At 47.3% G+C, this 284,191-nt stretch overlaps 9 protein-coding genes, 3 long non-coding RNA genes, 1 other non-coding gene and 1 pseudogene across 31 annotated transcripts; 6 read left to right on the top strand and 8 right to left on the bottom strand.

Annotated features, from left to right (window-relative positions):
• The first annotated feature begins 2,445 nt into the window (after window positions 1–2,445).
• LOC105498152 (Fc receptor like 6) lies at window positions 2,446–20,583 on the top strand. Of its 3 annotated transcripts, none has more exons than XM_024798071.2 (11): window positions 2,446–3,828; window positions 5,780–5,820; window positions 10,334–10,354; window positions 11,927–12,193; window positions 12,709–12,993; window positions 13,149–13,430; window positions 13,839–13,964; window positions 16,995–17,060; window positions 17,700–17,771; window positions 18,907–18,938; window positions 19,020–20,583. In XM_024798071.2, exons 1-11 carry the CDS (start codon window positions 3,809–3,811, stop codon window positions 19,059–19,061), a joined length of 1,254 nt encoding a protein of 417 aa, XP_024653839.2. In that variant the 5' UTR covers window positions 2,446–3,808; the 3' UTR covers window positions 19,062–20,583. The 3 variants fall into 3 exon arrangements, with proteins under 3 accessions (XP_024653839.2, XP_011768329.2, XP_011768332.2); XM_011770027.3 differs by having other exon boundaries at window positions 19,015–20,583; XM_011770030.3 differs by lacking the exon at window positions 5,780–5,820 and having other exon boundaries at window positions 19,015–20,583.
• Window positions 20,584–29,251: 8,668 nt separating this feature from the next.
• On the top strand, window positions 29,252–37,802 carry LOC105498151 (SLAM family member 8). 2 transcript variants are annotated; one of them, XM_011770026.3, is made up of 5 exons: window positions 29,252–29,463; window positions 32,563–32,760; window positions 35,422–35,727; window positions 35,808–35,915; window positions 37,716–37,802. In XM_011770026.3, exons 1-5 carry the CDS (start codon window positions 29,424–29,426, stop codon window positions 37,790–37,792), a joined length of 729 nt encoding a protein of 242 aa, XP_011768328.1. In that variant the 5' UTR covers window positions 29,252–29,423; the 3' UTR covers window positions 37,793–37,802. The 2 variants fall into 2 exon arrangements, with proteins under 2 accessions (XP_011768328.1, XP_011768325.1); XM_011770023.3 differs by having other exon boundaries at window positions 32,434–32,760.
• On the bottom strand, window positions 37,006–61,923 carry LOC105498150 (V-set and immunoglobulin domain containing 8). The gene is made up of 7 exons (XM_071082792.1): window positions 61,469–61,923; window positions 60,822–61,023; window positions 60,477–60,698; window positions 59,267–59,386; window positions 58,627–58,825; window positions 57,463–57,732; window positions 37,006–38,687 (listed from the first exon to the last, which is right to left on the bottom strand). Exons 1-7 carry the CDS (start codon window positions 61,508–61,510, stop codon window positions 38,663–38,665), a joined length of 1,080 nt encoding a protein of 359 aa, XP_070938893.1. The 5' UTR covers window positions 61,511–61,923; the 3' UTR covers window positions 37,006–38,662.
• On the bottom strand, window positions 54,624–54,690 carry LOC112429537 (small nucleolar RNA SNORD64). The gene has a single exon (XR_003021829.1). It is a non-coding gene; the product is annotated as a small nucleolar RNA SNORD64 (small nucleolar RNA).
• A 13,178-nt stretch (window positions 61,924–75,101) lies between the features above and the next one.
• Window positions 75,102–103,349, bottom strand: LOC105498153 (cilia and flagella associated protein 45). Of its 3 annotated transcripts, XM_011770036.3 has the most exons (13): window positions 103,213–103,283; window positions 101,880–102,078; window positions 96,532–96,657; window positions 93,848–93,990; window positions 91,748–91,892; window positions 91,241–91,411; window positions 89,915–90,093; window positions 87,811–87,940; window positions 83,613–83,759; window positions 80,446–80,559; window positions 79,652–79,845; window positions 75,684–75,908; window positions 75,102–75,304 (listed from the first exon to the last, which is right to left on the bottom strand). In XM_011770036.3, the coding sequence occupies exons 4-13, from the start codon at window positions 93,862–93,864 to the stop codon at window positions 75,226–75,228; spliced, it is 1,401 nt and encodes a 466-aa protein (XP_011768338.1). In that variant the 5' UTR covers window positions 93,865–93,990; window positions 96,532–96,657; window positions 101,880–102,078; window positions 103,213–103,283; the 3' UTR covers window positions 75,102–75,225. The 3 variants fall into 3 exon arrangements, with proteins under 3 accessions (XP_011768338.1, XP_011768337.1, XP_024653836.1); XM_011770035.3 differs by lacking the exon at window positions 101,880–102,078 and having other exon boundaries at window positions 103,213–103,349; XM_024798068.2 differs by lacking the exon at window positions 101,880–102,078 and having other exon boundaries at window positions 96,532–96,607; window positions 103,213–103,258.
• Window positions 103,350–103,366: 17 nt separating this feature from the next.
• On the top strand, window positions 103,367–112,573 carry LOC139359588 (uncharacterized). Of its 2 annotated transcripts, none has more exons than XR_011615677.1 (3): window positions 103,367–103,508; window positions 108,579–108,710; window positions 112,470–112,573. It is a non-coding gene; the product is annotated as an uncharacterized lncRNA (long non-coding RNA). The 2 variants fall into 2 exon arrangements; XR_011615674.1 differs by lacking the exon at window positions 112,470–112,573 and adding an exon at window positions 108,839–108,970.
• A 9,398-nt stretch (window positions 112,574–121,971) lies between these two features.
• Window positions 121,972–129,350, bottom strand: LOC105498159 (transgelin 2). Of its 2 annotated transcripts, none has more exons than XM_011770044.3 (5): window positions 129,246–129,350; window positions 124,179–124,375; window positions 123,508–123,682; window positions 123,121–123,223; window positions 121,972–122,788 (listed from the first exon to the last, which is right to left on the bottom strand). In XM_011770044.3, exons 2-5 carry the CDS (start codon window positions 124,356–124,358, stop codon window positions 122,647–122,649), a joined length of 600 nt encoding a protein of 199 aa, XP_011768346.2. In that variant the 5' UTR covers window positions 124,359–124,375; window positions 129,246–129,350; the 3' UTR covers window positions 121,972–122,646. The 2 variants fall into 2 exon arrangements, with proteins under 2 accessions (XP_011768346.2, XP_011768350.2); XM_011770048.3 differs by lacking the exon at window positions 129,246–129,350 and adding an exon at window positions 126,967–127,112.
• A 1,476-nt stretch (window positions 129,351–130,826) lies between these two features.
• On the bottom strand, window positions 130,827–151,043 carry LOC105498158 (immunoglobulin superfamily member 9). Of its 11 annotated transcripts, XM_071082711.1 has the most exons (23): window positions 148,328–149,363; window positions 147,887–147,959; window positions 147,226–147,457; window positions 146,792–146,980; window positions 141,525–141,677; window positions 140,575–140,741; window positions 140,220–140,337; window positions 138,510–138,651; window positions 138,258–138,403; window positions 138,021–138,163; window positions 136,336–136,476; window positions 135,882–135,959; window positions 135,631–135,747; window positions 135,271–135,421; window positions 134,956–135,079; window positions 134,512–134,687; window positions 134,010–134,260; window positions 133,712–133,868; window positions 133,441–133,617; window positions 133,136–133,178; window positions 131,945–132,805; window positions 131,556–131,683; window positions 130,834–131,321 (listed from the first exon to the last, which is right to left on the bottom strand). In XM_071082711.1, exons 3-23 carry the CDS (start codon window positions 147,281–147,283, stop codon window positions 131,140–131,142), a joined length of 3,702 nt encoding a protein of 1,233 aa, XP_070938812.1. In that variant the 5' UTR covers window positions 147,284–147,457; window positions 147,887–147,959; window positions 148,328–149,363; the 3' UTR covers window positions 130,834–131,139. The 11 variants fall into 11 exon arrangements, with proteins under 11 accessions (XP_070938822.1, XP_070938840.1, XP_070938812.1 ...); XM_071082721.1 differs by lacking the exons at window positions 147,887–147,959; window positions 148,328–149,363 and adding an exon at window positions 149,411–151,043 and having other exon boundaries at window positions 130,827–131,321; window positions 138,021–138,115; XM_071082701.1 differs by lacking the exons at window positions 147,887–147,959; window positions 148,328–149,363 and adding an exon at window positions 149,411–151,043.
• Window positions 132,680–141,537, top strand: LOC139359583 (uncharacterized). The gene is made up of 3 exons (XR_011615661.1): window positions 132,680–133,355; window positions 139,011–139,257; window positions 141,464–141,537. It is a non-coding gene; the product is annotated as an uncharacterized lncRNA (long non-coding RNA).
• On the top strand, window positions 149,544–184,458 carry LOC105498157 (uncharacterized). Of its 2 annotated transcripts, none has more exons than XR_011615660.1 (4): window positions 149,544–149,680; window positions 149,964–150,261; window positions 166,802–166,870; window positions 184,010–184,458. It is a non-coding gene; the product is annotated as an uncharacterized lncRNA (long non-coding RNA). The 2 variants fall into 2 exon arrangements; XR_011615658.1 differs by having other exon boundaries at window positions 149,967–150,261; window positions 184,010–184,456.
• Window positions 156,337–188,742, bottom strand: LOC105498156 (SLAM family member 9). Its single transcript, XM_071082764.1, is given in 6 exon segments — window positions 156,337–156,711; window positions 157,110–157,382; window positions 158,152–158,461; window positions 158,463–158,493; window positions 166,684–166,736; window positions 188,579–188,742. Coding segments are annotated over 6 exon segments (879 nt in total). The 5' UTR covers window positions 188,585–188,742; the 3' UTR covers window positions 156,337–156,505.
• Window positions 188,743–223,247: 34,505 nt separating this feature from the next.
• LOC112429524 (large ribosomal subunit protein uL15-like) lies at window positions 223,248–230,625 on the top strand (annotated as a pseudogene).
• Window positions 225,794–243,564, bottom strand: LOC105498154 (phosphatidylinositol glycan anchor biosynthesis class M). The gene is made up of 2 exons (XM_071082752.1): window positions 241,560–243,564; window positions 225,794–237,334 (listed from the first exon to the last, which is right to left on the bottom strand). The coding sequence occupies exon 1, from the start codon at window positions 243,245–243,247 to the stop codon at window positions 241,976–241,978; it is 1,272 nt and encodes a 423-aa protein (XP_070938853.1). The 5' UTR covers window positions 243,248–243,564; the 3' UTR covers window positions 225,794–237,334; window positions 241,560–241,975.
• A 5,714-nt stretch (window positions 243,565–249,278) lies between these two features.
• LOC105498161 (potassium inwardly rectifying channel subfamily J member 10) lies at window positions 249,279–282,191 on the bottom strand. The gene is made up of 2 exons (XM_011770050.2): window positions 281,960–282,191; window positions 249,279–254,351 (listed from the first exon to the last, which is right to left on the bottom strand). Exon 2 carries the CDS (start codon window positions 254,349–254,351, stop codon window positions 253,212–253,214), a length of 1,140 nt encoding a protein of 379 aa, XP_011768352.1. The 5' UTR covers window positions 281,960–282,191; the 3' UTR covers window positions 249,279–253,211.
• Between the last annotated feature and the right edge of the window lie 2,000 nt (window positions 282,192–284,191).

Below are 284,191 nucleotides of genomic sequence, written 5' to 3'. Positions count from 1 at the left end.
TTTTGAGATGGAGTCTCGCTCTGTTGCCCAGGCTGTAGTGCAGTGGCACGATCTCAGCTCACTGCAAGCTCTGCCTCCCGAATTCACGCCATTCTCCTGCCTCAGCCTCCTGAGTAGCTGGGACTACAGACACCCACCACCACACCTGGCTAATTTTCCTTCTTTTTTTTTTTTTTTTTTTTTTTTTTTTTTTTGTATTTTTAGTAGAGACAAGGTTTCAACATGTTAGCCAGGGTGGTCTCAATCTCCTGACCTCGTGATCCGCCCGCCTCAGCCTCCCAAAGTGCTGGGATTACAGGCGTGAGCCACTGTGCCTGGCATAAACTTTTAAATCGAAGACATGACCGAGATTTAGCCAGACTGGCCGTGAGGGCAGGCAGTCAGGAGATAATAAACAAGAAAAACATAAAGCACATGTGTGTGCCCACAAATACACAGTATCTATTATCTTAAAGGGTCATGTGAATGGGAACATTGTTGCTGCTTTATTTTGCACTTTGGGGAAAATCAGAGTCATGACAAGCTGTCTCAGACTCACAATCAGGGTTAGTGGTGCTGTTGGATAATGTAGGAAACAGAAAAGGACCAGGTTGGGAGGTCGAGGCTGGGTTCAGCCTTGACAGGTTGAGTAAAAGGAGCTTCTGAGACCTCCACATGGAGCTCTCAGGTAAGCAGTCAGATACTTATATCTGAAACTCAGGCTTATGGCTTGGGCTAGAAAGATACATTTGGGATTTATTGCATCAGGGGTAGCAAGTTAAACCATAGCACAGATGAGCATCCTCAGTGAGAGAAATACTCTCACTAAAAGGGAAAGTGAAAAGAGAAAAGGGCATGGGGCCAGGGGATGAAGAACTTCTTCACAGCCACTAAAGGAGGGAGGCTGAGCCTGCGGAGGAACACGGGAAGGTGTTACTGGGAGAGATGGTAGGAAAACCAGGACACAGTTGCTTCACAGTGGTTTAAAATGGAGGGAGTAACCCACAGTAATGACATTAGCATGTACCCAAACAAAATGAGGACAAAACCCATCCATTGGATGGGCCAGACATGTGAAGGAATCACATCTGAAGCCAAATTGGAATGGGTTGAAGATGAGTGAGGAGTAAGCTAACACACACCAGTGCTTTCCAAAATCTACTGCTTTGTGAAACTTATAGAAAATTATATCTCAGTGGACATTGGCCAGTTGCACAAGGCTGCTCCCAGCTGGAAGTGCGGTCCCACACAGATGCTCTGAGGGCTAAGGAAAGCAATATTTTATAACACCTATAGCCATTTGAGATACACCAATGTGTCTCAGAATACCAACTGGTAAGGTCTGCTATAGACCACTTTCTCAACTAGAGTGCCTATGAATTGGGGCTCCCAGGGGGGTGTGGAATCAAGGTGAGCTTGCTGGCTTGGTTTGGTTTCGTTAAGAGTTTTTAAGACCTTAGCATCTTTCAGAAGCATCTATGGAAAAAATCCAGTTGAGATGGGGGGACTGGATTCATGAGAGAGAAAAGGGTAGTATAGCATTGGTGGTATAAGGCTCCTCAGAAGATACAAAAGAATCCAATTTCAGGTGAAGGGTCAAATGTACAAGATATAGTGTATGCAAAAGTGTAATTCTCCCCACAATACTAGAAATTGAATGTCGTTATTACCATGTTACAAATTTAGAACCTGAAGCTTAGTGAGATTAAGTCACTGCCCCAGGTTCCTTGCCTAGTAAGCTGCATAGCCAGGACTATAACCTGTATTTCTCTGACTCCAAAATTCCTAACAATTATACTTAGGTGCTAGGCCTGGAGACACAAAGATGAGCTAGATTCAGTTCTTGGCTTTGAAGAAGTCATATACTAAAAGTATAGAGAGACACTAAAATAAATATAACACAGTGTGATAAATAGAATAATGGAAACATGGGGGAAAATAGGAACCACGAAAACTACACCCAAGTATATGCCCATCACTTCCTGAACTCATGGAGGCAGGGGTGGACTAGACATACAGCAAGGGCTAAAAAGAAATACAAATACCTGGATGGATGGATGGATGGATGGATGGATGGATGGATGGATGGATGGATGGATGGTGATGGATGGATGGATGGATGGTGATGGATGGATGGATGGATAGATAGACAGAGAATAATAGTACGAATAAAGATTCCCTCCTTAGGGCAAGTGTTGTTCATATGGCCACAAGAGGTCGCTGCAGACCTGACACAAAAGAAGGTTTTTTTCCACTGGCGCTGCCATGCTCTCTCCAGTAGCTTTCCAGAAGGAAGGGGTAAGGATGGAGAGAGGAAATGAGGGTGGTGACCAGATGCCCCATAGCATTTTCTGCCCTCTGTAGGACAGGCCCAGAGCTTCATGCCCAGTCTGGCTCCATCTTCACCCGACTCCTGGTCATTTCCACTCCTGTCTTAAGTTCTAGGCTTTTGATGTTTCTCCAATGTGTTCTGTCTTTCAGACCTAACTCAGAAATGGTCTCAGGTTTCTCCATAGGCCTGTGGTTCCAGCTATGGATGAGACTCCAATCGCAGCAGACTTTCTGGCTGAGTGCCTTTGCACAAAGTACTTATCTTTCTGGGCTTCACTCAAAATACTAAGGTTGAGAGGAAGGCTCTAGTAGTTAAGGCTTCCTGGCCCACACTTCTTACAATAGCTCACCTTCACCGAGCACTTCCTACTCGCGGGCATTGGTCTAAGTCTGCAGTATCCAAGGAGGCGGACACTTGTCACATGGAGCTGTTTAAATTTTTTAAAATTTCAACTAAAGTAAAAACAATTAAAACTTCAGTTTCTCCATCTCATGAGTCTATTTCAAATGCTTAATAGCTCTACGTGGCCACCAAACTGGACAGCCCAGAAAACATTTCATCATCACTGAAAGTTCTATTAGATCTTGCTGTCCGAGTGCGTCTCATGTTTTTAATCTTGTTTAACCTTCATAACAACCCTATGAAGCAGGTATAATTATTTATCCACTTTAAAGATAAGGACCCTGAGGAACAGACTGGTTAAAAACTTACCCAGGGTCTCTCACCAGATTCGTATCCAGAATGAGGATTCAATCGCAGATATTGGGCTCCAGGGCCTACCATGCAGAGCTGTCCCCTACCCCAAGCTCTCCTGCTCTCCCCTCTCGCCTCTGGGAGCTGCAATGACTTATCCTATTCCCCAACGGCCATTGTCCCTGACTAATGCCGCCCTGACAACTGACTCTGAGCGATGAGAGCACCTGGGCCTGGAGCCTCTTCTGGCTCCTCTTCTGGATCCTCATCCACACTCTATTTTCCTCCCACCTCCTTTTAGCCCCTGAATTCCCTTAGAGTATTAGTGTTAGTATCATGGGTTTTAATATCTCCGCTAACCCATCCCATTATCAGTTCAAGGTCAGCCTGAGTCCTGAAAGATTCCTAACCTGGCAGCAGCCCTGTTGCTGCTCCCCGAGGGTCACCTTCATCCCCAGGGGAATGACATGCAGCCAGCTCAGCTCAGAGAGCTGGTTTCACCAATACCTCTGAAGGTGCAACAGCATCTTGCTCTGCAAGGGAAGTGTGAAAGGTCAGATGCAGTTCACGCTCTCATGCCACTAGAACCCGGTGAAAGCAGAAGTTGCCAGGGCAGAGGCATCAACCATTCTGTGTGCAAACCACCGTAGGTGTTTGCAAGCTAGACCACTTGCGGTTATCCCCTCTCTCTCTTGCCCCAGCTGCTGCCCTGCAGGGCCTCCACACAACCACAGGACCTGCAGCTGAACGAAGCTGGAGACAACTCAGGAGATCTGTTGGAAAGAGAACGATAGAGGAAAATGTATGAATGTTGCCATCTTTAGGTGAGTGGACAAGAGATTTACTTCCTACTTTACTTCCTCACTACTTTTACCTCTTTCCTAAACAACTGAGTCACCAAAAAAAAAAAAAAAAAAAAAAAAGGCCTGGCAGTGTCAAATTAGTTTCCCACTTCCACTGAATCAGATAATCTAGGGCAAGAAAACTTAGAAAATTCTCTCTCCATCCCTGGCCTCAGCAATAAGCACATCAAATTCCATCAAATTCCATGTGTAGAACTTCTCACTTAAAGATTTCCAGGAATAACTTTACCATAAGAAAATGCTTAGCCGGGCGTGGTGGCTCATGCCTGTAATCTCAGCTACTTGGGAGGCAGAGGAAGGAAAATCACTTGAACCCGGGAGGCGGAGGTTGCAGTGAGCCAAGATTACACTCCAGCCTGGGCAACAGAGCGAGACTCCTTCTAAATAATAAAGAGAAAGAAAGAGAGAGAGAGAGAGAGAAAGAAAGAGAAAGAAAGGAGAGAGAGAGAGAGAGAGAGAAAGAGAGAAAGAAAGAAAGAAAGAAAGAAAGAAAGAAAGAAAGAAAGAAAGAAAGAAAGAAAGAAAGAAAGAAAGAAAGAAAGAAAGAAGGAAAGAAAATGCTTCCTAGTATTTTGCCTGACTCCGTGTTTCACCACAAACTCTCATGTTCTGTCCACAGAGGAGATGGGAATGTGGGACCTCTTTCTCTGTTGAGGGAACATTGAATAATTTCCAGTTTGTATCTATTACAAATGATGCTGCTATGAGCACTCGTGTGCATGTTTTTTGATGCCTGTATGTATACATTTCTGTTCAACATCTACCCAAGAGTGAAAATGCTGAACCATCAGGGATCCTTGTGTTTAGTTTTGGTAGATTCTGCCAAGCCATTTTCTAGTGACTGTACCATTTATATTCCCACTGGTGGTGTACAAGAGTTCTAGTTTCTTCACATCCTCACCAATACTCAGGAGAGGATTGCATGGGGCAGGTCACTGGGCTCCCCCAGACCCAGCTCAGTCTCAGCCGGTATCACTCCCTTATTCTTACGGAAGGTGTAGTGGTATCTTACTGTGGTTTAAATTTGCGTTCCCCCAGTGATTTATGGTATCAAGCTCCTTGTGCTATGTTGATTTGACACATGGATATCTGCTTCTGTGAAGTACCTATCCAATTATTTTTGCCCATTTTTCTAGTATTTGTCTGTCTTTTTCTTATTGATTTGCAGAAATTCTTATATTTCTTATGTGGGCCCTTTGTCAGCCGCATGTATTTAAACTATCTCATCACACCACAACTCGTTTATTCCCTTTCTTAATGGTGTCTTTTAAGGAAGAGTTCTTCTCAAAATAATACCTGACAGTCTTAAAAGCCTCAGATTCCGAAGCTCCATCTGTGTTCTACTCCATACTCATCGATGCTTGATTCCTTCTTGAACTGAGGATCCTGTGAACTGTCCTCAGGGCTCCACTTCTCCATCTCACTGCAGCGTCCACAAACATTTACCGCTGGAGATAGGAGTGCCTCGGAAGCTGGGAGGTCGCTTGGGAGTCAAGGGGTGGGTGATCTTAGTTTTCCAGTGCTGCGCTGCCTCCCAGGCTGAATGATGCTGAGGACAAGCAAATTCGGGCCGTCTCTGGATCTTTCTAGTGGATATGTCCCGTAACCATGTTCCATCCTAGTTCCCTGGCATAGGCTTGTTGAAGCCACAGAAAATGTCAGGGATTTATTAGTGACTTACTGACTCCTTCATGTTTAGTGTTCAAGAAAATTTATTCATGTAATACTTCTTCAGCCAAAGAAGAAATACCAATTAGAGCTTTGTAAGTTTCTTTCCCACTTCCTATTTCAACTATCAAGCTATAGCACCACCCAGCTTAGGTCACTCACCCACCTTCGATCCTGAGGCCTGGCTGCTCTCTGTCAGCTTCGCCCAGCCTGTTTCTGACCTGTGTTCCCTCCTCTGTGCCAGGACAGGCCCCATGCTGCTCTGGATGGCTGTGCTGCTCTTTGGTAAGTCAACCAGCTTGGGCATCCCCTCCTAGAGCACTAAGGACCATAAGTCATCCCTGAGACACCTTTTCCAATTCCAGTGGGTTTGTGGCCGGAGCTCAAGACAGGTGCGTGTACCTGGGCATGCTTGGGAGAGATGGGCACTGGGGTAGGAGAAACTCCTCAGTGTTTCCTATCCCATTGCCCTGGGTCCTTGGCAGGGCAGCCCTTTGATACGTCAGAGATAAATTAGGGAGGCAGAAAATCACATTACAAGGTCACCTAACTTCCCAATGACATTTCTACCTTGTGATATCAGGTTAAAATACTAATAATAGTTGTCTCAAAAGGAAATTGAAGTTACAGAAGGGAAAGAGGCCGCTGGGGGCAACACGGCAGGAGTCAGGGAAATGAGGGATAACAGTCCCAGACGTTTTGCTCAGCAATGGGAGGTGGAATTTTACAGGGTGACATATTTTTATGGAGCCTCAGCATTTTCTTAGAACCACTTAACAATGATCAGACCTCTCACCTGGTTGAAAGGCCTGTGCCCTGAGTAACCAAAGCCCTTTTCAAATTGACCGTCTCTCTTCCACATACATCTTCTCTCTGTTGGAGGCTGTTTCAGACCCATGGGGCTGGTCTGAAGAATCAGCTTCATTATCTGATCCATGCCTCTCTCTCTTCTCTCCATTCCTCCTCATGCAGGTTACTTGTAACTGAGGGAGCTGGTCTAAGGGTGGAGGATTGCACGAGGAGGGTGACTGGGCTCCCCCAGACCCAGCTCAGTCTCAGCCAGTATCACCCCCCTTATACCTAAAAGAAATAATTTGTGCATATATTTTGTTTCACTTTACAGTTTCCAAGTGGACCTACTTTTTAATTCTTGGTCCCAATAGCTTGTTTGCTGTTTGTTTTCATTGAACTGGAAAAGCAAAACTGTTCCTAAATATAACCTCTTCCTGGACAGAGTTTGTGAGAATTTGACCCTGTGAGGAAAATGCCTGTTCCACTCAATGTTCCTTCTCCAGCGTAGCGTGTTACTCTGTGTGTTTTATGAATGGCCATTTGGACAAATGGAAAGGTCTAATGCTCACACTGAGGCAGTGCCTGGATATACTCCAGGCACAAGACTCACAGGAGCAAATGGCACTACCTTGTAAAAGGAACAGCCCTTGGAGTTGTCTAGATACAGTCTGAGAGTGTTCCAGCTTGGAACCCAGGACAAGGATGACAGACAGCAAAGGAGGAGAGGAAGGGAGTCAGTGACGGGCTGACTGGTGCACAGTGTAATGGAGAACCCAGCACCAGCACATCTGGTCCCATGTGATGCTCAGGGACCCCAGAAAAACAGCCTAAATCACAGGCCCTGCGGCTGGGTGTGTAGAAACATGTATCATGTAGAGCTGCTATTTCCTCTCTCAAGAGCAGGGTATGGTCATAATAAATTGGTGGCTATTACTATTATTGGCTGTCAGGACTCCAGCAGGAAAGGAACCCTGACATTGAGCATGCTGGGACCTGGCTGAACGTGAAATATGTACTTAAAGTTTGGGAAATTAAGCTTAATTTTCTTCTGAGCTGAACATTAGCCAACTTCCCTCCTACCACTGGAGCCTGCTCCCTGCATACTCCCACAGCGTCCATAGGAGGTGTCATGGGGTCCCACACAGCGCTCCCAGCAATGTGACTGCTGCGGCTTGGCACAGCACCCTGTTCCACAGTGGTAGAGCTCAGTGGTGACAGAGTTCTTCATGGTGAGCTGAAATCTGCCTCCCTGATCCCTCTAGTCTCCATTTCTGTCCTATAAAGTAACTCAGAATAAGTCGCTCCCTTCTTTTAAGCTTAGCCCACCAAGTATTTTGTGTCTCTCCTCTGTTGTATCTTTCCCAGATAAATATCTCCCGATCCCTCAGAAACTCTAAGAGGAAATTATCCTGCTCCTAGAGTTGGCAGGGGCTGCTGCCTTCATTTTTTGGAACTCTATTATGGAACTTGGTTTGACAGTAGCTCTCGGCCACCTCATTATACTGTCACCTCATCTTTGGCCTATATGGCTGATGGAGGTCCCTGGGCCCTCATTGCAGAAACTGCTGTGAGCAGGTGTCACCCACTGTGTATGTTCCCAGTTGGCTGCTGTTTTGATTGCAGAAAGCAAGTTTGTAATCCCACCTCCAAGATCTTGCAGTACCATGGGCAGCAAGTCATCGGGATTTGGGGGCATGAGCTCATTTTAAGTGCATCTATGCTTCCTGGGTGCCTTCTGTCTTGTTTTTGGCTTCAGTGGCCTCAACCCTGCTTGTTTAGCACTTTGTAGCTGCAAAATTGTTTTCCAGTGAGGAGGGGAAGGGAAGGAAGACATTATTACAGAGTAAGGTCTCTATCACTCTGAGGTCAGGCCGCCTTTCTGCTTTCAGTTAGTGTAGTAACCACTTTCCCAGGCAGTGGGTCAATATAACCTTCACAACTACACTGTAAGAAAAAAAAAAATGACTATTATCATTTCTATTATGTGATATGACAGAACGAGATATTGAAGGCTCTTGGAATTTAGACAACTTGTTCAAGGTCATACAGAAAGAGTCACATTCATGACTCAAGTCCAGGTCATCTGATTCCAAATCCTGCATGCTTTCCACTGCACCAAGCTCATAGATGGGGGTTGGGGTGGAACTGGAGGGATGATGAGGAAGAGACTCATTGTTCTGCACACTCTTGAGAACTTATGACTGAGCTGATCCTGAGCTGAATAGAGAATAGAGCTGAAAGATTCCATCTGTGTCCAAAGTATTGTAGAAAACAAAGATGACACCATGTGACAGAGCCAAACATCTGCTCTTAGAGGGTTTTCACCCAGCCCTCCCAAGGCCATTCTTGCATTTTGTTGGTGTTATGCAAAATACCTAGGACGTGTCAGCAATGAAGGACACAAATAAATGTATGAGGATTGGCTGGACTGACTGCACTCAGCCCTACATTCATTCATTGTTTCACACCTTGCCCCAAAGTCCGGAAGATTCTTCACTGCTTCATATCCAGCTGTGACCTTCAATTTCGAGTCTTCCATTACTTGGGTTATTCAAACCTACCTAACCATATCTGTCATCATTTTGTGAGTTGGCCTCTCTTCCCAGGTTACCTATTCTCACACCACTCATTTAAAAGGATGAATGCAGCACATCCAAGATGCAAGCATGATGTGGGATGCATCCAGTTTATTTGTAGTTCTCTTATTCATCTGTGCTGCCTGACAATGTCTCACATCCTTTGATGATTACTCTTTCAGGGGACTTGGCCTCCTCAGTCTGATCACTTCTGTACCCTTTTCACCAGAGTTCTGTGGACAGATGGGACCACAGGAATCAGGCCCTGCCCTTGCTGTGTGGGTTCTCTGGCACATTTGTGCAAGAGTCTAGTCCTGTGTTTTCTACTTTTTGCTTCCCACCTCATACAACTGGATGCAAAGGAAAGCATTCGTGCATTTATTCAGCAGATGCTTACTGAACACAGACTGTGTTCCAGGCACAGGTCCTAGGCATAGAAAATATAGCAATGAGTAAGATAGGCAGAGTCCCTGCTAATGTGGAGCTTACATTCTAGACACACAGACAGGTGATAACATGTAAGCAATTTAATGAATAAGATAAATTCAAATAGTGATAAGTGCTTTGATGATAATACAATGGGGCATTGTTTTAGTGACTGGGAAAAATTCTTCTGATTGGAGTCTCAGGGAAGACGTGTTTGAGAAGGCAATATTTGAACTGAGATAGAGCAAAGAGTTCTAGGGAGTAGGTCCACCATAAACATTGAGTAGTCAAGTGGCTGACTGGTTGGGTGGTTGAATAATTGAATGGTTGGGTTGTTGGATGATGGGATGGCTGGGTGGCTGGGTGGTTGGGTGGTTGTGTAGTTGGATGGTTGGATGTCTGATGGCTGGGTTGCTTGGTGGTTGAGTGGCTATGTGGCTGGATGGTTGGATGGTTGGGTGGATGGGTGGTTTGGTGGCTGGGTGGTTGGGTGGTTGAATAGTTGGATGGTTGGGTTGTTGGATGATGGGATGGCTGGGTGGCTGGATGGTTGGATGGTTGGGTGGATAGGTGGATGGGTGGTTTGGTGGCTGGGTGGTTGGGTGGTTGAATAGTTGGATGATTGGGTTGTTGGATGATAGGATGGCTGGGTGACTGGATGGTTGGATGGTTGGGTGGATGGGTGGATGGGCGGTTTGGTGGATGGGTGGTTGGATGGTTGAACAGTTGGATGGTTGGGTTGTTGGATGATGGGATGGCTGGGTGGCTGGGTGGTTGGGTGGCTGTGTAGTTGGATGGTTGGATGGCTGATGGCTGGGTTGCTTGGCGGTTGAGTGGCTATGTGGTTGGATGGTTGGATGGTTGGGTGGATGGGTGGATGGGCGGTTTGGTGGCTGGGTGGTTGGTTGAATGGGTGTAAGTCCCAATTGCTGAAGTGACAGACCTCCTTGTCAGAAAGCTCTTTTTGCTACTTAACCTAATTATGTTACTTTGTTATCTTGCAGTTCCCTGTGTTGGGAAAACTGGTAAGTTGTGTCCATTTCTCTTCTAATTCAAAGTATGTCTATGGGCCACAACTTACTGGATGGGAACAGGACAGTGCCATGGGATCCCCCAGAAACATCTGCAGAGCAGCACCAGACGAGGCCCCTTCCTCAGGTGTCTTGGCCAGTTCCCAGGAAAAGGAAGAACCTGGAACTCCACTAGTCTAAGGCCGAGGGTAGTCCCAAGGTGACCCAAGCCTCAGCAGTGGGGCTCTAGGCCTCTATCCTATACCCTTAAAAGTGGCTATGGCCTCTGTCTTCTCTCCATGTGGTTCTGGAGCTCTTATATTCTCAACTCAACAAGACTGGGACTCCCTTCCTTCCTTTTATGTTCAGAGAAGCAGGTACATTTGTCTGCTGATCAGCCTTCCTTCCTTCCTTCCTCAGATCCCCTTCCCTCCAGCCCATTCAGTGACACTGACCTCCATGGAGCTTTCTGTCAAACAGGAAAAAATTCTGATCTATGAAATCTTGACCTCCAAGGACATACCCTGTGATTCCAGGGGGAGATACTTCAAACCAATACTTAGTGCTGTTAGGAAAAGCAGTAGTGGAAGCAAGGCTTGCCATTCAGTAATGCGGTAAGCATCATTTCTTCCAGGGTGAGGAGAGTGGGTCCTAAGGATCCACAAGATCTAGACAAGAGCAGGATATGCTGAGGCTCCCTAACAGTTACTCTTCATTAGTCTCAAGCCATCAGGATGGCTCAGAAGGCTGTCTGGGAATGGGGGTGTCTGGCTTATCAAAGATATGATACAGCCTGGGGACAGATACAGACTGAGGACAGGCTCAGCCTGCCCTGCAGGCAATGATGCTGCTGCCCTGCAGGTGATAGTGGATCCCTGGGAGCTCTTCTCCTGCTCACATCAGGGCACAGAATACATTTTAGGAATAGTGACAGAGAGAACAAATCCCTTCCATGAGAGTGGTGGAAGATGAAATGCCCTGCTGAGGTAGAGATGGAGGCTGGGCCTGGAGAAGCCCAATGAGGAAGGCAGGAGGGAGAGAGCTCAGGCTGTGGCACCTCCAACACTCCCCACCAACTGCTTTCTGGTGAACACAGATGCTGCTATTAACAGAAGTGAAGGTTGCAGAAAGTGTCACATTAGGTAGCCAGAGGAGGAGAAGCCAATCTAGGCTGGAGGGAATTGAATCAGGAGGAATGAGGCAAGACAATGAACAGAATGAATGCAATTAAGCCAAGCTTGGCAAGGCAGACAGGAAAGTGCAATATAAAGGAAGACAAGGAGGGTGGGGGTGGGAGGAAAGCCAGAGAGAAGACACAGGGAGAGGAGAGAAGGGCAGGGGAAGAGAAAGGAATAAAGAGAAAGAGGGAAGAGGAAGGAGAGAAGAAGGAAAGGAAGGAGAAGGAGTAAAGGAAGTCCAGGTCCTGCCCTTCTCTGGTCAGCATGAAAGACTGGAGACAGTGACACTGCACTGGTGCCATCCAAGGGCCTCCATCCCCAGAGGGAGGCCTTAGGCTGGGGGACAGAGAGAGAGAAGTGACCGATGGGACCTGCAACTCCAGGGCTGCCCTGTTCCTCTGTCTCGCAGCCTGGCTGTACCTCCAAGCCTGGCCAAACCCTGTGTTTGAAGGAGATGCCCTGACTCTGCAATGTCAGGGGTGGAAGAATACACCACTGTCTCAGGTGAAGTTCTACAGAGATGGAAAATTCCTTCATTACTCTAAGGAGAACCCGACTCTGTCCATGGGAGCAGCAACAGTGCAGAGCCGTGGCCAGTACAGCTGCACTGGGCAGGTGATGTATATTCCACAGATATTCACACCAACTTCAGAGACTACCATGGTTCAAGTCCAAGGTGAGTCACCAGCTTGGGAGTTTGTGGGGCAGGAGGTGCCACTCAAGGATCCCGTCTCTAGAGGCCAGTAGCTCTCTGGACAGGACCTCGTCTCTGGCTGCCCCTCGTGCTGGGCCCATGAATGGGGCCCCGAGGTTTCCCAAGATGTTGTCTCAATACCCCCATCTCCCCACCATGGGGCACATATGGAGCCAGGGGAAGGAGTGGGGAGATTCCTGGAACGGGGGCACTGGGAAGAGCCTGGACCAGTCCAGGTTCACCCTTCCCCTCTGTGGACTAGAGGACCTCGAAGGGCCCCTCTGCCTCTGACTTCTAAGATTCCAGAAGGACCTGGCTGTGTGGAAGTCATTTCAGAGCTTGTAGGTGAGGACAAGAGGACAGGTCCTGGGGATCAAACTGCCTCCCATCGGTGTCCCCAGGCTGCAGCCCGGGATGAGTAGAAGCTCAGGCCTCAGCCTCCTGGGGCTTCATCATCCGGGACTCCCCTCCTGAGCCCTGGGCCTGCATCTCCCCAGAGCTGTTCCCACCTCCTGTGCTGAGTGCTGCCCCCTCTCCTGAGCCCCGAGAGGGTAGCCTGGTGACCCTGAGATGTCAGACAAAGCTGCATCCCCTGAGGTCAGCCTTGAGGCTCCTTTTCTCCTTCTACAAGGACAGCCACACCTTGCAGGACAGGGGCCCTCACCCAGAACTCTGCATCCCAGGAGTCAAGGAGGGAGACTCTGGGCTTTACTGGTGTGAGGTGGCCACCGAGGGTGGCCAGGTCCAGAAGCAGAGCCCCCAGCTGGAGGTCAGAGTGCAGGGTAAGTGTGCGAGAGAGTGGAGACACCCCCAGGGACCTGGGCATCAGGCAATGGGATCCCCTGGGGGGAAAGGAGTTGGGGAAAGGTCCCCAGGAGAGGAGGGAGCCAGGGTCCTGGGTGGTCAGGCTGAGCCTCCCACCCCACGTGCATCCCAGCTCCTGTGTCCCGTCCTGTGCTCACTCTGCACCACGGACCCACTGACCCTGCTGTGGGGGACATGGTGCAGCTCCTCTGTGAGGCCCAGAGGGGCTCCCCTCCAGTCCTGTACTTGTTCTACCTTGATGAGAAGATTGTGGGGAACCACTCAGCTCCCTGTGGTGGAAACGCCTCCCTCCTCTTCCCAGTGAAGTCAGAGCAGGATGCTGGGAACTACTCCTGCGAGGCTGAGAACGGTGTCTCCAGAGAGAGGAGTGAGCCCAAGAAGCTCTCCCTGAAGGGTGCGTTTTGTCCTCCAACAAAGCTTTGAGCCCCAGCAAGCTGACGGGGGTCAGATCTCACCCTCTGTGTACCTCCCACCACGCCTGGCACAGTGCTGGACCCATGGCAGCCACTGCATGACCGAGCACGGACCTTAATTGGTCCATCTGTCCACTGAGCCTGGCAGAGAAATATTGAAGTCCATGGAGTGGGGAGCATTATGGGGGGAGCAGTCACCTGGTCACTCATGGTGTCACCATCATCCTTGCTGCCATCCCCTGAGCCATCCTTCATGCCCATCTACGAGGCTCCCACAGGCTAGATGCTTCCTCTAATACCAGTCATTCTGCCTCTTCCATGCCAGGCTGAAATGCATTTCTGAATTTTATCCTCAGTGCTCATGGCCAGCTTCTTCTCCCCGTTCCCAGGTTCTCAAGTCTTGTCCACTCCCACCAGCAGCAACTGGCTGGTTCCTTGGCTGCCTGCGAGCCTGCTTGGCATGATGGTCATTGCTGCTGCACTTCTGGTTTATTTGAGAACCTGGAGAAAAGCTGGTCAGTAACTCTTCTTGGCTTTCTTAGCTGCTGAATCCCTGTGCGAGGCCCTGCCCAGCCTTTGGAAAGCCAGAATCTGACAGGGCCAGCCACTCTCTTCTCCTGGGTGTGGCGTGGGAGGGGGGACTTCTCTTCCTGTGTCACACAAAGGGGCACATGGAAGGACAGTTAATGCTTCCAAGACGTATACACACATGCACTTGCTCACACGCTCACAGTCATCCAGAGATGCACACAAACACACAACTGCACACTCAGGCATGAATAGAACATAAACCAAGGAACTATTACAAGCCAAACATGATGTATGTCAGTATCCTTTACATTTGAAAGACAATCTGTGGCTAGGAATATGACCAAAAAAAAAAAAAAAAAAAAAAAGACCTCCTCCTTTCTCTCTCATTGAGCTCTGCTAAGCAGAGCTCTGATCTGCTTAGACTGGCACATAGTGGGTGCTCAGTAAATTCTCATTCTAATCTAAGCAGATCGCCCCAGCAGGTTCCCAGGCTGCCCTTTCTCCTCTGTGCATTCTCTAATGCTTCTAATCAAAGTCACTGAAAATAAAAAGGTAGGTTAAAATTCTGATGTAGAGGAAAACAATCAGATAAACGACATTTCAGGTTATCTATTTATTTTGATATTCCAGACTTTCTTCTTCTTCCTGTCTCAGTCGTGATCATAAGAATGAATGTTGGCTTTCAAAGCAATTAGTTTGGGTGGCCACACGTTTATTCCAACTCTAACCTTTGCTCGACTCAGGCCACATGTAAGGAATGGCTACCAGTGCCAAAGCTATCTGGTGTTGGTTCATTCCTAGGGCTTCAAATCTGCCTACAGAGGTTCAACTCAACACCACTTCATCCTCTGCAGGGGCAATGTTTTTACTTTCTGCTTGTCTGGGACAAAAGTGATTGCTCTCATAGACCTCCAAAGACAGATGTACTTATTTAAGCTTGCAGCTCCCTCTGTTGAGAAATTTGGGACGAGTTTTCCAGGAGCTAGGCCATCCTGCTAATTAAGGAAGACCACCCAGTCATACGTTCAAAGCATTCCTTCCTGCATCCACCAGGGTACCTGAAAGGGTCTCTCCCCAGCCCTAGTCCCAATACCCTGCCTCACCAGGCACCTAGTTAGGGCTTGGACCAGACTTCAACTTCCTCTCCCCTTTTGAATTTATAGTCTTTGTCCATACAACTTCCCATCTCCACCCTTCTCACTAGTCTTGAGTTTGGATTCACTACAGGCTAGAGTTGCTTTAAGTATCCCTTCTTAGTGGGGGAAAAGGAGAGGAGACCCAGAGCTATTGGGGAGACAGCTGAAATAGGGAACCACAAACCAAAGATCTGTGAGTTCTACTGTCATTGTGTCTAATGAAGTCTCCTCCAAATGGCCTAGCCTGGCCTCAGTAATACAGGTGTTTCTGTTTCTGTCCACTCACCTCTGAGTCAAAGCATTAAAGGCAGAGTAATGGCAGAGTAATGTAGCACAACTGCCTCCCTCCCCAGCCCCAAACAAGATGGTGAAACAGTGGCCACTATTGAAAGATCCTCAAGAAGAAGATGCCTTTCGCAGAGAACAAAAGAGCATCCTCTTGATGTAGAGGTTATAGACCATCACCACCACACCCACTGCCAACCTTGGAGCAGGTAGGCTTCATTTTACTAAGGAGCCTGTCTCTCATGCAAACAGGACTGCTGGTGGTGATCTTAATATGTCAGAATCTCAGGCGCACAAAATATTCTCTAGAATATTGCTCAGAAAGTCACTTTCAGGACCAATTCCATAGCTACGCAGGAAAAACAGCCAGATCAATAGCCTTATTCTCCAAATCCAGCTCTGGGAGACTCACAACCATTTCCAAATATCATAGCTGTTCTTTAACAAAGAGAAATATGCCACCACCAAACACAGTCAACAGATGTAATGTCCAAAGTCAATTTTTAGAACATTTGACCAATGATGGTGTTACTGGAACAAGGATATGGTCATGCAAGGGGTCCACTTCAAAGTAGCACTCACCTGCATGTACAGGTTCTGCTGTGCTTGTTTAAAAGCATTCCTTTTACTACCTGTTGTCACACATCCCATAAAATAAAGTTCTATCAAACTCATGGAACTCTTCATTGAATGGAGACTCAGAAACTGAGGCTCATTTCTTAGCCCTGACAAATGAGCACTGGAAAATGCTTAATCGCTGGGGATCTGTCTAAGTCTCCATAAATCCCCTCTTGATTTTACAGGAGAAGCCATTTCCACATATCCTACCCGCTGATTCTGATGCTTTCTAGCTGTTAGTGTAATGAGTATTTCTTGGGCACCAGGCATGACCCAAGTGTTCTAAAATCTACATGTGACCCAATTCCTATCCCAAGAGTTACCTTTAAAGATCTGGAAGCACCTGCTGTTCCAGAGGCAGTGTGCTAGTGGAGAAAAGGCATACAAACCTGGGTTAAGATTCTGTCTCCACCACTTACTGTGACCTTATATAAGTCACCTCTCCCAGCACTCGTCACCTCATCTATGAAATGGAGATAAAAATATCAACCTTTGCAAGATGGTTGTGGAAAATATTAGATACCAAAGAATTAGGAAGAGAGGTGTTTTTGAAATCCAACTATGTGCTGGTCACTGGTTAGGTGCTTTACTAGGAAGATTATATTTTATTTGGATTGCCTGGCCCCATGTCTGGCATAGAGTGTATGGTCAAAGTTATTAGCTTTTCTTCCTTCTGAAAAGCAGCTTGACTGGTAAGCCTAGGCCCTCTCCTAGGAGGAGAGCAAAAATGTGATCCATTCTTGCTCACCTTACCTTCTCCTAGTTTATGATTCCCATGGAGCCATCTAGGGTATTTTTTCAAAGGAAACATCCCAGAAAAATCAACCATGTCCAGACCTGTGAATTAGCCCTCCTAATCAAACTGGCCTCAAACCTTCAGTGGCCTCCCTGTCATTCTTGTTCACAGCTTTCCTGTCCCCTGTCCCACCTGCCCTCTAAGGGACACCCAGTGAATCATGCCTTTGTATCTCCTAGGGCCCCTTCCATCCCAGATACCTCCCCCAGCTCCAGGTGGAGAGCAGTGCCCACTATATGCCAATGGTAAGGACTTCCAGCAGGACGGTGGTCTGCCCATGTGGGCCAAGAAGAACTTCTTAAGGGAAGTAAGAAGGGAGCTTTCCTGAGCCCTGTGTCTCAGGAATTGGAGGCATCTGGGGAAGGAAAACAAACAGCTTCTAGAAAGGGCATGAGGAGAGAATGCTATGGAGTTGGTGGTGGGAGAGGGAGGTGGGAAGGGAGCCAGGGCTGCAGGAGACGGGGCAGGGAAGGTTTGGACCAAGGGTTGGCAAACCTATGACCCATGGGCCAAACCCAGCACACTGCCTGTTTTTGTAGATAAAGTTTTACTGTAACACAGACATGCTCATTTGTTTATTTTGTTTGAGGGCTTTCATATTACAGAGTTGAATAGTTGTGACAGAGATTATACAGGTCACAAAGCCAAAAATATGTACTACCTTTTTTACAGAAAAAGTTTGTCAACCTCTGGGTTAAACAGTGTCAGGGCTAGGGAAGCTGCAAAAAAAAAAAAAAAAAAAAAAAAAAGGGCTAAGGGGGCCTGACTCCTCTTTATCACCATAACAGAGCCCCTGATGGGCTTCTCTCCATGTCTTCAGGACACTTATGGCATGAGGTGGTAGAGTCAGGTGGATCCTATTTAAGCCTCATTCCTTCTTTCAGTGTATCACCAGAAAGAGAAAGATGAAGGTGTTGTCTACTCTGTGGTGCATAGAACCTCAAAGAGGAGTGAAGGTGAGTGATCTCAGACCAAACGTGGTACTTTTATGAACAGAAGTTTTGGACCTACAATGAAAGTATCACTACCACGGTCATTACCACTTTTATCATTACTGTGACCACCACCACTATCACCAAGACCATTGTATTTATCTCCATTATTGTCACCACCATCTCCTCTTTCACTACCACCTTCACCTTCACACCATCATCAATGCTACCATGACCACCACCACCTATCTCCTCCACTACCACGCTCACCACAGACACCACCATGACCACTACATTCACCATTCTCAACACCATCTCCTCCACCACTGTTACCATGATAACTGCAGGGAGTTTTTTGCCCTTTCCTGAGCAATGTGAAGGACAAAGAAAAGAGAGAAAAAATGATGTAATCTTCCTTTGCTCCAGAGTCTAAGTCTAAGCAGGACAGCCCTCACTATAAGATGGAGTCAAGAAGACTATGAGCTCCAGCCACAGCTATCAGAGTCAGGTGGCAGAGGTGGGGGAAAGGCTGGTCCTTTAACAGAGAAATAGGCCACGTGGCATCATGGGAAGAGTTTGGGTTTCTGAGCCTCAGAACTGAGTTTGAAACCTGACTCTATGTACTTACTTACTGTGGACTTGGCAAGTCAGGTGTCCTCTCTGAGCCTAATCTATAAAGGGGAGACAATGCCTGCTTTGCAGGATTACTATAAGTTGTTAGGAATGGAACCTAGGTTCTAGAAACAAACCTTAAAAATTGTCTACATGTAATGGATGTTCAAAACAGGGAGTTTTGTTGTTGCTGTCGTTTTAATGTCTTATCTGCTCTGCTAGTTCAATTCCTAGTCTGCAAAAATGGGTTTGAATTGGCATAGGGTTTCTGCTCCTTCCCATAAATGGCAGTAGGGGAAATGAACAATCAAAGAGTCTCTTAACTGAAGGGCAGTTCCCCCAGGACCTGAGGTCACACAGCTGGTGTGTAGTCCAACTGGAACTAGAACCCAGGTCTCCCCATTCCAGATTGAGGAGGAGTGAAAGGAATTTCCCCCGCTGGCTTCCCTGGCTCTCTAGAGGAAGACAACCAGCCAGGAGGGGTGGGAAGGAGATGTACTTGCTGTGAAGCACAGAGACCTGACCTGAACTCACTCTTTCCCCACAGCCAGGCCTGCTGAGTTTGCCGCGGAGAGAAAGGTGAGCTGGGATCCCTGCTCCTTTCTCACCCTCTGTCTTACATCTGCTTCCTCATCCTAAGCCAACTCTTCCACAGGACAGTTCTATCATCTATGCAGAGGTGAGATGCCTGCAGCCCAGTGAGGTTTCATCCAAGGAGGTGAATATAAGAAACACCCTCCAAGAATCCCTTGGCGACTGTGAGGAAGTTCTCTGCTAGTGACGGTGTTCTCCTATCAACACACGCCCACCCCCAGTCTCCAGTGCTCCTCAGGGGGACAGCAGGCTCCTCGACTCTTTCTGGGGCTCCTTCAATTCCCAAACCCAGCATCACAGAGCCCCTGAGCCCTTGTCCTGGTCAGGAGCACCTGAACCCTGGGTTCTCCTCTTAGCAGAAGACCAACCAATGGAATGGGAGGGGAGATACCCCCACCAACACACACACTTAGGGTCAGTCAGTGACACTGGACACAGAAGCCACAGAAATTTTATTTCCATACAAGCATGTTACTTCCCCCCGATATATATATATATCTCATCCTTCAGGAAGTATCCAGAAGGAGGCCTTGTTATCATAGGAGATGACAGCTCCATGTGTGTTGTTGTCCCCGAAGACCTTCCAGTGAGACAAGATGATGTGGTGGAAGACAGTAATATTGATGATCCGGACCCTATGTAGACCTAGGTTAATGTGTGTGTTTATTTATGTCTTCGTTTTTAACAAAAAAAGTTTAAAAATTTAAAAAAAAAATTTAAATAGAAAAAAAATTATATATATATATATATGAAATAGTTATATGCCACATAACAGCATTTCAGTCAGTGATAGACTGCATACACAACAGCGGTCCCAGAAGATTATAATGGAGTTGAAAACTTCCTACTGCCTAGTGATATCATAGCTGCCTTAACATCATAATACAATGCATTTCTCACACGTTTGTGGTGATGCTGGTACAAATAAGCTACAGCGCTGCTAGTTATATAGAAATATAGCACATACAATTATGTACAGTACACTATACTTGATAATGATAACAAACAACTATGTTACTGGTTTATGTATTTACTATTTGCAATGGTGCCATCTCAGGTCACTGCAACCTTTGCCTCCTGGGTTCAAGTGATTCTCCTGCCACAGCCTCCCGAGTAGCTGGGATTACAGGCATGCACCACCACACCCTCCTAATTTTTGTATTTTTGGTAGATACAGGGTTTTGCTATGTTGGCCAGGCTGGTCTCGAACCCCTGACCTCAAGTGATCCACCCACCTCAGCCTCCCAAAGTACTAGGATTACAGCCATGAGCCACTGCGCCCGACCTGAAGAAAATACTTTCATGAATTTAGTGTAGTCTAAGCATACAGTGTTGATAAAGCCTGCAGTAGTTACAGTAATGTTCTAGGCCTTCACGTTCACTCACCACTCACTCACTGACTCACCCAGAGCAACCCCAGCCCTGCAAGCTCCATTCACAGTAAATGTCCTATACAGGTATATTTTTTTTTCATCTTTAATATTGTATTTTTACTGTACCTTTTCTGCGTTTAGATATGTTAACTATGAAAATACCGTTGTATCATAGCTGCCTACTATATTCAGGTTTGTAGCCTAGGAGCAATAGGCTATACCAAAAAAAGAAAATGAAAAAAAAAAAAGAAAAGAAAAGAATAGGCTATACCATATAACCTAAGTGTGTAATAGGCTATACCATCTGGCTTCGTGTAAGTACACACTATGATGTTTGTACAGTGATGAAATTTCCTGACAACGCATTTCTCAGAATGCATCCCTGTCATTAAGTGACTCATGCGTGACTTGGTACGTGTGTGTGCACATGTGCTTCTATGATGGTCCTCAGTCCCTTTGAATATGCTTACCTTGACCCTGAAAAGAAAGAGCATCTGCTGCCCTTTCAGAGCACCTGGCAAGTCAGAAATGCTTCTAGATGTATTTGCATGCACTTATTTTAAAAAGAAAAAAAAGCCAAATACACTTTCTCACATTGTAATTTTGCCTTACTGTCTCTTATTTCTCGTTGCTGGCCCCTTTCTCGGTCCAAATGCCAATTGGTGGAGAGGGAAAAGAAATGAATGAAAGGGGCACTGTTGTCGAGTGGTTATGCCAGCAGGAAATATCACCAGGTTTACCCTGAAACATTGTTCTCTCAGAGGAATAGGAAAACATTTCGAATCTCTCTCTATTTTGTTCTTAAAGGTCAGTTCTTGGGATATTGACGACTACAGTCTGAGAGATGCTGCGGTGAGATTTTCAGGATTGCGTGGTCTTTGAGGCGGGTGTTTTTTTAAGACAACATTGACCACTGTTCAGTGTCCACATGATCATTGTAAGGTTGCAATGCCACATGCTAGTTGGTTACATAAGACACAATTCCAGTGATTGAAGGTGGTTATACTGTATGGTGGTGTGTTCAAGATGGCACTGGCATCCTTGAGCGGGGCCTGGCTGTGCAGCACCATTTGATTTTTTTAAACACCCTGGAGGTCTGGTGGTTGTTGCTGTTGTCCTTTCCTGTGAAAGTCACAAGAGAAGTTACAGTCCAGGTGAACCTGGAGTTTACAGAGTTGGTTTTGTTTCTGTTTCATCTTTTGCTTTGTTTTTTAAATTTACCTATAGCTGTTGATACTATTGCCTGCATGCTATTTCTCGTGAGCGCTAAATACAGTGTGGTCCAGTGACAATAACAGCCCGTGGTACTGCCAGGACTGTCCGTGGGCTTATCAGTGAAAGCCCCATGCGGGTGGAAGAAACCTGTCATTTCCTTCTTACATGTGTTTGAAATACTAAACAAATAATTTGTTCTTCTTAGGAAAAAATGATACGACGGTAAAAATTTTTTTAATTAAGGGTTTTATATAATGGATACGCCCCACCTCTCAAACTAAAAAAAACAAAAGGAAGAGCATCACTCCACACCCCAGAGGGCTAAGCCCAGGGCAGCTCTGAATGCATTTCCAGCTTCCAAGCTGCTGCTGAGCCCATGAGTGACCGCAGGGCTGAGGAGCCTCTCAGAGGTTCAGCAAGACCAAGGTCAGCCAGAAAAGCGCCTGGCCCAGACAATGTCATAGAATCCTGACACCAGAGCCAGAGCCTCACAGGCACTGAGAGCTCTGCCTTTCCACACAGCCCCATTCCTGTTCAAATTCCTTCCAGTTTACCAAAGACAGAACTGAGGCTTGCCCAAAGCCCTGGTGTGTGGAGTACATCAGAAAACTCAGTTACCCCTTACTTGTTTAAAAAGGTATATGGTTGTAGCATCTAGTTTTTTGTTAATAGAGGTCTATCAATTGGTTTCATATTGTTCATCAATATCAACGATTTGCAATACCTGATAGTTTGATTTGGTTTGTTCAAGGAGTCCTTACTCCTTGATGACTGAGGGTGGTCAATAAAGGATTGGTTGTACTTGTTCCTATGAGGCCCTGGCTCCAGCTTTATAGGCCCCTGCTCTGGAAGCAGAGAAAGTAAGGTTCAGCTTACAGATGCTGGACTGCATCAGACCCCACCCAGCTGGCTGATGAAGGAGATGTTAGTGTGATCAGGGATCTCCTGGCACCGTGGAAGCTAATACAGGCATCTAGCATCTCCCCTGGACCAGCTGTGTTGACATCACCTTGGAGCTCGTTAGAAATGCAGACGCCCAAACTCAACTCCGACCTGCTGAATCAGAACCTGCATCTCAATAACATCTCCAGGCAATGTATATACCCATTAAAGTTTAAAGTTTAAAAAGCATTGGTCTACCTACAAGATATAAATTTCATCAGAGTACATTCAGCCCCTCCCCATCCTCATCTTTCTCTTCCTCATCCTCCTCTTCCTCTCTCTCATAGATGTCCAGTCCATGTCCAGAATACCCCAGGGCCCCTCCCATTTGTCAATAATCAGAGACCCCCCTGGGAGGACTGAGAAGCACAAGCCAGGTAATCTAGAAGCTCAAGGTTCTCACTGGTCAGTCAGGGTGTACCAGCAGAAACCAAGGCCTTGCCACTTCCTCTATAAAATAATGCCCCCTTGTAAAAAGTAAAAACATAGACAAGACAGCTCATGAAGGAAAACTGATGATGGAGACTTGGGAGGAACCAGCCCTTCCAGATGTCCCCATAGTCCACCTCCTTCTTGAGTTTTCCTCTCTCTCCACCTTCCCTGCCCCACACCAGTAATACTCAATGTGTGGTCCACAGCCTTGTTCCAGTCTGTGAAGTGATTTTTACTAGTCCATGACAAGTTAAGTAGAAAAATTGAAGCAAGAGTTTAGAAGCTTTTAGAGCAACCTGACAAAGTAATTTTATGTTTGTTTAATACAATCATAAAAATCAGGGCTTGTATTTTGTATGTCTTCTTAATTTCATGTTTCTAGTAGTTTTATTCTATTGTCTCTACAAAAATATAGGCCTGCAATGAATTGGAAATAAAAAAGAAAAACAGGTCCTTCAAGACAGATAGGTGAGAAGTCCTATCCTACACACAGACACACAGACACACAGACACACACACACACAGACACACACACACACACACACACACTACTGGCCTGGCCTCTCAGGCACTTTGCTCTCTGCCTAGAATACCTCTTCTCTCCACCCAGCTCTATTTGCATGGCTGAAAACATCCTTTTCCCTTTGTTTAGAAAAGAATGAGCCAGGATTTTTCCAAATGAACCATTACTAAGAAAATTGAAGAAAAATAAAATCTCAAAAAATAACATAAAGAAGAGATTTCAAAGGAGGCCCTGCCCTTCAGCCCAGATTCACTGGTTTCCCCTGATGTCAGCCCATGGAGTCCCAAAGCCCCATTTCCAGTCCTCAGTTGTCACAGCAGGAACCTGCTTCTGCTCTGCAGGACACTGGTGGGCTGGGCCATCTCCAAGAAAGAACGGGGGCTTCCACCGTTCTCTAGAGACAGACCTGCAGACACTGAGGAGGGGTACCCTGGGGAGACCAGAGAGCTGCTTCTCTACTTCCCCTTTTCCATGGCCCTCCTGGCCTGCCACAGCTCCACTGATGCTAGCCATAGGACTCCCCGCCAGTAGCCTCCTCACAGTCTCAAGGGTCTGCCCTGTGAAACATTGCTTCTCGCTTCAAGTCAAAGCTAAATGCAAACACTTATTCAGCCAGAGTGACTTGTCTGTGCCTCCTCTTAGGGACCTGGGTTCTGTGGGGTCACATTACCTACAGGGTAAAAAGAGAGAAAAGAACTCTAGCTGGGTTGAGGGTGGAGAGGCAACCTGCAGCCACTCCTTAAGTGAGAGAGCAGGAAAAAACCTCCATCTGGAAGCCTTGTGGCTGCCCTCTGGTGGCGCTCTCAGGTATTTGAGGTCTTGCGCTGGTTTATACTGATCTGACCCACTCACTGGACGGCTTCAGTGTAAGATGTGATTAGACACCGGTGCTTGTTTTGTATGTGAATACACAATCTAGATACAAGCAATAACAATGAAACGTGGCCCTTCTCTAAACCTGGAAGATTGAACACATTGGGATTTCTTTCAGTTCCAGAGTTGTTCTCTTAGATTTGGCTAAGAAGTAAGGCTTTATTTAAATAAGCATCCACCAAATAGCTCTGTGTCCTTCATCTTCATATCGACTGTGATAACAGGACTACTGACAGGGTGTAAAGATGAGAAAGACCCAGGCTTTTCCCTCCAGTACTGGGATCTTTTGTGTCCTGCCACCTGTTCACATCTCCCTCTGCACTGCTGAAGAGGCTACCGTTGGCAGGACCGGCAGCCGACAGCACGTCTGCTCCTTCAGCATTCATCACTTGCTGTGCCTTTGCTCAGAGGGGCCCTTCTCTCAGGTTCTTTGGAAGAAGAACCCATGTTGAACTTGTTCTGGAATTCTTTCCCACATGAGGCACAGATTCTTATTGTGACTGATCCTCTCAGGAGTATTATGATTACTGGGACCATCAGCTTGAGTTCTTGACCCCATGAGGCTTACACATGCTCGATGCTTTTTAGTGTTCGTTGGATGCATTAGTGTGCACAAGATGGGAACCAGGTGTTCGATGAGTGAGTGAATGCCTGCATGAGCTTCCAGTTTCCCCCTCTCTACCTCAAGAGAGCGCAGTGTGGTCTTGTTTCTGTTTTATGCAGGCTTCCTTCACATCTCTGGGAAGGTGTATCTTTGCCTCAAAATCAGACAGACGTAAGCCAAAGATCCCTTCCATCCAGACTCCTGCAAGCTGTTCCATCCCACTCACTTTCTCCTCTCTCCTCTCTCCTCAGTTTCTCCCTCTCCAGCTGTGTGCACCGTGCCTCTAGTTCATCGAAGACTCCACTCCCTCTACTTCTCCCCAGCAGGGCCAGGATCAGGGTGAGACAAGAGAGGCACCTCAGGCACAAAAGTTAAGGAGGCACTTAGGCTCAAAGCGGTGCCAGTGCCATCTCATGAGAAGTAAGGCCATTTTGCATCCATTTCCCATCTCCAGAGGCTCAGCAACAGTGGGCGTTTCTAAGGAGTGACAGAGACAGGCTCCTTCCAGGGTCTTCTCCCTCTAGACCAGACTTCCTGCCATGTCATGGCACTGCTGCCTAAGCTGGCTAGCCAGGGAGGGGTGCACACAGGCTCCGCTGCCCCAGGCAGCCTCTTGGTCTGTGGCTCCTCGTAGCATGGTGCCTGCAGAAAGCAGACACAAAGACAGAGCTTAGGTGGGGTCCTACCTTCCCCTTTCAGTCCCCATCCCACACCACCCCCTCAAAGCAGTGCCCAGAGGCCTCCCCACTCCCTAGTAACACCCTTCCTCTTTGGCTTCCACCTTTGGCTCCCGAAAAGCCTGCTAAATGCCCGCTCCTTCCAGCTGCTTTGCCTCTGCCTCCTTTCCTGCCTGGCTCCCCTTCTCTCTCAGCTCCTCAGGCACCCCACCTTTCTTTCCCTTCTCCACCACTCCTCCTGGGAGAAGTGTGGCCCCATTCTTCCTGCAGGCACAAAGCTTCACCCAAATTCCACCCTGCCCTGGAACTCCACATCAAGCGGTTCAGGGTTAATGGTGGAGTTCTGGCAGCTTATGTGACCTTGGTCAACACCTGCTCCCTCACCCCCAGCCCGAAGTGAAGGTGGGCTAATGGTGGGTGCAGGCTCTTCCACATGGCAGATGGAGCCACTATGCCTGCCTCGGCGACCAACGCAGCAGATGCAGCTGAGAAAGGCCCCAGGGAGTGGAGTCGCAGCACTGGCTGCCAGCTGCTCTCTTAATTAAGGAATGTGGGGAGTGGCCCCTTTGAACTCACCAGCTAATTTACTCCTGTGCACTCCCCTCTGTGGCTGGGTAATTAATATGGTGTGAACCAGTGATTAGCAAGTAGAGAGAACCTGCCTGCCGCAGACTTAACCCTTCCCTGCTTCTGGAAAGAATCACCGCCTCCTTAGTTTGTCATTCTCCAGTGGTCACATGGGCAGTGAGTTTTTCCCTTTGGGGAGGTGCGATATTTTTCAGTCTTCCCTCCACCTCCTCCTACCACCTTTCTCAGCTTCCCCAAAACTCCCCTCAAGGAAAAGGGCTTCAGGTGGGGGAAGGACTGCAATTCATTCCTTGCTTGGATGGACAACTATGGGTGACCAGCTCTGCTTAGTGGCAATGTAACCGCCCACTGCCTTCTCCAAAGGAATTCAGGATCTGGCTCCACGTTGACTCCATACCTGCATCCCACAGCCCTCCCAGTCCCAGGCTTTCACATTTTAGAATCATTCAATCCAATCCAACAGATGCATGGAGAGCTTTGCCTCATCGAAAGCCTGTCCTTGGCAATATACAGGGTGCAGAAATGAAGGAGATTCCTCCCCTCGTGCAGCTCCCAGTCTGGGAGCAGAGAGTCAGAACAGGGGACTGCCCAGCCTGAAACATGCCTTTATCTGATTTACCCAGGTTTCCCTGCTTCCGTCTCCCTGGCCATTTAGTAGCAACAGTTAGTATTTGAGTGCTAACTGCATCCGACCCCAATTTAAACCTTCACATGTGTTCATTGGCAATACTAAGAGGTAGGTATTGTTAGTGATTCCCATTTCACAGGGGAAGATACTGAAGCACAGGGAAGTTACTTTGCTCAAGGTTTCACAGCCAAGATTTGAACTCAAAAAGTCTGAATCATGCTTGAGTTCTGAACTCCTGCCCTCATCTGATTGTATTCTTAAGTCTCACCTCAAACACCACCCCCTCCACAGAGCCCTCCCCAGCCCCCCCACCTGCCCTGGCAGGGTCAAATCTGTCCTCTGGCTCTCACAGCCTCCAGGGCATACATCTGACATTGCTCTTGCTACACTGGTTATAATTATTGGCTTATATATCCCATCTTCTGTGAACTCCTTAAGGTCAGGGGCTAAGCTTTCATCTTTGTGTCCCTAGGTCCTGGCACCTAAGTAGATGCTCAATAAATGCCTGATGAATGAATGATGGAATTGGCAATGGAGTCGTAAATGAGTTCCCTCCCTTGCCCTCTCCACCCCCACGCCAGGCAGCTTCCCAGTTCTGCCCTTTTCTCGGTACTCCAGACATTTCCTTCATATGCAGACCCTTCTCCTTCTCACAGGAGAAAAGGGCAGACAGTAGCTGCTGTTCAGGTTCCCCTGCCCCTTTCTTCTCTCCCAACCTGCCCTGCTGCTGTCCTCCCACTCCCACTTAAAACATGCAACAGCCCCTCCCTTCAAGCAGCGCTTCCGGAGCGTTCCCCCCGTCCACCAGCCACAGACTCACCCTGAGTGGGGTGCTTGTTACAACCACAGATTTCTGGGCCCTAGCTCACCCTGATGGCACCTCTGAGAATCCAAGTGCTGAACACGGTTGAGAGCCACTAGTCTCCAGAATAACTTAACCCAGTTTTCAAGGCCTCCACAATCTGCCCCCAACGTCCTTTTCCATTCTTCCCATCCAGCCCTGAAGGATTCCTGTCTGCTGTCACTTGTCCTCTGTGGAGCCTACTTGGTATTTTCCCATGGCCACATCCCTGTACGCTGTGCTCTCCCCTCCTGCCCAGAGCCCACCCCCAACCTCTGGCTCTATCTTTTCCTCATCCTATCTAAACCATGCCCATCTTCAAGGCACAGCTCAAATTCCACCTTCTCAAGAAGGGTCCCCTGCCCAGATCCACTAAGCCCTCTTTCCCACCCACTTCTGAGGGCTGACTACCTGTTTGCACAAAGTGGTGTCTGTCTGCAGATAAGCCTTCACTTTCCCTGGTGTACCTATCTCTACATTTTGGTTGTGAGTGCCTGGAGGGCAAAAACCTTATCCCAAAATCCTCCTGCTCACCACCACCCCCGCCCCATCCTATATGCCTAGTTCCTGGCTGAGTCCAAAGCTCAGTGTCCAGTTTGATTGACAGGTGAGAGGCTGTGCAGGGCCAGATACAATAAGCCACACTCCAGACTAGCAGGAATTTTCCTCAGGGGCAACACGTCCTCTAAAAACGTTCCCTTACAAGAAACCAGGAAACTTGAAGTGAGAAGAGAAACAGGATGAGGAGAGGGTGACTGTGGCAAAATAGACCACACTTCAAAGGTTGAGGTTTAAGTTCCAGCTCCGCACCTCTGTGACCTCTGCAAGGGGCTTAACCTCACTCTGGTTTTCACATTTTCCCATTTCTAACTGGATAACAAGATGATCCTCTCAGAGAAGAGGTGCAAGGGTTACATAAAGCCAAACGTGTAGCCATGTCTAGTATGTACTCACTCACTTAACAAATACTCAGAAACATCTGTAATATGCCGAGCACTGAGGGCAACACAGAAAGGAATAAAAGACCGTGCTGGCTAAACAGTCTGTGAAGACCAGAAAACTGCCATCAACAACACATCAAGAGTAAAGAGGGAGGTGTGGGCACAAGGAGAGGGCCTCTCACCTGCCTGTGGTCAGGAAGCCTGGAAGGACATCCTCGCTGACTGCACAGCCACGCTCTGTTTGCAAGGATGAAAGGAGCAGCAGGCCTAGTCGGGGGAAGGGGGGAAGTACCACACAGGGAAGTGTGAAATCAGTAGTTCTGAGAAGGAGGCCTTCTGGCTTGGGATGGCTGGAGGGAAGAATAACTGTGGGTGACCAGCCTGGAGAAGAAGGCCTGACTCAGGAGGGCCTGCATGCAGAACAGAGAGTTAGTCCTCATTCTCAGGGCCACGGGAGGCCACAGAAGGATTTTAAGCTAGATTGATGGGGACAGATCGCAGCAAGGCAGGCTGGGATGCAGGGAGGCCAGTGAGATCCAGCAAGAAGGATGTGGCTTGTGTGGGGGCTCTTGTCGCCATGTGTTAGCCAACCATGTGCATGTGAAAGAGGCTGACTTACAAGAATCTGCTCCCGAAAGCCCAGCGAGGCCCAGGGCCAACTTCCACTTTATTCTGGATGTTTTCACTTTTGGGGCATCCTGTTCTGAGTCAAGATTCCTCCTTCTGAACATGGGACTTCCCAGAAGGACCACAGTTCCTCCCGTGCACCCACTCAGCCCGGGAGGTTCTGGATTTTGGTTGTTGAAGGAGTTTACCTGCCTCACCAGAGAAGGATGGCCATGAGGCCCCTGTGGAGTCTGCTTCTCTGGGAAGGTAAGTGGGGCAGGCAGACAGCCTGTCCTTGGAGAGCTGAAGGCCCCTCCCCAGCTGCCTTCGCCAGACGTCTGGGCAGGGCTCCCTCAACCCGAGTGAGAACCCAGGAGCTGAGGGTGGGTAGGGAAGACTAGAACAAGCTCTTGGGCAACATTTTAAGCTAGGCAGATACAAAGAAATGCAGGGTCGTGGGAGGGAGGAGGTGGCAGCTTGAGGGGTATTCTTATCTGTGAGACATGAGCTGTTTTGTGGCCCAGGGCAGTAAAAACGGAGCCAGCGGAAGTCGGCTGTGAGAATGGTGAGGACCCAGCAGTGTTAGCACGCAGAAACTCTACAGAGCTTGAGGAGAGAAGCAGAGAGCAGGGCAGAGCAGGGTTCCCCACAATCAGCAGAGTGTGTTTTCAGCAGCCTGTGGGGGAGCTGAGGTCCCTCCCTGCAGGCCTTCTTAAGGGGAGGCAAGTACTAAGTAGGGATGAGAGAGGCTAAATACGGCCCACGTGGACGTGGGGGTGGCTGATGGTGGTGTGAGGTTGGGATGGCTGACACACGGGGTCTCCTCCACACTGGGGCGATCCCTCTATCCATCTGATGCCTGAGTTCCCTTCCTCGGTCAACAAGCAGCCAACGTGACATGGGTCAGCACTGCCAGGCCATGGATGAGGGTTTATGGGGTGCGGCAAAGATTAAGATGCCATTGTTTACATCAGAGGCTCATAGGGACTTTGGGTTGCTTTGTCTCTTCTCCCTGCCTGGGTTCCTGGCCCTGAGAGCTCCAAAGCCTGCAGATTTCTTCAACATTTCTAAACATGTGCAGGAAATCACACCTTAACCTCAAAAAAGGCCTCGGTCTGTTTGGCTCACAAAATCTTTCAAATCAGCGGACATGTGAGACAAAAATAATTTGCCTTTTTTTTTTTTTTTTTTTTTTTTTTGAGACTGAGTCTTGCTCTGTCACCCAGGTTGGAGTGCAGTGGTGCATCTCGGCTCACTGTAACCTCTGCCTCCTGGGTTCAAGTGTTTCTCCTGTCTCAGCCTCCCGAGTAGCTGGGATTACAGGTCCCTGACACCACACCCGGCTAATTTTTGTGTTTTTAGTAGAGATGGGGTTTTATCATGTTGACCAGGCTGGTCTCAAACTCCTGACCTCAAGTGATCCGCCCTCCTCAGCCTCCCAAAGTTTTAGAATTACAGGCATGAGCCACCACACCCAGCCCAAAAATAATTTTTCAAATGGCCCTTAATGATAAAAGATCTGTGTGACTGACCTGGTAAAGACCCCTTATTTTTCAGTGGTACTGAAGCCTGGGCGGTGTGGGGTGATGTGCAGAAGGCCACACAGCTGATCGTGGCAGCACCAGGAGCGGGTTGATCGTGGCAGCACCAGGAGCGGGTAGAAGCTAGGTCTTGGTTGACATCCAGTGCAATGCTCTTTGTGTGTTACATTCCTACTCTGCGTTAACACTGAAGCCTTCTCCAGTGTGAGAGGAGGTTGTTGGGCCTGGAGGACAGTGAGGCGGAGGAGGGACTGGAATTATCATGGCCAACCGAGCAACCATCCAGAACACGGCTCATTGACCAAACCTTCATCACCTCTTATTCTTCCCTACACCCTGTGCCAGTGACAGGCATAGGGTCAGTCCTCAGCAGGGTAGGTGATTTATTCAATACCATTTACTAGGCTTCTCCCACAGTCTGTTCCTAAACGGTGGTGGGCACTGGAAGCACAACCATGGGGAGAAAGAGCTCACAGTCTAGTGGGAGATGCTGACTCATAAACAGGCAATAATAATAGAGGAATAAGGGTAGTCAGCATGGTGACCCCAGGCCACTGTGAGAACACAAGAGAGAATATGTAATCTCTCTTGGTTACATTACCTATGAGGGATAGGGGAGGTCAGAGGAGGCAGTGATGCTACAAGAGTGGGCAGAAGTTAGTCAGCAAAGGAGTCAGAGGGGCATTTCAAGCAGAAGTGTCTCCTATACACCCCTGACTCAAATACAGTCCCCAAAAACAGCATCTTGCCATCTCGCCCCCTGTCTGTTTCTCCTCCTGTTCTGGATCACAGAGAATGATATCCAGTGGATCCCAAGGACCTGGGAGCCATCCTTGACTCCTTTTTCTCCTTCACTCCCCAGAGCTAATCTATTACCAAATCTGACTGATTACACCATCTTCATGTTTCTCAATTCCTCCCACTTCTTTCCATCCCAGTTGCTCCCTTCCTCAATTCAAGTTGCCATCACTTCTCCGTTGGACTAATGTGAACAGCCTCAGTCCTGCCCACCTCCAGCGCATCCTCCACATCTCTGCTGGAGTGATCTTTCTAACCATGCATCTAATCCTGTTACGCTCCTGCTTAAAACCCACCTGAGACCCCCCATTGCTCTACAGATAAAGCTCAAACTCCAGTATTGCTTTCAGGACCCTGCATGATCTGACTCCCACCGACTCTGCAGTGTAATTTCCTACTCCTCACACAGAGAACTACTCTCAGTTCCCCTCGGCACCAACTCTCCCCCTCCAGGCCTTTGTCAGTACTGTGCCCTCTGCCGGTGACACTTCCCCATCCTGCTCCAGGCCGCCCTCCGCTTGGCCTGGCTGATTCCCATTCCTCTTCAAGGCTCAGCTGAACAATTTGTTTTCTGAGCCCATCAAGGCTGGGTGAGGTCCCCTGTCACTCTACCTGTGTTCTCCCAGGGCATCCCATTTTTCCCTTCATGGTATTTAACAGAATTCATTTTAATTGCTTTCTTGAATGTCTGGCTTCCTCTGTAAGCTCCATGAATGCAGACACTGGGGTTATCTTCCATATGTTTTATCCCCGGTACCTGGCACAGTGTACCCTCAACTTGAGTGAAGGGAGTGTCAGTGGAGGGGGCCCCAGTTCACCCCATAGCAGCTCAGATGCATGCAAAAGAAGGATGAGGAGTGTGGGGCAGGCAGAGTGATCAGGGGCTCTGTTCTTTCAGCCCTACTTCCCATTACAGTTACTGGTGCCCAAGTGCTGAGCAAAGTCGGGGGCTCGGTGCTGCTGGTGGCAGCACGCCCTCCCGGCTTCCAAGTCCGTGAGGCTATCTGGCGATCTCTCTGGCCTTCAGAGGAGCTCCTGGCCACATTTTTTCGAGGCTCCCTGGAGACTCTGTACCACTCCCGCTTCCTGGGCCGAGCCCAGCTACACAGCAACCTCAGCCTGGAGCTCGGGCCACTGGAGTCTGGAGACAGCGGCAACTTCTCCGTGTTGATGGTGGACACAAGGGGCCAGACCTGGACCCAGACCCTCCAGCTAAAAGTGTACGGTGAGTGTGTCTGACACTGGCTGCCTGACCCTCTTCTCCCACAAAGCACCAGACAAGCATCCTGAGTCATAGCAGCCAGGGAGAGCTGGGTTCCAGAAAGCTCTGGTCTCTGACCATGTTGCTGACTGAGGGAACAGCTGCTCCCTGGTAGTCACGTCTAAGAAAATTCCTCGTGGCTGCAGCAGCCAGGCTTTGCCGTTTCACAGTGCTTGCCTGAACTCTAGCTCAGTCTTTTCTTAGCTCAGTGGCCTTAGACACAATGCTTAGCCTCCCTGGCCTTCACCTTTCTCCTTTGTAAATGGGCATTGTAATACTACCATGTAGAGTACCCACAGGGTGAAATGCGGTGGGATTTGCAGTGGCATCCAGGACAGAGCCTGGCCTGTGCTTCCTCAGTTCTAAAGGATCATCATAGACTGTAAGATGTGCCACTAGTCTATATACCACTATAAAGGAAAAAAAAAAAAAAAAGATGTTACATACTAAACTGTGACATAATGGATTTATTTAAAAATCAAATTATAATGAAACTATGACCGAAAGTATAGAATTTACACATTTCTTAAAAGGGCTTCTTAGAAAGATTTTAACTATATATGATTCATGGGTTCTCTCAGTCATTCATCACTGCAAAACAAACCATCCCAAAACTTACTGACTGAAAACAACGACGATGTTTACTTCTCATAATTCCGTGGGTTGGCAGGCCCAGCTGGGTGCAACTTCTGCTTCACATGGGTCTGCAGAGCCCTTCGCACAGCTACATTCGGCACCTCAGTTGGCTGCATGGACTGGGGGCTGGGTGGACCTTGTTTCCAAACAACTCCACCTCCACCTCCACCACAGCCACCTCCACCACCTTCATCATTTGTCTTCTGGTCAAGAAAAAGGGGCTTTCAGCTCTCATTTATCTATCTAATGGTTTAGAAAAGAGGCATGGGTGACCCTAAATCACTGTTTCAGTAAAACCTTAGAAATTTAGATAGAGTGGAAGAGGGGGGAGTCCAGCTTTAAGAATGGAAAGCAGAGGTAGCAGCTTGGAAGAGGGTAGTCATGAGGGAGATAAAGGCTGTAAGCAAATTGGGGAGGTGTCTTGAATTCCCCCGGGCCAGCTAACTGGCTGTCCTTGGGCGAGCCACGCAGGGTGCCAATGCCATTGCAGGTGTCCTTCTAGATGCACACAGCCCTGAGCCTCATCTTGGCAAGCAGAGTACTGGCTGTATTTCAGCACCCCCACCCCCTGCCACCTGTTACCCTGTGACCCCCTTAGCCCAATGTCCTTGTGCAGTGAATAACCTACCCTACCATACAGTCAGCCCCTGGAGCCCCTCCTCCGGTCTAAGTCTCAGCTGCCGCACATGTGAAATGAGGACATTGAATGTGATAATACATGCGGCACCCACACCACTAAGCTCTAAAATGCCTTGTTCTCAGCATCTGAATTACAGATTTTAAGGAAATTGCTGTTTTATTGCTTCCAAATACATAGCGTGATTAGAACTAATTGCACGAAGCTGCCAAGCAGCCATCCTTAGGAGCTCTGCTTTGACAATAGATAAGAATGATTTGAATTAGCAGATCAGTTACTAGAAATGTCAATGGGTGTTTCTACTGTGCTTGATCGTGTTTGGAAGCAGCTTGTCCTCTTAAGTGATGTAAATATCCCCCCTGTAATCTTTGTTTATACTATTAGTGTGCCCAGCAAATCATTTCTCTTTCATATCACAAATCCCACCAGACTGAACTGGCATTAACGAGGTTTTTCTCTGCTTGACTTTGGAATGCTGTCAGAGACTGAGCCCTCCTGTTGTTACCAGAATGCTCTCCCACTGGCCTCATTTCCACTGAGACTCAGGATTTACTCATCAACCTGTATAGGAAGGGGGATCCGTGGCCTAGGACACCAGGATATCGGTTTGTTCAGTGACCAGGTATCGAGCACCCACTATTTGCCAGCACTAGACAGCTAAGGTTACTGAGCTAACAAGACAGGGACCCCACCTCTGGGCCCCTCCTTCACAGCATTTTGCACCCTCATAATTATTTTATTAATTATTCATAATCATTTGTCAGTATTTGTCTTTCTCACCAAACTGTAAGCTCCAGAAGGCTAGGAATGTGTTTGTTTTCTTGCCTGACTTAACAAATGCTTGTCATCTCTTGTTGACTGGCTGACATATTGTGAGATAAATACTACAGAAAGAGATAGAGTGCTTGGAGAGCTCAGAGCCATGCCTGGGAAGGCTTCACAGTCAAGGCATTAAGCAATGTGTTCAAGCCGGGCCTTGAAGGATGGGTAGGAGTTTTCTGGGAGGACAAGAGGTGAAAGGCATCTATGTGCACAGATGAACCATGTGAAAACATGAAAGATATTTAAGAGCATGACATATGTGGGAAAACTGCAAATTAATTAGGATGAGCAGGGAGAAGCAGCAGGAGGTACAGCTGGAGAGATGGGCATGAATCATTTCCTGAAAGGTTTTGAATATCAAGCTAAGGAATTCAGCTTCTGTCCTGTGGGCAGTGGAAAGCCAGACAAGATTTTGGAACAAGAGAGGCCTAGTCAGAGGTGGCATCTAACCCTGGTGCATCCCAGAGCCAGAGATATGGGCCCTGCCCAGCATCCCTGGGACCCATACCTGTTGTACGTTTCTTTCCCAGATGCAGTGCCCAGGCCCGTGGTACAAGTGTTCATTGCTGTAGGAGGGGATGCTCAGCCCCCTAAAACCTGCCAGGTTTTCTTGTCCTGTTGGGCCCCCAACATCAGTGAAATAACCTATAGCTGGCGACGGGAGACAACCATGGACTTTGGTATGGAACCACACAGCCTCTTCACAGACGGACAGCTGCTGAGCGTATCCCTGGGACCAGGAGACAGAGGTGTGGCCTATTCCTGCATTGTCTCCAACCCTGTCAGCTGGGACTTGGCCACAGTCACGCCCTGGGACAGCTGCCATCATGAAGCAGGTATGCCAAGGGTCAGCAGTCAATGGTTGAGGGCTTATGAAGCATCAAGTCCACCTCTGACTCCACCCCTCCATGTTCAGCACCAGGGAAGGCCTCCTACAAAGATGTGCTGCTGGTGGTGGTACCTGTCTCGCTGCTCCTGATGCTGGTTACTCTCTTCTCTGCCTGGCACTGGGGCCCCTGCTCAGGTAGGAATCCTGCAGGTGCAGGAGGTAGGTGGAGGAGGTGGAGTTCCTGGGGGGGAGGGGGTCTTGGACCTCCTCCTATTTAGGCTTCAGATGGTCTGCCCCTTCTTACCTCTCCCACCTCATCTCTTGGCCTTCTCTAGCTCATATCTTGGTTTCCAACCAGACTCAACTACTTGAAGTTTCTTTTGCGGTTCTCCAAATGAACTGTTCCCTCACATCCATCTGCAGACCTTTGTACATAATATTCCCTCTGCCTGGAACACACTTTCCATGATTTCCCACCCAGCCTCCCCGCTTCATGTGGCTGACTCATACTCAGTCTTCAAGGTGTGCTTGCTCCAGAAAGCCTTCCCTGACCTCCCCCACACTCAGGCTGATTAATGTCCTTTCTTTAATCTCCATTGCTTACCCCAATCAGAGAACTACTTACATTTACTTCCCCACTGAATTCTGAGCCCTTAAAAGGAGGATGCTGGGTCACCACTGGGCATGTCAATGGTTCCTAGAACACAAGGGTTCCTGAAACATAGCTGGCATCGACAAACATTGTTGAGTGGGAGTCTAGACGACTCCCAACCCCTTCTTGCCTGAGAGTTCTACAAAATGTCTCCTTAAGAGAAGCTACTCCCTGGCCAGTGGCTGATAGGGCTGCCTTCTTGAGAAGAGGAAGGAAGAGGAAACTCCGAGATCAGACCAGGTTCTAAGCTCTACATCCAGCTCAGTCCCTTCCTCTGCCCCAGGATGCCCTGCCCCTGAAAGAACTACCCGACTGACCAGGGCTCCGTGGTCATTTCCATCCCAGGCTGTCGGAGCTGGCTTGTCCCAAGGTGGAGAAAGGGGGTCAGCAAGGAGGAGGCACTGAGGCCTCATTATGATGGGTGTGTCCTAGAAGGCAGGGTCTGGGTCCAGCCTGTAAGCATGGGGACAGGCAGTGCTGATTCCTGTTCATTCTCTCCAGCAGGGAGGAGGGCAAGAGGGATCAGCTGAGGCTGCACTCCATCTGAAAGCCCCATCTGCTGTGGGAGGGTGTGGCCCTGGCCCCTGCCCCAAGAGTCCCCAGGATTTGTGATAAGAAAATGGAAGCCAGGAATGAGCAGGGGAAAAAATAGCTTTATTGAGATATAATTCACATAGCATACAAGTCACCTATTTAAAGTATGCAATTCAATGCCTTTTAGTGTATTCGCAGAGTTGTGCATCCATCCCCACAACCAATTTTAAAACAGTTCCATTACCTCCCCCAAAACCCCATAACCCCTTAGCCATCACCTCCCAATTCCCCCATTCCTCCCATAGCACTAGTCTACTTTCTGCCTCTATGCTTTTGTCTTTCCTGGACATTTCATATAAATAAAACTATACACTATGTGGCCCTTTGGCCAGGTTTTTTTCACCTAGTGTCATGTCCTCAAGGCTCATAAAATAGCATCTTTGGCCGCTGAGAAGGGACCCAACCACCTAGGATAGTGGAAAGCTCCACGCAGGGAGTCCAGAAGCTGGTTCTGGCTCTGCCTCATGGCTTTTGTCCAGTTATTTAACTGGGTCCACCACAGCCCTAACTTTCCATACCTTCTGCAATTAAACGTACGGCATAGTTGCAGGCCAAGGTTAGACATTAGGAAGAATTTCCTATTCTTGAAGAGCCTCCCTTTCCAGGGTGTTGGAAGACCGGGAGAAATGTTCCTTTCCCTAAGGTGACCTTGGGCTAACACACTGAGGATTCAGAGGCCTGCGGGCAGGCCAAGGATGCCAAGACTCCAAACATTGGAGGGGTAACTTTCTTTCTGATGTCCTTACCAGGGAAAAAGAAAAAGGATGTCCGTGCTGACAGGGTGGGTCCAGAGACAGAGAACCCCCTTGTGCAGGATCTGCCATAAAGGACAATATGAACTGATACCTGGACCATCAGTAACCGCACTGCACAGGCACGCGATGTTCGGGGACATAACTGATGCCTGGAAATCACCATACTCCTTATACCTCCCATGGGAATCCTGTCCTGCCTCGAAGGAGCAACCTGGGCAGCCATCACACCACGAGGACAGAAAGCACCAGCACATTTCGCACCTCCCCCTTCTCTCTCCCATCTTCTCATATCCTGGCTCTTCTCTGGGCAAGATGAGCCAAGCAGCACATTCCCTCCAGGACACTGGAAGTTCTCCAGGATCCAGATCCATGGGGACATTAATAGTTCAAGGCATTCCCTCCCCCACCACTATTCATAAAGTATTAACCAACTGGCACCAAAGAATTGCCTCCAGCCTGAGTCTTAGGCTCTAAAATATATTAGATATTTGAACTGATAGAGGAACTCTGAGTCACCCATGCTAGCATCAGCTTCAGCCCCAGACCCTGCAGTTTGAGATTCTGATGCTTCCTGATGGCCAAAGCATTGCTGTAAGAAAAGGTCTAGAAACAGGTGAAAGTGAGAGGTGGCGGACAGGCGTTTCTCTTTCTGGCTTAAGGACTTTCAGGTAATCAGAGTTCATGGCCCCTCAGAGGTAAATTGCAGTTGTAGACACCAAGGATGTTTGACAACCCATAGTTGAAATGGGCACCGTTTTACAGGAAACACCATATTAATAGACATCCTCACCATCTCCCTCCACTCTCACGCCTCCTGCAGGATCTGGGAGTGAGGGTGGAGAGTCTTTCCTCACGCTCCAGCACAGTGACCAGGAAAAAACTATTGAATTTGCCCCAGCCAGCAGGACGTTCTTGCACAACTTCAAGAAAAGCAGCTCAGCTCAGGATGAGTCTTCTTCCCTGAAACTGAGAGAGTGAAGAGCTATAAAACGCTATGCAGAATTAACATTATGGACAGAAAGGGTACTGAGGCACTCTAGAATCTGCCACATTCACTTTCAATGCAAATGCAGACCTACCTTAGTTCAAGGGGAGGGGACAAAGACCCCACCACCAAACAGGTGGACTGTAGAGGTCACTCTGACTCCATCGAACTTCTTATTGTGGCCATCTTAGGAAAATACATTCTGCCCCTGAGTGATTCTGTCTAGAAGAGCTCTGGAGTATTGATTGCTACTGGAAAAACACTTAATGAGCTAAACTTAGCCTTGGGGATTATTAGCCGTTAAGGTTCACAGTTTCTCTCACCCAGGTGTAACTGGATTTTTTCTGGGGCCTCACTCAAGTCTTGATAACAGAGAGGAAGGAGGTATTGAAGAAACAGGGGTGGGTTTGAAGTACTGTTTTCCCAGGGTGACTTCCATCTCCCCACCTAGGATGTCAGTCCTGTCCAAGGACCTTCCCTCTTCTCCCCAGTTCCCGGGCAATCACTTCACCTTGGACAAAGGACCAGCACAGCTGGCCTCCGGATCCACACCACCACTCCTCCACTCGATTGTTCCCAGATCCTCCCTGCCTGGCCTGCTCAGACGTTCCCTGCTGGTAACCTGGCTTTATCAAAATCTCATCCCTTTCCCACATGCACTTCTCTCCTATCACCTTCCCCCAAGATTACCTGAACAGGGTCCACGGCCACTCAACCTGTCAGCTTGTGCTGTCCCCACCTGCCACCTACAGTCATGCCATATGCCTGGTCACTGAATCATGCAAAACTGGCCTCGGCCCCTAAAAATGAGTGAAAAGGAAAGCCCAGGATCTGACAAGGAGCCCTGGTGGGTTTCTGGGGAAAAACACAGCACTCCCCACCTTTCTTCTGTTCATCTCCAGGGCCCCACCTCAGATCAAAGCAGCTGTGGATGAGATGGGACCCACAGCTCTCCCTCCACAAGGTGACTTTTAGCAACCTCATTTCCACAGTGGTTTGTACTGTGGTGCACCAGGGCCTTGCTGAGCAGATCCACACTGCTCAAATAAAGTTCCCATCCTCAATGACTCACTTGTCAACTAGTGGACTAATGAACCCTCTGCCAAAAAAACACAAAGTGCTTCCGTGAGACCAATCTTGTGCTAATAAGCGTTGAGACTGATGCTTAAAAAGTCACACCACAACAAATACTGATTGAGGGTGCTGCATGTGCTGGGTACATTTCTTGGTACTTGGGAATCAGTAGTGAAGCAAAACCCTTGCCTTTGAGAGTTTATGTTCTGGATAATATAAATAAACAAGTAAGCATATGTCAGATGTTGTTAGTTTCTGTTAAGAAAGATAAGGCAGAGTAAAGGGCTACAGAACAATGTGTTGGGGAGACAGGGTCTGTCTTAGAGAAAGCAATCAATGACACCTTCAGTGGGGTGCCATTTGAAGAGAGGCCCAGTGACGTGGAGGAGTGAGCGTGCAGTGGCAGAGTGTTCCAGACAAAGAGACCAGCAAATGCAAAGGCCATAAAGTGACAGCATGGTTGGTGTTTGCAAAGAAGAGAGTGGAGGCCAGAGGGGCTGGATCCACACAAGGGAGAGCAAGAACAAGGACAAGAGTCTAGAGAGACGGCCCGGGGCCGCATCATATGTCGGAATGCCCTTTGTTGGAGTGACAATGACAGAAAGAACCCCTCAAGAGTCCAGAGATCAGACTCCCCCCAGAACACCCTCTACTTCACAGCTCCAGGACACCTGTGGTCCGGCCAGAGCCCTCTCCAGATCTGCTTTTGCTTTTCCTTGTTTTCATTTTATTTTCCTTGAGCAGTAGTTTTTGCATCTGTTCTCCTGTACAAAAGACAAATACAAGAACTGCTAGGGCAAAGGACTCATGAGACATGATATCAGAGAGAATGGGAAAGGGGCATAGCAAAAGAAAAGGGTTAGAGAGGACATTTTTCTCATCAATGGAGACATGAACATTCAGTGCCTCATTTTTTAAAAAACTGCTGTATGAGCTGAGATTGTGCCACTGCACTTCAGCCTGGGCAACACAGTGAGACTCCGTCTCAATTAAAAAAAAAAAAAAAAAAAAAGCTGCTGCAAACATTAATGACACCTGTAGCAAATCCTCCTTCCTTGTGTATTAAGAACTAGCACTTGTTCAGTTAATCACTCTTGGTTACTTACTGATCTTCAGAGGAAGCACCATCTCCTTCCAGATTTGGCTCCATGGCTACCTGCATCTGTTCTGCATACAGCCTGAAGGAAGGGCCTCTAAAATGGCAACAAATAACTATTGCTAGATCTAGGAAAGTTTTAGTGGCTGCCTCCCCTTGGGCTGTGCCTTAGTCAACATTATCTGCCAGGAGGGGCAGGCTGAGCGCAGGGGCAAGTAGTGGGGAGACTCCCACAGCGTGACCAGCCCGGGTCCAGGTCTCAAAGCCATATTTCCATGCAGACACTGAAAAACTGGAGTGTCCCAAAGAGAATGACCAGAATGGTGAAAAGTCTAAAAACCTTACCATATGAGAAATGATTACAGAAACTGGTTACGTTGAGCCTAGAACAAAACACTCACGGGAGCATAGGTTCTCAAATATTTGAAGGGCTATCACATAAGCCCAGACTGTGTAACTGGGGCCAGTGGAGCATATCACTAAAAGGCAGATATTGACTCATATGAATAATGGGATCTTAAAGCTGGAAGGAAATCTGTAGTTACTCAGTTCAAGTTGTTTTATTTCTCACGTGGAAACCGAAATCCAAAGAGAATGTTACTCCTCTGAAATTACATAATTAGAGACACAGTCAGAATTACCTTTCGATTATCTAAATCAGTCCAGTCCCTTCCACTGCACTAGATTACCAAGGAAGAATGTTCTGACAGGTGGGAAAATCCAAATATGAAGTAAACTGTTTCAACGAATCTGCTTAAGCAGAAACCATCTCAGAGCAATACTGTAGACTAGAGACTTATAATAATGAATTATAAATGAAAGAAAGAATGGGCAGGCACTGTGGTGTACACCTGTAGTCCCAATTACTAAGGAGGCTAAAGTGGGAGGATCACTCAAGGCCAGAAGTTCAAGACCAGCCTGGGCAGCACAGTGAGACCCCATCTCTAAAAGAAATAAATAATTAAAATTAAGAAATAAAAAGAATGAATGAATGAATGAAGAGATGGTCAAAAGAGGTCAATGAAAGGATTCTGCTAGGGTGTCAGAAAAAAAGCCAAGCTTTCTCTAAAGACAATTTATTCTAGCTTCCCTTCTTGTGCCTTTTTTATAGTATGTTGCTTTGGGAAGGTATCAGAATTGAAAAGAGATGATAGAAAGTAATAATCCCATTACCAGGAAAAAAAAACCCAGCAAATCAGTCAAATAAGTGAATATAACATATATAGTCATTAAAAATTTTATGTTCTTTAGGAGATTTAAAAATAATAGGAAAACACTTACATCAGTCAAGTTTCTTTGGATGCAAGCAATAGAAACCAACTCTGGTTTTAACTAAAGTAAAAGAGGAAATGTATTAGAAAGTTGTGAGTAACTTAGAGAACCAAGGAAAATGTTGACCAAGCCTCAGAAAAGACAAAGCCAGGTAGCCTTGAGGATGCAGGCCTCAGGGCCTCCGAAAATAGTTCCGTTCTATCTTCCCCAGTTGCTCACTGAAGATTCAACTCCCAACCAACGGAGCCTGATTGGCCTATTTGAGGCCAAGGGCCCTTCTTTTTGATGGGGTGGGGAGGAGTTGTAGGACATCTTGTCAGAAGCATTAACTGGGTTAACAAAATAAAGTACAAAACAAAGTTTGAACAGGTATCTGTAGAACAGGAAATGCACCCATCTGTTCATTCAATAAGCACTTACTATGCACCTACTATGTGTCAGCACCAACTGGGATACAGGAATTACTAAATAGTAGCACCACAAGCCCTGCCCTCAAAGAGCTCACAGACTGGTAAGAAAGCAGTGTGTCAACAAAGGATTCCAGTGAGTTCACAGGGACACAGCCCCTAACATGAGCTCAAAGGCACCTCCTGGCCTGTAAGACCTCAGTCCCCAAAGAGAACCAGTCAGGGTCCCAGGGGAAATGGTAAAAGGAGAAAGCATTGCCTGGGAATAAAACTTCGGCTGGCAGGAACAGAAGATGGCATGGTATGGTAGTGTCCCGGGGCAGGCCTTCCCACAGCAGCATCACACTTTTGTTTAACTGTGTTGCCTGAACACCAGGACATCTCATGCTGGTAGCTTGTCTTCAGATTTCCCTTGAGATAGTGCAGAAAAGGGAGAGCTGCTCACAAGGGCTGGGGGCTGGTTCCATTCTCCTGGTGGTGGTTGGGGTGGTCCTGGCTGGGACACCTGGATTGAGATGCTGATGCTGTCCTGTCTGCCAGCCCACCCTGTTGGTCTTCAAGCCTGTACCCACTGGCTGGGCCTGCTTAGCCTCCTCAAGAGTCTTCCAAAGTCAGGTAAAGTCATTTGAACTCAGCCTAACCAGAGAGAAAATGAAGAGGTCGGAGCTCTGTCTGCTGGCTGACCCACTCAACCGTATGCCCACCTTCAGTTGGCTTAACTGCAGGAGCTCAGAGTTCCAGCATACTCACTGCAGTCCTGCTCCCAGGCCAGGGAGCCACTACCCCCGTTCCCACCCCCCAGCAAAGCAGATACAACCAGTTGGTAGCCTGGACCTCTCTCTTCCCTGCTCAAAAATACCTTGGGATCCCTCCTGCCCCTCACTGATAAAAACCTGACAGCCTAACAGTCCCAGAAAATCCCTAACAACCCCCACACACACCCAGGGTGCTGGATCCCTCCTGAGCACGGAGCACAGATCCCCACATGTAAGGATGCCTCCGCCTGAGGACGTGAGAGAGGCAGATGGCAGAAGGACTGACCGCAGGCCTGGTCACTCCCAGGAGAAGGACAAGAAGTACAAGGGAAGGACTGAGGCTCTTGGCTTACTTGTTGTCCTGAGGCCTGGGCAGTCAGGAGAAGGTAGAGCTCTCATCTGTGCACTCATCTGAGGGAAGCCTACACCAGAGGCCAGAGTCACCAGCCAGAGCCTCAGCCAGCTCCAGCCAGCTGCTAATGGAGCGTTTATTCTTCTGTAGGCTGCGTCTAGAAAGGACAAGCCTAACAGGATGCCTGTCGGTCCATTCCCTATCCAATTACCCCAGGAAGCCACAAGCACAGACAATATCACCCCTACAGCAAGGCAAGAAGGCTGCTGCCCTGGCCTGTACTGCAGAAGGGCAGCTCTGGCTCTCCTCCATAGGCAAGGAGACAACGGTGCTTTCACCTGTAGCTCCCTCGCCCCCTTTTAGATCACATTTCAGAAATACAGATGGGAATTCTGAAGATGGGCTAAAATGCCTACGTGTACCCTGAGTCTGAGGGTAGCTGAGGGGCAGTTTATGGACAAGGCGTGGAGGAAGCTCGGGATGTGCACAGCTGTGGGCACAAGGCTCTTCGCAGTGTGGGCTGGAGCTGCAGGTGAGAAGAGAAAGGATCTGATTTAGGCAGATCTGATCTGGGCAAGGGAGCCAGTTCTTCCTATGCTGGGAGTTCTGGTGTGAAACCCCAAAGAGTCCAAGATTTCTGAATCCAAACCTAGCCTTCCAAGGCATTGTGAAGGTATATTTGTCAAGCTAGGAGGGTAGAACATATTTTACGTAATAATGTGTTCACTCAACTTATAATTACAAATGTTATGGGTGGCCCTCAATATGGGGACCCCTCCCCCTGAACTTTTTCCATCATAATTCCCTCCCACCCCCTGAACCTGACACCTTCCCCATGACTAAAAGGAAACCCCCAGCTCTCACTGCAGCTCAAAATGAGCGCAGCAATGTGGGTCTGGAATCACACTCGGGACAGCGGGCTCTGATTTCCTGGAGGACTGATTCACGGGTCCACGGCACTCATTCTCTCAACACGTCTTTAGTGAGTACACACTCCATGCCAGACACACTAGGAACAGAGCTGTGGGCACGGCAGGCGAGTCTCTGCATTCATGAAGCTTGCCGACTAGTCAGGCAGAGACAGACACTGTACAAATGTACACAAATGTTTAATTAAAACTGTGCTAATCTCTATAGAAGAAAATCGCTGAAAACCAAGAGCCAGAATAACAAGGGAGCAAAATATAGCTGGTGGGTGGACAGAGGGAAGGGCCTCCCTGAGGAAGGAGAGTCAAGCTGAGGCCAGTGGGGAGAGGAGGAGTCAGCAAAGCAAAGAGTGGGGGAGCTGCCATGCTGGGATTGAGCATCCACAAAAGCCCTTCTAGAAAGATCTCTGCCCTTGTAAGCATCTGAGGGAAGGTCCCCAGGGACAGAGGGCAATGAGCGGGAGGGACTCTGGGAGGAGAGGATGGCAGAGGTCAGATTATGTAGGGTCTGATAGGACATGGAGAAATTTAAAAGTTAATTATAAATGTAAAAGCCGGCCACTGAAGAGCTTTAAGACAGGAAATGACACAATCAGACTTGCATTTTAAAAGATCATGCTGGCAGCTGCGTGGAGAATGGATTGAAGGTTCCAAGAGTGAAGGCAGGAAAATGAAGTTATTGCAGGAATCCTACAAAGAAACCATCATAGCTTGTCATAGCTTGGAATAAAGGTGGGGAGAGAAAGGGAGAGAAGTGGGTGACTTCGGTGCATGTTTAGGAGGTAGAATAGAATAGACAAGACTTAGTATCCTTGGTTGAGGGAGTGGTCAAGGATGACACCGAGGTCTCTGACATGAGTAAAGAGGCAGATGGAGGTGCCATTTACCAAACCTGGAAATACAGAGTTAGTTTTGGCTGGGCACAGTGGCTCGTGCCTGTAATCCCAGCACTTTGGGAGGCCGAAGCGGGCGTATAACCTGAGGTCAGGAGTTCGAGACCAGCCTGACCAATCTGGAGAAACCCCATCTCTAGTAAAAATACAAAATTAGCCAGGCATGGTGGCACATGCCTGTAATCCCGGCTACTTGGGAAGCTGAGGCAGGAGAATCACTTGAACCCAGGAGGCGGAGGTTGTGTTGAGCCAAGATCACGCCATTGCACTCCAGCCTGGGCAACAAGAGCGAAACTCTGTCTCAAAAAAAAAAAAAAAAAAAAAAAAAAGAGTTAGTTTTAGGGTGAAGTCAGAAGTTAATTGGTCCTTAATTATCAGGAAGAGGGGCTTTAAAAGGAACAGATTCTTAGAGGCTGAGCAATATATTGGGTTGAATCATATGAAAATTGTCATTTTTGTACGTTTAAACACAGTCAAATACAGGTAATTTCATACAATTCAATCTAATAAAGGAAATGTAAGATGACTTGAGGAAGAAAAGTCATCTCTTCTGCTGCTCTGACTCCACCTCCTATAAGGACAACTGGGACATTCCTATAACCTAGTAGATGTTGGCAGAGCTCCTTCAACATGACCCTGGGCATGGAGGGACTACAAGACAAGAGGACCTCCCACAGCACTCTCAGTCCACACTGGTCGGGGGCCATGGTGTCCTGGTCAGCTTCTCTACCACCTGGACTGAATCCTGCCTGCCCAGCTCCAGAAAGTCCTGAAACATTCAGGAACCAAGGTTCAGAATGGCAGGGAGTGATGGAACTGCCTCAGTAGCCATGGAGAACTGTCCTTGATCCCAACCCCTCTGAATCTAATCCACCTCATGCCTTGTCCTGCAGCATTCACAGCCCCATATAGATTGTGGAGGTAGAGCCCCTGATGCTGTCTGAGGAGCCTTTCCAAGCAACAGGGGCAGTGACTTGGACAGGCAGGCATGGTCAGACACAGAAGGGCAGTGCATCAGTCACTCCAAAGTTGCTGGCTTCATAGATACCGTGATTGTCCCTCAGCCCACCCCTGCTGGGGAGCACAGCAGCTGGAAGACTTCCTTCCCTTTCAGCCAACCTGAGACCTCAGAGACCTTAAGATGGAGATGACTCAGCTATTGGCAGCCCCAATTCAGCACCCTCGATTCCAGACAGACTCGGCTCTTGTCTGTCCCCTGCCCCAACATACTCATGCACTCTGCCCCTTTAACCAGGCTTTTCCCCCTGCCTCCCAGCTGAGAATATCCTTCTTTATCCATCTTGGTCTCCAACCAACACTTTCAGGCCCAGCCCCAGGCACTCCTCCTCTCAGAAACCTTTCCCTCAAGTGGTGTCTTAGCATCAACTCTCCCAGCTTTGCATAAGCCTGAATCAACAGTTGTGTCCATTGTTCTTTAATTTGTCTAAATGAGATTAATCATCTCAGTTGGAAGGCTCCATGTTCCTAGATGGATCAGGTTTAACACCCAGTCCTACCGGTGACACTCAGTAAGCACATCGCCAAAACACACTTTGTAACGAAGTGGTTAACTCAAGGTTAGGGAACATGCAGGTGGACAAAATGGACATTCCCCAGATATCCCCTCCACTGAGGAAGGCGAAACTCTCAGGCCAAGAGATTCCATGTCTGCATCTCCCCTTCCAGGCAGTATAATCAGTCGGCTGGGTTCAGACAAACTTCTACACCTCTTAGGGACCTCTTGGCCACACAGGAGGAGATAGGCAGCTCCTTACTAAAGTCTCACCTCTTGGGGATGGGGGTTAGCTCTTCCTGCTGCAGTTGGTCTGTCTCCTCCATCCCTTTTCTTTCTTGGAAACAATATTTATTGAGTGTATGCCATATGCCTGGCACTTTTTAGGAGCTTAAGTACATTAGCGAATAAAACAGACAAAGATCCCTACCTTGTGTCCCTCCTTGTGGAGCTTACAGAAAGGCGGGGACGAGTCAATTAGCAATCACCGTAACAAATAAATGTTATAGCATGTTGGAGGAGGATAAGTGCTACAGATTAAAGGAAAAAAAGCAGAGTAGGAGGTGGATAAGTGTGATGACGAGCACAGGCAGGAGGGTACTGCAATCTTAAACAAGGTGGCCATGGTAGGCATTACTGAGAGGGAGAAAACTGAGCAAAGATTTGAAGGAGGTGAGAATTAAGCCATTGGGAAATCCAGAGGAGAGCCATTCTGGGCAAAGAGAACAGCCAGAACAAGGACCCTAAGGTGTTCAAGAAACAATGAGGGGCCAGTGATGCTCCGGGGAGACAGCCAGGAAGAAGAATGATCGATTAGGTCAGAGAAGTGACATGGATGGCCTGAAGCACGAGTGTAAGGAATTTGATCTTAAGAAGTCATTTCAGGGGTTTGAGCAGAAGAATGATTTAACTATCCCTCTGGCTTCTCTGCTGAGAATGAACTGAAGGTGGGAGGGAGGAAGCAGGGAAATCAGTCGGGATGCTGCTGCTGTAACCCAGGCAAGAGATGAGGGTGGCTGTGAGCTGGGAGGTAACAGGAGAGAAGGGTTTGCTTCTGGATTTGCAATGAAGGCAAAGCCGATAGATACAATCATGGTATCTATGAAGCCAGCAACTTTGGAGTGACTGATGCACTGCCCTTCTGTGTCTGACCATGCCTGCCTGTCCAAGTCACTGCCCCTGTTGCTTGGAAAGGCTCCTCAGACAGCATCAGGGGCTCTACCTCCACAATCTATATGGGGCTGTGAATGCTGCAGGACAAGGCATGAGGTGGATTAGATTCAGAGGGGTTGGGATCAAGGACAGTTCTCCATGGCTACTGAGGCAGTTCCATCACTCCCTGCCATTCTGAACCTTGGTTCCTGAATGTTTCAGGACTTTCTGGAGCTGGGCAGGCAGGATTCAGTCCAGGTGGTAGAGAAGCTGACCAGGACACCATGGCCCCCGACCAGTGTGGACTGAGAGTGCTGTGGGAGGTCCTCTTGTCTTGTAGTCCCTCCATGCCCAGGGTCATGTTGAAGGAGCTCTGCCAACATCTACTAGGTTATAGGAATGTCCCAGTTGTCCTTATAGGAGGTGGAGTCAGAGCAGCAGAAGAGATGACTTTTCTTCCTCAAGTCATCTTACATTTCCTTTATTAGATTGAATCGTATGAAATTACCTGCATTTGACTGTGTTTAAACGTACAAAAATGACAATTTTCATATGATTCAACCCAATATATTGCTCAGCCTCCTGACCCAGTGGATGTGGCGGGGGAATGGTGACATAGAGAAAGGAATGAAACAAGGACGGAGTCTCCATCAGCTGAGACAGGGAAGACAGTAGGTGGGGTAGAGGCAGTGTCTGGGACATGCTACGTTTGAGACATCTGTTAAACATCTAAGCAGGTATGTGAGTGTGGAGTGCAGGAGAGAGGGCTGGCCTGGGTATATAAATTTTGGTATTATTGGCATGCAGGTTTTAGGTGAATAGGTAGAGAGGTGGTGGGGGGCTGGGGAGGAGATTATTCCCATCCTCATTCCTCACTTTCTCAGACTGTGTGCTGCAGTCTCGGGAAGGCTAATGTTTATTGAAAAGACACAAGCAGATTTCCCCACAGGAACAACATTGTAATAGCAGGTTAGGCTCCTGACCAAGGATCTGTTGCTCAATGTTTTTATGGCAGTGATCACAAACATGGCCTACCTTTAAGTCCTTAGTAAACTGTGAGTGAGAATCCTGCATGCGGGACAGGAAAGAGCTTCCAACGGAGTCTGTTAAACCATGACCTGTCCTATAGAGCTGAGCCTGGCATGGCCCACGCCCTACCCCTGGGAGGCCCAGACCACCAGTGAGGCTGTTCCCCAGGCCCTTGCTGACTCTGCTCACCAGGTGATGAACACGCTTGGGGAGGGCAATGTTCACATGCACCTCTGAGAAGGATCTGGGCGGATATATGTGGCATTTTCCACATCATGTCCTTGAGGCAACCACAGGCATTAACTATTGTCATTAGACTCCTAAGCTGAGGGAGGAGTCTCTAATACAAACTTCCTCCACCACACTAATTTTAGGACAGGTCAGCGCAGAGAGGCATTCTGAGCCCTCAAGAAAGTAGATGTTGAGAAGGGAAGAGACATGGACCCTGCTCTCAGGGGAACTCTAGTCTGATGGAGATGGGAGGACAACAGGACACTCCCAAGACAGGGTGAGGATAACAAACACTGTATGGGAGCAGGCAAGAGACTGGGATAAGAGGACAGGGTAAGGCCAGTCTGCCTTTCTGAAGAAAGAGGACAAGGAGAGAAAGGTACGGGAGTTTCACGGACCAGCCTTGGCAAAGAGCTGAGGTGAGGTGGGGACGGGGCTGAGGCAGGGACTTGGAGCCACAACCCCAACGTTTGGGGAGACACAGGAGCCAGTTCAGGTGAGCGACTGCAGGGAAGAGTCACGAGGCTGCAGATGGCATCCAGGCAGAAGAGGGGCGTAGACCAGGGGCGTCTGAGGGGACTGACAGGAGGAGGCTTCCCAGGCCGGAGGCAAGCCGGAAGTGGGGTCTGGACTGGGCTGAAGAAATTCACTTCCAAGGCTGAATGAATTCTCCCCAAAACGGTGAAGAAAATCTATGTGCCCCCCAACTCCCACCTGCCAGGAAGGTCCCTCCTCAGCTCTGGGAAAGTTGTGTGGCAACCCTTCAGGAGGGACCCTCCACCTGGGAGGGGTTGTCAAAGTCAGGGCTACAGAGGGCACCACAGTGAGCCCTGGGCCCAGAGGGAGGCCATAGGGGACCTGAGTGCCAGGAACTGAGGGCAGGCAGATGGGAAAGGGCACGGGAGGGTACACCCTGGCCCAGGGGGCCACCCTGAGGATTCTGGCAGCTTATCCCCAGACTGACTCTGTGACCCTGCCGAGCTTGTGTTTCAGGTGCTTCCTGTTATCATTAGGATTATTATTACTAATGAGGATTCCTGTCAATATTCACACCTGCCTGTGGATTCCAGGACTCAGAGGCAAGTCCTGGTTTTCCTCCTTCTCTACTGGTGGTTTCCTGGACTCCTTGCCTCTTCCCCAAGATGGTGAGCCATCTCCAAGTTCAATCCCAAGGCTTCATTCTTCATTCTCTATTCTCCTCCCGGTGGACCTCCCACTCCCCCAGCCTCTGCCCTTGACCTCTGTGTGGTTAGATCCGTACCTCCAGGCCTGTCCTCTTGTAGGAGATGAAATTACATTCTAGGGGGAGATGAAATTACATTCTAGGGATGTGGAGGGTTGAGGATCAACCATTTGCTGAGCCGTATGTTCCAGGCTCTGTAATATGCCTGTCACACAAAACAGCCCTATTACTATTCCACTTTACAGACAAAGAAACTGAGGCTTTGAAAGTTTATTAAATAACTATAAACTCACATCTGTCTAGCTCCAAAACTGAGGCTTTTTTTCTTCGCAGATGGGAACATGGCTAACTTACTAACATGTACTACAAGTTTTCTTCCTCCTCCTTTCTTTAATTCCTCAAGAAACCTACACAGGAGTCCGCTATCACCTCAAACTCAGCCTCTGTGACAATGTGATCAGCAGTTTCACCCCATCCTCCTCTGCTCGATGTCCTGCCTTTGTCAAGGCTTCAGTCTCCTCCTTGGCGCTCAGTGTCCCATCCTGCCCATCCTGCTAAAATGCATCTAAGAAGACTGGGGAGGGCAATGGCCACAGACGGGTGGCAGAAGGCCATCCTGTCCACTCCCCACCAGCAACCACAATGATCACACCCAGCTCCTCCAGATTCCCTAAAGCAGCCACTATCCCCACCTTGTCTGCAAGTTCCCACATCCCCCATGCACCCCTCTGCTGCACATTCTTCCCAACCTAACTACAAAGAACTGAATGGAATTGGTTTTGTTTCCATACACCAGGAATCAATAAAATTGTTACCCCAGATGGGCTGAATGAATGTTTGAGTTAACTCCAGAGTGTTAACTGTTAACTCCAGAGCAGGGGTTTCCCAGGTTCCCACCAAATCAGGGAAACGAGCCATGAGGAGACTCCCTGGGCAGCTTAGGGGACAGGGCTACAGATTCAGTCCCCTGCCTCCAGGCAGGCCCCAACCTAAACCCATAGGAGTGAAGTAGTTTTTCTAACTCTGGAAGGATTATGATTGGGTAATTCCCAAAACTCCTTTGTTTCCAGTGAGGCAAAATAATAATTATTATTATTATTAACCCCTCCCCAGAGTCACCACAGTTTGACTGGGCCTAGAGTAGGTGAAATGTAATTGAGCAGCACGCGTGGTAATAGTTAGTCAAAGAGGAGCACACAGAAGAAAATTCCTTGGGACTCCATATGACTCATGGTCTTGAGAATTAGGGGCTTAAGAGAAGACGACTAGAGGATGACTTCCTAGAGCCTGGGGAGAGAGTCAGAGAAGGAACTGAGACAATGAGGACGCACAAGCATTTCTTGAATAGATTTCCTATGGCTGGATGCCCTGGGAGACAAATGTATGCAAATTCTTTGGATGCCAACGCAGGTTTCTGATGGCTACCGAAAGAGAAACCCGGAACCAAGGGGATATAAATTCTCTCAGTAATTTTTCAGTGACCTGAGGAACCAGAATTCAGCTCCAGCAAGGTGGGGGAGAGATGGAAAAGGTGGAACTAGGAAGTAGGATGAGGACAATTTAGGTAGTATTTAATAGAAGTAGCATAACTTTGTGCTGTTTGCATCTCTCTAGAAAAATAGAGAAAAATCAAGATGTACTTGAGATTTCCATGCTTGAGGCAACACTTGTGTACCCAGCCTTCTGCTTGCCTGGGATGACACGGTCCACCTAACTTTTCCAAGCCAGTTGTTAAATGCAGCCATTATTAAAAAGTAAATTACATACATTTATAACTAAATGATATTAAAACAAAGTTGATAAGTACTCAAAATTCATCACTTCCTGATGACTTTACTACAGTGCACTATTACCTAAGCTCTTAAAGTTATTTACTTCCTCCATTGTATCTGTATCATGGAAATACCATACAATCATGTGCTACCAAACATTTCTCCCAATTCCATGCCAGTCACATCGTGTTGGTAGCTTGAATTCAGTCATAGTGGAAGCATTGACATCATGGAAATCAGCAAAGGCTATAAATCAGGGCTTCCCAGCCCCTACCCCACCCTACACCCTACTCCCAAAGCCACTGTTGAACATACGTCACCACAAGTGCTCTCTTCCAGCACTGAACAAGGTTTCATGCAGGAGAAATGAACAAAAAACACCAAGGTGTCCCTGAAGCAAAATTGTTGAAACAGAAACTTCCCTCCCTTATTCTCCTGGGGTGGTAGGTACAGTGACTGTCTGTCACAAGTACAGTGACTTACTTACAGTCACAAGTACAGTTACTGTAAGTAAGTACTGTGATCTCAGCATTGGATTTAGGAACTCTCTACCTTCCCTGTTGACTCACCCTAACAGCAAGTTGTTCTCAGAGTCTCTCTAAAATCTCTCTTGCTGCTTTTTAGTGAGCCTTTCTTGCCAGAGCCTCACTGGTCCCACCCCCTAAATGGAGGCTAAGTCTGATCATGGCTTCCTTGCTCCTGGAATGGGGAAGATGATATCATTCAACGACCTGCACAGCCAGCTGGCTGCCTCTGTCCCTCAGCACCTTGCAGGAAGCTGAGCTGGAAGCTCCTCAGACTGGGAGCACCCTCTCCACATCGTCCTATATCATCCCCTGCCTTAGGGCAAAAGTATGCCAGGCACAGTGCCCTGCTGAAGATCTCTTCATCTATGACAAGTCATCTTATAGGTGCTCATAAATATGACCAAATAAATGAAGGGATGAATGGTTCCTGGAGTTCCCCGCTCTTCTCCTTATTTAATGTCCTTTCCTTCCCATTTCCAAGAACTCCCCACCTTCCCACCCCCAGGACAGTTGTCTCTAGTTCCTTTTGCCTCATTACTGTCTCTCATCTCTCCCAGCAAGCTCTATAAAAGCAGAGTTGGCAATGCCATCACCCCTTTGCAAATACCCAAGGCATCTTGAGGGTTTCCTAGTTATGTGTTACTAACAAGGGTTTGGGGGCTTCCTAAAGACACTTTGAGGCCCATGCACACCCCACACCTCCTGTGACCCTAGAATAGGAGCAGGAAAAATGAGGAAGACTAGCTTCTCCTCAAAAGAAAAGAGACAAAGAGAGAAGAAAGAGGCTGGGCTCTCAACAAGCAGGCAGCTGGGGAAAGGAAAGCAGAATGAAGCAACCTTGAAGTACTGTGCTCTTCTGAACACCTCCCACCAACTAGACCAGACAAGTGTCCAGTTGTGTCCCTGTTGCAGCCATCCTGTATGGAGTGCAACCACTTTGTCCACTAGAGGCAGCTGAATTAGAAATACAATGCTCTGGGGTCCCTAAGAGTAGAACTTGGATCAAGGGATAAAAGCTATATGGGGACAAAAACCGGGTTCCAGAGAAATGTTCTGTTGAATATTGACAGTGAGAGGCCAAGTGGCCTGCCTTGGAAGGTAGTGACTGCCACTGGAGGTTGTCAAGAAGAGGTTGAATACCCTTTGTCAGGAATGCTATAGAAGGAATTCAAATACCAGAGAAACAGCCTGCTGTCCTGGAACCAAACATGCCTAGATCAAATCCTGAATTATCTTTATTATCTTTGTTGCCTTGGTCAAGATACCTAATCCCTCTGAGGCTCAGTTTATTCATCTGTATAATGGGGATAATACACAACCTCATAGGACTAAAGTAAGGAATAAATAAGACAAAAAATCGAAAAGCACCTAACACTTAATAGGTGCTCAATAAATGCCAATCCCCTTCCCACCAAAAGGGGGAGCTGGGCTAGCTGGCCTTGAAGGTCTTTCTACACCAGAGAGTATGACTCTGAATCCCTTCCTGGCTATTATGAAAGAAGGCATACCTCTGAAAGAGATAAAAGAAGTCAGGAATAGATCAATGAGGGGAAGAGAAAGAAGGATGCTAAGAACCATCAGGGAACATTTAGAGGTCATCCATGACAGAGCTCTGTTTCCTCTCATCTGACCTTCTAGAATAAAATGAAAAAGTAGAATTGGGGATTTAAAGTCCAGCCTGAGGGGCCTCAGTTTCCCTATCTGTATAGTGAAGGAGTAGGATTTTTTTTAGGTCAGACTTCAGAGTAATAATATTGAACTTTGCTTCATCATGCTCAGTAAACACAGATCATTATAAATCCAGCCAAGGCCTTTCCCAGCAACTCATGCAGCTAAGTAAAATCACTAATACCTGCAGACTGCACATCCCTTCCCAAGGACAGGGGGCCTGGGAGAATGAGATGACTGGTTTTATGTGACAATGGATGTGAAACAGTGACAGTATTGACTGACACCGAATTAAGGGGGAAATATGAAGGAAAAAAAATCAAAGACAGACAGACAGACAGACAGACACACACACACACACACAGAGCAACCTGCCAGAAGAATAATATTGAGATCTGGTTTTGGTAGAACTAAATATAACATCTTATATTTTCACGAGCAAATTGCCCAACAAATTGAAATGGAAATATACTAATGTTACTACAGTCAGATATAATGTCAACAACTTGCTATTCTCCTCAATAATTCATTACAAACCAATTTAAAGACCTAGAGTACATTGAAAACAACCACCAAAATATTCCAGAGTTAAGTGTAAACAAATAGTATGAAAGAATCAAGAAGGATGACCAAATAAAAACAAGGCAGGCCAAACAAATGAAGCCCAAAGTCCAAAAGGATTCTGAGGGAGGTCTAAGCTAAGTTCTAACATCCTTGAAACAAGGGACCAAAGTGGTAAGGTAACACCAGCCAAGTTTTAGCATGGAAATAATAGAACCCACACTACTTTTCCTGATACATGTCTCATAGCAGACATGAAACTGCTGACTTCAAGAACTTACCCTTTCAAATGTATTTTTGCTACCAAAGCACAAATAATCTAACTAAAATGAACTCTACAAATAGTTATACAAATAAATTACATATACAATGAGAAACAGACAGCCCAGAAAATTCAGATATACAAACACCTACTCCCCTGCATCACTATGTTGTCCTCATGAGCTCATCAAATACAAAATCATTCACATTCATCAAATACCAGTTGAACTATGAGGTTCCTTCTTAAATCTTGGGCATTTAGGATGGACCTAACTAGTTTTTTAAGTTTAATCTTGCTCAGCACAGGAAATTAATCCAGCCAAGCTTCTCCTATTAATCATTTCTATTCCATATTAAAAATTCTTAAGTCATAGGCAAGTGGGAATTGCATTAGGAAAGTAGATTCCAATGCCCAACAGAGATGATGTCGAACAAAGAAGGATTAGTAGAGCTTGTCTACTTGTCTGCATCCCCCTCCTTGCTGTGTGACCACCTGGTACCTTTATCAACAAAGGAACATCTCTAACATTGCCCACTTTATTTACTGTTTGCTTAGCAAATATATCCTTGGAACTTTATCTCAAACATTACTCTTCGATTAAGCACTCCCCACCTCACTAAACAAGAGAGGACGTCTCATGCCTATTAACAAAAACAGTGCTTATTGATTTCCACTTTTGGACCAAAAATGACTAAAACATCCCCCAAAATACATTGTAAATATCACGACAAGGTGTTTAACAAAACAAGTGCTGGTAAATACTGAATAGCTCAATTAATCCCTATTTAGGAGTGGCTGACCACTTCAGGGTGTAAGAGTGTGGAGCTGGATCTCAGAAAGGCCTAGATTCTAACCACAGAATATTCTATTATAAGGTAGTAACTGTAAAATATCTAAAAACTTTTTTTTGCTAGCATAAAGTAATGCTGCCACATTTATTCACTTGGTATTTCTCAAACATCTCCTGTGGATGGGCTCTGCACAAGTTGACCAACTGTAGACAAGTGAAAAAAAAAAAAAAACACAAAAAAAAATTGTTCTAAAACACCAGCAGCATCTAGGTGAAGGGACTTACCATACTATCCGAGTTCCATAATATTCGCTATATAAATATTATTCCCCCTCCTTCCTGCACTTCACCCAGCACCCTACAACTGTGGCACTTAGTTTTTTAATATAACAGGTGGTAGTCTTATTTTCACATGTCCTTGTTTCTGTTTCACCGGGTGCCTGTGCCTTCTGTGATCCAAGGACTAGTTTCCTTTTAGCTTTCAACAACATACAAAGACTCCCTAGACCTTCAGAGCACATTATTCTCAACAGAAAATCTTGACGTGTAAAACTTTGAATATTTAGAAATGGCAAGTGTATTGCACCTTGCCAGTTCCTCAAATAGTTTATTTTACGGTCATAGAGATTCTGAGCTAATTCTTTTTGTCTTTGTTTTCCGTTTACCTGCACTTTGTATGTTGTTGAAAGGAGTAGCATTGGATGGCCCCTTCCAGCTCTGACTGCCAGGTATCTAAGCAGGAGGGAGGAGAGGGGCGGGGTCGAGGTGGAGCGACAGAAGCAACCCTCCCGGGCCCTGGGCAGGGCTAGCCACCCCATGCCCAACCTCCGTGGAACGCGGACAGCCACTTCGGACTCCCGTCTCAATGTTTCTTTATTGTGCTAAGACTGCTGCCTCAGAGTTCAGACCTCACACACACAACAATTTGTCCAGACAGACCCCCACCCACCCGGCCCCCGGGGCCCTCTGCTTAGGCTGGGGACTCCGGGCCTCCGGCCTCAGCCGCTCTAGGACACTCAGCCTCCTCCCTCCCTCTCCCCCGAACCTTCGGTCCCGGGGGTGAGGAGAAGGCTCGGGATCGCCTTCCTCCGCCCTCGCCCGCCCCCTCCCACTTTTGGGGAGGAAGCTCTGCCTCCCTACGCATTTCCTTATGGAAATACCTTCACCCTCAGCCGCCTGGCAGCCTGGGGCGAGCGAGGTCGGCCCCAGCCCTGACGTGTCCCCAGCTGCGGACAGAGAGCCCCGCGCCCTCCTCCCGGCCGGGGCGCAGCCCGGCCCGGCGCGCGCGCTCACACCAGGAGGCCGTTCTTGCACTGCACCGGCCCCTCGGCGCAGTCGGCCGGCTCCGCGCTCTTGACTTTGACGTAGACCGGGGAGGGGCCCGCTTCGCAGGCTGCGGCGGCGGTGCAGGGCGCCAAGGCCACGTTCTCGGGGCCACCGCAGGGCGGAGGCGCGTACTTGCGGCGCAGGGAGCGGCTGACGTTCTGCGTCGGGTACCCCAGGAGGTGGGTGACGCGGCTGCCGCGCCCGCTGGCCTTGCACCCGGGCGCCACGGCGTCCTCTCTGTGGAAAACAACAGGCGGGCGAGTGAGCTGGCTGCTCCGCGGCGCGGCGTGGGCACGGCCTGGGCAGAGCCGAGGGCTCTTGGCAACCTCTCGTCTCCCGCGCCTCCCTCCACCTGCCCTCGCCTCTCTCCACCTGCCCTCCTCTCTCCCTCGGCCTGGACCTACTCTCCTTTGTGCCCCTTCCTGGGTCGGCGACCCTGCAGCGGTCCGGGGGCCAGCATCCCCATCCTCCAGACAGGGCTTGTCCACGCGTATCTGGACAGCCCCGCAGGCAGCCCCCTCCAGGCCCCTCCAATCCCTTTCTGATGTTTCGCCGGCCGACCGCTTCAAATAGAGATCCAGAAGGAGCTGCTTTTCCTCTTCGTCTTTCCTTAGCTAACCCTGACCTTGTACGAGCAATCTCTCTCTTTCTCACATCCTGCCCCTCAGTCTTCTCCGTCTTTCCCTCCATCCCCGAGGCATTGCAATCATTAGCACTACTAGACTTGTTCTATTTTTATTTCTAGTTTGCTTCTAATATAAGTTATTAGCACTATTCTTATTATTAGTTCATCTTAAATAATCATGTCAGAGTTCTCACCGGCGCAGTACAGGGGAAACGTGAAAAAACATAGGCCCTGCCCTCCAGGAGCTTACAGTCTAGACAAGACAGACAGGTGCGTAGATAGGAGGGAAATGGAAGGCAGGGAGCAGAGGTGAAGACTAGGGTGGGAAAGGGAGGGAAAAGCCATGCGTTGGGTGGCAGGTCGACATGCCGCAGTCCCAGCACTCCGTGGCGATGGCGGGCAGGGTTGGGGTGGGGGGCCCAGCCGGCCGGTGGCAGGCAGGAGTGAGGTGGGCAGGGCGCCGGTTCCCTGCCGCACAGCAGCATGCAGCATGCATCAGGTTTTACCTGATCTCACTAGCCAAGTCGCCGCAGGCCCCTCCGCCGACCCCGCCGCCGTTGCCGTAGCCGAAGGCACCGCGGGCGCCGCCAGCCCCGGAGCCCCCGCAGCAGCAGCAGACGAGCCCCCAAATGCCTACGGCCAGGCAGCCCAGCGCGAGCAGAGAGCCCAGGATGGCGCCGATGATCATGCCTATACGCCGGGAGTCTGTGGAGAGAAGTGGAGGCAGGTCAGGCTTTTTCACAGCCTGGCAGGAGCCTGAGGGACCAGCACCAGGAGATGCCAGGGCAGGGGTTAGTGGGAAAGAGGGAGAGGGACCCAGGGGGACTCTTAGCCCTGGGACACCCAGTGGGGAAGATATGGGGAGATGCAAGTTAACCCCTTGTGTCAGAATGCTTCTCCCAGGGCTTCCAGCCGCTCTGGGCTCTAGAGCACAGAGTGAAAGCTGTGCTGGGAGAGGTAAGACCCAACTCGGTAGGGGTAATTGTACCCACTGACCTTGGCCCACTTATAGGAGAGGGGCTGGGAGCCCCCACTGGCAAATGGATGGCAGTGGAAAGGCAGAAGCAGCTAAGGCTCCAAACTAGAGCCCAGCCTCCTCCAGTTCAACCCTCCCAACCACCCAGCCCTCTAGACTGCTGCACCTACCTGAGACCTTTACCTCCACCACACAAACACTGTAGCCCACGTTGTTGGCCACTGTGCACTGATATAGCCCATCGTCTGCTCTGGAGATATCCTTCAACACCAGGTCCCCGTTGTTCAGGCCTGAAAGTGAAGTGCAGAAATACCTGGTCTCAGAGCTCACACCCCAACCTCAGTCCCTGTGGGGTGGGGGATGGGACACCCACTCCGGAAGAAGGGAAGACTTATGCATGTGTGTACGCCCACACACACACACACACACACACACACTCCACTCTCCAGGTGAGTCACCTTTCCCCTGCTGTGAAAGAGATGCAAGAAAGGACCTCTCTCCCAGCAGCAAGACAGAGACACCATTAATTCACTCTGACCTTAGGGAAATATATCCTCTCTCTGAGCCTTGGTCTCCTTTGTACAGTGAGGACAGGGGAAGCCAGGGGAAGAGGAACTCTAAGGTTCCTCCTAGCTCTATTATTCTTTGTTTGACTGAATATTGTCAGCTTCTCTATGTACTGGGAGCTTTACACACCTCCCCCATTTAATGCTTTCATGACCATGAAAGGTATATATTAGTATTCCCTTTCCATATATGAAGAAATTAAGGCACAGGGAGGGTAAGCCACTTGCCTTAGACTTGGAGCCAGTCAGTGTCCCAGCCAGGATTCAAGCCCAGCTCTGTCTGAGACCATGCTCCCTCCAAATTCACCATAGTACTTTTGACTGACTCTCCACATTTGCCTTATCATCTCCTCTCAATAGCAGCTGCTGGGCCAGGCATGGTGGCTCACACCTGTAATCCTAGCACTTTGGGAGGCTGAGGTGGGCGGATCACCTGAGGTCAGGAGTTTGAGACCAGCCTGGCTAAAATGGTGAAACCCCATTTCTACTAAAAATAAAAAAAAATTAGCTGGTTATGGTGGCACGTACCCATAATCCCAGCTACTCGGGAGGCTGAGGCAGAAGAATCACTTGAACCTGGGAGGCAGAGGTCGGAGTGAGCCAAGATCACACCATTGCACTCCAGTTTGGGCAACAAGAGCGAAACTCCGTCCCAAAAAAAAAAAAAAAAAATAGCAGCTGCTGGGGTAGGCCCAGAGGGAGGGTCGCCCACAGGGGATTTGATGGCACTGATAACCCAAGGAAACCCCAACAGATCCCAGAGTCCCCGATCTTCCATTCATCCCCACACTACCCTCGCCCAGTGCCCTCTCACCTTGGTTTATGGAACTGTGGAAGGACTCCTGGTAGGACAACTCAGAGTGGTAGCTGTGCTGGGAGGTGTAAGACCCAGCTCGATAGGGGTAATGGTGCCCACTGATCTTGGCCCACTTGTAGGAGAGGGGCTGGGAGCCCCCATTGGCATAGCACTTCAGTACCACATCGTTGCCATGTGTCATGTGGCCCTCAGTCCAGCACATGGGCACTGCAGGTCGTGCTGCAAGGAGGCAGACAATGGTAAGCCAGGGCCCAGCCAAGAGACAGAGCCAGGCTCAAGGTGGCCAAGCTGCCCTTGGCTCTGAAGCCAGGGAAAGAGGAGCTCAGAGGAGTCTGGCCATACCTTGGACAGTAACAATGACCTTCCGGGTGGCCATGGTGGTCTTCTTCACCCGGCACTCATAGGTGGCTGTATCAGATACCTGCAGGTTCATGAGGTTGATGGAGGCATCGTACTGGCTTGGGTCTGAGGCTGCAAAGCGGACCCTCTGCTGCAGATGGGGAAGGTTGCCATGGTTGATCCTCTTGTCCTGATAACTAAGGAACTGTGAAAAGAAGAGGAAAACAGGTGGTGAAACAGGCAGGGCCAAGGAGGGCCATGTGGGTTGGCTGCTTTGGGCAATTCACTGAACTTCTCTGAGACTCTGTTTTCTCAGCTGAAAAAAATGAGAATAATGATGCCTGAGCCACTGACCTCTTACAGAACTGGTGAGATCAGGTGAGATCAAGCACTTGGAAAAATATATGGTCAGACTGGGAACTTTTTGAAGGCAGAGACTACACCTTATCTTCCCTTTAGAATGGGATGGGAGGACATAGACTGACTGGCTAGCTTAAATCACAATTGCAGAGCTCTCATCCCCATTGCCTCATTCCCTGAGAGGCCTTGGGGGAGGTTCAAAGTCAGTCTTCTCCCCTTGGGATGTTGGCTGTCCAACAGGTAGACATCATGAAGCACAGAGGAAGGAGATCCCTGTGCCCAGCACTCACCACGTTCTCTCGGTGGTGGGCGGGGTCTGAGTTGACCTGCATCCACTCGATGTCCAGCCCATTGGGACCATAGTCCTCAGGGTCCAGGACGTAGGGGCAGCCCAGCCTCACATTATCACCTTCTGCCAGGTACAGGACCTCCTGTCCATCCCCGTTGATCCGCACAGCAGACAGCAGTGCTAGGGGGAGGGCAGAGAAGATGGGGTGGTAGGAGCAGAACCAGGGCTTCAGGAGGAGTCAATGTCAGCCCTTCCCTTCATATTCTCTGTTCACTGCACCCAGAGGTCAGGGGTGCTTTCATAAAAAGGAGGGCTGCTCTTAGTGGGTGTGTATGTGTGTGTGCATGAATTGTCTTAGGCATATAGCAGCTATACATGTAGCTGTTATATATGTAGCTGTTAGGTATGCTTGTATGTATATATGATTATATGCATGTATGAATATGTACACATATGTACATTGTATGCTTATGAGTATTTGTGATTGCTTATGTATACTATGAGGATATTCATGTACATGACCTTCTAGCGTGTCTGATTATATATTTATATGATAGTGTGGATGTGTTTGTGTGTGTGTGAAGGCATGGAGTACACACAGAGTTGTTAAATGCTCTGATGGAAGAGCCTGGCTGATTAAATGTCACCTATCTGGGCTCTGTCTGGGCTGAGTGAACTCCTCGTGTCCAGAGACAGCAGGGTGGTTACAATGGCTTCTGCGACTCCTCTTCAGCCTGAGAAGCCAAAGACTAAGTGTGTCTATGTGTATCTGTGGATGACAGCGTGTGTCTGTGGCTGTATGCCTCTGTGTGGTTTTGTACAGTGATGTGTGACCATGTGAGGCTATGTAAGTGCTTAAATGTGACAGTGTGTGCTTGTGCATGACAGTGGACAGCTGTGACCAGGAGCCGGACTGTGTTCATGTGTGATAGTGAGTGATGGTGTGCACCTGGGACTATGGCCACAGCTATCTGTAGGACATTGTGAGCCTTTCTTGACTACACAGCATTGTGGACTGTGTGTGTTTCCTCTTATGTGATTGTGTGGCTCACATGCAGCCGCCCCCACAAGCTGGCTCCCAGTGAGGCCCCTCCTGCCACTGAGTCAGTGGCAGGCAATCCTGGGTGAGGAGCTGGGATCCCAGGACCCAGGAGCTCGGGACTGAGCTCTTGTCCCTCCCTACCCTGAAGCCCCAGGCAGGCCTATCCCCAACCGGTTGGACCTAGAGAAGGATAAGACCGGGGCGGGGGGCGGGGGGGGGGTGGGCGTAGCCAGGGCCCCACCCTGGACACTCTGCACTCCACCTCCCAGTCTCCAGCAACCCTGCCTCTGCAGGCCCCTCACCAGGCCTCACACACTCTCTGTCTGCGTTCTTTTTTGAGTCAATATGTCTTCTGGAGTCACAGCCCCAGATCTCAGCAGTCATTCTGTTCTGTCATTCTGTGGCTCAGGACCACATTTACACATAGAGATCTCACACGTACACACACACAATTACACCGTCACAGGCAAACAAACTGATACATGGCCCACTGTTACAAGCCTTCAAAATGCAGATACATACCTATGTGACCCCATCTTCCTACACACACAGACACTATTAGATTCATACAGACACAGACACAATCTGCACACAAACGCAGAACATATTAATTCAAAAGACACACCCACCGTGTGTTCATATAGTCCTTGTGTGTGTTCATTCAAGACCAGACATATCCATGGAACCCCTGCCAGGAAGGCTTAGCCTGGCTCCAGAGAGGCCAGCAAGGGCCCTCTCGACACATCAACACCTCAGGGATCCCTGAACTTCCCCGCTAGGAACACTGGCTGGGTCATCAGCTCTGTCCTAACCCAGCTAGACTCCAAAGTGACCCAGAGCAGGCAGGCAGGCTGACTGCTGGGGCTGTAACGGGACCTGGTGATGCCTCTACAAGCTCCAGGCCAAGAGAACAACAGCTCATTCCTGAGATAAGGATCCTGCTGCCATCTGCCAGATCCTGAGGCGGCTCAAGACAAGCCAGGGATGAACCAGAACTCGGCTGAGAGCAGAGGCTCCACCCTGGAGAAGCACCGCTGGAAGCACCCACGCAGGGAAGGACTCTCCCTGCCATAGGAGCCTGCCAGGCAGAAGGGTAAGCATTCTGGGAGAGGGGCTTGGGAGGGAGCGACAGTGCAAGAAAAGCACCTCCACCCTGCACCAGGCTGAGAGCTTCTTCAATTGTCCCAGGTCAGGGAGCCTCTCCCGGCTTTTCTATCTCCTTAGAAGTCTTCTCAACCTCCTCCCAAGGGTTCCAGCCTTTTCTCACCCCTCCCTCTCCTTGGGAGGTTGTTCCTAATGTCTCACCTTGATTCCTTTTGCTGCAGCACTAAGGAAGTACTATAGGGAATGAGAGAGGAGAGCCCGGAGAGAGGGAAGAAAGGCAAAGTGGAAGAGAGAGCTGGATGGGAGACTCGTGGAGAGACAGGAATGGAGGAATCACAATGGACTCTCCAAGGAAGAGGACAGTGGTGACTTCTTGCCCCCACAAAAGCTGGCCATGCTTTATGGGGTGTCATCTCAATAGTGGTGCCTACTCTCTGCTTGTAAATTCTTTCGGAATCTTCAAGGTGCTTCCAGAACTCCCGACCCTCCCTCTGGAGGTAAGGGAGGGGAGAAAAGGCGGCTCCAGCTGAGGGTATTGATGTGTTAATGCAGCCAGCGTTGAGTTGTCCTCACACACCCACTGACACACCATACAGGGGGAAGTCCAGGTCCCCACAGCACAGCTGGAGCCTCCGAGTGGACTTTGCCAGCCCTGCTCTCACCAGACAGAGAGGGGCTGCAGCTATCCTGCCAGAAATGTCCTCATTCCCACACAGGCACACACACCCACACACTCACATACACATTCACGCTCACACAAAGGCTGAAAATGTCACCCTGTCTTCCCACATTCCTCCTTCATGCCCCTTCACCCCAAATCCAGACCGCAGGAGGGACTCAGCCATTTCCAGCCATGTCAGCATAGAATGTCCCTTGGTGGAACTTGCCCCAACCTGAGCAGGAAGCCACAATGTCCAAACTTGAGCCCTGCTCTGTGGACCTGTCCCGGTGGGGTGAGAAGTCTCTGGAGTTGCCATCCCCGCCACCCTCAGGCCTCATCCTGGAGTGGGGCACGGCCCTCCCGTAGCACAGGGTGCCCAGGGCTGTGGTCTCAGGCCTGAGCTCTCACTGGCCATGATGGAAGCAAGCACTCAGACTTACATCAGCCTTAGTCTCTTGCCCTTTCAAGGCAAGCGACTCCCCTGCCCCTTGGCCCTGGCCTTAGGAGAGAAGGAGTAGTGCTGGGAATAGCACACAGTCTGATGAAAATTGATCCTTCCCAAGCTCCTCCTAAGCCCTCACCCAATGCCCATGCTCACCTCCCTCCTACCCCACCTCCAGCTCCTGCAGAGCAATCCATCCCTCTCCTCCTACTCACAGCACAAGTTTGCAGGGCACCTGCACACATGTGTGAGCCCAACAGGGGACACATAAAGATCCACTCAAAGACCTCCACACCACAGACACCCACCCTGAACCTCAGGCACAGGGTCTCCTGGGGAGAGGTCCCACACCCGGCTGCAGCAGGGCAAGGGTGGACAGCACTCTGCCAGGCATCTCAGGCAGCCCCAGGCTCTGCTGTGAGCCCTCACTGCCCCTTTCCTGTCCACTTGGCTTCATGCTGGCTATCCCTGCCCCCTGCCCAGCCCCGTACCTGGGCTCAGGCACACGAGTAGAAGGTGGAATGCTCCTCCAACTCCCATGTTTCTAGACTCGGTGTTTCCTCCTCCTGGGCTGGATATCCCGTGGGGTCGTGGTGGTGGGTGTGAGGGGGTGGGTGGAGGGGGGGGAGCTGAGGGCCCAGACACGGCCCGGGGTGGCAGGAAGGTGCAATGAGTGCCCAGCTGGGGAGCAGCCGGAGTTATTTCTATGGGAGGGAGGAGGCCTGGTCCCCGCCTTGGGGAGGAGTCCCAGGAACCCTAATTAGCGGGGTGACAGGGTGGCCTAGCTGGGCATTACTGAGTCCTCACCCAAGCTCTTCCCTGTCCTAAGAGTGGCACAGGATAGCCAGCGGGACTTGTAATTAGGCACCTGTTAAACTTCACTTCCTCCTGGCCACATCCTCAGGGTGACAACAGTCACCTCATTTACAGCTTCCAAGGGCTCCCCTCACCACTCATTTGCTGCCTCCTTCCCTGGGGGAAGTGGGGAAGAGGAAGGAGAAGCCAGGCTTGGGAGGAAGAGTGGCCAGGCTCTGAAGAGTTAATCCTGATCCCAAGGCATAGGGTTCCCCAGGAATGTCCAGCCCACCTTCCCCCGAGGCTTCAGGCCTTTCAAATGGAGTCAGGCCTCCTGAGCTGAAAGAGGAGAGAAGGGGTATGTGCAGGAACAGAGTCTCCTCCTAGCTGTCCCCTCTGGAAATGTCCTCCGCACCCATACCTGACTCAAGGCCATCCCCAAGTGTAGGGGACCCCTGGGAGCAGGGGTGCTATGGGGGATTCAGGGTGTGTGGTAGGAGTAAGGTGACTGATGAGCTAGTGAGGGAGTGTTGGAGAGAACAGTGCCCAGAGGACCGGGGAAGGGGGTGCCAGTGTAGGCGTGTGCACCCCTCAGCAATGTGTCTGTGGGAGGGAGGCAGGATGTCTGTGCCAGGGTGTCTCTGTGAGCATGGCTAAGCCCCTCTGAGTGAACTTCTTGAGGGATCGCTTGGTGTCTTGGCTTCTCTGCCCAGAAAGAGTGGCCAGGTCTTGAGGGTTAATGCAATCCTAGTATTAACTGGGTCCTTGAGACCAAGGACCCTCACAACCTGGACTGGTCATCGGGCTGACTAAACCAGCACAGTTCTGGGTAAGTTGGCGCTGGGGTGGGGAGGGTCCTGGTAGGCATGGGGAGCAAGGGGAGGGCCGCCCTTGTTGGCTTGTCTGAGGGGGACAGAATGGGCCTGTGCCTCACTGGACTCCATGGTAGGAGTCAGGACATGAGTGATCCCATTCAATAGCTTGACTCCCTCAAAGGAGTCAGGGACTGCCCCCATCCCTACCATGGGGCACAGAAAGGGCAGAGGAGGAAGAGTGTTGGGGAGAGTTATGGGGCTCAGGGATGCTGCCAGGGCCCACCCCTCTGAGGAAAAATAAGACAGAACATTAAGGAAACACAAGGAGTCCACGCGTCTCTGCATTCCAAGCCCTTGCACCTGAACTCCCAACAATAACAGGGCACTCTGAGACCTACCAGATGTACGCAATGAATATCTTCATTTCCTTATTTATGTTTAGGTTTATGGGATTGTCCTCCTCCCTTTGAAGAGCAGGGATCATTATCCCCATTTTACAGATAGGGAAACAGAGGCCTGAGAAACATGGGATTCAGCCAATGCGGCTGGTGCCTAAGCTGGGATACCCAGGTACCCAGGGTGTCAGTCCAGAGTGTCCAAAAAATGGTCTTGGTGATCCTGTGGATTACTAGACCCACCCACGAACAAGAACCATGGAAGGTCAGGGTGAGTGGGAGGGAAAACAGGTGAGACCACGAACAGAGAGATTGAGGAGAAAGCAGTAAGGTTGTGGTTCCACTAAACTACAGTGCAGGCTTGGGATTTAATTGGGTTCTGGATGTGGGCTAATGTTAGAATTGAGGTTAAGTTTGGGGTTAGTTGAATTATGAATGAGGTTGAGGTCAGATTTGAGGTTGGGATTAGAGTTAAGGTTGGGATTAAGGTTAGAAATACAGCTAGAATTGAGGCTCGGGTTTATGGCTGGGGTTGTGTTACAATAAGGAATAGAGTTTTAGTTTCATTTAGAGCTCTGCCTGGGAATACAGTTAGGGCTACATCAAAGGCTGGGTTTAGATTTATTTAGGATTGGGGTTATAATTGGGTTAGAACTGAGTTTGAGATTCATGTTGAAATAGGCTGTGGTTAGGATTGGAACATGGTTTAAAGACACGTAAGCAGCGGGAGTTGGTAGGGATCAAAGATGAGGTTTTATTTCTAATATAGAAAGACTTCAGCCTCCATCTGCTAAATCCAGGTTTGGCTAGAATTTTCAACCCTTAGTGCAGGGAGACTACTAGTAGCACATGTTGATTAGGGTCCCAAGACTTGGAGGAGGAAGCCAAAAGTACACAAGCCCATCTAAGGGGCATGAGACAACTAAATCCCATACAGAATGGACGCCCTGAAGTCCTGCTCCACAACTAAAGCTCACCACCTGGCCAAGCTCCAGGAAAAGCATTTGGGGAGGAGACATGGGAAGCTATTGACAATGAGTGGGGCTCTGACGCCAAACCAAACTAGAAGATGGGGTCCATCAGAGGGAGTCTTACTGACTGGGGAGGAAGGGTGGTCTGGATTTGGAGTCCTCAGGAGATGGGACTTGGGAGAAACTGAGGGTCTACATGCTCCTAGAACAGCCACTTTACGGGGCACCACATGGGGATCTTTCAAAGCCTGAAAGGGCCGAGTGCCATTGTTGTTCTCCCTTGACTCTCTGAGGCTTAATTGCTACCTCCTTGCAATTTGAGTCCTGTAAAAGAAGCTGTCAGCCTTCTAGCCCTATACCCTGAGCCCTGCAGGGTTTTCGGGGAGGGCAGTGGTGGGGAGGCTGTGGATGGGGTGAAGGCACTGGGATATCAGCATAGTTTCCAAAGCATATGTCGCAGCCCCACAGTCCTCTCCCTCTGTGAGAACACCAGCTCGCAGTCCGTGTTTCTCTCTGGGCCGTATCCTCAGCAGTGGAAGAGGGCCCCACTCCTAGGAAGATCCCTATCCCAACTCCTCCCTCTCATTTTTCCCCAGCCAGTCTCCACCCCAAACCTCTCATTTCCCCACCCACTTCCTTTTCAAGTTTTATAAAGGTCTGGTCGAGGAGACTACTGGGGTTCCCCCTGTGACCCCAGAGAGAGAGAAGAAAGAGATTGGGAGAGATAGTGATGAGTTAAGGGGCAAAGACAGAGACTGGGACAGAGACAGACAGAAAGACACATGGTCTAAATGGCCCCTCCGGAGACTCAGAGGGAGACAGAGGAGGCAGAGCGCCCAGGCCACGAGCTGGGAACCAACACAAATTTCCGAAAGGGCCCCTTGCTTTTTCCTGAGAAATCCGTGACTCTCCAGGGAAGAATGGCCCTGGTTTGACTGGTATTTGCTTCTATTCTAAGACAATAACAGAAAATCAAAGACGGGCCTAGAAAGGAGTAAACAGGGAGATACAGGAGGTAGGAAGAGGCTGGACAAAGTCTCAGAGAAGGCCACAGACTGCTTCCAGTATGAAGTGCAGCCCAGCCCCAGAACCTTTCAGGGAAGGACAGGCAGAGGGCTTGGGCTGCCTACTCTTCCTCCAAAGCCTATTCTTCCTCCAAAGTCCCTTTCACAGCAACTCCACCCCAGCCCTCTAAGCCCTGCCCTTCCCTGCCTGGACTTGCCCACCCCAACCCCTCTCACTAGCCGCCAGACTCCCTGGGCTCAGGCTCAATCAAGCTCCCCACAACCCCTTCCTTGGCTGGCACTGCAATTTGACTCTTTCTAAACTCCTCCCTACACAGTCAGCAAGCTCCTCAGCCCCCTCTCTCAAGTCCCCATGTAGCGCAGGGCTCACCCTGCAGCACCCAGGGAGGAGTTGTCCTGCAGAGGAAACCTCTGAGGTAAGACTCTGGGAGCAGAAGCTGTGAGTGACAATGGATAGGCAAAGAGTCACAGAGAAGCCAAGGAGCCTTGCAGCTGCTGTCTGTCCACCCAGCTTTCAGTGACAATTTGGAGGTGGAGGTCTGCCAGGTGAGGCCATGGTTGCATGAGAAGGGCAGGGGGCTCAGAGGTTGCATGGGTGGTGATGGGACAACATCGAGTTCTGGTTACAGAGAGGGATGAGATCAACATGTGGGGTTAAGTTTGAGGGTGTGGGTTGGGTTCGAGACTAAGGCTCAGATCAAAGCTGGCAGGGAAGAGCTGTGAACACAGGTGACACAGGGACACCCCAAGCCCCTTCTCAGGTTTCCCAAACCTCAATGGTTCTGACTGGTACACTTCAAAAGAAGTAGGATTCTAGGAGGAGCCTGGATATGCCCACATCTCTCCCATCAAGCAATGTCCTGAAGCTGACAGACTCAGAAAAGCAAGCAGCACACACATAGTCCCCATCAATTAAAGGAGTGGCCGGAGCTGTCACTACATCAACAAAGCACAAGAGCAAAGGGAGGCAATTGAATGCCACCAACTGACCTGTTAGCAAGAGAATGAGTGGAGGCAAGAAGAAATCGCTTGTAAAGGGTATGTGATTTCCTGATGACAGATCTGAGGAAGAATGAAGAGACTTTGCAGATAAAGGTATCTTCACCTCGCCAAGATCAACCACATCCTGCAGAACCTTCATTCATTCAGCAAACAGCTGGGCTTTATGCTAGGCCCTGGGGAAATGGCAATTAAGGAGACTCAGTCTCTATCCTCACAGAGCATCCCATCTGATAGGGAACTAGCTCCTGGCCTGCAATGTGGTAAGCTGCAGTAATACGTGCAAGGACCCTGACCTAGTGGCAATGATGTTTGAGCCGAGATCTGAAGGATAACTAACAACAGCGTGCCAGAGAAAGGAGTAGGGGGTGGAGAGAAGTGGCCAGGGGAATATTTCTGGGCTTGGTAAGTAAGCCAGGTCCCTGCTAGACATGGCCTGAGAAGAGCAAAGTCAGGAGTGATAGCTGATGATTATTTTTTAACTGAGGAAGGAAGATCCTTGAGAACAGAACCCCTTGGGACCTTCTACCCAGAACACCAGAGCACCTCACAGGGATCAGAGCCAGGCCCTCAGGTGGATTAAGCAACTAAAATTGATTGTCCTGAACCATGAGTCTGTCTGTTTATGGGGAAAGAAACTTTGTGATGAATTAATCCACAGGTCCAATGGGACTTTGACCTTTTAATTTGTAGAAATAAAACTTGCCTTTGATTTTGCCATCTGGATTCCCCAAATACATATCCACAGAGGGGAACTGTGGTACCCCTTGACCTGCAGGGTGGCCCCAGGCCTGCCTTGCTCCACTGGCAGTTGCCCAGGAAGGTGTGTGGGAGTTGGCAGGCGTCAGTACGAAGCTGCAGCTGGTGTGTGTCTTGTTCAGAGCCTTTCTCACAAAGCTCGTCCTGACCAATCCTTGCTCTGCCCTCTGTGTTTGTTTCCTGTTGCCTAGACACTAGGATAGAAGGAGTCAAGGGGAAGGTGGTGCCACAGGGGTGGGGCTCAGAGGCAACAGAGCTCTGCTAGGGCTGCAGGGACAGCGGAAGTATTACCTGGCAGGAGAGTAGCAGGCCCAGCCCAAGGGATAAACTTGAAGATTCCCCATTCTCCCAGTTTCCTCCTCTCCCTGAAATGCTCAGGAGAGTCCTGTGTTTCTAGAATGACAGGCATTTCCCCTCAGAGTCAGGATGCATAGCAGCCAGGGTAGGAGATAGCTGAAGAAATATCATGTAAAAGGAGTCTGGCCCTGCCTTGTGTGGTCCCAAAGAGCAGAGCTCGGTCCACGCGTTGGATACACAGGAAGACACATTGACTCAATATTAAGAACCTTCTGGGCATCAGGGCTTATCTGAGATGGTTTGGGTTGCCTTTTGAGGTAGTGAGTGCCCTGTCTCTCAGGATGTACAAGCTCAGATTGTCCAACCACTTGACTAGAGTTTGCAAAGGATATTCAAGCATCAGAGGGTCTTTGGGGTCCCTTTCTGCTTTGAGATTCTAAGATTTGGTGCCCATCTCCACTACACAGGGACTGTCTTTCCCAGGGACCATGCAGGAAAGCTCATTGGCTCTGGACAGTTTCTTCCAGGCCCCGCTCTTCTGCTCCCCACTTCCATTCACCCGCTTCTGACTCTTCTTTCTGGGAGTCTCCTGAGAAAACCCTCTAAAATCTCAACCCTACTCTTGCCCAGCCTCAAAGTTATCAAAAAGTATTGAGATGATGACTACCCCTTTCTTAAGAGGACATGGGTGAGAATTCAAAAAGAAACATGGAGCTTGCACCTCAAGGAGAATTTCCCAACTGGGAGGGGACAGGTTTGGGGGACAGGACTGTGGGAATGTCTGAGCTATTTAAGCCAGACAAATCAAGAATAACTCTACGGTGTCAGAAATGAGGACCTTCCAGGTAACCTTGGCATGATTTCCCCTGACATATCTCAGAGTCTGGTAAGGGAGGCAGGTTGCCGTAGGCAGCAGCCCAGGAGGGGAAGAGACCTATGGTCTGCAGTGAGCCATCTGCTTCTTCCACAGTTCTCCACCAGGCTCCCACTCTTTGCAGAAGCAGCAGTTAGGAGGAGAGAGAGTGAGAAACAGAGTGAGGAGCTCACTGTCCCCAAGTCTCCACAGCCTACAAATCCAGACTTCTTGTCTGAGGCTCCAGCGTCTCCTTCCACCATCACCTAAACCACGGTCACTCTTCCTCACCCTGAAAGCCCTGTCTGTCTTTGAACTCTCTCAGCCCCTTTCATCTGAGCCTAATCCAAATGCTTTTACTGAGACCAAGTCATGTCCAGCTGTGACTTGAGTCTTTCGGGGGTAGTAAAGGACATCCCAGCACCCCACTGAGGAAGGGACAGCATGGCTTAGCCACCAGGGCAGCTGCTGAGTCACATCCAGCTAGAGCCGCTTCTGCAGCAGATACGAAAGTACTGAGATGCCTCCAACCCACAACAGGATGTGGTGTGGGCAACAGGCACATGTGGGTGGGTGGGACATAGAGCTCAGCCAGGAGCCAGGAGGCACATGCCTGGGAGGCAGCTGCCTGCAAATCTGACTCAGTGCCCCAGCAGGGAGCCCAACCCCTGGATTCTCTAGAGTGGACTAGTTCAGTCTGACATCATAAGGGCTGGAAGACCCCCAAGGCAGAAGACAGGGGGCTGGGAAGTCCACGGGAAGTTAATATGTACCTTTATACATAAAATAATGTAAAAAGTAGATGTGAAAAGATCAGATGTCCATATAACAATGTCAATAATCGTGTTGGCAATTAAGAAAAAAGGCTTTATGTTAACAAAGACAATGCAGCAAACTGCATTTCCTACTTATCTCTTACAGCCTCTCACACAGCCCTGTGTTGGTTCAGTGGCTTAGGGAGTACACAGAGCTCACCATCTACCCCTTTGAGCATGAGAAGGAGAAAACTGAAACCTCCTCAGCAGAAAGCACCCCACTGAAGGTCCAACCTCTAGTAGCAAGACTGAACCTAGGAACCCACTAGAGTCCTCAAAAGAATGCCCATTTTCTCTTTGTCTCCAGGCCCTAGCCTCACTCTGCAGGCTAAGCTCACACAGTGTCCTGCTGGGTCTGCCACTACTATCATGCAGCCTAACCCCACCAGCCCCCACTTGACGCCAGGAAATTTCTCTGTAATTATCCCCACTGCCATTCCTGAATGAGATTGGTAGAGGGTTTATAAAAGATTGCCCAGATGTAGTTGACTGGCCTCAGATCCCAACTGCCTGCCCAGCTCTCAAGAGTGTCAGGCATCTTAGAACTAGTTTCTTACTGGTTCAGACTAGCTCTGGAGCCCATGAAAGCCTGGGTGTGACTTCTTAGGAATCCCAAGAGAAGAAATTGAACCTCTCTTCCACTTCATGGGCCAATTCCAAGATGGAGAACTCCTGATGAGAGTGGAAGGGTCAACCCTGGGGCAAAGCCCTGAGATTCTCTCCCAAACCATCTTTGCTTGCTCAGAAGCGGCTATATTCTCTCTTCTCCAAAGCCAGCCTTTATTTACGTAACCTATAACTGCCCCTGTGTCCAGGCCCAGTCAAGACAGTCTCACTCACTTTTAGTAAAGCTTTGGGATCTTCCAGGACCCAAAGACCTATATTTTCACCAGCAGCAGCTCTGGTCAAATGCTGGCCTTACTTTCAACCTGTGGTGTTGGCCCATTTTTGTCTAAGTGGGCTCAGAAGTTAGCAGTGGGTGTGGAATCCCCTTTCTCCTCAATCCTTTCTCCACAGTGGCCCATTTTTTCCAGCTCTGAGATAGATGACTTAGGTGTGAGACTAAGCAAACTCTAAGCACCCAGGATTTTTCTGGCTTTCCTGGGAAAGAATATCTCCTGAACTAGGCAAAACCTTGTTCCCTGGTCCCTGCAGCATCAGCTAAGCAACAGGTGATGCTCAGAACCTTTACCAGTGTGCCAACTGCAGACGAGTCCCGGAATCCTCAGCGGCATTGCCATGTCTTCTCTCCCATCCGAGGCTGGGTACCACATCTTCCCAAGACCCCTAGGGAGGAAGGCCTCAGCTTCTCTAGGAAGGAGGGTTGCAGTTAGGGGTGCCAAGCAGGGACGGTGAGCAAACCTCTTTCCCAAACATTTGGTGGGGCGGGGCAACAATCTTTCCTAGTGGGAAAGGTGGAGAGGGCGCCTGGGGAAGCTGTGGCTGTCCAGAGGAAAAGGAAGCACAGGAAACAGCTTACCGACTCTCCCTGGGCCCCATGAAAAGAGGACTCTTGCCTGAGGCTCTCGTAACCTGGAGTTGTAAACACCAGGACGCACCCAGCAGCTTCCTTGACCCCTCTGGTGCAGGGCCCATCAAGGAAGGCAAGACTGGGCTCTGGATTTGAGAGATGAAACCGTCCCCAGGGGTAGAGAGGTACCTCATCATCACAGCAGCTGGAGGAAAGCTCTTTCCCCTAGGCATACAAAAACAGGGACATGGCTCCATCCCTAGAAGCTAGCAGTCCAGCCCCAAAGGAGCACCTGACAACCAAGTGAGAGGCCAAAAAGGCAGAGATGATGCCAAAGGTACAAGAAATTTGGTGGAGGCAGCTCAGGGGAGAAAACAGGAGCAGACTGACATAAATGAGAGGCTTCTGAGGGGGCAGTGAGGTCTGTTGTGCTCAGTGCGTGCCTGGAATGTACCTGGCATGTAGTAGGCACTCAGTAAGTATCTGAATAAGTGAATGAATGATGAAAGTATAGTTTGCGGCAAAGTGAGAGAAGTTAAAAACAGATGAAAATTGTTTGGGAGCCCCACCTATGGGAGTGAGGTCGACTGAGGAGAGCCCAGCCACAGGAGTGGCTGAGTTCGGGTGAGGGGACTGGACTGGCAGGGTGGGGAGTGCAGGGCTCTCGGTGTGCCCTAGTAGGGGATGGGCCAGTGTCTGTGTTGCAGCATTGCCTGGAATTGAAAGGGTTCTGGTGGGAGAGAGCTGAGACGGGCACAGTGAGCCCCAGGTTCAAACATCACTCCCTCCACAGATGTGATCTGAGTCATGGGTGTGATCCTAGTAAGAGCCCTGCCTCACCCGGCCCTGGTGCCTCCTTCACCAGCTCCACCTGGCCAAGCCTTGCCCCAGCCCCTCCCTGAGAGGCATCTGTAGCTGTGCCTCAATGCCCTGAAATGCTTCTGAACTGGGCGTCAGGGTGGAGCAGAGACAAGATTGTGCTGAAGGTTCACATCCCAGGGAATCACAAAAAGGCCAGGAGATACCAGGACAAAGGGACCTCCTGGCTTAGGAGAAACCATCATAGAAGCATCTTCCCATTCCCTTACCCTCAGCACCACGCCACCCACACTCGGGTCCCCTACAACCTATTTTACTCCACTTCAGTACCCTGTAGCAGCCACATTCCCACAAGAAAGCCAAGCTGCTCCTTAGAGAAGTCAAATAGATTTAATCTGTAACTATGAAATGTCTAGGTTAGCAGCAATTACAGACACCCAGAAACTGGGCAGAATCTGTCCCCCGAAGGCATCCTGAAGGCCACGAAGGCTCCCCTTAGTTCACAGAGGTAGCTGGCAGGATGTTAGCTTTGCGCTCAGCTTCAATGCAGTACTTCTCGGGAAGGCCAGTGGCTCTGCCGGGGAAATGCAGGCAGGTATAAGGAAAGGTGCTGGACCAGACAGGAGGCGGGAGGAAGCAGGCTCTGGGTGGGGTTTACAGAACCTGGAGGACTGCATCCCCCAACACTGCTCTCATAATCCACCACCGAAACATACATTCATGCCAAGGCTCTAGCATCCTGCCAAGGAGTTCCCAGAGAGCCAGCAAGACCCCATCCCAGGACTTTCTGCTGGAGCCCCCTTCTGAGGGATGAGGCCTGGGTGGGGAGAAGGGCCTCTCCCTGAGCATCTCTGCCATGGCCTTTCACCACCAAATCCCATGCTTTCCAGCCTGTGGTGCCATCTCTTTGCGGGAGGGAGGAGGATCTGGGGAAGGAGGAGATTACAGCGCACCTCAGCTCTTCAAGCTTTTTCCTCTTGATGTCATCGATGCGCTCACGGCGTTTCTGGGCCTCCTCTTTGAGGCGCCGGCCCTCCTCAAAGGTGGCAATCCGGTTCTGCACCTGCTTCTGCTGGTTCTCTCGCACCTGGCGCCGGAGCTCGTTGGCATGCTGTAAGCGCCCTGTGGCCTTTTTCTCCTCCTCCAGCCGCTCCTTCTCAATCTGTTCTCTCTGAGCCCTGGGGGAAGGAAACAGGAATGCAATGAACTCAGCTGAGCTGACCCAGGCCAGGAAAAGTGGTGGGGGAGCCTCCTGGGTGGGCTCCTCCAGTAGACATGCCTCAGAGACCGCAGCCCTCTGTGCTCCAGCCCCATTTGGTAACTCAAAGATCAGCCCCAGAAGCTGCTGCCCATGCATCCCCCCTTCTCCCACCCAGCGAGAACTAGCTCCAGGGTCGCATGACTGGATGTCATGGGCATGCTTAGAAAGGCCCCCAGTTTGGTTTGATGCTCTGCTTTCACTGTTTTGAAATTCTTAAAAATTTTTGAACAAGGGAGTCCACACTCTCTTGCTCTGTCACCCAGGCTGGAACACAGTGGTGCTATCATAGCTCACCGCAGCCTCAACCACCTGGGCTCAAGTGATTCTCCCACCTCAGCCTCCCAAGTAGCTGGGACCACAAGAGAGTGCCACCACACCCAGCTAATTTGTTGTTTATTATTTGTAGAGATGAAGTCTCATTATGTTGCCCAAGCTACACATTCTTAATTTTCACCGGGCCCTGAAAATTATGTAGCCAGTCTTACACCCAGGGTTTCACCCACTGGGAGCTATTGTTCCTACTTCTCCCTGATAACAATGCGTAACTCCTCTCCAGCATATCCTGAGATTTCTTCTCTCTCCTTCCTTCCTTCCTTCCTTCCTTCCTTCCTTCCTTCCTGCCTGCCTGCCTTCTTCCTTGCTTCCTTCCTTCCTTTCCTGCCTCCCTCCCTCCGTCCCTCGATGCTTGGAAACGTAAAAGATGCGGTAAAGTGTCATGCTAACTCCACCCTGGTTAGTGGAAGAAGGAAGGAGCTCATCCTGATATCTCTCAGTTCTCTTCCTGATCCACCTCTCCAAATTTCCCTTAGAAACCTCTTCCACAAAAATACTTCATGGACCGTGACATCAGGGAGAAAATCACTAATGGCAACAGGAAAGGCTTAGAAAACACTCAAATGAAATGCATTCACATCTCAGAAAAATAATGCATTTATAGGCCTTCTTAAGCTAACATCTAATTTTGTTCTCAACATAATTTTAAAAATGAAATGTAAAATCATCTTAGGCAGGAATTTCTCACCTGCTCTCCTCCCCTAGAGTCACTGATACCCCAACAAAAGGTACCTACAACACTGCTTCATTTCCTCATTTCCCTCTAGCTTTCTTCCAAGATCCACCACACACGCGGCATCCTCTCTACTCCCAGCAACTCTTTCCATCATGCAAACATCTCCTAAAATTCTATACCTTCTACAGAGACCTCCCAGTTTACCTGAAGAGAACTGCTGGCTTCCTCAGCCCTCTGTATTTAGACACCAAATCCTGACTGCCCAGACACATCTCTGATAGCAGGAAGTCTCTCTCCTCTTTGCCTTGCCATTGTTTTCCTGTATTTAGAACAGTTTTCTATTCTTTCACCCTCTTCTGAGTGAAGGGGTAAGTGTGGAAAAGGGGGACTTGTATGTGTCACTAGAGAGCCCCGGTGGTGCCAGGCAGTTGAAAATCCAAGTGAGGACGAACCTGGTTGTTCCATTGGGTTAGGGCAGTGCTCACAGAGCCTAGCTACGTTTTTGAATCACCTGGGAGCTTTTGAAACATATTCACGCATGGGCCTCATCCCAGACCATTTAAATCACAATCCAGGAAGTGGAGCCTGGTCATCATATTTTTCAAAAGCTCCCAGACATTTCTAAAAACCACTCGGTAGGGGAAGTCAGCTATCTCTGCTTAGTCAACAGGCTGAGAAGTATGGACATCCCTCTGTCCAGAAACAAAAGTCCACATATAGGCTGGGCGCGGTGGCTCACGCTTGTAATCCCAGCACTTTGGGAGGCCGAGGTGGGCGGATCACGAGGCCAGGAGATCGAGACCATCCTGGCTAACACGGTGAAACCCCGTCTCTACTAAAAATACAAAAAATTAGCTGAGCATGGTGGTGGGGGGCTGTCGTCCCAGCTACTCGGGAGGCTGAGGCAGGAGAATAGCGTGAATCCGGGCGGTGAAGGTTGCAGTGAGCCGAGACCGTGCCACTGCACTCCAGCCTGGGTGACAGAGCAAGACTCCATCTCAAAAAAAAAAAAAAAAAAAAAATCCACAAATAGGCCATACAGGAGGCCATGCTTCTGAAGCAGAGAAAGTTGGATTTGGGCAGCGGCAGGGAAGCTTTTGAGTGAAAACATCCACCACGATGGTCACATGGCCCTGGAGACACTAGGCCTGGATACTAACCTACAGCAACAGGTAAAGTTGAACTTCTCCAAAAAGGCTGGTCTAGCTTTAATAACTGGCTAGTGCATATGCTCCAGGCAAATGATGCAAAGGAAAGACAAATGGGTCGGTAGCAAAAGTAGGACTTAAATTTCTTTTCATTAATATTTATTAGTGCCTGTTAACAGCAACACAGATGTCCAAGGGCATAGAGGCCAAGGAGGAGAGGGGAGACATCTGGAAGGCAGTCTGTAGCCCAAGGGCAGAATCTTTGGGGACATTTAGGAAGCTACTTTCTTCACTAGGTGTCCAGTGACCATGGCACAACCCTGGGGGCAGAGAAAGTTACAGACCCAAAGGGCATCACAGCAGGGGGGACATGCTGGGGCCTGCAGCCCAATAAAAGGCCAAAAATCTGGCTCTGGTAAGGACAGAGGTTCCTGAAGACCTGCTCTGCGTTTAGCTAGTGGTCTGGGTAGCCTGGTCTGGCATGCAACTAACTACCCATTACCAAGAGGAAGGACCTAGAGCATATGAACCAAGAAAGTGATGCCATACTGTTTAATCTCTACTTATCTGAGCATAATGTCTGTAATTTTGTATCTCCTCAATTCAAATATTTTGCTTGGCTTGTTTCCTTTTGAAATATCCTGATGTTGTAGGGTCTGAACCAGAGCAAAAAGACAGTCATTCCCAGTTAGACCAGGAGAACACTCCCAGGGACCAGGTCTGGGGGTGGCAGATCTGATTGGTGGAAAATAGAGCAGAGAGGGAAACCAATGGCAGCTGTGACTGTTGACTGCTTTGGGGGAGGGAGCAGAACAGTGAGAGATGTGAACATTTAGCTTCCACTTATGTGTTGAAATTATCATTGAGCCAAAAGGGAAAACAAAAGTAAAAGGATAAAGAGCTACCAAGGAAGAAAGATGGATTGATGTAGGTACGGTCCATCCAAACACAAATCTCTAATACCTTTCCTGTGGAATGGGCAAGAGCAGTGTCTTGTTAATTTCTAATGTCCTCCGTGGCATCCAGCACAGAGCCCTGCATTTCTGTGCTTTATATTTGTCAAATGAATGGCAAAAGGCTCCCTTAAAGTCCTGCTCCAATGACTCACAACCCTTAGTGTCTGAAGTTCTTATCTCTATCTTTCCTAAACCACTCCTCTTGCAGTTTCATCCCTAATTTGCAGGGGGACATGAGTCAGAGGGCAGCAGAAGGGACCAGATTTTACCTTTATTTATACTTTTACTGCTCCAGGGTAAATAATCCCAGTCATCGCCAATTCCTTAAGCAATTCCAGGTGCTATCTCCCAATTCTCTAATCACAAAATTCTTGGCTCAAGTGATTTTTTAAAAGTTTCAATCGTCCATCTAGTTATAATGATCCCACCAACCCAGACAAGATGGACGAGCATCTGTTAATATGCCAGAAAGCTTCTCTCTATCCATTATAGACCATCCCCGCTACAGTACAAGGAAAGGAATCCAAGGTTCCCAGGCCCCTCCTACCGAAGAATCCTCTCGAACTCATCTCGATCCCGTTGCACCTGAACAGCCAGAGCATGCTCCTTGAAAGCCACCTGTTCGAGCCGACTTTTCCGCAGCTCGGCCTCTGTTTCCATCTTCTTCTGCGCATTTTCCTTTTCCTTTCTGCGCCACTCTCTGTCTGCAACCTCCTGGTTGCGCTTGGCCCGCAAGGCATCCTGGGAAAGTTGGCAGGGGACCAGTGAGGGCACAATATAGCTGGAAGTACAGACCAAGTGCCTTTAAGAAGACACCTACTTACAGACTCTGACAGTCTGCTTTGAAAAGCACCATGAATTTCTCTGGCAGCTAGTTATTCTAGGAAAGGATAAGTGGAATCCTGTCATCAAACTTTTGGGTTAGAAGATAACCTGAGGGGTCATCTTGTCCTTCCAACCCACTCATCCCAGTTCTTTCCCTGTACCTCAGACATCTCCAGGCAGTCTTGAAATCACTTCTAATTTTAAAAACTGCTAATGATGGAGATACCACAGTTTCCCCTGGTGACACATTTCATTGGTTGGTTAAGGTAGAAAGTTCTTCTTTATGGAGCAGTGAAAAACTTTCTCTTGAACCTTAAGCACATGCTGCACTGCCCAATCCCTGCTGACACAGGCTTTGGGAGCAGACCCACCCTTTCCTTCTCAGACTACTGAAGTCTAAGTAACTTGCATCCTTTCCTCCACATCTCCACCCTCGAGGCCATTCTACAGGCTATCAAAGGGATGGACAGGCAAGGGAGTGGGAAAAGTAGAGGGAAGTCGAGACTAAGCAGGTACCTGTTCTGCCTGGTAATCCTGGGCCTTCTCCTGCATGGCCCTCAGGCGGGCGATCTCCTTCTCTTTCTCCCTCCGGATTCTCTCCTGCTCAGCCTCAAACTCTGCTTCTCGAGCCTGCCGGAAGGAAAGACCTTGTAGAACAATTGCCATTGCCCCAGCCTTGCAGAGTGAAACAAAACCCCTACAACAGACTTTCCAATATCCCCCCTACCACTTCCTGACTCCTTTTAAAATAGGACAAAATGAGACCAGGCACCATGACTCATGCCTATAATCCCAGCACTTTGGGAGGCTGAGGCAGGAGGACTGCTTGAGCCCAGGAGTTCAAGACCAGCCTAGGCCACAGAGAAAAACTCTGTCTGTACTAGAAATCTAAAAATTAGCCAGGCATGGTGGCATGTGCCTATAGTCCCAGCTACTCGGGAAGCTGAGGTAGGAGGATTTTTGAACCTAGGAAGTCGAGGATGCAGTGAATCATGATTGCATTACTGCATTCCCCTGGGCAACAGAGCAAGACCTTGTCTCAAAATAAATAAATAAATAAATAAATAAGGTAAAATGAATTTAGCAATGCATGAACATAAAAACAATTAGCATTTATAAAATGCTTTATTGTTTACAAAACACTGTCCTATGTGTTATCCTGGAGAGGCCTCACAACATTTCATGAGACAGATACTATAGACGAGGAAACTGATGCTCAGAAAGATCAAGGGTCTTGCCCAAGATTGCACAGGAAGTAAACTACCTAAGAGGATTTGAACACAGGTACCCTGACCCTGGCTTTCACACTCCTTCCACTATGTCATAGACAATTTTCAAGTTGCAAGGCTACTGGGCCAAGAAACAACTGTGGTTCTTTGCCTGTCTTGTAAAGTACAGCAGGTGGAGATTATCTCATTAGTGCCTGGGCAAAGAGCCAACCATGCTTTGGGCAGTCCCACAGTGGTTACCAGATACTTAAAGAATGAACCATCAAAATTAGCTCCCTTTCCACCTCTCTGAAAAAACACACATATCCTTAAAAGCTTCCCAAGCCCAGCTTCCCAACGGCCATCCTTAAGCCATCATAAGATGAATGGTGCAGGTTGGAGGGAAATGTGACCTTAATAAAGAATCCTCCCAGCCCAGCATGGTGGCTCACACCTGTAAGTAATCCCAGCACTTTGGGAGGCTGAGGCAGGCAGATCACGAGGTAAAGAGATCAAACCAGTTGGGGCCAACATGGTGAAACTGCGTCTCTACTAAAAATACAAAAATTAGCTGAGCATGGTGGCGCATGTCTGTAGTCCCAGCTACTCCAGAGACTGAGGCAGGAGAATCACTTGAAGTGGGAAGCAGAGGTTACAGGGAGCGGAGATGGCGCCACTGCACTCCAGCCTAGTGACAGAGCAAGACTCCATCTAAAAAAAATAAATAAATAAAACTTCCTTGGCCCTCATTTTACCTGACCAGATTTCTGTGAAGCCAGTGAGTTGTCCCTGTAAGTTGTACAGGGCTGTTGCCAAGCTGCTTCCTCTGTCCACCCTGCCCTAGATAGCAGGACAGGGAACTCTGGGTGTTTCTACAACCAATCTCTGCTTTTAGCTCTGCAGGGGCAGCCCTGGCTGCAAGAATAAATACCACCATGAGGTCGGTAAGGGCTTGTGATATACGTAGATACTTACGGTGGACTGTGGACATGCCCAAGTGCCTGATCCTGTGGCCAGTCTCCCGCCTCTCCCAGCTACACCTTTCCATGATAAAGATAAGATATACTCCTCTCTTGCTTAGAAATTCATGGCGACTCCTTAACATTCCACCCTTCCAGTTCCACTCAAGGTCCAAGACACCCCAACAACTGCTCTTAGCTCTCCATCTCACCACCCTCATTTCTTATTATGTCCACTACAAACTCTCTGCTGCAGCCAGAAAATATGTGCACTAACTCCTACACAGAATTAGCTCATTATCCCACCTTCATCCACTTGGGAAAATAGTGGTTGAGTTCCAATGGTATAGCATTATTCTAGGTATTTTCAGCCTAGTCTGACTGGACACATATTGAAGGATCCAGTATATTTTGAATCATCAATAACTATTTCACAGGATTATTGTAAAGATTAAAAGAGATAACACATGTTAGCACAGAGCCCATGCACAGACTAGGTGCTCACTAAATGATAGTTATGTGGTTGTTATTATGTAGGAATCATCTACGTCCCCAAGCCTGCATTCTCACTCTATTGCTTGCATAGAGTGTCCCCAGCATCCAATAAGAATACTAAAGCCAATAAGTGAGCTTAGCTGAGCTTCATTTTCTGTGGTTTGTATTCAGAACATATAGGTGTACCAAATATGCCATTCAAATTATACTCACGCCCTCCTCTTGGCCTTCTTTAAAAATCACTACTATAGAGGAGCATAGAGAAGTATAATGTGCTTCTGTCATGGAATTTCAAAACTAGCAGGGCAGACAAGACCAACACATGAAGAATTTAATAACTTTCCTGCCACTTTGAGTACTTCCTCCTCTTTTTATATAAATCCACGTTCACTTTATCTAAACTACTCTTAAAAGCCGCCTTCTACTCTCCAAACCCCATAGATCCCAATCATTTTATTACTCAACTTTTCCCCAGAATGAACTGACACATTCATGAGCTACATTCATCTGCAACTGTCTGTTGGTATGGTTCTCTCTTCCACTGTGCATTTGCTCTGTCTTATAGGTTCTTTGGTGGGAGACAGGGGAAGACTATTTTCTGAGTCTAGCACCCAATACAGGATGCCCAATATAGGCATTTGCACAAGAAATTTATGTAACCTCTGACTCATGATTACCGGGGGTATAATTATGCAAGTAGTGACAAATCCACAAAAAACCTACTTTCACCAATGGTTTTAGTTTTCTTTTCTGCCTGCACATGGGCCTCATCCCAACTTCTAATCAAAGGTGTTAATGAGGATAAAGCTAATTTGGGTGTCCTTTCTAGGCTGTCTCTGTTAATAAACAAGTGGCCTGGCTAAGATGAAGAGACAAAGAAGCCAGGCCCTTGAACTAAGGATGTGCATCGTAGAATGAAGGTGCGGCTGCCTTCCACTGAAGTTCCCTCAGTTCTCGGCCCTCCTCTCCCTGTGACAGACATTCCATTCCTAGCCAAAGGTCCCAGAAACCTAGTCCCTACCATCTTCTTCTTGGTGAACTCCATCACCATCTGGTCCGCCAGCTTCTCCTGAGCCAGCAACTCTGCTTTCTGTTTCTGGTTTTCATCATTGATGCGCTTAATCTCAGCTTGCATCTTCAGTTTTTGCTGCTGCCTTTGTTCCATGTCCTGCCCGCAAAAAAAAGAAAGCCTCAGAGTACAAAGAGGTAAGACGAGAAGCCACTGGCATCCAGAGATAGAGAGACACAGATGGCGGGGGCGGGGACGGGGGACAAATGCATTGCCTGCAGTCTAGCGTCCACAACTATCCCTTGTTAAAGCTGTTTTTTCAAGGGTCATCAATGCCCTCTTCAACCAAATGGCCTCTTTACAGTCTTCATCCAACTTGACTTTGTGGCAGCCCCTGATGCTATTGATCTCTATATTTTCAGGAAGCAGAAGCTCTTAAAGTTCCATGGAATTGCCTCTCACATGTTTTGCTAAATCCCACCCCTGTGGCTTTGCTCACGGTGCTTCCTCCTGCCTTCAATTTCCCTCTCCCATTTAAACCCAACTTTCACTCTCCAGTCAATAGTGACGACTGAAATAATACCTATTGCCCTAACTGAGTACTCTCTATTTCTTGAGCATTGTACACAGACTATCTCTAATACCTAAATATGTCCAAAAATCCTAAAAGGTAGGCCTCATTATCTCTCTTGCTCCAATAAAGAAAGTGCAGCCCAGCATTGAAGTGACTTCCCCACTGGCCACACAGCTTATAATCTCCAGAGCTAAAATTTTGAAACCTGTTCTGTGTAAATTAAAGTATCAACCTTCTCTGGAAATCTTGCTTGATTGCCTCAACTTTCAGTTCTCTCTCCATTTCTAAATTCCCTCTGCACTTCAGGTGGCGCCACACCTCTTGTAAGGTGATCATACACTGCCTTGCAGGTCCCCACTCATTTCATATGTGTTCGCTCTGCCCCAGTTACAGGACAAGGGACCTTGTGTCACACATCCTCTCTTCCCCAAAAACATGTAGCCCAATGCAAGGAAAATAGCAAATATTCGATCACCCATTGCTAAATGAGGCAGAGAAGGTAGGACCAAAGTGAGAGGCATGTGAGAAAGAAAAGAAAAAAAGTTCTTAGACGCAGAGAAACATTTGACGGAGATCAGAGTACTAATGTGAACAAGGTACTTTTTAAGGAAGGATCCCCCTGCCTTTCCCAGCCTTGAGCCTTCAATGTCTCTCAATGATCAGACCACTTCTGAGCCAAGCACATTCTCAGGTGCAGAGGTGCATTGGAATTAGGGGAACAGCTGGCCCCTCAATCCCCTCCAATCAATCTCAGACTCCTTAAGTTCTTCTATTGATTACCTCACCCCACCTCCCACACTATTTCCAGCTCCCTCCGTTTCTCCAAAGACTAAATCCCTCCCTGGCCTTCCAGCTCTTCCTCAGCCCAGCTGCTGCCCTGATAAGTCCAACCAAGTTAACTCTCCCTGTGTGTCTTCCTCTAGAGCTGGCTCTCTGCCAGCTTGGCTCACTGCCCAGTTCAGGGCTCCTTCCTTCAGGAAGCCTTCCGAACCGGAGCGGTACGGCAACTGTCTGCCTCTGAGGTCCATGTGGTGCATGAGTCACAGACATTCCCTCTCTCTCTCACTATACTCATTTCTTTGCACACTCCACTTTTCCCTTTCTGCTCCTCCAACTCTCACACTCCCTTTCCCCCTTCTCCCCTTCTTCCTTTCCTTTCTAACTGCTTCTCACTGATTTTACGCATGCTATTTGTATCCCAGACATCATTTAATCTCACTGGCCCTCAAAGCTAAAGATGCTGTTGATTTCTGATGTATGACATACATGCAATTATGTATTTATTTACTTCTTTCCCTATTTATTTACTTTTTGGATTGTTGTTTTTGTTGGTTCATTTCATTTCCAAGACACCAAAGGACTTTCCCTGTTTCTTTTGAAGCCTTTCCAAAGCAACCCCAGATAAACTCCCTTCACTCTTTTCCCGTTTGCTAGCAAGGTGGGAAACGTTGCCCTTAGTACCACCATGAGATGATACAGTAGGTCTAAAGCTGGGAAGGCACAGGTTTCTACGCTAAAATTGCCCAATAATACTTCCTGGAGACTCAAGGAGTGCCTGTTGGAAGGACATTAAAAGGATAATGACACAACATCAACGTAATGGTGCTGACTCATGGACTCCTAGAACTTCCTCAGTGAGTCCACCAATTCCCACTCCCCACATCTAGTTGGATTTTCCCGCCCTCACTTCTTGCTCTCTACCCTGCATATTTGCCCCATAACTTTCCTTCTTGGCCCTTTCCCATTCTCTCTCCCCTGAGCCAGGAAATGGAGTAACTTGGGCAGGTCTCTCATTGTCTTCACTCTGCTATTCTCCTTCTCATGCAGTTCACAGGGCTGTGTGCCCCTTCGGTTTCCCCAGCTACTCAGGTGATCTTCATTCCTCTTCTCTAGCAGCTCCTCACACTGCAGGTGTGGTGAGAAGGCTTCATAATTACAAGTCTGCCCACCTGCAGGACTCTTCACGTCCCCCTGTCACTCACCACCACCAAATGCACTAGCTGATGACAACTTGACAATTCATAAACACAGGGGAGGGAGAGAATCGTAAAAGAATATGTGTTCCACGAGTTAAATGGCACCATGAGGAGGCAATCAAACAAATTCAGAATGTGAGATATTCTTAAAGGCAACTGGCCTAGCTGCTTCAAAATATCAGTGTTATAAAAATGAATGAAGAGGGCCGGGCGCGGTGGCTGAAGCCTGTAATCCCAGCACTTTGGGAGGCCGAGACGGGCAGATCACGAGGTCAGGAGATCGATACCATCCTGGCTAACCCGGTGAAACCCTGTCTCTACTAAAAAATACAAAAAACTAGCCGGGTGAGGTGGCGGGCGCCTGTAGTCCCAGTACTCGGGAGGCTGAGGCAGGAGAATGGCGTGAACCCGGGAGGCGGAGCTTGCAGTGAGCTGAGATCTGGCCACTGCACTCCAGCCTGGGAGACAGAGCGAGACTCCGTCTCAAAAAAAAAAAAAAAAAAAAGAATGAAGAAATGAATGAATGAATGAATGGGGGAACTCTTCTAGATCAAAACAAACTAAAGAGACTCAACAATTTGCAAGGTTTGCAATGTGCAAACCTTGATTAACGTCTAGTTTGGAAACAAGAAAGCCAGAAAAACGTATTTGGAACAATTGGGGAATATGAATGTGCATTAACTATTAAATGACATTATGGAATCACTGAATTCAAGTTTTTTATGGAGGAGGTGATAATGGTATTGTCATGTAAGAGAGTGTCCGTGTTCTTTAGAGCTGCAGGCTGAAGCGTTTAGTGGCAGAGTGTCAAGATATCTGCAACTTACTTTCAAATAGTTTAACAATAAAAAAAATATATATATATATATATATACACACACACACACCCCTAGAAAGAAACAAGCAACTAAGATAAATGATTAACAATCATTAAATCTAGGTGAAGAGTTTATGGGTGTGATACATTTTTTTCAACTTTTCTGTCTGTGTGTGCAAAATTTTCAAAATAAAAAATTGAGGAAAAAAAAATTATCCAAGTGCCTGCCATGTCCCTCACTGTGCTAGAGGGTTTTATACATTGTTACATCCCAGAAAAGGCACATAGAAGAGGACATTTTAAGTCTTCTTAGTTTGGGCAGGTATGTCATCATTTCTTTTGCAATAAATACGCCTACTAATTTTATTTGGACTAACAGGAAGAAAAGGTTTGGCTTCACCACACAATTAATGACAATGGGATGCTATGTACTTTGAGTGAAGTAACAGCAGGGAGACTGGAACTCAGATATTGCTACTGTTCATCTACAAAGTATATAATATCCCTAGGTGATTGAGGGAAGACCATAAAACATCCCTATTTACTAATGCAAGGCATGCAGCCATATATTTCCTTTATGTGTCTATTCACAATGATTTGTCAGCCTCGGATCCCAAGTCCCTGGAAGGGAGGGACAATATCTATCCAAATCACTGCTCATCCCCCAGCATGACACCATGGTGAAATAAATATTTAACATGGCAATAAAAAGTTGATGGTGATGATGTTGTGAAATGAGCATGTGCCTGGCAGAAAATCATTCAACACCCTGAAACCCCAGAGTCTTGAAGGGTTTTGATGCTGCTGGTGGTGAAACGTGGCATTGTCTGTCTGGCCTGTTACCTTTAGATCTTCCTCTTGGAGCTGTTCCATATACTCCAGCATCTGCTCCTTCTCCTGCTCCCGCTGCTCAGCAAGCAGTGATCGCTCCTCCTGGTTCTTTTCCATCTGTTCCACAATTTGCCGCCTTCCTCTTGGAGAGAACAGTGCCACAGTGTCTTAGAAACCCAGGATCCACATCTCCCAGAGTCCAACCTCCATCTAAACAACCCCCAAGGTGGGTGGGGTCACAGAAACAATTGGCAAGTGCCCCTTAAACATGGATATGCTTCATGAGCCCAGACCAAAGTCCTTAAACCAGGAAGGACCTCAAGGGTTAGCCTCCTTTCTCCTGAGCTCCTGGTTCCAGGGCTCACTTTTCCTGAGATTCTCCTTCTTTATTTGTTTGCCCAAGAGGGGCACCCCACTTGATAAAACACTTTCTACCTTCCAGTATAGAGTTTCTGAAATCCTACCACCTCCCAAATCTTCCCAGAGTAATCATAGGAAGCTAGCTGAATAGTAAAAAGCCAAACAAACAAACAAACAAAAAACAAACAACAACAACAACCAAAAAACCCAGGGTCTATAAGCAGTGTTGCCAGTGATTCCCTATGTGTTAATGGGGTGTCAACAAACTTGGAAGCATAGACCCCATGACATATGAGTAAAGGCTGGAAGAATGGGAGAAGACACAGATTGGGATAAGGATCGAGGGAAAAGAGTATGAGAGCCACATTCAGATGGAGTGCTCGAATGGCTTCATGACTCCAGATGAAGTAAACCGGAGTAAAGAGTAAAAGGGTTACATGAAAACAAGTTTGGCCTCAATATAAGGACCAGCTCAAATCATTACTGTTGCCTAATAAGACAGATTTTTCCTTTACTGGAGCTGTTTATGCAGAAGATGGACAGCCACTTAGCCACTAAATAACCTTTTACTGGGAACCTACTATAGTACACCAGGTACCTACCAGAAGTACAGAGGTGAATGTACCAGGTATAGTATACCAGGTACAGAGATGAATGGTTCCAGAGAATAGGATACAGCTGGGGAGATAAAACTGCCATTCAGTGTGGTACAAGGATTATTTATAGAGGTAATTCATGTATTGAATGGTTGGCGTTCTAAATCTAGGACACTATTATTCTATAATTTACTTGCTCTGGGACTTGTCCTTTTCAGCACAAAATGAAGGGGAGACTGAATTGATTCATCCTAACATGAATTAAGCACCTATTACAGGCCAAACACTCTACTAGGCTCAGAAGCTACAGAAATTGATACGATAGGACCTGTCCCCAATGAGCGTAGCATCTAGGAGGGTCAGAGAGCCACAGCACAAGAGCACAAGAGTAGGGTGCTGGAGTATAAACACAGAGTGATGGGCGCAGAGAAGGGAGCCACTAAGCCTGCCTGGTGACATGAGGGAGGTGACAGCAAAGCTATGTATAAAGGGAAGGAGACAGCATTTTCCAGGAGGAAAAGGAGAGGAGGGTATTCAAAAAAAGAGAAAACAACAAAAAATTAAGAACTTGTGACATGGCCTGGCATGTTGGGGTCCTGGGAAAAAGCAGAAAGTAGATGGCAGGTAGGGGTAAGAAACGAGATTGCAGCCAGACTGTGAAGTGTCTCCCAAGATTTGGGAAATAAGCTTTTAAAAGTTCTGTGATTCCGGCCAGGCTCACGCCTGTAATGCCAGCACTTTGGGAGGCTGAGGCCGGCTGATCACTTGAGGTCAGAAGTTTGAGATCAGCCTGGGTAACATGGCGAAACCCCATCTCTACTAAATACAAAAATTAGCCGGGTGTTGTTGTGCGTGCCTGTAATCCCAGCTACTTGGGAGGCTGAAGTAGAAGAATCGCTTGAACCCAGGAGGTGGAGATTACAGTGAGCCAAGATTATGCCACTACACTCCAGCCTGGGTGACAGAGTGAGACTCCCTCTCAAAAAAAAAAAAAAAAAAAAAAAAAGGTTCTGTGATTCTGTGTATCACTTAGTGAAGTTTTAAGATAAGTAGATGACAATAATGACCATTTTGCATTTTTTCCCTCTTTGCTAGGCTACATGGACCTAAAGATACATGGAAATAGCTTAGAGAGGGAGATGCCAAAACCATATCTTTACCTAATTCTTTCCTCCCTCCTCTTCCTGTCCAGTTCCTCCTGCCTTTGAATGGATTTCTGCCGCTCCACTTCCATCATCTGATCCAACCGCTTCTCCTCTGTGTCCAGTTCTTTTTGGATCTGCTGCTTCTCCAGGATTTGGGCATCCCGAATGGCATGGCACTTAGCATTGAGGATAATCTGGAGAGTGGGGATTAAACTGTGTCACTAGGCCTAGGGATATGTAAGTTTAAGGGGAAGAAATGGGAACACAATGCTATACTGCTGAGCATGCCGGAGGTGTGCATGACTGCTCACAAGTCCGGGGAAATAAGAATGTTCTTATATTTACCTTTCCCCTGAATACAGTTGAGCTCAAAGATTTACTGGCCTCCTGCTAGGTGCCATGGTCTGTGCAAGGAGGGGCCTGGAATAGCATCTTTCAGGGAGCTACATCGTAGGGTTTTGGTGGTAATGGGTCACCCTTTGGAAATATGATGAAAGCAGTAGGCCCTCTCCTCCATCAAATTCACTTACAGATATACACACAAAATTTCTATAAAACTTCAGAGGTCCATTGTTCCACTTAGAGACCCATGAACTCCAGGTTGGACCCCTTGTTCTCCTCAGGGGAGCTAAGACACTCTTGCAGAGGCCAGGCCACAAGATTTTTAAGCTGGAAGAGCCCAACATGACACAAAAGGGATGAAAAGCCATGGGCCCATCCATAAGAACCCAAAAGTAAAACTTTAGAAAATTAAAGGAGGCAAACGTAGATTTACCTGAGAGACAGAAATCAGAGGTACAGGGATTGGGGAATCAGCACTTTTCGTTTGGTAAGGAAATGAACCACGTGCAAATGAGTTACAACAGAATTCAAATGAGCCTCTGGTCTTTATGCTCTCAGCCAAATGAAGAGCTTTAGGTACTCCAAAAGCATCCAATTGCCTCGACCACCATACGTGGCCAGAACTGAACTAACAGGATGAAAATAAAAGTAACACTTCACATTTAATTTACCAATCCACAGCCCACAAAGCCTCTCCCATCTATTAGCTTATTTCATCCTGCCAATGATTCCACAAAGCAGTTTTACCACCCTCAAGTTACAAATGAAGAAAGTGAGGCTCAGGGAGGGCAAGTGACTTGCCCAAGATCACACAGCAAGCAGGTGGCAGAGCCAGTCCTCACTGTGATCATTGCAACTACCACAGCAGGTGCAGCTCTCCTGCTGCCCCTCCCCTGCCCACACCCCCACCAGTCCCTGACCTTGTCCAGTGTGGGAATAAGAGGAGGGAGGCAGGATGGCAGTGAGCGCTCAGAGGGAAGGGAGAGATGAAGAGCCCACCTTGCTCATGTCCTTGAGCTCCTCCTCCTGCTCCATCCGCAGCTTGTTGGCTCTCTGCAGGAGGTTCTGGGCCCGTTCCTTGGCTACCTCCTCCAGATCACTGAGCTTCTTGTTGTTGTTCCACACCATCTCCTTCTGTTTCATGATCTTCTTTCGTGTCATCACTGCATCCTAAGGGAGACCAGTCTGGATCAGTGGGGGATTATTTCATGCGCTCTGTGCCCTGGGTGCTAGCCTGGCTATCACAGGTGACCCAGTACAATTTTGCCTCGGCTAGTGATGACATCAGAACCAAGAAGTTCCACAGCCTGGCTTCATTCTCAGCCCTCCCCTTGGCCCCAGTTGCTCCCACCTCTCATCTCAGGTGTTGCTCTTTGGTCTCCTTTCTGCAATATTTCTTAAGTACGTAATTTGTGCCTCATTTCAGGGACCCCTAATGAGAGTTCCTCAGTACATTATGATTCTGCCACCCATCTGCAGAGGCAAAGGCTTAGGGAGGTTAACTACCATGATGGCTTCCTTCTCCTTCTTGAAGGCCTGGTCCCTGGCCTCAAGTTCTTCTCTGGTCAGGACATGGGATGCCCATTTGATTCGCTGAAACTCCTCAGGGCTGATGATTAGGGATTCCCCGGAGGGATCCTCTGTGGGAACACTGACACAAGAATGAACAGATTTAGGGAGGTGAGAGGGAAAGTTCTCGGCACCACACTTTAGGCTTCTCTGCTCTTTTCCCCTCTCTCCATCATGCCAGTGGACTTCTCCAGTGGCAGAAGAGACGGCAAGTGTGCCATGGGTCCATGGGGAGTAGAGGTTCCAAGGTGGGGGTCAGGTAGCACTGCAGGCTAAAAAGAGACATTTTAAGTCCTTTTTCTATAAGGTCCAACTCATATGTTACCTTCTCTGTGCAGCTGAGACCCACCCCCCATCATGTCCACATGTGCCCACTCTGCCCCCCCACCCACCAAGACCCAATAGATCACCTCCTCCTCTGAGCCCCCACTGCACTCTGTTCTTACTGCCTGTATCACAGCCAATCATGCAGGCTCTGTTTCCTTTATGAGCTCCTTCAGGACACAAACTCTGTCTTAACCACATTGGTAGCCTAGTCTCTGGCATAGCGCTTGCCACAGAGTGAGAATTCAAAACAAAGCTGTTGAATTAAACTTTAAAAACAGATTATTCCTCAAGGATGACATAAAAAGGGCAAGAGGACGCCAGACAAGGTTGATGTAGATGCTAGTTAGAAACCTAAGCTTCCCTGCCTATCCAGCCTAGAGAGAAGCTTTGAACCCTAAATATTAATTAAAATCTATGATCAACAATAGCCAGAGACGTCTATAGACCTCTCCTTTCTAGCTATCCAACGCATTCAACAAACCAATCGCTAATTATAATGATTACAAGCAAATGACATACATTAAAGATGGGGAAGGGAGTAGTTGGGGAGGTGAGAAGAAAGCTGCTTCTGGGTGAGGCAGGTACATGCCAATAAGACAGATGGTCTGAGACAGGAAGTGAAACCTCATCTAATAAAACTAGTGTGTGTGTGTTGGGGGAGGGTGGTCCAGGAGATGGACAGAATGAGTGAGTGGATTTGCAGCTTAGCCAAGATCTTGTGTTTCACGAAGCAGTGTGGCCCTAAACAGCCTAGGATCTGGAGTGACCAGCAGTGATCTGAATCTAAGACAGCAGTTCATACTACTTTCAGCAGCCCTGAAAAATAACCAGCCACTTGTCCTCTGACGTGTTTTCAGGACCAGATGGCTCCAAGAAGGAGCCCTTCCTCCAGCTCCAGGAGTGGCTGCAGGGCTCTAGCCACATCTGGCCACTTGATGCCAGGGCTGACCAGACATGGTCAGTAAGGGACCGCAGTCCAACACAGCTCCCAGGGTGTGTCCCAGATGTGCTTCCCCAGCTGTGACACAGGTAGCATTTTCTGGGAATTAGGGTTTTTAGTGAGTGGAGCCAGGGCAGGGAGAACGGTTGTAAAGGGTGAAGCACTAACACAAGAGCTAAACCACCGAGCAGTGTTGGCTCATGGCACATGGTTGAGCTAGGCCTAAGCCCCACAGGAGGGGCTCAAGCCTGGGGGCTGCTCTAGTCTGGAAGCGGGGCTGAGCTAATCCCAAAGGAAACCAAAGAGCCCCTGTGAATTTCCTCTTACGGCTTTAGAGTCTGGGAGGAAGCCAGGGGTCTAATGAGGCATCTGGTCAGTTTCCCTTTGCTTCAGATTCTTAATGCAGCCGAAAGGAAGTGACTCATCTGGATCACTTCTCTTTAGGGAGGGCACTAATGGGGACTTAGAGAGGACTCACTAAGCACCTCCCCTCTACCAGTCCCTTAGCTCACACAGCCAGCCAGAAGTAAGGAAGGAGAATGAAGCTGAGAATAAAGGACAGTGGCAATAATAGATACAATGGGAGAAACAAGAGAGGCCAGGACGGAGAAGAAAGAACGAACTATCAAACAAAAAGGGGAAAATGAATAGGAAAGAAGTGGGGATTGGACAGACAGAATGAAACCAGGTGGGTTTATCCATCTCCTTGCAAAGATCCTTAGCAAAAGGATAGGGACTGGGCAAAGAAGGACAGGGGACTGTGTACTTACATGAGCTCTCGGACCATGTCCCGGGTGATGAGCTGGATGGTCTCTGGCTTTCGATCCAAGCCCAAAGCAGTGAGAGTTTTTTGAAGGGTATGCTTATCTCGGAGCAGCACAATGGGGCTGTCACTCTGGCCCTGGGCTGGGGACTATGAGTTCAGAAAGAATAGCTTAGAAGCTTGTCACCCCCACTTCCTGCTGGTCAGTCCTAACTTCAAGGATAGACAGCGTGATGCCCTATATCTGAGCATGGCTGGATGTGTTCTGTACTGACCAGCTTTTCTTTTCTTTTCTTTTCTTTTTTTTTCTTTTCTTTTTTTCTTTTGAGATGGAGTCTTGCTCTGTCACTCAGGCTAGAGTGTAGTGGCACAATCTTGGCTCACTACAACCACTGCCTCCCGAGTTCAAGCAATTCTCCTGCCTCAGTCTCCCGAGTAGCTGGGATTACAGACAACCACTACCACACCTGGCTAATTTTTGTGTTTTTAGAAGAGATGGGGTTTCTCCATGTTGGCCAGGCTGGTCTCAATCTCCTGACCTCAGGTGATCCGTCCACCTGGGCCTCCCAAAGTGCTGGGATTACAGGCATGAGCCACCGTGCTGGGTCCTGACCAGCTTTTCAGAGAACAAGTCTCTTGTTCTTGCACAGATATTCCTTGCAGAACGGTAGGGATAGTAAAGAGTGGCGGTCACTAGTGTGTGTCTATACCTAGTCTAAAGTCATCAGGAATGAAAGCAAATTTCTGGTCTCTAGGTTTTCCTCTCTCCATGAAAGATTTTCCTTTACGAAAGAAGAAATAATTATCTCTCTAGGACCACACAGTGGGTTTGAAGCAATATAATTTGTTACAGACTCTTACAGTCTTTGACCTTGGTCATTTTAGAATTCTTTCTTACAATTAAATTACTTTAACCCCCGCAAAAAGCCATATTGAGGGAGATAGAAATTGCTAAATGACCTGCAGAGGCCTACCCTTAAGATCTATGGGTAGTTCTCTACCAGCTCATTGAGTTGGTGCTGAGGTCAGTGAGTTAGAATTCAGCAAGAACACAGACTGTGTTTTTTTTTGTTTTGTTTTTGTTTTTCAAAATTCTCCAACCTGAAGGAGTTAGATAACAAGAAAATGAAATCACCTGTTTCAGAAAATGTCTAAACACAGGAAAGGATGTGTCATTAATGCAGCCACTGTGATCCTGACCAGAGGCAGGGGGATGGCCCCGCTTGTCCTACCTCACTTTGCACTCACAGTCCCCTGTGTGCTGCTGCCACCTGGTGCCCATCTCTGCTTTCACGTGGGCACAACTCAGTCATGCCACAGGCCACTTCTGCCCTCTACTGCCTGTTGAGAGACTTCCTGAACTCTTACCCACCAATGAGGCCAAAGAAACTGGGCAAGGGACAAGCATTTTTCTGATAACCACCTTTTGCCAGCCAGCGTGACTGCTCCTGGAGAACTCAGCCAATTCCAAATCTCTCTTTGCTTTGACTAGAAAACTCCACATGTACCCACAACAACAGCAACAACAACACAAATGTCTGTAAGTGAAATTGCATTTCGGCCAGGTGGGGTGACTCACACCTGTAATGCCAGCACTTTGGGAGGTCAAGGCAGGCAGATTGCTTGAGCTTAGGAGTTCAAGACCAGTGTGGGGAACACGATGAAACCCTGTCTTTACAAAAAATACAAAAATTAGCCAGGCATGGTGGTGTGCATGAGGCAGGAGAATCACTTGAGCCTGGGAAGCGGAGGTGGCAGTGAGCCAAGATTGTACCATTGCACTGCAGCCTGGGTGACAGGAGTGAAACCCTGTCTTAAAAATAAATAAATAAATAAATGCATCTGTTGATCCTTTCCCTTACCAACAGGAAAACTGCTGCAGAGTGAGAGTCTTCTAAATGGATTAAGAAGCCTATCTTGATCCCTCTGGAGAGTCCTCTTCAATTCACAATGAAGATGTTGAAGAGCAACACCAACTCTCCTCTCCCCACCTTCCCCACTGGCAGAGGGATTCAGATCACTATTGGTGTCTCTCTTTCCCTTTTCCCCTTCTCTTAAACTCTCACTGCCCTTCTCTCCATGTCTCATTCTCTTTTTCTCCTTCCCTCTCTTCCTTCTCACCTACTAAACTCCATGTGTACCAAAATCAGTCAAAGCTCTATTATCTAGCTCTCTTTATCCAGACTAAAGGAGTTGTCAACCTCCTGGTCTAGACAACACTTGCAAATAAAGACCTGCTCATTTCCCAAAGCTAAATAATTGTTTTAGTTGAGCAACTGAGAAAGGAGGATGGTTTTGTGTTGTACTCTGATGCTATTATCCTTGGATGGAGGGGGAAGATGTTGCTCTTGTCTGCAAGCTTAGCCCATCAGCCCTCCAGCGGTTCCATCATGGAGCTCAACTGCAACTATTGCACTCTCTGCAGCTGAGCCTCCCTTTTGACATTACAACAGATTTTAAACACTGGGAAGACATGAGAGACTCTGGGGTGGAAGAAGCCGGGTGTCCCTGTTGAAATAGGCCCCACTAGATCCCAAAGCTCTGCAACTCAGGTCTCAGAATTCCCCTTTGTCTTCAGTCTGAGAGCTACCTATGAGAGCAAGGTTACTCAGCAGAAGCTTTGCCCTGAGCTACATTTTTGGGCTTCTGCCTGCAGGTGGCATTGACTTGAAAGGACTTGTTGAAGATTACCTTGATATCTCCAAAGAGGCTCTCATCCACTTCAGAGCTCACGGCTTTGGTCCGATAGCGAGCCTTATTCCTTGACCTGTTGGAAGCGGCAGAAGAGGAGCTCAGGATGCCAGCTGTGCTTAGTGGCTGCAGGAAGAGGCAGAAAGTTTGGGTCATCAGTACTGAGTGGCATCCAGGTCCTGAGCAGTCAACAATTCACCAGCCCATGCTGGGGGAGTGGGTGGGCATGTGAAAAAGAAACAGTTAGGGAAAGCGGCTGTGTAAACTCTGAACCGTAGGGGACAAAGAGTAACAGATGGAGAGCATCCCTACAGAGCAGGGGGGTCTCTGCAAAAAGAGAGCTCTGCACAAAGGAGCATTTCTGTAAAACAGTTGATCTCATAGAAGTAGAGAGTAGAATGGTGGTTACCAGAGGCTGAAGAGAGGAAGGGGAGGGGCATGGGGAGAGGTTGATCAATGAGTGCACAGTTACAGTTAGATAGAAGGAATAAGTTCTGGTGCTCTATTGCACAGAAAGGCCACTATGGTTGATAATAATGTACTGTATATCTCAAAAGAGATACACAATATCTAGAGGAGAGGATTTTGAGAAATATAAATGTTATAAGATTAAATGAGATGGTAAGATCTAGTATTTGATAGCACAATAGAATGACTAGAGTTAATAATGCATATTACTATATATAAATGTATATTAATATACATGTATATAATAATATATAACTATATATAAATGTATATTATATACATGTATATAATATATATTACTATATATAAATGTATATTAATATACATGTATACAATAATATATATTAATATACATGTATACAATAATGTATATTATTTATATTGTATATTTCAAACTATCTAGAAGAGAGAATTTTGAGTGTTCTCACCGCAAAGAAATGACAAGTGTTTTAGGTAATGGATATGCTAATTACCCTGATTTGATCATTATACAATGTACATACATGTATCAAAACATCACACTGTACCCCATAAATGTGTACAATAATTATGTGTCAATTAAAAACAAAACTGCTTTGTTTTTTGCGGTTTTTTAAAAAGCAATTCCATAGTCCCCGAAGCTGAAGGCCAAGTCGGCCACATAGGATGGAAGTAAAGATAAAAGAAGCAGGAATGGCAGGAGGAGAGAAGCAACAGTTTCTCATTATCAGACTAGTACCAGTTTCCCAAGAGGACAACCTCTCGTGGGGCAATTTGGACTTGCCTCTCCAGACATGCACAGTGTCCCCTTTGCCTCCAGGCTTTTCAGCTTGTGCTTCAAGTCTTTCTCACAAATGATACCACTGTTTGACCTCCTTCGTATCTCCACAATCTTACAAGGTTATGGTGGGAGCACAGGATATGGAAAAGCGCCTCACCCACTGCTTGGCATGTGGCTGATGCCCAATAAACTTGAGGCAGTGGTGAATGATAAATGATTACTAGCTACAATCAAGCAAACCAGTTCATAATATCCACTATTTGGCTGTTTCTCTCCCAAGACTCTTTTAGTGTGCCTTAGTCATTTTTTAGCCCCCTACTAACTTCCTATTTTGGCAAATTCCCCATCTAATGAGTTGTGGGAGATAGTGCTCATCTCCAACTACAGAAGCTGAAAACATCAAATATTCACCTTCTCAGCCTGCCCAAGGGACCTAGGCTTACCCAGTGAGATGGCCCTGGACTGACAATGACTAGGGAACTAGTGAACCAAAAGGCAGAACAAGGAAAACCTTTCTGACCCAAACAGAACTGGCAGTCAGACCCAGTGTCTGGACAACACTGATAACGATGCCAGCAGCAGCACCCTATGTACAGAGTTGGAAGTTTTGGGGATACAACAGTGCATCAGGGTCCTTGCCAGCTCAGTTCTAGGTTTTGATCGTGGTCTTGATTCCAGCTGCAGAACCTTCCTTTGTTCCTATTTTTGAGCTCTCCAAAACCCTCTTAACACATTCTCTTTTACTTAAATTGGAATTCTGGTTCTGTCGCTTGTAACTAAGAATCTGATTAACACAACCTCCATTCCCAAAGGACAGGCAGCTTCAGCTCAGTCCCAAGAGTAGACGTCTATCTTGAAAAGGTAGTATCTACAAGGACTACTGGATGACTCCAGGCTTATGATAAAGCTGACTCAAACCTCACTTTGGAGGAGCCCATATGCCCCACATCTCTCTAAACTGGGTTACCTTAAAGGAACGGGCCAGACACATTCCCAAGACTGGGAATCAGCAGCTGTCAAGGGAACAGGGTAGACAGGGAAATATACCATGCATTCCAGGTCACTAAGCCCTGGACAGTGTTCTGAAAGCTCTCTCTGATCTGTCATTACCAACCAGACATCCCAGTGCCTGTTACACCTGTATCAGGTTTTCACACTCAATTGGACAATTATTTTCCAGCTGTCTCTGTGCTGTACATTGAACACTGCTATATGTGCATTTCCCTCACTGCCTGGCACAGCCAGCAAAAGGCTAACACAGGGAGTCTCCCTCTACAGCCTCAGCCAGCCCCAATACAGTAGAGCAGAGAAGCTTGGATTTATTAAAAGGTAAAAATAGCAGCCCCAAGGATGCCTAATAACAGCCTCTAAAGGGTTATTATATGGTAGGTGGTGAGCTACAGCTCCCCTTTCCACCAAAAATAGAATAAGAGGAAATGAATAGAAACTTCAGTAGGTGGGATTGAGGCTAAGCATTTGGAATAACTGGAAAAGGTGGAAGGCTTTGGATCATGAGTTTTGCATGTAATTAAGGGAAAAGGCGCAGTGCCTGGCACATACTAGGAACAATATAGCAACGTGCATTTGATGAAGAAAGATGACCTCTCAAGGACAGGACTGCAGACCAGATTGAGATGGATACTTTTCTGGAATATGTCTGCCTGACTCCAAGTCACTCCGCCATTCCATGTTTTCCAGATCACGTATGTGGTCTCCACTGTGGATAATAACGTATGTGAAAGGGCTTTGGAATACAGATGGAAAGTATTATTGTTTTCCATTTGTTTTCCTGTCTCTTTTCAAGGACTCCAACAGGTTTTCCCTTGTGCTGAAGTGTCCGCCAGACTGCAGGTTCCTCCAGGGCTGAGCCTGCATCTCCTGTTTCCTATGCCCTTGGTACCCATGTCAAGAGGAAGTCACAGCAAGGACTGCCTGAGCCAGAACAGAGGAAGAAAAACAGATGACCACAGAAAAGTGGCCACTGAGCTGGACAGAGGGAAGCTCTGAACTCTAGGGTTGGGTGGTTGAGAAAACCTCATTTGGAAAATGCTGACTTTGAAGCCACAGCCTTACACCAGCGTTAGAATAAACAGTTTTGCCAAGGGTAACAAGGATTACAGAGGTCACTGTGTAAACATACTAGAAAAAAATGGAGAACCAAGCATAAACGTAAAGTTGGATCTCTCTGGGCCAGAGGCAATAGTGAAGAAGTTCTTTTAGGAGGTGACGGGCTGGTTTTCTTCTTTGCATGACCAAATAAATATTGCCAAGAAGCTGAACTGTGCATAAGGAGAAGCATATCCAGTCCTGCTTGTGGGGAGACAGCTCTTGAAGGGAAGGCAGCTGAGAAGGCAGGGGGTCTGGGGAAAATGAGGACTGGGGACAGATAAAGATGCCAGCCCTGCTTTGATATTTTCGTCTTGGTGACTCAGCTGACTCCCCCTCTCTTCATAAGCCTTCCAACTCCTGGAGCACAAGAATTCAGCCACAGCTAGGAGCTCTATGAGAGACTCTGATGCAGAAAGATTTGCTGATCAAACAAATAATGATTTTGATTTGCAGACATTGATACAGGATGATCTCCATAACACGTTAAGTTGTAAAGAAAACAGACTGTAAGAAACACATAAGGCTGGGTGCCATGGCTCATACCTATAATCTCAGCATTTGGGGAAGACAAGGCGGGTGGATCGAATGAACTCAGGAGTTCAAGACCAGCCTGGGCAACATGGCAAAACCCCATCTCTATAAAAAGTATGCAAATTAGCCAGGCGTGGTGGCGTATACCTATAGTCCCAGCTACTTGGGAGGCTGAGGCAGAAGGATAGCTTGATCCCGGGAGGCAGAGGTTGCAGTGAGCCAAGGTTGAGCCACTGCACTCCAGCCTGGGTGACAGAGCAAGATATTATCTCAAAAAAATAATAATAATAAAGAAAGAAAAAGAAATATAAGTATTCTTGGCCAGGCATGGTGGTCATGCCTGTAATCCCAGTACTTTGGGAGGCCAAGGTGGGTGGATCACCTGAGGTCAGGAGTTCGAGACCAGCCTGTCCAACATAGTGAAGCCCCCGTCTCTACAAAAAAATACAAAAATTAGCCAGGCATAGTGGCATGTGCCTGTAATCCCAGCTACTCGGGAGGCTGAAATCCCAGCTACTTGGGAGGCTGAGGCAGGAGAATCGCTTGAACCCGGGAGGCAGAGGTTGCAGTGAGCCAAGATCGCGCCACTGCCCTCCAGCCTAAGCGACTCCATCTCAAAAAGAAAAACAAATGTAGAAGTATTCTTGTAAAGATGTTTGAATGGCAGGTATGTGCCCAGAATGTATTACTGAAAGCATGTTCAAAAAAATGTTTAACAGTATGTCAGGTAAGCTTTACCATCTTAAATGTTTCTTTATTGAATAATTTCCTACAATGAGTAGACAGCTATTTTTATGACCAGAAAAAAAAAAAAAACTATTTTTTATTTGAAAACAAAGCATAGCAACGGGCCTGGTGCCCCAACTCTGAAAGCAAGAGAGTACAACCCTTTAAAAAAAAAAAATAGCATTATATATTCCGGGATCCGGGATGTTTCACTCAAATCCAGCAAGACGAAGCTGGAATGGGGCTAGAATAGGTCAGTATGGAGTTTCCCTGATGTAACTTCAACACCCATCAACTGAACGAGTTGATATGTTCAGGAAAGATATGTCTTTTCCTAGATGTCTTACCCATTCTGAGATCTAGTTCTTTTTTTGCACAGAGTCACCGCAGGCTGGCAAATTCAGGCTTCAAACCCTTGGCCTGGTTCTACTTCCCTTTCTGAAGACTTTAGTTACCAAGTAAGAGAGAGTCCCATGAACCAGACCCCTTGCCTTTTACTCTGAGTGATCCACGCAATTATCCTCTTTCTTCAAGTGGGACCAAGTTGGCCATCTGTAGGATGCTACCAGAAGATAACATCCTAGTCAGTACTGAGGTCCCCATCTCTCCTTCTGGAGGATTTTAATCATTATTTTTATAAGAGTTCTGGAAGTCTGCCTAATTGTGAGCCTCACCACCCTTACTGTCTCTTCTCACACCTTTAAATATTCTCCAAACCTATTGAGTAGCACCATATGTACACAAACACACATACCTGGCCTACCAGAGATCACTAACTTAGACCCACTGCTTCTCAAAAGTGTCCATATGCCCAGTCCTGTCCCAGGAATTTCAAAGGGGCTCAGTCAGTGAGTCAAACCCCTGCCCTGAGTGGCTCCTGGATGGGGAATCCGCGATCTGGGTGCTCTGAAGTCCACGAGTCTTGCCCAGGTGCAACTTATGACCTGTGAGAGCTTGGAAATAGGAAATTTTTAAAAGAGGACAAAAGGGGAACTAACATTTACCATATGCCCTTAGACACCAGGCATGACAGTAGGTGCTCACGTACATACATACGCTACTGGGTTTGTAAGGTGCTGAGAGAAGATGGGACACTGAATCAAATAGAATACATAAGTGAAAAGGGATCCCCCCCACCCCAATTACAACACTGCAGGGAGTCCTCGAAAGTCAGGAACTGCTCTTTGTTGAAGGCTTGTTTAATAATTAACAAAACTCTTCTGAGGTCCACTGAGCCCCAGAAAAGCAATGCAGCCTCTGGGCCTGAAGTTTGTCCACAAGTATACCCAAGTAGCAACCTTTGCCACCTGTTGTGCCCCAGACATTCTAGGTCAGTTCCAATAACCCAAGACTCCAACACTTATCCTCTGCCCTTCTTCTCCCTTCTGGGACCAACACACTGAAGCCCAGGCATCCCCTTCATGGTTCCTCCCAGGCCTTGCTGGCCTTCTCAACCTTCAGGACCCTGACGGTCCTCCCCATTCCAGTGAAACCCAGGCTGACAGGCCTGTCCCAGTCTCTCTCCCGGGCCTTGCAAACCTGAGACACTCCTCACTCACTCACCCATTTATTCATTCATTCATTCATTCATTCATTCACTCATTCATTCACTGCCAAATATTTATTGACTATCTACTGAGGGACAGGAAGCCCTGCTAACAGGAGAAAAACCTGAGGCTCGGGCACATTAGATGACTTATCCACAGTCATCTTGCTAGTTAGTGGCAAAACAGGTACCACTACCCATTATCTGGCCTCCTCACCCATGTTTTTTCCCACACCACATCCACAATCTTTGGTCCACTGAGGCTCCGGTCTGATGGCATCGGGGAGAGGGTTGGGACATCCCTTTCTCTCCAACTGCTCCGCTCAGCGCGCTCCACATTTCCAATCACTATCGATGCTATCCCTAATTCCCCTTCTGACCCCACCTCATGATCTCCCTTGCTTCTTCTAGAGGTGTTCTTACTCCTGGGCCTTCCCGACCCTTAGACCCAACTCTGCCCTCCCCTAGGCCCCCACTTTCCCCACTCAGAGCCCCCACACAATTCAGGACACAAGAGGCCCCATCTGAGGTTCTCCCTCACCATGTCCTCAGCCACACGCCCTGACTCCGGACCTCTGTCGCCGCCCGGGCGCCTCCAAGGCCTTGGTGTTGACGCGTTACCGTGGCAACCACTAGCCCGCGTTCCTCGGCTCAGGCCCCGCCCCCGGCCCCGCCCCTCCCACCTCCAGTGGGCAGTTGCCTTGTGCTGGAGGCGTAGGAACCCGAGCCGGTCGCTCCAACCGTTGCAGCCCCGCGCTCCAGCCCAACCGCGGCTCTGAAGGATTGACCCGCCCTAGCGTGCCCTGCTCTGCACTTTGGCTTTGGCCAAACTTTTAGGTCAGAACCCGAACTTAAAGAGCTTACCATGGGCCGAGGGAGTTCTAACTGTCAGCGGCCCACGGTCACAGTTTTCCCCAGGGACTTCACCTAGGTTACTATGATTACCCTTGCCCCACTGCCCAGGAGGCGCCAAGCCAACCCCTGATGAGTGTAATCTGCAGATAAGCCAGCAGGATCAGACCAAACTAGTTTCACAGCAGAAGACAGTCTGGTCGGGTCAAGAAAGAACTTCCAGCCCTGAGGATGTCTCTGCAGTCTCAGAAGCAGTTTCTTAAATTGCGGGCCTCAAATCTCCGGCTAAGAATCACCTGGAGAGTTTATTAAAAATGGAGGCCCTACATTAGAATAAGTCAAAAGCTAAGGAACTGACCTTGGGGTACTACTTCCTAGCTGGTATGTACTGTTCTAGAAAGTACATCGGGGTTTTGTCATTTTTTCCAATTTGGTTTGGCCTCTCTACCTCCCAGCTTGCAGGGCTGGCATTGAACTCACCTCGGTAGGCTGCGTGCTCCAAGCCTCACAAAGCTGTCCCACCAGACCAAGGACATTTGTCTCCCTCCGGTGCTGATTAGCTAAGCTCTTGGTGTGACTTTGTGAGTCTCTGAGCTGCTTTCTCAAACCTCTCTCCAAACCCTCACAGCCAGTCTTTCTGAAGCTCTTACTCCAACTTGCATACTGAAGGCTGTTCACAAGCCCCAGGGGAATGGAAGAAGGGAGACAAGGTCACTTCTTGCTGCTTTTAAAAGGACTTTTTCCAACAGGCTTCACATTCCTTCCCTAGATTTCCCAGCCTTTATCTCCTTTGGGATTAAGAGTACGAAATTGTGTCCCTGCGCAGAGTCCCACCAAGTGTTGAAGGCTTAATCAGAGGGAGAAGGGAAGGCCTGAAGAGAAGGAGCACAGTCCATGGGAGGCTTGGGACTGAGATAGGGGGTTGTTCTGTTCCTGGGAACCTTCCTTACTAAGCCTTGGCATTAGAACTCCCTTCCCTGCAGCTCAGAAAGAAGGAAAAACAAGTAACCGGTCCACTGTAGACAAGGTGCTTCCTGTATTCTTTTCACTCCATTCTCCCAGGCACATCTGCATGACGTAGTTACTATCCCTGTAACCAAAGAGGAAACTGAGGCCAAGAAAAATAATTGTCCAAACTGAAAGTCTGTATCTTAGCCCAGGGTGACTCGCTGAAGAAAAGGTGCAAAGTTGAGGCAGAAAGGGCTGGGCACGGTGGCTCATGCCCATAATCCCAGCACTTTGGGAGGCCGAGGTGGGCAGATCACGAGGTAGGAGTTGGAGACCAGCCTGGCCAACATAGTGAAACCCCATCTCTACTAAAAATACAAAAAATTAGCCAGGGGTGGTGGCGGGCACCTGTAATCCCAGCTACTCAGGAGGCTGAGGCAGAAGAATGGTTTGAACCCGGGAGGGGAAGATTGCAGTGAGCCAAGATCACTCCAGCCCAGGGGACAATGCAAGACTCTGTCTCAAGGAAAAACAAAAAAAGATTGAGGCAGGAAGGAGGGAATGACAGAGCGCAGTGTAAGGGACTTGCCTCCCAGCAGGCAATTACACACCTATAATCCCAATACTTTGGGAGCCTAAGGCAGAAGGATTGCTTGCATCCAGGAGTTTGAGAACACCCTGGGCAACATAGGGAGATCTCATCACTACAAAAAATCAAAAATTAGCCAGGCATAGCAGTACATGCGGGTGGTCCCAGCTACTTGGGAGGCTGCACTAGGAGGGTCACTTGAGCCTGGGAGGTTGAGGCTGCTCTGAGCCATGATTGTGCCAATGCACCCAGCCTGGGTGACAGAGTGAGACTCTGTCTTGAAAAATAAAGTAAATAAAATACAATAAAAATTTATCTCAAAGCTAACAATGCTTAAGCTTCAGGCCTCTCATTTACGTAAGCACATGTCAAGGCTCAGAGAAGAACCCGTGGCAATGTGTCTACAGGCATACCTTGGAGATATTGCAGATCAGGCTTCAGAGCACTGCAATAAAACTAATATCACAATACAGTGTGAGCAACACAAATTATTTGGTTTCCCAGTGCATATGAAAGTTACATTTGCACTATACTGTAGTCTATCAGGTGTGCAATAGCATTATGTCTTAAAAAAATGTGCAGACTTTAATTTAAATATACTTGATTGCTAAAAAGTGCTAACAATCATCTGAGACTTCAGCGACAGTCATCATCTTTTTGTGGGTGGAGGGTCTTGCCTCGTGTTAATGGCTGCTAACTGATGAGGGTAGCACTTGCTGAAGGCAGAGATGGCTGCAGCAATTTCTTACAATGAGACAACAGTGAAGTTTGCCACATCAGTTGGCTCTTCGTTTCTTTTTTTTTTTTCAAATGGAGTTTCACTCTTGTTGCCCAAGCTGAAGTTCAATGACGCGATCTCAGCTCCCTGCAACCTCTGCCTCCCGGGTTCAAGATATTCTTCTGCCTCAGCCTCCAGAGTAGCTGGGATTACATGCGCCACCACACCCAGTTAATTTTGTGTTTGTTTGTTTGCTTGTTTGTTTTTAAGACAGAGTTTTGCTCTTGTTGCCCAGGCTGGAGTGCAATGGCGCGATCTCCGCTCACCACAACCTCCACCTCCCGGATTCAAGCGATTTTCCTGCCTAGGCCTCCCGAGTAACTGGGATTCGAGGCATGCAGCACCATACCCGGCTAATTTTGTATTTTTAGTAGAGACAGGGTTTCTCCATGTTGCTCAGGCTGGTCTCAAACTCCCGACCTCAGGTGATCCGCCCGCCTGGACTTCCCAGAGTGTTGGGATTACAAGCGTGAGCCACCGCGCCCGGCTGACTCTTTCATGAAAGATTTCTCTGTAGGATGTAATGCTGTTTCATAGCATTTTACCCACAGTAGAACTTCTTTCAAACTTGGCATCAATCCCTTCAAGCCCTGCAGCTGCTGTATCATCTAAGTTTATGGAATATTCTAAATTCTTTTTTTGTCATTTCAATAATGATTACAGTGTCTTCACCATGAGTAAACTCTTTTCTGTTTGTTTGTTGTTTTAAAGCTCCATCGTCAATGGAATAGGAGTAGATTCTACCCCTAAGAAACAACTCCTCACCATTCCAGTTTCATCACGAGATTGCAGCAATTTGGTCACATCTTCAGATTCCATTTCTGATTCTAGCTCTCTTGCTATTTCCACCATGTCTGGTATTACTTCTTGCACTGAAGTCCTGAACCCCTCAAAGTCATCCATGAGAGTTGGAATTACCTTCCATCAAACTCCTGTTAATCTCAATGTTTTGATCTTTTCTCATGAATCATAAATGTTCTTAATGGCATCTAAAATAGCGAATCTTTTTCAGAAGGTTTTCATTTTACTTTGCCCAGATGCATCAGAAAAAAAAAAAATCATTATCTATGGCAGTTATAGCCTTACAAAATGTATTTCTTAAATAATAAGACTTGAAACTGGAAATTACATCTTGATCCATAGGCTACAAAATGGATATTGTGTTAGCAGAAATGAAAACAATATTGCTCTTCTACTACATCTCCATCAGAGTCCTTGGATGACTAGATGTATTGTCAATGAGCAGTAATATTCTGAAAGGAATCTTTTTTTCTGGGCAGTAGGTCTCAATAGTGGGCTTAAAATATTCAGTAAACCATGTTGTAAACAAATGTGCTGTCATCCCGGCTTTGTTGGTCCATTGATAGAGCACAGGCAGAACCAATTTAGTATAATTCTGAAGGGCCTTAGGATTTTTGGAATGATAAGTAAGCATTGCTCTCAACTTAAAGAAACCAGCTGGCAGGGTGTGGTGGCTCATGCCTGTAATCCCAACACTTTGGGAGGCTGAGGTGGGCAGATCATTTGAAGTCAGGACTTTGAGACCAGCCTGGCCAACATGGTAAAACCTATCTCTACTAAAAATGCAAAAAAAAAAAAGATCTGGGCATGGTGACATGTGCCTGTAATCCCAGCTACTCGAGGCACGAGAATCACTTGAACCCAGGAGGTGGAAGTTGCAGTGAGCTGAGATTGTGCCGCTGCACTCCAGCCTGTGTGACACAGTGAGACCTTTTCTCAAAAAAAAACAAAAATAAAAAAATAAAGGAACCAACTGTGTTAACCCCTAACAAGAAAGTCAGCCATCCCTTTGAAGTTTTGAAGCATTGACTTCTCTCTAGTCATGAAAGTCTTAGATGGTATCTTCGTCCGTAGAAGGCTGTTTCATCTACATTCAAAATCTGTAAGTGTAGCCACCTTCATCAATTGTCTTAGCTAGATCTTCTGGATAACTTGCTTCAGGTTCTGCATCAGCACTTGCTGCTTCACCTTGCACTTGTATGTTATGGAGATAACCTCTTTTCTTAAACCTCATGAACCAACCTCGGCTAACTTCAAACTTTTTTTCTTCCTCACCTCTCTCACCCTTCATAGAAGTGAAGAGAGTTAGGGCCTTGCTCTTGAGTAGGTGAACTTCTTTTTTCTTTTTCTTTCTTTTTTTTTTCTTTTTTTTTTTTTTTTTTTTTGAGACAGAGTCTTGCTGTGTTGCCCAGGTTGGAATGCAGTGGTGCGATCTCAGCTCACTGTAAGCTCCGCCTCCCAGGTTCACACCATTCTCCTGCTTCAGCCTCCCGAATAGTGGGACTACAGGCGCCCGCCACCGTGCCTGGCTAATTTTTTTGTATTTTTAGTAGAGACAGGGTTTCACCATGTTAGCCAGGATGGTCTCAATCTCCTGACCTCGTGATCCACCTGCCTCAGCCTCCCAAAGTGCTGGGATTACAGGCGTGAGCCACCGTGCCCGGCCCAACTAGGTGGACTTAAGGGAGTGTTGTAGCTGGTTTGGTCTTCTATCCAGAGCACTAAAACTTTCTCCGTATCAGGAATAAGGCTGTTTCTTTTGCTTATCATTCATGTGTTCACTGGAATAGCACTTTTAATTTCCTTCAAGAACATTTCTTTTGTATTTGCAACTTGGCTAAGTGGCACGAGAGGCCTAGCTTTCAGATTATCTTGGCTTTTGATGTGCCTTCCTTGCTGAGCTTAATCATTTCCAGCTTTTGATTTTTTTTTTTTTCAGAGAGAGACGGGATCTTGCTACATAGCCCAGGCTGGACTCCAACTCCTGGGCTCAAGCCATCCTCCTGCCTCAGCTCTTAAGGAGCTGGTACTATAGGCGTGCCTCCTCACCTGGATCAGCCTTGGATTTAAAGTGAGAGACAGCAACTCTTCCTTTCATTTAAATGCTTAGAGGCCATTGTAGGGTTATTAACTGGCCTAATTTCGATATTGTTGTGTCGAATACACACATTTATTGATTCAACTTGGCGTTTTATACAGGCGCTGTTTGGTGGTACCCCAGGACAATTACAATAGTAGTATCAAAAATCACTGACCACAGATCACCGTAATAGACATAATAATAATGAAAAAGTTTGGAATATTGCAAGAATTATCAAAATGTGACACAGAGACATGAAGTGAGCACATGCTGTTGGAAAAATGGTGCCAATAGACTTGTTCAAACAGTGTTGTCACAAACTTTTATTTCGTAAAAACCACAATATCTGTGAAGCGCAATAAAGCACAGTGCTATAAAATGAGATCTGCCTGTCATTCAATAACAGGAATATGCAGGCCAGGCACAGTGGCTCACGCCTGTAATCCCAGCACTTTGAGAAGCTGAGGTAGGGGGACGGCTTGAGCACAGAAGCGCAAGAACAGCCTGGGCAACATAGCAAGACTCCATCTCTATTTTTTCTTTTACTTTTTTTTTCTTTATATTATTAGATGAAATTGAAGCCTATCCACCCCTATTTAAAAAAAAAAAAAATTGAGGACGGGAGGCTGAGGCAGGAGAATTGCGTGAACCCGGGAGGCAAAGCTTGCAGTGAGCGGCAATCGCACCACTGCACTCCAGCCTGGGCGAGAGAGCGAGACTCCGTCTCAAAAAAAAAAGAAAAAAGGTAGACAAATTTTTAATAGAATAAATAGGCATTTGGATTATTTGTAATCCAATAAGAAAAAGGAAATTCCATGAATACATTGGGAAAATACTAAATGTCTTGTTGATTTGACATAAAACATTGACATTGGTGGAGATTGTGTAAAATTCACATTAGTACACTAAAATGAGGACCTATCACAAACTGGTTAATGAGTGCCACCAATTTCAAAGAACATTTAGGAGCCGGGCATGGTGGTGCATGACTATAGTCCCAGCTACTTGTGGGCTGAGGCAGAAGGATCCCTTGAACCCAGGAGGTCGAGGCTGCAGTGAGCCGAGATCATGCCACTGCACTCAAGCTTGGGTGACAAAGTGTGACCCTATCTCAAAAAAAAAAGAGAACACTTAGGATTAATTACTGAACAATGGCCTGAAATCACACAACTCATATAAAAAATTTAATACAAATTTTCCCAAATTGACAGCTATCATAAAAATTGACATGATTTTAAAAAAACTGTGAAGTGAAACATTCTAATCTGTAATAGAAGTGTTGATCAATCCATGCCTGTGATATTTATCATTTATCTATCAATCATCTAAATATATAATTTTTTTTATCCACCATTCCTGGCTCATAACTCCCATAGATAGTCTTTTGTTATAATGTTGGGGTGCTCTAGGCCTCAGAAACAGGCCTCAGGAAACAGAATCTCTCTCTCTCTTTGATCTTCTTCTGCTCTCCTTTCATCTGCCCAAGGTACCACTCTAATCTGGTTGTGGGCCACAAGACCCTCATTCCAGAGAGTCCTGCCCCATGCCTAAATGAAGGAATGCTACACAGAAAGGCCAGGAGAAATCTGAACAGACAGGTCCTGCCAGGTTTTCCCTAGTCAGTCTGTTAGTATTAGATTAATTCCTTTGTTCCAATCGCATTTCTACACAATGTCCATGCTTCAGTCATGCCTATCCAATGAAGTCTCCATAAAAGGCCCAAGAGGATAGGGTTCAGGAGCTTCCAGATGGCTGAACACCTGGTTGGAGGGGGCTGGAGAGGGCATGAAAACTCCACACTCCTTCCTCCATATCTCACCCTACACATCTCTTTATCTGTATCCTTCACAATATCCTTTATATTAAACCAGTGAACATAAATGTCGCCCTGAGTTCTCTGAGCTGCTCCAGCAAATGAATTGAACCCAAAGAGGGGGTTGTGGGAACCCCAACTTGAAGCTGGTCAGTCAGAAGTTCCGGATACCCAGATTTGTGACTGCTGTCTGAAGCAAGGAGCAGTTTTGGAGGCTGAGTCCCCAACCTTTAGGATCTGACACTATCTCCAGGTAGATAGCATGAATTGCATTCGAGCTGGTATCTGCTGCAGAATCAACTGCTTGTTTGTTGGTGGGGAGAAAATCCCCACATTTGATCACAGAAGTCTTTTTTTTTTTTTTTTTTTTTTTTTGAGACGGAGTCTCGCTCTGCCGCCCAGGCTGAAGTGCAGTGGCCGGATCTCAGCTCACTGCAAGCTCCGCCTCCCGGGTTTACGCCATTCTCCGGCCTCAGCCTCCCGAGTAGCTGGGACTACAGGCACCCGCCACCACGCCCGGCTAGTTTTTTTTTGTATTTTTAGTAGAGACGGGGTTTCACTGTGTTAGCCAGGATGGTCTCGATCTCCTGAACTCGTGATCCGCCCGTCTCGGCCTCCCAAAGTGCTGGGATTACAGGCTTGAGCCACCGCGCCCGGCCAATCACAGAAGTCTTCTGTCTGCCTTGATTGTTGTTGTTGAGTGAGAAAATAAGGAAAAGCACTTTGAGTGTTTTTCCCACACTCACAATGCCAGAGAAAAGACTGAACTGTCTTCTCTTCTCTCTGTAGGAAATAATATAACATTGTTGTCATATGAAGAGACAAAGTATATGCAGGCAAAAATGTAAGGATAAAACTACTGCATTTTAGAGTTGCTTCAAGCAGTTAATTCATACAAATCCTGTGTTACTTTTCTAAATCTTATGATGTTTATAGTATTTGCCAGGTTTTTTTAAATTTGTAATTTGTTGCGAATTTATTATTCAAAACAAATGTTTACTTCTGTAATTAATCTTAATAATTTTGTGTTGTTTTTCACAAATGGAGCTTTCGAAATTGTAGAAGCTTCATCCCTGACAAAACCAAGGTCCACCCTGATAAGCGGGGAGGCAACCTTCCCCTTCTCAGGAAAGCTTGGCTCAAAACTGCAGCCATATCTGGTGCTGCTGGGGGTGGGGAGAAGGGGTGTCCTTACTCTCACCTCCCAACCTAGTCCAAGCTCCACTCACTCTTCTCCTCGTTGTTTTCCAGCTTTTCTTTCTCCCATTTCTACTTGTGCATCTTTAGAGTCCCTTTCCTTCCCCCGAGCTCTCATTTCACTCTCCTCCTAGTTCTCAATCCCATTTCAACCCGTTCTCGCTGCCCAGAAAGCCAAGGACTGAGAACAATGGGGAAAGTTTAGAGGCTAAAGATGCCTGAGAAAGAGGGCAGGTCCAGATTCTCTGCCCAACCCTAACCCCACGTCAGGCTCCCTGACCCTTCCTACCCCCAGAGAAGTCTCAGAATAAAGCTTGATTTTCAGCCAGGGGCCAGGATCTCGGAGCCAAGAGAGGAACTGGGTGCGGAGGAGCCAGGAGCAGAGCCCAGCAATCTTGGGCTGGACTTGGTCCTGGCACCTCTATCTTACGGCCACTGGAACTGGGTGCTGGTCACCTGCTGGCCCTGAGGTGCTCCCCGCACTGCAGAGGTAGGAGGGATAGGAATTTTGGCCCTCTGATGAATAAGCATATTTAAATGAGAGGAGTCTGGGAGACAAGGTCCAGCACGGCCGTTTGGTTACAATGAAAAGACTAGCCTCTTACTCTAGCATGCCTCCTGTCTAAGAACAATGAGAAAGGAGACTGGTTCCGTGATTCTTGCTCTGTCCTTCCTGTCCCCTCCTGTCTCCTGCCTTCTCCTCCTCTCTTCTGTGTCCCCTTTCTCTGAACCGCATTTAGGAAACTGCACCTCCCAGTGCAGGGATCAGAGATGCTGAAGCTGGATGTGAAAGAAGAAGGCGAAGAAACTGGGATGCGGATAGCAGGACCATAGATTTGGAATGAGACATGGGGTTTCCACATTCCTGTAGAAGAGTCTTTGTAAGTGCACACAGCTTGTGTTAATGATGGTCTATTTCTCATTTCCTTTGAACTCCTTTGCTAACTACTGGGAATTCTCCAGGATAGGGGTCCCCCCTTCCTTTGGAACTGTCCGCATTGCCCTATATAGCCTCTGCTCCCATTTTAGGGGTGCCCACCTCCCCATAAAGAAATTCTGCAATGTCCATTCGGTCCTCAGTACAGCATCATTTCTTCTGGCCTGGTTCCTAGTCAATAATGCCGTCTAGGATATTCTAGAAGAAGTCTCCCTGATTTGTGTTCCCCGGGGGAGCAAAGTGAAGAAGAGAAGTGGTGACTAATTTTGGAAACAGATTAGCAGGTTTTCAACCCTGGCTCAGCCACTTAAAGCTGAGAGACCTTGGGTAACTTGCTGAACCACCTGGGCCTTGTTTCCTTATCTGTGAGATAGGGTAATAGCCCCAAAGAGAGAGACCATGAAGATAAGACCATTCTGGATAAATCAGTCTGCACAGTGTCTGGCTGTTTTCTTTGCACTTCTTTCCCCCAGAGCATGGGAATATGGTGGGGTGGGGGGGTTGGGGGATATTTGTTCTTTTTTTTTTTTTTTTTGAGACGGAGTCTCGCTCTGTCGCCCAGGCTGGAGTGCAGTGGCGCGATCTCGGCTCACTGCAAGCTCCGCCTCCTGGGTTCACGCCATTCTCCTGCCTCAGCCTCCCGAGTAGCTGGGACTACAGGCGCCCACAACCGCGCCCAGCTAATTTTTTGTATTTTTAGTAGAGACGGGGTTTCACCATGTTAGCCAGGATGGTCTCGATCTCCTGACCTTGTGATCCGCCCGCCTCGGCCTCCCAAAGTGCTGGGATTACAGGCGTGAGCCACCGTGCCCGGCGGGATATTTGTTCTTAATGTAATATAAACACCATCAGGAATCAGATCATAAATCCTCCAAGTTGCACAGAGGCCTGAGAGGCTATTTCACTATTTCCATTATTCTCCTTCTTCCTGGAACACTTGAATTCTCAAAACTGCTTCAAAGTATGGCTTAAAACATAAGCAAATACTTAAATGCATGAATTATTTTATTCAACTATTTCCTGCCTTCCCTCTTTCTTCAAAACTTTTTCTCTTTTCCATTCTTAAAGACTGTCAGGGCTTCCTGCTACCTTCTGAGAGACCCAGCACGGGGCATGGAGAGGGGAGAGAGTCTGAAGAACAGGAAGGAGTTTGGAACCAAGGAGAATGAGTAGGGGTGAATGAAGCTGCGGCAGAGATGTTAGGGTGAGGGTGGTAGTGAGGAGGACTGAGGGGAGCTTGCTGCTAGAGGCCCTAAGTCTAGAGAGCAGAAGGAGGAAGGAGGAGAAAAGGGGACACAGGCCACGCCGCAGTATTACTGGTGCCCCTACTCCCAGGGAGGGGGAATTAGGCCAAGAATGAGGAGTAGAAATGCCAGAGTAATGACAGACAGAGCCCCAGGCTCTGACCAACCCCCTTCCCCACAATTCCCACAGTGTGGATATCTCCCAGACCAAAGAGAAAGACATGAACAAATCTGCAGCCTCCCTGCCTTCTTGAAAACCACATCTCCACCCTCTTGCCCGCCCCAGGTCCTTGGGCCAGCCTTGTCCTGGTATCCTAGACACGCCCCTGCACGCCTGGCACAAGCTTCCCCTCCTACGTGACCAGCACAGGCCCTGGACTAGGTGGCGGATGCTGAGATAAGGCCAAGGAGGGGAAAACCGCCAAAGCCAGGAAGTTACACAGCCTGGTTCCCCTGGCAACCTAGCCACAGTCACCAAACAGTGCAGGGTGGGGGGTAGGGCCAACTCTTGTTCAGGGCCTCAAGGCCAGGACCAACTTTCTTGCTGGAGAAACTTCTCACCCGAATCTCCTAGGTCACTGCTGCCTAAGGATTATGGGGGAAGCCTGTTTAAATGCAAATTCAAGATACCACCTCCGCTACCTCTGCCACAGATTCTCAGTCCATAGGTCTCATAAGTCTAACTGGAATCTGCATTTCTTTTTTTTTTTTTCTTTTTCCATTCATTTAACACATTTATTTGTGGAAAGCCTACTCTACCAGGCAGCATGTGGAGGCCCAGCAGGGTATTAAGATAGTCACAGTCTTGCCCATGCAGAGACCACTGGGTCCCTCAGTGACCACTGGGCCTGTGTCTTTATGACCAGACCATGTCATGGAACCTGCATTTCTAACCAACACGCCAGGAGAGTCCAATGCTGGCAGTCTGAGAACAGAACAAGTTTTAAGAGTCCAATGCTGGCAGTCACTTAGAGAACAGAACAAGTTTTAAGAAGTTCAGATTCCTTGTAGCAGGGTTAGGAGAAAATACAGGATAGGAACTGGGGTATCCCACCACCCTGTGTCCACTGTAGTCTACAGCCAAACTCATCTCCAGGGGTACACTTGACTTTGGTTATTTTCAACAAGTGAGTGACCAGGAGTCCAGAGACCCGGATTCTAGTGCATACAGAACCAATTCAATACAATGAACTTGGACGGAGCTCCTTCTGGGCCTGACACTATCTGTTCTGAGGCCTGTGAGCCACACAAAGATACATAAGACATGCTTTCTACTCCCGAGAACATTGGGACCCTGGGCAAATTACTTACAGTCTCTAGGCTTAGTTCTTCTCTTCTCTATAAACAGTGTAAAACTGCTAAAGCCCTACCAAGAGGAGACAAGCCTCTCTGGAATTAACAGATATGCTAATGCCTTGAAAGTGCAACTCTCAGTATTGTCCTGACCATTGTGGTAGCTTTTATTGCTGGAGATAAAAGTTGGCTGTCTGAGGAGGGTCCAGAAAGATCAGGGAGACTTGGGGACAGAAACCTCAAGTTGTAGGATCCAGGGGCTGGATCTCAGGTACTCTCCATTAGTTCTCATCTAAAGCTGCCAGATCCTCGCTTGCCTCAGAGGAGTGGTGGCTGCAGAACTGAACTTCCTGCACCTCTTCCCAAACCTGACCTCTTCCTTCCTCCACTGTGGCCCTGGGCCTCCACTCACAGAGAAACCGCAGCTCAAGCCTGTTGCGGGCTGAACCCTTCCCCAGGGTCAGCCACCTCACAGGGGAGCCCCATGACTGGGTGAGCAATGGCTTGGGCTTCAGTGGTCAGAAGTTTAAATCTGTTTTTCTACTAGCTGGGTTCAACAAGTTACTTTTATTCTCTTAGCTTCCGTTTCCTCACCTATAAAATGGGAGAGAGGCCAGGGGCGGTGGCCCGTGCCTGTAATCCCAGCACTTTGGGACGCTGAGGCAAGTGGATCACCTGAGGTCAGGCGTTCGAGACCAGCCTGGCCAACATGGTGAAACCCCTTCTCTACTAAAAATACAAAAATTAGCCAGGCATGGTGGCAGGCACCTGTACTCCCAGCTACTCGGGAGGCTGAGGCAGGGAGAATTGCTTGAACCCGGGAGGCAGAGGTTGCAGTGAGCAGAGATCGCACCACTGAACTCCAACCTGGGCGACGGAGCAAGACTCTGTCTTAAGATAAAGAGAAAAAGAAAAAGTTCAGGTCCTGCCAACGGTGATGTGAAACAGTTGACAGTTGACAGTCCCAGTGTCTGAGGAGGTGTTTATATGACCCCTTCAGACCTACCCCCAGTTCCAGTGATGTTGATCTGTCCTTACCCAATCCCTGGTTCTCACCCTGACTCAGGCCTTTTTGCCCTTCCCCACCCCAGGCAGGAAAGAAATAGCCCCTCATCCCACACTGAAACTTGACTTGTGACCACAAAGCCAGGGACTGCTCCTTTTTCCAGAGCAGTCCCGCCAACCGGCTCTCCCACTCCCCTGGGTTGATCAGAGGAGATGATCCCTGAGGTATGCGGCCTCAGCACCCCATGACATCACTACCAGTCACCATCCAGGAATTCATCCAGAGCATTGAGAGGTAGGCAGTAGTCCTCCCACAAAGCCCTATTTGCATTTCTCCAAAGGCACATGTCACAGGTTTTCTGAATTATTGTGGCTTCTGGCCAGTGCTGTGGCTCACACCTGTAATCCCAGCACTTTGAGAGGCCGAGGTGGGTGGATCACTTGAGGTCAGGAGTCTGAGACCAGCCTGGCCAACACGGTGAAACCCCGTCTCAACTAAAAATACAAAAATTAGCTGGGCGTGGTGGCTTACGCCTGTAATCCCAGCCACTGGGGAGGCTGAAGCAGAAGAATTGCTTGAGCCCAGGAGACGGAGGTTGCAGTGAGCCGAGATCACACCACTGTACTCCAGCCTGGCCAACAGAGCGAGACTCTGTCTCAAAAAATAAATAAATATTATGGCTTCTATCTGTGTTGTATCTCCTCTACGGAACTATGCACTCTTTGAGCAAAGAGATCACGTATTAATAATCCACATCCTCCATAAAGTCTGACATAAAGTAGGACCTCAATAATTGTTAAATGAATGAATATATGAATGAAAAAAATGAGTGTGTATATGACCATTCCCAGGCAGAACTGCCCATTTTTCTCTTCAAGAAGATGCGATTTGTCCTGTTATTGAAGACATTCCTTCCGACCCTTAAGAGATTCCAAAGGCTAGTAACCTTCAGAGTCAAGAGAATCATTTTTCCTTGTCTAATCTAAATTTCTCTAGATGCACCTTTGGTGCGTTTTCGTCTAATCTACCTCCCTGGCCACTGGGACTAAAACCCATTTCTTTGCAAGAAGACAGTTATTAATTCACCCTTTTAGCCTTTTCTTCAACAAATTTAATCCCAGGCCCTTTATTGTTCTCTCCCTGGGGTCCTATCATCCAGCTCTTTGCTCGTTCCACTGCTCCTTGGGCCTTCTGCCAAACTCTCAAAGGCCTCCTTCAGCTGTTGAGGCAGGAATGGGACATATTGTTCTCCACAGAGCCATGTACAAACACACAGATGCCTACGCACGCAGGACAAACACCTCTCTGCACCCATTATCCCCAATCCTTGGTAAACACATACTCACAGGCAGCCTCCACACAGTCACAGATTCATCTCCTCCCACCTGCACCGCACCCCCCCCCACCCCCCCCACCCCCGTCCCCAGCCCTAGCCCTGCCAATTCTCACACACCTGAATGCACACTCACACGCATATGAATAGGCTGCAGAGAGCTATGCTTGTTACCCACAGGTGAGCCAAACTGGGTGGAGCATCTGAAACCTTCTTCCTTCTCCCCCTCTTCCTCCTCTTCTCTGCCTCCCTTCCCAGCTCTCCTTTCCATTGGCCACCATGGGCCAAGCCGACTTTCCCTCCACCTCCACAGTGATTTTCCACTTCCAGTCTGAAGGCAAGGAGCAAATGAATCGAAGCTGGCTCCTGCCTCTTCTCCTGCCCTCCTCCCGTTCGTTCTTTTTCCCCCAAATCCTCAAATCACCTTCCATTCGTCCAGAGCATGCAATCCACCCTCCAACCTCCTCTCCTCTGTCTGTAGGAAATGCAGCTTCTTGGGTGTTTATTGTTTGGAAGTGAATAATCTGGAAGCATTGGAAGTGGACAGATGAGCTGGGCTGTATCTCAGATCTGATGACAGGCTGGGTTGCTAGGCCCTTGGGCTGGCTGGGCACTGTGTTGCCAAGCCAGGGGGCTGGGGAGCATAAGGGTGGTGTCATGCTCACTCATTCATTCAACAAATATTTATCCAGCACCTACAACATGCCAACCACTATTCTACATGAAGCAAAACCAACAAAAGCCTGCCTTTGTGTGGTGTACATTCTATGGGTGGGGACAGAAAATAAATAAGTAAAATATATTGGGTGTCAGGTGGTGATAAAAGAAAGCAGGAATGCAGCATGGGGTCCAGGCTGAGAGTGAAGTGTGCAGTTTTAAATGAGGTGATCAGGGAAGATTATGTCTGAACAAAAACCTGAAGGAGATAAAGGAGCAAGTGAGGGTGGGACCTGGAAGGAGATTGTTCCAGGCAGCAGGAGCAGCCCTGCAAGTGCAGAGTGTTAGGAGACACCTCTGTAGGGAGTTGAACAATGAAAACACATAGACACCGGGAGGGGAACAACACACACCAGGGCCTGTGGTCAGGGAAAGGCTGCGGTGAGGGGAGGGAGAGCATCAGGACAAATAGTTAATGTATGCGGGGCTTAAAACCTAGGTAATGGGTTGATAGGTGCAGCAAACCACCATGGCACACGTATACCTGCATGTTCAGCACATGTATCCCAGAATTAAAATAAGAAAGAAAGAAAGAAAGAAAGAAAGAAAGAAAGAAAGAAAGAAAGAAAGAAAGAAAGAAAGAAAGAAAGAAAGAAAGAAAAGAAAGAAAGAAAGAGTTGAACAATGAGAACACATGGACACAGGGAGGGAAAGATCACATACCGGGGCCTGTTGAGGGGGTTGGGGGCTGGGGGAGGGATAGCATTAGGAGAAACACCTAATGTAAATGACGAGTTGGTGGGTGCAGCAAACCAACATGGCACATGTATACGTATGTAACAAACCTGCACGTTATGCACAGGTACCCTAGAACTTAAAGTATAATAATAATAATAATAATAATAATAATAATAAAAGAAAGAAAAATATAAGAAAAAAAAAAAGAGAGAGAGAGACACCACTGTAGAGAGCCACACAGAATAAGGTGTTAGGAGATGGCAAGAAAAGGCAGAATCATACACAGGCTGGTGCCTAGTCTGGGCTCAGGGGCCCGAAGTGGGGTCAGAGATGAGAGAAGCCAAGTTAGGGATGAAATTGTAACCTCAGGTGAGACAAAATGCTAAAAAGCAGACAGACGAACAAGCTGGAAAATGTTGCGATGCCAGTGGAGGCCAGCTCCACAAGGAGGCAACTGACTCTGCGGTTAGATGGATTAAGGGGACACTGAGATTCCTCACAAGGTTTGGGTGGTGGTGGGTGCAGCCAGAAGAAAGGTGAGCCCAATGACTGAGCACCTCTCAAATACAGTTGGTGTCACCCTTGAAAATAAGCTGTTCCAGGTAGTGGGGATAGGGCTACTCAAAGCATCCTTGCCCGTGTTCAACAGGACAGTGGTGAAGGGCATGAAACTACTGGACATCAGCTCCCTCTCAGCCCAGGGTCCACACACAAATGTTCTACCTTTTATTCCCCCACACTTCCATTTCCTGGCACTATGTGCTAGCATTCCCCATGCAAGTTGCTTTCCAGCGCTCATCTAAGCCTCACGGCAACTTCATGAGGGAGGAATTACCATCTTCAGCTTACAGATGAGGAGCACCGCCCTACCACCCACCACCACCTCTGTCCCCTAGTCCCTTGACAGCTTCGATTCTTGCTGAGCCTGCAAGTGCACAGGCTCAGCCAGATTCGGAGCCGGGTTGATTGGATGCAAATCCCTGCTTCTCCCTTAATTGCTTTGTGTTCCTTGGCCCTTTCTGAGACCAGTATCCTCATCTAAGGACAAAATGGGGAACACATGACAGTAATATCCACCTCCTGGGCGTTTGTGAGAATCTTCTGGGAGAAGGCAGTGGTTCTCAGTGCTGGCACTGTGACAAACAAAAGGCATTTCTCAGAGTTGCCAATAATGTATAGCTATAAATAGTTAAACCAGGGAAGGTGGCAAACGGCTTGTTGTTTTAGTATAAATAGCGAATTCAATGTTTTCTCTGCAATGACATCACTCTCCCTCACTAACATTCCACAAAGCCTTCCTGAATGGGAGATAAAGGATCTAATCCCCTGGGAATTTTGCCCATAGGCTGCAGCCTATCTTATCTGTGCCATAGCCTGTGGGAATGCAGCAAGCAAGCAAATAGTCTCTCCCGAGGTATGAGAGAGGCTGGCAAGGCCTCTCTAGGTGGCAAGGCTAAGTGTGGTGTGGGGATAAGGCTGATAGCCATGGCTATGAAGCATTGGCATGGGGCCTGTCCCCTAGTGGGTGCTTCTTGGAAGAGGGAGCCTCAGAGAAGCAGGGTAACAAAAGGGGAGAGAACAAAAGCTCTGGTTACAAACCTGTTTCCCTCAGGTACCGGGCTGTGGCTTTCTCCTCCTAGGGAGACAGATACCCTCAAGTAGAAAAGGGGAGGGGGCAAGGAAGGCCAGGCCCCTGGGTGAGCTGATGGCGCTGGAACCTAATGTCAGACTGGCCCAGGGTCCCTCAAATTCCCCCTGGGGAGACACAGGGTCTGATTGGGAAGCCTTGGGGTAAAGGTAACACCTAGTGGTTAGAAACTATGCGTGGGGCTCCCAGCACTTTGGGAGGCTGTGGTGTTGGCAAGGCAGAGCCATGAGGTCAGGCAGATGGCTTGAGGTCAGGGGTTCAAGACCAGCCTGGCCAACATGGTGAAACCCCATCTCTATTAAAAATACAAAAAATAGCCAGGCACGGTGGCTCACACCTGTAAGCCCAGCACTTTGGGAGGCCGAGGCAGGCGGATCACCTGAGGTTGCGAGTTCAAGACCAGCCTGACCAACATGGAGAAACCCCGTCTCTACTAAAAATACAAAAAAATTAGCCAGGCGTGGTGGCACATGCCTGTAATCCCAGTTACTCAGGAGGCTGAGGCAGGAGAATCACTTGAACCCAGGAGGCGGAGGTTGCAGTGAGCTGAGATTGCGCCATTGCACTCTAACCTGGGCAACAAGAGCGATCATGCCACTGCACTCCAGCCTGGGTGACAAAGCCAGACTCTGTCTCAAAAAAAAAAAAAAAAAAAGAACGAAAAGAAAAGAAAAAAAGAAACTATGGGTAGAACTCTCATGCCTCAGTCAAGGATAGGTGCTGGAGACAACCTGACCCAAAATTGATTATCGTGGCCCAAGGCCACCCACCTAGAAAGGAAGTTCTGCTGCTAGTCTCTCAGGGGCACTTAGTTCACAGGTGCTTAGGATCAATCCACAAGGCTTCTTCCCTCCAGCCACCACCACCAACTCACTCCTGCTCATTCCCCAGCTTTCCACCTTTCCTCACCACTGCAACCCCCACCCTCAGCCCCTACATGGGTCTGGCCAACTCCAACACAGACCAGCTCGCCCCAAGCCTGTCTGAGGGGCCTCTCACCTGGAGACAGCTTCACTTGCCAGGACTCATGGCTGTACCAGCAGCCAGCCCCACCCTCCTAGTGACTGAGAAGCTGTTCCGGCTGTAGAGGCAGACCCAGCCAAAGGCAGCAGGCAGGATTACCCAATTCCATCGACTAGAAAGGGCCTTACCTCCTTGTGGACACTGCCTACGCAGTCTGCATTCAGCTGTGAGGTCCTGTCCCCTCTCAATTCCAACCTCCCCTCCCCTAAACCAAGTGAGAATGAGGATGGGGAGGAAACTGAAGACAGGGGTTAGCACTGCAACCTCATCTCTGTCCTCCTTCCTGCATCACTCACTGCATTTTGCCCAGTATTCCTCCCTTCCCCACAGTGGCACAGTGGCCCCGGACACAGCCAGAGTCCATTCAAAAATGACAAATTCTTTATTTAAATCAACAAACTCATCTTCCTCAAGTCCCAGACCATGGTAGGCAGCCCTCCCTCTCCGTCCCCTCACCCCACCCCTTAGCCACAGTGAAGGGAATGGAAAATGAGAAGCCACGAGGGCCCCTGCCAGGGAAGGCTGCCCCAGATGTGTGGTGAGCACAGTCAGTGCAGCTGTGGCCGGGGCAGCAGCTGCCACAGGCTCCTCCCTATAAATTAAGTTCCTGCAGCCACAGCTGTGGGAGAAGCATACTTGTAGAAGCAAGGCCAGTCCAGCATCAGATGGCAGAGGCAGCATCACTGACTCCCAGCCATGGAATGAACGGAGGGAACAGAGTTCAGAGACAGAACAGGCCAGGGGGGAAAGAGGAGAGGCCTGGCAGTCAGGGACTAAGGGCCCTAAATTTTGGTCCCAGGGGAAAAGAGGAGGCCAGTTGGTCCAGTTTTGATGGGTACGGGGAAGGGAATGTATTAGTAAGCACAGGGGAGAGGCTGCCAACAGGCACCTCAGAGGTGACAAGACAGGCTGAACCCCCCACCCTGACAGAAGGGAGCTTGAGAGCTCTGGGGCTCTCTGGGAATGTCACTGCTAAAATATATATCTACATATATATTAACCATTCGTGGGAGGGCAGGGGCAAGGCCTGGGGTGGGATCAGAGGATCTGGCGTGGCATCCCGTAGCCAGTCATGCCTGCCTGAGATGCCCCGCGGTTGGTGCCCATCTGTAACCCGATCACGTTCTTGCCCTCTTGCAGCTGGTTGTCCGAAAAGTTCCGAGGATTCTCCTTGGATTTCCTGGGTGGTAAGGGAGTGGTGGTTAGAGGAGATCACAGGCTGCCCTAGTAAATCCCTTCCCTGGACAGAACACAGGTTTTGCTGTTGGCTCAAGGGCTGGTGCCAGCTCTGCCCTCGAGAGCCATAAGCTCTCTGAAGCCACTTCCTCATGTTTCCAAAGGGACAGTCACTTGCCATCCCAGAGGGTGTTGTGAGGATTAAGTGAGATGAGGAATTTTCTGAAAGTGCTTTGTAAAGGGCCAGCTGCTACTGAGATTAGTTATTTCCCAGGGACAGGACTGGGCAGAAACGATGCACCTGCTGGACCCTGCGGCTGTCCCAGCAATACTTACTTAGGGAACCAATTGGGATCCCCAGAGAAGAGTCCATCATCCCGTGCTACTGCCAGCCCACCCAGATTCATCAGCGTCCGCTGCACACAGGCCATGTTCTTTCCTGGGAAGGAGAATGGGAATATGTCAGCCTCCACAGTGTTCTAGATGCCAGGATTCCACCTCTATTGCTAAGTCAGCAGGCCTGGCTTCCTAATTACTTTTACTCTTCATTTCCATACCCTTCTCCAATCCAGCCCCCAATATGACCAAGTGTTCCATGGAACACAAACACACCCCTCTTTCTCTTCAGGGAGCCAGAAAATAGTCCCTTCTCCCCGGTCAAGAGGGCCCAGCCCAATCTCTGGCCTCCTGGATGACAGGAGCCAGCCCCTGGCCCTGTCCCACCTTCCCAGAGGTCCACAGTTTGGAAGATGTCGGTGGTGTTAATGCCATAGCGCTCAGCTGCTTGCAGGAACTGAGAGATCTGCTCCATCTGCTTGAAGGCCATGGTGGAGGCCTGGATCTTCTTTACTGGGGCCTGCCCCTCGGGGTACAGTGCATTAATGAGCTCACATAGCACCTGGATGAGGACAGCAGAGGTGGAAAGGTGAGAATACACCTGCCTATGGCAGCTTAGCATGCACCACCCTCAGAACCAGAGACAATGAACCAGAGAGTCTGGTGTCTTGCCTGAAGGCAGCTTGGACTCTTTCACTAGAGTAAGCCTCACAGTCCTTCTTGCCAGCCTCCTGCCTCCGAGCCCAGAGTGAAAAGCCAGTGTTTAGTCTTTCCTTGCTAATACACCCTCCCACAGTTCTTTCCTTAGAGATATTTTCTTCCTCAGTGTCACCTCAGCCTTCCACTGCCTGGGAGACACATTCACCCTTACCCTCCACTCCACGGGAAGGGAGGGAAGCATGGGCCCTCTCACATCCTTGACAAAGATCTTCAGGCTGAGGAAGAGGCTGGGACATGTGTGCCCTCAGTCTTCCCCTCTTCAGGTTAAACAATCCCCAGTCCACTGGACCTAGTCCTGCTCTCCCTGCACTTCCAAGCCAGTGGGGCCCGGCTCTCACCGTGCCATCCTTGAGCCAGTTCTGGAAGTTCTCGCGTCCAGGCTGGGGCTGGCCCACATCCTTTCGGCACTGGGTGGTGATCCACTGGATCAGGATCTGCTCCAGATCTGCATCATACTGTTTCTCAATCTTCTGCTGCACCTCCCGGCTCAGGCCATATGCAGGTCCCCTGTTAGCCATTCCAGTGCGTGGTGGTGCTAGAGAGAGGACACACCCAGGCCTTTGGTCAACACCTTGCAGCCTGGAGAGTGGGGAATTCAGGAATTCTGCCTGCAGGGATATACACCATTTCCCCCAGGGTGAGCCCCAAGGATGAGGCCCAGAACTGTTAACAAACGCAACCCTGCTCTTTATAGCCCTGGGAAAGAGAATGATTTGGGGACAGGAGGAGGAATGTGGAACAGCTTGGGAAACTGGTTGGATCTACCCTCCCTCAACCTCTGGGTTTTCTTTGCCTTTTTTTTTTTTTTTAAACCATCTAGGTTGGTGCAAACCACTGGATTTTAACTGAGCACCTACTATTTGTGCTAGGGATTGTGAAAGAGATAGAAGCCCTTGGTCCTCCAGTGCCCACAGTGCCATCAGGGAGACACAGTGAGTACATATGAACAGGTAAAGATTGTACACAAATACTGAAGTGCACAGTTCAGATCACATGTTGTAGCAGCTACAAGAAGCAGATGGGCAGAAGCAGCCCGGGAAGGCTTTCTGGAAGAGAGAGGCCTGAATAGGTCCTTAGGGATTTCAGCAAGCAAAATGAATTTCCTACAAGAAACCAGACAATAAAAACAAATTCTACTTTCCCTTCTAGGAGCTATGATAGGCAGAACCATAGCCCCCCAAAAGTTGTCCATGTCGTAATTCCCAGAACCTGTGGATCTGTTATCTCGTATGACAAAAAGGGACTTCGTGGATGTGACTAAGATCTTGAGATGGAGAGATTATCCTGGATCATCCAAATGAGCCCAGTGTAATCACAAGGGTCCTTACTAACTGAAAGTGGGAGACAGGTGAGTCAGAGTGGGAGAAGTAACAACAACAAAAAATGGAAGCAGAAGTTGGAGTCACACAGGGCCATGAACCAAGCAATGCAGGTGGCCTCCAGAAGCCAGAAAAGGGAAGGAAATGGATTCGCCCCAAGACCCCCAGAAGGAACAGAGCCCTGCCAACACCTGCATTTTAGCCAGTGAGACCCCTGTTGAAGTCTGTAGAACTGTAAGATGCTGTATTTGTGTTGCTTTAAATCACTAAGCTTGTAGCAATTTGTTACAGCAGAAATAGGAAATTAATACAGGAGCTCTGGGTGACATTTTTGGGGAAACCTGGGAAGAGAAGGCAAGACGGGGAAATACACAGGAGGGTTTAACTTCGTTGGAGGGCTTTGATTAGCAAGAACTGGGTGGTTTCCCGACCAATGGCCTGAGTTGGCCAACCTCACTGTGGCAGTGTGTTCCCAACCAACACTTACCACCTGGGTCTGACACTCAGAGGCTGAGCAAGACCTGGGCATGCTACGGATGCCAAGGGGAGCCAAGAACCGAGAACGGTCCCCATTTTCTGTCCCACCCCCACCCTGGTTAGGCTTTTCTCTCTTCTCCGAAACAGAGCTAGCTGTCAGGCTGCTCACTAAAGGGGACCCCCAGGGCAGGCATCTGTGTTCAAGGGGAGGAAAGAGAGCCACCCCTTCTAACCACATCTGGCTCCAGGCCAGGTTGGCCTTCAGGGATGAAGTGACTCTGGCTCCCCCTCTCCCACACATCCAGGTTAAACAATCCCACCACTCCCGCTCAGTGGGCCTCAGGACTCTGCGAACTACAAGGGGACCAGCCTGCCTCAAACCCTCAACCCCTCTCAGCTGCAGAGGCTGTGTCTCAGGCCAGTCCCTCCCGTCCCGACTCCAACATGGCTGCTTATCAAGCTGCCCATTTCCGGCAGATCCTCCCCTAAATCAGTTATTTTTAAACCTCATTAAGAGCAACCCGCCCCCTCCACTTCCCCCAGCCCGAAAGCTGGGCCAGATAAATGTCAGTCTGGACCCGGACCCACAGCACCAGGCACACACACCATCAGCTGGGGGAAGGCAGGAGGGGTGGAGTGGCTGAGTTCTGAGGAGAAAGCAAGACAAGCATTCCCGCCCTCCCCAGCGGCCACTCCGCCACAGAAACCTCTAACCTCTGATGCACAGGGGAATGGCTGGAAGACAGGTAGGAGGAGGAAGGGGCTAAGAGCTACTACCACTAGTAAGCCCCCTCTCCGCAGCCCAGTTCCAGACCTCTCTTCTGGAACCTCTCCCTGAGGCTCGGGGATCACCATGGCACAGGTAAAGAAAGGGCAGGAGAATGATTAACCTAGACACTGGGGTTAAGAGCAGAGAGAGAATGGCCTGAAGCCAGACCCTTCCAGTGCCCCCCAACCCCCAAGACAGGACAAACTTGGCCTCCCAGACCCACCACTGGGTGGAAAGTGGATGCTGAGGAACCCCCTCCACCGCCCAACTCTGGGGCCTGGACACAGCTGACAGGGTAGCGGCCTCCAGCTGCAGTGTATCTGCTCCACTCTGGGGCCATTGCCCTCAAGCTCTGAGGTGCCAGAGCCATAGGGCGGAGTCCTGAGAAGGGGCAGTTCCAACCAGGCCAGGCCTGGCCAGCAGCTGTTTCTCCTCCCCAACCCCACAGGCAGGCAGGAGCTGATGGGCTGCGGCTGCTGGAGCTGGGAAGGCCCACCCTAGGGACACCCAGGGGACCTGCCCCTGCCCTCCCATAAAGAAAACAGTAAGCAAGTTGCCTACCAGGGTGAGAAGAGATATGCCCAGCTGGAAGACAGGTGTGGGGGACCCCCAGAGCTGGGGACCCCAAAGGAAGGTGATAGCTGAACAACCTGGGAGATAGGCTGGCAGCGAGCAACCTAAACCCTAGAGCTACTCCAGCTGTGAGAACAACGCTCACCCTCACCCTGGAGTTACATACAATAGGCGGGAAACGGGAGGGGCCACGCCAGGCACTCGGCCCCACCCAGACCCTAGGCTGGAAGCTTACCTCACCAAAGCCAAAGCCAAAGCCAAAGAAAAGGCGGACATGGGAGGGGGCGGGGAGGACTTCAGGGTTCTTGGCTAGGGTGTTTAACTGGGAAGACAAAGGGACTCTCCATCCACCGTGCAGATGGGACACAGGAGAACTTCCCAACTCAGATTTGGGGCAGGGACTGTTCTCAAAGAGCAGCACAGTGAGGGCACCAGCTGAACAGAGCGAGGTGCCACAAGCAGCAGCAAGGATGGGAGGCGGCCCACAATTAAGGGAACCACCGTAGGGCAGCCCCTCACCACCGAGAGTCAGGAGCAGAAGAGAAAGCTGAGGCTACACAAACAGGAAGCTCCAAAGCTTGCGTGGGAGGAGGGGATGAGGTGGGGGCCGTTGCCATGGCTTCTGTATACCAAACAGTGTTTGAGGCTGGGTGGGGGCTCCCGGCAGAAACACCCTCTCAACACAGACTTTGAGGTGAGGAGGCTGTGAGCACGGGAGAAGTGGGATCGTCCCAGCAGTGCTCGGGTGTAACCAGGTGCAAGGGATTCCTCCAGGAGGCAGCTATGGTGGGGATGAACAGCATGTGGGGGGAAGATAGGAAATTACCCGTGTTGGGGTGAAGAAGCGGACTCAGGAAGTAGTCGTTCAGGAGAAGAAATTCCCTGGGAAGGGAAAGTGTTCTGAGCTAGAGAACCCACAGCTGAAAATTCTGGAGGGAGAAGGGATGGAATGAAGAAAGGATTGGGGCCAATCCCGGGGTGGGGGGCAGGGGCAGAGGCCTTGGGGTGAGAGAGGGAGTTGCGGTTGGACAAAACCTATTTGTTGGTTCTGGAATGGTAGGGTCCTACTGGACCCGCCCTGCCTTGGCCTCCTCTGCAGTTTTAGGTCTGCCCCTTGCAGTAGGGAGGAGAAACTGGGAGGGGGCTGGAGATAGAGAGCTATCGCTGTCTGGTGCTTTGGAGTCAAAGAGAACACTGGGGGACCCCCGTCCCAGCCGCAGGTCTTCCACATCGGATCCCACACTCCATCCCCACTCTCACCCCGTTTCTCTCTGCCCCACAGATACCAACTGTTCACAGAACTCCCAAGACACCGGCTCCAGGTAGCCCCAAGAGGCCCAGGGCGCGGGGGTGGGGGGGGAGGCGGCAGTCCACTTCCGGTCCTGCAGGTCCGGCCTCCCAGCCGCCGCCCCCCCCCACCCCCACGACCACACCCTGGGCCGTTAGAGCAGATGAGTCACCCACCGCCCTCCCGCCGTTGGGGTGACGCAGTGGTCTGGGCAGCCCGCCCGCCCGCCCGCGGCCACCACCGGGTTTCCCAGCAGCAGGGGGCACCCGGTGGGGGCAGCGGCGCTCGGGCTGGGGTAAAAGCAGCCACCACCACCCCCACAACCTCACACAGACAGGGCACCCCGGGGCGCAGTCAGGGCTGCAGCACCCAGACCCCCGAGGTCGGGGGACTGTCATAGAGATGACTGGAGCTTCACAGAAGGTCACTGTGCGACCCATGCGGAGTCCTCTAGCCCCAGCTCGTGACCTCGAGTCCCCAGAATAGCAAGCTAGCAGGAACAGGAATGAAAAGGGCGGCCTCGGGGACTCAGAGGGCACGCAGTGCCCACACGTGCTCCTGGAACCAGGAAGTGAAGGGTCGCGCGGGAAAGCCCAGGAGCACGAGCTGGCCCAGGGCCGGCGCCACGACCCGGGGTCACTCGGGGCCAGCCAGCTAATGTCCGACGCCCTTTTTTCCCCTCGCCCCAGTGAGGACTCGGCGATGGAGCCCGCGGGTGGAGCTCAGTCCCTGAGTCCGTGCTCCGGACGGACGGACGCCCTGTCTATGCATGGACTAACCTCGCCTGACCTCATCGTCCAACAATGTCGGGTCAGGGCTTGGGGACAGGATCTGACAGCACGGGGCGGGGTAAAGTAATCACCGGACCCTTGCCTGGTGCCAGCCCTTGATCCCCGCTGGAACAAGTCAAAAGCGCTGGCTTCTTGGTTTCTACAGACCATGCACATCCCCCCGACCCCCGTCCCTGCGACCTGCTCACCGTTCAAGCGGGCTGGGGAGCGGCGCACTCACTCAAGGCAAGGGCTGCAGCTGCAAGTGGTGCGCCCTGCCCAGCCGGGGGTTTTCAGGAGGGTCCCGCCTCAGACGGGGCGGACCCGGGGCGGGGCAAGGGCCAAGAAGGTTTAAAGGCGCCGCAGCGCAGAAGGCGGGAGGACTGCTTGAGACAGAGGGACGGTTGAGCAGAGCAAGGGTTAAAGGTTCGGGGAGTCTGGACCTACGAAGGCAGCTGCAGTGGTCTCCACCCGTGAGAACCTCAGCCTCCACCGGGAGCCCGTAGACTTGTGCCGCAGTAGGAAACTTTCTGCCTAGAAAGTTAGCTGAAGACTGTGGGCGTGTTTATGTGGGAAGAAGCCTCCTAGTTTAGAGGCTGGCAAGGTAAATGGAGGCACAGGAAGGCCTTTCCCCGACCCCAGCTGACTAGTGTGTGACAGGACTGGGACTTGCAGGCCGGGACAGCACCCCCACGTGATCTTGCTCATCTCTTACTTCAAGCCTGGGCAGGGACTAACAGTGAGGTCACTCTTCGCCCAGGGCCCTAGGGGCGTGTTGGGTGTTGGGACCCAGGGTTCAGATCTGACTTCTGCCTGCCTTTCATCTCCTTTTCTATGACTTGGTATCTCTTCCTAAATCCTGGAGGGATCACAGAGGGAGCCCTCAGCGGGAGGAGGCTGGCCAGGGTTCTTTTGTCTCTGAGGGTGGAGGACGGCACAGTTCAGGGATAGAGAAAGCCCCCCACCCTTTCAGGCTTCAGTTGAACAGAGTCACCCTGGGTGGAGTTCTTCACACATGTTAGAGTCCTCCCTTGAACCTGAGATTCCAGAATGTCAATATCCAGTCCCGTCCCACCTTTCTATTCTCTGTTCCCTCCCCAAGTCCTACACAGCCCTATATTCCAGTCCCACTGATTGTCAAGCGTTCTCACTCTTCTGTGCCTTTACAAAGGCTATTCCTCTGCCTAGGATAGTTTCCCTTCCTTGACTGGCTCCCCACCTTTACCTGCTGTGCGACTGTTGTGCACATTACTAAAGCATTCTATGCTTCAGTTCCCTGGTCTATAAAACAGAGCTAATAGTACTACCTAATTCATAGAATTGTAGAGAACTAAACAGTCCACCTATAGGGCTTAGAGCAGTGCCTGGCACATAGTGAATACTACTATTATTATTACCACCATCTGTGAGGGTCCTGAGGACTCCCCTCCAATATGTGGCATTTGCCCCGGAACACGATATTAGCGTTCACTAAATGTTTGTGGCCTTGAATGCAACATCTTCCTTTGTGCTACCACAATAACCAACACATAGCTTTATCACAGAACTTATCACATCATATGGCAACTATTTCTTTACTTGTCTGCCTCACTGACTAGAAAGAACTCAAGGGCAAAGACATGTCTTCAAGAACCTTATTTTCTCAGTATCTACTTCAATGGCTGGCCTTTAGTAGCTGGCCTCAGTAAGCACTCAATAAATGCTTCTTGAATGAATGCTGAATGCACCTCCATTCATTCAATAAGATTCTCCTCTTCTTTAAGGGTCCAGGGATTCTCCTGGCACTCTCTCAAAGATGGATAACACACAGAAACATCTTTCAAACTTTGTTTATTCACCTGTAAAAAACTTCACACACACACACACACACACACACACACACGGGGGGGGCAGACCTAAGATCCCTGTTCCAATCCCCAGACTCACCTAGGGGGTCAGCACATACATTCCATACCAAGGTGACCCAGGCTCACTATCCACTATCAGGGTCTGGGCACCAAAGGGGCAGGCAGGGGCAGTGTCCTAGGTTGAAGCTAGGTCAGTCTGGTTGGGGGCCTCCTTTGCAGGTCCATATGCCTTTTCCCAGCCTCACATTAGGGGTGTTCACAGCAGAGTGGCCTGTTCGGGGTGAGGGACTGGCTGTCGATAGGCTGGTAGCCGAGCCCTAGTAGCATCTCGGCGGCGGCGGAAGGCCAGGAATTCCTCCCGAAGGGCAGCACAGCGGGCCTCAGGGCCAGTAACATGGGCAGTGTTCAGGAGGCAGCCCTCCTCTGGAGTCTTCACACCTGCAAGAGGCGGGCAGGACAATGAGAAGAAGCCCTGAGGTTCACTGAATGAAAAGGTCAGATGTGAAGCTCGTTAGGCCCTTCCAGTACAGATGGCCCAAGGGGGCAAGGCACAGTCTAGAGCAGAGGAGCCTGGGAGGCAGGGTCTGACTGGGAATAGATGGGTCCTAAGGTGGCAGGGGGGATGTGGGACAGCATGGCCGAGATGCCTGCCTTTCCCTGGGGCTCACACACCTAGCTCTGGCTCAGCTTCAGGTCTGAGCCGGGAGCTGGCCAAGCCCAGGTGCAACGTCTCCAGCAATTCCATGTCCCCAGGGAATTCTGAGTCCCACTCATAGTTCTCGTCCACAGATGTGTTCCTCCTGTAAAAAAAGACAAACATATGGTGTGGGTGGAGGAATAGAAGCTGTTCAGAAAAGTCTGAATTCAAGGACCACAAACTCACATTAGGCCATGGGTTTCCCCTGAAAAATACCTGGACCTCAGCAAAAGTTTCTAAAAGGAGACAAGGTTTCCCATTCCCAGGGTGGGAGTGGAGCAGAGAAGGCACAGGGTATTGGGAGAGGGGTGAGGTCTGTGGCAGGACTGAGGCAGAGGTAGGGATGGGCAGGGACTGCTCTCACCTCTTGCTGACTGTCACCACATGCTCCCTTCGGGGCCATCTCTCAGGGCCACTGGCCCAGCTGCTGGTGTCTCCTGGAGCAGGGCTGAGGTAGCTGCCTCCAGCAGAGGGGGCTGTGGAGGGGGGCCGCAGGAACGAAGCGCTGCCTCGCCCGCTGCTCTGGCTGGTGAGGCTGCCTCGAGGGGCAGCAGGGAGAAGGCCTGGCAGCAGCCGCTCCCTCAGTGTCCAGTCAGCCAGGGCTGTGTAAGGGGGTTCTGCAGTGGCCCCAGCCCCTACCACAGTCCCAGGAAGTGATTCCCTGGGGCACACAGGAGGGGTGTCTGGAGGACGAAGGAAAGATGAGGTGGGGCAGCGCCGGGTATCCATGTAATCTGGGGGTGTAGCAGGGCTGGGCTCCTCAAGAGGGGGCCAGTCCCCATCCACATTCATCTCTCGGAAGAAGGGCAGGCTCAGGTACTGGAGTAGGGGTCCAGGACCTGGCAAGGGACTGGGTGGAGCTGCTGGAGGGGGCGCCACAGGGCTGATGTCTTCAATGCAGAGGGGCTGGGGCGCCCCACTGGGGCTGCTGCTGCTACAGTCAAAGGACCGGGCGAGACACTGGGCTGGAGTCCGAGGTTCTGCCTGCTCCGGGCCTGACCTTTCCTGGGGGGCCGCCACAGTGGGCCCCATCACAAAGCGCCCATCTGGGCCCCGGCAAATGGGCTCCAGGGGTAAGGGTCCCCGGCTAGGCGGAGGATCTGGGTGGGGGCTGGGAGTTCCAGCAGGATCCCCCCAGAGCAGACTCTGGCGCAGGCTGGGAACTGGGGAACCCTGGAGCTTCAGCTTCGCCACGCTGTCAGGACTGCCTGAGCCCAGAGCAGAGCTGGGGAAGGACAGGAGATCAGGGTCTGTGGTAGGGGCAGGTCCCCCTCCCAGGAGCCAGCGTCAGGCCTTGAGAGGTTTGGTGAACAGAGCAGAGCTAGGGAGAACAAGCGAGGAAAGGACCAACAAGGTGGAAGGGGTGGAGGGAAGGCACAGGCCATGCTGGACCGGCCTCAGGCTGGGGCCACTGCACACCCCTTCTTACCCTCTCCCACTTTTGTTCCTCTCCCACCCCTAACATCCCCCTAGTAAAGATGCAAAAAAGGAAGCAGAGGATACTGGCATGTACAATGGAAAAGCAGAAGAAAGCCAAGGAGGTGGAGGCACTTACGGTGCAGCTGATGTCCCGGTCGGAGAGAAGATAAGAGGTGGATCTGGAAGGGCACGAGAATAATAGGTGACACAGGCAAAAAACCAGGCCCTCCAGGCGCAGACTCTCTCACCCAACACCAAACGCCCAACCCCATCCGGGTGGGAAAAGCGTAGGCAGGACCCGATGCAGGACTAAGAGAATGCACCTGGATCACACAGGAGCGAGGATTTTCCCCCAGGTAGGAGGGGCTTAAGGAGGGGCGGGGCCTTTCGGTGCACTAGGCCCAAGTGCGCAGGAGGAGGGCTGAGGGTGGAGGGGCTTACCTTGGCGGAGGCGCTTGCGGCGGCGGCGGGCAGCCCTGCGCCGGTTCATGAGGCAGGCGGCCAGAATGCTCACGAGGACGGCCACGCCTAGGAAGCAGACCCCGCCCACCACGCCGGCCAACACAGGCTGGGGCAGGAGACCCGGCAGCTGCGTGCGCGAAGGGTAGACCTCCAGACCTAGGCAGGGGGCCACGAGGGAAGGTCAGTGGACTCGGACCCCCCCGCCCCCACCCGCAAGCCCTGGGGCTCCTCCCTCACGCCAGGTGCTCACCAGAAGTGGAGACGTTGGCCGTGTTGCTGGGGTCGCTGACGTAGCTGCCTGCGAAGGCCACGAGGCGGAACTCATAGAGAACATCCTGCGATGGGGATGGAGTGCCAGGAGGGAGGTCAGGGCCCAGCACCGCCCATCCCAGCGGTGCGCGGAAAGACTGTGCAGGTGGGACGGAAGGGTGAGGTAGGATGCGGAGATGAAGAGCTCAAATCAAGATGAGAAGATAGGGTTTGGGGAATGGAGAAGGATGCAGGAGAGGCCCTAGGAGGCTGCTCCCTGTGTTGCCTCTCGCGCATACCTTGATGAGGCCTGGTACCAGCAGCTCTGTTTCTGTGCCTGCCACAGCTGGGTCCAGCACCTCCCAGCCCTGGGAGCCTTGCCGTCCTTCCAAGACGTAGCCATCCAGTCTCTTAGGGACCAGCTCTGGGGGATCCCAATGCAGGAGTACCCCCCGGGGTGTCCTCACTGCCACCAGACCCCGTGGAGGGGACAGGGGAGGGGATATCTCTGTTGGAGGAAGCCTGGGTGCAGCTGGCGTGGTAGGAAGCCCTGCAGGGGACAGAAAGGCAGGTCAGAGCAAGGATTCCCAGCGCCCCTCCCCTGGCCTTCCACGACCCCAGTGCCCAACTCTTCTCCCAGAGCCCCTGAAGACAAGCTCAAATCATCTTCCACACACCCCTCTGGACCCTAAGCTGGCCAGCACCTCTGCCCCTTCCCACCCAGAACCTCCCATATCCTAACTTTCCTAGCAGCCCTTCTCCATCCTTGTCTCTGCTGTTCTGGGACTACAAGCCTCTCACCTTCAGGAGCAGACAAGACGATTTCGCTGAAGGGACCACTCCCCAGCTTGTTCTGAGCCAGCACGCTGAACTGGTACTGGGTGTGGGGCTGCAGCCCTGGCACTAGGAGGTGAGCAGCCCCCACAGGCACTGCCAAGGACACCCAGTCATGGTGCATTCGGTCAGGACGCTTGGCCCTGGGAGACATGAGGACACGGGGGGGTACCTCGTTAGCTAGGTAGACCAGAAGATCTGGGGTCCAGAGATCTAACCAACTCCTCTCTGCTCAACCATCCAAGGTCTCAGGACCTTGGCCCTGAACTCAGAATCTGGAAACAGGGAAGCAGAGCCAGGACTGGTGAAGGATAGAGGGACAGAAGACAGGGCAGAAGGCCAGATAGGTTCAAGGAGGAGAGGAAAGGAGGCAAGATTGGCGCAGAGGAATGGCAGGAGCAGGTCACTCACAGTGGCGTGTACCAGACACTGAATCTCTGCAGATAGCCACCATCAAAGCCAGGCTCCCAGGAGACATTGGCACCCTTAGGCAAAGGCACCACGGACACATTGGTGACAACATGAGGGCTAGTGCCTGGGCAGGGGGGAATGGAGGAATGGTGGTCAGGGCCTGAGGGAGTGTAAAGAGTAGCAGGGGCCCCAAGGCCAGTGCCCTTCACCCATCATCATCCCAGGGGTCCCACACCCATGATCCCCTTTCTGGGCCTCCAAAAACGATTCCCATGTAATTTCTCCCAGCCCCTGGCCATCTCTCCAGCCACTAACCCAGCACGTAGACGTTGGTGGAGGCGGCCACTCGGGCCACAGCATTGCTGGCACTGCATTCCCAGTGCCCGTGGGCCTCCTTGGTCAATGGTCGCAGGATGAGACTGCTGTTGCTGTCCACCTGGGCCTGGCCTTGCAGCCCCCGGCCCACCTACAGAACCACTGGTGAGCCCTGAGGACACACGCAGCCACCCCTCACCAAGGGCGCCCCTCATCTCTCCAGGCAGCTCCAGTTCCTCCCCACCCTGCCTCTTGACAGCCCTCTCCTTCCCATACCCTCCCTCCCACAAAATGGCTGGGGCACAAGAGGCAGGGGTGAAGTGGGCACGGGTACAGGCAGAGCGGGCTCAGGAGCCTTACCTTGGCCCAAGAGACAACAGGAGGAGGGTCCCCTTGGGCGGAGCAGGGGATGAGCAGCTCCCGCCCTACTTCTTGGAAATATTCTTCCTTGGGCCGCTCTATAAAAGCCGGGGGAGCCTGCAAGCCAGGTCTGGCATTGGGAGGGGCCCTCTCTTACATCACCATCTAAGGTTGGCTACTCCCCCTCTCTGTGTTCCTGTCATGCCATGTCTCACCTCACTCTCTCTCACTCCCCCTAGCTAAACACTCACCAAGCCTGTCTCCACCTCATTCTCTCTCCATCTCTCAATTCTTCTGTGGCTCTGTGTCTGTTCCCCAGTGGGTAGGGGCTGGAGGGAAATGGTGGCATAGTAAGGGCTGGCAGGCTTAGGCAGGACTCTCAGTGATGTACAAACTTCTGCAGAACATTCTTCCTCCCAGAGCCCCAGAGAGGGAGGCAGCACAGTCAAGGTTAGTGAGAGTTGGGGTGGACAGGATATCTTACTTTTGGATGTGTGTGACTGATGTCCCACCTCCCAAGCACCACCTCTGCAGAAGCCTCTGGGATGGCATCAGGCAGCTGCTGCCGTGGCCACCATGGGAAACAGACTTGGAAACCCCTCCCCATGTGTCTGCCCCGCCCCACCCCCATCAGCCTGGCCTTAGCGCCATCTCCAGCCATCTGACTCACTGTCACCACAGGCCCCCGCCCACCCCCGGCCTAACCTTGAGCAGCACGCGGGTCACAGGGGAGGGCCCGGCGGTACCAAGACTGTTGTAGGGGGTGCAGGAGTATTCTCCCAGGGCATCCTCGTTCCCCAGGGCGATGATCAATGAGCCTTCTGTGCCCTGGGACCAGCCAGGGAACTGGAAGGAAGAGGAGATGACAGCTAGAGAGAGGAGCTCGGCAGAGACAAGCCCGGGATGGCAGTACAAGAGAGGGGGCAGGACGAGAAACCCACAGCTATGCAGAGGACTCCAGCAGCTCCATGTCTAGGCCTGACCCCTCTCCGATCTCCAGCGCTTCCTTTCTCTCCTGCCTACAGAGGGACCCCTCCCAATAGTGTGAGGCTGTGACTGCACAACTCCAGGGGGTGCCACTCACAGAAAATACACTGTGAATGGCCACCCCTGGAGTTGGGCTACATGGGGCTTCCTGCCTGCTGGGACTTCACCTGGCTCCCTTCCCAGCACTCCACAACGAAGTTCAGCGTCTTCCACCCCACACCAGCTCCTATTTCTCTATTAAAGGGCCCACCGTCCTCCTTGCTGAAGTCTGCCTCCACACGTTCCCTCACTCCCCCTAGCGAAATCCTAAGCCAGTCATCCTGAGACGTCCCTTTTGTCGGGGCATGAGCCCATTCATCTTCATGTCGTCCTCTCTAAATCAGACTCCACAACTCTCACCTGGCCATTTCAGCAGCTTCAGAACCCCTCTTCCTATGTCCAGTATCTCCTGCTACATTCCACTGGATAAGCTCAATCCCTGATCACAGCTCTGATGCTATCACACCAATGTTCAACAAACTCCAGCAGCTCCAACTGCCTGCAGACTTTTTTCTTAAACAGTCAACAAAGATAATACTGAGTACTATTGTTGTAGAAGCCCCAGGTACACTACGATGAAAAGATGGCAATACTAGGCCTCAAAAAATTTATAGTCTCTGCAGACAAAAGATCCCAATTGCCTTGGAATGAGGCAATGGTAACTTGGCATTCACAGTTCTGCCTTTTGATGCCAACCTGTCTTTCCAGCTTTCTCTGCACCATTCATGTCCCTACAGGCACTCCAGCTTCCACCCAATTGGATGATCCATGATTCCATAACACATGATTCCATAAACGCACTATACTACTTCCTGCCTCTTGACCCTGGTTTCTGCAAGGGAATGACTGTCTCCTCTTTGAGGCCCATCACCAGAGTCCCAGAATCTGTTGCTGGTCTATCCTCAACCACCCTAAAAGAAAGGCATGAGCTCCATCCGTGGCCTTCCAGACAGTGTTGCTGTCCTCTGCCCAGGCAGTGCCCACTTGAAGGATGGATGCCTCCTTCCCCCTGCCCCCAACCCAGTATCCCACACAGCACCTGGTAAGAAGTGTGTGTTCCCCGGGACACACAATTCCCCAATCATCACATGAAAGAACCTTCAGTTCTGCTTCTTGACTCTGCCATCATTTTCCCCAGAGATCATCTCTCTTCTTTCCCCAAAGAAGACACAAAACCACCACCTTAAACCATGGAAATTTTTCCTCAGGGGTTTTAAGTAGTCTCCTATGCAACATGTCTCATAACACAAATTAAATTCACAAAAGATGTGTGTCCCCAGTCACAGAATTGAATTAAACTGAGCTAACTCCACCCTGCTGTCCTGAGCAGAATAACACCAAGCTGTACTGTCCCAAGCCTGTACCTTGTCCAGCTGCAGGGCCTTTCCATCCTTGGTCCAGCTGACAAAGAGCAGTGGGGGGTTGGCACGAACCGGGCAGCGGATCACCCCCGGCATGCCTATGGGCAGGGGCGTCTCAGGAGGCATAGCTGTCACCTGGGCTGGGTCTGGGGGAAAGTAGTGGCAAGTTGGGGGAGAGGGGCTTGGCCTGGCCCAGGGGAAGGGAGCAGGCTGTGGGAGAAGCTGGGGTCAGGAGCTTACAGAGCACAGTGAGGTAGGCAGAGGCTGAGGGTGGATGCAGGAGGCCATTGCTGGGCACACAGGTGTAGCAGCCGGCATCATCAGGCTGGGTGGCCTGCAGCCGCAGGCTCCCGTCCACCAGAATCCGCACCCGGGATTGCAGGCGGCTGCAATGTGGCATGTGTGAGGAGGGGTCCAGGCCTTGCCCAGCCAAGTGGCTCTTCAGAGACTGTGAATTCCCCACCTCCACCCTCCTAATGAGGGTGACCCCACCTAATATGGAAGACATTGGTGTTGTCCTGGAACCAGCTGTAGGTGAGATTAGCAGGGTATGCCTCAGCGTGGCAGGCCAAGGAAACATCCTGGGAAGCATTGACTGTGCAGTTCTTGGGGGGCACCACGATGACTGGGGGTCCTGTGGGGTGCACAAGGGGAGGAAGGTGGCCTCAGCCCACAGTCTTCCCAGAACCCTGAGGTCACCTCTGCAATCCTTCCCAGCTCTGCCCTCTGGAATCCTAAGGCTCGTTGTTACCGGGCTTTGGGGAACGGAAACAGAAGCTTCCCCCTGCATGTAACAAGAATTCATCCTCTCCCTGAGACCCATTCCTCTTTCCAAATTCTCTCTGTTCCATCAAGAGCAACCCCATTCATGCGGTTCCACTGCCTAGGAATGGTGTGTGTGTTTGGGGGAGTCAGTTTAACTCTGCTCATTTACCATTTGTATCCCTGCTTGTCACCTCTTGAATTACTTCTCTGTCTCTGACCCTAACCCAGGTGCCCAATACCTCACCTCAAGATGCTGCAGCAGCCCCTGACTCCAGGCTCCCCTGTGGCTGCCACTCTAATCGCCATTCATACAGAAACAGCCCCTTGAGCCACAGAACACATCTGCTCAGGAACGTGCAACAGCACCTGGCTCCTACTACACTAAGCTCAAACCCAGCCGTGTGGACCCCTGAGATCCAAACCCTCCCTACCTGGCCAGCCATCTTTCCATGTCAGCCCTCATGAACTCTTTCAGGTCAGTGTGGGCAGCTGACTGTCCCCCATCTCCATGCCTTTGCTCCCTGCACCCCCGGTCTGGAATGTCCCTCCCAAGGGCCTGGCCACACCACATACCTCCTGCAAAAGCACCTCTGCTACTACAGTTCCACTACTTCTTCCCCTCTCTGGGCCGGTACCGCATGAGTAGTCAGTAAGAAGAGGTCATGATGCGAGCTGACACAACAGAGCACTGACTGCATGCAGGACACTGAGTGCTAAGCACTTTACCTGCACGACCTCATTTAATCCTGACCAAAAGCTTGGCGGTGGGAATTGTCTCCATTTTATGGATGAAGAAATGAAGGCTCAGAGGCAGAGAGATTGTGAGGTGATTGCCCAAGGACAGCAGGAGAGGCAACATTCCCATTAGGCTTCCTTATGCCACAGACGACACTTTAACCATTACCCGGCACTGCCTTTCTTACAGTACCACGGACAGCAACACTTTCCTGTTTCCCCAATTAGTCCCACTTCCCCACAAAGATAATAGGCTCTATGAAGGCACAGTCCAGGCCTTCTACTTCTCAGTTTCCCTTCTAAAGGAAGGATCTTGGCCAGGAATTCCATGTGCCTGTGACTGGGCTCAGCTGGACCTAAGTAAATTCTTGTAACAGACCTGAGAGGTAGACATGAGTCTCTTTATAAAGATGAAGAAACTGGGACTCAAGGAGTTAGCCGGTTCACAGCCTAACACAAGCACCCATGTCCTTTCCACTATAACACACTACTAGGCACTAAGATCGCTTTGTCTGCTTACCGAGCCTTTTAAAAATAAGGTGCTGGTTTCAGAGCGACAGCCTGCATTGGGAGCCCCCTCAGCTTCCACGGGCCCTGCCCTCAGGCCCAGATCTTCCTATCTTGCTGTGAACCAATTCAGCCATAGGTCACAGCCCCCTTGCATAGGTAACCCTGGAGCCCAGCCCTCCCGCCAGAGAGCACCTAGCACTAGCAGCTGGGTGGCGTGGGTGGCGCTGCCCTCAGTGCTGGAGGCTTGGCAGGTGTAGACCCCAGAGCTGCCTCGCTCTACCCGGCGGATCCGCAGTGTCCCGTTCTGCACCTAGGGAAGGAGTGGGTGAGGAAGAGTCCTTTCCCCTGCCAGCCTCAGATCCTGCACTTCCGAGGCTGGCCAGCAGAGGGAGGCAGCACCCCAGGCTCGGGGCAAACAATGCCAACCCCCTCTCCTGGCCCATCTTCCAGCCTGGCCTTTGCCTCCTCTGTCTTCTGGCCCCACTGCCAGGCCCCCACTTTCCCTTCACACTCTATATGGCTCATTCTATCCACCCCCAGGACTCACTTGCACCTGGCCCTGGCCCTGGCCCTGGCCCTGGCCAAGGTCCTTTCCTCGGAGCTTCCACGTCACACGAGGCAGGGGGCTGCCACGGGCCACACAACGCAGGGTCACAGGCTCCAGTTCCTGCACTTCCAACACAGCAGGAGGTGTCTCCTGGAATTGAGGGGGCGCTGCAAGGGAGACAGGCATCGGGGCCCCAGAGGGGCTGTCAGCGTAAAGAGCAGTGCCCGAGGGCCAGGGAGATGACTCAGGGCTCCAGCCTGCTGCCCTGCCCACCCACCAGCCCCGCCTCATAGGAATGCTCAGCCCGGGGCCACCCTGTCTGCTGCACCCAGGCCAAGTGAGGATTCTATCAACCCACCCCCACACACTGGCCTGGGGTTGAACCCAGGCTGGATGTCCAGAGCTGTCGGGGAGAGCCACGTCCCCTCGGGAGGAGCACTGTTCTGGGAGTGAGGAGGGCTGGGTCCTAGACTCTGCTCTGCCACTAATCAGTGGCATGACCCAGCCTCACCTATGCAGTGGGAATGATTATGACCTCGTTCCTACTTAGGAGTGAGACAGAAATAATAAGGGCCTGGGTGAAAAGGTATTTTGAAAACACAAAGTGCTATGTGTATGTAAGCTGTGTTTCACTCAGGGCCCAAGAGCCCCCTCTCTCCCACCCACTTCCCTGGCCAGGGAAGCAGGAGGGAAGAGAAAGAGGGAGTTCCTGACACAGAGCCTAGAAGACTGATTGGATTTATATTTGAAGAACTGAAAAGGGCAGGAGTATGGGGGAGGGGTGAGATGCAACTACTAAGTGAGCAAACAAGGACTCTCAGGAAGGGTGGGGCATCAGAGTTGTTTGTGGGATAGAAATAGAACTCCCTCTTCCCCTTTCTCCCACCAGCCAGAGGTCCCCATCCTCCTCCTCCCTGTCCTTCTCCACCACCTGCCCCGCAGCCTCATACAATTGACTGTCAGATGCACCCAGGAGCCGTTAGCAAAATCGTCTTCAGGGATGTGCTGGTCCAGGAAGAACACGCGGCACTCGTACCAGCCCTGGTCTTCCACCCGGAGACCCTCAATCTGGAGAGAGGCCCCCTTCTGCAGCCGGACTCGTCCTGGGGGAGGAGCCCTGAATCAAGGGTGCTGAAGGAACCCCATGGAAGCCCCAATCCCCTGGTCACACTGGTAATTCTTAGAGGTAAGAACAGGCTCAGTCTCTCCCAATTACTCTGAGAGTGTGAGGTCCACAGAGATGCAGATGGGGTTGGGGTCATTCAGGACAGGTCCCTCCATTCAGCCCCTCTGACCGCTCTTGCCGTTCAACAGCTGGGACCCTGTCTACACAAAGAGAAACCAAGGGGACAGCAGGTGGACAAAACCTTCCCCCTGAACTGCACTCGGCGTCCAGGACTGTTGGGGAAGGAGGTGAAGAGCCAGCACGTAGTCTCCTCTGGACTCTTACAGGATCTGGGCTTTTTTTGTAGGGGAAGGTGTGAGCTCCTGGGAGTACTCCTGATAGAGCATTGTTTCCCTGAAAACCTCAGCAGTGTTTGAGGCCCTAGCAGGGGAACCCAGACCCCGCCTGCCAAAGCCCCTAATCCCTCAGGGCTATTATCAGCAGCCTAAGCGCCTTAGGGTGGCCAGAGTCCAGCCCAGCAAGCAGCAAAGTCAGCAGCCTCCTCGCCCCATCCTTTCCATGCCCCGGGGCACTCAGGCCCCAGCGGGCTGACCACATACAGTTCCACAAAGCCACACAACCACAGCACAACCAGACACCTCAACCCCGCTCTTAGTCAGCATCCACACCACACTGCCAGGCTCAGACCAAGGGTGCCTACCCAAGCCCTCAGCACCCTCCCTGGATGCAATTGTGCACCCCAAACGGCTTCATGGGTCCCTGGCAGTGTAGCCTCGTGATACAGGCACACACTTGGGAGCCAGATAGACCTAGGCATGAGTCCAGCTCGACTGTGTACTCTTTTGGGCAAGTTACTTAACCTCTCTTACCTCATCTGTAAAAAGAAGAGAAACAAAATTAAGGTGGGGTGGAGGAGAGAAATAACGTAGGGAAGGCATGTAGCATGGTGCCTGGTATCACTGGATGCTCAAATAAAAGTTGTTGAACAAATAAATGAGGTCTAGATTTGAAATCAGAAAGCTGCACTCAAGTCTTGGCCCTAGCCCTAAACTGATCACACATTATCTTCCTTTTCTCTCCCTGCATCAGTGAACAGCACCACCACACACCAAGTTACCTTATCAGGAACCTGGCATCTCCTAGATTCCTCAATTACCTCCCGTATCTACTTGCTCATTAGGTTTTTCAAATCCTACCTCCTAAACATTTCCCCTTCTCTGCTGTCCTCACCTTTACACGTGTGGCATGTCTCACCTGGGTTTCTCCAACCGCCTACTTGCAGGTCTCCCTGCCTCCAGCCTCCTCCCCTCTACATCACATTGCTCATCCCCACCTTGACCTCCGCTGTGAACAAATGGAACTTTCTTTTTTTTTTTTTAGAGACAGGGTCTCACTCTGTTGCCCAGGCTGGAGGGCAGTGGTTTGATTGTAGCTCACTGCAGCCTCGAACTCCTGGGCTCAAGTGATCCTTCTGCCTCAGCCTCTCAAGTAGCTTGTTTACAGGCAAGTGTCATCATGCCTGGCTAATTGTTTAACTTTTGAAGACAGGGGTCTTGCTATGTTGCCCAGGCTAGTTTCAAACTCTTGGCCTTAAGGGATCCTCCTGCCTCAGCCTCCCAAAGTGCTGGGATTAAGCTGTGAGTCACTGTGCCTGGCTGCATTTTCTTAATCTTATGTTGTATGCAAATGTTGCTCCAAGTCCCTTTGCATAGCGTCCACCCCAGCTCTTCCTAATACTAGAAATTCCGAAGCTGTGAATGTGCTCAGCCCCTGCAATTTGCTTCCATTCTACCTCTAGAGTGATCTATTTCAGAAAGAAGAGAAAAGAAGGATCAAGTTGAGGCAGGCTTTGTGATCTTAGGCAAGAGTCTTTTTGTACTTAGAATGAGTTCCAGGGTGTGGATTCTCTAGGATGGGTGGACCTGCTTAAAGGGCTAGGTGTTGAAATCCCCACCCGGGAGATAAGACTAGGCCTAGCGGGTAAATATTTAACATAATCATACCCTTCTACCTACTGTCAGGATTCCTCAAGAAGGCTAATCTGCCTGGCTGCTGAACCCTGCAGACCCCAGACTGCAACCTCTTCTATGTCCCACATGACACTTTTCATTATTGTGATCTTCTAGCACCACAAAGAAGGAAGAAGAGGGAAGGAAGATTGAGTGTGGAATACGGGCCATGTAATATTAGGCGTTGTCACCATATTTAATCCTCCCAAGAATTCTATTGTAGCTTAAGGAATTAAAATGTTAAGTTTCTTTCCAAAATCACATGGCTAGTAAGTGACAAAGCCAGGCTTCTTTCTCCAGACGCAGCATGCTTTCCATGGACACGGGTGTTAGGACAAAGTGCTGTTCAGGGCACTGGGTGTAATCGGTATATTCTCACTTGGGAGATGCTGGTAGCCAAGGGGTAACAGTGCAAATGTTACTGAGAATATCCAAAGAAGCATACTGCGTGTCCTAGCTTTTCTGACAGTTGGACTGCTAGACCTGTAGTGTTACAGAAGAACAGGAAGATCTCCGGCAGGGCAGCCCTGAGTCCTCTTGAGTCCTGGGCCCACCTCCTGGAGGCCTCCCTCCACCTGCAGGGCTGAAGCCTGTTGACTTCAGATCTTCCCGTATGCTGGGGTGTGTGAAGAAAACAGGAGACACAGTCTCTGCTCTCTTGAGCTCTCGGAAGGCAGGGAACCCACAGTCACCTAAATGGGCAAGTTCATGTCCACACATCCACAAAGAAGTTCAAAAAATGGTGCTAACTGCACCCAGACATTGCACTATGAAGCAAGAGGAGTAAGGAAGGCTTCTGGGAAGCTGTGACTGGGCAGAGGGTTAAGAATAAAAGGTGGTGAGGGGAGGTGACTAGAGCAAGCAGGGGAGTTCTAAGTGGAGAATGAGGTCACTGATTTTTATCAAACAACTCAGGGCAGAGAAAAAAATGCACGTCCCTTCTGCTATGTGGGGCATCTTGAAAATCCCAAGAAATACAGCACAAAAGTCCATCCCGCCATTTTGATGAGTTGGTCTAAGATCCACCTTAGGAAAGCTGGTGTCGACTAAGCCTTACCTTCCTTCCGGAGGCCTGGTCATGGGTTCACACCACATAGGCACTGTACGGGCACAGGCCGGGACACTTTACACACGGCAGCTAACTGAATCCTACTCTTTAGTCGTAGCTTGTTTTGTATTGCTTTCACTCCATGGCACTCGTTGATAAATCCAGTCCCCTCTGCTAGATGCTTCTAGAGTCCTCAAAGATGGGAAGCCTTCCCTTCTGTGTGGTCCCTAATCCTCCAACAGTCTCTGTCAGGGTTCCACACACATTCTAGACCACCAGCCCCACAACAGTCCCTGGCCCATCTCCCCTTCACTGCCCAGAGGGTTTATGACAGAAGAGCATTGTCCTTAGCAACCTCTACCTTCTGTTGCTTAGCAACAGCAGTTCCGAGTCCCCTACACAAAGGCTGAGAGGCCCCTTCCACACTGTGAGGCAGTAAAAGGGTTAGTGGGCTCGGGGGTCTCCCTCAGGTCTCAACTCCCTCGGCCAGAGGGCCTGACCAAGAGCTCCAGACTGAGGTAGGGGTGTGAACAAAGGATAGGAGTAGAGAGTAAGTCCCAGAGGCTACTGCTCACAGCCCCTGCAACTCAAGCAACAGCACAGACAGAAGGAAGACCCACAGGTAGACAAAGTTGCTAACCATCCAGTGGCTTCAGGCCTGAGGGACCTCAAGGCAGGACACAAGCTGGAGAGAAGGAAGAGCTTTAAGTCTCCCTGGTGGAGTCCCAGGAAAAGCCCCTCTCTCTTCCGCCTCCCCTTGCTTGCCCTCAGTCAGGCAACATTTTGAATCTGTCCAGCCTCAGCCCGGCAGCCCAAGACCCCTCCCAGGACCGGGCAGGCGGAGGCAGGGAGGGAGGGCTGGTGGGTACAGCCGTTTTTTTCTCCACTGGTGCTAATTGGGGCCCGCTTTCATCCATTCCCACAGGGCTTGTGTAGACACATACACTCCCACCAGGCTGTTTGCCAATAACTGCCCCCAGTTTGAAAATAAACTTCCCTTCTGCATCACCTGCCTGCACCTCCTCCCCTCTCCGCTCAGCCCGCCCTGTGGCAAGGCTCAGCCAATCCCAGGGTTTCCCTCAAGATTCAAACTAAAGAGGGAAAAGGTGAGGGTCTCCCCATCAAAATCCTCCCAGGTGGCCTTTCCTGGGTCTCCCCTCTCTGAAGAGGAGGCAACAAGACTCTCTCTCAGCCCTAGCCCAGACCCGTCCTCAGGGCCTCCTGCACACTGCCCTCTGAGACCTGGCACTAAACCGCTTAGATTAAGGCTCCATCCGGGATTAGGAGGAAGCAGAGCCATTGTAGCCATTCTAGGGAGCCAGCTGGGGTGCAGCAGAAGGCGCCCAGGGAGGCTACACACGATTTTAAGTCCCAACAGGTGCCACCTAAAGCAGCAACCCAGGCCAGCCCCATTCAGTCACTGACCTTTGGGGAACCTGGGCCCTCCCCAGCCACCCTCTCCGTACACCTGTGCTTCTCTACTCAGAAGCAGGCTGAGTGCCCCTGGAAAAGCAGAGAGGTCACAGCCGCACCCATCCTGCTGCCCCATCAGCCCATTCCCTAGAAGACTTGAATCCCTGAGCTAGCATTTAAGGTGATGGGGAAGAGGGAGAGGGCAGAGGAGTGAGCAGGTAGTAGAGCCAGGACCAAGGTAGGGCCAAATGGGGAGACTACAGATCAGGATGAAGTCTGGGAGGTTTCATGATGAGATCTAGAAAAAGCAGTTACAAAATTAGAATGGATACTTGGAATAGGGCTACAGGATCTCCTTTGGAACAGACCACGTGGAGTCCTAAATAGCACAGCTATAATAGTGAGTGTGAGTGTGTGTGTGTGTGTGTAAATGAATGAATCTTTCAATGAATTAACACTGCTTGGGAGCACAACCATGCTTGTTAAGCAGAGTTAAGGCAGCAGGGCTGGAGATGAGATCAGGGCAGGGACAGAGCAGTTCACAGGAGGCCTTGCCCAACTCTACCCAGTCCACCTTTCTTGCTGATACCTGCCTACCTCCCACCTGAGGAGAACTCTTACCCACGTAATCAGGGTCAATTCTGGGAGAGTAGAGGCCGAACTGGATGAAGATGGGAAGCAGGAATCCAAAGCGCAGCCACTCGATGACATGCAGGGGGGGCCGGCCGGCCGGGGGCAGCAGGTCACAGCCCAGCACCACACTCTCCCCAGCCCGGCCCACCACCGATACCACCTCAGGCTTCCCTCGACCTGCATGATGGGTGGCATGAGGGCACAACGGGGGGCCAGGGTCAGTGCTGGGAGGGGAGGTGCCATCAGTATCTCTGTAGGCACCTTAGGACTTTGGGTGACTGGAGAAACCCCCAGTTCAGCTTCTCCAGAACCAGCCCTATTCCTCCCCGGCCCTCACATGCTCAAAGAGGAACCCTTGAGGAACACCCCCATACCCACCCCAAGGCTAACAGGGTGTTCTTGAGCCCAGGAGTCGAGCTTACCGTCAGCCCCCTGGCTGATAACCAGGCTGAGGACGGCCAGGCCGAGGCACCACACCATAGCCCAGCTGGCCTGCTCGCCCAGCCCCTCCTATCCACAGGGGCCCAGATGGAGGGGCCAAGGGATGTCCTTCTGATCAGCTCAGGGAACAGGTTTCAGCTCTCACTCATCTGTACAGTGAGGGCTTGGCTCATGTAACACCCGAGGAAGCTGCTCTCCGGAGAACCACCAGATCTAAATGCAAAGTGCAAGGCAACATGCAGAGTTGGCCAATACTGGAGCCCAGAAGAAACCCCACCATTAGAGAAAGGCACTGGGAAGAGAAAGGAGGGAGGAGCGTAAGTAAGTGGGGGGTAGGGGGAAGGGGGGAATCTTGAAGCCCTGAGGAGTAAGAGCAGGAGTAGGAGTACTGGGAGAATGGTGAGTGCTGAATGCAGAGACCAGAAAGGTGAGGAAATAGGGGAGGTTGGGAGAGCTGGGAAGGTCTTAGGAAATGCGGAAGGATTCTGGGGACGCCTGCTTTCTGAGAGTCTTGAAAAACTAAGCCAGAAGAGAACTGGGGTTCCTTATATACTTGGAAAAAGATTTTTGAAGGAAGTATGGTAGATCAAGACTTTCACGGCCCAGCCTTCTCTTGCTTCTTTCCTTACTCTTGATGCTTACAAGGTATAGCAGCAAGATGGAACCAGTGCTGTCACCTTCACCTCACTGTGACAAATAAGGGCCCTGAGGATCTCTGTTCAGAGGCAGAGAGCCAGTCAAGGGCAAATCCAGGGCCCTTAACCCTCAGAAAGTGGTCCCCAGGACACCCCCATACAATCCCTTGTCCTATTTCCCCGGCTTCTATGAAAAACTCTGGAAGCTGGGGACCCAAGGCCTTTCTCCATTCAGTCTCCCTACACTGCTTTGGCAATGAGTGAGGCACTTGGGAGAGGAGGAGCTGCCTCCCCCACCTGCCGGTATGGGGGGCCCAGGCAGCATCCTCCAGGTCTGGACAGGTCCTGGGGCTGGCAGCTGGCACAACTTCCTCATGATACTGCCAAGCAGCCCTCCCACTGCCAGGCACCACCACCGAAGGACCTCACCCAAATCCCTCCCACTCACTCCTCTCCAATATCTTCGGGGTGGCGAGGTTTGTCAGGCTCTCTCTTCCCCAACCCCAGGCATGGTCCAAAAAAAGCCTGTGAGTCCCTGAAGTGTACAAAATGAGCCCTGGGGCATGGAGGGTAGGAGCTCCTGACAGCCCCACAGATCCTAGGGCAGTCTCAGAGAGCCAGAGGGTCCATGCCAGGGCCCGGTGCAGCCAAGCGGACTCTGCTCTGAGGCCTCCAACCCACTCTTGGCCACAAAGTTCAGGATAGACTATAAGACATCCTCCACAGAGTCTGATCCTTTCCTCTACATAATGATCCTGCACCGTCTAACTTCTGGCAATTCACTAGCAACAAAGCCCCCTGTTTCCCACTGCCTCCAGGCAGCTCTCCCATACTTCCCTGAAAAACCTTTTTCCAAGTATATAGGAATCCCCTAGTTCTCTCCTGGCTGTTTTCCAAGACCCCGAGTAACTAGGTATCCCTAGAATTCCTCCGAGTCTCCTAATATCTTTCCAACTTCCCCTGCCTCCACTATTTCCTCACCCTTCTAGTCTCCTCACACACCACTCCCTCATCCTCCCATTATTCCCTTTCCAGTTATCGCTACTATGCACAGTCCCCCCCCAATTCCAGCTTCTGGCACCAGATCTCCAATTGCAGCAGGCCCCCTGCGCTACAAGGAACTCCCTTCTGGTCTCCCCGCCCCCCAGCCACTTCTCCCCATCCTCTCCTGCCGAGAATTCTCCTCCCTGGGATTCTCCTGCCTCAGCTCACAATACAATTCTGATACCCCACCCCCAACAATTCCTTTCTCCCTCGCATTCTACGGTCCCCTGGAACTCCTCCTTTCTCTTAGAACCCACCAAGAACTCCCCCACATTGCCTCCAGAACTCTTGCAGTTCTCCGGGAACCCCCACCCACCCGCCAAGAATTCCACTTCACTCCCCAGAACTCCCCTAGTTCTGCTCCCCCAACGAATTCCACTTCTCTCTAGAACTCCCCGCTTTCTCCTGTCCCCCATAACTCCGCACTACTCTCCATGCCCCCGCCAGCACCCCCACTTCTATACCCCCAGTACGCCCCCTCCCTCACCTGCTCCGCACCGCTCTGCTCCACTCTCGCCGCTACACAATAGGGGGCGGACCCGCCTCCCCGCCTCGGACGCCCCGAGCGCCTCCTGTCGCCCTGGAGACCGCCAATCCCCCTCCCGCGGCGGCCAATTGGAGCCGCCAGAGGCGCGTTGAGGCGGGCGGGACCCCTGAGCGGCCTGGGAGTTGTAGTTTCAGGAGGGAAGGGTTCGGCGGCACGTGGGCTCAGGTCGCCCCCTCGTGGACCTCTGCACAGCCAAGCGTGGAAAGGCCGGTGGGTCGCTTCCCGCCGCCGGCAACAGGGGCCGCCGGCTCCGGCCAGCGCTCCAGGGCTGCGGGAGCTGGCCTCTTGCCGTCCTTCTTTCGGCGACCCTCTCTGCTCCCTGAACGGGCGCGCCACAGAGGCGGCAGCAAGGGTTGAAATCTGAGCCTGGGGGCAGGAGCACCAGGAGGGGAGCATGACTCCCCGCCCTCCTCCCAGGGGATCCACCCAGGTTCCGGGCTCATCCGATCTCCTCCCCCATCCCCATTTCCACCTCCACCCATTGCTTCTCTAGCAGGACTGGAAATACCTGTCTGCATTGGCGAGCTCCCAAATCTTGCCCAGGCGCCTCCCACCGTGTGCAGCTGGGGAAGTCTGCTCTGAGCGTAGGGTTGCCAAGTCAGCTCCCGAGGCAGCTCCGGCACCAACGACCCAGAGAAACAGGCCCAGAGGGGAGAAACGACAGATATCCTGACACAGGAGATTGAAAGGGAGGAATGAAATAAAAGATCACTTACTGGACCACTGCAGGGTGCCAGATCCTGGACTAGATGCTTTATAACTCCTGTGTAAACTTCAAGAAACCCTGCGAAGTAAGTAGAGCTCCCGTTGACTAATGAGAAAACTGAGGCTCAGGGAGCTGAAGTAACTTGGCCCAGGCTTTCCCATCTAAGATATGGCAGAGCTGGATTGAGACCCAACCCAAACTTCATCAAACCCACTCCCTAGGAGACATCACCCTCAGACACAAAGATATCTTGCATATCTTGCCCCTCAGAGATTCCACCTCCTCAGCTTGGTGATGCTGTAGGGATGCAGGGTTGGTTTAAGCAATCATTGCCTGTCCAGGTCCTTGCCATTCAGTTGGCTCCCTTGGAAGCCTTCTTTGAAAGTAACATGCTGATCTCATCCCAATCTGAAGTACTGAGACTCAAACCGGGTGCACCATGCATCAGACTCACAGAATCATTGCTGTAACATCATGAGAGACCCTCCGGGATGGGCCTAAGCACTGCTTGGCCCCAGAATCCCTGGCACATCATTTCTCCATGTAGTCATCCAAGCCCCTATATGATTACATCCTAGTCCAGGAAGCTCAGCACTACTGTGGTACCCATTCTATCCTTAGTAAGCTCTGCCTGCTGGACAGTTCTTCCAGGTGTAAAGGTTTTAGTGCTTTTGGGTGACTGAAATGGAAGAGGCAGGAGCAGTGGGCCAGTCTCTTCCACCATCCCTCCCACAAATACTCCCAAAGTAGCAGCTTTTCAACAATGCTTTTCAATGTAATACACTGATCTATTGATAAAACTATAATGGAAACATGTTAACGAATGCAGCATGGAAGCAAGGCTAGAAGAAATGGTCAAAGAGCGAAGTGGTTTTGTTTGTTTGTTTTTGAGGCAGAGTCTCACTCTGCCTCAAAAACTCACACCTCAGGAGTGCAGTGGCGCGATCTCAGCTCACTGCAACCTCCACCTCCCAGGTTCAAGCGATTCTCCTGCTTCAGCCTCCCAAGTAGATGTGATTACAGGCACCCGCCACCTTGCCTGGCTAACTTCTGTATTTTTAGTAGAGATGGGGTTTCACCATCTTGGCCAGGCTGGTATTGAACACCTGACCTCGTGATCCACCCGCCTCGGCCCTCCCAGAGTGCTGGGATTACAGGTGTGAGCCACTGCACGCGGGGGAGTCAAGTGTTTTTTAGTCTTTGGATCCTTACCAATCATTGGGAAGGATCTCCCTCCCCCGTGTTAGAATTGGCCACACCTCTGATCTGAACTGCTGTCTCCAGTGGTTTCTTGAGGATAAACTAATCTCCTTTGGACTTTAAAATAACTTTTTGTTAAATGACATTTAAAATGGTTTTCAAGTTTTAAAAGTTTATGATATGGCCTTTTCTTTCCTGGAAACTTATTTTGTGAGTTTTATTGTTATTGCCATTTTTTTTCTGATTTATATATATATTGGAGATTTTTTGGTAAGAAAAGGAACCTAGTCCTATAACTTGTTCCCTCACTGTGCCAGGAGTGAAACTGATTTAAAAAATAGTCCCTAAGGTTCAAAACAAAAGATTCTCCTCTAGGTTGTCCTTCATTCATAGTCATTACTCTGGGAAAGCATATTCAACCAACGAGGATTCCACCTAACCTAAGTATCAGGCAGCCCCCAAATTTTCTTTTTCTTTTTTTTCTTTTTTTTCTTTTTTTTTTTTTTTTTTTTTTTTTGAGACGGAGTCTGCTCTGTTGCCCAGGCTGGAGTGCAGTGGCACATCTCGGCTCACTGCAAGCTCCGCCTCCTGGGTTCATGCCATTCTCCTGCCTCAGCCTCCTGAGTAGCTGGGACTACAGGCACCCGCCACCTCGCCTGGCATTTTTTTGTGTTTTTAGTAGAGACGGGGTGTCACCCTGTTAGCCAGGATGGTCTCGATCTCCTGACCTCGTGATCCACCTGCCTCGGGCTCCCAAAGTGCTGGGATCACAGGCGTGAGCCACCGTGCCCGGCCAGCCCCCATGTTTTCAAATTGCTGACAAGGACATCAGAAAATATTATCTCTCTCCCTCTCCTCCTCCTCCTCCTCTTCCTCTTCCTCTTCCTCCTTCTTCTCCTTCTCCTTCTTTCTTCTTCTTTCCTTTTTCCCTCCTCCTCTGCTGCCGCGGACGCCACCGCGGCCGCCGCCGCCGCCGCTGCCGCCGCTTCTTCTTCTGCTTCTGCTGCTGCTGCTGCTGCTGCTGCTTCTTCTTCTTCTTCTTCTTCTTCTTCTTCTTCTTCTTCTTCTTCTTCTTCTTCTTCTTCTTCTTCTTCTTCTTCTTCTCCTCCTCCTCCTCCTCCTTCTTCCTCCTCCTCCTCTTCGTCTTCCTCCTCCTCCTCTTCCTCTTCTCCTTCTCCTTCTTTCTTCTTCTTCCTCCTCCTCCTTCTTCCTTCTTCTTCCTCCTCCTCCTGCTTCTTCTTCTTCTCTCCTCCTCCTCCTCCTCTTCCTTCTTCTTCTTCTTCTCCTCCTCCTCCTTCTTCTTCTTCTTTCTTCTTCCTCTCTCTCTCTCTCTCTCTCGCTCTCTCGCTCTCTCGCTCTCTCGCTCTCTCTCTCTCTCTCTCTCGCTCTCTCGCTCTCTCGCTCTCTCTCTCTCTCTCTCTCTCTCAGAGCTGGGGTATTCTCCTCCTCTTGCTTTTGAACATCAAAACTCCAGGCTCTCCAGACTTGGGACTGTGAGTTTATACCACCGGCCTCCCTGGCTGTGAGGCTTTTGGACTTGGACTGAGTCACACTTTTGCCATCCCAGGGCCTGCAGTGTGCATGTCCTAGGACTTGGCCTCCGCCATCATGTAAGCCAATTCCCCTAATAAATCCCATCTCATATTTCTATATCTGTATCTATCTCTCCTATTGCTTCTGTCTTCCTGGTGTATACCTGATATTTCAGCAGGCCTTGGGAAGAAAGGACCTGAGCTGCTCCACAGCCCTGCGCAAAGGGTATGGTGTGACCCCAGAGAGGTCTGCCTGGCACCGTTAAGCACAGGTGTTCCCAGTCAGCAAGTTTCTCATGGTCTTTAGATAAGCAGAGAATTACTTGATATCAAATGGACCCTGAAAGGTGGAACACGTGGACTTTTAGTAGTAACCACATTTGATGTGTTAACATTGCTTGTGCCAATTAAGCATCACATAACTATCCCATATTCTAGAATGGAAAGGGTATCTTGAGTAATCAATAATATGGATGTTGTTAATCAGGTATATATTAAATTATGTCTGAGTTAAAAAAGAAAGAAAACATTGTCAATTCCAGGGACTCTGTTGACTACATGCCTGTAAGCAGCAGTCTTATTACCAGATCAGTAAAGAAGTGTGGTTTCTCATGTATTGTCTTTTTTTTTTTTTTTTTTTTGAGACGGAGTCTCGCTCTGCCGCCCAGGCTGGAGTGCAGTGGCCAGATCTCGGCTCACTGCAAGCTCTGCCTCCCGGGTTCACGCCATTCTCCTGCCTCAGCCTCCTGAGTAGCTGGGACTACAGGCGCCCGCCACCTCGCCCGGCTAGTTTTTTGTATTTTTTAGTAGAGATGGGGTTTCACCGTGTCAGCCAGGATGGTCTCGATCTCCTGACCTCGTGATCCGCCCGTCTCGGCCTCCCAAAGTGCTGGGATTACAGGCTTGAGCCACCGCGCCCGGCCATGTATTGTCATTTAACTTTTTGTGTGCCTGTCTTCTGCCCCAGTGAAACACTAAGCCCCACAAGGGTGTGGATATTGTCCTGTTTGTCTTTGAATACCCCCTTCAGAAAGGCCCCGCTTACCTTTCCAGCCTGGTTTCTCACCTATCCCTTTATCGCAGTGTGCATGGCTTTGCAGGCCTTAGAACTACTGTGCTCTTTCACATATCAGTGTCTTAACACTTAGCTTCTGTCTGGCTAGAATGCCCTTTTCGCCTTTCCCCAGACTTACTGCTGATCACAGGTCAAATTTCTGTTGATCTGTTCCCTCCAGGACACCTTCCCTGACTCTTCCCACCATGCCCACACCTTCACCCCAGCCCTTTTCCCACCTTGTTATTAAACACACTCCACAAAACATTCCTTGAAGGCAGTGGTGTCTTTTCTGCCTCCCCAGTGCTTGCCAAGTTCCTGGCATATTGCAGAGGTAGAGGCCTGTGCCTCTCTGAGTTTATATTCAACTTTCTTTAAGATCACATCCTTCCTCTTCCAGAAGCTCGGCCTCTTTTGAGGCCTCAACCCTTCTCTGCTCAGAGATTGGCTGTGAGAAGAAGGAACTTTGCCAACTTCCAGGGAAATCCCTGGGCCTGTCATACATTCATTCCTTTATTTATTCATCCTTTTGTTTACTTCCTATTAATTCAACCCTGCAATAACATGAGAAATGAGCTGCCCCTTTGTGTGCAAGATGGACTCAAGGTAGCCTTTCCAGTCAGTCCCCGGCCCTGCAGCGGTGCCTCCTAGGGAAGATATAAAAGGAATCGAAGGGATTGGGGGCTGCCGGCCTTTTTTGGAAGCAAGGCTGCTCAGGGCCTAAGGGATGCCCAGAGAACCAGCCTCAAGCAGGGACTGCCTTCTAGAGGGACAAGGGCTCAGGCCCTCAGAAAGTAGAGGGGACCAGTTTACCAGCACTAAGAGCTCTTGGGGCTGGTTTCCCAACCTTACTACCTCCTTCCCAAGCCCCAAGGGGCTCCATCTCCTGCACAAATACCTAGGGAGACCCCTACTCTTGGCTTCCGGCCCTGCCCCATGCCGCTCTCAAGGCCCTCCTCCTGGGTGGTCTTGTGCCAGCCCATGTGTCCTACTTTCCTAAAAGGAAGGTATCCTTGGTCTCATTGGTTGCCCAGTTGAATGTATTCCACTGACCCCTGCACAGACTTCTTGTTCCTTTTTTTGGAAGACACTTTGGAGATCAGCATCCTCCCCCTCAAAAACAAAGAGGAAGAGACCCACAGCAATGTCAGGCATGCCTCCTGCCACGCAGTCCTCTCCCCACCCTTCAGATGCCTCTTCTGAAACTCCCCAGGGCCCCCAACCCGCCCTGTCTCTGTGGCACCAAGGCAGTTGCCTAACTCTGTTCTTGTGGGAGCTCCAAGCTGCCTCTCTGCCTGCTTCTCTCTTCCAGTGTGCACTTTTTGGAGAAAGGGGCTGTGGCTCAATGGAAGTTTGCTGAACACAGGGTCACAGGCCAGAGGCAAGTGGCAGATCAAAGCTCAGAGCTCCAAAATGTCACCTAGGCTCCCCGCCATACATCACAGCCTTCATCACTTCCTGCAATTCACCCACTGAGTACACCTCTCCTGTCAATTGGGTGTTTTCTAATTCTCTCCCCAGTCCCCGCTCCCCCCTAACCCCCTGCCCCATGGCAGCTGCATAAGTAATATCCACAAGATCTGATTTGGAGGGAATAATGGAGACTTGGGCAGGGACACATTAGGCCTGGGAGGCTGATCATTTGGTCTAGGGAAACAGCAAGAACATAAACTTAAGGGCCTTTGCCAGGGAGTGGGGGGTGGGCATTAACCCAGGACAAGACTCCAAAGAGAAGGCCTAAGACGTGGAGATTTATAGGCAGGGACACAGGCAGGACAGTAATACTAATCACAAGCAGAAGTCAAGGTTCCACGATCTCACTAATAATCCAGCATCCCTATGGGGTAGGCGCCAGAGGCCCAGAGCAACTGGCATCAGGGAAATGATGGAGAGGTTGCGGGCTCAACTCACACCCTAGGTAGGTCTGAACAAGGTCCTTCCTACCTCCCTGTTTAGGACAGCTTCTAGACCAATCTGGGATAGATGGAGTTGTTAAGCAAATGTGTCTGCCAGGATGAGAGTAGGGTAAGGGAGCAGAAGAATCTTAACAGGAATAAAGCCGCTTTTATGCAGGATTCAAAATGCCTGAAATTCTCAAGTCACAAGTTCAGTTAGGTTCAAAGAAATCTCTTACTTTTCTTATTTAATGCATAAATGGCAAGCATGTTGGTGGAAAATGGGATAGGTGGTGAGTGACAGCATACCAAAACTTCCCTGTGAGGGGCCTTTTAGACCCACTTCTCTCCCCAAAGGAGGGCCTGAAAAAGCACGTGGACTTGGGGGAAGGCACTGGGAGTTGGGGGAAAGACAGCAGAGTGGGTTTTGCCAGAGCCACCCAGTGAGGACAGAAGGACCCAACACAGCTCCTGCAGAGTTGTGGTCACTTAATTTGACTTTATTGCCAGCCAGTCTTCCCTCAGAAGTATGGCTCTCTGGATACCCACCCCTGAGCACCTCCTTCCCCTGGAAAGAAGAGAGCTGAGGAAGGATTCTCTGGGTGCTGGGAAGAAACCAAGCTCAGGACTGGGGTTCCCAAGGAGCAGTCAGGCAGGGCTGGAGGCAGGCTTTGCCTTCTTCCTCAGTTTCATTCTGTTTCTCATGAGTTTCTTCATCCTTGGCATTTCACGTCTTTTCTGGGCTCGGATGACCCAGAGCACCGTGGCCAGAATTACCAAGAGCAAGAGGACGAGCAATCCCTTGGCCAGGAGGCAGAAGGCTGTTGAAGGCTTCTCAGAAGCATAGTTAGGATCTGGGATAGAAGAAGGAAGGAAAGGGGCCCATCAGAGGTAGGGCTGGGGTTAACGTTAGGGGGCAGACTCCTACCCAAATTTCATGCAGGGGTCTCAAGTTCACAGTCAGTTGATGTCCCCTTGCAAGTGTCTCTGGAAATATATTCTATGCACAGAAGCTCAGGAACTGAGATCTAGGAATCATTCTGAAGCCAAGCAAGAGAAAAGAAAAGGCCTTTGGAAGTTGGGGGCACTAGAAAAAGGGAGGGTCTCCTCTCCAATCCAGCTGTCAAGCCTCCATGGGAGGGGGTTAGCCTCTGGGTTCGCTGGGCTCTCTTGGGAAGAGCTCGGGGAGGGAGATGGTGCCTCTAGGCACTGTCTTTCATGAGCTCAGTGGGTGTCTCAGGGGTTCCGGTACCTGCACAGAAGGACCCCGCAGGGATGGGGTGAGAACTGACATTGCTGACGGGGTTGCTGGCTCTGCAGGTGTAGGAGAGGGCATTGTCCTCTGGCCTCCAGGATGTGTTGAGGACAGGGCCTTCATGGGATGTATAAGTGCTATCCCCCGAGGAGAGCCAGCTGTAGGTCACGTCCATGCCTGCCTTCTCCACAGAGCACACCAGGGACATATTGCAGGCACCTTCCCCAGAGATCTCAAAGTTCACGGTGATTTGGGGCTCTGACAGCCGTCCTAGATGAAGGGGAAACACAAAGACCCTCTAAACAATCAGGGGTTGGGTGTGTTTTCCTAAGCTCCTCAAACCTGGGGTACTAATGCGACCCCTTGACAGCCCCTTCACCTAAACAACAAATAGGCAACAACAAACAAACCCAACCACTGTAAAAACCTGTGGTTCCAAAGTCCCCAAGGCAACTGTCAAGGTAGACAGAGCTGCCTTTGGCATCTTCCACCTCCCCTTTATGTCTTCTCTCTCTTACTTTTGTACTCTATCTTCCTCCAAACCCCATTCTGTCTCCTTGATCACATAAAATATTATCACCCCTCTCAGGGGCATTTACATTTTAATCAGTGTCTCTTCAAGCTTCAAGGTAGATGCAGTGTGACAGGCACTAAGAAGAAATTTGGGTTCAAGCAGAGAGAAGATACTCATTAGTAGCCCTCATCACACAGGGAAATAAAAGGCTCAAGAATGTAGGTGGTGTTCATCCCCAGGATACAATTTCATTGGAAGAGAAAAGCCCTCTACAGGGTCTGTACATGAAGCCCCTGATCCCTGCCACTGCATCGGACAGCCTCCTTGCTCCAGGTCACTCCACCTGTTGCTGCGGTTCAGATACAACAGGTGGATTGGGCACACTCAAACCCAGTATCTAGATAGAGGACAGTCTGCCTCTAGTTCTAGCCTCAAACTATAACCCCGAGTCCTGAGACTCCATGGTGTGAGAAGCTCAGAAGAGCCCCCCAAAAAGCAGCTTTATGGTTCCCAGCCTAAACTCACGGTAGACATGTAGATTGTACTGCTGCATGGTAGAGGTCTGGGATGTTCTTAGGTTGACTTGAGCTTGGTAAAGCCCTGAATCCTCCCAGCTCAGATTGCTGATATGCAGGGAATAGCTGGGGTCCAGGAAGCTCACTCGGCCCTGGTAGTGTGGATTGATCACCATGATGGTAGCTGGATGTCCCTCTTTCCCTGGCACCACAGTGGCAAGACTTTTGTGGGAGGACCAGATGATATTCTCAACCTCTTCCTTCGGCGGTACTTCCAGGGGGAGGCTGATGGACTCGTGAAGGACCGCAACCACTTCCTCGGGATCCACACCATCTCCAGAGTCTCCTTTGGCTGCATATACAGGAAGAAAAGAGAAGCAAACGGCCCAGCTGGTGTCTCTGGGCTGCTGAACCTGGCAGTGGAGCTGTAGCGTAATCTCAGCTGGGCAGCTTCTGACTCTCACACGAAATCCTGTTCTCCAGCTGCTGCTTCTGGCTCTAGATTCGCCTTGTCCCTGAGTTAAGCACCTAACAGGAGTTTGCTTCCATCTGTCCCTTCACCCTCCAAGTTTTACCTTCTCCTTTGCCGTCTTGAGATTGCTCTTTCTTTCATATCCCCAGGTGTCTCTCGGTCCTGCCCTGAAGCCACACACCCTGTTCCTTATAACTAAGGAAGAGCCGACACATTCAACCCCTAAGGAAGGGTCTTGCTGGCCCAGACCCAGAGGGGCAGGAGAACAGAGGTGGAAGGGGACATTCCTGGGCAGGAGCTGGCAGCCTCACTCACCCTCCTGGAGCAGCAAGAGAAGGAGCAGCCAAGTAAAGGCACACATGTCAGCAGCCCCCAGCCCCAGAGGTGTGACTCAGTCGGTCAGTCCCCAGGACTGTGCAGAAGACTCATTAGGAGGCTCCTAGAGACAGAGAGCCTGACTGATGGTCCTGAGAAAAGGGAAATGATTTTTCCCCTGACTACAGCCCTCTGACTTCCTCTGTCCTCACTAAGCCCCTCCCTACCTATCGTGGCTCTCTTAGTTCTCTCTCAGATCCTGATTGTCAAGACAGTTTACTCACTGACTCATGATGCCATCCACCAAACTCAGCCCAAATCCCACTTCCTAAATGAAGTCTTTCAAGACTTCCTACACGCCGCGGGTCCCCACACACACTGCATGCCCTGAACTCACTGCATAACCCGAACTCTTAGAACATTCCCTATCCTGTTATTTGGCTCCCAGAATACTCTGCCCTAGCTCTCTCTGGGTAGTTCCTATGTTGCTGTGATCATTTGGTCTTATAAACATCTATATCTCCCCAGACAGATTTCATCTTTCATTTCCTCTATTTCCACTATTGCTGGCCCCATATTAGATATTTCCATTATTTGTAGTGGAATATTTCCACTACAATATTTCCACACAATATTTCCACTATTGCTGGCCCCATATTAGATATGTGTCTACACTCAATTGATGGCTTTACAATGGATGACTGATAAAGCCTTTTTATTTAAAGCTAGTTATGTTCCCACCTGAGAGGCTATTAGCAGTGGAAAAACATTTGATTCGATCCTCTTTAAGAAAGCAGTTTGGCTGGGCACAGTGGCTCACATTTGTAATCCTAGCACTTTGGGAGGCTGAGGCAGTCAGATCGCCTGAGGTCAGGAGTTTGAGACCAGCTTGGCCAACATGATGAAACCCCGTCTCTACTAAAAATACAAAAATTAGCTGGGCATGGTGGTGTGCACCTGTATTCCAGCTACTCAGGAGGCTGAGGCAAAAGAATCATTTGAACCCAGGAGGCAGAGGTTGCAGTGAGCTGAGATTGTGCCACTGCACTCCAGCCTGGGCGACAGAGCAAGACTCTGTCTCAAAAACAAAAAAAAGGAAAAGAAAAAAACAAGTAGTTTGGACAGAGAGTTCATCTATGTTGTTTATATTATGAAAAGACTTTAAATTATTTTGTGAGAATACGATGTTGATCAAACCTACATGAAATCAGATTCAGGAAGAGACTGCAGAGGATCAGGTTACTAAACAGCTTCCTGACAGTCAAAGCTGTTCTGAATGCAATGGGTTGCCTTAGAAAGCAGCTTCTGTCCTAGTATTCAAGCTAAGAGGACAATCACTTGCTTGGATTATCTGCAACATCTCTGGCATCTCAGGCTGGATAATCTTTAAGTTTCTTCTAATAATCAATTTTATGAGTCCGTGCTGTGATGAGGAAGTAAGAGTGGTGTCTCAAGACCAAGGGATCAATAGAGGAAGATGTATTCAGTTTTGGTCTTGTGCCAACATTTCATAATTTTAGGTTAGCAAAGTCAGAAATCTGTTAAATGTCTATTGAGTAGCTTCTATGGTCCATACACTGTCTTAAGTGCTGGGAAATTAACAGTGACCAACAATTTTAGATTGTGACTTCGTGGAGCTCATATGCTAACAATTGACATTGGACAAGTAACTACAAGTTTGATGAGTCTTTTTTTTTTTTTTTTTGAGACGGAGTCTGGCTCTGTCACCCAGGCTGGAGTGCAGTGGCGCAATCTCGGCTCACTGCAAGCTCCGCCTCCCGGGTTTACGCCATTCTCCTGCCTCAGCCTCCCGAGTAGCTGGGACTACAGGCGCCCGCCACCTCGCCCGGCTAGTTTTTTGTATTTTTTAGTAGAGACGGGGTTTCACCGTGTTAGCCAGGATGGTCTCGATCTCCTGACCTCGTGATCCGCCCGTCTCGGCCTCCCAAAGTGCTGGGATTACAGGCTTGAGCCACCGCGCCCGGCCTGATGAGTCTTATCAAATGAATAATTGAAGGAGTCTATAACAAGGAGATTTGGCAAAGTTGGAGTCAGGAGGGCTGGGGAAAAGCTATCGAGGAGAGATATTTAAGATGAGGCCTCAGTTTTTCAAAGATTGGTAGAATCTGCTTAGTGAAGAAGATAATGAAGTGAGTAGTTCATAAAGTTCAATTTATGAGTATAAAACCTGAGGGATTATAATTTTTTCTTAAAGGTGAACCAGATTTCAGTCTGAGTATAAAACTTTTTATGTAATACATCTGTTTAACAAATAAAATTAGATCCAGCAATCCCACTATTGGGTTTATATCCAAAGTAAATGAAATCAGTATGTTAATGAGGTATCTGCACTCCACACTTATTGCAGCACTGTTCACTACAGCCAACATATGGAATCAACCTGTCTATCAATGGATGAATGTGTAAAGAAATTGTAGATATATACACAATGGAATACTATCCATCCTTAAACAAAGAAGAAGGCTGGGCAAGGGGGCTCAGGCCTATAATCCTAGTGCTTTGGGAGGCAAGGGCAGGAAGATCCCTTGAGGCCAGGAATTTTAGACCAGCCTAGGCAACACAGAAAGATCCCATGTCTACAAAATTTTTTTTAAACATTATCAGGGCATGGTGATGCATGCCTGTAGTCCTTGCTATTTTTGAGGCTGAGGTGGGAGGATTGTTGAGCCCGGGAGTTTGAGGGTGCAGTGAGTTATGATCATGCCACTGTACTCCAGCAGAGACCACCCAGAATAGAGATGCATCCATTCCCAGCCAGGGATAAGAGAGAGGGAACCAGCGAAACCTGACCAGCAAAACTGCCCTTAGTGCATCCTAGCCATCCTCCAGGCCCACAGAATGCAAAGCCACTCAGCTAGGTAAGAAGAGTTTTGACACCTCCCCATCCTCCTGGAGTGAGGAAACCTGAGTAGGGGGTGGTGAGTTGAGAGGGAGCAAAACAAAACCCAAACAAACCAAACAACAACAAAAAGAAGGAAATGCTACCATTTACAACAACATGGATGAAACTAGAGGACATTATGTTTAGTGAAATAAGCCAGACACAGAAAGACAAATACCACATACGTTCACTTACATGTGGAATCTATAAAAAAGTTGAACTACAAGTAGAAAGTAGAATAGTGGTTACCATTAGAAGCTGTGGCGGGGCGGGGATTGGAGAAATGTTGGTCGAAAGATTTCAAAAGTCAGTCAGATAAGAGGAATAAGTTCAAGAGGTCTATTATACCATATGGTGACTATAGTTAATAGCAATGTATCGTATTCTTAAAAACTGCTAAGACAGGCCAGGTGTGGTGGCTCACACCTGTAATCCCAGCACTTTGGGAGGCCAAGCAGGCAGATCACGAGGTCAAGAGATCGACACCATCCTGGCCAACATGGTGAAACCTTGCTCCTACTAAAAATACCAAAATTAGCTGGGTGTGGTGGCATGCACCTGTAGTCCCAGCTACTGGTGAGGCTGAGGCAGGATAATTACTTGAACCCGGGAGGCGGAGGGTGCAGTGAGCCGAGATCGCACCCCTGCACTCCAGCCTGGGGACAGAGAGAGACTCCGTCTAAAAAAAAATTGCTGCGGGGCGCGGTGGCTCAAGCCTGTAATCCCAGCACTTTGGGAGGCCGAGGCGGTCGGATCACAAGGTCAGGAGATCGAGACCATCCTGGCTAACACGGTGAAACCCCGTCTCTACCAAAAAATACAAAAAACTAGCCGGGCGAGGTGGCGGGCGCCTGTGGTCCCAGCTACTCCGGAGGCTGAGGCAGGAGAATGGCGTAAACCCGGGAGGTGGAGCTTGCAGTGAGCTGAGATCCGGCCACTGCACTCCAGCCTGGGCGACAGAGCCAGACTCAGTCTCAAAAAAAAAAAAAAAAAAAAAATTGCTAAGACAGTAGATTTTCAGTGTTCTCACCACAAAAAGAGATAGTGGTGTAAGACAACACTTAGTTAATTAGCTCGATTTAGCCATTTCACAATGTATTCATATTTTAAAACAACATGTTGTACACCATAAATAGGTATAAATTTTTGTGAATTAAAAAATAGAAATAAAAATAAAAGCAAGGAAAGAAAAGAAAACAGGGTCATGAGTATAATGCTCAAAGCTTAAAGGATGAGAATATCAGTTAGATTCTCTGCGAAGCAGAAGCTGGAGTTCGGAGCAAAAGAGGTTTTTGTTTGTTTGTTTGGTTTGTTTGTTTTTTGAGACGGAGTCTGGCTCTGTCGCCCAGGCTAGAGTGCAGTGGCACCATCTCAGCTCACTGCAAGCTCCGCCTCCCGGGTTCAGGCCATTCTCCTGCCTCAGCCTCCCAAGTAGCTGGGACTACAGGCGCCCAGCACCACGCCCGGCTAATTATTTGCATTTTTAGTAGAGACGGGGCTTCACCGTGTTAGCCAGGAGGGTCTCTATCTCCTGACCTCATGGTCCACCCGCCTCAGCCTCCCAAAGTGCTGGGGTTATAGGCGTGAGCCACCGCGCCCGATGGAGCAAAAGAGTTTTGATGTGGGGAAAGGCCTGGAAAAGATAAATGGAGAAGTAAGCAGAGTGGAGCCAGAAGGGCTTCAGACGTTGATGCATGTCTCACAGTCTCAGCTGACTTAGCAGGGAGCTCTGGCACCAACTGCCCGTTAGAGAAGGCTCGTGGTGGGCAGGCATGTCCAGGCACTGGGACTCTAGCTGTGCAAGAATGTCCTGGTGCCAGGACCCTTGCAGTACGCAGCCAAGGGCTGGGGCTGCCAGGAAGAGCGTAGATCCCAGAGGTGCTGCAGCTAGAGCCTGTCGGTTAACTGCACTTCTTGCAGCCAAAACTGTATTTACTCTTGAAGGGGGAGCCGAGGCTGCTACAGTGAGTATGCTGATAGCCAGAAGGTAACTGTTCAGATTTATTAAACCTGTCATCATAAGTAGGCGTAAACAGTCCATAATGCCTACTGAGGAGAGGAAAATAATTTCCACCCCACTGAGCTCTCCAAGTCCAGTGCAGAGAAAGTCACTTCTGAGAGCATGATTGTCAAGTCTAATTTTCATTTCTTTACCTTTTTTTTTTAAGTGACAGGGTCTTACTCTGTCACCCAGGCTGGAGTACAGTGGTGCAATCATGGCTCACTGCAGCCTCAACCTCCTGGGCCCAAGTGATCTTCCCATCTCAGCCTCCCAGCCAGCTGGGACTATAGGTAACCACCATACCCAGCTGAGTTTTTTGATTTTTTTTTTTTTTTTTTTTTGTAGAGATGGGATGTGGCTATGTTGCCCGGGCTGGTCTCCTGGCCTCAAGGGATGGATCCTCCCACCTCAGCTACCCAAAGTGCTGCGATTATAGGTGTGAGCCACAGTGCCTGGCCAAGTGTAATTTTCATTCTTGCTCATGGATTGTGATTCAAATAGAACTTCAATTTTTTTTCTCTCATTGCTCTTTTAATCTTATTTGGTGGGGTAGTCTTCTCTGCCTCAGATGAGAATGCTGGCTGAGGTCTCAGTCCAGAAATGAGTACTGGTCTCGGTTTAGAAATGAGTACTTCCTGTCCCATGTAATATGCAAAATTCCAAACTTACCTTATTATCAAATAATCTCCCTTATCCTGGCTTAGGTCTTCCAGGCTAGAGGCCGGCAGCTGGGGAGGGAGCAGTCTCTGCTCTCTACTGTGCTCAGCTTGCCTCTCCCAGTCTGTTCTCCTCACCAGTGCTCCCCCTCAACTATCCTCCCCCCACTCAAGTTTCCCCACTCCAAGAGGATGGAGAGGGTGGGGAGGTGTTAAAACTCTTCTTACCTCGCTGAGTGCCTTTGCACTCTGTGGGCCTCAAAGATGAACTATTTTCTGTTAAGGGCAGTTTTGCTGGTTAACTTTTGCTGGTTCCCTCTCTCTTACCCCTGACCAGGGTGAATGCCTCTCTATTCTGGGTAGTCCTTTGCAACTCCTTCCTCAGCCCCTGGATATCTGGCCACACATCTCATCTCCTCCTCCCCAGAGACCTGTCCAAATGCCCCTATCGTATAGCACCCAGGACAATCAAGCAGGCTGTGTCTCATGGGTGGCCCTTAGCTACCCATCACAAACATTCCTTGGCCCGACAGATCCTAGGATCTACAACATGGCACCATACTCCTGGCTCCCTCGTGGGAGCGCATTACCAGTTTTAACTCTCCCAGACCTGTCATAGGTGCCTGTGGCCTCTGACTCTCACCTGCAGGGCCGCATTCCAAAGCTCCCTAAGCCCTCCCCTTGAAGTCTCCTTTACTTGGCTTGTGGTCAGAGGTAACATCACAGTATACCTTGGGGAAGAGGTGTGGACTCACAGTAAAGTTCTTTCCAAGGCCGGGCGCGGTGGCTCACGCCTGTAATCCCAGCACTTTGGGAGGCCGAGGCGGGCGGATCACAAGGTCAGGAGATCGAGACCACGGTGAAACCCCGTCTCTACTAAAAATACAAAAAACTAGCCGGGCGTGGTGGCGGGCGCCTGTAGTCTCAGCTACTCGGGAGGCTGAGGCGGGAGAATGGCGTGAACCCGGGAGGCGGAGCTTGCAGTGAGCCGAGATCGCGCCACTGCACTCCAGCCTGGGCGACAGAGCGAGACTCCGTCTCAAAAAAAAAAAAAAAAAAAAAAAAAAAGTTCTTTCCAAAGAAGTCTCTTTCCCTATCCCTCCATCCATACACGAGGGGCTTCCAAAGGCAGTGACACCCATTCTCGACTCCCATTGTATATTCCTCAAGGGCAGATCTCCCTCACATTGCCTTTGATCTCCTGATACCCATCACACTGTCAGCATAACTAAGGCAGGAAGAGATCCATTCTAACATCTTGCTTGTAGCAGACACTTAGGGTTCCCTGTAGCGCAACCTGTTTACCCACCTGACTTCTACACTGCTGTGTGGACAGTTTCATGATGGAGTGCCCCATGAAGTTTGCATCTGGGCAGTCTGTTTTTCTGCTTCCAGGCTTTCTCTGATTATCTTTTTTTTTTTTTTTTTTTTTTTTGAGACAGAGTCTCGATCTGTTGCCAAGGCTTCAGTGCAGTGGCACCATCTCGGTTCACTGCAACCTCCACCTCCCGGGTTCAAGCGATTCTTCCACCTCAGCCTCCTGAGTAGCTGGGATTACAGGCGCGTGCCACTATGCCTGGCCAATTTTTATATTTTTGTAGAGATGGAGTTTCACCATGTTGGCCAGGCTGGTCTTGAACTCCTGACCTCATGATCCACTCGCCTCAGCCTCCCAAAGTGCTGGGATTACAGACATGAGTCACCGCCCCTGGCTGCTTCCAGGCTTTCCATATGACAGTAGAAGGCCACCCAACCCAGCAACTGGGAAGTATGCAGGTTTGGTGGGTCCAGCTAAGGGAGTGCCACGTTGGTGGGTAAATGTGGATAAATGTTCCAGCCTCCCTGCCCTATTCCACGAGCAATTCTGAGGCGTGTTCTCCCTGGTTCCTCAGAGGGATTGGGTCCCAGCTGTCCACAACAGTAATCAACTATTAACACACCTTTTTTTTTTTTTTTTTTTTTTTTTTTTTGTGGCTTTCCTCCCTTCCTTGTCGCATTTTCCTCATTCTTTCTTCTTGGATTATCTCCCAGAAAGACTTCCTCCACCCAAGTTTTTATCTAAGGGTGTGCTTTGGAGAGAGACCAAACTATGACATTATTACATATAATAAAGTAGTTGCACCAGCAATGTTTAGACTCTCTCTTCTTCCTGGATCTTTGGGAGCAATTAAGCCCATAAGAAATCAGACACTCACCCCAATTCTGATGTAACAGCCTTGGGAGAGGTTGCAGTGAAAAGCTGGTCCTGCTGTGGTGGAGAGAATGGAGAAAACATAATAAAAGGCTAAACCTTTGCTCAAACTTTCTCCTCAGCTTCTCTTTGGATCTGGAAAGCTGGGGACCCACAGGGCAGAGCCATGGTACTGGAGGAGCCATTAACAAGTAAGTTCCAAATAAATCACCTCCCGCCCGAGGCAACACGTGTTGAGATCTGCATGTGTCTTCTATCCTTCTATTCTGAGGCTGGCCTGTGCACTTGATATATGGTTTCTTTTTCCTTTCTTTTCTTTTTCTTTTTTAAGTGTCAGTGTTAAAAAGGTGATTATTCAATTGAACCATGAAGGTGGATGGAGAGAACTGTAAGAGTCTGCAAACTGTTGAAGTGCACCCAAAGGAGTCATTGTGAAGCAGAGGAGAAAAGAGTGTTCCTCACAGAGGGAGCAGCCTGTGCAGGATCCTTGGGGTGGGGGACACAGCTGGGCACACTGAAGCACAGAGAGAAGCCCACACAGGCGGGGTGGAGAAGAGAAGCAGAGAAGAGTGGAGATGAGGCTACAAAGATGGACTGCAGGCAGCTCACTGGGGGTGTATAGACCCGCTCAGTTTATAAGTTACGCACTCAAGAAGTTTACCTTTGGCTGGGCGCAGTGGCTCACGCCTATAATCCCAGTACTTTGGAAGGCCGAGGCAGGCGGTGGAGATTTGAACATATTTAAATGCTGACGAGCAGAACCAGTAGGGGGAGGGGTTGAAGATTTGGGGAAAAGGTGATGATAATGGAGCAAGGCCTCTCCCTGACCCCACACCACCCCACACACACCCAGAAGACAGGAGGGAGCTGAGATTCAGAGCCAAGGGAAAGGAACTGACCTTGGATTACAAGATGGGCCTCGGCTATAATGAGATGAAAATGGGCAGAGATGCAGATAGGTTCGTATGTGACAAGCCGTTAAGGGAAGGCCTGCACAGTGGTTTTGATTTTCTCTGAAATGGAGTCAAAGTTATCTGCTAAAACTGAAGGTTTACGTGAAAGGCAGGCATTTCAAGAGAATGGACACAGTTTGAAGCAGGTGACGTAACCGTGTGTTAAGGTTTCTTAAGAAGGTCCTCATGTAAGCCTGTTATCCTGCCCTAATTATTAATAGTGCCCCCTTTCACTCTCAGAAAGTGCTCTAGTTTGGAGGATAAGTTATGGTTACCCTAGAGCAGAAGCAAAATCTTCCTAAAGGAATCATACCGAAACAGCTAAACTTTAAGAGTTCAAGGTGGCCCTTACCTTTTTCAGTCAACAACTTGCCCTAAAGATTTAGAAGGAGACGGTGGGTGGGCAGTGTAGAAGAGCATGCCTCTGGAACCAAACTACTTGGGTTCCTTTGTCTGCAGGATGGGATACTCACAATACCCGCTTTATAGGGTGGTTGTGAAAATCAGATGAACTAATGGCAGAAACCATTCGGTGTGGAGTTGGCTCATGGTAAGGGCTCAATGAATGTGAGTCATGGTTATTACTGAAGGTTGGTTAAGCATAAAGACAGTGGGCTTTGGCATTAGGAAGACCTGGGGCCCCTTGGTAATTGGCCAGGGTCTGTGATTATTGAAGAGAATACACAGGAAGTCTCTAACATAAGACACGTGAATAGGTTTTATTCAAGAATGTTAGCTGGCGGCACCAATCAGCCCATAGTCTAAAGAGACTGCAAGCATTGCTGTTGGGAGGTACAACCCAGCTTGGTGTTTTCCATGCCAGCCGCCCTTTCCCCAGACCAGCCTGTTACATATGCAGAGATGGAACACGCCAGGCTGATCCCCTTAACCACACTGCAAGGGCAACCCATTCCTTGTCTCTCAGGCTTCACATATCTCAGATTGGTTCATGCACACACATACCCTTCCCTCAATTTACCTTGTAAGTACAATATGTCTGCCCTTCTTTCCTAAAATGGACTAGGCTCATGTTCTTCTCAATTGCATGTCCTGTGACTCCCTGATGCTTATTGCTCTCAAAATGTAGGTTTCATACAACCTGCATCACAATCAAGCTGAGAGCTAGTTAAAACGCTTACTCAGGCCAGGCGTGGTGGCTCACGCCTATAATCCCAGTACTTTGGGAGGCCAAGGAGGGCAGATCACAAGGTCAGGAGTTCAAGACCAACCTGGCCAACATAGTGAAACCCCGTCTCTACTAAATATACAAAAAATTAGCCGGGCATGGTGGCAAGTGCCCGTAATCCCAGCGACTCGCGAGGCTGAGGCAGGAGAATCACTCAAACCCAGGAGGCAGAGGTTGCAGTGAGCAGAGATCGCACCACTGCACTCCAGCCTGGGTGACGGTGCAAGATTCTGTCTCAAAAAACAAACAAAAACACTGATTCGGACTCACTGAGTCACGATGGGGGAAAGCAGGGTGTGGCCTGTGAATCCACCTGCTTATCAAGGTCCCCGGGTGATGCTACTCTAAGCTAAAGTTTGAGAATCCCTACACTTCACCTACTCTTCTGTTCTGTTGGAGCAGAGAGGAAGTTCCCCAGCCAGTGATATCTTGTTTCCAATCACAAAGGGTTTCTTTCCCCCTGAGTAGAGCCATGAAACAACACTCTGCTTCATTCTTGGTCTGGCCTTTGGAGAACATGAGAGGGGCTCCGGGAGCTTTTAATCTGTTTTCCTGGGCTTTCTGAGGAGCTGTCTCAAGGATTGCCGCAGGGAAGCAGGTGCAAGGCCAGGGAGCTTCAACCACAGACAGGGTGCTTTTATCTTTTCACGTAGGGAGTTCTGATGAAGAACTTGTTTGAAAATAGGGTGCTGTTGCTAAAAGAAAAAAGTTTAGAATCTATGGATCTTGTCCAACCCTTTATTTCACAAATTAAAAACGAAAAAGCAAACAAACAACAAACAAAAACCAGAGGTTCGGAGTGGTGGAGAGACTTCCTCAAGGTCACAGTTTAACGGCAAACCTGGGGCCAAAACTCCTGGTGTCTTGTTGGCAGGATTTTACTTGATTAAACTAATTCGAGAAGTAACAAAACTATGCCTGGCATATAGAAAGCCCTCAGTGTTATTATTATTGCTGATGTCATCAGTGATTTGTATTTGTATTCCTTTGCTGTTATTAATTTGTATTTGAGACTGGAGGCACACGAAGACGGCACAAAGGAAACAGAGGGGAGTGGCTTGAGGGAAGCCATGGGCCACCCAGACAAGTCTGCCCATGATGCCATTTTTCTTAGTCAGTTCAGCACTTTTCACAATACAGGCTCAAACTCTAACTCATCGATGTCCCAGAGTTGATCAGAATCTGGAATGCTGCCTCATTTTCTCAGAGATGTCATCCAACTGACATATAAAATTAGCCATTCATCCTACAATTATTTATCAAGCTTCAATTAAATGCCAGGCAGTGTTCTAGGTGTGGGACACAGCAGTGACCAGGAAAACCTGAAGCTTACATTATCGTCAGAGTCAAGGTTGGGGGAGGGTAAGCAACACACAACAAACAGATCTGTAACATCAGGCAATAAAGTACCGTGAGGAAAAACAAGGCAGGATAAAGGAACACCAAGGGATGGGGACAAGCAGCCTTCTTTGGTCAGAGTGTTCTGATCAAATAGGCCAGTTGTTGTTCCATCACCCTGACATTCCCTCCCTGTACACAGTCAGTATGGGGAGTTGTCAACAGAAGGCTGCCTAGGGAACATGGTGCTAGAGGAAAGGAGATGAGCTAAGATTCAACACTCTGATGACAATCTATGGTGTCCATCTCCAGTGAGGCTCCTTCTGTGAGGTTGCCTGGATACTGTGTCTGGCTGACAGGGTCCCTAGACAGAACTTGAATAGGCACTGTCAGGGTGTGTACTTCTATGACTCTCCTTTTGCAATGTGTCCACACCACCCATCTCATTTTTCTAATAAGGTACATACCTTCGTTTGATTATTTAGTTCGTTCGGGATAATTTGCATACCTCATCTTTGATCCACTAAGTATTGTCCTAATATTTTGGAACTCACAAGGCAATCTCATTTCCTCCTTTTCCAGAGCTATTCACTTTTCTTGCCCCCACATTACAGTGTTTCTTTTTAAAAAGATATAAATTATGCTTAATTAACAAATCATAATTATATTACATTTATGTAGTACAATGTGATGTTTTGATATATGTCTACAATTCAGTGATTAAATCAAGCTAATTAATATATCCATCACTTCACTTCCTTGATATTTTTGTGGTGATATATTTGAAATTACTCTCTTAGTTATTTTGAAATATACAACATATTATTATTGATTACAGTCATCCTGCTGTGCAGTAGATCTCAAAACTTATTCTTCTTATTTAGTTGAAACTTTGTACCCTCGGACCAGTAATTCCCCATTCCTTCACACCTCCTCTGCCCACTGCCTCTGGGAACCATTATTCTTCTAGGAATTCAACTTTTTTTATATTCCACATCTAAATGAGATCATGCAGTATTTATCTTTCTGTGCCTGGCTTATTTCACTTAGCATAGTATCCTCTAGAGTCATTTGTGTTGTCCAAAATGACAGAATTTCATTCTTTTTAAAGGCTGATTAGTATTCCATTGTGTGTATACACCTCATTTTCTTTATCTGTTTATCCACTGATGGACATTTAGAATGAGTCCACATCTTAGCTATTGTACATAATACTACAATAAACATGGGAGTTCATGTTAAAAGGATACCCCTCAACACAGTCATTTTAATTCCTTTGGATATATTCTCAGAAGCGGGATAGTTGGATCATATGGAAGTTACATTTTTAGTTTTTTGAGGAACCTCCATACTGTTTTCCATAACAGCCGTACTAATTTACATTCTTACTAACAGTGTACAAGTGTTCCCTTTTTTCTGTGTCTTTATCAACACATGTTATCTTTTATCATTGTGATAAAAGCCAGTCTAACAGGTGTGAGGTGATACCTCATTGTGGTTTTAATTTGCATTTACTTAGTGATTAGTGATGCTGAGCATTTTTTAATGAACCTGTTAGCCATTTGTATGTCTTCCTTTGAGAAATGTCTGTTCAAGTCGTTTGCCCATTTTTTAATCAAGTTACTTGTTTTCTTGCTAATGAGTTATTTGGATTCCTTATATATTTTGGATTTTAACTCCTTATCAGATGTATAGTTTGAAAATATTTTTCCCATTCTGTGGGTCTCTTCATTTTGTTGTTTTTGTTTTGCTATGCATAAACTTTTTAGTTTTATGCAATCTCATTTGTTTATTTTTGCTTTTGTTACCTGAGCTGTCAGAGTCAAATCCAAAAAATTCTTGTCCAGACCAATGTAACGAAGGTTTCCCCTTATGCTTTCTTCTAGTAGTTTTACAGTGCCAAGTCTTACATTAAAGTCTTTCCCATTTTGAGGGGTTTTTTTATTATTATTATACTTTAAGTTCTAGGGTACATGTACACAATGTGCAGGTTTGTTACATAGGTATACATGTGCCATGTTGGTTTGCTGCACCTATCAACTTGTCATTTACATTAGTTATTTCTCCTAATGCTATCCCTCCCTTGAGTTGATTTTTATGCATGCTGTAAGATAAAGATCTAATTTCATTCTTCTGCATGTGGATAACCAGTTTTCCTGCACCATTTATTGAATAGATTGTCCTTTCCTCATTGTAGGCTTTTGGAACCTTTGTCAAAAATCAGTCAACTATAAATGCATTGGTTTATTTCTGTTCCATTGGTTGGTGGATCTGTTTTTATGCCACTACTATGTTGTTTTGATTACAACTGCCTTATAATATACTTTACAGTCAGGTCGTGTGATGTCTCCAGCTTTATTATTTTTGCTCAAAATTGCTTTGGCCATTTGTGGTTTTTGTCATTCCCTACGAATTTAAGGATTTTTTTTCTATTTCTGTTTAGAGTGACATTGGAATTTTAATAGAGATTGCATTGAATCTGTAGATTGTTTGGGGTTAATATGGACATTATAACAGTATTAACTTTTCCAATCCATGAACATGGAATATTTTGCCGTTTATGTGTGTTTTCATCCATTTATTTCATTAGTGTTTTATAGTTTTCAGTATATAAGTCTTTCACCTCCTTAGTTAAATTTACATCTCACTATTTTATCTTTTGTTGCTATTGTAAATTGGATCATTCTTAATTTTCTTTTTGGATAGCTTGTTATTAGCATACAGAAATGCTACTAATTTGTGTATGTTGATTTTGTATCCTGCAACTTTATGGAATTTTTTTAATCAGTTCTAAGGGTTTTTGATTTTTAGGGTTTTTTTTATATGTATAAGATCATTTCATCAGCAAATGAAGACAATTTCACTTCTTCCTTTCCTATTAAGATGGCTTTTATTTCTTTCTCTTGAATAATTGCTCTGGCTAGGACTTCGAGAACTACGTTGAAAAGGAGTAGTGAAAGTGGACATCCTTGTTGCGTTTCTGATATTTGAAGAAAAGCTTTCAACTTTTCTCCATTGAGTATAATATTAGCTGTGGGCTTGTCATAGATAGATTTTATTGTGTTGAGGTACATTCTCTTACACTTACTCTTTTGAGAGCTGTTCACATCACCCCATCTCATTTTTGTAATTCTTTAGGGATAATATGCATGCCTCATCTCTGATGTACCAAGTGTTTACTTAGCACTTTGAGACTCAGAAGGCAATCTCATTTTCTCTTTTCTCAGGGTTACTCACTCCTCTCCTTCCCATTAAATATTTTCCATTAGCACATGCAAAATCTTCTCTCTTCCCTGTCAAGTTCCCCAAATACCTTGCCACTTACAACGGTTTTGTGGCACCCATGGTACTCCTCTCTCTTGGTCAAATCCTTCTTTGTAGGGGAGAGACAGACTGTCTGGGATTCTGACCTTGGAACATTGAAGGTGGCTCAGAGTTTGAGTCATTGGATTATGAGGCAGGATTTCCTATGTCTGAGAGGTTTCTTCCTCTGAGAGGAAAGAAGCCTGGTAGCAGCACACCAACAATGGAGACATTTTCTTCTAGCCTATGGAAATGGTTAAGAAGTAGGGAAGGGCCGGGCACGGTGGCTCACGCCTGTAATCTCAATACTTTGGGAGGCCGAGGCAGGTGGATCACCTGAGGTCAGGAGTTCGAGACCAGCCTGGCCAACATGGTGAAACCTCGTTTCTACTAAAAAAAAAAACAAAAATCAGCCGGATGTGGTGGCAGGCACCTGTACTCGGGAGGCTGAGGCAGGAGAATCACTTGAACCCAGGAGGCAGAGGTTGCAGTGAGCTGAGATCGCACCACTGGACTCCAGCCTGAGTGACAAAGTGAGACTCCATCTCAAAAAAAGAAAAAAAAAATAAAAGAAAGAAGAAGAGGTAGGGAAGGGCTTGGGGATTCCCCCTCAAACTACTAGAAGAGGAAATGGGAAACAGAAGGAGAAGTGGAGGGTTAAGAAGCAACCACTACAACTGCTCTCTGGATGGAGGAAGAAGAGGTGGAGAGAAGTTTTCTATGATGGACAATTTCTAGCACTAGGGATAGCCAATTTTGCTGACTGTGGATAGCTGCCTGGGGGGATGGAGAAGGGGTAAGGGGTATAGTCCCTAATTCTTTACTTTCCCAAGCTCACCTGATGAGGTATTACCCAAAGGCTATGCAGCTAAGTCCTTCCTCTAGAACAGTGGCTGCTGAACTTAAAAATAAAAAAATCCATGCAACTTTTCCTCAATGGAAATATTACAAGAAACTCAATATGATTAAAAAAAAAAAAAAAAACTATTCTTGTAGAAGCTGGAGGGAGTATCCCATCTCAGCACTTTGCTTAAATCCCAGGGCAATGCCTTCGAGCCTTAAGTGTTCTAGGGAGCACCTCTGCTCGGGGATTGCAGATGGGCAAAACAATGGGGCAGCATTGCCAGGTGTAATTCCTGGACTTTCATCTCCATTTCAACTAGAATACCTGGATTTTCACCTAGTTACATATTGGGCTTATGAAAATATTTCCTGGACAGGGGAGAGGAATATTTTCCTTAAAAACACACTCCCACACCCCACTCAAAATCCTTTAAAATAGTGTTTATTAGCCGGGCGCGGTGGCTCATGCCTGTAATCCCAGAACTTTGGGAGCCCGAGGCAGGCAGATCACTTGAGCCCAAGAGTTCAAGACTCACCTGGGTAACATGGCAAAACACCGTCTCTACCAAAAATACAAAGTTAGCTGGGCATGGTGGTGCAGTGGTGCACTTCTGTAGTCCCAGCTACTCAGGAGGCTGAGGTAGGAGGATTGCTTGAGCCCAGGGGTGAAGGGGGAGTGGAGACTGCAGTGAGCCACGGCTCACTCTGCACTCCAATATGGGTGACAGAGCAAGACACTTCTCAATAAATAAATAAATAAATAATAAAATAGTGTTTATCACCTTTTTGTATAGCCTTAAAACCACAAAAGCATGCCATATGCTCCTAAATGTAATCATGGCTCACTCTGGCAGAGGTCCTCAAAATTGGGCTTTCTGCCTCCATTGAGAATCACTAACCCAGGTTTAGCTGAATTATTAGAAAGATAAAACCTGGCCAGGCGCGGTGGCTCACGCCTGTAATCCTAGCACTTTGGGAGGCCGAGGCAGACGGATCACGAGGTCAGGAGATCGAGACCATCCTGGCTAACCCAGTGAAACCCCGTGTCTACTAAAAATACAAAAAATTAGCCAGGCATAGTGGCGGGTGCCTGTAGTCCCAGCTACTCAGGAGGCTGAGGCAGGAGAATGGCGTGAACCCGGGAGACGGAGCTTGCAGGGAGCCAAGATTGTACCACTGCACTCCAGCCTGGGCGACAGAGCGAGATTCCATCTCAGAAAAAAAAAAAGAAAGAAAAAAAAGAAAGATAAAACCCAAGCCACCTCCTATGGGGACGGTGCAGACTTGCTCCCCTGAAATGCTTTGTTGCAATCAATGACCATGGTCTGTGTCAAAGAGTGTTATAAAGCAGGAATATTCAGTGGGGCTATGGAAAAGATAAGGCTAAAGATGCTGTTCATTATCATCGCACAGTGTTTTCTTGAGAAAAAATGCCTCCCAATGGTAGGAACAGCAGGGCCATCTCTCTGAGCAGCCCTGTGATTTTACAGTAGACTTTACTGTCCTCTTGGAGTTGCTGCTGGAAAGCAGAAAGCTGCATTTGTAGCCCTCCCATAGTCATGGATAGAACACTCAAGCATAGTTTGGATACTGAGCTTGTTCCTTGCTGCAACTTATTTTCCTACCCTACTTTCTTCTAACCTCATCTTCCTAACTAGTATTTTATCTTGCGACAGTGTGTACATTTTCTAAGACGTGCATGAGAGTTTAGCCAAGTATACAGTCAGAAAGAATACAATCTACACAGGACTGCCCTCACTTCTGATACCACCTGAAAGTTCAAGGAGTTCCAAAAACTACCCTCAGTTTTAGTAATTTGCTAGAAATAGTCACAGAATACAATGAAAGCTGTTATATTCATGGTTATGTCTTATTGTAGGGAAAGGACACATATTAAACTCAGCCTAGGAAAGAAGCACAGAGTCCAGGGAAGTACTAAGTATGTCCTTTCCCATGGGGTTAGGACAGGGTACTCTTCTGGCATCAGTGTGTAACAATACACACACAATATTTCCAACCAGGAAATCTCGCCCAAGCCTCAGAGTTTTTACTAGGACTAAATCACACGCTGCCCACATGGCTGACTGTCAGTCACTGGCCCTTCCAAAAGTCAAGCTGACACCTTTGGTCTCCATTCCCTCTGGAGGTAGAAATGATAGTGCTTGGCATAAATGCCTCATCATAAATCATACTGTTGAACTGTCTGATGGCCAAGGCCCCTAGACAAACAAAGACACTTTTATCAGGCCTAGAGATCGGCACCTCATAGTGGAGGGCAAATGCTAGACCTGTCTTTGGGAAAGGCTGATTCTTCGCTAGGCAACGAAAATTCATCTTTAGAACAAGGCAACGAGAAGGAAGGAAGGAACAAACCAACCAATCAAACCAAATCAGTCCAGGATGGCCAGACTCCTCAATCCTGCCCTGCACTGACAATGACTGCTGGAGAACAAGATCCCTCGGGGAGAAGTCCAGGGTGAAGGATTCCAGCAGGGACCCTCTGTCCTCATAGCCATTGAGCCCCTTTATGAGTTGGTCCCCTGGGTTGAAGAAGGGGGTTAAGGGTGCCACCCAACTCTGAGTGAGGTGAGGAGAGATATCACATAGTGTCTTCTGAGACCAAGGAAGGTGCAGAGATGCTGTTGCAGATTGAGGCTGACTTGGACTCATTCTGTCACCTCTATTTATTGGGTAAGATTCCCAGGCATAGAAGATTAGGATGTGCAGTAGAAAGTGGGAGTCCTGGCAGCTTTGCAGGACCATTTGGGAAGGACACAGGGTCAGCGTCACAGTTGACACCCAGGCCCTTAGAGTGACTTTCATGAATCTTCAGGCCGCACCTAGACAAAACAGCTATTGTTTCTCCCCTGGCACTCTGAGGAGTCCTGGGGAACTCAGAGGCCTGTGATTGCCCCCCTCCCACCGCCACCAAAAAAAAAAAAAAAACTTATCTGTAAGGCCACGGAGCTCCCTCTGCAGAACAGCACACAGACCCATGTCAATGGCTCACCCCAGCAGACAACTCTGAGGGGAGGGCGCCTAGAGGGCTTGGAGAGTCATGAGGGCCAAGCTGAGGATTCTGGGCTCCTGCAGGCCTCCCAGGCCCACATGCACACGGGACTCTAGCTCCTTCCACTTCTTTGTTCATGCCCTGTATGTGCCTCTAGGTCTGGCCCCCACCCCACCCCTCACACACACCCTACACCCTCACTGCAGGAAAGTGGCCTGTGTCTTAGGCCAAGAGCTAGAAGGCTCAGCGTTGTTGAGACCACAGGAAACCAGTTCTCTGGAAGGATCCACAACTTCTGTGGTTGTGAAAAGGAGACACATCTCACTGCTTGGGCCCTGTTGCCCTTGTTTTCCTAACGCTTGAGATTCCTCTCCCTCCACACATTTGCCTCCTCCAAGCTCCCCTCACTCCATGCCAGGCTGCTGAGGGTGCAGTGATGACTGAACCATTATCCTAGGCCCCGGGGCTCAGAGCCCAGTTAGAAGACAAGATGCATCAACAAGGGAGAGCTTTTGGGCTCACTCCTCTCTCTGGAGATGCTGTTCTCAGCCTTGCAGGACGGGATCCCAGCATCCTGCTCTGACTTCACTGGAAACAAGGGGGAAAGAGCTCCACCATGGGGAGCCGAGTGATTCCCAGGGAGATCCCCAAGATCTCTCCATTGAGGTAGAACAAGTACAGGACTGGAGGGGAGCCCCTCTGGGCCTCACAGAGGAGCTGCACCATGTGCCCCACAGCAGGGTCAGCAGACCCGTGGTGCAGGGTGAGCACAGGACAGGACACAGGAGCTGGGACACACATGGGGTGGGAAGCTCAGCCTGACCACCCAGGACCCTGGCTCCTTCCTCTCCTGGGGACCCTTCCCACAACTCCTCTCCTCTCAGGAGGTCCCACTGCCTGATGCCCAGACCCTTGGGGACGTCGCCACTCCCTCACACATTTACCCTGCACTCTGACCTCCAGCTGGGGGCTCTGCTTCTGGACCTGGCCACCCTCGGGGGCCATCTCACACCAGTAAAGTCCAGAGTATCCCTCTTCGACTCCTGGGATGCAGAGTTCTGGGTGAGGGCCCCTGTCCTGCAAGGTATGGCCATCCTTGTGGAAAGAGAAGAGGAGCCTTGAGGCTGACCTGAGGGGGTGCAGCTTTGCCTGACATCTCAGGGTCACCAGGCTACCCTCTCGGGGCTCAGGAGAGGGGGTGGCACTCAGCACAGGAGGTGGGAACAGCTCTGGGGAGATGCAGGCCCAGGGCTCAGGAGGGGAGTCCCGGATGATGAAGCCCCAGAAGGCTGAGGCCTGAGCTTCTACTCATCCCGGGCTGCAGCCTGGGGATGCCGATGGGAGGCAGCTTGATCCCCAGGACCTGTCCTCTTGTCCTTACCCACAAGCTCTGAAAGTGACTCCCACACAGCCAGACCCTTCTGGAATCTTGGAAGTCAGAGGCAGAGGGGTCCTTTGAGGTCCTCTAGTCCACAGAGGGGAAGGGTGAACCTGGACTGGTCCAGGCTCTTCCCAGTGCCCCCGTTCCAGGAATCTCCCCACTCCTTCCCCTGGCTCCATATGTGCCCCATGGTGGGGAGATGGGGGTATTGAGACAACATCTTGAGAAACCTCGGGGCCCCACACATTGGCCCAGCATGAGGGGCAGCCAGAGACAGGGGTCCTGTCCAGAGAGCTACTGGCCTCTAGAGATGGAATCCCTGAGAGGCACCTCCTGCCCCACAAACTCCCAAGCTGGTGACTCACCTTGGACTTGAACCATGGCAGTCTCTGAAGTTAAGTGTGAATGTCTGTGGAATATACATCACCTGCCCAGTGCAGCTGTACTGGCCATGGCTCTGCACTGTTGCTGCCCCCATGGACAGAGTCTGTTTTTTCTTAGAGAAAGGAAGGAATTTTCCATCTCTGTAGAACTTCACCTGAGACAGTGGTGTATTCTTCCATCCCTGACATCACAGAGTCAGGGCATCTCCTTCAAACACAAGATTTGGCTAGGCTTGGAGGTATAGACAGGTTGCAAGACAAAGGGACAGGGCAGCCCTGGAGCTGCAGGTCCCATCGGTCACTTCTATCCCTCTGTCCCCCAGTCTAAGGCCTCTGCTGGGGATGGAGGCCCTTGGATGGCACCAGTGCAGTGCCACTGTCTCCAGTCCTTCATGCTGAACAGAGAAGGGCAGGACCTGGACTTCCTTTCCTCCCTCTCCTCCCTTTTCTTCTTCTTTCCTTCCTCTTGTCTTCCCATGTGCCTCTATCCTTTCCCTTTTCTTCTCCCTTTTTCTCTCTCCCTGATCCTACCATATATTGGGTTTTCCTCCCCATCGACATGTCTGGTTCCAGTTGGAATCATCCCAATTATATAGCTATCTTATTCCTCCTGAACAAATTCTAATTTCTTCACACTTCACATGCTGCCTCAGTCTAGGTTGACTCAATAGTCCCCACCTCCAGTGACAGCTCCAGGTCCGGACCTGTGAGAATCCAGGGATTGAAGGAGCCTGATCTGGCTCGCTCCTACCTTCCTCCTTAAAGGCTCCCAGAGGTCCGGACTCCATTGATGCCCCACACCAATACCAATCCCCAGCAGGGGTTTCAGTTTCCACCCCAACTATGCAGGGCCCTGTCCTGTCTGTTCTCATCCTGAACTTAAGTTCTCTGCCCTGACTGGGCAGGACAAGGGTCTCTCCCCAGGTGTGGAATCTCCCACAGGTCAGGCAGCCTCAAGAGCCAAAAGCCATGGCTGGGAGTCAGGCCTGAGGATCATGACAAAAGATGCAGAAATGGGATTCATGGAAGAGTTCCCTTCTCATTCCCATCATGAGCAAGAAGAACACAGGTGTAATCAGCCTCTTCCTGGACCATAGGCACCTTCTATCACTCCTGGAACTTATGAGGCTCACAAGGTCCCTGAGCACAGGCCCAGGTGCTCAAACCTGGTTTCTCTATTACCACCAACCACAGAGCACTTGGGTTTCCAAGTGTGGTCTGAACTCCTTCCCCAAGCAGTAACATAGATAACTCCCTGGGAGTCTCAATACTCAGATGTATGTCAGTTCTTATCTCTTTAACAAAGGTACGGATTCAATGGAAGGCAGAGAAGCAGAATTTATTTGTTATTCATTCATTGACTTATTCATTCATCAGTCATTTATTGAGCACCTCTACATGCCAGGCCTTCAATGTCTGTGTGTGTGTGTGTGTGTGTGTGTGTGTGTGTGTGTGTGTGTGTGTGTAATATGCTGGTTCACAGTGTAGAAGGCAAGAAAAGAGACAAAGTGTTACAAGTGTGACAGAGGGGGCAGAGAGAGAAACTGCTTAGTTCTACCTGGGGAGGACACCCAAAGAGGTGAGGTCGCCTTGACCTTCATCTTGAAAGATAAGTATTCAGTATAAGGGAGATGTAGGAAGAGGCTGTTTCAAGATGTAGCCACGTGAGCAAGGACACAGCCAGGAGTAGTCTGGGAACTGGTGGAGTGTGGCATGCGTGGAGAGATAGACTGTGAAGAGGGTATGCTAAGAAGTAAGCCTGGGGAGGTAGTAATCAGATGAACTCAAACTATACCAGAGCAGTTGGAAAGGAAAGGAGGGATTTGAAATTGGGAGTAATTGAATCAAACTTGCATTCGAGATCTGATGGCTGCCAAGTAAAGAATGATCAGAACGGGGTGAGAAAAAGACAGTGAGCCTATTGCAATTGCCTGGGCGAGAGAGAGGTGTCAGCTGAAACAATGGCAGTGAGGTGGAAAGGAGGGCATAGATCCGAGTGACACTAAGGAGGTAGGATCTATAAGACTTGATGATACAGACTTGAAGATTTGATGGGGGGCGAGGGGCAAAGGAGAGGGAGGAATTCAGGATAATAGGAAATTGAGGACAAGACACTGATCTGTAGGAAAATGTAAGTTAAATTGTGTCCATCTTCAAATGAGATGTTCTTGGCATGGCCAGGTGGAGATATCCCTCAGTTCAGAGCCTATATGTAACTTCAGGGTCCGTTCTGGGCTGGAGATAGAGACTTGGGAGTCATTTACATTTGGTGGTGCTTGAAGCCAGCTGTGTGGATGGAGCACTCCAGAACTCAAGGAAGGAGTATAGATTGTAGAGTGTGTGTGTGTGTGTGTGTGTGTGTGTGTGTGTGTGTGTGTAAGTTGTTTTACCCTTTTGCTTTTTATATATAAAGAATATCTATATAATATATATGGCTTAAAATAGCACAAGGGTTAAAAACAACTAAGATGTTTATTAATAAGGAATTTGTGAAATAAATTACGGTCCAGCCATATAATGAAATATAATGTAGCCATGAGAAAGAACAAGGTAGATCCATAAATACCTATATGGAATGAGCCCAAGATAAAGTGTTAGTGAAAACACTAAAAGCAACGTGTGAAACCATGTGTACAGTGCACCTCCATTTGTATATAAAAAGAAACACACATACATATTCACACACATATGTATGCTTGCATATGCATATAAAATGTTTAGAATGTAAGGGAAGACTGGGTAACCAACTCATGGGCTGGGGTGAGTTAGAAACAATTTTTACAATGCGCTGCTTTGTTCTTTTTTAAAAAAATTAATGTTTTTACCATATTCACATATATGTTTCAATTAAAACGCTAGATTAAATAAAATATTCCAATCTTCTTTATTTCCCCATATAGCTTTTAATAAACCTCTCTTTCTTGAAGTTACCTGAGAATGGATCCATTCCTTGAAACTGAAGATTCTAAGGAACTGGGTTTCTCAGTATACAGTGGGAATGGTGGGAGGAGGTACAGAGTAGAAGACAGTATCAAGAATCCAGAGCCCAGCACAGTAGTGCACAGCTGTAGTCCTAACTACTCAGATTCCTTGAGCCCAGGAGTTTGAGTCCAGCCTGGGCAACATATTGAGACCCCCATCTCGAAAGAAAGAAAGAAAGAAAAGAAAGAAGGAAGGAAGGAAGGAAAGAAGGAAGGAAGGAAGGAGAAAGAAAGAAGAAAAGAAAGGAAGGAAGGAAGTAAGGAAAGAAGGAAGGAAGGAAGGAAGGAAGGAAGGAAGGAAGGAAGGAAGGAAGGAAGGAAGGAAGGAAGGAAGGAAGGAAGGAAAAAGAAAAGAGAAAAGAGATAAGAAAGAGAAAGGAGATTGTAGCTAGGGGAAGAGTAGGTGAAAAGTTGAACAATGTGACCGGGAAGATTTCCTAATTTCACCAGAGCCTGGCTCTACCTTAAGGTAGGTAGATGGACAAGTGTAGCCACCTGGGTCACAGATGCTAAGATGACATCCAGACAGGTCAGGAATTAAGAAGAAAGGCAGATGAGGAAGAATAAACTGTATCTTAGAAGACAGATTCCTGGCACTCTTTTCTATGTTTCCTTTTTGCTTTCTCTAGTCCTGCATTTTTGTTGAAGGCAGAAGATTAGAGAGAGAGAGACAAAGAATGGCTGAGCTGACGTCCTTGTTCCCAGTCTGAGTTCCCAGGTAGTACTGGAAGACGTGAGGTTAGCAGATGTAGTCTACTTTGGGAGAAAAAGAAGAGTTTTCTGCTAGAAGTTGATTCTTGTCTCTTTTTTACCCTCCTCCCACACCATCTCCCCAGTTATAGAAAAGATTAGTCATGTCCCTGCAGGATTAGCTCCCTATAGGGCCAGTGACAGCATCCTTCAGCTACTGCTGGTAGGGCTAGGACTTCACTTGGTAGAGAAGCCTGGTGTAAATGGAAGAAAATGACCAAAGAAAAGTGGAAGGTGACCAGGCATAGATGTTTGCCACCAGGAACTGGGGAGGGAAAGGACCCTGAGGCTTTCTCGCCTAGATCCAGAGCACAGCCCTGTGCAGACAGGCACAGAAACCAGAGCTCAGGAAGATGGAGCCAGCCATCTACACTTCAGCCAGACAGCTGTCCCCTCAGACAGACATGTCCAAACAGCCTGAGTGGTCCGAATGGGACATGAACACAGGTGTACTCATGGAGACATGCAGGAACATGAGATCAAAGGCTCGCCAAACTTTCCATCACAGGGACCTGCCATGGGGAAAAGGGAGGGAGTGAGACTGGATAATAAGGACCTTCTGACAGAAAGAGTGGTTAGAAGTGGGACTGGTGTGTACAGAAGGATCTGTGGCCTTTCGTCCTCCCTCTTCCTACATAGATTTGAAAACCGCCAGCCCCCACCACTGCCCCACCCCACCAGGTCATAGTTCCTATTAAGTTCCACAGGAACATTTCTGAGCTGCATCCTGGCCATCCTGGCTTTAGGGTCTCCACAGAGTAAGCTCATGTCATACCCTCCCCACTTCAGGAGGAACAAGACAAAAGGGCCAGGTGAGACCTCAGTGACAACCACCTCTTCCTCCAAGAAGCAGCAGGCAGGACAAGACTTAGGGGTGGGAGAGGGGGGCAGGGGTGGGGAACTTCATAAAGGAGACCTTGACTTTGGTGTTGTTAGGCAAAAGGTGGCTCTTTAGACAGGACTCCAGATCTGATGAGGTGAATCTTAGGCACATAGGAAGATTTCCTAATCTCTCCAGGACCTGGCTCTACCTTAAGGTAGGTAGATGGACAAATGTAGCCGCCTGGGTCACAGATGCTAAGATGGCATCCAGACAGGCCAGCAACTAAGAAATGAGACAGATGAGGATGCATAAATTGTATCTTATAAGACAGATTCCTGGCACTCTTTTCTTATTTAAATTTCCCTTTTGTTTTCCCTAGTCTTTAATAAAAACTTGACTGAAGGTACCAAAGTGTGTTGAAGTGGAAGCAAAGTTCTCCAAAGTCCAGCATGGTAGACATCAGTGGTGGTAACCAAGGACAGACCCCAAGGCAAGGTGAACCTCAAAAATGGAACCTCAAGTCTATGCAGCCCAGCTGCCCTCCCCACTAGAAAGTTCTTGTTCCAGCCCAACATCAGTGCTTCTGAGTTTGGTTACTAGAAACGAAGGAAGAATTTCCTTGTAAAAATATAGACAGAGCAGTCCCTGGCTTTCTCCTCTTGCAGGAAGGGGGGATTCTCCCATTCCATACCATCTTTCCCCTACACTGGCCCCAGAAATACTTAATTCGACTATGTGAAAATAAAGATTGTTTTTGGCCTGAGGGCATAGGGATCCATTTATCCTTATTCTTTATGAGGCACTAAATTAGCTTCGTATGTTATTAAATGTGTCTCATCAACGCTGTGGGCATTGTTTCATTTTAACTTCTATTTGGTGATGTTCAGTTTTCTGAATGTATGGATCACTTAGCATGAGCAGAAAACCTTGCAAAATTGGTGTAGGTAAGGAAAGGTTATAATAATGGCTACAAAGCAGGAGGAGCATAGGGCTACCTAGGTGGTACGGTTTGAGTTGTTTTGGGAAAGCCCTTCTCAATCACCTCTCTCTAGGACACCACCCCAACACACATGAAATTCTGCTGATGTCTATTTGGTTGCCACTATATTCCCCAAGTTCTTTTAATATGCAAACACTGGTAGGAAAATAAGAAGAAATCACATCATATCTCTGTTTAGAAACTGGTCTAAGATGTTTATAAATGTTCAGAAAAAAAACGTAAATCTCCTTAGGTAAGCAGGCTTAGATGAAACTATGAGCTCATGTTGGCAAATGTGCAAGCTTTAGCATCTAAGCCAAGTGCTTTAAATCAATCTGAGCTTCAAAAGGCAATAGTTAAAAGTCAAAGTATGGTAGACAAAAAAATATTTTCTTGACTGGAAGAGATCTTCATAGGACTCTTTACCATGAATGACCTAGAGAAAATAATGTAAGGCAATCTTTTTTTTTTTACTTTAATTCAACTCAAGATGTATTTAATTCTACTATATGTAAGGCACTGTGGTAAGTAAAACTGAGGCCACAGAGTTGCATAAAACAGTTCTGTCCCCAGACAGTCTAGCCATGCAGGACAAAACATGGATGGAGGCACAAAGCAAAGTGTCAGGTTGCTGTGAGAGTTCAAAGAAGGGAGATGGCCCATCCTGTTGGAGGTCTCACCAGTAGCATTGAGAAGGGATTTGGAGACAGCCATAAATTAATTAACTGTACATGAAGGAACTGGCTCAGAGACTGAAAATCACAGGATGTTTTAGGAAACTTTGGGTGGTCAGGTCTGGATGGAGCACAGAATCGGAGCGGGGGGTTCGAGGAAAATTAGGGTGGGGGAGAAGATTGGGATGCTCTGAGCAAAACCACGTCAAAGGAAGTTTAAGGCCAATCAGCAACGTGTGTCTTCCATCTTTTTCCTTTTCTTCTACTGTGGAGGGTTCATCCCTCTCCAGTCGACAGAACGATGATTCTGAACACACTCCCAGGAGGGGCTTCTGGCCTGCAGGCACCTCCCCACGGTGGACTGTGCCCTTGGACCTGCTCCTGTCGGGGGGACTCGCCTTCTCATCTGGCTCGGTGCCCATCCTCCTGAGAACCCTCTTCCCAGCCTCTTCCCCTCCACCACATCCCCTGATGCCCTCCACCAGCCGTGTACCTTTCGTTCCTTTACCTCATGGCTGAAAGTGACTGGTGGTAGAAAGGCACCCAACCTCCCTGCCCAAGTGCCCACCCACTTCCTCCACTGATGGGCAACAGAGATCCCTGAGGAGCAAGGGCTAAAGCGGGTTTAATTTCACCTCATGTCAGAGTTCAGCCCTACTTAATGCTTACTGTTCACTCTACTTTTTGTTTGTTTGTTTTTTATATTTTGAGATGGAGTTTCAACCTTGTTGCCCAGCCTGGAGTGCAATGGCGCGATCTCAGCTCACCGCAACCTCTGCCTCCCGGGTTCAAGTGATTCTCCTGCCTCAGCCTCCTGAGTAGCTGGGATTACAGGCATGTGCCACCACACCAGGCTACTTTTATATTTTTAGTAGAGATGGGGTTTCTCCATGTTGGTCAGGCTGGTCTCGAACTCCCAACCTCAGATGATCCACCCGCCTCAGCCTCCCAAAGTGCTGGAATCACAGGCGTGAGCCACCATGCCCAACCTTCCTACTGTTCACTCTCTAATGCTTTCCACGCTCTCTTCCATCACACTCTGCATGTTGGCGTCTCTTGGACCCACCTGACTTTCTTTGTGTCACACAGTGGAAGCAGAACTCACAGGAAGGAGAAGCCTGCCTACACTAAGGGACCGGTGCTCTCGATGTGTGAGAGAGCAGTGGAGGCAGCACATCTCTTACCTTCTGTGATGGGCTGAATCATGGCCCCCAAAATTCCTACGTTGCAGCCCTGACCCCCATATCTCGGAATATTTGGAGACAGGGTATTTTAAGGGGTAATCAATTTAAAATAAGGCCATTAGGGTGGGCCCGAATCCATTCTGATTGGTGTTCTTTTAAGAAAAGGAAACCAGGACACAGATGCACATAGAGAGAAGACTGTGTGGAGACACAAAGAGAAGACAGCCGTCCACAAGCCAAGGAGGGAGGCCTCAGAAGAAACCAATCCTGCTGACCTTTGAGTTTAGACTTCCAGCCTCCAGATATATGAGGAAATTAATTTCTGTTGTTTAAGCCACCTGGTCTGTGCCATGTGTTACAGTAGCCTGAGCTGACTCCTGCATCTGCCAAGCCTGTGATGTCCTCAAAAAGAGCGGAGGACAACTTCTGGCCCCAACCAAGAAAGGAGCAAGGGCAGCAACCTCACAAGCCAGAAGGGAAACAGCCTTCCCAGACCAGGAGGGTGCTGGCAAATAAGGCTAGGTCCTCTTTCCCATCTGCTTTCCATTCTTCCGTGACTGCCTTAGGGCAGACAGTGCTGCTGCAGGCATCTCTGTGCTGGCAGGGAGTGTGCTCAGGTCTCCCTTAAAGAGAACCTGGTGCAAGAAGCCTCCAGCCTCCTGCTGCTGTATTTTGGATATGCTGGGTGTTCACACTGCCCCAGGCTGCTCCCGGCCAATGACTGAGCACAGAGAGTGCCAGAAACAGGGCTAGAAACAGGCCACTGTGCCTGATGTGAGGCCTTGCTAAGAAGTGAGCTGTATTCTGGGACACTAAGCCTGGCAGGAACATCCTGGAGCTGCACCGCAGTTTGAGGATCATCCTCTTCCCAGTCTGCTCTCCTTTCCCAGGTGTCTGACCTGCACTGCAGTTTGAAGTCTCTCCTGACCACTCCTGCTGCCAGCTCGTCATCCTTCACAGGTGTGGTGTTTCCCATGACACCTCTGCAGGTCTAATCTTGTCTTGGCCTCTCCTTCTCTTAACAGATCTGGCTGCTCCTAGTTGTCCTTCCTTCAATGCATCCTCCACACTGTTAGAGTCCTCCTCCTTCTAAAGTCCAGATCTGATCTTGTCACACTCTGCTTCCATTCTTTCCAAGATGTCTATTTACTTACAAGATAAATTAGAAGCTTATGTCTCTCCAGACTCAGCCTGTGCTCAACTGTCCACTCTCTTATTCCCTACCCAAAGCCCCGTCTTGACAGCCACATGGAACTATCTACACTCTTCTAAATGTCAGTGCCGCTTCACATCAAGGCCTGTGGCCATATGACTTCTCCTTTTTGGAACATCTTTCTCCATTCCCATCACCCCTTCCTGCCACACCTTCACTCACTCACACACACACTTCTTCCAGTGATCTTTGAATTCCTATTAAGATCCATGCAAATGTTCCCTTCTCAGTAAAGGTTTCCTGGACACACCCAAGCAGAGGAAATCATGCCTCTCTTTGTGCTATTTTTAGCACTTACTAATATCTCTTATGACATTTATCAAACTGTCCCACAATTCTTTGTCTTTTAGGGAAGCCTTTAGGGTAAGCATAAAGTCATTTTTGTATCTCCAACACTAGCATGTACATCGTGTAATGTTAAGTGTGTCTATATGTGTACTTACGCATACACACACATGTGTATGAAACATAACAACATGGCCGGGCGCGGTGGCTCACACCTGTAATCCCAGCACTCTGGGAAGCCGAGGCGGGCAGATCACGAGGTCAAGAGATGGAGACCATCCTGAACAACATGGTAAAACTACGTCTCTACTGAAAATACAAAAATTAGCCGGGTATGGTGGCAAGTGCCTGTAGCCCCAACTACTTGGGAGGCTGAGGCAGGAGAATCGCTTGAACCCTGGAGGTGGAGGTTGCAGTGAGCTGAGATTCCACCACTGCACTCCAGCCTGGCGACAGAGTAAGACTCCGTCTCAAAAAAAAAAAAAAAAAAAGAAAAAGAAAAAAAGAAAAGAAAAGTAAAAAGAAACATAATGACATTAGAGTTTCTAGCTTATATCCCAATATCTTGGCCATTCATCAGCACCCTGGCTAGGCTCCTCTCTTATCAACTCACCCTCATGACCAGCTTCTGCCTCCAGTTCCCATCAGAGGAGGTTTAAGGCCAATTAGCAATATGTGTCTTCCATCCTTTTTCTTTTCTTCTACTGTGGAGGGTTCATCACAGTACTTCCATCAGTTCACCAGGGATGGAAGTGGCATCCACCTGTGCCTCTTCATCTGTTGGGTGGAATGCAACATATATGATAGGTGGGTATTGAGTGGCCCTGGACTGGAGTCACAATCACTGATTATGTGCTGGAAGTCAGAGGGGGACAGGGAAAATCCCCCTTTCCTAGGAAAAGGGTCCTTAAGTTGCCAAGAAAAGCAAGAGATCAAATTCCCCCAAGAAGTGGATTTCTGACCATTCCTTGGATTTTTTTTTTTCTTCGCTTGAGTTAATTTAAATTAGTTTCTATTACTTGCAACTAAAAGGCTTTAATGAATTCACTTGAAATACTGTTGTTAGGAAGGAAACAACTTGCTTGCAAGGTCAAGCTTAGGCTGAAAGTCAACGTGGGCCAAGGCACTTAGAGAGCAATTAATCCTCGTGACAGGATAGGGATGGGGTGGAGGGGATAGATGATCTCTAAGGTCCCTTCTAAGAGGATAAGGGTGCTTCCCCTGGATGGCTCTGGCTAGTCTCCTCCCTCCCTTCAAAATGCGAAGCAAAAGGCAGGGAGAAGGTCTCCTTGCAGATCTTCAGCTCTCTCAGGGAAAGAGACCCACATCACTCCCAGCAGAGTCCTGCATGGCAGCAAAGGGCCAGGGTGGGAGAAGAACGAAAAACTCCCAGAGAAGAAAGGCAGTGCCTCTCCCTGCAGCAGCCAGGGCTGCAGATATGATGGAGCAGGGGAGATGGTCTCTTCTAGAGCAGCAGGAGCCAAGTTACACAGATGATGTAAGGAGGAAGTAGAGAAACTGCAGTCTCAGCTCAGAGTTTTCCTTACGTGCTTGTAAAAACAAAGTCACCCTCTGTGCAAGCTGAATAATGGCCCCCCAAGATGTCCACATTCTAATCCCTGGAACCTGTCCATGTTTTATTATATGGCAAAAGAGACTTTGTAGATGTGATTAAAGATCTTGAGATTGGGAGATTATCCTGGATTATCAGAGTAGGCTTGATGTAATCACAAGAGTCCTACTAAGAGAAAAGCAGGATGCAGCCCCATGATGACAGAAGCAGAGAGGAAAGCAGAGTTGGAGACAGAAGACACTATGCTTTGGCTTCCTAAAGACAGAGGAAAGGGTCACAAACCAAGGAATACACTTGTATTCTTCAGTAAATAGCAGCTGCCTTGGTGTATTGCTTGTTATTAAATGATCCAATACGTGTAATAGTAATTGTTCAATAAATGCTTGCTATTATACCCTTGGATCTCTTAGAGCTGCACTGTCCAATATGGTAGCCACAAGCCACATGTGACCATTTGACACAGGTGTGGCTTTTCCGAATTGAAGTATGCTATACATATAAAATACACAACAAAATTTCAGATACTGAGTACAAAACAAAGAATGTGAAATAGCTCAGTAATCTTAATATTAATTATTTGTTGAAATAACATTTTTAACACATCCAATTAAATAAAATATATTATTAAAATTAAATTTCACCTGTTTTTTTTTTTTAGTGTGGCTACTAGAAACTTTAAAATTCTGTATGTGGCTCACATTATATTTCTATCAGACAGTGCTCTTTTGAGTCTCTGACCCGTTGCTGAATAGAACAGTCTAGAAGCAAGCCCTACACATTTAGGGAAAGTGGTGTCACACACTGACTTCTTTATAGTCACCCCTGTCACTCATCTGCTTGCTGGGCTCTGAATTTCTATAATGCTGACTGGGGAACATCCCTGAACACATGGTTAATTCTGGACTGACAGGTACAACTAAACCAAGAGAGTGAATTCAGTTGGCCTCAGAGACAACACAGGCCCCTGCACCAGGACAGAAGGAAGTAATCGCTCCTTTCTCTTTTAAATGTCCGATGAGTTCAGAGCACCACGCCCCCACACAGTGCCTCAGTGGGCACCTGTACACTCCACGTGGTGGCTATTCCTTTAATCCCTACCATCTGCTCCAAAATGTTTACCCAACAGTTTGCCATGGTGCTTGAACTTCTACCATTTGGGTGCCTCTTTGGAACAGGAAATTTAACTCTGTCTGGTGACTGTGCACAGGATTTATAGCTGTTGAGCCTCAGGAGCCATCAGGAACTGAGCTTGCTTTCTTTCCTTCCTTCTCTGGCCCTGCCCATCCACTCTCTGTCTAAGAGTGGCTCTAAACCAGAAGAAAACTCCCAACTCCCTTCTCCTGATAGTCCCTAAAGACCACTGACATGGTCTGCTTCCTTATGAAAGGCTCCACTGCCAATCACTGCAGTGATACTGATGACAAAGGATGGCAACAGTAACAAAGCTAGGCAAGCTTCAAGGGCTCCACAATCTTACTCAGGTATCTCAGCCACAGGCCCGGGTCTATGGAGACTGAAAGGGACTTTGGCCACTGCCATTATTCTTGAGAGTAGAGCTCACCACCCAGTGCCTGAAAGTAAAGGAGATGTGGGCTCAGCCCATTTTTCACTTTGTAGACCTGAAGATGCAGCAGAGGCAGAACAGGTGCTGCCCTCAGGGACAAGTGTGCAATCTCTACCTAAGAGGCCTCTAGGCTGGGTGATGTGCATTTCACAGGCTCTCGGCCTCTACCTCTTGATCGTCTTCACAATGTCCACTAAAAACTGTGTTTCTAATTAAAAATAGAATTACCATATGATCCAGCAATTTCATTATTGAGTATATACCCAGGAGAATTGAAATCAGAGACACAGACATATATTTGTACACCCATGTTCATAGCAGTATTATTCAAAATAGCCAAAAGGTAGACACAACACAGTGTCCTTTGACAGATGGATAAACAGGATGTGGTATATGCCTACAGTTGAATATTATTCAGCCTTAAAAGGGAAGGAAATTCTGATAAATGGTACAACATGGATGGACCTTCAGGACCTAATGCTAAGTGAAAAAGCCAGACACAAAAGGATAAATATTGTATAATTCCATTCATATGAGGTACCTTGACTAGTCAATTTCACAAAGACAGAAAGTAGGTTAAGGTTGCCAGGAGCTGGGCAAGGGGTCACTGGGAACCAATTTTTTGATGGGTACAGAGTTTAAAGGGCAAGCTTAAAAGAGTTCTGGAGATGGACGGTGGTGATGGTTACACAACTATGTGAATGTACTCAACGCCACTGAAATGTACACTTAAAAATGTACATTGTAAATGGTAAATTCTGTTACATGTATTTTATCACTTTTTAAAAAGTACCTCTAATTTAAAAAAAAATCTGTTCTTATAATATTTCTAACCAGAGCCAGATTGCAATCAAATATGTTTTCAAGTGTACCAATTTGAGAAAACTCATTCCCCACTCCTCACATTCTCACATAATGGAAGAACCTCCATCAGGGAAACCCCCTACACCCATCACCCTCTCTCGGTTCTAGGCACTCCTCCCAAGGAGCAGGCTTCATTCAGATGTGTCTTTGTCTCTCCTTAGAATCTGCTGGCCACCTGGGAGGTGCATACTTATCTGATCTCAGGGGCCTAGATGCTTCCACCCAGAACCCACAGGGGAGGCCTGCACTTTGGCAATAAGTTTACATCAGGGGTTGTTAGCAAGGCAAGCACATTTGGCTGCATGCCTGACATCAGACTCTGTTAGTAATAAAGCTGATAGTTGTATTACCATCTTCTTGACTACTGAGAATAAGGAGATGAGATCAGGGTTATCAGGACCTATGAACTTGGAGAAAAGTCTTTAACCACCAAGTTAAGTTCCCCTCTAATTCTCTGTATCAAGAACTTTGATTCAGAACCAAGCAAGCAAGAAAAAAGGTCTTATTCATTGATCCCCTAAAATCCAAGCATGACCAGTGGTAGACCAGAAAGTGAAGTCCAGTGTTTTCCACTGGACCTAAGTTTCAGCAGCCTTGTCTAAGGAAGGTGGTTACTAGATGCTGGTTATTAAGCTATTGTCTCTAGGTTCTAAATCTACCCTTTTGCACTTGTTTTGTGATGCTGGATCCAGGACTCTGGTAAACATATTTCTCCGTTGCCAGCTTGCTCACTGTTGGATTCTGCTGAGAGTGATGTTGGAGAGAGACTGGAAGGCAAGAGAAGGAAGAACTGCCCTTCCTATCAGCTGGCTACTCCTGGCAATAGACCCAAGAATGGCCCTTCATCCCAGCAGCAGGTTGTCCCAGTCACCAGCTTCTTTTAGTGCCCTCAGAACAAGCCTCATGACACCACATCAGAAAGACCGTGCGAGCCAGGCAGCACCCACTCTACAGAGATCTGAGCTCTGTAGGGCCCCTCTGTGATAAACAGAATCAGTCAGAGGGGGACTTAACTCAGTGGCTAAGGACTTTTCTCCAAGTTTGGAGGTCCTGATAACCCTGACTCATTAACCCTTTATTGCCCTAACCAGTGGAGTGGGAGGGAGAGATTGTTTCCTGCCCTTTTTCCTTTGTTATATCACTATTGTCTTGTTTTGCTTTTTTTGTCCACCAATAACTATTTAATTTCCTATATTAAACATTTCCTGTTAAAATAGCTATTGTGGTTGCTGTTTTTCTGACTGGGCCCTGAGTACTATCGGGGGTTGAGGTCCATGGCAGACAGCCCTTAGTGTCACCCTCGTGACTTGTGTCTCTGGTGTCCATGGCCTATTATAATCTCTTCCTTTTGAGTGGAAGTGAGACGTGTTGACGTAGGTCTAGCCCATAGAATGTGGCAAAGGTGAAAGGACTTTGCAGATGGAGTAAAGGTCCCAAAGCAGTTGACTTTGAGTTAATAAAAAGCGAGGTGATCTGGAACGAGCCTGACTTAATCAGGTGAAAGACCTTGAAAGAGGAACCTGTCCCTCCCTGAGATTAGAGAGATTCTCCTTGCTGAAGTAGCAGCCATTCTGAGGAAACCTCCATGACAAAGAACTGAGAATGGCCCCTAAGACCCGAGGAAGCCTCCAGCTGACAGCAAGCAAAACCCCAGGCTCTCGGCCATACCACCACAATAAAATAAATTTGGCCAACAACCTGAACAAGGTAGGAAGCATATTTTCCCCCAGCAGAGCCTCCAGATGAAAACTTTGAAGTTTCAGCCCAGCTGAAGCCTCGACTGCAGTCTCGTGAGACCCTGAGAAGAGGACTCAGGTAGACCACACCTAGACTCCTGACCCACAGAAGCCACGTGAGAAATGTGTGCCTTGTTGGGAGCTGCTCAATGTGTTGGTGATCTGCTATGCACAATAGAAACTAATACAACATCTAAAGACTTCATATGAGGCAAACTAAACACAGCGTTCAGAGTACCCATGAAAATCCGAGAAGCGCTGACACCCACAGCCCAACACGGCCAGGTTTTTTCTTCCAGATTGGGACTTACAGTACCAGTCAAAGAAGGTGGCTTTCATTTAGGGACCATGTGATTCAAAACTACAAGTGTTTTTACACATTGGAATCACACTCAGCATACCAAGATATCAAACAAGATAACTGAGATTTAGGGAAAGCAGATTTGCCTCTCCTTCTCATTCACAATGTGAATATAGAGTCACATTCTGTGGTATATATTCATTGAATGGAACAGCAGGTGGAGATTCTCTTACTATTTAAAGTGTTCTCTTGCTCACTGGGCACAGTGGAACATGCCTGTAATCCCAGCACTTTGGGAGGCCAAGGTGGGCCTCCGACTTGAGGTCAGGAGTTCAAAACCAGCCTGGCCAACATGGTGAAACCCCATCTCTACTAAAAACACAAAAATTAGCCAGATGTGGTAGCACATGCCTGTAATCCCATTTACTCGGGAGGTTGAGGCAGGAAAGTCGCTTGAACCTGGGAGGCAGAGGTTTCCTGTGAGCCAACATTGCGCCACTGCACTCCAGCCTGGGCAATAGAAACTCCATCTCAAAAAAAAAAAAAAAGATAAATAATAATAATAGCAAAGTGTTCCCTTGGTCAATATATAGTTGGGTTTACTTAAGTTAAACAAGCATATAATGTAATTCCTTATTTGAGATTTTGTGTTCGCATTTTTAAATTAATAAGACATTTGTGATAAATTTTGGAGAAGCTTCTTTTATACTTCAAGACACCTAGTTTAGCCAAGACTATATTGAGCCTGCCCATAGTCCATTGAAAAAAGAAATGAAAATGCTTTTTCAGGAGGCAGCTGCAAAATAATAGGAATACTTCTTTGGGCCCTCTGTGTAAAACATGGCAACAAAAGAACTCAAGCCAGATCTTCTATCTCCATCTACCCCAGAAAGAATAATTAATAATGAGTGAAAAACAGCAAAATTGTGTCACTAAAATGACCTGAGATTTGGAATTAGGCAAAATAAAATTCTAAGTATTCTTTCAGTGCACCATGGGGCTTGATTTCCATGGACTAGGTTATTTTACAATACTGTAGGAATACACCAGGCACAGTGGTTCGTGCCTGTAATCCCAGAAATTTGGGAGCCTGAGGCAGGAGGATCCCTTGATCCCAGGAAGGACCAACCTGGGCAACACAGTGAGACTCTGAGAGACAAGCGCTGGACGCAGGGGCAGGCCACATGGGATGGTCTGGACAGGCTCTGTAGCACAGCAGCCTTCATGAGAAACAGGCAGAAGGGCCTGGGCACGAGAAGCTACTGCAAACAAAAGCAGCAGCAGCCATAAAGGGACTTGTTCCCAAGCAACATGAATCATCTCTGAACCGGTCTGGTCCAATCCCTATAGTCTAACTAGCAAATACTTTTTTTTTTTAACTATTAGCAAACACACACACTAAAAACAGATTTTCATCTTTGCCAACTGTGTGTTTTTTTCCTACATCAACCTATTATCCAATTCTCCTACACCAACTGAATATCCTATAACTCAGTTCAACTCTGAGACTCAGTGGCAGGCAGACTCCACAGGCTTAAGGGCACAGTTCCATAGGATTGCCCTCACTTCAGATGCCAGTCACAAGCATCAGATCCCCAGGCTACCCACATTTGCATCTGACTTGGCTACAAAGTCAGGCTCCCCACACCCCACCCCTTGCCAGCGTTTAATAATTTGCTAGAATACTGATAGAACTCAGGGGCCACTTTACTTACATTTACTGATTTATTATAAAGGATACAAATGAAGAGCCAAAGGAACAGGCCCAGAGGGTGAGGTCCGAGAGGGTCCTGACCACAGGGCTTCTGTCCCCATGGAGTTGGGATGCACCATCCTCCCAGTACATTAATGTGTTCACCAACTCAGAACCTCATTGTTTAAGGGTTTTTATGGAGCTTTTATTACACAGGGATGATTGATGGAATCACTGGCCATTGGTGACTAAATTCAATCTCCAGACCCTGTCCCTTCCCCAGAGGAGAAGGGGGTGGAGCTGAAACTTCCGAGCTTTATCAGAATTTGATCAGAACCAGCTCCCATCTTAAAGTGATCTAGTGGACCCTGCCAAGGGTTACCTCATTAGTACAAACACAGATTGCTGAAAGGGGTGCATAATGAATAACAAAAGATGCTCCTATCGCTCAGGAAATTTCAAAGGTTTCAGGAGCTTTGCACCAAGGAAAAATAACAGATTTTTTTTTCCTATTATATATTCCAATGAATCCAGACAAGTTCATCAGAAAGTCAAACATAATGGTTGTCACAGTGTATCTAAATATGTTATATTTTTCTATGAAATGACAAATATCCTCATATTTGATCTAACCATATACTGTCCACAAGAGGCACATCTAAAACAAAGTGACTCAGTAGGTTTAAAAATAAAAAGATAGAAAAAGATACAGTATACAAAAAGAATTAAAGTCCTAAACTATTAAAATAAAGGATAAGTAATAAAAATCAAGATATGCAATGAAGATATGTTTGGCATAAACCTTTAGTTTCTGAATAAGAGGAAAATAACCAAAACACAATTGCTATGGTGATTTCGTCAGTTCTGAACAGATCAAGTAAACAAACAAAAGATGTAGAATGTCAGAAAAAGTCATTGCTGGGATCCACTTTGTAAATATTGAAAAAAACAACAACAAAAAAATCTTTTTCAGTATCTATGGAACAGTTTTTAAAAACTGATTACATATTAAACCACTAAAAACCTTAAATAAATTTCAAGCCCAGAAATTTCATGACTACCTTGCATACCACAATACAGTAAAACTAGAAATTGAAAAAAATGTGTAAACAAAAATCATCAAACTACTTGGTTTGAAAACACTCTTCAAAATTATCCATGGATTATTTTGCAATTTACAGAACTCTTGTAAACTGCAATTTACAGAACTCCCGGACAATAATGATAAAGAAAATACCACATATCAACATCAAGAGAAGACATCCACATCTGTAATCAGAAGTGTAAAATCAAGTTCAGCCTAAAGCTGCAGACTTACTTGCTTTAAGTTTGGCCTAAAGGTTTCTCAGTACATCATGAACTGTAACCTAACTGGATGTATAAACAGACTGTAGCCTACTTTTGTGCCAATCATCAAGTTTGGGCCAATCACAGGCTGCCAACCATTCAAACTGTGTTCAAATAAGCCAAATGCCTAAGCTGTAACCAATCCAGCTGTTTCTGTGCCTCACTTCTGTTTCCTGTAGGTCACTTTTCTTTTTCTGTTCATAAATATTCTTTCACCACACAGCAGCACCATAGTCACTCCGATCCTATTCTAGTTTGGGAGGCTGACTCACAAGTCATTATTTGCCCAGTTAAGCTCTGCTAATGTTAATTTGTCTAAAGTTTATCTTTTAACAGACGTGACTTCAAAGGGTTTGATCAAAACAGTAATGAACATTTGTTGAGCAATTACTGTGTGCCAGATACTGTGCTAAGCACTTTTACAAGTGGTTTCTCAATGATTCCCCATAACTAACCTGAATTGCTTTAATTATCAAATAAGAAAGAATGAAAATATATGAAGTAAGCATATAACTCAAGATGTCAAAAAAGAAGGACGTTAAATTAAGCTTTAGAAACAGAAGGAATAAAGTAATAAAGTTAAGAGATGAACCTCATGAGAAACCTGTGAAGGAGCAGAATTGATCAATCAGCCCCAGCAGGTGTACGTAGCAGAAGCTGTCACGCTCCTCCCATATGCTCAGAACCACATCACTTCAGTGTCTTCCAAAAGAATTCCAGTGTCAGTGTCTGCATTCCTTTGCTTACTAGCCTTTTCTGAAGCCTTTCTGTGTGCCTGAGACAGACTATGAGTGCCAGGGAATTAACACCCTGACACCACCCACCACCACACACAGTAACCTTCAACTGGTGATTGTCAGGAGTTGTATATAAATAACTCCCCTCTGCCACCTCAGGAGGGGAATCCCTCTGAGGCATGCTTTTACTCCCCAGAAATTCCCTCCATGTCCCAGTGCCTCCAGAGGCAGCTGGCTGCATAATTCCTCCTCTACGGGTCACCTTTCTACCTGTGTCACCTCCCTGCTTCCCACCAGGATTTTCCTGCACAACCAAAAACAACTTGAACTCAAATCCTTTTCTCAGAGGAAAACTCAAACCATACTTTGAATAAATGTTTAAAAAAAAAAAATTCAGCCGGGCGCGGTGGCTCATGCCTATAATCCCAGCACTTTGGGAGGCCGAGGCAGGCGGGTCACCTGAGGTCGGGAGTTCGAGACCAGCCTGACCAACATGAAGAAACCCTGTTTCTACTAAAAATACAAAATTAGCTGGGCGTGGTGGTGCATGCTTTTAATCCCAGCTAGTCGGAAGGCTGAGGCAGGAGAATCACTTTAACCCGGGCGGCGGAGGTTGCAGTGAGTCGAGATCACACCACTGCACTCCAGCCTGGGCAATAAGAGCGAAACTCCGTCAAAAAAAGGAAGGAAGGAAGGAAGGAAGGAAGGAAGGAAGGAAGGAAGGAAGGAAGGAAGGAAGGAAGGAAGGAAGGAAGGAAGGAGGGAAGGAGGGAAGGAGGGAAGGAGGGAAGGAGGGAAGGAGGGAAGGAGGGAAGGAGGGAAGGAGGGAGGGAGGGAGGGAGGGAGGGAGGGAGGGAGGGAGGGAAGGAGGGAGGGAGGGAAAAGAAAGAGAGAAAATATCCTACACCTATAAAGAGGGAAGAAAGCAAACAAATGGGTCATATTAGGAATGACACATTATAGCCTCAGATTAAAACTAAAGATTATAACTATGCCTATAGATTAAAATTCTATTTAAAACTCTATATTAACTTATTTGAAAATCTTAATAAAATGATAAATTTATGGAAAATATATAAGTAATCAAAACTAACTCAAGAGAATGTAGGTCTGAAAAGACTAACAAACATGGAATAAATTGGAAAACATTGGCAAAGAATTGCATCCTCCAAAGATATATCTAGGTAAATAGGTCTAGGTAGATAGCTCCTTAATATGATGAAAAATATATATTTCATATCAACAGCCAGTTGTTAATGCTATCCAAAAAAAGTAGACTCTACAATATTAATAGTAGATGAAATACATTTCAAGTCAGAAATACGACTAAAATAGCACCAAAAAGAGAAAATTACAGGCCAACCTGACTTATGAATATAGATGCAAAAATCCTGAATAAAATATTATCCAATTAAATGCAGCAGTGTGATAAAAGAATAATGCACTGTGATCAAGTAGGTTTATTTTTATAAGAATGCAAGTACCAAAATTAGAATATCTATTAATATAATATTACCCACAAGAAGAAAAAGATTAACTCAATAGACACAAAAAACATACTTTTTTGATATTAAAAAAGAAAACTAAATAGAGATGAAAATATACTTATTTAATGGGAGAAGAAATATTCATCTCAAACCAATAGGCAATATTATATTTAAAAGAAAAACTGTAGAGACACTGTCAATAAAGAGTACAGTAAAGATGGTTGCCATTGTCACTATTATATAATGTTGTTGTGGTTGCTTCAGCTCTCTGCAATGAAACAGAAATGTACATCTATCAAAAATAGAAATTTACAGCTATCATGATATAATATGCAGCTATCATAATATAATAGAAATATAAATGTACAGCTATTAGAATCAGAAATGTAATAAATGTACAGCTATCAGAAAAGAGAAAGGTCTTGGCCAGGTGCAGTGGCTCATGCCTGTAATCCCAGCACTTTGAGAGGCTGAGATGGGAAAACTGCTTGAGACCCAGAGTTTGATACCAGCCTGGGCAACAAAATGAGACCTTGTCTTTACAACAAAAATTTTAAATTAGCTGGGCATGGTGGTGCATGCCTATAGTCCCAGTTACTTAGGAGGCTGAGGCAGGAGGATCACTTGAGCCCCAGAGACTGAGGTTGCAGTGAGCCATAATTGTGCCACTGCACTCCAGCCTAGGTGACAAAGTGAGACCCCCACTTCAAACAAAAGAAAGAAAGGAGGAAAGTCTTTATTGCAGTCGACATAACTGCCTATCTTTAAAACCCAAGAATATTGTAGAAATAAACAAAGGTCACTCAGAGAAAAGAAGCAGAGGATATTTATTCTGAGCTTGCTATTTTTAGTGGGTGGTCAGCCACCATAACTTGCATTGAGCAGTCAGAGGCAGGCAGGTAGTAGGAAAACATTAGAGCAGGGGAAAAAGGAAGGGAAGATTTCAGATACGCTCTGTGCAATGTACTGAATGTTTGGCCCCCTGCCACACACACACACACACACACACACACACACACACACACACACAAAATCATATATTGAAACCCACCCCTAATCCTAATGTGATGGCATTTGGAGGTGGAGCCTTTGAAAAGTATATTAGGGTTCTCTAGGGGGGAGAGAACTAATAGGATATATATCCCTTTATACTCCTATATATATAGGAGTTTATATATATATATATGGAGTGTGTGTGTATATATATGGAGTTTATATATATATATATGGAGTTTATATAGAGAGAGTTTATATATATATATGGAGTTTATTAAACAGTATTAACTCACACAATCACAGGGTCCCACAATAAGCTGTCTGCAAGCTGAGGAACAAGAAAGCCAGTCCCAAAGCTGAAGAACTTGGAGTCCAATGTTCAAGGGCAAGAAGCATCCAGCACAGGAGAAAGATGTAGGCCCAGAGGCTAAGCCAGTCTCTTTGCTAAAGCATAACAAGAGTCACCTTTGCTCCAGTTCCCAACAAGTTCATTATCTCCGTCTAAAACCACCTCAGCCTAGATATCATTGTCTGTATCATTATCAGCATTTTGGCCAAAGCTATTCGGCAAGTCTCCAGGGAATTCCAGATTTTCCCACATTTTCCCATCTTCTGAGCCTCCAAACTGTTCCAACCTCTTCCTGTTACCCAGTTCCAAAGTTGCTTCCACATCTTCAGGTATCTTTTCAGTAGTGCTCCACTCCACTAGTACCAATTTACTATATTAGTCCATTTTCATGTTGCTGAGAAAGACATACCTGAGACTGGCCAATTTACAAAAAAAAAAAAAAGGTTTTTTTTTTTGTAAATTCCTTACAATTCCACATGGCTGGGGAGGCCTCAGAATCACGGCGGAAGGTGAAAGGCACATCTCACATGGCAGCAGCCAAGAGAAGAGAGCTTGTGCAGAGAAATTTCCCTTTTTAAAAACCATCAGATCTTGTGACACTTATTCACTATCACGAGAACAGCATGGGAAGGACTTGCCCCCATGATTCAATAACCTCCTACCTGGTCCCTCCCACAACATGTGGGAATTCAAGATGAAATTTGTGTGGTGACACAGCCAAACCATATCAAGAAGTAATTAGGTCATGATGATGGAACCCTCATGAACAGGATTGGTTCCCTTATAAGAGGCCAGAGTCCTCTCTCACCCTCTTTCTGCCAAGTGAGGATACAACAAGATATCAGCAGTCTGCAATCCAAAAGAGGGTCCTCACCAGAACTCAATCATGCTGGCACCCTAATCTTGGATTTCCTGCCTCCAAAACTGTGAGAAATAAATTTCTGTTTTTTATAACCCATGCAGTACAGTACTTTGTTAAAGCAGCCAGAACTAAGACACTCTGATAGATTTTTGGCATGGGAAAGCAGGAGGTAAGCTAACTAGAAGAATCCTATGTGATCAATTGGAGAGCACATTTGACTTTCTTTGGTTGGTCTTGAATTGGAAGCAGAGGCAAAAATTGGGGGAGAAGGCCATCATTGACTAAGTCCTGACATCTGGGTCGACTGCTGCAGAGGTCCTGCTCTGACTTCCTGGGCTGGTTGCTGCAAAAGTTGTGAGTCGGATCTCTGCTGTCATATGTGGTCTGAACATGATCTATTTGTATATTCATTCTCAATAGCAATCAAAAAATAAAACTAGTAACAACATAATGTAATGAAGTATAGTTGCAACTTAGATTTCTGCCTCCAGAGTATCTTCAAGTCATTCGGCCTTCTTGAATTGCCTTTCTTTTTAATTCAAACAGAATGGCTTGTTCCTCCATCCCACATAGAAAACCTGGCATTTTTCCAATTGAGCAGTATTATCAAGAGATTTTATACTTCTCCTGGTTACCTCTTGCTGTAACTTCTAAATTTCACTGGATTCTTGGTCTTTGCTCTTCACTTGCCTTTCATTACAGTTTTATTCTTCCTGCATCTCTTAGCCCCATGCTGAACACTGCCCCATTCCTTCATTCACCAGAGCATCATTAATCCAAGTGCTTTACATACAGCAGGCTTTTCCCCAAAGCAACTGGGAAAATAAAGAGTATATTTATTGCACAGTAGCAGAGGCAACAACATTGAATATAAGTCATCTCTGTCAAGAAATGCATTTTCCACTGCTCAATACAGGTTCTTTTTCACTAGCCATGTCCCTCCTTAGGTGCCAGTCTACACTAGCATCTCCACCACTTTCTCTCTGGTTCTTCTTCTACTCCCTCTCTACATGTTCCTCACACTCTTCTCACCTTCCTGTTCTTGGTCCCTCACCCACTCTCCCAGCCTGCCTGCAACCACTTAAAATACTTTATGATACAGTCATTTGGGTCTCTTTGCCCTTGCCAGACCAAATACCAGGCTGTGACTTTCTCAACCAAAAAGGCCCATTGAGGCATTTGCTTAAGACATAGGAGGACTATGGATTCCAGAGATAAGTTATGACACTGCCCTAGGAGGCAGAAGTAGTTGAATTTTTCTTAATCTACTTTTTTCTGCCCTTGTAACAATATGAATTTGCAAAAATCAACTCTATCTTAGAGTAATCATTTATGTGAATAAATTCAATTTGCAATATAAACAATAAAAATATATCCAATATTAAGAATAAAAATCATGTAAAACTGATATAAAAGAAAATGTAAATCTATTTGAGGAATATAAAAAAGGTTTGAGAGAGAAATATCATATTTCTGGATAGTAAAGGCTCAATATTATAAAGATTTCAATGCTTTTATATTAATTCATAAGTGTAATGCAATTTCAATCCAAATCCAAGAGGGATTTTTTTGTTTACAAATTAACGTAATTATCATAAGGTCTACAAGAAAAATAACAGATGAGAATAGCCAAGAAAATATTGAAAAAGAAGAAAGAGAAGTACCTGTATTGTATCATATAAAGATGTGTTACACAGGCAACTACAGAATGGGAGAAAATTTTTACAATCTATCCATCTGACAAAGGGCTAATATCCAAACTCTACAAAGAAGTTAAATAAATTTACAAGAAAAAATCAAACAACCCCATCAAAAAATGGGCAAAGGATATGAACAGACACTTCTCAAAAGAAGACATTTATGCAGCCAACAGACACATGAAAAAATGCTCATCATCACTGGCCATCAGAGAAATGCAAATCAAAACCACAATGAGATACCATCTCACACCAGTTTACCATCTCACACCAGTTAGAATGGCGATCATTACAAAGTCAGGAAACAACAGGTGCTGGAGAGGATGTGGAGAAATAGGAGCGCTTTTACATTGTTGGTGGGACTGTAAACTAGTTCAACCATTGTGGAAGACAGTGTGGCGATTCCTCAAGGATCTAGAACTAGAAATACCATTTGACCTAGTGATCCCATTACTGGGCATATACCCAAAGGATTATAAATCATGCTGCTATAAAGACACATGCACACATATGTTTATTGCGGCTCTATTCACAATAGAAAAGACTTGGAACCAACCCAAATGTCCAACAATGATAGACTGGATTAAGAAAATGTGGCACATATACACCATGGAATACTATGCAGCCATAAAAAAGGATGAGTTCGTGTCCTTTGTAGGGACATGGATGAAGCTAGATACCATCATTCTGAGCAAACTATCACAAGGACAGAAAACCAAACACCACATGTTCTCACTCATAGGTGGGAATTGAACAATGAGAACACTTGGACACAGGAAAGGGAACATCACACACCGGGGCTTGTTGTGGGGTTGGGGGTTGGGGAGGGATAGCATTAGGAGATAAACCTAATGTAAATGACGAGTTAACGGGTGCAGTACACCAATATGGTACATGTATACATACGTAACAAACCTGCACATTGTGCACCTGTACCCTAGAACTTAAAGTATAATAATAAAAAAAAGAGTACAAAATAAGATGTGTTACAATGTTAAAGTCAAATTGCATACCCATGTTACATTAATATGCAGATAGACCAGTGAAACCTAATATGAAGTCCCATCACTTAGGATTAGGTTCACCTGCAATGATCACTAAAAAAATCAACATAAAAAGGACTCAAATCAGATAGAAGTTGTAGGGGAAGAAAAAATAATTTTCTCTCTACTCTTCACAGTGCTTAACTGGGACCCCCCTATAACAAAAGACAGATTAACAAGAGAAAAATAGAAGTTTATTAACATGTATGCCTCATATATACATGAAAGAAAACCCAGAGAAATGAATAAATCTCTAGAGTAGGTCTCAAAAAAAAAAAAGCATCCAAACTTCAGGCGTAGATGCCATTTTTCTCTGAAACAAAGAAAGAAGAGTGTAAGTAAAAGTCAGGTTAAGAGCAGATGGCCAGGAAAAGCACCACAAAACAAGGATGAGGTTTGCTATGTGGATTTAAGTCTATGCCTTGTCCGTTGATAAGAGTCTCTAGTAATTTATTCTTCCTTCTTTTCTTGGTGCAGAGAGGAAAACACCCTTACAAACTGAGGTTTCCTTTATTGATGTAAATTTATCCTACAAAAGTGCAACTTTTCAGAGCTACTCCTATGTCTGCAGTTTCTCAAAAATAACCAACTTAAAATGACCAATAGGCATATTTTGGGATGGCATATTTTGGTCTCCTACAGTGATATTTTGGAGTGGTGTGTCCTGAACCCCATCAAAGTTTATTTTTCCCTCATTTATTGTAAGTCTAAAGATAAGCAATCTACAGGTGAAAGAAAGGGCTCATCGAGGGCTCTTGGGAGACCAAGACTACTTCTATTTTGCAATAACATTCAACAAGCAACTTCTACGTCATGGTCCAAGATGGCTACCAGAGTTCTTTTCATTTATATCACAGTTGTCAGAAAGGAGGAAAAGGGGTGAAAAGGAGCATGGCCCCTCTCATTCAGGATCATCCTGAAAGTTACATACAACATTCCTGCTTCCATCTCAATGGCCATAGCTAGCAGCAAAAGAAATTGGGAGACATAGTAATGATTTAGAAGAACCACATGTCCAGATGATTTTGAAAGTTTATTACTAACGCTAAAAGAGAGAGGGAATGTTGGAATGTCTCTTCCAGAGAAGCACAGACCAAAGTATACTTGAGCATTTCATATAATTTAACATAATGTCGAGGTGGCATTTAAAATCATTTAAAAGATGGTGAGATCATTGGCTAACCTTTAGGAGAAAAATTAAGCTGGTGTTCCATCTCATTCTTTATATCAAAATAAATTCTGAATGGATTAAAGAGTTGGATGTAAAAAAAATAATGAAATCATAGAAGAACATTTTCATGCTTCCTTTCAACCAAAGCAACACTAACCCCAGGGTGCTGTTAGTAGGGAACAATCAAATGAAGAGTTGAGTCAAGTTGTATTATCCCAGCACAGCGCAGAAAACCATCTAACATTTAACATCAGACATTCCTTGCCACAAGGAATTCCTCCTTGGCTGTAGTCTTCTGGAGGCTCTACCAGTTTCCACATGGCCAGAGCTTCTCCCCAGCTCCCCTTCTGGCCTCATCCTCTCACCTTCTTTTGACTTTCTGGCCTGTCATCTTCCCCAGTATCTTGAACTGCCAACAAATAACTCAGTTCCCCCCTGTTTCGCTGTTTTGTGGGGAGTGATTCACTGCTCTGTTAGTCCCACCTCCTCTTTCTATACCCTGGAAAAGAGCGAGAGGTGTCCACCATTCATGCTTTATCAGGAACATTAAGAATGTTTATAATTTTTAAAAATCTTTCTTGAGATGAATTCTACCATCCTCTTAAAGGCAGGAGCAGCTACAATCCTGTGAGTACATGTGTATAAATACAGGTCTCATTTTCTTCACACTTCATGTTTACGTGTGCATACAATTAGAAAAAGGACTGAAAAAGCATACTCTGAAAATATTAACAACACTTCACTCTGATGATTGGGACTACAAGAGCATTTTCTTTTCTTTTTGGGCTACTTTTTTTCAAAGCATCCACAATGAGTATACATCAATTTTATATTATAAAAATTATGTTTTTAAGTAATCAGATATAATAACAAAAAATTCTTTCGTTTTGTACTTTTCAAATGCAAATACTTTTCACTTCATCTTAGATGCTTTCTTTGCCCTCAGTTTTCACCAATCAACTTAGAAGAAAAGGCAAATTTATAAATAGGTATAATTAAAGCCTAAAATGTATATTTTAAAGACATCAACAGGCAAAGAGAAAATAAAAAGCAACTATTAATTAATTCACAACACTAACACTTAGGTTCAAAACACGGATGAAGCCTGTCCTGGATTTATACCACGTATTTCCTGGATTTATACCATGGTTTGCCTTTCAGGAGTATTTAATCAAACTCATAGACATTTGACCAGATTCATGGCCCATGAATTTTAACCACAGACAAAATCTGATAAAATCTATCAACCTTGATGTTTAGTTTTCCAAAAATATTTATGTCAGTCATTCGTCTACATAAAATATGTAAGGGACAATAGACTTCTAGGTTGAGATCAAATATGTAAGTGATGTACATCACTGGTTAGAGAGTGTAGTAAGTTGAATAGCATGCCCCCCAAAATTCATGTCAACGTGGAAGCTCAGAATGTGTCTTTCTTTGGAAACAGAGTCTTTGCAAATGTAATTAGCTAAGTCATCAATTTATTGTGAATTTAGAAGAGAATCAGTCTGAAATAAACTAGGAATTCTGATTAATCAACGGGAGATACTGCACGAAGAATTCACAGATGCCACGAGGTTCTCATTGGGGTGCTCCTCCTCTTTGAACAGGGTGCAGGGGGAGGGAACATTTAGCATAATATTCCCTTAAGGAGGAGAGCCATAGAATATAACTACACATCCTGGGCAGCCCTGCCCAACTGGAGGAATCAGGATTGATGGATGACTGAGAAGAAGAAAGTCCAAGAACAGAAAATAATGTGGAGGACATGTCAGTGATAGGAGAACTGTGCAGATATTTGAATGGTCTAAGCACTGACCTCGTCAGTGTTAGGGTCCACCTAGAGCATCAGCACAGTGTGTGCCAACCTGGATGCTAATCCAAGGGCTCATGAATCTAGCTCACCACTGACCTTGCCTGTCTCTAAAGAAAGAGTGCAAATAACTCAGAGCCAGAAGCTGCTTTATATGCGATACATTCTGCATGGAAAGTATTCAATTCATGAATGACGATCATGTGAAACCTTCCTACCTTCAAAGGAGGCAGAAACTAGTGGCCAGAGGACTAGGCAGATACAGCGTCTAACTTTGTTGATAAAGCTGTCAGCCCTGGAAGAGGTTTATGGCAGGTTTACTAATTCAGTGAAGTTACCTGACTCAAGATGATTCCAATCAATTCTCAATTAATCCAAATGATAATGCAGATTATTCCTTTTGTGGATTATTAATAGTTTTTTTTTTTTCCATTCTAGGCAGACTTTTCTTTGTCATCTAGGCAGAACATTTGTGAAATGATGGCTGTGTTCAAGGAACCCAAATTAATTTCATTAATAGCTAAAGAAAAACAATCCAAGAGATCAGTCTGTTAGAAAAAAAATCTATCTGCTAAACAGAAAAATATGAAAATAAAATGTAATAGTTAATCATAACAATATCACTTTGTTTCTATTATAGATATTGGTAGCATAACTGTGGTTTCTAAGTACGCTCATATCATGGTTTTTCTGTTCATCAGGCCTCTATGACAGAGATGAGGTGGGGCATATGCTATATTCCTTCTTTCCTGGCCTTGAATGTGGAGTCATTTCATTTATGTGAAGAAACACTGACGTTGCAGACAGTCCCATCTTCCCAATGTTCCCCCAATCTTTCTGGGGAACTTCTATTTGCTAGGGAGAGGTGCATGCCTGCCTATCTGGGACACTGGCCATGGATTTTCCTGGCTCTGGGACTCTCTGGGCCAAGGTCCAAATAAGGATAAGGTGAGGGATTAAGAGAGTGCTACAGTTTACTCTCTCTTCTTGAGTTGGGACATCTATCGGCTGCTGCCTTTGGATGTTGGAGCTCCTGGTCCTCAGGCCTTTAGGCTCTAGGACTTGACACCAGCAGTTCCCCACCCCCGCCCCAACCCCAAACCCCAGTTCTCAGACCTTTGGCCTTGGACAGTTACACCATCAGCTCTCCTGGTTCTCATGCCTCTGGACTTGAACTGAATTACACCACTGGCTTACCTGGTTCTCCAGCTTGCAAACAGCATATCGTGGAATTTTTTGACCTCTATAGTCACACGAGCCAATTCCCATAATAAATCTCCTGAATAATACAACCAGCCACCCCATGGCAACTCTTGCCTATATACACCTGATTCTCATTGCCACCAGAGGGAACTTCAACATGCAATCATGCAAATTTGATCACGTTATTCATTAACAACATTTCCATAGCTTCCCAATGCTCTTGCGATATGGACCAAACCTCTTACTGTGGCCTACAAGACCCTGCAGGATCTGCCCTCTTCCCAGCTATCCAAAATCATCTCACGCCAAGCTCCCTTATTCTTTCCCTTCTGGCTATATTGGCCTTCTTTCAAATCCCCCAGAACACCATGTTTCTTCCTGACACAGAACCTTTGCACAGGCTGTTTTCTCCACCTGACACGGCCTCCCTTCTTCCCCCTCACCCTGACTTCCTCCATGTGCCCTTGGCCCTTCTTCAGATCTCAGCATTATTGCTCCTCTCTCAAAGGAGGGTTTCCTGACCTCCTAGATTAAGCCCGAGTACTGCAATTGCTAATTTTATGTGTCAACTTGAAGGGTGTTTTTGTTTTTTATTTATTTTTTTTTTAATTTTTTTTGAAACAGGGTCTCACTCTTTCCTGGCTGGTGTGCAGTGGTGTGATCTTGACTCACTACAGCCTTGACCTGCTGGGCTTAAATGATCCTCCCACCTCAGCCTCCCAAGTAGCTTGGACTACAGGCATATACCACTACTCTTGGCTTTTTTTTTTTTTTCTATTTTTTGTAGAGATGGGGTTTCGCCATGTTGGCCAGGCTGGTCTTGAACTTCTGAGCTCAAGCAATCTACCCACCTCAGCCCCCCAAAATGCTGGGATTACAGGCACGAGCCACTGCACCCAAGCTTGAAGGGTGTTTTTGGATGAGATTAGCATTTAAATCAATACACTTTGGATAAGGTAGGGTGACCTCCATAATGTGGGTGCATCTCATCCAGTCAGTTGAAGGCCTCAATAGAATAAATTTAAAGACCAGCTATCCTGAGCAAGAGGGAATTCTCCAAAAGACTGCCTTCATACTGGAGCTGGAATCTTGGCTTTCCCGGGTCTCCAGGCTGCTGGCTTTCGGACTAGAACTACATTGTAGATTTGGACTTGTCAGGCTCCATAATCATGAGAGCCAATTCCTTATCATAAATTTCTCTCCCTATATCCACATATGTGTATACACACGCACACACATCCTCTTTGTTCTGTTTCTCTGGAGAACCCTGCCTAATGTGGGTACCTACTAGGAGCTCTTATAACACTGTGTTCCTCCTCATTATAGCATGAGTCTTTGCTTATAGGCTCTAAATTTCATGGTTGCATGATTAGTGCCTGTTTTTCCCCCTCACTCTTATCTCCCAAATGCCTAGCTCTGTTCCTGGTTTACCAAGCAGGCTGTTGGTAAATATGCATTTAATACATAATACATCAGGATAAACCTTGTACTCATGGAGCTCAGCGTAGTGGGAAAAGATGGCAAGTTATTGGGCCATTTTAGTGCACGATGACAGAGGCCTTTACTGCAAGCACGGTAACCACATGCCACAACAATGGGGCTCCTGACCCAAGGTATGGGGCAGGAATAGGTCACAAAAGTCTCTCTGAAGGAGGTAACACCTGAGCTGCACCTTAAAGAACAAGTGGAAGTTGACCACAAGACATAGAGAAGGGAAGTGTGCTGGGAAGGGAAGGAGGAGTAACCTGTGCAGAGGCGAAAGGCTGCACCCTGGTCAAATCGCCTCAACCAGAACCCAGCAGGGGCACCTTCCTAGAACAAGATGTGGCCCAGCTCTCTCATCTCCTTGGGGATGGAGGAGCAAGAGCAGGAAGAGTTGGGAGGCCCCTCCCATCCTTGAGCCCCACCACCCACTCACCACCATGCACCTGGGAGCCGCAAGCCTGTAATCCGCACTGACTGCTGGTGATCTTAGGTTCTTATCATTTCCTACTCATAATTGCCTTCTAACAGGCCTCCTTGCTTCCAGTTCTCATCTCCCCACTCTCCCAGCCTCGGTCTTTGTATAATTCAAGTCTGATCTTGTCTCTCCCCTGAGGAAATCTTGCAGTTCCTCCCCAATCCTCTAATGGGGGGAAGCCTGGCTCTTGTTCATAACTTGAAGCCCTGCCTCTCTCCATTCTTCTTTCTTTCTATTTCCCATCCTATCCCCTAAGCTCTCGCCTTTTCAAGGGCCAGCCGTCCTGAGTGCCTCTGGGTTTTGATGGCACCAGGGCTTTATGTGTTCCTCCCTGACTTCCCACTTGGCTGACTCCTGTGTTCCCTTGGAGTCCCACCTTCCCTGTCTCAAGGCCCACCCTGCCCCAGCACACACCTCTCCCAGTAGCTGTCCCCTTCCTGGGCAGGCCTTGGCCCAGCATTTGTCACTGTGTACCACTAGTCTTTTTTCTTTTTTTTCTCTCCCAACAGACTTCGAGCTCCTTGAAGGCAGAGCCCATATATTACTCATCTTTGTGTCCCCCGGCCTGATTCCATAAGGGCTAAAAGATGAAGCCATAAATGAACATAGGAATGATATAATAACATCTCCTCTGCTGCCCCCCAGAGTCAGCCAGTAAAGGGACCCACCCACCAGCCGGGGAGCAAGATCAGCATGGTGTCCTCAGGGCACAAGGCACCCCAGGAGTTAAATAACCAAAGCCACCACCTAAGCCTAAGAGACTAACATGATGGATGCAGCTGTTCTCCAGGAGGCAGGTAGGAGTGGTGTTGGTCCCAGAAAAGCCAGACCGTATCTTCATGCATGCATCCCCATTATTCCCTCCATTGAGAGGCACACCTGCCACCTCCATTCACCCTCCACAGCCAAGGTCTCCCCAGGCTCACTGTTGCCCCCAGCTGTCAGGAGTGACTATTAGACTTCTGCCCCTGCTCCTCTGCTGCCCCTCTCCCTGGGGCCAGATGGGTGCATGGCACCAAAGCTCTTGAGGGCAGAGCCTCCCCAACCCCGCCTCCCCATCCCACCCCATGAGTCTCACAGGTGTTTCACTGGATGGCAGGGGATGCTGGTCGACCGCCCAATGCCACTGGACGGTCGTGTTCTAGCCTGCTTCACTTGCCTCTCCCTTCCTGGAGGGAAGCCTTCAAAGACCCCAGGCCAAGGGTCCAGGCGCCACCCCCAAGCAACCAGGCAATAATGTCTAGGAGTGTCAGAACACACTGTCACTGGAAAGAGAAGCCACAGACTGGAAACCTAGCTTCCTTGTCTTGCCTGTCAGAAGAGTGTCCTCTGAGTTACCAGCAAGCCTGCTCTTTTCCCAGAGCATGCTCTCTTTTATCCCCTCATGTTCAGGCAGAGATACCTGCTTGGAAGTCTCAGAGTTCCTCCAATGGTAACTTTCCAAGGAGGGAAAAGTTGACCCGCACTACTACTTAGCCTGAAGCTTAGCTCTCACTAGGCCTGGATGGGGAGGAATCATGCAGCCTGCCCACCCTGTGTTTTCCAATCCAGACCTATGACATTTTATAGGCAGCAAGACATTTTACAGACTGCAAGCGAGGCGAGTAAAACGGCCTGCTTTTGAAGATTTGGGAAGCAGGTAAAAGTCTAGGAGCTTGGCAGCTATGAGGTCAGAAAGGTCTTTGTACAACCAGTGTTGTAACTTAAAATAATTCCTACACTCTCAGGTCACCTCCCTTATAGTCAGTTAGAGCCCAGGTGAGCTAAACCTTCACCCTACTTCATCGTGTGTCCTGGGCCGGGGCTGAGTTTGCCTCCAGCAACTCCCTCTTCCTCCAACTTTCTCCCTCTTCCTCCTCTCCCCTTACAGTAAACTTAGGACTCCACATTTTTTGGAAGTGTAGCTCAGGATCACATTATAATTTTCATGGGGCTTAGCTACTTTGGGCTTAGAGAGCCTCACCTCCATAATTTTTTTTTCTTTTTTTCTTTCCTTTTTTTTTTTTTTTTTTTTTTTTTTGAGACAGGATCTTGCTCTGTCACCCAGACTGGAGTGCATTGGTGCAATCATAGCTCACTGCAGCCTCGAACTCCTGGGCTCGAGCAATTCTCCTGCCTCGGCCTCCCATGTATCTGGGATTACAGGGGCCTGCCACCACACCTGGCTAATTTTTTTTTAATTTTTAATTTTTATTTTTGTAGAGATGGGGTCTGGCTGTTTCCCAGGCAAAATGTAATGTAAGCTGGACTTCTTATTATATTCATTATTCTTATATTTATTTTTTCTTTTTATTTCAAAAGAACTTAAAATTAAAACATTTTCATGGGTCCCAGTAAGTATGGTGACCCCTGATGGTGTGCCTCCTGAATACGTAGTTGGCCCAGATGTAACTCACAGCACGCCACCTGCTCAGGAGACGCACAAATCTGCCTGCGCCCTCTGTCGGCAGCAGCGGTAGAGGCCCCCACTGAAGCCCAAGACTAGTGGCCTGTGGTTCTAGTGGCCTCTCTGCTTTGCCCTGACTACCATAGACAACCCTCGAAATAGCCAGAATACCCTGGTCTAATCAAACCAGTCCTTGAATTGTTGGTTCCTGGATCCAGAGGTTTCTCCAACCTTGGACATTACAGCATATGGAGTTGCAACGGGATTCTATTGTCATAAAATTGCATTTCCTTAAAAATAACTATCTGGAAACCTTAGGAATTTGGGGAAACAGAAATTAAATTGTAGGGTACAGGTGGATGTCAATAGAAAGGTAAAATTAAATTTACATTATAAATGAGGATAGACCCACAACACTTTGAATTATTCTTCAGCTAACAATTTATCAGAGCAACTGACATCATAAGGCCAAGTATTCATGAATTCCCATTCCATTAAAGCCTTCACTTGGCAGCCTATACATGTATTTGGTGAATATGAATGTTCCCAATGAAAATATTTGCCTAATAAATGAATCAACTAAATCAAAACATTAAAACTCTGTGGTTGAAAGTTATGAAAACATTCATATTTAATTACTAAATTATATTTTAACTACATCAATCAAATCATTACTTAAACACATCATATGCTGAAATTTTACACACTTATTCTAGAATACTTTTGTAAACAGAAAAAATAAAGATAAAAGTTTCAAATAAACTGGATTATTTAGCCTGTTAAATTACAAAGTGAAGGGTTGTTTTGTATTTCATCAGTTTGATAAATCTGAATAGGGACATATCACATTTCCCCAAGTCAGGAGGGACACACCTGTAAAAGATTTAGAACAGGCATGTCTTGTTTTACATAAATACTTGTATTATGAAATTGTAAAACATAATCAGAGAACCAAATCACTTGGCCTCTTAAGTCCCATTTTTAAAATGAAAACTTTGACTAGTCAGTACTTTCCAAGCATTTTTAGTTATAAAAATGCCTTCGTAAAGTGAAATGGTTATAGTTAATAATGACGGTTAATCTTTGTGTTTTCACATATTGTCTCATTTCATGCTTACAACACCACATGATCAGTGTCATTATGTTACAGCTGAGGAAAGCGGGGCTAGGCGAGGTTAAACAACATACTCAAGATCACACAGCTAACAAATGAACCAGGACTTAGACCCAGTTCTGTCAAATCTCATGCCCTTCAATCCCTCAGACTCCTCTCTATGAAGTGGAAGGGGAGGTTTTGCCAGTTGAATAGAAGTTAGGGGCTCCCCTAGCCCCACTAACTCCACTTCTCATCCAGGGAGCTCAACTTGAAAAACATCCCTTTTTTCCTATTAAAAAAGGTTTCAAGTAACAGTTTTGCCTTTATAGCAGGTCGAATAATTCTTGATTTGATAAAACTTTTATCAAGCTTAAAATGCAATTTTTAAAATTCTCATAGTTCTTTTGCGTCTCCCAAATAGATCCAGTGATTCCCAGAAGTCTACAGACCCCACCCCAATTAAGAAATTCAAGCAAAATTCAGGCAGGCGGCCACATGCACACATGCACAATAATATGGCATATAGTGACATCTATTGGTCAATTGTGATATTGCATCCAACTTCCTTTCACAGGAAATATAATAGGAGCTGGTTGATGTGGAATTATACTAGTCTCAGGTGTAAATCAAAATAAGAAAAATTCCTTTCATACAGAGAAAGCAGAAGGGAGATCTTGGCATCTCCAAGTTCAGTTAAAGGCCTGAGTCCTAGTCCTGATTTTACCATAAATAATTTGGTATAGACTTGGTTAAGTCACTTTGTCTCAGGAGCCTCATTTTCAATCAAACAGGGTCAGGCCCTCTCAGAGGCCCTCAAAGCGCTAAAGGACACCCTCAGGGCCCTCTAGGAAAGGCAGAGTCAAGTGAGTGTGGCTACTCTCTTCACTCCCACATCTAGGCACGTCTATTTTTATCTTTTCATACATGAATCTTCTTCTTAAAGTTTCAAAAATATTGTTTCTACTATTCGGACCTGGTCAGCCCACGTCAACATTTACTGTATCCAGCACATTTTAGGGTCCCGTACTAAATCTATTCTTGTTTAGTTTCGTTTTGTTTTGTTTTAGAGACAGGGTCTCGCTCTGTCGCCCAGGCTGGAGTGCAATGGCGTGATCACAGCTCACTGCAGCCTCAAACTCCTGGGCTCAAGCAATCTTCCCACTTTGACCTCCCAAGGAGCTGGGATTACAGGCATGAGCCACCACGCCAGTCCGATGTACTGAGTCTTTGTAATCTGCAAAAATAGGAATCTAGCTCCCTTCCCTTTCAGACCTTACAACTTAGTTGTGGAATAAAACAAACACATCATCTACTCATTCCTTAACTAAGCATTTTTGTCAAATCAACTGGGAGATTTTCTTCCATGAGATCATGTCTTTGATTTTATAAAACAAGTCAATGAGAGAGAGAATTCTTTTTATAGTCAATCTTGCTGGAAGGCATCTTTGCTATAAAATAAATGTTTCAGGAGTCTCTTGGGAAGAATTCATGATGAAGTTGAGATCCACTGTCATCACTATGTAACAGTGTTCCTTCTCATGGGAGTTGGATGAGATTAAGAGACTTTGTGAATATTCTCTATTGTGCGTAAGCAAAGTTTATAAGGCTCTCGGTGTCCCACCAAGAAAATAGGTTTTGCTGGGTTTTTTTTGTTGTTGTAGTTTTTTTTTTTTTTTTTTTTTTTTTTTTGAGACGGAGTCTCGCTCTGTCGCCCAGGCTGGAGTGCAGTGGCCGGATCTCAGCTCACTGCAAGCTCCGCCTCCCGGGTTCACGCCATTCTACTGGCTCAGCCTCCCGAGTAGCTGGGACTACAGGCGCCCGCCACCTCGCCCGGCTAGTTTTTTTTTTGTATTTTTAGTAGAGACGGGGTTTCACCGTGTTAGCCAGGATGGTCTCGATCTCCTGACATCGTGATCCACCCGTCTCGGCCTCCCAAAGTGCTGGGATTACAGGCTTGAGCCACCGCGCCCGGCGAAAATAGGTTTTGTATAGGCAAGAAGGGGAGGCATAAGATATCTGTAAATTTCCCACTAAAAGCTCATCTTCACTTAGAAACCAAATTGTTTGATTATTAAGCATTTCTACTCAAGAATAGGGAGAAATTTACTCTCCAATGATCCAAATAAGGTAATAATAATGTCACAAATAATTATTGATTAAGCACTTACTCTAGCCCTGAAACCTCCTAACAGCTTTACCTCATTTAATTTTCACATCTCTAAAAAGGACATTCTATTTTTACCATCATTTTAGAGAAGAGGAAACTGAGGCACAGAGTTATAAAATAACTGAGGAAGTTATGATTAGCTAACTCCATTGATCCAGATTGCCTGCCCTTGCGAAAGTTGTAAAAGGAGGTCAGAATAGTCCTCCTCCCCCACAGGCTACCGGTTACCCCCAAGGACTGCTGTAGGCACAGCCTGCACCCAGCTCTGGGCTCAGGGACTTTCTGGACAATTGCACAGGGTCAGGAGTAGGATGGGCAATGCCTGAATATTGCCCAGCCTTTTATGTAAGAAAAAAAAAAGGAATATAAAGAGAGTAAAGTTATTTTGGCCTGTCTCTGTCTCATAGCACTCTATATAATCTGTCTTATTGTGATCAAAATGCAACATGTACACTACTTTAGAAGCTTATCAAATCAGAGATGTTCTCCTTCTCAGGTTGGACCCAACTGAATGATATCAGGGCTAAATGATATTCAAGACTCCAACAGACATAAAAGAATAAAAGAGTTAGTTTATTGTCCCATTTTTCCTCTACCCTAGAAAGTCCAAGAAACACTTGATTGTAATGTGTACAGTTTCCAGATTTTGACTGAAGATAAAGTTATTTTCAAATATCTGAGAAATCTAAGACCACGTTCCCTACCCTATCTTCCCCCGTCCTCAAGTTAAAGACCCATAGACCACAGCCAAGCCCCTGGCTTGGATAACTCTCAAAGGGGAAGTATTCTGACCTTTCGATTATATTCCCAATAATGAGGAGGATAAGGTTGAGTCCTCCAGTCATAACTCACTGCCATCTTAGACCTGCTGAATGGACAGGTCTGCTCTGACAGATACATTATGCGGCACGCAAAGAACAAAGAACCTTTCTCTGAGGAATTTCATAATCACTGTGTCTTTTCTTCTCCTTCTTGTAATATGTATAATTTATCTTCTCTTGGAAAGGTGCATATAAATTTTAACGCAACTTGCTTCAGAACAATTAACAAAGTCACAATTTGAGAATCCTATTTGTTTCCCAGGAGAAAGGGAAACATCTGAACTGCATGCTGAGTACTAAGGAGACTTCAGGCCCTTCAAGAGGAACTTAACTAGAAGGTATCCCTGATTTGTCAGGCCCTTAAGACAATAAAACATATCTGTGTGATCATAAGACAGCCCCATCCTTCAACACTGACTAAAAAGCCTTAGGTGACATTGAACAAGCAGGCACATATCTCAGGACTTCAAGATTAGAGAGATGGAGCCCTTCATCTCTAGTCAAAGAAAACACTAGTCACAGAATTTCTGTAAAGGAAGAATACTAAGGACATTGTCCAATCTCCAGTTCTATGTACTTTCCCCTTCCACGATATGTTTGGCAAATGGTCAGACTCCCTTTCTATTGTCCAGAAGCTAGGAGGAAAAGATTATCTTATTCCACATTAGAAACAAATGCTTATCCCCCAGGTGTCTATAAATCCCAGGTGGCATTCAGGTAGTTTCCCTTGTAACCTGCTGATGCAGCTGAAATTTTCTCAAGTTTGGATTGGAAAAAAGAAGCTGCCTATCCATCTCTACCCTCCTCGCTAGGCTCTGGGAGACATCCTGAATGCACAAAAGGCCCACTTTTCAACTTGAGAGTCAATACAAGTGGAATAGCCAGTGTTTCCAAATCAGCATGACAATCTGAGCCAATGAATTTAACACTCTCCCTTCCTAATTTGCAGCTGAAATGACCTAAGCAAAAGAAGAGGACAAACATTCCACTCCTTGGTGTGACGGGACCAGAGATGAGTGATGATCATAAGACTGTCATTCCGTTGAGGACAGTGCCAAATTCAAACTCCACCACCACCTTGAGAAGGAAACAGGTGCTGGAGCTCTCAAGGAGGGCCAGGTGGTCCCAGGCATGCTCAAGGCTTGTTCACAGCACAGAAGGCATGGAGAATGGAGCAGAGGTACTGATGAGGTTTGCTCTTGGGGAGGGCCGCCAGGCTGGCTGGAGGGGTACTGCTGCCTGCCCCGGTGGGCTTCAGCTGGTGTGATAATTCCAGGAGAAGCCCTTCAGGCAGAGATGAGGCTGCCTACCTATGATCACGTCTCTTCTGATTTTTGTTGTTGTTGTTGTTTATTTGTTTTGTTTTGTTTTGTTTTGTTTTTTCCGAGACCCAGTCTCGCTCTGTCGCCCAGGCTGGAGTGCAGTGGCGCGATCTCGGCTCACTGCAAGCTCCGCCTGCCGGGTGCACACCATTCTCCTGCCTCAGCCTACTGAGTACCTGGGACTACAGGTGCCCGCCACCACGTCTGGCTAAGTTTTTGTGTTAGTAAAGATGGGTTTTCACCATGTTAGCCAGGATGGTCTCGATCTCCTGACCTCGTGATCCACCCACCTTGGCCTCCCAAAGTGCTGAGATTACAGGCCTGAGCCACCGCGCCCGGCCGGCCACATCTCTTCTTACTCCTCACACACCATGACACTTTTAAGGTGGTTAAGGTCAAGAAAATATAAACTTATTTCTTGTGCCAAGACTGAAAGGCTTTCACAGGGACATATAATCTCTGAGAGAACACTTACCCATTCCCATGCTGGACAGGCATAAGCCTTCCATTGTAAGGATGAGAAAATGGAGAAAAATGACCATATATAGAAATAATGGGGCCAATATGAGGAGTGCCAGACAAACTTAATAAAATGTATCTGGATTTATTCTAGCAAACATTGACTATCAAAGATAAAGAAAAAAGGCCTATAACCATCCAGGCTGAAAACAAAACAGAACAGGCCATTTACACTGCGAAATAGCAGATTTCTCCTTAGCAACCTTAAATGCAAAAATGTCACTCAAAGGCAGAAGAGATAATAAATGTGTGTAATGGAATATATACAGCAGTGTAAATAAGTGTGCCTCAGCTGCATACGTCAGCATGGATGGCTCACATACACATAATATTGGGCAAAAAGGGTATCATAAAAATATATATGCCATATGATTCTATATAGATGGTCCCTGACTTACAATTTTTTGACTTTACCATGGTGCAAAAGCAATATGCATTCAGTACACTCCTGATAAACCCATCTGATTTTTAACTTACATTAGGTTTGGGTTTATCAGGATGTAATCCCATCATAAATCAAGGAGTAGTTGCATACGTGAAGACTAAAAACAGCCAAACTAAACAATATATTGTTAAAGGATACATTAAGAGGTGAAACTATCAGTAAAAAGCAAGGATATTTTAACTCGAAACTCAGGATAATGGTTTTGTGTGAGAAAGAAGAAAAATGCAACTGGAAAACAATTTCTAGGCATTGATGATATTCTATGTCTTAAGCTAAGTGATGACTATATGGGTGTTTATTATATTATCATCCTTTACACTGTACAAATGCATGTTTTACTCTATTTTGTATGTATAATATGCTTCACATCAAAATTGTAAAAAAAAAAAAAAAAAAAAAGAAAGAAAAAGAAAAGAAAAAAGTAGAAAAGAAAATAATATGTATTAATCAGGGATCTCCAGAGACATAGAACCAAAAAGGTATATATAGAGAGAGATATACATAAAGAGATTTATTATGAGGGATTGGCTCATGGGATTACGAAGGCTGCAAAGTCCCACAATCTGACCCCTGCAAGCTGGAGGCTCAGAAGAGCCAGCGGTATAGTTCCAGGCCAGGCCCAAACTCCAGAGAATCAGGAGAGCTGATGTCTGAGGGCAGAAGTTGGATGTCCCAGCTCAAGAAGAGAGAACATCAGTGTGCAGCTGGGAGGGAAAAAAATTTTAAGATAAAAAATAAATTAAGAAAAAAGAAGAGAGAACAAATTCACCCTTCTTCCACCTTCTTGTTCCATTCAGACCCTCAACAGATTGGATGACACCTGCTCACACTGGTGGAGTGGTCTTCTTTACTCAGTCTACTGATTCAAATGCTACTCTCTTCTGAAAATAACCTCACAGACACATCCAGAAATGTTTTACCAGCTATCTGGTCATCCCTTAGCCAAGTCAGGTTGATGCATTTATGCATTAATTTTAATTAGCCATCACAATATGTAAATGAAAAATTAACTTTTTAGAGAATTTTAAAAAGTACCAGTAAATGCAATTAAAGAATTAAGTATGGTCAGCAGTAGAGATATTAAATGAAGTATATTTTAAAGCAAACTCAGCACACATGAGGACCATTTCCCACACGCCTAAGATTGCATCCCCTAACCAATCAGCAGCACCCATTCCCTAGCCATCCCCCTATCCTCAAACTATCTTTGAAAAACCCTAGCCTCCAAATGTTCAGGGAGGCTGATTTGAGTAATAATAAAACTCTGGTCTCCCATTTAAGCCAGCTCTATGTGTGTAAAACTCTTTCTCTATTGTAATTCCCCTGTCTTGATAAATTAGCTGTATCTGAGCAGCGGGCAAGAAAAGCCCACTGAGTGGTTACAGTTCTTCTCTGAAGAGCACTCTCTGCTCACCTTTGCCCAGGACACCTGCCTTAGATCTGCAACGTGGGCCAATGCAGGATGCTGCTGGAGGGCCATCACAGGGTCTTTTTCTGGGTCAGACAGGTGCTTCTTCCGGCTCTAGAGCTTGATAATGAGCCTCATATTATTTCATTTTTAAATTTTAATTAATAGACTTTTTTAGAGCAGTTTTAGTTTCACAGCTAAATTGAGTAAGAAGTATAGATAGTACCCCTATGCCCCCTGCCTGCCCCAACCCCCAGCCACCCCCTTTACCAACATCCGTCACCAGAGTGGTACATTAGTTACCTAATGATGAACCTACATGGACATGTCATCATCACAAAATCCATAGATTACATTAGGGTTTATTTTGGGGGTTGTATATTCTGTGGATATTGACAAATGTGTGTGCCTATCATTACAATATCATACAAAATAGTTGCACTGCCCTAAAAATCCTGTGTTTCACTTCTTTATCTCTTCCTCTACCCAACTCCTAGCAACTACTGATCTTTTCACTGTCTCTGTAATTTTCTAGAATGTTACTGTTTCCATAATTTTCCAGAATATTATATAATTGGAATCATATACGAAAAAAAGAAAAAGAAAAAGAAAAAAAACTTGAGCTGCTGCTTTAGTTGTGTTGAAAAGACATTTTCTAATAAGAAAAAAATGACAAAGCACCAAAAAGAGAAAGAACAATTACAATAGACAAATCTCATTTATGAAAACAGATAAAAATTTCCTAATTGCCTTTTAAAGGCAAATTAGATTAAGAAGTATATTATTAGGGCTTATTAGGTAGTGTTAGATATTGGTAGGATTCATAATAAAAATACATACATGGCTTAAACTATGTGAAGCATATGAACCCTTAGAAAAATCTCTTATTATAATATATTAAATTTAGAGAAGTCACAGGGTAATATCAATAGATATTGAAAAGTCATTTGGTCTGATCAAATTCCACATATATTACTGATATTAATACAAAATCAAAACATGAGAGAACTACAAAAAATATACTTCCTTGACACAATAAAAAAAATGCTTACTTCATACCTAAAAGTCAAGCACGGGGGGGCATTCCCATTAAAATTAGGTACCGTATAAAGATGTCTGCTATTACGACCATTGTGTTAGTCAAGGTTCTTCAGAGAGACAGAGCCAGTAGGACAGATGAGAGGGGATTTATGAGGGAATTGGCTGCTCACATGACCACAGAGGCAAAGTCTCACGACCAGCACCTGTAAGCTAAAGAGAACCAGGGAACTCAGAACCAGGGAAGCTGACCGTGCAGTCCCCAGTCTGGGGCCAAAGGCCTGAGAGCCCTGGGAGGTCCCTGGTGCAAGTCTCAGAGTCCAAAAGCCAAAGAACCTGGAGCTTGATGTCCAAGGGCAAGAGGAGGAAAAGCATCCCACTCCAGAAGAAAGACAGCAGAAACAGAGAATCTCCTGTCTTTCTCCTGTTTGTTCCAACCAGGCCCCCAACCAGTTGGACAACGCCTGCCCCCAACAAGGGCAAGTTGTCTTCTCTCAGTCCACTGACTCACCCACCAATCTCTCCTGGAAAGAGACACACCCAGAAACAAACCAGCCATTTAGGCACCTCTCAATCTTGTCACGCTAAAAATTAAAGTTAAAATTAACAGTCATAACCATTATTCAAAATGTGAGAAATTTTTAGGCAACTGTAATAAGGCGAGAAGAAAGAATTAGAAAGTATATATTTTGAAAAGAGAAGACAAAATTGTAATTTTTTTGCATGATGATATAATTACTTGAAAACCCAGGAAAATTAGCCACAAAATGGTTAGTACTAATTAGAGAATTCGTGTAATGTGTCCAATTGCAAAATAAATATACAAAACTTAATAGCAGTGGTTGCATCCTCAAATGCCTCCAGGGATCAGGCAGACAACAAAAATGAATAAAGCACACTGGTGGGGACCTTTCCTGATGACAGAAAGCAACTGCTTCCCAGCTCCTGCATATTTTTGTCAAGGGAGACTGTGAGTCTAGAGTTGCCAGTATTCTGATTTTTAAGGAGAATTTGTAAAAACAGATTCTTGTATAAAACTTTCTGATTATTAGATGCAGATAACTAATTCAAAAATATTCTGAACTAAATATATTCATAGGCTAGATATGGCCACGGGCCTCCAGTGTGTAACTTTTGATCAGTGCTTTCCTTTATAATTAATCTGCAAATACAGAGAAGAAATGTGAAATGGTATAAAAAATTGATTAATCTTTGAATAGTTAATCATTTGAAATAAATTAAATTAAATTTCTACTTCTTGTATCACACCAAATAACGTCTACAGGGTAATGATTTCAAGTAAAAAATGGAACTAAACAAGCAGTAGAAAAATATATATAGGTAAGTATTTATATAATTTCAAGTTGGGAAATGCTTTCTTAAAAATAACAACAACCTGTTGAATGAGAGAAAATATTTGCAAACTATTCATGTGACAAGGACTAATATCTAAAATATACAAGGAACTCAACTCAATACCAAAAAGCAAATAATTATATTAAAAGTGGGCAAAGAATCTGAATAGACATTTCTCAAAAGGAGACATACAAATACACAGTAAATATATTTTTAAAATGCTTAACACCACTAATCGGGGAAATGCAAGTCAAAACCACAATGAGATATCACCTTATCCCAGTTAGAATAGCTATTATCAGGGGAAAAAAACAAATGCTGACAAGATATGGAGAAGGGGAACTGCTATACAGTGTTGGCGGGAATGTAAATTAGCATAGCCACTACGGATAAGAGTATGAAGATTTCTCAAAAACTTAAAGTAGACCTACCATGCAATCCAGCAATTCCACTACTGAGTGTTTATCCAAAGGAAAGGAAATCAGTATATCAAAGGGGTATCTGCACTCCTATGTTTAATGCAGCACTATTCACAATAGCATAGATATGGAAGCAAACTGTGTCCATCAAGGGGAAAATGGATAAAGAAAACATATATATACGCAATGGAATACTATTTGGCCAGAAAAAAGGGATGAAATCCTATTATTTGCAGCAACATGGATGGAACTAGAGGTCATTATGTTGAGTGAAATAAACCAAGCACAAAAAGACAAATCACTCATATGTGAGAGCTAAAAAATTTGAACGCATGGAGTTCGAGAGTAGAATGATAGATACCAGAGGCTGGGAAGGGTGTGTGTGTGGATGCGGGGGATGAAGAGAGGTTCATTAATGAGTACAAACACTTAGATGCAAGGAAAAAGCTGTAATGTTTGATAGCAGAGTGGGGTGACTATAGTTAACAACAATATATTGTATATTTCAAAATAGCTGGGAGAGAAGACGTGAAATGTTCCCAACACAAAGAAATGACAAATGTTTGAGGTGGTGAATATCCTAAATGCCCTGACTTGATCACGACACATTCCATGCATGTATCAAAATAGCACTTGTACCCTATAAATACATACAAATATGTATCAAAAAATAATGTCTATAATAACAACATTTTAAAAATAGCAACAGAGAAATCATAAAAAGAAAAACTGGCCTAAATTACATATATTTTTTTACCATTTCAGATCAAAAAATAAAATGCCAATGGCAGATGAGAAAAAATATTTAAAACACATAGACTCAATATCCATTTATAGAGACACTGGTCCCTGCAAATCAATAACCAAGCATCTTCAGAGAATATTGAGTAGAGGATATAGAAAAGCAAGTCATTAAATTAGAAATGCCAATAGCTAACAAGTGTAAGACAAAAACATTCAACCTCACAAGTAATCAAATAAATACAAATTAAACCATTGATGAGACACCATTTTCCCTATTGATTTGAGAAACATTTCTGAAATTGTTTTTGAAACCCAGTGTTAACAAAGGCATTTATTTTTGGTAGAAGTATACATTAATTCAGCCTGTAGAAAAATTTGGCAGTATGTGTCAGAACTCTTTGACTCAGCAAGTCTACTTCTCAAAGTTTAGACTAAGGAAATAGGAATATACTGTAAACAAGGATTTAATTGTAAGGATACCTTTTGTTTGTTTGTTTGTTTGTTTGTTTTTGAAACATTATCTCACTCTGTCACCCAGGCTGGAGTTCAGTGGTACAATCATAGCTCACTGCAGCCTTATCTCCCAGGCTCAACTGATTCTCCTGCCTCAGTCTCCCAAGTAGCTGCAACTACAGGTGCACACCACCATGCCTGGCTAATTTTTGTTTTTTAATAGAGATAAGGTCTCCATATGTTTCCCAGGCTGGTCTCAAACTTCTGAGCTCAAGCAATCCTCTTGCCTCAGCCTCCCAGAGGGCTGGGATTACAAGAGTGAGCCACCACACCCAGCCAGGATGACATTATTGATACACTAGCAGAACACAAAAACAAAAACACGGAAACAATGTGAACACTGATAGATAAATAGGTAAATTTGCACATTCATACTGTGAAATTCTTGGCAGTCATTTAAAGTCTGAAGCAAGTCTTGAAGAATATTTATTATTACTAAAAAATAGGGGCCCAGTTGGGCAAGGTGGCTCACACCTATAATCCCAGCACTTTGTGATGCCAAGGCAGGTGGATCGCTTGAGGCCAGGAGTTTGAGACCAGCCTGGCCAACATGGTGAAACCCCGTCTCCACTAAAAATACAAAAATTAGCCGGGCGTGGTGGTGGACACCTGTGATCTCAGTTACTCGGGAGGCTGAGGCAGGAGAATCGCTTGAACCTGGGAGGTGGAGGTTCCAGTGAGCAGAAATCAGGCCACTGCACTCCAGTCTAAGTGACAGAGTGAGACTCTGTCGAAAGAAAGAAAGAGAGAAAGAGAGAGAGAGAGAAAGAGAGAAAGAGAAAGAAAGAGAAAGGAGGAAAGGAGGAAGGGGGGGCAAGGGGGAGAGGGGAGAGGGGAGACGGAAGAGGGAAGAGGGGAGAAGGACTGGGCGTGATGACTGACTCCTGTAGTCCCAGCACTTTGGGAAGCTGAGTCAGGCAGATTACTTGAGCCCAGGGGTGTGAGACCCACCTGGGCAACATGGTGAAATGCCATCTCTCAAAAAAAAAAAAAACCTTAGCTGGGCGTGGGGTGTGGTGATGCACACCTGTAATCCCAGCTGCCTGACATGCTGAGGTGGGAGGAGCACCTGAGCCCAGGAGGTTGAGGCTGCAGTGAGCTATGATTGTGCCGCTGCACTCCAGCCTGGGGGCAGAATGAGATTCTGCCTCCAAAAAAAAAAAAAGAAAAGAAAAGAAAGAAAGTCACAATACATTGCTAAGTTTTTGTTGTTGTTGTTTATTTTAAATTAAAATGAACAGTATGACTCCAAACTCTACAGTATATGTACAATGATCTGGAAGAATACAACCTTAGATATTAACAGTGGTTATCCCTGGATGGTGCAGTTACGATTATTATGTTCCAAATTTCCTATTTAAAAAGTTTGCTTCTGTTTTACTACAAGGAACATATTGTTTTGATAACAAGTAAGATTTTTATTTTTACTTAAAAAATAAAGTTGGGTCCTCAGGTGGACTAACTGACTGTTACAGTTACTTAGCTATATTAGAAAGAGACGGACATAGTTCTTATGGCTGTTTACGCTGTGTGTGTGTGTGTGTGTGTGTGTGTGTGTGTGTGTGTGTGTGTAAATATATATGCCATATATAATTAGTAGGCTTACCTTTCTATTTATGTTTTGCTTGGACTGCTTTAAACTAAACACATATGCCAAAAGCCAATGAAGAGATACACCCCAGACAAACGCAAAATACTACAAAAGAGCTTAGGCAGGCTTTAATTTAACAATTAAAGGATTGCTAAGATTAAAATTGTATTGCAAATAAACTACAAAGCTGCATGTAGTTTATTAGAGTTGCCTATAAGTACCTGGTTTATCTATGACCACTTAATAGAGTTAATGGACCTTATACAAATATTTACAGGCTCAAAAAGAGACTTATTGGCAGACTTGGCCTTCCTTCCATGCCCAGTTAACAGGGAATGGCTCCCAGCTCCTCAAACACACAGAAAGAGAAAACTAGAGAGATTTTGCCAAAGATTTAAGCAAGGAAAAATCTAGAGCTGCAAAGTGTGTAACATTTACTAGACTAATATGAAAAGAGATTCATAAACAACCCAAGTGTCCAAAATAAACTATCATATAGAGAAATTACAAACATCTATAAAGAACTATAAATTAAGAGCCCAAACTTTGGCCAGGTGCAGTGGCTCACACCCGTAATCCTAACACTTTGGGAGGCTGAAGCAGTTGAATAGCTTGAGCCTAGGAGTTCAAAACCAGCCTGGGCAACAAAGTGAGACCTCCTCTTTACAAAAAATCAAAAAATAAAAATTAGACAGGCATGGCGGCATGCACCTGTGGTCTCAACCACTTGGGAGGCGGAGGCAGGAGGATTGCTTGAGCCCATGAGTTCAAGGTTAAAGTTAGCCAAAATGGTATCACTGCACTCCACTCCAGCCTGGGCAACAGAGTGAGACTCTGTCAAAAACAAAAACAAACAAACAAAAAAACCCCACACTTTAAAAATAATATAGTATTTCTCTGACCTAACTGACTTCCCAGTTTCCTTTACCCTTTGCTGCCTAGCTAGATTATCTAATATTACAGTGTCCAGAGCTCAGTCTTAGGCCCCCCAAGCAATCTCATCCAGGCCCCTGTCTTTAAGCAACATTTATAATCTTGTGATTCTCAAATGTATATCTGACTGTCCCTCTGACTTCCTCACTAAGACTGCTGACATCTCACACTTGACATGATCGATTCCAAACTGTCTTCCTCCCTAAAACTACTCCTTCCATCAGTCTTCATAGTTCAGTGAAGAACATTACCATCCATCTAGTCGCCCAAGCCAAAAGCCTAGCACCCACTTTGGATTTCCCTTTTCTTTTCCCTGACACCAAATCCATCAGCAAGTTCTGCCAGTTCTCTCTCCAAGATACAAAAATGCATGTTGAATCAACCCACTTCTTACCATCTCTAGTACTGTCACTCTTATTCAAGCCTTCACAGAATCCATTCTCGATTGAGCGGTCAGAGTGTTTTTCAGAAAATGTAATTCATATCTGCTTAAATCTCTTCAGTGGCTTTCGAATGCACATAGGAAAATAAACAAGCAAACAAAAAAAAGACTTCTGAACTTTTCACCATGATGCAATAAAGCCTCTGAACGCCCTTCTGCTACTCCTTACTCCTTGCAGATAATTCTCTAGCCACAAGAACCTTTTCTATTTTGGGATACCAAGTTCATCCTACCTGAAGGCCACTGCACTTTTTTGTTCCCTTTGCCTGACAGTCCCCCACTTTATTCCTACCCAAAACCTATTAATTAGTTTTTAAAATATTAAGAAATTAAGAATATGTCTTGAGAGCATGCTGCGTGTAAGTGGCAATCAGAAGACTTGGGTACTAGTCTCACACGCTTTTCAAGATAGGACACCTGCACTAAACCAATATGATAATGACTTTGGTCAATAACCAGAGTGATTCCTTGGCTCATGGTTTCCCCTTCTCTGGGACAAGTCCCAATAGTTAACTCCTCTCTTGTTAATTTAAAACCCAAATATAGAGATCTGGAAACTGGAGGTCACTGCAGCTGGTCACCTGCTGTGGAAGTCCCCAAACTGTCCAATCTCTTGCCTCCCCAGACTTCCTTGTTCAGTTCTTTCCTTAGGATTTATGGATTGACCAGTATCCTTTAAGTCCTTTAGCTAAAGTTGGTTTCTGTAACTTACAATTGAAAAGAGAAGAATCCCTTCTTAATTGTCTGGTTAGCTTCCTAGAACTCAGCTTTACAGAACCATTCCCTTAGTGTTGGCTACCCCAGGGCATCTGTGGAATCTAAACTCAGCATGGATAATGACATATGTAGAACAACTTAATATTCATCTTTCCCACCTCATATTCATGCGTGCATGTGCACACACACACACACACATTGTCTCTCTCCCCACACTATATTCTTTCCAAGTCCTCTCATCACCCTTTGTACTTTTATCCAGCATCCACCAGGTTGGATTTGTTCTGCCTTGATGTTTTCTCACAGTTCATCTTTCCACTGCATGCTGGGCTCCCAATATTTGTGATAAAATTAGGAACCCTATTTAGGTATGTAAAGAGGCCTTCTGCATGCACAATCAATAAATGTGAGCTCTAAAATGAATCCTTTCTTTCCTACGGGGCACTCACTTCCCTTGCCTTTCTTGGGTTATCTTCTATTTCGTTGTCCCTAGTAGCTATGTTCCAATCACCAGGGCAGGGGTTTTACTTTTTGGAGGTCAGAGATCCCTTTGAATGCTACAGACACTTTTTACAGAAAAAGTACATACAAATACACACACATTTTGCACACAACCAAGGTTTATGGGCTTCTGATTAAAATGAATTTACCAAGGATAAGACTTCTGTGACCATCCGCCACCCCCATACACACACCCCACTAATTCCCACCCTTCACTAGCCGCGACTCATTCATGGCTTTGCTGCCAGACACCAGTAAAATAAACCTGGTTCTTCTCTCCTAATACTTGTTATGCTGAGAGATAGAAAAACAAAAACACAAAGCATCCCCAACAATTATAGGCAGTTACACGTAAGAGTCATTAAAAGTGTCCCCCATTAGAACACTTCCCCAGGACAAACACTTTATAACTTCCTAGATTACTAATTTAATGCACAAGTTACGTTTTAAATGCTTTTCTTTACAGGGAGGTATTCTTGGACCCTGGCTGAGATTAGGAAACAGCCAAGTCTTAGCAGCACACTTAGCAAGAATTTCTTAGGTGGGTTATTTTCTGGGAAGATTATCACAGTGAATAATCTCATCTATTTTACTGTCAGTTTCAGAGTGTGACATTTTTGGCCTTGTTCTCAGTTCTACAGATATTGTCAAGTTGAAACCTGCAGCTTGTTATATACTAACTCTACCTTCTAATTAGAAAAGAGGTTTGAAAATGTTGGAGCTTTCTGGGTTGCCTTCCCCAAGCTAAATTAGAGTCTACTGAAGAAAAGGAAAGGTGAAGAGGCAGAAGGACTGGGTGGATGCAGTAGAGAAAGAACCATACAATCAAAGGCAGGTCAGAGACTAGACAGAATAGTCTTTTTATCCTACCAATGCCAGTGGCTCATGAATGGCCCCAAGCCCCTAGGACTTCTCTTCAGCCCAATCTGACTCCCCATGAAGTCATGGATGCATTTATTTTGTCTGATGAATTGCTTTTCATTAGAGTCAACATGGAATAGAGCAGGATTTCACAATGTAATAGACTGAATGTCTGTGTCCTCCAAAATTTCAAATGTTGAAAACTAGGATCCTTTTCTTGCCTCCACTTCCTTGTTAGCAGGGACCCTAAGCTCTACTCCCATTGCCCTCAGCCACCCACCCTCGACCTTGATAGGGACCTCCAGGCTGCACCTGGCTGGCAGCAGGGCAGTGCGGCTCAGGTGGGTTTGGGGCAGGGCCCTGTTCAGCCTGAGATTCAGATCTCGAAGACACACGGGCCCCTCAACTTTGCCAAATGCTCCAGATGGCAGGTCCTTGGCCCACAGGCCTACAGGCCCATCTCAGGCTGGCAAGCATTGCCCCCGCTCCTTCTTCCTTAGGGCTTACCACCAAGCTTCTTTTTCCACACAGTCATCCAGACTGAGGAAATGTAGTCACCACAGGACCCAGAAATTTTGGGGCCAGGTGAGCCACGGCCACTGCCGCATCGGCAAGCACTGAAAGCACCCAGGAGGCTGTGGCAATGCCGGCGGCATGCATCACCATAGGATCGACTTCAGCAAATGTCACCCAGGTTACTTTAGGAAAGTTGGTATGAGGCATTACCACCTAAAGAGGATCCTGAGCTTCTGCCCAGCTGTCAACCTTGACAAATTGTGGGCTTTGGTCAGAAAGCAGACACAGGTGAATGCTGCTAAAAGCAAGCCTGGAACAGCTCCCATCACTGATGTGGTGCCATCGGGCTACTACAGAGTTCTGGGAAGGGAAAAGTTCCCAAACCAGCCTGTCATTGTGAAGGCCAAATTCTTCAGCAGAAGAGGTCTGGAGAAGATTCAGTGGGGGGAGCTTTGTCCTGGTGGCTTGAAGCCACATAGAAGGAGGTTCATTAAATGTTAACAACTGCTTTAAAGAGAAAAGGAAAGGGAAAGGGAAGGAAAGGAAAGAAAACTAACCCCCAAGGTAGTGGTATGAGAAGGTGGAGACTTTGGGAAGTGACTAGGTCACAAGGGTGGAGTCTTCCTGAAGGGGATTAGCGCCCTTACAAAAGAGACTGGCGAGTTTTCTTGCTCGTTCCATCATGTGAAGACAAAACCGGAAGATGGCTATTTATGAACCAGGAAGTGTCCCTCCTCACCAGACATCAAATCTGCTGGCACCTTGATCTTGACTTCCTGGCCTCCAGAACTGTGAGAAATGAATTTCTGTTATTTATAAACTACCCAGTCTATGCTATTTTAGTACAGCAGCTCAAATAGATGAAGACACTCAACCTTGGCACTACTGGCATTCAGGGCCAGAAAATTCTTTGCTGGGGGACCTTTCTGTGGGAAAATGGAGATGCCTAGCAGCATACCTGACCTGTACTCACTAGACGCCAGTAACACCCCCATTATAATCACCAAGAATATCTCCAGACATTGCCAAATGTCCCCAGAGTGGGGGAACAAAATTGTCCCTGTCTGAGAATCACACAAGAGAGGGAAGGTTTAGAGTCAGACAGACCTAGGTTCCAACTTTAGTTCCATTCCTCACAAACCCATAACCTTGGTGGGTGGGGAGGGAGGGAAGTATTTATGTCCTCTGCGACTGTTTCTTATTAGCAAATACTACTTATATCAAACAAATTGTTTTGAGGTTTGAATGAGATGATGTGTTAAAAGCATATAGGCTTACAATAGGTGCTCAATAAACAGTTGTTCCCTCTGCATACCTACTTCACTTATTTAACAAACATTTATTGAGCACTTATGCTGTATGCTAAGGATACAAACACAAAACAGTAAGTCTGAGAGAAAGAGACAAATGCACAAATAACCATAACATATCAAATCCATTAGCAGAGATTATTTACCAAATGTTACAACTCTGGCCCTATCTTTCTTTTCTCCCCCCTTAACGGCTAACCTTGTCTCCAAAAGCTCATCTGGCATTCCTCTTGACAGAGGAAGTGTCCTATGAGTTGGGTCCTGAAAAATGAGTGGCAGGTCATCTGAAGGCCAGGAGAGAAGTATGCACACTAGGCAGAAAAAACAGCATGGGCAGGCCGGGTGCAGTGGCTCATGCCTATAATCCCAACATTTTGGGAGACCAAGGCAGGCGGATCACTTGAGGTCAGGAGTTCAAGAACAGCCTGGCCAACAGCACGAAATCCCCATCTCTACTAAAAATACAAAAAAATTAGCTGGGCATGGTGGTGCGTGCCTGTAATCTCAGCTACTTAGGAGGCTGAGGCATGAGAATCAACTTGAGCCTGGGAGACAGAGGTTGCAGTGAGCTGAGTTTATGCCACTGCACTCCAGCCTGGGCGACAGAGTAAGACTCTGTCTCAAAACACACACACATACACACACACACACACACACACACACACACACACACAAACCAGCATGAGCAAAGGCTTAATAGTGTGGTAACTTCAGGAAACTGCATTATCCAGTAGGCTAGAGTGAGGCTGAGTAGGGGAAATTGGTGCAAGATGGAGGATGCTAAGGAATTTGGATTTCTTTCTGCAAGTCACGTAGTCCCCCAGGATGCTTTTTTTCAGAATGGTGGCACGATCAGATCTGCTTTGGAAAGCACACTCTGGCAGCACTGGGGAGGATAAATGAGAGGTGGAATGAAGGGCAAGAGAGACGAAAAGCAAGAAGACCAGTCAGGAGCTATCGATTCCAGATGAGAGATAATGAGGGCCTGAACTGTAGTACTGGCAATGACAATGGCAAGATGCCAGCAGGCTCCAGGGACATTAAAAGGTAGAACTGATAGAATTTAGTGACTGATTAGATGTGGAGCGGGTAACAAGTGAAGGAGAAGAAGGAATAGGAGGTGATTATAAGATTCTAGCTTAGAAAATTAGGTGGATACTGATGGCATTTAGAAATGATAGGCACTGAGAAACTGTTTTCTCTTCTTTTTCACAGCCCCCGCCATTCACACTGTGCAAACGAGCTCACTATCCCCAGCTCCCACTTGACAGATTCCTATACAACTCAATTTAACAAACCTAGGAGACTAGTAGCAAACCCAGCAGCTCGATGATACTGGTTATTCCTGTCTGTCTTTGCTTGGATCTGGAAAAGTCCCAGGAAAATATTATTAATGAATAAGAAATAATCCCTATCCTGGGGCTGGGCACAGTGATTCATGCCTGTAATCCCAGCACTTTGGGAGGCCGAGGTGGGCGGATCACAAGGTCAGGAGATCGAGACTATCCTGCCTAACACAGTGAAACCCCATCTCTATTAAAAATCCAAAAACTTAGCCGGGCGTGGCGGCAGGCGCCTGTAGTCCCAGCTACTCAGGAGGCTGAGGCAGGAGAATGGCATAAACCCGGGAGACAGAGCTTGCAGTGATTGAGATCGCACCACTGCACTCCAGCCTGGGAGACAGAGCAAGATTCCGTCTTAAAAAAAAAAAAAAGAAATAATCCCTATCCCTAGGGAGCCTACAGTCTAGATGGCACAGTCATACACATGGGAAATTACAGTACAATGTGATCTGCACTATACAATAGAGGTACTGTATCACAGAATGTTTCACAAAGGTCATCCTTAACTGAACTTAGCTGGTAAGGAAAGACAAGAGGAGAAGGATATATTAGCCAAAGGAACAGCAGGCGCAAAGGCATGAAGAGGGGGTATAATTTGGTATGATTGGAGGGTGGGGCGAGGTACAAGATGAAGCTGGAGATGTAGGCAAGAGTTAGATCATAAAAGGTCTTATGAGCTAAGATAAGGATTATCAAAGGTATGATTAATCACTGACTGATTTTAAGCAGGGAAGTTTCAAAGAAAGCCCCCAGTAGTTACCAATGTTAAAGAAAAACAGGTAGGCTAGGCGCGGTGGCTCACGCCTGTAATCCCAGCACTTTGGGAGGCTGAGGCGGGCGGATCACGAGGTCAGGAGATCGACATCATCCTGGCTAACATGGTGAAACCCCATCTCTACCAAAAGTACAAAAAATTAGCCGGGTGTGGTGGTGGGCACCTGTAGTCCCAGCTACTCAGGAGGCTGAGGCAGGAGAATGGCCTGAACCCGGCAGGCGGAGTTTGCAGTGAGCCGAGATCGCACCACTGCACTCCAGCCTGGGCGACAGAGCGAGACTCCGTCTCAAAAAAGAAAGAAAGAAAGAAAGAAAAAAAAAACAGGTAAGATAACAAACATCTCAGTACCTAGTATATATCAGGTTCTGCACTAGTTTTGTCCAATTAATGTATTAGTAAACTACTTTAGGTGTATTTTACTCTAGCCTATAACTGAGCTATAATCCTCTTTCCACAAGACTCCTCCATCAGGCACTATGAGTTCCTTAAAGGCAGGACTCTAGTCTTAACCATCTTTATACCCCCAGGCTAGCTGAGTGCCTGGCACAAAGTAGGCTCCTAAGTATTTACTAGATGAATGAATCATCGGTTGGACGTTTTTCCTGAACTCCCTGCTTTCTAGAATCCAGTGAGTCATCTTCTGTTCACCATAGCTAAATGATAAGGGTAGTACAGAGAAATGAGTAGTATATCTAGCTCCAGAAGATCTAGGGTCTAGTCCTGCCTCACTTACTAACTCTGACCTTGGGCAAAGTGCATATACTCTGAGCTTTAGGGGTCTCATCTATGAAAATGGAATTTTAAAAAATTCCCATGTCACAAAATGTGTGAAAGTATTTTGTATCATTACTAAAATATAAGTTGTTTACATGTATGTTTCATCTTCCTTACATATTAACATGTGCTCAGAAGTCAGGGGAAAAAAAATAGGTTGGGCTTAAAGTTATTGCATTATAAGCCAGTAAAAATGCTAATGTTAATTGTATTTTTCAACTAGCATTCATGTCGTTCTGCTGGATAATGTGAATTAGATTCTGGTTGCTCCTTGCTCACTCCAGTCAGTAATACTTGCCTTACTGTTCTTTAAACCTGCCAAGCTCATTGCTACCTCAGGACCTCCGCACTGCTTTCACTCAGCAAGGAGGGATGCTGAGTGAAATGCTCTTCCCTTATCTCCCCGCACCATGGTTGCATGAAGGTCATGCCTTCACTTTCCAGGTCTCTGTTCAAGTGCCCTCTCACCACAATACCTTCCTAACCAGTTCATCTAAAGTAGCACCTACTCCACTCTCCGCACTGCCATCATTCTCTACTTCCTTAATTTGCCTTATTTTTATGATATATCATCATCACAATCCTGTACTTGCTTATTCTTTGCCTCCCCATGAAAATGTAAGGTCCATAAAGATAGGGTCTTTGCCTCCCTCTCTCACTCACTGCATCTATGATGCCTAGAACAATGCCTGGCACAGAGAAGATACTCAGGGTATTTTGCTAAGTAGTTTGCGAAGTGAATGACATTTGCTAAATAAGTGAAGTTTTCCACTGTAATCACCTGTCATTGGATAGCATTAAAAAGGAATTACAAAAAAAAAAAACCAAAACAAAAAACAAAAAAAAGATCAGAATCAGAACACCTGGGGTCCAGCCCCGATCCTGCCATTAACTAGCTATTTGGCCCTGGAAAGTCACTTGTTTCTGAGTTCGGTTTTCTTATCTGTAAAATACAAATAAAAATATCCTCTACCTTGCCCTATTGCCCCTTCATTTCACAAATCACATCATTGTGGAACTGAATGGGGTGTTATATAACACTTGATCAGCGGGGTATATTTCTGTTTTTACTGTTTACTCTTCAAGAGCATAGACTGTCTATTCATCTATTACAGAACTTGACACAGGGCCTGGATCTATAAATAATTGCCAAAAAAAAAATGAAGAGCAAAGGTTATACATTTCCTTTGTAAAATGAACTGAGCTTCAAATATTCATGCTCCAAATTATTTTTAAATAGTCACTATAAGTGTCATTTCATTTTATCTAGCAGACATAGCAATTAGCAGAGTGCCTGAGCAGCTAGAAATGTTCTCATTTAGTCTGGTTTTTGTTCAGGATAATGAATATAAATGCTTGTTTTGACTAAATGAATGGTTCTCCTAGGCCAGTGCTGAATAAATGCTTGTGCTATTGTGACGCTTCTGACCCAGGCAGGAGACATGTGCTTCCATCTCCAGAACAGCAACCCCTGAATGACCCCTCAACACAATGGAGAAAAGAAGTGCTGTGTAATTTAGGGGCATAAACCAAACCTCCACTGCTTAGAGTCAGCTTAATGTCTGACAGAAATACACAAAACTGTTAGGCCTCAACCAGACATCTGAATAATCTGTCCATACATTTTTCACGTATCAGTTTTTATTATCTTTTCAAAGGACCAGATCAAGATGAGAATAAAGTTTATGATAAAAGGTAGTCAAACATTTATTTTATATAAATACAAGTTCCTTGCCTATATCCATTTGATTTGGGGAAAAAAAGGTTCAAGTTTACAGTGCCAGAACAGCTGCTTCTTTATAAAGACTTGTAATCAGTGGCTTGTTCTATGCCAGCATGCACACTTTGAGCATATCAACGCACTTAATCCTTACCAACAACTCTATGCAGATTATACTATCATTCCCATTTCACAGATAAAAACTATGTATCTAGATATGATAATCTTGCTCAGGATCATGCACTGGGATTTGAACCTAAGTTGATCTGAGTCTATTCTCTGATGCCATACTATCAGTGCAGGACAATTTTTAACTGCATGAATGCACACTGCAGAGCAAGAGAAATTTAACAATGATCATGTGCCTTTTGGAAATTATGGCCACATATTTTGTGCAGCTTGATTTACAAATAGCTTGGCTAAAAAGTGGTTCAGCAAATCAACTTCTTAAAAACAGGCCATGAAGGAAAAGTACATGATGAAGCCAGCAGTAAACAAAGAAATTACACAATTTGGTGAGAGAGGGTTTGGATGTGGAAGGGAGTTGTTAAAGGTCTGGAATCATTGAAAAGTTTGGGAATGACAGTGACTTGGTACAGCTGAGAGAACTGCCCCTCAAACACCTAAAATATTTGGACAAACTGATTGGCAAGACATTTGTCAGAGCCAGTGTTGAGTTCCATTTATTTTGCAGCGGTATGCATCTGCTGGGTTTGGGTACTCTGGAAAAATCCAAAACATAATATAATGGAAAAAGCATGGGTAAAAATCCCTATTTAATCTTTGAGCCTCTTTGTTCATCTATAAATTTAGAATATGAATATCAACTTTGAAGTGTTGTGAAAATTAAATAAAAACATATATGGTGGAATAGGTGCCCAAAATTGGTTAATCATGAAAAACTTACCATCATCAAGATGTAAAATAATTAGCTGTTGTTGTTGGGGCAGGGCTTGGAGTTGGGGGTTGGATATTAACATTCCAAACATGTATAAGCTTTTATCTGAAAAACCTACCAGATAAAACAAAGAGATTACCACCCCCATGTTTTTAGGGAGACAGGCAGAAAGTATGACACATAAAAGAATTAATTTGTTTAACTTTGATGGAAGGTAAACCCCTTTAGTTCTCACTTTGTTTTTAAGACTAGGAAAAGATCCAAACTTCTTAATTATGGATTATCCATCATGTTCTTTCCTTCCTCGGAAACTTTGAGATCCAAGAATGTCTGTTCTTTAAGATGTAACAAAAAATACCTGAAGAAATTTGAAAACGACAGAATGTTAAATTATAATAATAATAGATAACAGAATTATGGTTTTGTAAGAAAATATCTTATTTTTAGGAGATGCATGCTGATATATTTAGTGGTGAAGTTCAATGATGTTTGCAACTTCACATGGTTCAAAAAATTACATATATATATTTATACCTATATATAAAGCAAATATGGCAAATTGTTGTTGAATTTAGATGATGGCGATATAAGTAATGTTTAAAATAGTTAGGTCAGGCTGGGTGCAGTGGCTCACGCCTGTAATCCCAACTTTGGGAAGCCAATGAGGGAAGATCACTTAAGCAATCTCCCTCTTGCAACACAGCAAGACCTCATCTCTACAAAAAATAAAAGGATTAGCCAGGCATGATGGCACATACCTGTGGTCCCAGCTACTTGGGAGGCTGAGGAGGAAGGATCACTTGAGCCTGGGAGTTCAAGGCTGCAGTGAGCCATGATTATACTACTGCACTCCAGCCTGGGTGACAAAGTGAAATTTTGCCTCAGAAAAGTAAAAAAAAAAAAAACAGCTAGAGTTTTTTGTTTTAGAGGCAGGGTGTTGCTCTGTCACCCAGGCTGGAGTGCCGTGGCACAATCATAGCTCACTATAACCTCCTCGAATCCTGGGCTCAAGTGGTCCTCCCACCTCAGCTTCCCGAGTAGCACTTTTTTTTTTTCTTCTTTGTACAGATGGGGGTCTCACTGTGTTGCCCAGGCTGGTCTCAAACTCCTGTCCTCAAGTGATCCTCCTGCCTCAGCCTCCCAAAGCATTGGGATTATAGGCATGAACCACCACACCCAGTCCTTAAAATAGTTTATAATAAAACATGAAGGGTGGGGGGAACCAAGAGGTTGCATTTAGGGACAATCCTAGGTATAATTTTCCATCTTTTTCCTTTTCTATTCATAGTACAGATGGTTAGGGGAGAGGGTGGTAATGCAGAAAACAACTGATATTAGAGAAGTAACAATAAATTCAGTCACAAGTCAACTAACTGAAAGACAAGTTCTACACAACTTCTGAAACATCTTGTGAGAGTCCAGATGGTGAGAAGTCAGTAACTAAAATCAGTGGTTTTAAGAATTCTTTTGCCAGGGAGGAACAAAGCAGTCTGGTGGGAGTATTAGCCTTTCCAATGGGCCTATCAAGAGAATTTATCTAGGAATATTTAGGAACCATATTCTAAAGACGTTACAAAGGCAATTACAGAAGAAAATGTTATGTAGCTCCCTCTGTTCAGAACACACACAATCTTGAGAACCATACCTCTTTATCTAATAATTAATGTTTATCTGTAAATGAACATATCAATCTTAAGGGGTGGTATAAGAAAAAAAAAGAATTACGTAGGAAATAAGTAAAAGTCTTATAAAATTTGAAGGTGTTATTAAAGGACTAAAAAGGAAATAAAAGGATTGTGATAAGAAGCAAAAAAAAAAAAAAAAAAAAGACTTTAGATAACCAGAAAACAAATTAAAAAATTAAAATCCCCCAAGAAACCAAATTAACCCAATTTTTTAGTTAACTTACTAACTAAACATTTTGCAGCATACAAACTGCAAAATATCCTTTGAATCCCTTTAAGAAACACCTGCCTTTCTTTGGTATTTCTTGCAGGAAAGTATCTAAAGTTTGAAGTTCCCTCCAAAGATCCCAGCAGAAATGTTTCTAACTTCTAAGAATGTCCTAAGAGAATGAGTTAAAACAACAAAATGTTGAAAGTCTTATTTAGAATATTAAAAACGGGAAGCAATCTGCAGGTCTAACAGTGGAAGAATGATGTATTTATAATGTGAATATACATGTGATGTCCAACAATTTCAATTCTAAGTATAAAGAGTAAGCCACAATAAAGAATGTTAAAAAATAATAATTAGTAAGTAAATATAATTATCAAACAAAGTCACAAATACAAAAAAAGGGACAATTATATTAGAATGATGAAATTCGATTTCTGTTTCCTGCCTCCTCCCGTGCTGGCTCTATAATTTTTTTTTAATTCTTACAGTAGAATAGGAAAAAAAGGTAAGAATGCTATGGCTGGAAGGCCACTAGTAAACAAGCCCATATAAACGGTCCTCAAGACAAGACCCAATATGGGTATGAGACTAAATGTTATAAGGAAGGTCACTGTCCTCAGCAACTGACTCTGCTATTTTTACCCCAAACAGGAGCCCATACAAAACCACCCCATTCTTACCCTCTTTCTAATGAAAGTTCCCAAAAGGTATCCATCCAAGAAGTGCTGCCAATAATAACATTGCTAATTGTGACCAGCCTATAGACATCTTATTTGCAAAGGCTTTTAAGCCTGAACTGACGTGAAATATAATACTGTGGAACTCTTTTTGTCTTATTTGTGAGTGTTTTTGACTGCAAAAGAACAGTTTATCAAATTACTTATCTTTTAAAAAACACAATCACAAAATCACATTCATATACTGCTACCATAGTGTTAGGGACTCCCAAGCCTAGACAGGCTGTTTAATTAAAAAAAAAAAAAAAAGTAAGGATGCTTGTTTAAACAACTCAGAAAGCATTTTCCCCCCAGAAATATTATAGTGATAAGGGAAACGATCTGCCCATCTAAGCCTCATTTCCACAATCTCCCTCTAAATTTCCTGGTCTAGAAAACCCATGGCTCTTTGGGATGCTTCATATGCTTTTCAGGAGTTTCCCTCACAGGTCTGCATTTCTATCATGGAATTTTTGATTTTTTTTTTAAGCTAGGAAATGTCTTACTAACAAGTTGTTTTATCACCTAAAATCTACCATTATCCATTTTTACAGCAAAGATAACACTTGATTGACTTAAATTCTAGAAGAAAAAAAATCTTGCTTTAGCAATCAAAAACTTAAAAACAAAGGGGTAAGAGGATACTGAAATGTACTAATAGTTTGTGTGTTTAAGGACCTCAAACATTAAAGGCAAGATGATAGTTTTAAAAATGTAATACCTCAAGTCTAAACATGAATGGATTTAAATTTAATCCTTTTTGTATGAAACCAAATGCCAGTCTAATACCACTGGGACTAACTGCTAAAAAAAACCTAAGTAATAAAACAAATACATGAAGCATGATTACAATTTAAATTCTTTGGATTATCTTTCCCCCTCCCCTCGCCAGATGGAGTCTCGCTCTGTCGCCCAGGCTGGAATGCAGTGGCACCATCTCGGCTCACTGCAAGCTCTGCCTCCGGGTTCACACCATTCTCCTGCCTCAGCCTCCTGAGGAGCAGCTGCGACTACAGGCACCTGCCACCAGGCCTGGCTAATTTTCTGTATTTTTAGTAGAGACGGGGTTTCACCGTGTTAGCCAGGATGGTCTCAATCTCCTGACCTTGTGATCTGCCCGCCTCAGCCTCCCAAAGTCTTTGGATTATCTTCTAAGCCCCCACATTTAATATAGAAGTTAAAAACTCTTTGAAACAATACTAAGCACCCTAGTATTATTTAATACTTTTACATCTAAAAAGTTGTCCTTTCCTTTTTTTTTTTTTTTTTGAGACAGGGTCTTGCTCTGGGCTCAAGCAATTCTCCCACCTCAGCCTCCCACGCAGCTGTGACTACAGGGGTGCATCACCACGCCTGGCTAAGTTTTTTTATTTTTTGTGGAGACTAGGTCTCACCATCTTGCCCCGGGTGGGTCTAGAACTCCTGGACTCAAGCGACCCTCCCAACTCAGCTTCCCAAAATGCTGGGATTACAGGCAAGGGCCACCATACCCAGCCTAAGAATATTTTTTGGATTTTCACAGCTGTCAGGAAAGCTTTAGAAAGAAAAGATAGGGGTTAAAAGTTGAGACACAGCTTAAGACAGAAGCATTGTAAAACAGGAACAAATACTGGCTTAAACCTGATGTCTCTAACTATATTCCTCTATTTTAAGAATCTTAGTATCTGATAGTTTCATAAGCCTTTCATTTTCCAATATGTAAACTTTTAAGGGAGAAGACCACCCCTCATATTGTCTTATGCCCAATTTCTGCCTCCAAAGAAAGAAAAAGTAAAAACTAAAAGGCAGAAATGAAATCCACAAGCAGACAGCCTGGCGCCACACCCTGGGCCTGGTACTTAAAGATCGACCCCTGACCTAATCCGTTCTGTTATCTATAGATTACAGACATTGTATAGAAAAGCACTGTGAAAATCCCTATCCCGTTTTGTTCCTAATTACCGGTGCACGCAGCCCCCAGTCACATACCCCCTGCTTGCTCAATCGATCACGACCCTCTCACACGGACCTCCTTAGAGTTGTGAGCCCTTAAAAGGGACAAGAATTGCTCACTCTGGGAGCTCGGCTCTTGAGACAGGGGTCTTGCCCATGCCCCCGGCCAAATAAACCCCTTCCTTCTTTAACTTGGTGTCTGAGGAGTTCTGTCTGCGGCTTGTCCTCCTACACTTTATTCCCACCATGTCCCAAATAAACGAGTCCTAGGATTTCCTAGAAGGTGGACCTCAATTATTGTGTCCTTTTATATACAAGACAAACATTCTGTTGGAACACGGAAACTTTCACTAGAATCCTTAGAATGTTCAGAAAAAATGTCCCAAAGCTCTCTTCTGGTCCATACAAGACAATCAGAATGTAACACAGTAGCAGAAGGTGTGGAACATACACTAGTCATATTTGATTCTCTCTGTCAGGGGTTCTTCTTTGTAATGGGAAATAATTTGAATCAGGATGGAAGAGTTGATAAGAAGGAAGAACAAACCAGCTAACCAGATAAACAGAAAGGTGTTCTTTCCTTGAAACTCAAGAACATAGGCAGGAGCCAGCCATAGGGCCTGCCCTATAAACCATAACATTAGGAGAACTACAGCTCTTTTCCAAGTCATTCTTACTAGTGGCATCACAAGAGGCAGTAAGCAGAGGTACCAAAGAAAGTACTGGGAGGTGCAGACTTTGTTAAAAGTCACAAAAATGGATGTATGAAGAAAACAACAAAAGACGAGGTCTCTGTAATAGGCGAAAGACACAGCTGAAAGCAAGATGAACTGTGGCAGGAATGCAGCAATTCCCAGGGAAAAACTCCACTTGCTCTCTGCAGTCAAATACAGCATGTAGAAGTATGGAGAAAAGTTGTGACGGATATCCCGCCTAGTCAGGTGATAAAAATAGGTGTGCTCCAAAAATTCCCAGCCGTACTCATAGTAAAAACCAAAGCTCAGGGCAAAAAACGTGAGTCCAGCAACCGCTACGAACAGCAGCACAGCCCGATCACACAGCCTCTTCAGGAGCTCGTACAAATGAGCCTGGAAAGTATACCGGGATTGACGGAGGCTTTTGTCATTGTCGCGATCTGGAAGCAGGTGGAGAGTTATGGGAAGGATATAAGTCACCGGATATATCTTCATATGCACCGCGAAACCATAGAACACAGCTGCACACGCGACGACTCTTTTCCTTATCAAGTACAGGACCATCAGGACCAGGGAGGCGACAATCGAGTCCGCATTACCTCGACTGGATACTGCCATAGGCAGGGGGTTAAGAAGCCAAAAGACACAGTAGCCACAAGCCTGGCGGCGCCCCAGCCCCTTCAGCAGCAGCAGGCGGTATAAGAGGAAAGCGGTGAGGAGGTCGCAGCTGATGAAGAGAAACTTTCCAAAGAGCTCGCTGAGGTAGATGTTGGGAGTGAGGAGCCAACCCAGCAGCGGGGTGTAACGGTACGTGGCTCTCAGGTAAGGCGAGCGCCCCTCCGTGACAAAGCGCGCGGCATCGGTGAAGACCTGGTAGTCAATGTCCGTATACCTCACGTGCAGGGTCCGGTCCTGGAAGACCCCATAGAAAACCAGGGCGACTCTGGCTAGAAAGGCCACACCAAACACGCCGGCGGGGGCTAGCTTCAAGTTAAGGAGCCATTCACCCCAGTGCTTGGTCGAGCCCATGATCTGACTGTGCGACAGCTGCTCAGCCCCAGCTCCAAACTGCCTTCGTACCTCTAACCTTCCCTTCGGTTCCTCGCAGCAGGTGGCCGCCGCATCTCCCACCCGCTAGGCCGCCAACCGAAACAACTGCGGACTACCACTTCCGGCATGAAGCCCCGCCCCCGTACTGCTACCTGTCTCCAGCCCCGCGCGGGATTCTCAGCCGCAGGAGCCAAACACTTGCCTTCCTCTGGATAGGCGGTCTCGCTTCCGCATCTTCTTCCGGCGGAGGCGGGATTTCCGGTCCCTGGGCGGAGAGACGTCCGCTTGCCGGGAAATCCGGCACTGGATTGAGGATTTTATGGAGCGGAGTGAGATTTCTTCGTAAGTGACAACCCCCAGCCCCACCGCCCTTATCCCGCGCCCCGTTTCCAGTCCTCAGAGGAAAACCCTCCGACGCGTAGCGAGCTGCGGGCTGCGCGCTACATCCCTCAGTCCTGGGATGGAGACCCGAGAGTGAAAAATGTAGGAGTGAAAGGAAGATAAGCCTTCTCATGCTTTACTCCACGAGCTCGCCGGTATTCACCGGGGATTTGTGGGGCCCCGGACAGGACAGGATGAGTTGAAGGGCTGAGTGTGTATGTCCCATGCAATATTGGAGGCATACTTATATTTTAAAATTGTTAGTTGGTAATCAGAGATTTAGATTTAAGTGGGCAGTTTGTATTTTATCCGGCAACCCTAAGTGAAGGTGATGGGAAAGAAGACAGGAAAGCGTCACAAAATTCCTAAACTTGTCAGCCCCTTATGCCTCAGTACCTTTGTGTTTGGTATTTCTTCTGTCAAAGTTGCCATCCCCTCCCCAATCACTCTGGCAAACACCTACTCAACCCTTCAGGCCTCAGTGCAAGTGTTAGCTCCCAGCTCCCACTCACTTCCTCATCACTCAGAATGAATGACTTCCATGCCAGTCCCCTCCCCTGTCCGAGGATTGGTGGACTGGGGCGGACGGGATCTAAGCTCCAGAAAATCACTCACACGGAAGACCCTGCCATGCTACTGAAAGTTCTCACAGTGCTCCAGAACTCCCTGGTCATTCCTTTGTTACAGCATTTGTCACACAGCTTTGTAATAACTGTTTTTGTTTGTTTTGCTCTCCTAGTTTTCCATCAGGACACTTTGAATTCCTCGATATCAGAGATTATCTTGTTCTTTTCTCTACCTCAACATCTAATAGAGTACTAGTAGCCATTCAGTAAAGTTGAATTGATTTTAGAGGTTCCTCCTACCAGAATATTTATAGAGTGGCATCTTTGGATTGCTCCCAACTCCCAGTTATTTTCCCTTTTAAATATCCTTTATGTATGTCAAGGTCCGCAGCTCCCGCCACCCCACTCCAACCCAGCTTCCATGAATTTTTCACCAAGGACTGTAACCCATTAGCTCTTCCCTTTTTGCGATTACTTAGTGTACTTACATAGTCCACGTTGTAGAATTTGATACTTTATTTTAGATTGTATTCATAGCCCTCACAAGAGATTGTGGGGTTCTTGGGGGTAGAAATTATATCTTATCCTTAATTTTTTCAATTATTTGTAATTTATTGTAGTCTTAGGCACATGGTAAATGTTTGGTAAATACTGACTAGTTGGATTTTACAGAATAAGCCTGCTTCCTAGGGGAAGTCTTCTAGACTAGAATAAGAAAAGGAGGTGACTTCATCCAGTCTGAACATGCAGCTCCCAGGACTACCTGCTGCTCATCCATCCTACATTTCACATTTATCCTTTGGAGATGAACTGTGTTAATCTTATATATTCCATATTCATCTTGCGATATCTCTATGTCCTTTTATATGCCTTAGATTAATAATTCTAACCATTTTTTTGCAGTATATTAGCCATATATATAGTGACAGCACATCACCACTCATACAATGATGATGATGATTTATAAATAGCTGGATTTGTTGAGGACTCATTTGCAATGTACCAGGCATTATGCTAAATACTTTTTATGTAAGGTAGATAGTCCCACTTTTACAAATGAAGAAAACCAAGGCTTATGGAGATTAAGTAATTTTCCTAAGTCACATAGCTAACTAGTGGCACAGCTAGAACTCAAAACCCAGTCTGTCTGACCTAGAATATCTTAATCATTATGTGGCTGACTTGCCAATAAAATGTTGATCACAAATTCTAATTTTCCTGTGTTTTCTCTTATTGATCTCTTATCTGGATATTCTGGATATTCTCTCTCACTGTGACTCTTTCCACCTCTGATTTATTCTTTTCTTCTGCAAATAATGGATAAGTGAGGCTTAGTTCCCTAAGATAGAAAATATGGGAGGTAGGTATCTGAGGATTAACTAAGTAAGGGTTCTTGTGGCTGGATTGGTTTCAGTAGTATGGCAGAAAGGTCTCAGTCAATCTGTCCCTACATGGCTGTCCTAGTAGAGAGATGGGAGGCACCAAATTTAGGCAGATAAGAAAACAACTAATAAAAAAACAAAATAATAATAATAATAATAAACTAAGCATGTCACTGAAGCCAAAGGATTGAGATGTAGATAGTTGTGGGAATAAAGAAGAGACTGGAGTCTGTAAAACAAATTGGACAGAGAGGTCCAACTTTAGTTACTATTTGTGGGTGGAAGAGATACATCACAGGGTCTGAGGACCCCATATTGAACTTTTTTCATTGGGTTTAGGGATTGTATCTTCTCACCTCTTTCGGAAAGAGTTACATTTTTTCAAATGCTCAACTGTTCATTACCTCTTGGACTGTTACTTACAATCCTTCTTAATTCCCCCTTTCACTATCTGCTCCTAGATTTCTATCCTTTTAGAGCCAGTGACTAAGGAAAGCACAAACAAGGATCACTCAACTTTAGTTTCCCTAGCAGGAACCTTGTCCTTGTTCACTAGGCTGTATAGACTCTCATTACCCTTCCATATCCTCTATTCATCTTTTTTGCCCTATTCTGTGTTCCAGGAGGTTAGGCTGTATGGGTAGCATCACTCAATCTCCCTTGTTCTCTGGCTTCCCATTAGAATAGACCAGTGGAAGGCACTAGCAGATCTTTGACAGTGTCTGGAGTTCCTCACCTAAAGCCATGGCTCCCGTTGAAGCTATAGCTCTTTCCTTTGGGTAAAGTCTCATGGTTCCAGTAACTAACTGTCCTTTTAGGTTTAAGGCTGGTAAAGGCTTCCTGCTTTGCGAGTGCCTGGGTACATCACCATATCTTGTTGATTTGTTAAACTTGCCCATACCTTTGCAAATAATTTCTTCATTAAAACATGTCCACTAACCCTTTGAGTGTACCATCTGTTTCCTGCTAGAACCTTGACTACTTTAATCACTTTCTTTTTCACTAGATTTTGTTCATATGTCTTGCTTTGTCATTTCTTTGGAATATATTTCTAATTCTTTCCATGCCCAGCATCCTGCACCTTAGTTCAGACCTTCAACAACTCAAATAATACATAGCGAACACCTATACTATACTATACTATACTATACTATACTATACTATACTATACTATACTAGGATCTGTGGCAATCGTCTTTCCCTCAAGTTTTAAAAATCTCTTAACTGATTTAATGTCTTATATCTCAGTTCTACTGCCAGACTGATATTAATTAATAGTACTTCCCTTAGATTCTTTCCTCTGTCAGCCATCTTCAGTGGTTCCTGATGCCTAAAGAAAAAAAATAATGAACCTTTAGCCTGACATTCAGTCCCCCCACTTTCTGACTTTACCTTACCTTTCCATCCTATTCGCCTGTAAAACCTCTGTTTTAGGTTTACTGTTCCCAAAATATGCCTTGTGCTTTCTTCTCATGATACTTTGTTCATGCTGTACTTCCTACAAAGAGACCTGTTTCTCTTTACTTACTTAAACGCTATTTGGTTTTTAAATGTTGAACCCAAGCCTCAACTCCTCTGTAAGCTCTTCCTAGATCTTAACAGGTGAAACAGTCTCTCCCTTCTCAAAACAGTGATGTTTATTGTCTGTTCTATTTTTAACAGTAATTATGTCATGCTCGCTATCTAACTCTTTTATAGTAATTAACAAGATATACAAGCTCCACTGCATACCTTAGACTAGTTCTTTCTCTCTTCTCTTTCTTTCCCTCCTGCTCATTTATCAAATGTCATACATGTCAGGCACTATATGAGGTGCTGGGCTGTACTCATGACCAAACACTTGACATGAATCCCATTCACATGACACTTGAAGTTTAGTAAGCTACACAAACATTAGTCAAATAAATTGACAAGTAATATACAAATGCAGCTGTGGTAAGTGCTCTAGCTTTTAAGGGGATTTATTTGATCTCAGATGGGCATAGTGTAAGAGTTAAGAAGGTTGGCCAGGGGCAGTGGCTCATGCCTGCAATTCCAGCACTTTGGGAGGCCGAGGTGGGTGAATCACCTGAGGTCAGGAGCTGGAGACCAGCCTTACCAATATGGTGAAACCCTGTCTCTACTAAAATTACAAAAATTAGCCATGCATGTTGGCATGTGCCTGGAGTCCCAGCTACTCAGGAGGCTGAGGCAGGAGAGTCGCTTGAACCCGAGGGCGGAGGTTGCAGTAAGCTGAGATCGCGCCACTGCACTCTCTCCAGCCTGGGCGACAGAGCAAGACTCCATCTCAAAAAAAAAAAAAAGAGGGGCCGGGCGCGGTGGCTCAAGCCTGTAATCCCAGCACTTTGGGAGGCCGAGGCGGGCGGATCACAAGGTCAGGAGATCGAGACCACAGTGAAACCCCGTCTCTACTAAAAATACAAAAAATTAGCCGGGCATGGTGGCGGGCGCCTGTAGTCCTAGCTACTCAGGAGGCTGAGACAGGAGAATGGCGTGAACCCTGGAGGCGGAGCTTGCAGTGAGCCGAGATCGCGCCACTGCACTCCAGCCTGGGCAACAGCGTGAGACTCCGTCTCAAAAAAAAAAAAGAGAGAGAGAGAGTTGGAAGCAGTGGGGAGAGTTCCACAGAAGGAATAGCAGGTGGAAAGCACCATGATTGTACATCCCTTGATTCATGCATCATGTCTTGTATTTCTTGTTAGCTGAATGATACCTTCCACATAATAGGGACTCAGCATTTGCTGATTTTTCTTGAATCTTAATGTATTCTAACCAAACCTGTTAGATTGATACCTTCCCTTGCCTAGTTCCTGTTCCTGAAATATTTCCCACAGAGATCTCACTCTTTTTGGAACATTCTGCTATTGTTATATCTGGCATTAGTACATGGTACCTGCTATATTGCCTTTCATTATATTTGTTATATGCTACTTGTTTTATTTCTGTTTCCTTACAAGTTTGTAGGTTTCTTCAACCTTTTAGCCCTTTTAGGAACTATACATGTCCTATATCTTAAATATCTCATATGTCTTAGGATTCATTCCTAGTATTTCCTAAATGTTGTGCTTAAGTATTTATTGATCATGATAAGAGACCCAATTTTCTCCTTCCTCCTCTCTCTCTCCTTCCACTTCTGGGGAATAAGAGTCAGTGACTGTAGGGTCTTTTGCCTCTCATCAGAGAAAATTCAGGGCTGGATGTTAACAACCAGATCTTTCTCAGGCTACTGACAGACAAGGATAGAAGAGAAATCCATTTCTTTGAGATTTGGGGGAAGAAATGCCTGGTGATTAAAGGAATAAGCTTACAAAGAACCTTGAGGATATATAAGGAAAACTGGCAACAAGACTACATGGTAGCATAGAAGGGAAATTGGGCTTGTGATCACTGGCCAAAAGGGACAATGCCCAAGATCCAAAGCAACTTGACTTTTATGGATTAAGTTGAGCCAATTTTCATACGCTTGGCTCTTAATGTTTTTTCAGTATTGTCCCATGAAAACCAAATGTGAAAGGAACTCGCTAAAGCATGAGAGAAAAATTAAACAGAAGGGGCTTGGCCATGAAATCAGAAGTTCTTCCAGCACAGCCTAATTCAATCCTCCATGCTCATGGGTAGGCCTATGAGTTCAGACCTTGACAGTGTTGGTTTAGATTTCTAAAAGAAGCTAGAGTGACAACCAAAGAGTCATCCATTTTATTTAGTAGCTTATTCTTAACAGACAAAAACAAAACAAATCTTACACACCTTTTTTTCCTAGATAAATTTGACCTGGTTTAGTCTTTAGTGCAATGAATAGAAGAACCATGCCTAAATACTTCTGCGTCAGTAGAGTTGGCCATTACTGAGCCGGGAGGCCCATGCTAACTTTCCAGCAAAGGTAGTGTGTTACTGTACAAGTGAACTAGGTTAGCTAGCAAGAGTAAAGGACCAGGGCAGCAGCTGTGGGGAGGGCACAGTGTCCGGACTTGTAGCAATAGTATAACTGGCTTCCTTTATCTGCTCAGACCTTATAGGGAAACTCCTGGATGATTTTATTAGGCTGACAGGGGTTGGGGGAATAGTGGAGTGAAGCACATTGCAGAGGTTTTGGAAGCTTCTCATGGGAACTTCACCATCCCTTAGAGCAGCTGGTAACCCTACTCGTTTTCATTCAGAAGCATCAAAACCAAAGCATCACCCTCCATGCCCAAATTCCAGGATTGGAACTCTTCTGGAATCCATGGCTTTCTCTTTGGGCTGCTTGCAGCTACACAAAAGGCTGGGCCTCGACCTTGGGAGATCTTGGGCCCAACAGCTATTAGTCCTGGCATTTGGATTCCAGGGTTGAGGCTTCCCATTAGTGCCTCCCATACACCAAGGTGTTCAGCTCCTGAGTTGAATTTCAGGGGCTAGAACAATAGCAGCTCCCACCCCTGTGGAAGACAGGGAAATACAGTGTACTTCATGAAAGGGAAACAAAAGGGTGCTTTATTTTATTTTATTTTATTTTATTTTATTTTATTTATTTTATTTATTTTAAAAAGGCTCTACAGTGGCAGGACGCTGCTGCGGATGGGGGCACAACAGTGTAAGTGGTAGATTTTCCAAGATTTCCCCTCCCTATTGTCCTCCGAGTTCCTCTCTTCCTGGTCTTATCAGTAGCAGAAGATTCAACAAAAGCCTTCATGAATGCCTCTTTATTTCTGAAAAGGAACTTCTACCCCTCCCTTTCCCATTTCCAGACTTGAAATCCTTCATCAGCTATCTCACTTCCATGTTGAAACCTGGACCACTGATTGTAAGTCTAAAAATCTGGGTGTCCTACCCCATAACCAGGCCAAGATATCTGCCCCCAATGCTAAAGTCTCTGAATATTTCCCTTCTGTACATTCAATATATTTGAGCATATATACATCTATATACATCTTTCTATATATATATTATCTCTGTTTCTTTCTTCTTAGATAAACCTTTCATATGTGTCATATCCTAATTTCCCAAGCCTCCCCACTTCTTATTTGTGAGCCTAAGCAAGACTCAAGAGTTTCATTGATTTCACTAGGTCCCTCAGCATCATTTTTTTCTCATCTTCACACCCCAGATATCTTCCCCCATCAGTTGTTTTGCCCGTCTTCTGAAATCTCCCCTTTTTACACCTGTGCCTACTACTGTCCTGATATTCCAAGTCCACGGTTGGTATGGGGGCCCATTTCTCACCAGACCTGGCTGCTTCTGAAACTCGGCCTATTGCCTAAAAGAGGATTTCAGTCTTTAGACAGACTATAGTCTAAAGAATGATTTAGAGTTAAGGTTGGGGGTAGTTGTTCCCTGTGGGGGGCTTATGGGAGAAGATGCCAGATTGCATTAATAGGACGGTGTGATTTAAAGTGCAACTTAAAGCAAAGCCTGGGATGATAATGGAGGAGATTCCAAAAGGGTAAGTCAGAAAATGTTTTCTTCTCACTTTGTCATCCAAGAGTCTACAGGCTTGAGTCTGGGGGCTTAGAACAGACAGCAGGGGAATGGGAAGAATGTAATGCCTTCAGGAAGGAAGCATAGCATGGCAAAATAAACCAGATGGAGGTTAACTTGCCAATAGATAAGAAGGTACAGATACACAAACACACACACACACACACACATACACACTCACACACAGCAGTACATCTTGTCCCTACACACAGAAAGAAATCAGGTAAGTCTAATGTTGAATAAAGTTGAGAATGCAGAAGCTGACTCTTGGCCTTCTGTTCTCTGTTTCAGATTTTTTAAGTTTTTGTGGTTCTTGTTTTTATGCCAACTAGAAGGTAATGGTGGGGTTTACAGTGGATGGACACTGAAGGGTCTTCATTTTCAAGATATAGTTAGCTGAGTTCAAGGAGAGATTAATATAATAAGACCTTGTGCAATTATAGTAGGTGGTGATCATGGGTCTAGCCTCAAAATTTTGTGTTTCTCTGCAAGGCTCTGTACATAGATGCATGTATATATTCTGTAGCTTGTAACAATTGGCTGAGACCACCTTAAATAAACTGCCACTTGATTCATAGTGGGACTATGCAGTACCACTATGTGGGGCTTCCTTGGTACCAAAATGAGACCAGAAAACACTCTAGGGATTTGGGGCTTTGGATAAAGCTCTGGTGCTTATATGCCCTTCCCTGACCCTTACCACAGACCCCTCCAGGGAACAAGGAGTAGGCTGTGTCTGATCTCTTAAAGTCTGCTTTTTAACTTGCCTGAAAATGGCCTCATGGCAGACGAGAGTAGAGATGGCACTGATTTTCTTCATTTTATACCAAGTCTCAGGAATGGCTGAGGGAAGCCATGGATATTTGATCAGCGGGTATAATTTCCTCTCCTTCCAACATTGCCTAATGAAATAGCTGGCACTTTTCAGAAGAGCACTGGGAGGTGTAACTGAGAATAGTGGCTGCCAGCCACAAAGTTCTGCTTCTGCCCAAACCTTAACAAAGCATCACCAATTCTCAGAGGCACTGTACAGCAGTTTGGAAATCTGAGAATTTACCCATCCCTCATGGTGAGATTGGGTTAACTTTCTGGGGAATCTGTGCCCTGTGAATCTAGTTTTACTTGAGCATCTGTGTTAAGAGAGGAAGGCCCTTGCATTTTCCCTCCCTTCTCCCAAAGAGTTGGGGTTAAGGAAGAAGGAGCTAGGCTGGGCAGGAAAGGAAGAAGAGAAGCCAGGTACAATGTAATCTGGAATATTATTTTCAGGCCTTTCCATGGGGCCTTGGTACTGGACTCTTTTCAAAGGAACATATTGGCTTGTGTCCTTCCATTCACAGGACACAGGGAAACAGATCTTCTCTGGGCTACCTGGAAGATAGGTTTAAAGGTTTAGACAACAACTTGTGTTAGTCAATCCGAATTGAAGAGTTCAGAATCCAGGATAGATATGGGTGGTTATATGTTTATGTTTCTTAGGCCAACTCCAATTCTCTGAGAACAGGCTATGAAGGAACTGGGTATCCTGAGAGTGTTCACTTGACAAACTATAGAGGAAAAATAGTGGTGACCATGCCATGATTCTAGGTTGTGGTCAGAGGTCACCAGCAGAAATCAGCTTCATGGTGGCAAACCCTGGCTTCTTTCAACAGAGGTTGGTAGAAACCCTAGGATACATTGATATCAGATTCCTGTATTTCTGAAAGCACAGACCACAAAGTGACCATCAGAGAGAGTCTTGCCTTTGGGAACTTGCTAGATGGAAAGGTAACAGAGGGAGCTCCAGCCTCAAGTCACCAAACTTCATGGTGGTGGCGGGAGGTGGGGGGAGTCTGTCTGTCCAACCACATGATCCTCCTAATGTGAGTATCCAAGCATGGCTGAGGCCTTCTAAGCCACTTCAGCCTAATCCCTCTCTTTCCCCCATCCTGGCTTAAGGGAGGTATATGTATTGGGGCAGAAGCGGGAGGAGTGGAAAGGGGACAGTGGGAGGGGAACCTGGACTCCAGTTGGCCTAAGCTACCGACAGGCCACTGGGTTAAAGAAGAGGGGGTGGAGGATGGGTGCTTCGGGTGATCTCCAGTAAACCCGGATAGTATTCCTTACCAGGGCACTGAAAGAGAGGAAAAGAGACCAGAGGAATGGGGGAGTGGGAACAGGTCATCAGACGTTGCTGATGCGCACACTAAGGGCACTGCCCTCCTTCTCAGCTTGCTCCCTTAATGACTCCTCCAGCTTGAGCTTTTCAGGATCTCCATAGCGTACAGTGCTGTCACGGAGGCCACTAGGAGAGGCCACTTTCACAACTTGGTCAAAAAGACTGAAGTCAGCTATGTATTTACCACTGGCTGACAGTGAGATGGCAGGTGTGAACTCGTAGCCCCAAAGGATCTCCTCTGGCAGGTAGGAAGTGCGCACCTGACAGGTGGCACTGGTGGACTCCACTGTCCCACTTAGGATCAGCACCAGCTCAAAGTCACCCTCACCGCTGCGAAGAGGGAGATCTTTCAAGGGACTGGTCTCATCTACCACATGATAGAAGGTAAGGGGTAGAATAAGGAAGGGGCTGTCAGAGGCCGTGTCTACTTGGAAAGTCACATTGACTTGGTTGAGTCGGATGTTCTCCCCCTCCTTGGTTTGGTGGGTCTGAAGCAGTTTTCCTGTCACCTGGCAGCCAATGAGGAGGCTCTTGCGCATGTTGGCAACTCGGATCATGAGGCAGGGCTTCCCATTGTGGGAGGCCACAACTGCATGCTGGCTGAAACGAATGGTCTCAGCCCGCTTCTTGGGCCGGGCAATCTTTGCCAGGAAGGTACCTGTGATGAAGATTTCCAGGATGGTGGTGAGCACCAGCTGGGCAATAAGAAGCACAATGGCCAGTGGACATTCCTCACTGATGTAGCGGAAGCCATAGCCAATGGTGGTTTGGGATTCAAGGGAAAAGAGGAAGGCTCCAGTGAGTGTGTGCACCTGTACCACACAGGGGGTGTGGTTGGCCGGGGGGTCCAGCTCCAGCAGGTCCCCATGTGCCACAGCTACCAAATACCACACCACGCCAAAGAGGAACCATGTGCCTGCAAAGGTCGCAGAGAAGAGCAGAAGCTTGTAGCGCCACTGCATGTCAATGAAGGTTGTCCACAGGTCCTTGAGGTAGAGGAAGCGCTTGTCGGCAATGTGCTCCATTCTCACATTGCTGCGACCATCTTTTGTCAGGACTCTCCGCCGTCGTATCCCTGGGCCCATTAGGGGCCGGCTTTCTGTCTGAGTGGTCTGACTGTAATACACCTTGGCAACTGACGTCATCTGGAGGGAGCAAGAGAGCATAATGGAGGTTATCGTAGAAATCCAGCTGACTCCTAACCCCCACCCCATGGGAGGGAGGAATTAACATTCATTTGGGTGTCACTTATGTGTTCTTGTATTACCAAATGTTTTTTGAGCACTTGCTATGTGCCAGGCACTGTGCAGGGACTGAGGCAGGCGGATCACCGGAGGTCAGGAGTTCAAGACCAACCTGGCCAACATGGCAAAACCCTGTCTCTACTAAAAATACAAAAATTAGCTGGGCATGGTGGCATGAGCCTGTAGTCCCAGCTACTTGTGAGGCTGAGGCAGGAGAATCACTTGAACCCGGGAGACAGAGGTTACAGTGAGCTGACATCGCGCCACTGCACTCCAGCCTGGGTGACAAAGCGAGACTCCGTCTCAAAAAAATAAAAAATAAAATAAAATAAAATGACATCATTCTGCTCTCCAAGAACTCACAGCCTAGTGAGAAAGATGCCTATTTAGTAAGCAAATAATTGCAATACAGTCTGATATTTGTAATTCTTAGAGGAAGAGAGGCAGAAAGGAAAGAGTAGTAGCTTCACAGTTCCTTGAAGGTGAGGGTGAGACTAACGAGAGCCTTCACCACAAAACCAGTCCTCCAAAGATCTCTAATTTTGAAATAGGATCCCTCCCCACCCTCATGAATGGCTATGAAGCAAGACAAGCTATCCTGTTGAAATCCTTCTGGACCAATCCCCCTTAACACACACACACACACACACACACACACACACACACACAACCTTAATTTCTTCATTCTCTGCTCTACCCCCAAGCCAATACCCACTGGTGATACTAAGATATTCATCTGGTTCAGAGAATAGCAGAAACTACCCATTCTTTTACCCTTCAAGATGCTCTCTAAGCACCTAGACCATTTCGTTTTTTATCATCATCATCATTTGTTTGCATTATCTGGGGAAATTTGGTCTGAGTTAGAGTCTAGGGCAGTTTTAGGAAGAGTACAGATGGGATTTGAACAAAAAGAAATAAGCAGTGGTGGAGGAGAAACAACATGTTGAAACTTCCTGGCAGCACCGGGACATTTTCTCAAGGACTGGCAGAAATGCCAGATTGTGGGTGGCAAAATTGTTTTGATGGAGTGAAGTAGAAGAGCTAGGGGTGTACATTAACTAGCAGCTATGTCTGCACAGGCTCAAATTCAGGATTGCTATTTGTTCTGATAGCAGAAAGTGGGGCAAGCCACTGAAATAGGAGACCATTCACTTAATACAAGGTGCCTGGCACCCTTGTTCAAACAGTAACTTGTACTTTTCCAGCACAGAAAGAATTTTAATCACTTGAGCCCTTGGACCCTGGGTCTGATAGCCAGATCTTCTGTGGAGCAGGGTGATCTCTGGGGAGTTTGGCCCTTCTTGGAGAGGCTCATTACATTCTCCATTCGAAAAAGTCCGAACCATTGCATTTTGTGATTCTTCACACTGCCCACCCCACCTCCCACCTCTATTTTCCCCATGACCTTACCCATGGAAAACTTCAAATTATTTGGGCCTGACCATATGCCCAACCAGGTAGGCACTGAATTGGAGATCACCAATGGATGAGAACCCCAAGAATGATCAGAGGCAACAAGGATGCCCAATTTACCAGCCTACAGGCCATTTGGAACTTCTGTTCATGCGAGACTATTCAACCGGTTCTGGATGTTGTTCACTCCCCTATATCCTTGGCTGCTTTGGAACAAAAAGGAAGCTCTGCAACTCTGAAGTTTGAAGAATTTGTATTTCAAGCCTAAACAAAGCTGTATTTAGTACTCAGTAGTAGTAATAATAACATAACAACCATACTGCCTGTATCTATATACCATTTTAGAATTCACACATTAGAATACCTTCTCATTTGATCCTCAAACCCTTGAAAAAAAAGATGTAAACTCCTATAAGAGATTTTGAGGAATATTAGAGAACAGAGAACATGCTGTAAAATTGGAGATGAATGAACATAGTTTTAATTTTCAAAAAGAAAAATGAAGTACCTTTCACAAACTACAAACACACAGGTAAGATATTGCTCCTAGGCAAGATTCTAGCATGGAATATTAAGATTATGAGTACTTGGGCAGGATGGGGGAAAGGAAGTTATCAATAGGACCCAGTGTGGATTTACTAAGAACAAGTCACATCAAAATAGCCTAATTTTGGCTGAGTGTGGTGGCTCATGCCTGTAATCCCAGCACTTTAAGAGGCTGAGGCAGGAGGATCGCTTGAGGTCAGAAGTTCAAAACCATCCTGGGAAACAGCAAGACCCCATATCAGCAAAAATTTTTAAAAATTAGCTGGGTATGGTAGCACACACCTGTACTCCCAGCTACTTGGAGGCTGAGGCAGGAGGATCACTTGAGCCCTGGAGTTGGAGGCTGCAGTGAGTTATCATCATGCCACTACACTGTAGCCTGGGCAACAGAGTGAGACTCTGTCTCAAGAATAATAATAACCTAATTTTCTTTTATGATAAGGCTACTAAATTGACAAGTCGAAGAAGTGCAACAGAGAACGTGTACCTAAACTTCAGGAGATTTTTGACAAGATTTCTCATTATGACCTGGGGATAAGATAAAGAAAAGTGAAGAGAATGCTAATCTAACTCGGTGACTTTAAAAATCAGTGGTACTGGTGAGTGGACCATGATAGCCTGGAATTCATTTTCTATTGATACACCAGAGAGCTTCATCTTTGGCCTTGCCCTATTCAATTTTCTTAACATGAACTTCATTCAAAACTATAGAATGCTATGGCCATCAATTATATGCCTGACAGAAAGCTGGGACAGATAGCAAATGCAAGAGCTCGGGCAGAATCAGGATCCAAAAGGAGTCAAATAAATAGGCCAAGTCTAACAAAAATGTTAAGTGCTGGATAATGTACTTGGGTCCAAAAATTACCTGAGCAAGTTCCGGATTGAGAAGATGTGATTTAGCAAAGCAATACAATATTAAAAAGTTAAACATATTAGCAGAAAATAATCCAATATGAGTTATTCATGTGTTTTGATTGCCAAAAAAGCAAACTAATCTTAAGCTACTTTAGTCGAATTGAAGTCTCTAGAATAAAAAAGTAGTTGATTCTACTCTGCTGTGTTCATCCCACACCTGCAGTATCCAGCATCAAGGAACACTCAGGATATGAGAGGATTCAGAACCAGATCACATAAGAAATAGTTGAAGGAAATAGGGAAGTTCATTCAGAAGAAGAGACCATCAGAAGGATATAATGGATGTGTGCAAATATTTGGTTTGAAGGGCTGTCATGTGATCAAAGGCTTGACCTTGTCCTTTGAGCTCCAAGAGTTCATACTGCAGGGAGAAAGATTGCAAATTGACATTATAAAGAGCGTTGTAACAATCAGGAAGGCACTTTGGACAAGCACTTTGCAGAGATCCTATGGTGGAGATAAAAGCTTTGGAGGGGAGATTGAAAGACTGTCTTGAAGCTTCTGTCTGTACTCATGGTGGGTCAGGATGCCTGCCTTCTCTGCCCCACTTCTACCCCTGCACTTTCTGTGGTGACATTCAGGGATCCTTAACTGGAGTCCTGGCTTTGTTTATGTTGAGGAGAGATTGTACATATCTTGGAGAATGGAAGCTCTTAGGGCCCAAGAAAAGCCTTGCTTATCGTTCCCAAAATATTAGTCTATAATTCCTTCTCACTTTAAAGTTTATAAAATATACAGTTTGATCCTCACACCATGAGGTAGGTAGGAAAGGCACCATAGAAACTAAGGCTCAGAGGAGGCTGAGGCAGGAGAATGGCGGGAACCCGGGAGGCGGAGCTTGCAGTGAGCCGAGATCGCGCCACTGCACTCCAGCCTGGGCAACAGCGTGAGACTCCGTCTCAAAAAAAAAAAAAAAGAAAAAGAAACTAAGGCTCAGAGAGCTTTGCCGCAAGTAGGTTAGTGGTAAAGTTGGAACAAGAATCCAGGTCTCCCAGCTCCTGGTCCAGAACTTTTTAATTGTAGCAACTGCTTTTGTGTGCCCCAGGTTCATTCTCATGGACCTCATGCTCTCAGCAGATGCCCCTACGGCACCCTGTATGTAAGACCACACAACCCAGGGTTAAGGCTCTAGACTCATGGGCACTGTAGATTTCGGCCACTGCTAGCCTCTTTGTTGCCTCTGGCTGTTGTGATTGCCACCTCCAGCTGTTGTGCCTGTGGTTGCCAGCCTTTATATCTGCCACCTCCAGCTGTTATCTGCTGCTCCCAGCTGTTGTGCCACCTCCCACAGCCAGGCAGCTTTGTTCTCTGCGGTGGCCAGAGTCAGAAGCGGATAAACAATCAGCTACACTCCACCCTCAAGCTGCCCGGGCCCCTGGGGAAGGAAGCAAGCCAAAGCTCTGGAAATCATTTGTTGTGCACCCCACCACCCCCGGCACCCCCGCAAAATAAAACATACTGTTTCCTCTAGAGGGTGCTATTTCCCAAAACAGTCCCAGCCAGCCAAATACCAGAGACAGAATTCTGAAGACCAGCCTCTGAGTGGCGAAAGAGACAGAAACAGAGTCATTCACCTTCTTTCTCCTCTAAGAACTGGTGATCCTTTCCCTAAAACAAAGGCCAGTCATAGCTACAGTGATGATCAGCAGGTTCCCTCAGCAAGTACCACTCCCACTTACTGCTACCCCTGGAAGTTCTTCCTGGAGCTGTCTTTTTTTTTGCCTGAGCATTCATTTATTTTACTTGAGAGTCATTTATTCTCCAGGATTTATCAGGGCCTTTCTTGAGTAAGGACACTGTTGTTCTTGTGACTCTCAAGAACTTGATCTGTGGCTCCCCTTTGCTTTTTGCTACTTTGCTCCTGGGTTTCTCTTCCTCAAATACACCTCTGACTAGAAAGGATGCTTCAACCCCTCCCAGGGGCAGCAGGTGCAGGGGAAAGAGAAAAGCTGCGCCCGCAGGGAAAGTGCTTTATCTTTTTTCTCTGTAGCCTCTCAGCACAGCATTCATGATTTGGTCTCTGCCTGCTTCTGACTTTACCCTTGACAATCTTTCACAGGCCCCCGGAACTTCAGTGAAGAGCCTCACTACCTAATCCTTTCTACCTTTGGACCTGCTTCTGCACTGCCCTGCTCCGTGCCTACCTGATGATCGATGTCCTTTTCTTTCAGAACTCGACTCAAGTGTTAATTACCCCCTTTGACGCCTTCCCTGACTCTCAAAAAAAAAAAATTCATCTTCTCTGTCCCCCCCATCCCCGCCCCAGAATGGGTTTACTTTACTATGCTTGCTCTTGTACATATTCTTTTTTTTTTTTTTTGTCTTTTTTCCAGATGGGATCTCACTCTGTCACCCAGCCTGAAGTGCAGGAGTGCAGTGGTGCAATCTCGGCTCGCTGCAACCTCTGCTTCCTGGACTCAGGCAGTCCTCCCACCTCATCCTCCTGGGTAGCTGGGACTATAGGCATGTGCCACCATGCCCAGCTAATTTTTGTACTTTTTAGTAGAGACGGGGTTTTGCCATGTTGCCCAGGCTGGTCTCGAACTCCTGGACTTAAGTGATCTGCCCACCTTGGCCTCCCAAAGTGCTGGGATTACAGGTGTGAGCCACCGCGCCTGGCCCTCTTGCACATATTCCTATTTTGAAGCATTATAGTGCTTTGAGATGATTTGTTTATCATTGTTTACCATCTTTGTGTTCCTAATTTAATACCACTGACTCTGCCTTTCATCTCTTTCCCCAGTGCCTAGTATAGTTTGTTAAGAAAGAGTGAGGGAATGACTGAAAGCCTGATCTGGACAGGCCAAGGCCCTGCTGAGGGCTGCAGTTTTATCTGCCTCACAGGAGACACCTAGTTCACACAGACCTTCAGGAGGAGCCACTTCAGAGTGCGAGGGGACCCAAGTTTACACAGGCTTTGCTAATGCTGCAGATGCTTACAACCCTGTTTTCAGAAGGTAAGAAAATAAAAGCCCAAGATATCAGTCCCTCCTCTCTTCTGGGTCAACTGTTCCATTTGCAGGGGGTTGGGGAGAGAATGAGCTTTGTAAATTGCTACAGAGCTTTGGAGTTGATTATGCTAAATTAGGTGACTAGAAAAGACGCTTCAACCCCCTCCCAGGGGCAGCAGGTGCAGGGGGAGGGGAAAAGCTGCACCCGCAGGGAAAGTGCTTTGTCTATTTTCTCTGTTGCAAGAGCAAGTTGACTGGAAGGAGCTTTGGGATATGAATACTAAATGCATTCACTTCCAAATGTAAACAAATCCTTTCTTCTCCTACTTGCTGCTCTATTTTGGTTCCTAAAATACTTAAAGGGACCATCATCCTACCCATTACCCACACTCAAAGCCAGGATCATCTCAAACTGTCTTCTTGCCTCAACTCAACATTTATCTAATGCCATGTGCTGTGGATTTATTATTTGTGCCTCCTCCCCTTCATTCCATTGTCTTCAAGTCCTAATGCCTTGTGGCTGAATCACTGCATCAGCATCCTCCTCATCTCGTGTTCTTTCTTTCCTCAAATCCATCCTACATTGCTCCTGGGTTTCTCTTCCTCAAATACACTTCTGATCAGGAATCAATGAACATTTACCCAGTACTTTCAAAAGCACTTTCACATTTTATTCTCATGGCATTCTTATAAGATATTAAGATTATAATTCTTGTTTTATGAATGAGGAAACTGAGGCTCAGAGAGATGGTATGACTCAGTAAACTGTGGAATTAGATTCATGCTCAGGTCCCATCTCCCAAATCCATCCACTTTTCATTTTACTATAATTGTCTTAGTTCTTTCTCTAGCTCAAAACATTTTGATGTCTTCCCATTATCTATCAAAGACAGGCCAAACCCAGGCTGGCATGTAAGGCCTTCCACAGTCTGCTTCTGAACCTGCTTTCCAGCCTTATCTCTGACCACTTCTCTGCTATGGCACACTTCTTGCTGCAAGCAAACCAACCACTCCCTGCTCCCTGCTATGCACACCCATGCTTTCCTGCCTTCCATGATCCTGCACTTCTCTCTTCCTGAGCTCCCCTTCCTCCTTGTCTTTACCTATCCAAGTCTTATCTTTCAGAGTCCAGTTCAAATAACCCCTCTTTCATGAAGCCTTCTCTGATTCCTACAACCTTAAGTAATGCCTCCCTTTTCTGAGTTTCCATATATGTATATCTATATCCATCTATACCTGTAATGGCACCTCTCTTAGTACATGATGTATCATTTGTATTCTACTACAAATAAGGTCATTGAAAGAAGGATCCAGCATTATATACACACACACACACACACACACACACACACATACACACACACATATATATGTGTATGTGTGTTATCCTAAAGATTAGCACAATGTATGACACATAGTAAGCGCTCAAGAAGTATTTTATAATTGAATTAAGAGTAGGGGGGACCCCTAACCCACTTCAGCCATAGGGGCCAATCTAACTAACTCCATCATCACAGGGCCGAGGAGATGTGGAAGTTCTTGACTTAGGTAGAATGGATGGAACTTCACTCTGGTCCAGAACCTTTCACTCTGGGGCCTTTTCATTCCCCCTTCTTGTTTGTATCTTCTCTTGATTTTTTAATGATGTTTTTCTTTTTTCCTTGTATACATGGAAACCCCAGATAACTAATTATCGACACTAATAGGTACGCAAAGAAACCAAATGTTTTGATCTGTATTAATGTTGCCCACCACATTCAGTTTGAGTTGTGTTTTTGTTCATTTATACAATAAACACTTTGTTGTTGTTGTTGTTGTTGTTGTTGTTGTTGTTGTTGTTGAAACTTGGTCTCACTCTGTCACCCAGGCTGGAATGCAGTGGCATGATCATGGCTCACTGCAGCCTCCACCTCCTGGGCTCAAGTGATTCTACTACCTCATCCTCCTGAGTAGCTGGGACTACAGGTGCACACCACCATGCCCCAGCTAATTTTTTTTTTTTTTTTTTTGGTAGAGATGGGATCCCACTATGTTGCCCAGGCTTGTCTCAAACTCCTGGGCTCAAGCCATCCTCCCATCTTGGCCTCCCTAAATGCTGAGATTACAAGCATGAGTCATCATGCCCAACCTCAGTAAACATTTTTTTTCCAGCAACTACTGGGTGCCAAATTCTAAACAAGGCAATGGAAGTATGGAGATGGATCAGATGTAGATTCTTTCTGTGAAGACCTTGCAATCTAATAAAGGAGACAACTGTAAAACAGGTAGGAAGTGATAAGTGCCATAAAAAAGGTGTCAGTGAAGTGCAAGAAGAGCTTGTGAAGGGAAAACTGACATCTAGTGCAAAGGAACGGGGTTGGGAAAAATGAGGAAATCCAGGGCCACCCAGGAAATAAGGAAATAAGGATCCATTCATTTTGGTTGAAGCGTTGGGAGCACATGAAAGATCTTAATAGGACACACTGGGAAAACAGTGATATGCTCTGACCCCTCAACACCCTCCTGCTTTGTGGCCAGCCCCTGTGGGTTCCTTCATGGCCAGCTGCAGGGCCAGGGTCAGGTGCAGAACCTTGGCTTCCTCCATGGTGCTCTAGCCTGCTGGTCTTTTCGTTTCTCTTTTCTTTTTTTTTTTTTTTTTTCCCTCTTTCTTTTTTTATGGAGTCTCACTCTGTCTCCAGGCTGGAGTGCAGTGACGCAATCTCAGCTCACTGCAACCTCCACCTCCCAGGTTCAAGCGATTCTTCTGCCTCAGCCTCCCGAGTAGCTGGAATTACAGGCATGAGCCACCATGCCCAGCCGGCCAACTGGCCATCATGTTGGCCAGGATGGTCTCGATTTCTTGACATCGTGATCCACCTGCCTCGGCCTCCCAAAGTGCCGGGATTACAGGTGTGAGCTACAGCGCCCAGCCTAGCCTGCTGGTCATTCTTCCTTAGAGTCACTAGATGATTTCTGTTTTTTGACTGTGGAGTATTTCCTCTTGCAAAAGTTTGGTTCAAGGAAATGGAAGGAGAGATGGAGGGGAATTATCATGTATTGAATGCCTTCTCTAGAGCAACACTTCATATTTCATCTTTGCAACTCTGTAAAACAAATCTTATTATCTTTGTAGTTACTGCTGAGGAAATTAAGGTTCAGAGAGCTCAGGTGACACAACTTATCGGTAGCAGAGCTGAACTTTGTGCCTCTTTCTGGCTGGATTCCAAAGTCCTTTCCAGCGTAACTTCATATTAATACTATAGTTTATTTGCCTTCAGTGAGCAAACTCAACACTCAACAAGCAGACATGACACCTTAAGCATAGTAAAAGTTAGCAGGAGCTAGACAGGTATGAAAAATTCACCAGCAGTGATGCCCAGGATATATCCAAGGGTTGGAGGTGACACCCTTCCTTCATGACTGCTTGATCCCATTGATTCTCTCCTAGTTTTGCATGACTTGTCTTTATTCTCCCCACTTCCTTCGTGTAGACTCTCCTCCCAGCGATCTTCTCATCTCTATCCATTGTGCTTCTCTGCTTGTCCTGTCTTGTACTTCATCCTGGCTGTCACTAAAATGTCTCCCCAACGCCTGTCCTCCTTTTCACCTCCCTCTTTGACTTTGTATTGCCTACACACCTCTCTGGCTTTCCCTTCTTTTCCTTATGGTTTTTCCAGCTTCCTGTGTCTCATCCTGGGAATAGTATGCTATCCATCTAATCATAACTCTCGCCTTCAAATTCTTTACCACACTTTATCCTTCTATTCTCCTTCTGTATCCCACAGCCTATTTGTCCATATTAATAGAGACATTCTAAGCCCCAAAGCCTCCTATTCTTCTCCGTATTTCTTCCCTGTAGAAAAGAGCCTTTTGATTGAAGGATCTGGAAATGAGATCAGAAAGGGAGGCAGATTCCAGGAAGATAGGAACAGTTTCTACTATAGCTATTAATTAATCAATTTATCTTAGGTTTGAAGGTCCTACCAATCACTGTTTGGTAAAGACAAATGAATAGGTGGACAGGGACTCAGCTTGCTCTCTGTCCTACTATCTGTCCATCATGCTTAAGAACCCCAAATCCAGCTCTGTTCTTATTCCAACTTTGAGGGCTTACATAATCCTTGCAGTACTTTTCTTCCTTCCCTTCCTCTCCTATCCTTCTCCTTCCTCTTCCACGTTGGGAGAGCCCTGTATGCAGTAGAGGGGTTTTGAGCACTATGTCTCAGCACCTGAGATTAGGCTGGTCTCCACACACATACTTATCTTAGACACTTGAGCTGGGTATCTGTCCTTGCCCAGCATTCTGAAGATAGAGTGAGAGAATTAGGCTCAAGGATGTGTAAAAGATGCTCAGAACTAAGAGACAGCACTGCCTGGTGTAACATGCACTGTACTGGGAAGCAAGAAACTTGGGTGCCCATCTCAACTCTGCCACTGACTAGCTGTGACCTCAGTCAAGCCTCTCAGCCTCTCGGGTCTGTATTTCCTTCACTGTGGAATGGGGGTTGGTATTAGTTCCACATGTCTCAAACTAGGGCATGCACTAGTGTGCCAGGAGGCACTCAAAGCCACAGGACTAAATTTAGTATATTTCCTGAAGTTATCAATTTTGCTCAGATTTTGAGGGAAAATGCTATTTTAATATTATGCCAACAATATACAATGAAGTAGAATAAAAATTTTGAATGGCTTAAGACAAAAAGAGATTTCAAGGATGTCCAGTGTGTGGCCACTTATGGCTCATCCCTGTAGATTCTAGGGCACAAATTCCCTCTCCTCTGCCTTTCAGGACACGTTGCGAGGTCAGTCTGGGAGGTGCTATGTTAGAGAATGATTAGGTCACTTCCTGCTGTAAATCTCTATGTCCAGCCCGAGTTGCTCCCACAGCAGTCTGGTCCCACTCCTCCCCCCGGCCTCAGTGGAGAGAGCAAACAGCTACTCAGACTCCTCTCATCAACCATATTATCTCTTTTTTGGATACCAGTTCCAACTTGAAGAGCTACCTTAGAGTCCTCCAGAAGGAGATCAGTTACTTTGGGATGAAAAAGAAGCACTTCTGGCCTTCCAAGTGTTCTTAATGAGGGTGGGGGAAGAGAAAAGGAAGGAGAAGGGTAAGAGAGGAAGGGCAGGAAGAAAAGCACTACAGGGTTATGTAAGCCCTCAAGGTTGGAAGAAGAATGGAGCTGGATTTGGGGTTCTTTTCAAACTTGATGTCTTTATTCATTAATCCCCCTCCTGTCTTGCCCCAAGGAAAATAAACAAATAGAAATGGAGCCAGATGCACACAAATCTTGAGGTGCGGAAAAAGAGGGCAGTGTGTGTGTGTGTCCCAGGGCCTGACTCTCCAGCTGAATCACTGTTGCCTCTGTCTCCCACTCCCTGGTCTCCTTCCCCCTTTCCCTCCCATCCTCTAGCCCCAGCCTGACACTGAGGCCCTGGCCCATGGAAGAATAGGCCTTTCTTCTCTTGTGTCAACGTTTGGAAAGTTCTCATAGTCTGATCAAAAGAAAGGATAAAAGCCTTCAAAGCATTTCCTGGGAGTCTGTAACCTCTGCAGGGCCCTTCTGACCTGCCTGTGTGTTTTCCAGTCAAGAGAGGGAGGGACAAAAGATGGGGCCACATCAGATGTTCTCTGTTTAGACACCACCCCTGCCTGTCAGTGTGAGTTGACCAGGACCACTGCCCCTTCCTCCACCTCAGTCCCCAAGCGGTGCCTTCTGTCCCCTGCAAGAAAGGCACAGTGTTCCATAGAGAACTGCCCACAGGGTGGCATCTTGGGGACCCCCTGTTTCCCCGGCTGGAGAAGGAGGACTTCCTGGTTCTTGTGGCAAGTGGGTGCTGCCTCTTTGATGCACCTGCCCTCTCAACCTTTCACACTACCCCTATTGCACGCCCTCCTGAGTCATCACCCCTTCCCAGTATCTGCTGCTAATCGTTGTCTGGGCCAGCAAGGCTCAACAGGAGCTGGTCCTTTGTGAGGAGCTTGGCACTAGGCAGAGTTCAACTGAGGACAGAGGCGGTACCACTGTCTCCTCAGCCCCAGCTCCAGCAATCCCGGTAGCCTCCCAGCCTGGCCCCATCTGGGTCCTCACCTCAGAAGAACATCTACTAGGAGACATTAACCCATCCCTCCTCATCTTGACTGAACAGCCAGAAGAATTAGCGTCAGTGCTAAGAGTCAACTGGAAGCAATGGCATCTATAGAAATAACTCGTGTTGCTATTGTTATTCCTATTGTTACCACTAAGACATGAAATGCTGAAAAGGTTCCCAAGGACACTAGGGAAAATCTCAAGAGGGTCCAAGCTAGGTTAGGGAGTCAGGGTGATAAACAAGAAGTCTGTTCAGGACCCTCCTTCCTGTGTCAACTCTGCCTGGATCTCCAATCAGTCATCACTTGGCCTAGGCCCTGAGATTCCCTATAGGGAGAATCCATACCCAACTTATCTCCAAAGATCCTGGTTGAGGGGATCAACCTAGTTTAGGTATCAGAAGTGTTTTTTCAGGCAGAGCCCCTCAAGAGAGTACACCCCCACCCCTAGTCTCTGCAAAGGGGCTGGTCAGGTTGCAGATGGGGAGTGTGGAAGTGGTGGAGGTGAAAGGGAACTCCTGCAAATTTCGAGCTTCACCAGCGATTTGCCACTCTCCACCCCATGCGGAAGACTGACCTCCCCACCATCAGGGGGTGGGGCTCCCCAGTACCTTGGGGCCACCCTCGCCTTTGCAGTTGCCTGTCTCGTAACCTCACAGCCCCTACCCCCACTCCAGCTCACTCCTTTTACCATTAGGTTGAATTCTATGAAATCGTCCATTTAATACATGGGTTGCCTATTGGCAATATCAAAGGGTTCAATTTAATAATACCTAATAACAATAAAAATAACAGTAACAATCACCTCTGTAAGATGGGGTTTTGAAGTCTACAAAACACTTGCACAAATTCAGAATTACTCCATTTGCCCCCACAGCCACTCTGGGGGGCAGTTAAAGCAACAGGAAGCAAGAAACTCTCTCCAATGTCACAGCTGAACTTCCCATCATTAAATCCAAGGGCGTCTTCTCAGCCCTTGACCCCAACAGTCTCTGCTGCACTTGAGACTAATGACTGACTGGTCTGTTCTTAACACTCTCTTTTGGCTTTTATTGAGGTGTGGTGGGAATCCACTGATTTTATCCACCTTGATTAGCCATTAAGTAGCTCTGCCATTTCTAGGCTTTGTGATTTGGGGCAAATCACTTAAACGTATGGGTTTCTATTTCCCTTATCTGCAAAAAGGCCTAATAATACAGAGGTGACAGGAGAGTTCCATGCAATCATATGTGTCAGAATGCTGCATGGGTTGTGAACACTACATGTGTGCACAGTCTCACCGTTACTCTTGGACACCATGTTCTTGGGGTTCTCTCTCTACTGCTCTGTTTATTTTGGATCATCTCTCTTGCTGTAATCTCTCCTCTGCACCTTAAGTGTTGGTGTTTCTCAGGAATCCATCCACCCTTGGCTCTCATCCCTGACCACTGTCCTCCATCTTCCTCAACTGTTTCCCTGCTCCGTGGATTCCACATCACTTCTGCCCTGTGTATCCAAGTACTTACAGGCTCCCCCTATCTGGAGCATTCCAATTTTAACATGTTCAGACTCAACGTCCTGTCTCCTCAAAAGAGTCTCTTTTGTGTTTTCCTTCTTGTTCACAGAATTACTCTCCACTAGGTGCACAAGCCTTAGAATTACCCCTGCTTTCTCTCTTCCCCCTCATCTGATTGGTAACTAGGTCCATCAATTCTGCCTTCGCGCCTTCTCTTCATGTCCATTGAGGCTGCCCTAGTTCATTCACCTGAGGTGTTGCAATGGTCTCCTGGTCCTCCTGCAGCCAAACTCACTGTGCTCACCTCAGTCCCTGGCTGCCTCAGTGCACACATTCTGACCCCATCACTTGGCTTTAAATTCTTCAATGAGTTCCCACAGCTTTCGTGATGAAATTCAAACTTCTTGGCAAAATCCTTCAATGTCTGACTCCACCTTACTCTTCACAGCCTCCCCTGGAATATTTTCCCTATGCAGCCCATATTCTAGCCACGTGGAACATAGCCTGTGCTCCACTTGTCTGTCTCCATGTCTTTGCTCAGGCAGCTCGCTCTACCTAGAACACCCTCTCCCTGCTCCCAGACTCCCCTCAAGACTGCTCTCTTCCCTTTCAAATCGTCTTCCTCCTTCAAGGCCCTGCCCCAGTGCCCTCTCCACTGTGGAGCCTTCCCCACCTCCCAGGTAGAAAGAGTTACTCTCCCTCTATGTTCCCAGGACATTTGCCACATCATCCTTTGTTCTTCTCTAGAGATTGTGAGCTCTTTAAAGGCACAGACTGTATCTTAGTCACCTTTGTAAGCTGTTACCTTTAAATTTAACCTAACTGGTTAGTATAGAGGAAGGAATTAGAATCTCTGGGTGATTCTGGGCTAGGAATGTCAACTATACAGCATGTAAGCCACCACTCATCACCCCACCACCCCTTAGCAGATAACACTAATTCATCGCAGTGCTTTTTTTCTGACAACCTCAGAATCATCCTCAATATGGTGATACAGAGAGCCATTTTCAATCAAATGGAGTTAACCCAACAAATGAAACCTATTTCTTATCCTGGCATGTCTGAGTCACAAAGTTCCCTATGTATTCTTCTTTCCTGCTACTTGCCATCCTGTCTGTGTCACTTACTAGCTATGGGAACTTCAGTCAATCTCTTAATCTCTCTAGGGCTCAGCTTCCTCATCTAAGGAGGCAATAAAACCTTCCATTATGTGGTCAGGATTACATGATTTAAAGTATATGAAATCTGTAAGGCCCTTATGCAAATAAAGACACTATTATTATCCTACTTTGCAGATGAATGAAAAATATTGCTGAATTAGGGAAACTAAGGTTCAGAGACATAAAGTCACTTGCTGACATTTATTTAATGGCAAAACCAGACCCCGTGTCTCCATATCCTGTGGGCTTTTCCCTCACATTACCCCTCCACACCCCAGTGGCCTTGATGATGCTCAAGTTACACCATCCCTTCTATCTCCTTTCTCCAGGTGAGTTGTGGAGTAAGATTTACTCTAGCCCCAGAATTGAAGGGGACTTCCAACCCACTATTCTTTATCCCACCTCTGTATAATTCCTCCAAAACCCTCTCAGCCTGCCAAGAGGTGGGCAGGTGTGTGCTGAGGATGCTGAGTAGAGCCAAGTTCCTTAATTACTATCCTTCAGCCTCTCACCCTCTTGTCTGCCCCCAGCCTCAGGGGTATCAGGCAGCTGGCAGCCTTCTCAAGGCCCAGGATGACCAGGGCCCTGGAGATAAGGTTCTTGGGGTGAAGACTACTGAGTTGTCACCTGATCTACCAGAAGAGTTTGAGAAACTAGGGAGGGAATGATGAGACCTATTCCTTGGAGTCCCAGGGCCAAGACAGGGTTCTCCACCTGAGAGAAGAGGGGCAGGCTGACCAGATCCCAGCTGAATTGCCCTTCTCTGTACACTTTCCTGTCTTTGAACTTGAAGTGGTGTTGGCTGGAAATGAGGGGAGGCTTGGACCTCATTTGGTGGAGGGCCCAAGAGGTAGTGGCGGGTAGGGGAGGCAGAAGAGCTACTCCCCATTGTGAGAGCACCCCCAGGGCCGGCTCCTGTAGAGGTTTTTTCATCAGCTCCACGCCTTCCAGGAAGGACCATCTCCATCTTCCCAAACAGAGAACCTTTTCTGGACTGCTTCTTAATCTGTATTTTGTTCATCCTTTATCCTTCTCAGTCCCTGCTATTTCTTGACTTAAAAGAGCCTGTAGGATTGATGTTCTACATCACTTTTCCTCCTTCAGGCCCCCTTTTCCATGTGCCACCCACTTCATCTTCGGAAGTCCTTCCTCTGAGCTTCCCATTGAAGTTTCAACGTTTGGACACTTGGGGGCACTGAGTCAGGCTCCTTGGCAGTCTTCTCTCTAGTTTCCCTAGCTCTTTTCTGCAGGCTGCGCTCAGCCCCACCCTGTCAACACTCTCCCTACTCTCTACAATGAGAGGGGCAGATGGGGAAACTGAGGCCCACAGTGGGAGTGCTTAGTAGGAGTGCCTCAGTGATAGAAATCCAGAGTCTTTTGTGGAAGGTACATCTCTCTCTAGTGGTGGGAAAGGACAGAGGCAGAAAACTTCAGGCCGAAGCCAAAACTTGTCCAGAGGCAGACAACTCTGAACTTAAAGCTTCTCCCTGCACTGGCCAGATCGTCCTAGGGAAGCCCAATGCTTCCTTGTGCTCGTGTGACCAAGGAGAAGAGAAATTAGTCTTGGGAGAAAGGATGATCGAAAAGTAGGAAAAAGAGGAGGGGAAGTGGAGGGACCCTATCTCTGAAGCCCTTAGAATTACAGGTGTAACAGAGTCCTGTATGACCTCCCTAGCATCAGTGTTGTCTATCTGTACGCCCCCACTTCACGCATGCACCATGTCCCCAGCCACACGAAACCTCTCAGTTCTTGAACAGACCAAGCTTTATTTTTAGCAAATAATGGGGCCTCTTCCATGGAACACTGTTCCTCTCCCACTTTGCTTAATTTCTCCTCCCCTTTAGGCCTCAGCTTAGATGTCACTTTCTCTGGAAAGCCTTTCTGGATGCCCCCACCCGCAACATGGGCTGCCATCCTCTGTGTTCCCACAGTACCATGAACTTCCTACCTCAGGCTTTACAGTGCACCAGGCATCGTGCTGGGTGCTCCATGCCATGCTTCATCCTAGCCTCCCTAGGAGGGCAATAGCATTGCCCTCAGATGAACGGGTGGAAACTAGACTTACACGGGTTAACTAACTTGCCCAGGAGGACTGCTCATAAGGAGTGCACTGCAAGTCGAACCCAGGCCTGCTTGAACCTGCTTAAAGTCTGGGCTTCTCAACTTGCCATTGGACCATGTCACAGAGTGTTCATGCTGGGAGGCCCTCTGTGGTCATCACATATAATCCCCACATTTTACTAAAGAGGAAGCCAAGGCCTAGAAAAGCTGGGTAACTTTCCCAAGATCACACTGCTAGCTGGTAGCTCATGTTATTTTACATCAGAATCACAGCAACAACCCTGGCCTTCTTCTTCATCTCAACTTCTGTTTTCCTACAAGATCCTTTTCCTCACCCTGGGGTCCCAAAGTGCCAGCTTCTGTGGAGCCAGCCTTGGATCACTATCCACAGAAGCTCTTCCCCAGCCAACCCAGCCACAGCCCATTATCTTCAATCTGGCCCTCCCACCTAGTAGGTCTCAGGGTCTCCCTCATCCCTGCAGTAGCTGGCCCAACAAGAAGAGTTGGAATAAGCCACAAATAGTGAGGTCCACAAGGAGGAGGCATTCAGTGATGCTCTTACTGGGCTCTGTGGAAATGATAAAGGGATTCCTTTGAGGCCACTGGAAACCCCATAGGGGCTCTGAGAGTCATTGGAACTATCTTCCAGGCCACTCAAGCTTTGTTCAGTAGGTGACTAAAGGGGGACTTTTCCTTCTCATCAGAGCAATGAGTTATCCACCTCTTTCTATCCCTCCCCTTATGCCCAGGGAATTCTTCCAATTAAGTCAAAATTTACCTGTTGGTATCTGAGCAATTTCTTCTTATTTGTACCCTTGATGGGGCTGGAGACCCAGAGGTACTCTGTACCTGTCATTCATATTCAGAGAATTGAGCCTCTTTCCCTGACAGGTGTCCTCTCAGCTCCCTTTCCTTCTTGGGGCTCCTGTTTCCTGCATGAAGACCAGCCTCTGACCCTCACTCAGAGAAGTCTAGGGAGCTCACCACCACTCTGGGAGGCAATCTTTCAACTTTTTACTTATTCCTTATTCACATTCCTCCCTTAAGAAGGAGGATGGGGTAGGGATGGCATGAGGACGCTGACTAGATACAGAACTAGATTCAGAGATGAGTGTCTCCCTGTCCTCTGTCTCGTATAGTAACTAACTGCCCGAGCACAGCAGGGAAAGCTGAAGTTATACATTGGGAAGTTCTCTTTCTCCAGTAGGAAACATTTGGAGGCAAAAGAATCATGCCAGAGTATAAGGGCTGGGAGAGGCGTGTTCCTGCACAAAGGAAGATGGATGAGGCAGCTTAAGGAGAATCCAGTAGCCAGAGGAGAAGCATTCTAGATGAGGGGAAGGGAGAAGGATAGAAGGGCCCTGAGGTTCTCCCATACAATTGTGATGTGAGGAAACATCATGGAGATTAGCACTCAATATAATATTTGCTGATGACCAAACCAATATCAGCTTACTTCTCTATCTAACAGAGTTTCTGCAACCATGACCCCATCCACCCTCCCAGGCCCCAGCACACCACTGTGCAGTCAGCCCTCAAGTCTCTGGGATCCCAATGGGCCTTCCTGTCTTCCCTTTTTAGGGCATCTGCTCCCGACTGCTAGAAGATGCTGTGGACCAGAATAGCAGGCGAGCCATAGATACAGCCTACAGATTCTCATGCAGACATAGGGTAACAACTGGGAAGGCCAGTGCTAGGCAGCATGAAGGACTTATAATTGATAGAAATCCCCAACTCCAAACCCTAGCTAAGAAGGCTGTGGGGTTACTTTCCAGTGATCCAGAGTTTGTAGCAGAAGTGGGGCTGGTAGGAAGGTGAGCAGTGAAAGGAGGTAGGCTCACTCTGCCTAGGGGTAGTGCAAGGGTCAAGGTGACTTTCGGAGGTTCTTTCTAGACCCAGACGCCCACTTAAGGCTCCTAGACCTGTTCTCACCACCCCTTCCCCTCACCATGCCCCCACTCCTTCCCAAAAAAGGTGGCTAAAAGAAAGCTCGGTTGGAATTGTAGATAGGGTTGGGGGTGGGGTCATCTAAGCAAAACCAAGAGACAAATAGTTGGGGGAAAAAAACACAAAAAAGCTAGAGGCGAGAGACCTCCATTCTAGTCCCAGCCTTGCCACCAGCTGCCTGGACACCATCATCTCACCTCTCAGAGCCTTTCTGGGAAAATGATAACTGTTCCGTCTACCTCCCAGGGCCAGGAAGGGCTAGGAAATACCTATGTGCCCTGGGCAAAGGCAAAGACAGACACACTGGACCTGTGCCAGCAAGGCCAGGTGGGGCTTTCATTGTTCACATAGAGCTCAGTCCAGGGTACTAGACTCAGCTCTGGGGTAGGGGGCCTGCCCACCTAACTGTCTCCATGGTTGGAGCAGGAATGGGAGCCATGCTTAGAGTGCAGCAGAGGCTGTGTCCATGGTTAACGTATAAGCAGGTGCGGTCTGGGGCAGCAGGACATTTTCAGCCCCAGGGCCACATTCTTAAGGTCACAACAAGTGCAAACTTGTTATAACCTGTGTCAGAGCAGCAGAGGGCAGCAAGGGCATGGGGGGGAGGGACACGGTGCTGAGATGCCTGCGGCCGTGGAGGGGTGCAAAAGGGAAGGGGGTGGGGTGGGGGGAGGGTGGGTGTGCAGGTGCATATGCCAGGGGGTGGTGGTGTGGACGTGCGGTCTGTGTGCTGGGCTCAGTGTGTTGTGTCTGGGCACATCCATTTGGGTGTGTGTTGGGAGCCGTGTGTGGGGCCGCATAGATGAGTGTATGCCTGTGTGTCTCTGCATATATGAGCCTCGGGGAGTCCTGTGGTGGGAGGAGGAGAGGTGGCAGCCACAGGCCCAGGCTGGGCATATGGAACCAAGGAGTGGGCAGGCTCTGAGCGCCCCTTCCCCTTCTCAGGCCTCACAGAACCTGCATTCCAACTCCCCCACAGACTGCCCCTGCCCCTGTGAGCCTAGGGCCTCTCCCCTCTGTGTGCCCTCTGCAGCCTGCCCTGTCAAATGCCCATCTCCCCAGCCTGCCCAGAGAGTGGGGGGGTTGCCTCCTGCCCATCCCCCCTGGCCCAGGGCCCACTCCCCCGTGCTCTCTGGGCCCTCCGGACACTGGGGCAAAGGGGGGGTGGTGGGGGAGGCTCTGAAAGCAGGTGACTGTTTGGGGGAACTAGGGGACAGAGCCCCCATTGTGCCTGCCCCGGAGCCGCCTCAATGGAGCTCCCTGGCACAAAGGGGCTTTGACAATGGGCAGGACATTAGTATGCAGAGCCAGCCCCTCAGCCCTCTCCCTGTCCCACAGCCCAGGGGCGGGAGCTGGGGGACTGCTGGTAGAGGGTGAGGGGGGCCCAGAACTGAGACTGAGGCGATCTTGGCCCACAGGGGCTCCCCTGGGGGCACTGCCCAGGAGACAGGGGAGGAGACTAGACTAGGGCCTCCAAACCTGCCACTCGCCAGAAAGGACTTTCCAAATGGAAAAAGCCACAGGGACTGGTAGGAGTGGAGGGGGAGGGGCTGCGGGATGCCAGGCCCCTTGGTCCCAGGCTGGGCTCTAGAAAGAAGTGGGTGGGCAGTCTGAGTCCTCCCACGTTTTGCCTCAGTTTTACCATCTATGCAAAGGAATTGTGTGGGCAGGAGAAGAAAAACGGAGTAATACATAGCAAGTTCTCCAACCCCAGCAGAAAGGGCATGTGCTCAGGGTTTGGGATCTTTGGGGTTCTACTTACTTGGGGTGCCACCTTCTTTGAGATCTCCATCTGCTGTGGTTCTGGAGGCTGAAGAAGCTACTACAGGGGAAGCAGGGGTTAGGGACAAGAGTCACCTCCCACCTGTGCTCTTCCAGGGAATTCAGCCTGAACTAATGAAGGTGGTGCTGGAAACCCAGCTCAGGGCAATTTGGTTGAAGGATCAATGAGCCAGGACTAGCTCTTCCCAGTACGTGTCTATCTCCCCATCTGCCTCCTCCTGTTCTGTAGTCTGTGGGGAGAGGCTTCCCTTCTCCTGCCCAGGGAACCCAAGCAGGCACCCCTATCCTCATTAATGCCCTTAGCACCACCAACTGCCCTTTTCAAGGCACCATGTTGTGATTTGTGGGGCCTCAGCACAAAGGGCAGGGCCAGAAGGTGCGATCTGGGGAGAGGCTCCTGGGCCTTGGGTGGTGGGACAGCTGAGAGGAGGGCAGTGAGCGGAACTGAGCACCTCATGAAAAGCAGGGTCGCCCAATCACAGACTTCCTGCGAGCCCCAGGAAGAGAAGGCCGGGGGCATTTTGCAGAACTGCTCCCCACAAGGAAAGTCAAAACAATCTCTGGCCTTGAGAATGTCTTCCTGGCTTTCTTTCTCCTCTTTTCAGATGCTGTCAGTGTCGGAAGTTCTCCCTGCTATCTGCCCTCAAGGCTTCCCACTGTACTGCCCTGGTCCTGGGCTCACCTGAGATTGCTGGGAAAAGAAAGGTAAGGTCTGCTTCCTTCCCCGTCTCAGGACCCTACTCCTCCACTCTCCACAAAAAAATTCTGGCGGGGAGAGCAGAGATAGAGCTAGGCTTCAGAACTCCTGGGTTCAGGGCCCAGCAACCCTGTCCACCCTCTCTGGGAACTTGCACAAGTCACTTTCGCTCTCTGGGCTGAGCTCGTCTGTGTAGCATTGGATGGATCTCCTCTGCAGCTCCCTGTCTTCAGGACAATGCGCAGTGGATTCAGGGGCAAGACTCCGGAATGTAATGACATCTCATATCATTGAGCACTACACTGAGCCCTTTCCTATTAGGTCATTTAATTCTCAGCAACTCTAAAAGTGGGTGCTTTTTAAAGCCCCACTTTACAGATGAGAAAACTGAAGCACAGAGATATTAATAATTTGCCCAAGGCCACGTAGCTGGTGAGTAGTAGAACAGAGGTAGAACTTACATGATGAACCACTACCCCATAATACCTCCCTAGTGAGAACATTCAAAAGACCATGGCAGCTGAAGGAAATCAGCCAGGACATTCAAATTGGCCCAGGTTTTTGAACCTGTCTTCTGAGGTTCCTCTAGACTAGCAGTTCTCAAAGTATGCTCCCTGGACCCTTTTGAAGGGTTCCTGAGGGTTCCTGAGACCCTTCTGGAGGCTCTACAAAGTCAAACCTGTCTTCGTAATAACGCTAACAATACAGTATTTGCCCTTTTCACTTTCATTATTTCATAGTGTTCAGCAGAGTTTTCCAGAAGCTACATGACATATGATATTGCAACATACTAAATGCAGCAGCAGATGAGAAACCAACTGTCTTTGATTAAGCCAAACATTTAAAAAGATTTGTGAAAATATAAGACAATGTCACTCTTCTTATTAATTTTTTGTGTGTTTACTTTGGAAAATACAGCTGTTTTTCATTAAAAATACATCATTTTGTTAACATGCAATAGTTAATAATTATTTCATGTGTCCCAGTGTTCATTTCTAACATAGTACATATTCATAAATAGAACCCACACAAACCAAAGCTCTTTGGAGTCTTCAGTAATTTTTTAGAATGTAAAGTGGTCCTGAAGTCAAAAAGTTTAAGAACCAGTGCTCTAGACTTTAACACACTCACCCTCCCCTCTTACCAGTTGCCCATATCTTTTTTATCACAGGGTCAACCAGGAGGTTTAGACATGTGGAGAAGGAGTGTGCCTGGCTCTACCAGTTGGAACTGGGATCAGAGGTGGAGCTGAGGAGGCTGGTCCAGGGAGAATGCCACACTAAGAGGTCAGACCTATACCCCACTTGGGAGGTGACCCCACGTGTCTCCCACCTTGCAAGCCCCTGCTCAGAGGCACGCTCAGGACAATGGGGCTGCCTCAGACTAGACTCTGAACCTTTATCCCCCTTTTTCACTCCAGACGCTGCTGCTGACAAGCCCAGCATCGGGCTGGAGTCAGAGCGCCGTGGCGAGGGGAGAAAGGCTGTCTGGGGCCTACAGACCTGCATTTGTGTGTGGGGGGGGGCGTGGAGCAACAATGCTTAGAAGACTATAAATTGGGTGTTCTAAGGCTTGTAATCTTAGGGTGAAGCCTTGTCTACAGGATGGGGTCGTTGGTAGGAGAGGGGTTTCTCTTGAGGTCTCCTATAGAATTAGATAGTAGGATCCTATACACAACCTGCTGCAGGATGCTCACATCACCCTCCAAAGTCAGGCTCCTCCCCCAAGAATAAGCAATCAGAAATGTGTCGTACCTAGAGTCAAACTGGACAGTAGCTACTTTGTGTCTTAGAAGCCAGGCCCTTTGCTGGGTGCCAGAGGGTCCAGAGAGAGAAGAGATGCTTTTGCCAATCTGACAGAGACACAGACCCTACCCTAGAGGAAAGCCCCGGCTAATGAGGGAGACAAGATGTCTCCTCCAACATCGCCATGCATGGGGAACCCTGGGCCGAGTCGCAGATGCAAGTGACAAGCAAGATGGCAGAGCAGAGAGGGAAACAGGAGAATAGAGGTCTGCGGGAGGGGTGAGACTTGGAATGGCCTTTGTGAGGGCCCAGAGTGCGGGGAGGAGCATGGCTCAGAGACTGCCTGGGATATGCTCCCCAGGAACAGGGTCTGAGGAGTGCAGTTCACAAGATGTGGGGCTGGAGGGGATGGGAGAAAGACAGAAAGTCTCTTGAAGACCGTGATTGGGAAATTTTTATCCAGTGCCAATGGATGTGTCTGGGTAGGGAAAAGACAAGATAAAATTGATGCTTCATAATGATAATTCCAGTGATAATTTCGTTATAGGGTACAGGGAAGGAATCGAGGAGAGAGGGGGCTGGAGTCAGAGAGGTCATTAAGGAGGCTGCTGTGGGCATCCAGGCTGATGGGATGAACAGGCCAATCAGGAGACACAAGAAGAGGAGGGCACATAAATCTGAGAGAAGTTGTGGGGGCAAACCTGGGCTGGGAGAGGGAGAGGCAGGATGAGGAAGAAAAGAGTGATAGGCAGGGCCATGGGACTAGGAATGAGATGTGGGGGTTGTCTTTGACCGGCAGAAGTCTTTGACAGAAGTCTTTGACTGAAAGAGAAGTTGCTGAGAATGGGAAAAGAGACTATTTGGTGAAAGCTCAACAGCTCAGTTCTCATTTATTGAATCTGAAGACAGGACATCTGCTTGGCAAAAACTTGTGGAAAACAGGGGCTGTCGGTGTGGAGACCCCACCTCAAGCAAGGCCCAGCCTATTGGAATCAAGGGAGGAACTTCATCTGAAACTACTTGATACTTCTTCTACCTTTTCAAACTCCAGAAGGGTGGGAAGAAAAAACCTAGGACAGAATCTCAAAACAAAACCAAACCCACAACAAAGGGCTGGGACAAATCCTAGGAACCAGGAAAGATGACAGAGTAGAAAACGTTAGAGTGGTGGGAGAAACGTAATGGCCCACAACTCCACTTTTTACAGACTAAGGACCATTCCAAGCCCTTTATAATAGTCACTGTGCATCCTCACAGCAGTTATGAGCCCTATTGTGAGGATGAGACTTCTTTAGCTACTAAGTGGTAAACTAGGACTGAATCCCACAAAGTCGGACTCCAAGGCTGTGCTCTTAACCATAGCGCCTGCTGTCTCTCAGAGCGGAAAGTAACCCTGGAACAGCAAGAGAGAGGTGCAACAGTCACCCAGGAGAGGCCCCTGACAGTTGTCACAATAATCCCTGTGCTCTGAGCTCCATCACTCCTCTTGGAAGCTTTAAGGATGGGCTTCTTTGTTTGGGGATTTAGTTGGTGGGTTTTGTTTTGGTTTGGTTTGGTTTCTTGGTCCAGAAAGTGGTCTCTCTTTCCTTCCCAGTCTCCATTTCAAATGTCTTTCCTTTTTGGGATGTGCTTCCTGAGATCTAACCTAAGTCCTTCCAGCTACAGCCACAATCCTTTCCCCAGGTCTTCTGCCGTCGGAAAAGTTGCACAATGGCCACGTATACGCTTTCTGTGCTGCACCTTGTTGGAGGCTGGAGGTCTGATTCAGTCCCCTCTAGCTCCTGCTTCTCCAACCTCCTTCTCCATGCCACAAAGTTCTGTTCTTACTTCTCTCTCACATTCCAGAGCCAGTCCCTCCCTTCCCCCACTACCTCAAATCCAGGCTCCAAGCTGGCAGACACCCACGGGAGGGCATTTCCCACAATCCCTTTCTCTTTGCCCTTTCAAGGTTCTGATGGGGGAGGGGAGGAAGAGGGGCCACCAGATGCACTCTCTCCATAAAGAATGGTGGCAAACATGTAGGCTAAACTCAGAAGAGGGAAGAAAAGCATTGAACTCAGCCTGCCAAAGTCTGAGGTGACATGGCAAACTCATTCCCAGGAGCTGCCCAGCCAACCACCCATCATTGGGTGCTAGAACACTTCGATTTTAAATCTCCCTTTCCTCTCCAATCTTTCTGTAGTTTCTTCTCAATGATGTGCCTTGGCTGATTCCTTCTCTGCCCCCTTCCAGGGCCCCACTGCTATCCTGGACAGTTTGGCCTCAGCCTGGACAGTAGCACTGACCAGTCAGGCAAGAGAAGAATCTAGGCCGAGGAAGGGAGGGACAGTGGAGGTTTTCTTCTTCCGTCCTAAATAACCTGTGGCAGGAAAGTTTAGGGACTCCATTGCCCAGTGTCTCTTTTCCTCCTGACCAATGGCAGGAGGCTCGGCCTATCTTTCCATCTTGTGTGCAGAAACCAAGCATTTTACTAGGAGGCTCAGGAGTATCCTTTGAGGAAACGGATCTTTCTGCATGACCCACCCGCTAGAGCTTTAAATGCCCATCCCACCAATCACAGAATGACTCCAGAGGACTTCATCTGAGCCCACTGTGATCCAAGTGTCCCAGCCTCTCTGGTCCCCAGGAAGGTCAAGGGAAGGAAGGTCCCTGGGTCCTCTGCCAGTCACTTCCTTGTAGCTCACGCCAACCAAGCTGGAGCTGTAAATGAGCTTATGCACAGTGATGCAGGTGGGAGGGAGCTAGAATGTGGTTCCATGGGGCATATGGAGGAGGTGGGGGATACCAACGTGCAGATCACTAATCCCCTCACACAAACATATGCACCCATAGACTGGATGTGGGTCAGATGTTGGGGGAGACGGATTTTTTTTTCCTCAGGGTAAGGGATAGCAGAGGGGTTCTGCATTAGAGCCACAGAGGGACTGGAACCATAACCCTGCTACCCCTGCCACTCCCATTCCCCACCCACCCTCCATCAGTGGAGTCATTGCCATTTGATATCCGCTGAGACAACTTGGCTGCTCAGGCTCTGGGTGGGGGGTGGGGGGATGGCTCAGAAAACAGCAGCTCCTTTCAGGACCCAGGTTGGCAAGGGCTTTGGGAGGCTGGACTGGCCCAGATCACCCCCCAACACACTCTCCCTCCCTTCCTCCCTTGCCACCACCACCAAAGGACTTGGGGGAGGCAGCGGGGAAAGGAGTTGGCACTGCCTGGGCCGTGCCTATTGCCTCCGCAATCCAGCCCTGGACCCTCTCCCTGGCATGATGCCTTCCGTCCCCCTCCTCCCTCATTTCTTCCTCCCTAAAGAACCAGTTATGAGTCAGGATGCCTGGTTCCTTACAAACTTGGTCCCCCATACCCAGTCTACCCCCAGAGAAAGGTACAAGCCCTACCACTTGGCACAGGATGGTACCCACCATCATGCCAGGAATATGTTCAAAAATCCTTGGAGATTAGGGAGAGAGTTTCAGGATGAAACTAAATTGAACTCAGTGGCGGCTGCTCACCCCTCCTGGGGCTGATTTCATGACAACCACTCCAGGCCCTCCTCAGCACCCTTAAACAAGGCCATCTCTCACACGGGGGCCCTAAATCTCCTGTCATTATCTCCCTCTCACCCAGACAGCCTAAAGCAATCCCAGTGGGGAGAAAAGAAATTCAAACACCACAGCAAGAGCAGACTGGCCAAACATCTTTAGTCAGAATTTGTATTGGTAAGCAACAGAAGCAGGCTTTAAGCACTGACCTATTCGGGGTCCAAATCTGCACCAGCTTCTTCACCATCTCCACTTCCCCATCTGCCTCACCCTGCCTGGGGCACTCACTGGAATTAAACCTCAAGACACCAGAACCCACCCCCACTTTTTCCCAGTGTTGTCCTTCTACCCATTCCTGGTAGAAGGATTCTTTTTTCTCCTCCCCCAAATCAGGAAGTTCCATCCTTCATGTCTTCCGTAACACAGGTGCCCCAGGTTAGTTCTGGTGAGAGGAGGGATGGAATGGGAAGGGGCATCTCCGTCTGGAGGGTGAGTTTATAGAACCCAATCTGCCCTTCTCACTCTAGCAGAAGTGGCCTCGCTCCTTTCCTTCTGGAAATCTCAGTCTGAAACAGCTGGGGTGAGGGTGAGGGGCAATGAGGAGGGATGTCTTAAAATGGGAGCCACTCAGAATGGAAGGAAGAGATTGGGTGGGCAGGGGTCTGGAGCACACCAGGCTTTGGTGTCTCCCCGGTCTAAGCTGCCAGTATCTGTTTCTCTCCCCATGTAGGAACTAGCGATCATGGGTGTCACTATGTGATTGTCACTGTATGGGGAGTGGGGGAGGGGCTGGGGATGGGAGTAACCTGTCCATATGGGGAGGAAGGCGCACTGTCTGCTGTGCCTGTGTATGGGGCGCCAGGTGATGTGTGATTGTCACTGTATTAACTAGAGGAGCGGGGATGCAACTGGTGGTCTGCCCAGTGGGAGGGGGCATCGGGAAAGCCCCTTCCTTAGATGAAAGGGCTGAGGTGACCAGCCTGGCTAGTGTCCTCGTGGGGAGCCCTTCCCAGGAGGCTCAGTTTGGGACTGCCCAAGGCGGGAGGCAGGAGAACAAGACGGTACCGCTGAGGCCAGGCAGGGTAGGGACTGAGGAGCTGGGACCCCGATGTCTCTGGAGAGTTAGGGGGACAGGACCCGGCCGGGGCGGCAGAACTCCTTCATCAGGGCCAGGGTCTTACCTTGGGTCCGAGGTGGAGTGGCCCCTTGGATGGGCCGCGGGGCAGCGGGACAGATGGACTGACGGGGCGGACAGGAGTAAGGAGCAGAGCTGTGCGACGGTCCTGGCCAGGACTCTTAAACCCGGAGCTGGGATCAGATAAGGGCTTGTCCAGGGGCCGGGGCCGGGGTCGGGCCGGCCGGGGGCAGAGCTGGGCCGGGCCGGGCCGCCCCCTCCCTCCGCAGCGCCGGAGCCAAACTTTGTGTGAATGGAGGGGCCCGGAGGGGGGCCGGGCAGGCGGGGGCGGGGGGCTCCGGACGGACCAATGGGAGAGTGGAGCGCCAGGCTCGAGCCGCCGGGATTGGAGGGGCTTGGGCAGGGGGCGGGGCGTGCGGGGCAAGGAAGCGGAGACCCAGACAGCTGCAGGCGCAGAGAGAAATACCCAAAGACAGAGACCCAGACAGACCCGGGGAGAAAGAGAGATGAAGAGACGATACGCGACGCGATAGGAGCTGAGCTGGCAGGGTGACAGGGGAAGGGAGAAGGAAGAAAAGGGAGGCGGTCTTGTCAGAGATGGGTTACGAGAGCTGGAGCCGGGGGGCGGGACTGGGGCCGAGTTAATGAAGTGGAAATAAATTCAGTACCCGCCCAGTGGCCCTGCAGGCAGCGCCGAAGGCGGCGCCTGGAAGTGAGATTGGGGCGGAGTAGGCCTGGGCTCCCTGGGCCACAGGACTGTATCTTTGGGCACAATTCCCGTGTTGTTCACCGTTTCCTAAGTCCCAGGTGCGGTGCTGGGTGCGAGATGCATAGCACACCGTGCCCACCTGCAGCGGCTTTCTCTGCAAGGAAAGATAAGGCCGGAACCCGCAGCTAAGTGCGGGAGGTACTGAAGGCTGCGAAAGGGAGAGGTCATTCTGCTCAAAGGGCTCCTAGCAGATGTGGGAGGAAAGAGGTAACATCTGATTAAGGTCCCAAAGGAAGCAGAAGATTCAGGTGCTGAGAGATGGTCCCCAGGACTCTGTTCCATTTAAGGCAGAGGGAACGTCCTGGGGAGACGTGAAAATACAAGTTCATTTGGGAAACAGCATCAAACTGTCCCATTTACTAGATTAGAGTGCAGGGTGATGGTTCTCAACCCTTTCATCACCAGAGACTTCTTTAATTTCCTGAATCTATGTTTTGAGAGGTTTTAATTCACCCCCACCCCCAGCATTTATTAAAGAAGAATATAATTATTTCCTCATTCCTGATCATCATAAGCATTTAACTGCTAATCAATAACCAGTGTTACTATACTGAGTTGCTATAAATTCAGGTAAAAAAGGAAAGAAACTAGGAATGTAGCTTAGTTTAACCGCTAAAAGTCATAAGATAAGTAAATGTCCATTCAAGTAGCCTCATTGGAGAAGCTGGAAGGACTGGACTAAAGGTTAGGCACCATAGGCAGTGTTTGTGTTAGGGGAGCACCTGGAAAAAACACAGAGTTGTGCTGATTTGTGGTCAGGCCAGAGTTTCTGTAGGCAATGGAGAGCAATTGAAGGTTCTTGGGAAGGACGGGGTAGGAGAAAGCTATGGAATTTTAGGAAAATTAATCTGGAGGTGACAAAATAGTTTGAACCAAGGGGTTATAGTAGGCAAGTAGACTAGATAGAAAACAATTGCAATAATATAAGCATGAAGAGATGAGAGCCCAAGTCGGCGTGGCAGTGGTGAAAAGTGGAACACAGAAAATGAATTGGAGTACAGAAAAACCAAAAGAAAATGAAAAACTTTGAAGCCAACTGGACATGATGAGCAAAAGAGGGAAGCTGCAGAGATCATACTAGAGTCTCAAGTCAAGTGATCAGAACTGCGAGGTCATTCATGGGCATAGGGGAACCTGCGGGGTGGATCACACCTGGTGAGGAGATTGAGGTGGGGAAAGAGGAAGTGATGAGTTCAGAGCTGGAATCTGTGGAGAGAGGTCAGAACCAGAGAGAGAAAGGAGGTCACTGCTGCCAGGGCAGGGTGAGTTGAAGCCATGAGAACAGAGTAGCTCCCAACAAATACTGCACAGAGAAATGAGAGCCTGGCACAGAGAGTGAGGAATACCTATGTTTAGGGGATGGGAAGAAGAAGGACCCCCAAAGAGTGAAAGAGAATCCACCAGACAGGCAGGAAGGAGACAAAGAAAGTGAGATGTCATGGATCCAAGGAAGGAGAAACTGTTAAGGAGGAGGTTCTAACAGTGCCAACAGGTACAGAGAGAAGAGGC

Source organism: Macaca nemestrina, chromosome 1, assembly GCF_043159975.1.
Source record: "Macaca nemestrina isolate mMacNem1 chromosome 1, mMacNem.hap1, whole genome shotgun sequence".
In the NCBI taxonomy this organism is placed as follows: Eukaryota; Metazoa; Chordata; class Mammalia; order Primates; family Cercopithecidae; genus Macaca; species Macaca nemestrina.
Note: the sequence above shows the minus strand (reverse complement) of the source record. Positions and strands in the feature narration are given on the sequence as shown.

Coding starts and splice junctions, on each gene's coding strand:
- LOC105498153 (XM_011770035.3), bottom strand. Junction 91,893..93,847: donor GACATGGTCCGAGAGCTCAT/GTAAGTACACAG, acceptor TTCTTGTGTCAG/TGTTCCCACAGAGGATCCCT. Junction 75,909..79,651: donor GAGTTCGAGAGGATTCTTCG/GTAGGAGGGGCC, acceptor TCCTTCCCCCAG/GGCTCAGAGAGAACAGATTG.
- LOC105498159 (XM_011770044.3), bottom strand. CDS start 124,358: ATGGCTAACAGGGGACCTGCATATGGCCTGAGCCGGGAGGTGCAGCAG. Junction 123,224..123,507: donor AACTGTGGACCTCTGGGAAG/GTGGGACAGGGC, acceptor TCTCCTTCCCAG/GAAAGAACATGGCCTGTGTG. Junction 122,789..123,120: donor GATCCCAATTGGTTCCCTAA/GTAAGTATTGCT, acceptor CTTACCACCCAG/GAAATCCAAGGAGAATCCTC.
- LOC105498154 (XM_071082752.1), bottom strand. CDS start 243,247: ATGGGCTCGACCAAGCACTGGGGTGAATGGCTCCTTAACTTGAAGCTA.
- LOC105498150 (XM_071082792.1), bottom strand. CDS start 61,510: ATGCAGGTCAACTCAGACCCCGCCCACCACCGAGAGAACGTG. Junction 58,826..59,266: donor GGTGGAGGTAAAGGTCTCAG/GTAGGTGCAGCA, acceptor TTCTCTCCACAG/ACTCCCGGCGTATAGGCATG. Junction 38,688..57,462: donor TGCAAGAACGGCCTCCTGGT/GTGAGCGCGCGC, acceptor TCACTCTCTCAG/TTTCAGGGAAGAAGACTCAT.
- LOC105498151 (XM_011770023.3), top strand. CDS start 29,424: ATGGCCATGAGGCCCCTGTGGAGTCTGCTTCTCTGGGAAG. Junction 29,464..32,433: donor GAGTCTGCTTCTCTGGGAAG/GTAAGTGGGGCA, acceptor CTGTTCTTTCAG/CCCTACTTCCCATTACAGTT. Junction 35,916..37,715: donor GCACTGGGGCCCCTGCTCAG/GTAGGAATCCTG, acceptor TGTCCTTACCAG/GGAAAAAGAAAAAGGATGTC.
- LOC105498152 (XM_011770027.3), top strand. CDS start 3,809: ATGAATGTTGCCATCTTTAG. Junction 12,994..13,148: donor GCTGGAGGTCAGAGTGCAGG/GTAAGTGTGCGA, acceptor CGTGCATCCCAG/CTCCTGTGTCCCGTCCTGTG. Junction 13,431..13,838: donor CAAGAAGCTCTCCCTGAAGG/GTGCGTTTTGTC, acceptor CCCCGTTCCCAG/GTTCTCAAGTCTTGTCCACT.
- LOC105498161 (XM_011770050.2), bottom strand. CDS start 254,351: ATGACGTCAGTTGCCAAGGTGTATTACAGTCAGACCACTCAGACAGAA.
- LOC105498158 (XM_071082701.1), bottom strand. CDS start 147,283: ATGGTGTGGTGCCTCGGCCTGGCCGTCCTCAGCCTGGTTATCAGCCAG. Junction 134,261..134,511: donor CGTCTTGTCTGCTCCTGAAG/GTGAGAGGCTTG, acceptor TGTCCCCTGCAG/GGCTTCCTACCACGCCAGCT. Junction 133,618..133,711: donor GGCCAACGTCTCCACTTCTG/GTGAGCACCTGG, acceptor CCCCCTGCCTAG/GTCTGGAGGTCTACCCTTCG.